Genomic DNA, 288358 nt, shown 5'->3' with positions numbered 1-288358 from the left:
GTCCGGCAGAGAGGTCGTCCCATCTGGGGTGCCAGATTGATTCAAAGATCGAAGCCGAAATTCCTTTAAGTGGTATATTCTTTATTGCAGCGCTGGATGCACGGGGGATCTCTCCACCTATCGTGCATACCTAAAGCGGAAAGCAGTCTTGAATTTATACAATCAATCTATCAATATTCTACAAGCACCTATACATATGCATTACCTATCCCCGCCTTCCCTCGCTTCTCATGCTAATTAGCCTTTTGGCACCTTGCGCCTGCGTAGAGCCTCCCAAGAATTGTGGGCAGGGGTCTTTGGGACGTGGGCAGGGGTCTTTGGGAGGAAGACCCCGAGTCTTCCTCACAGTGTACTTTTCACCTTTGGTCAGGAATCTGCTGAATTGGCATGTTTCTTAATTGCGAGAGCTGGTTGTTGCCAATTCTTCCGTTTGTTGTATCTTTATAATGAATTCCAATGTCCAGTTTTGAGATTTATAGTCCTTACGTTTGTTTCTCTGTCCGTCTGCCGCTTCCTTATCATGAGTTCCAGTGTCTTGTTTCGAGATATACAGTCCATGTCTGGGGATTGTCCTTGCCTCCCCAATGCCTCCCCAATACCTCCTTAATCACCCTGAGGCAGATTTTTCCATCTACCCTCTTCAAACAGCTACACCACCTCTAAAAGACTAAGAGGGGATGCTTAGAGTAACAGTGAGACCTGTGTGAGAAACACTCTGTAGCCAATAACTTAGGCTCAGGCAAGGATCTCAGTGAAGTAGTAATTTATTCGCGATTGCAATGGCGGGCGCCCCACAAGCAGGAGAGAGCGCATCTACTAGTTCCAAAACACAGTTTATATACCTTTTGATGGCAGGACCCTCCCCTGTTTCCCCACTGAGTGGGTAATCCAGATTCACAATCTATCTGATGCTTCACAAACAATGCATGGCCTTCAGTCGCCGGCCTGTTAAATTTCAAATTTCTTTTGACATTTTTACTGTTTGAAGTGGTAATGTTTCTTCACTTATCTGACTTGACACCGTGATTTTCACCTAATTGTCCTAAGGAGTCTGATTGTCTGCATTTTACAAGGTCGCCTGCTAAACTTTCTTATCACTGTAAGCATATCTCAGTACCACATTCCCTCCTTCTAAACAATGTAACTCTGCAAAAACAACATTTCTATTCCCACAATTCCCCCCCTTTTTTTTTTTTAATAAACTGTTGATTTTTGCAAAAACTCTTTTTGTTTTTATTTATTTATTTTAAGTGTAATTTGGTAAATATCTTCCGTTTCTTCACTTTCTTTGCTCTCCATTTCCTCTAATATAATCATTTTATCTGAGTAGGGTGGTGGATCTATGGTCATTTGTTTCAATAATGCGGTTTCAATTAACCGCTGGACAAGTCCCCTTACACAGGGGATAATGCAACAGCCAATAGCCGTCAAAACTCCTGCTACTACAATCAAGGATGTAAATATGGACATTACCATCCCTTTCCATTTACCAAACCAAGATTTCAACCATCCTGTGATGGAAGTATCTGCTCCCGAATTTTCTGCCAATTCATTGGCAAGGGTGGTAAACCCTTGCAATGCTCTAGTTACTGTGCCATACGGGGCAGTATTGTTAGGGATAAAAGTACAACAATGGTTGCCCAGCATCACGCATACACCACCCTTCTCCATGAACATCATATCTAATGCTATCCTGTTTTCCCAAGCCATTTTGCTGATGGCATCTAGTTGTTCAGCGATTCCTCTCATCGCATCCTTGGTATAATTGATGGATCTCTGCTGATTATAATAGAAATAATTAATCCAATCCACATTTTTATTGATTGTTACCCACCAGAACAGTAACTCAAACCCTGCAGCAATTTAATTTCTGGCTTTATGTTCATCCAGAACTCCTCTAGGTACCCCAATAGAATCTATGTATACTCTATCATCAAATGATATTCCTAAGCCTCTTTTACTTCTTCTGGGTATTTGTGATGTTTCTCTTTCAAATGCCAGGGTGAAGGGTATAGCTAATTGAACAGGTGCACAAGTGCCTCCCCAATTAGATGGTAGGGTGGACCGTAAGATCTTCCCTCCACCGTACCACCAGAGATCTGCCCTGGGGATCTCTAGTCTTGAGCAGTTTCCCATCAAGTCCTTGGTAGCACAAGGCAAATTCTCCCAGATGCCAGGTAGCAGTCACACCCTGCCATGAGAGGCAAGCTGTGTGGTTACCTATAGCTGTAGAGAATGCAGGGGGAACAGTGATATTGCTATCACGCAAGGAACAGCAAAGAGAGACTTACAGGCCTCATTTCCCCAGGCAGTCTTTTCTTGGTACAATGCAATCATACATCGCATCCCTTGGGAGTCTTCGGTTCACCCCCATGGGAAGGGCCCTATCTGGGCAATCGGTCATCCCGAGGCACAAGCATAGCAGTTGCTACGGTTGAGACTCTGGACAGTATATTTGACCCATTCTATCCAGGCATTCACATCCCCATACCCTGTTTGAATCTCAAATGTTTGAACTGCCACATTTCAGAGGGCCTCCTGTTTTCTCCTTGAGTTTCTCCCTTTCTCTGATGGCAATAGAGGATCGTTTCCATACAGCTATTCTCAATCTGGCTGTTGGGTCTCTCCCAGTTATTTGTTCTCTCTGCTCAGTTGTCATTGGGCATTTAAATCTCCACAAGCTAACACCTCACAAGCATCAAACGTGACGGCCTGTGGTACATAACCCTCTGTCACAGTCACCCATATTTTGATGGGGTATCCTGTTTTTGCTATTATCTGGTCATGCCTTTTCCAAGTTACCAATTGACCGAGGCCTTCTCTGAGGCCTAGAATCACTAAAAACAAAATTAGTAATCGATTTTTCCCTGTCATTATTTTTAAACCTTAGGTTTCCAAATAATTATCGATACAAAAAAATGAGATGTACACTACTACTATAACAACCCCCCCTTGGGAGCACTGCAATTCGCTATAGGTCTGTCCTTTCTCTCAATCACAAGTCACACTCGTTAGTTACCTGTGAAAATAAAAGGTTAGTTTACAATTGTAAGCTCTTATCCTGCTCAGAGTCCACTATGAGATTTCTCTCTTCAATTTCAACTTCCAACAAGTCTTTTGTAGGAACAGCTTCCCAGATACTAGGGTCGACAGATGCCTTCACTCGAGTATAGTGAGTCCAACCTTTTTCCACAGTTCTTACGGCTGTTTCAGTGGTCAGTAATTGTCCTTCCCATTCAGGCCGGAGTTGACTCTTTCCAGTCCGAATCAGGACCCGGTTTCCTGGGTGGTGGTGGTGACATGGGGAATTCCAAAGGTGGGGTTTGAGCCAACAACCCACAGGTCCTGAGAGATGACAAAGAAGAGGACAACCCCAGAACACAGTTCTTAAGAAAACTCTTATTTTGAATTGTGGTATCTCATCCCTTCTGCCCAGATAGGGCAATCTGAACAGCATCTCATATGGTGAAATTCCTATATCCTTTCTTGGTGCTGTTTAAACCTGTAGGAGTACGCATTTTACCCAAGGAAGTTGGGTTTCTAACACTAGTTTAGTTAATTGCTTCTTTAATGTCTGATTCATTCGCTCTACCTTCCCAGAAGAGGAAGGGTGCCAGGGGCTGTGAAAATCCCACTCAATCTCTAAGGCCTGCTTTAACCCTTGCAGTAAAGCTTACACCCATCTAGTCACGTGGTCAATTAGGACAAACAAGTAACTCAGTAAAGTTTACCTGTATACTTTGGAAAGGTCAAACCCCTGGCTCCTGTCCCCCTCTAGGTGGGTTACAGAACACCTTTTTATTTACCTTTTGACATACAGTACATCCTATACATATGTGCTTCCCTAAAGTCTATATTCCTACACAGACATACTTTCTTAGCACAACATCACACATTGCTTGCACCTCCCAATGACTCTTTTGATGTAAACCAGTTAATATTTGCCTCATTATCACTTTATTCAGCATTTCTCTCCCATCCGTTTTCCTTCAGACTTCATGGCTCCTGATTCCTTAAAAAAATCATTCTTTTAAAACTTTTTAGTTCTTTCTTAATTTTCAATAATTCCCTGAACTCTCTCTGGATTTATTCTTCATTTTCCCTCAGACATTAGATGCCTTAAATACCTGACTTCTCTTTCTCTATATTGTAATTTATTATTTATTTGTTTTCAATACTCCCAAGCCCTGCTTTCCCAGAAAGTTGAATAGCTTGTTAGTAGCTTTCTTCACAACTCTTTTCTCCTGTCCTGACAATAGAAAATGATCCACATATTTGTTAACATTAATACCTTCTTGGGAGGTTGGAATTGCTCCAAAATCTTTTTCTTTTAGAACTTACCCAAATAGATAGGTGTCCCTGTAAACCCCTGAGGTAAAATTGTCCACCTATATTGTTGCTTCCGCCCCCATTTCAGGGTCTTTCCAGTCAGAGGTGAATATACATGTATGTTTGCTCTCAGGGCCAGAGAGCACTCCATTAATAACACTGTTATTCCAGTCTAACAATTTACTAGTTGAATGCCCAATTTCATCATCAAATCCCTTCCCAACAAATTAGTCCTCGCCTTGGGTACATACAATAATTACCCAGTGATCATTTTATCCCGTAGTCTCAGCTTGGTATCCCCCCCAAAGTGGCACTGTTATCCCAGCCCCTTCTACCCCCATCACTTTTTAGGGTTTCATTAGTTAATTTAATCCCTGATACTTTACAGGTTAGTAATGACCTAGCTGTTCCCCAGTGTATTGGGTTTGATGGCAAGGTTCGGGGGCTGTGAGTAGGGGGGTGAGAAACTGCAGTGGCAGCCCCCGTGAGAAAAACCCAGAAGCCTCCCCGTGGCAGATAAGGGACAATTTCATCTGGCCCAAAGGGGCTCACTGCTGCCCAGAGCCAAGCCATGAGCAACACAGTCCGTGCGTGCCTCTGTGAGAGCACATCCACGAAAACAAACAAACAAAGAAACAAACAAAAACCTGCTGCTCAACAGCAGTTGGGAGAGCAAGAAACCCCCCCGCAGACACCAAAGTCAGTGCAGAAGGAGGGGGAGGAGGCGCTCCAGGCACTGGAGCCGAAGCCCCCCTGCGGCCGCTGGAGAGGCCGCTGGTGGAGCAGGCTGTTCCCCCCTCCCCGATGCTTGGGAAACTGACCAAACACCACAGCAAATATGCAAATATACCAAAACTTCTAGACTGTTACTTAGATAATGCCTACATCTCCTTTCCCTGCTCATTCAACTTCAAACAGCTCTGTTAAATATTACATGCCACACCTTTAACACCTTCAGCAACCCTTTTAACACTTCCTTTATCTTTTTCCAGCCTGTACTTTTCTAATACCAGCACCAAAGGCTCAGGGTCCAACTTAATTCCATACCTTTTCCCTCCAAGATACTGAAACAACATATCAATATAGCATATTTCATCCCATTTTCCTTCTTTCCTCCTTCTTCCACTCCAGATATTCCTATTCGAAGTGGCCAGCCTGGCCACACTTAAAACATCTTATGAAAGCCTGTCCCTGCCAGGATTCGGGTCACAACACAGGCAGCCTTCTTTGCCTGCCATTCCTTCATCTCTCTTCCTCTCCTTTCCATCCTGGCCCTGACTCCCCCTGAAGATTTTCTTCATCTTTCTCCAACCCTCTGCCTCACTACCCGCTGCACTGTCAATACCATTAGTTTCGCTCTCTGCTTTTCTTTCTCATCTCCCCTCCGGACACACACCTCCAGGGTCTCCCGCAGGAGGGTCCCCCAGTGACTGTTCACTACATCCCCCCACCTTCTGAAGCATTTTCTGCGTATTTTGCCAGGCTTTAATCACACAATGAACTTTCAAGAGCCCTTGGGATACTGGGTCCTCAGGTCTCATCCCCAAGTACTTTCTCATTCTGACCCCAAGTCTCTCATATGATTTCTGTGTTGCACACTATTATTATTCCAGCCAGGATTGGCAAGTGGGTATTTCTGCCCTGCTGGTATTACCCCTGGTCCTGGAGGATGAGCTCTTTCCTATTCTTGTATAGCAGCTCTCCTCCTGATCATTCCCATTTCTTTCCCTGTAAACAACATACTTATAGACATAATTCCCTCCCCCAAGAGTATAAATCAGGTCGTAGGAACTGGTCTAATTGTTCAACTAGGCTGTTGGGGTCCTCGAATAAAGACTTCCTCTTCTTCTTAAAAGTCCTAACCTCTCTGCTGGTAAGGAAGAGGGGGTAGTTCACCTAAGAGGATACACAGTTAGTGTTAGTACTGTTAGTATCAGGGAAGGCAAAATTCTCAACATATCTTCTACCTTGTTCTAATTCTTGCCAGAGCCTAGAGTACGATCCTTCTTTAGGGACAGTGTTAATACAGTGTTAATTCCAGTCCCTGTCTCCCTTCCTGGAGTGACTGCTGCTGCCACTAGTTCAATATTAAGATTATAGGGAGCATAACTTGGCTCCTTCTCTGAAAAAAGAATCTTATTGTTTACACATAAATTTAAAGCCTGAATTTTCATCAGACCTGTATTTTGGCCAAAATACTGCTGTTTCCTTAATTAGTTCTTTTGTCCAGACTGATACACAATATTTAACCCTTTTTTTTTAATTATTTTTCTTTTACAATCCCTCTAATTTTGGGATTATGTTTCCAATTTCTTATCATTCTTCAGGAAGAACTATTAGTAGGCACTCCCCCAGGGATATCCCTGTCCCCTGGAACTCATATTTTCCCATTTTTCCTAACCCTCGCCAGTATGTGCTACAGAATTTTCCCTTCTGCAGTGTACCACACACCAACGTACTGAAAGATGGGGGTGTACCACCAAGCACTTCCCCGTGCCAGCGTTACCGCACAACTGAGTTTCCCAGATTCCCTGGTGTACTTCCAAGCACTTCCCCGTGCAAAGATTATCGTACACCAGATTCCCCTGGTGTAGTGCCAGCACTTCCCCATGCAAGGGCTTACCATACACCAGATCACCCGACCCCCAAGGCAATACTTAATATTTCTTACCTTGGTCTGTGCACAGAGTTACCGGATCGATTCTTAAAAAAAAGCCAGAGTGCCTACCTTCTTCCTTTCCCCACTACTTCACGGATCCTGCCTCTTTAACCAGTCTCGGGCCCTCTGTCAGCTTTCCGCAGAACCGCCACCGTCGATGCACAGGACCGCTGAAATCAGCGGGGCATGCCTTCCTGCTGCTGTGGCGGTGGGGCTCCCCAGTAGGTGACTGGATCCCGGACGAGCCCCCAAACTGTGAGAAACACTCCGTAACCAATAACTTAGGCTCAGGCGAGGATCTCAGTGAAGTAGTAATTTATTCGCGATTGCAATGGCGGGCGCCCCACAAGCAGGAGAGAGCGCATCTACTAGTTCCAAAACACAGTTTATATACCTTTTGATGGCAGGACCCTCCCCTGTTTCCCCACTGAGTGGGCAATCCAGATTCACAATCTATCTGATGCTTCACAAACAATGCATGGCCTTCAGTCGCCGGCCTGTTAAATTTCAAATTTCTTTTGACATTTTTACTGTTTGAAGTGGTAATGTTTCTTCACTTATCTGACTTGACACCGTGATTTTCACCTAATTGTCCTAAGGAGTCTGATTGTCTGCATTTTACAAGGTCGCCTGCTAAACTTTCTTATCACTGTAAGCATATCTCAGTACCACATTCCCTCCTTCTAAACAATGTAACTCTGCAAAAACAACATTTCTATTCCCACACCTGCAACTCAACAACTCCTACATCTGTTCCTCACTCACCTTGCCAGAGGCAGCTCTGGGTGTGATGTCCCAGGTTGTACACTGTGTTTCAGCTTTATCAAATGAAAACAGTCACAGGATAGTCATTCAGCTGCCAGTATTAGTACCCATCCCTCAACAACACAAGGGACCCTGTTTACAACATTATCATTTCAAAACAGTGGACAACTTGCCTCAGCACCTTAGAAATAGACCAAACCAGTCACTGAGCTGCCAAATGAGAGCTTGACAATTCCGGAAGGTGTTCTTTCCTTTGGCTGACTCCTCCTGAGGTTTATCTAAGGCTTGCCAAAAAAAAATAAATAAAGAAAGAAAAAAACAGTCCACATCTGAAAGCTTTGACGATTCAACAACAAACCTCTCCTCCAGCACTATTCAAGCACTATGCGAGCAGCTGCTCGCAAGCAGCTCAACTCTCCCCCATCCACATCTGCCAAACACCACAGAGATGACTGTGCCAGCTGCCCTTCAGTACGTGCCCAGAGGCAGACCGGATATCTTTGCCAAAACAGTCCGGACAATGTATTAGTACACCCATGGCCTACCACATCAGCTGTCATCACATCTTAGTTAATTGCCAGGGTCATCATCAGCTGCAAAAACAGAGTACCAGCATTCACTAGGACACCAGCCCCAGTGCCCACCTGCTCCACAATGCTGACTAGTACTGATGCAACATACCATTGTGCTCACCTGTTCCTCTCCAAATCCAAGCTCCAACAGTGCAGCCAGTATCATCCACATCACCTGGGAAAACAAAGGGATTAAATGATCATTGCATTCACAACAAATCACCCAATGGTGGTTTTTCGTTGTTGTTGTTTGTGTGTGTGTTTCTTGGTTGTTTTTTTTTTTTTTTTTGAAATCTGTTTTAGCATGCAGACAAGAGAACTGGGGTGTTTCTAGAAGCAACAATCCCCATGCTATTGCTGCAGCTTTGAATATTGAAAGGACAATACGACCCAGCAAGTAACTGGAACTTTCTTAACTGGAAATAGCTCAAACATTTTTTTATGTAGAAAGAAAAATCTAGGAGCAGAACAGGTTATATGCCAAAACAATCAAACACCAAACAATCTTCCCTTCGCTTCAGATAAGGGATGACCAGGCTGACAACACTAACCTTCCTGCAAGTGCTTTGTGACATGAGGATTTCCCTTCCCTCTCCACTACTGCACTAAGCACTTGCAAAGAAAAGAGAAAAGCACACTCTGAGGCACCTCATAGCCACAGCGTACCTGCTGCAATACCTCTTTCTTCCCAGCTCTGGTACTTCAGCTGCTCACCAGTTCTAACTGAGATTCCTCGTTCACAGCGCCACAGCAAACTCTGCCCGGGCCACACAACACACACTACACGAGCTCAATTGCTTAAGACACACAAGCTGGAATGTTCCCGCCCAACAATCAGTTGCATCGCGCAAGAAGGATGCTGCATATTCCTAGAAACCAAACCTACCAGTCCTGAGCAGCTCCCCACCTCCTCCTGCCAACCACACTCAGCACACACACTATTTGCCCCTCAAAAAAAAACAAAAACTTAGAACATACACACAAAAAAAAACAACTGAGCTCCACAAATGCCAAAAAGACATGCACACACAGCAGCCCCGCAGGGGTAATCACAGACTTACCCTTTGCAGATGAAAAAGGTGACTCTGATACAACACTGCTCAGTTTCTTGGTAATGCTGCATCTACGCTATCAAGCCATGTGTACCATGCAATCAAGCTGGTTTTAGTCCTCTGGAGAGTTACACCAGTGGTTTTACACATTTAGAGATTAAAATATAGCTCAAAAACAGAAGAGTATCCCACCATCACAAAAAACAGTGAGCCAGCAACCTCTACTAAATATCCCTCTATTAAGTGAATTCCAAGCACTTAGAAATCCAGAAATCCATCGACTCCAGCCTGTCTAGAGAACCCTGCAACTGATTGAAGGAAACACAAAGCACTTACCCCGAAGATCAGCCCAGGCAGAAGGAGCTCTCTGATGGCATGCCTGCGGCTCATATACCATTTGGCCCCACCCAGCACCCAAACCAAATCACGTGGTAAAGGGGAGGGGCAAATCAAAAGAAAGTAGGAAGAAAGCAGGCACAACAGCAGCTGTGATGTTTTATTTGATTTTCTTTTTTTGTTTGTTTCTTTTTTAAAATCTGCTTTATCTCAAAAGCATGCAGAGAGCAGACAAGAGACCTGGGGTGTTTCTAGAAGCAAAAATCCCCTTTTGCTGCAGCTTTTAATGTTGAACTGACAATATTACCAAGCAAGTAACTGAAACTTCTTCAACTGGAGTTAGTTTAAACGGGCTCACCATCATCTGCAAACACAGAGAACCAGCATTCACTAGGCCTAACCCTAGCCCCAGCCCCAGCCCCTCGTTCCTGAGAACTACATTTCCCAGTATGCTCTGGGCACCAAACATGGCCTCCCGGAAGTCCTGAACCCGAGAACTTCATTTCCCGGTATGCTCTGGGCACTCAACATGGCCTCCCGGAAGTCCGGAGTCCCAGAACTACATCTCCCGGCATGCTCTGGGCACTCAACATGGCCTCCCGGAAGTCCGGAGTCCCAGAACTACATCTCCCGGCGTGCTCTGGGCACCCAACATGGCCTCCCGGAAGTCCGGAGTCCCAGAACTTTATTTCCCGGTATGCTCTGGGCACCCAGCATGACCTCCTGGAAGCCTGGTGCCGGAAAACTACACCTACTAGCATTCCCTGGAGAGCTGGCATGGCCAATCAGAGAACCCTAGCCGTTACCGCCCTTACACAAAAAAGCTTCAAGCCCTAACCCTAAAAATCATCGAAACCCCTACAGACCTAACCCAAACTATTTACCACACTAAACCCCTGAAGACCTATGCCTAAAACCCCTAAACCAATAAATTAAGACGCTCAAATCCCAAATCCAAAAAAAAAATAGGACGCTCAAAACCCAAACCCAAAAAATAAGGACGCTCCAAACCCTAACCCAAAACATTAGGACACTCAAAACCCAAACCCAACCCAAAACATTAAGACACTCAAAACCCTAACCAAAAAAAAATTAGGACACTCAAAAACCTAATCCTGGAGAACCTACCCTGAAAAAAAAAAAATAAAAAAAAATTAAGATCTTAAAACCCTAACCCTAAGTAACTGACCAAAAATAAAACCCTAAGACCCTAACCCTAAAAAACATATCAACACTACAACACGAAAAACTCTAAAACCCTAACACGCTAACCCTGAAACCCTTAAAGCCCTAACCCCCAAATTCCTAAAATTCTAACTGTTAAAACTCCAACCCTAAAAACCTTAAAATCCTAAACATAAACCCTGAGAACGCTTACCCTGAAACCCAACCCTAGTGCCCTATCCCCTAAACCTTAAAACTGTGAATCAATCTTTGGAAAATAATATAGGCTCAGGAGAGGATCTCAGTACAGTAGCATTTTCATTTGAGATTACAATGGTGGGGGTCCCGCAAGCAGGAGGGTGCCTACTAATTCCATACAGTTTATATACTTTTTTTTTCCTCCCAAGGGCCAGGACCCTCCTGTTTCCCACTGTGCAATCCAGGTTCATGCTCTATCTGGTGCTTCACAGAAAATCTGGTGCTTCACAGCTGCTGGCCTGTTACAAGTCACATTTCTTTTGAGGCTTTTATTCTTTGAGGTGGTAATATTTCTTACACTGTGATTTCCACCTAATGGCGGTAAGGATTCTGGTTGTCTGCATTTTACAAGGTTGTCTGTTGTAATAAATGACTAAGTCCCAAATAGGATTACAATCAAAGTTTACAATTTATTAAATGAATAGAGGTAAGCAAACAGCACTGGGTGCGCTGGGAGTCTCTGCTCCACCAAGACGCACACAAGTTACATCAGGCGGCTGGTTTTTATGCTCCTAGGCTAATACATATTCGTTACTACTTCTAGAAAAGGCAGGGTTATTATAATTAATTCCTGGAATCCGAACCCGCCCACTGATGCATGCTTTATCAGTCTCTGGTGGTCCCTCTGGGGGTCTCTCGTACTGAAGGCTCATAGTCTTCCTCCCAGGCTTTTCCCTTGTCCTTCTCCTTTTTCCATCTTGGCTGGATGTCAGAGACTTGCATAGTGCCCCATGCAATAGTCATAACAGTTAGCAGTTATTCTGAAACCCCTTTGTTCTCTTATCCCCTGTTGACCCGAATTGCTGGACCATTCCTTTGCAAGATGAGAAGAGGTAAAGAGAGCAGGAGGAACAGCACCCCTGTTTTTGGTCTGGCTTAGTTCAACAGGGTGCAGCACAAGCAACCAGGCTGTTTCTCTTCAAAGACTTGCCTTAGCATTGGTGAAGGAAACTGACCGGGCTGACAACCCTCTCACCTATTTGCACCACTCTACAACATGGGGACTTCACCTCTCCAAGGCTGCACGAGGGAAGGGTGGAAACAAGAAAAAAAGCACATCCTGAGGCACCTCATAACCACAGCCTACCTACTGCAATACTTATATCTCTCTTCCCAGCTGCTTTACCTCTGCCGCTCTCCATCTCCAAACCACATTCTTTTTAACTGCCATGCAGAGTGGCAGTCCTCCAGGCACCATAGAGCAGCACCATATTTTTATTTTTTTTATTAGTATTTTTTAATTTCAAAACAGCATTCCACTTCCCTCTGAAGATGGGCAGTAGGTCCAGCCAGTCACTGAGTTGCCAACACAGAGCTTCACAGTTCCAGAAGGCGCTCTTTCCTTTGACCAATTCCTTATAAATGTTATCTACCACTGGCAAAAGCAATAAACAGACTGCAAACATGCACTGCCATGTTTGACAAACTTTATGTTTTTAATTTTATTGTTTCAAAAGAGCAGTCCACTTGCCTCTACATCTGTGAAGTAGATCAAACCAGTCACTAAGTTGCCGAACAAGAACTTGAAGGTTCCAGAAAGCACTGTTTCCTTTGACCGGTTCTTCCTAATGTTTACCTACTGCTGGAAAAAAGCAAAAAGACTCTGTGCCAGCTGCCCTTGAGCACTCGCCCAGAGCTTGAGTATTCGCCCACAGACAGACCAGATGTCTTTTCCAAAACAGTCAGCACAATGTATTATTGCACTGATGGAACACCACTTTAGCTACCATCACTAATTACCAGGTAGGACAGCTCCAGGCCAAACACACACATAAAGAAGCACGCTACAAACATCATGAATGAAACACGGGAAAAGAATTACTTATGCTATAAGAATTACTCACCTGAAGAAGAGCTGCATGCAATAAAGGCACCTACTACTACATAGATTAATTTACTTTAATGATCCTACTAAATGTCACCTTAAATAGATGTACTTATCTCTTTCAACTTGGAAACACACCAACCCGTAGACTTTGACCCACCACCAGGCAGGGACTAGGAATACTAAGTAGAGGAGAAAACGAGTGTTGTGAGCCTGAAGTGTGTACAACCATAGTAAAGACGGCTCCTGAGAGGATGGGGAAACAAAGGGAAAGCTGCTTACCTCTAAGAAGTTGTCCTTGATCTTTGTGCCACGGACATTTGTCTTGAATGCTCGGCGCACGAGTTTAGGGGTCCCCATCCGTGGAAGGTTTACCTTGGGGAAGTCCTGCATGGTTCCACCCGCATTACTTATTTTTTCTGCCAGCAGGCAGTGGCAGAAAATCCTGAGAAACGGCAGACACATCAAACCATTTTCTCAATAACGGAAGCAGTGCGAACCGCACTGAAAACTGCAAGTGAAAACAGCAGAAATACACACCCCACGCTGTCTCAGGTAGGAAATAACTGCCCTGAGCAACATGCCCTTCCCAGGGTGAACCCAATCTACCCAAGGCCTTAGGGGGAAGGCAGAAAAGGAACCCAAGACTCTTAGTATGTCTCCTGAGAATCGCAATTTCCATTTACTCCATGTCTTCTGGTCTCACAGGATGAGGCAGAGGTATAATTAATTCCTTCTCCATCTCTCTGCAAAGAGCTTTTCTCATATCTGTGACAAAGAAGAAAAATGTTCTGATCATGGGAGTCATTCCACAAAGCCACACATGGTGAATTCACTATTACAGATAAGATCATTTTTAATCAAAAACACCTCGGCCACAACGTTACCACTGCAAACATAGCACTGCACAAAAGTTCAACTCAGGATATAGGAAAAGGTGATCTAAGAAGACGAATGAAGGTGACCAAAAGCATCTGCAACAACCATCTGGTAGATGGTTGTCCACAGCCACCAGATTTCATGGTCGTCTTTCCTGACAAATGAATCCTGGAACAACAGAAAAGATACACAACATGTCCACAACAACTTCTGAGGAGACTATTGAACAGAAAAAAAAAAATAAAAAAATAGAAACAGCAAGCGGCTAGTACGTCAGTTTTGTTAACAGAGTAACATTAACATACTAGAAATTTCCACGTTCTATGTAGCCCCAAGGCGGTGCTGGGTACATCCACTGATATTATTGAGGTGGCACAATGTCAGAGATAGCTAACAGACAAGGTACACCCAAGGTGCAACCAGTTTGGATCAGCTTGCATATGAGTCTGCTGATACATCAGTGCTGTTCTTCCAGAAGAAGACAGTTATTCATTCCTCAGTGGAGCTGAGGCTCTGTAAGGCTTTGCTTTTTTTCCTTCCCTCACTCCCCCTCTATTTCCAAGCTTAAACTTACACCCAGCAGCAACCTGCACCTCCCGGCGCGCGCAGCCCAGCCCCAGCCTGGGGAAGGACCAGCCACGCAGCGCGGAGCCCGCGTGGCTGCCTGGTACCGCAGAACTACAGCTCCCAGCATGCCTCGGGGCAGAGCAGTCCACCCAACCCAAAGGGGTGTTGGCCAAGCGCACACAACCGCACCTCCTCCTGCTGCCCTCTCTGCCCCCCACACCCCCCGCCGCCACCGCCTCCCTCTCCCCCAGCTCCCCGAAGCCCCGCGCAGTGCAGTCCCCGCTGCACGCCCAGTCCGATCCAACACCACCCCAACCGAGCACAAGGGCCATTTCAGCAGAAGCCGCTGACCGCGTGGCGCCCTGGCGCCCACCACCTCATCTCCTCCCAGCCTGCTCCACTTGGGGACAGCACCAACCACCAACTCTGTTGTGGCACAGCAAATCAGTGGTGCGGGCTGGGCCGAGCCGAACCCAGCAGCTTCCACCCATAGTGCCGGCAAGCCCTGCATGCCAGTTCAGCCCTGGGCTCCTCTGAGCCAATCACAGCGCAGCTTCCCACTGGGAAGGCCTGAGGACCACAACTCCCAGCATGCTGCGGGGCAAGACACTCCCAGCCACCTGCCACTGTGGACACCCCGGAGCCAGCCCGGCAGCACCATCGCGCGGTCCCCGCCACCCCCGCCTGGGCTTGCCTTGCCCCGGCCTCCCCAACGCCCTCCCCTGCCCTGGGGGTCCAGCCGGTAACCCCCAGTCCCCCCACACACTTGCGCCAACACAAGCAGCCCCGGCCACACTCGCCCACTGCTGCGCTCCGCCTGCACAGAGGAGCACCCCCCCCGGGCCCGGGGAGCGAAGACAGCACAGGGCTGCCCCCCTGGTCCTACAATAGGCAGCCCCCCACCCCACCCGGCAGGGCTGCCCCCGCACTCTGAGGGGCCAGCAGCCGACAGACATGGGGACTATAATACACAATAAATGTTTGTTCATTGTCTTTTGTATTATAAAACAAGGAGTTCCGTTTGAGGAGCAGGAGTTGCAAAAGCTCCCTGCTGAAGTAAGATGTATAATACTTGGCTAGACACTATGAAAATTCTTTTGCTTAATGTAACAAAAAAGAGAACCCCCTCCCCTTCTCTCCTTCTGCATCTCAGTTGCCTCTTTTGTTCAAAGACACTGCTGCAAAGTTCATGTAACCATCTCCTGATAAGTTGCTAAACTAGTGTATCAACATCCTGCATTCCTGTCTCACGCTGGGCCAACATGACCAAATAAAAAAAAAGAAGTTGAACCACAACGCAGAGGAAGACTACGGCCTTCATCTTCACGACCACCAGAGGGACAGAGACGACCCCCTAGCAACAGTGCGTGCCGTCGCAGAATATACCAGGATGTGCTGCGTAATCCCAGAATTACCAAGATATAAAAAGGGACCCTGGCGGGGGTGAGGTGCGCGCCGTTGGTGGAGCCGAGACTCCCCGGCCGCCCAGCGCTGTTTTGCTTGCTGTTGCTTACTCAATAAATTCCTTTCTATTATTAATGCAATGCTCTCTGAAAATTAATTAAGGGGGCAACTTATAACAGGGACGACCCTCCCCCCAGCCCCTACCCCTCTGCACCCACCCAGCTGCGGAACCTAGACCCATGGACACACAGCAACTCCCCTTCCCCTGGCAGGCAATGCATCAAGTGGCGTCCTTCTGTCCGTCCATCAGTCCCTGCTTGGGAAATGGATGACAGAAGTGGGCTTCTTACTATTGCTGCTGCTTTGGGTAATCGTGCAGTAATTGCCTTAACCGTTTCCTCATTAATGGAAATGATTAACCCAACCAAAGTTAGAACAAACGATGGGGACTCTCCCCTCTGAAGACAGGCCAAGAGAGCTGGACTTGTTCACCATGGAGAAGAAAAAGCTCCAGGGAGAGCCGATTGCTGCCTTTCAGTGCCTAAAGGCAGGTTATAAAAAAAGTTGGAGAGCAACTTTTTGCTCAGACAGATAATGACAGGGCAAGGGAGTTTTTAAACTAAAAGAGGGGAGTTAGATTAGATGTCACGAGAACAGGGGAAAGGATAGAGGAAGACAGACACAGAGAAGGGCAGAGGAATCAAAAAAGATCGAGACGAGTGGGACAGAGGAAGGAATAACAGCGGTAGCTGGACAGAAGAATCGCAGGGAATGCTAGTGCAGGCGTACAAACCTGGGTGCAGTGCTTTTGTCATTGATGGGCAGTACCAGTTGTGGTTGCACTGCTGTGCAGGTTCAGCGCAAGCAGTTGTCACAAAGTCTCAGGAGAGCATCGAAGCACAAGAGGAGTGTGGGGCACAATGGGTTTCTCAGGGTTCCAGAGTAGAGTACAATGGTCCGAAATGGGTGAGTGGGGGTTACATGGCTATCCAGCAGACAACCAGATGCCCAGACAAGCCCTGCGTGCCACTATGTCAGTTCCTGAGGACCACACACATGCCAGCAGTCAACAAAGCGTGCAGAGTCAAGTTAGCAGCAAGAAACGGATGCACAGGAGAGGATGTCCCTGTGCAGCCTGCACCCATCCCTCTCCCTGCTCTGCCAGCATTTGCAGCGTGGCATCATTCCACTCCCTCCCCATCCACCTTGACACTCCAACCACCTTAACCTATGGAGGGCTGCACTGAGCCCCCGGCTGCAGCATGCACATGTGAGTTCATTTCTTCCAGTACGCAAAAGGAAGCATTTATTCAGGGCTTATTTTAAACTTCAAAGTAGAGGGATTACATTTCATATAAAACCCACGAGAAATAAATGTCTGGTAGACATAGGTAACAAACTTCACACTGTACGCAGTTGCGCTACTTATCTACAGTTGTCAAAAATACAGAGAATTTAGATAAAAAGGTTGCTTGGTCAAAACATTAATGAAATACGCGTTCCAAATGCATAGGAATCGCAGAGTGATCAAACAAAGACAGTAAGTGTCTTAAAGCTTTAGAGCTTTCAAGAGCTGCCATGATCACATGACCAAAGAAAAGCTACCAAGTTTGTTCACCAAGACAGATGTTCAAAGACAGGGAAAAAAACTTACACTCTACCACCAGGCATCTTTGCTGGCGGGGAGCAAGGGGAGGAAAAGAATGCAGCAGATGTTTAAATTTCTCCTTATGGTATCTGTACGTTTTGAAGAAACCCCTCTGGCAAAAGCAAGGTCAGTTCGCAGATACTATCTAAGGAAACAGCAACAGACAGCAGCAAATAATGTGTGTCACGGATAGGATCACTTCATATTCATTGTACTGCACAGTGACCAAGAACAATGCTCCTGGAGATGAAAACCAAATCTCTCCCTGCAGGAAGCACCCTGAAGCCTGAACGTCTTCAATAAATATTTTACCCCTGCATTTTCTCAAAAAGTACTCAGTTGGTGTTTCCCTGAGGGAGAGGTAGGCTCTCATGAGGACACTTCATGCTCCCATGCTCTGAGAAGTCAGAAACAACATGATTGTCCCCTCTCACTAACCATTTTGTACTGAAGAGTCCTTCAATTTCCACTGGTCCTCGTGCATGGATACGAGAAGTACTAATACCAACTTCAGCACTGTAGAAAACACACAAGGTAAAGGTAGTTGATCCTCGGAAGATATTCAACTTTGTACTATATAGCTCTACATCTTTATGCAGAAGCAGCCATTCAGCGTGACCTCCCTTCCTTCGCTCCTCCCCAAGTGTCAGAAGTGATTTTTATCTGTTCTGATTAGAGGAAATTAACTATTATAAATTGCAGTGTTTATACTTCTGTCTGTTACAGCTCCACTTTTAGAGAGAAAAGTGAGCCAGAAAGGTACACGTCTTACATATATCATGCATTCGTTTGAGAGTTTACCCTTTGAACTGTAAGAATTAAATTAGTCAAGATCGCAATCTTACGTCCTTTTTTCCCCCCTCTTCTTAAAGAGACCTCTGCATGATCTTATAAAACCCTAATTACAATTTTTTAGCACACAGAGCACTGTGTGTTTGAGCCTGCTACAGAGATTTCTAGTAGTTTCTCCCTCAGGAATTAATGTTTCCCTTGTCTTCTGCAATTCCTAGTATGTGCACCTGTTTACTTACGTAACTGATACTCAGTTTTGTTCCAGTCTTTCCTTCCTCCCACACTGCCGAGTGAGCAAATGGCTTTGTGGTGCTTAGCTGCCTGCACACCACAGGCACTTATTGAGTCCAAATCTATATCCATCAGAGAATCGGGTACTGGCATTCCAGAAAACACAAGCACTGTCCACGTGCTGGAGGAAGAACTCCGCTGTTTTCTCTGAAAAAGAGGCAGAGCAGAAAATAGGATACAGTACATACAGCATGATCATGCAGGCCAATAGGCACAGCCTCATACCCTGAACAGATACAATAGCAGAACTTTCACCTGCAACATTATCAGACAGCATTTAACAGCCTGGATTAAAACATGTTCACGCACACCTTCTTCAGAGTACATTTAGCACATAGACACAGCTGTAAATATTACAAGGAGCTTGCAAAGACAAGAAGAAAGTGAAAAGATGTCTAATTCTTACTACAGTCTAGACCTCGCAAACAGGGATAGTCATATGACTGGGGAGAAGTGACAGCAGCCCCAAGCTACAGAAGCTCACAGCACCAAAGGAGCAAGAAACTGGGAACTGAGATACACGCAGCTTTTATGCTACAGATGTGGAACTGGGAAATAAAGGACTGGGAGAGATGGGGAAATACTATTGTGGTCCTTGTTTGCAGGACTTAAAAGTGACATGGGATGACAAAGCGTATATAGTCTGATCTTTCCCACAACCCATATTCCCTCTATAGAAGCTCACCTCTTCCTCCTTCAGAAGCCTAAAGACATCTCCAGGACTCAGGAGACGTCTCTGCAAAACTGTCTGATGTGGTAAATCTGCACAACACAAGAACACAAAGCAGTCTGCCTGACAAGCGCATGTGTTGACTTGCCGTTGGCCAGTTGCTCAAACACAGGCTTTCACCTCCTGGAATAAGGGCACACAACATGTTTTCCTTCAATTAAACACAACTATAGATAGATGTATCTCCTAGGGTTCCAGTTGATTATGCTTACTATGGAACCAAGATAAGAGAAACTACTGCAATGCAAGTCATTATGCTAATAACAAGATCCCACAGTGAAACCAAAGCAGAAGCTTAAGGGAACAGATTGGTCACAAACCATTCTCTGTGACGGTAACGTCCATGTGAGAACTTCCGTACTTGTGGATATGTTCAACAGCCTCTTGTACACTGTCCGCAACCTCAATGCAGCACTCCAGATCCCCATATTCAGCGCGGAGAGATTTCACTTCTGAGGGGCTGAACGTCGAATAAGCAGCAAACTTTGGGCCAGCATGAATCTTCACCTGCAATACCAAAAGTATTTTGTGCTGTAGATTTTACCGATGCTTAACTAACAGGTGAAAAGTGCAGCTTGTTGTTCTGGGTATAGCTAGGACGGAGTTTCTTTCTTTCATAGCAGTCCCTATACTGCCACCCTTTGGATTTGTGCCTTTAACAAACCACTGCTTTGGCCGTTGCTAAACAGTTTTCACACAGTTTCTAGGCTTTCTCTTTTTTTTTTTCTTTTCCCACAGTGAGAAGGCCGAGGGTCTGCTAAAAGTTAGGAGAGGACATAATCACAACTGATTCAAACTTAACCAAAGGGATAGTCTATGCCATAAAAACATATAGCCTCAGTTTTCAGAGACAGCAGATCGGTAAACTAGCAATAAGGCACAATAGCTGAAATACTACGTTGGCTATCTATCATGACATGCTCCTAGTTCAGGGTTCATTTTAAATTATTTAAAGCAATTATGTCATTTCAAGAAAGACATCTGGTTAGGAAACAGTACAATACTAGTAGCGGGAAAACAGCTACGCACTGCACCTAGCCCTCATACCTATGTTTTTAGAAAGTATGTGGTCTGTAAACAGTTGTAGCAAGCAACTTATTTCCGGGTTTGCACGTCTCCCCTGCAGAAGACTTTACCTGTTTTTACCCTTTTGTTTTGTAACCTGACACCAGCCCTCTCCAAAGCGTACATGTATGTTTCAGACACAAAAGAGTTACTGGGCCCAAAGCAAGGCAAGGACTCACAGTTATTCTACAATCCTGATAAAGAAGATCTAAGGCACCATCAATCTCTGAGTTTGATTGTAGCAGCTAAAACACCTAAACAATGAGAGGGAGGAGTGGAGGGGCAGGTGCAGATCTCTTCTCTCAGGTGACAGCAACAGGACCTGAGGGAATGGCATAGAGCTGTGACAGGGGAGGGTCAGGCTGGATATTAGCGAAAGGTACTGCACCAAGAGGTGGCTGGGCACTGGAACAGGCTCCCGGGACAGCGGTCACAGCTCTGAGCCTGCTGGAGTTCAAGGAGTGTTTGGGCAACGTTCCAAGATGTACGGTCTGATTTCTGGGTGGTCCTGTGTGGAGCAAGGGGTTGAATTTAGTAATCCTCGTGGGTCCCTTGCAACTCAGGGTAATCTATGGTACTTCAGACTTGCTGATTAGAATCCCTACCTTTGAAGGCTTTCAGGAAAGGTGCCTGTAAGATGGCATTTTCTTCTGCAACTATACATTTTGTTGATAATGAAACCCTGACCAGTATTTGCGTATTTCCTGTTCTCAAGTCAGATTAGACAGCAGTAACATCAAGTCCTCCCCACTGTATTAAGAGGCGGGAGCTGGTGGGTGTTTGTCAAGTCCAGCAGTTCTCACACAAAATCCATAAATTTACCCTCCTCTCCCCCCCCCCCCCCAAAAAAAAAAAAAAAAAAGAAAACACAAACAAGTGAGGACTTGCTCCTGATTAGCTATCTGGGCCAGCTTCTCTTAATAGGACTTCTTTAACGTCATCAAAACATGACGTGTCTATTTCACCATGTCTTCCTACTCAACTCTTTCTAACTCAAGGATGTTTACCCAACACCCCCTCCTGCTATCTGCTTGCTAAATCCTCCCCCTTATCACAGAATCACAGAATCACAGAATTTCTAGGTTGGAAGAGACCTCAAGATCATCGAGTCCAACCTCTGACCTAACACTAGCAGTCCCCACTAAACCATATCCCTAAGCTCTACATCTAAACGTCTTTTGAAGACTTCCAGGGATGGTGACTCCACCAGTTCCCTGGGCAGCCTGTTCCAATGCCTCACAACCCTTTCAGTAAAGAAGTTCTTCCTAACATCTAACCTAAAACTCCCCTGGCTCAACTTAAGCCCATTCCCCCTCGTCCTGTCACCAGGCACGTGGGAGAACAGACCAACCCCCACCTCGCTACAGCCTCCCTTGAGGTACCTATAGAGAGCGATAAGGTCGCCCCTGAGCCTCCTCTTCTCCAGGCTGAACAAGCCCAGCTCCCTCAGCCGCTCCTCATAGGACTTGTTCTCCAGGCCCCTCACCAGCTTCGTCGCCCTTCTCTGCACCCGCTCAAGGCCATTAAATTTTACAACTTTTTCTCCCCAGCAGATTCTCCAAATTCCTCAAAGACAATGAACAAACCCCCACTAATTTATCACAATCCCCCCTTTTTCTTTTTCTAACATATTTTGTTCATTGAATTTTTGCAATATTTGCTTGCTGAGCATCAAAGTTTCTGCGTCATCCTTCTCCTGCTCAAGAGATTCATACTTAGCACGCACAAGCATAAGATGAGCTGCCTCTAATCGGCTTTTCACAATTGTGATTACTCGATTGAATATACATGGTCCAAAAGTCAGTGCTAATGTAAGTAACAACAAGAGCCCCGCTATGGTTGATAGCAGGGTAATAAGCCAAGGTGAGTAATTAAACCAAGATTCATACCAATTCTGACGAGCCTCATTTTCCCTTTTGCGTTTTTCTAATCCTTCCCGCAATTTAGTCATTGTATCTCTTACCACCCCAGTGTGATCTGCATATACGCAACATTCTTCACGTAGGGCTGCACACAGTCCTCCTTGTTGTAAGAAAATCAAATCCAACCCTCTACGGTTTTGGAGTACCACTTCGGATAATGACCTAACCGATTTTTCCAGAGCTGTTATTGATTGCTCTATAGGAGCCAGATCCTCATTTACGGCGATGCGTAGAGAAGTAAATTCCTGGCTTTGTTTTATCAGGGAAGCAATTCCAGTTCCTGCACCTGCAGCCCTTAGAGCCATTAGTGTAGCTAAGGTGACAGCCGTAATAGGTTCCCTTCTTTGTAAATGATATTCTGCTATAGTATGTTGGGTGTACATATACTTTTCAGTGTGGTATAGAATCCTTGGTATAATGACCACCTGTACACAAAAATCATGAGAAGTGCTAAACAATTTTAAAGATAGGCAAGGAGTGACTCCCAACGATGAACACACCCACCTACTGTTATTTGCAGGAATTAACCATTTGTGTGTTTGGTCCATTTTTTTCAGTGGCATGGCACAGATCATTTTTATCTCTTGGAACTGTGCCGATACATCTACCTTTTCCCGTAACTTGAGACAAAGTTATCCCAATTTCCTGACCCCAACTGCACTTGGAAGGATTTGACCCATTTGAATATTCAGACCTCCCCATATCTCCTATAGCTTCATAATATGGGGGCTTAACACTTACACATAGCCAGCACCCTTCAGTTATCTCAGGATTAGTTTGATTTAGTACCTGGGAACTAGCATTTATAACTTTCCACATACTACTCTCAGGTACAACCCCTTTCTTTTCTCACAATGCTTGGAAGCAGTGTGGGAAAGGATAACTGTCGACTTATTAGAAAACACTGTAGTAGGTTGGGCAGTCCCAGGTATCTTTACAGTCTGGACAACCAAACCTTCCCCTGGTAACTCTTTATTGGGCCCGACTAGCTTGGAAGTCTCGGGTTTTTCCTTCTTTATTAGTATGAGTCCTCCCCTATCTGTTCCGTGTTCGTAAAATCTGACGTTTTTCCTAGTACCCAGCTAGTATCGTCCGAGTTTGTTATATTTATATATAGAACCTTGCAAATTTCTTTATTTCCGTGGAAGGTTCCTGTATACCCTATACCATGCCCTCGCCACCTGTAACGGGGATCCAATTGTTGGTTACAACCTTGCAGCCCATATGCGTCTTGTAAGAATTTATCCCGACCAGCCCCGAGTGTCCAGTCTGTAGCAATGGTGTAACACCCCCAGTATGCACAATAATACACGTTCAGGCATTTACAGTACCCCCTTTCCAGGTTAGAACTTGGGCAGAAATAAAATCCCATATATTCCCAGCATCGGGGCCTCAAGATCAGCTGACATAGTGTAGAAGTAAAGCTTGCCCCCCCCTGATGTTATCTGGGTTGCAATAACCTGTTGATCTTCGAATCGACTTAAAGTCCATTTAAAAGGTTGGTGGGGGTGGTGTTGAGTCGCTATGCAGGATGAAATTACTGCAAGAACCCCGAAATACCGATAGGAATGGCTGAGGCCCATTTCTTTCCCCACTTATTCACTCCTCTGCCTCACTTGTCAGTTGGGTTGCAGCCAAATACGAGGTTTTAGTTCTTCTCGGCAGCAGTAGTGTTCTTCAGTGGAGAGCCTCTACCTTAACCCACGGTACCTATCGAGTTCATCACAATGTGAGCTTCAGGTCTTTGTTTCCTGGAACGATCTCCCACTTCTTGTCACAGATGGGTCCTTTAACACGGCTGGCATGTGTCCATCCTTTCTCCGCAGTCCGGACGGCTGTTTCTGTAGTAAGCAAAACAACATAGGGGCCTTCCCCATAGTGGTGTTAAAAAAGTCTCTTTCCAAGTCTTAATTAGAATTGAGGGTGATCAAGTGGCAATTCCAAGTCATAGGGCATACCATATAGCATTTCAAAAGGAGAAATTCCTACATCAGTTCTGGGCTGTGTCCATATGTTTAACAGTGCAAGGGGTAAGCATTTTACCCAAAAAGCCTTAATTTCCAGCATAAGTTTTGTTAGTTGTTTCTAAATTTCACCATTCATTCGCTCTACCTTTCCAGAAGAGGAGGGGTGCCAGGGGCTGTGAAAATCCCACTCAGTCTCTAAGGTGATATAGTATAAACTCACTTTAGGATAGAATAAAGCTTGTGGTTTGATATTGTATAAACTTACTTTAGGATAGAATAAAACTTGTGGAATGATATTGTATAAACTTACTTTAGGATAGAATAGAACTTGTGATTAAAAGTTAGCAAGGACAAAGTAAACAACATCTTGTTATCTGTAGACCTTCTGTTACATTTAAGCATTTTGTTATTTGAAAACACCCCATTATCCGTTAACACTCAGTCAGGCTGAGACTTGAGATAACTTGAGTCAACTGTCCGTTATGTCTTGTTAACTGAGACATCCTGTTATCTGCCGACCCTCAGTTAAACCGAAACACAACTCAGCATTTTTACAGCCTGGAAAACAACTGATTAAGAAAGTGCATTACGAGGAAGACCTACGACCTTCCTCCCAAAGACCACTGCCCACATCCTGGAGACCCTGGCCCACAATTCTTGGAAGGCTTTGCGCAAGCGCAAGGACTGATAAGCTAATTAGCATACGAAGCGAGGGTAAGCGGGGTTAGGTAATGAATATGTATAGGTGCTAATTGAATATTCATTGTTTCACTGTATAAATACGAGATAGTTTGTCACTTCGAACATGCACGATAGGCGGAAGGATCCCCTGTGCATCCAGCGCTGCAATAAAGAATATACCACTTAATGAAATTTGGCTTTGATCTTTAAATCAAAGGCCTGCTTTAATCCTTGCAGTAAAGCTTTACACCCATTCAGTCACGTGGTCAATTAGGACAAACAAGTAACTCAGTAAAGTCTACCTGTATACTTTGGAAAAGTCAAAGCTCTGGCTCCCGTCCCCCTCTAGATAGGTTACAGAAGACCTTTTTATTTACCTTTTGACATATAGTACATCCTCTGCATCTGTGCTTCCCTAAAGTATATATTCCTACACAGACATGCTTTCTTAGAACAACATCACACATTGCTTGCACCTCCCAATGATTCTTCTGATGTAAAACAGTTAATATTTGCCTCATTATCACTTTATTCAGCATTTCTCCCCCATCAGGGAGTATCGATTTTCCTGAAAATGATCCACATATTTGTAACATTAATACCTCCTTGGGAGGTTGTAATTGCCCCAAAATCTTTTTTAGAATTTACCCAAATAGATAGGTGGCCCTGTAAACCCCTGAGGTAAAATTGTCCACCTATATTGTTGCTTCCGCCCCCTTTTCAGGGTCTTTCCAGTCAGAGATGAATATACGTTTGCTCTCAGGGCCTGAAAGCACTCCATTAATAACACTGTTATTCCAGTCTAACAATTTACTAGTTGAATGCCCAATTTAATCATCAAATCCCTTCCCAACAAGTTATTTTCCGCCTTGGATACATACAATAATTGCCCAGTGATCATTTTATCTCCTGGTCTCAGCTTGGTATCCCCCAAAAGTGGCACTGTTATCCCAGTCCCTTCTACCCCCATCACATTTAGGGTTTCATTAGTTAATTTAATCCCTGAAGCTTTACAAGTCAGTAATGACTTAGCTGCTCCAGTGTATTGGGTTTGATGGCAAGGTTCAGGGGGTGTGAGGGGTGTGGGAGTGGGAAACTGCAGTGGCAGCCCCCGTGAAAAAACAAAACAAAACAAAACAAAAACAAAAACAAAAACAGAAACCTCCCCGTGGTAGATAAGGGACAATTTCATCTGGCCCTAAAGGCGCCCACTGCTGCCCAGAGCCAAGCCATAGCAACACAGTCCGTGCCTCTGTGAGAGCACATCCACAAAAACAAACAAACAAAGAAACAAACAAAAACCTGCTGCTCAACAGCAGTTGGGAGAGCGAGAACCCCCCCCCCCGCAGACACCAAAGTCAGTGCAGAAGGAGGGGGAGGAGGCGCTCCAGGCACTGGAGCCGAAGCCCCCCTGCGGCCGCTGGAGAGGCCCCTGGTGGAGCAGGCTGTTCCCCCCCCTCCCCGATGCTTGGGAAACTGAACAAACACCACAGCAAATATGCAAATATACCAAAACTTCTAGACTGTTACTTAGATAATGCCTACATCACCTTTCCCTGCTCATTCAACTTCGAATACCTTTAACACTTTCAACAAACCTTTTAACACTTCCTTTATCTTTCTCTAGCCTTTACTTTTCTAATGCCGACATCAAAGGCTCAGTCAGGGGCCAACTTAATTCTGTACCTTTTCCCTCCAAGATGCTGAAACAACATCAATATACAACGTTTCATCCTGTTTTCCTTCCTTCCACAAAAACAACATTGACTGTAATATGGTGTTATAATTAGTAGTTCCATTTAGGGGCCACTCCGCTCCATCCTCTAGTTTATAAAGTGGCCACCACTGATTACAATATTTGATAAGAGTTCTTTTACTCTCTATACCCTCTCACCCCACTATATCCCTCCAATGTGTTAGTATACATCCTAGGGTGCTTTTCCTCGGGATTTCTTTGCTTTGAACTTTTCCTATTGTAATCTACAGTGGTTAATATTCCACCGTTTTCCTAGAAGCTCTTTACTAGTCAATCCCAATCCCTCCAAAATCCACAATATACAGATACACAAGTAAAATCAAACCACTGTAAATTAACTGCCTGTTGACAATTACACTGAGGACATTTAAACCTTATGCACCGATAATATGCCTGGGCAAATTTTGTTCCCTTAGACATACACCTCAATGGCAGTTCTTAAATTTACCTATTTACATATTAACATATGTATAAAAGAACACTTTAACAAAAATGCCTGGGCTTTTATATATACAATATACAATGTACAGTTATTATTCCAGTTAGAATTATTCCTCAGCAGCTGCAAACATTATGCCAGTTGCCATTAAAGCTCGCTTGCCCTCCTCCTGTCTTTCTTAAAATCTCAGACGTCCCCGGAGTTAATGGGGACTGCCACATATTCCTAGTCACTGGTCCCTGAGTGCTAGAATAAGAGTTGTTATTGGCATCCCCCTGGGGTTGCAGATTAAGAAGCCCGGGAGTCGGAGGGGCTGCAGGTGGGGGTGGTGGAATATAGGGAGGCAGTGGGGCTGGGATCTCTAATTCTCGGTTTTTCTTGTGCCTCCCATCCCCTCCTTTTTCTTTTAGAGGATATAAATTGGCTCGAGTTTCCGAGCTGATCCACAAATGTGCATATTCACTTTCTTCCAAACTAAAACGTTCTTTTGAGTTTACATAAATATTTAGGGCCTGGCAAACCCAATCTTCAAAGGACCCAAATACGGGCCAGTAAAGGTGGTCTCCTCGAATCTGTTTACCACCCCAAACTTCAACACAATAATGTATCATTTTTACTTTATTCCTTCCCCGCCTAAAAGGGGAATCCTCCCAATTTATAATCATTAATCCTGGGGTAACCTAACATCAGACGTTACCCCGCCCATGGGACCAGAAGGCTTACTCTTCTTCTGTCCCATCTTCTGGAGCGCCTTCACACACACACACACACAAATCGCTTCCCCCTTTTCGTGGCCCAGTCCCTCGCGGGATGTGGGAACCGCACTACCGAGGGGTCCGCACTCGCTTCGTCTGCAATTGGACGTCTCACAGCGACACGCTCCAGGATACCCAACCCCAACCGAACGGATCACCGGCCTATACTTACTCACTCCTGAGTCTTCGTTCGGTCTTCGTGCACAAAGATTACTAGGGGTTGCCGGCTTTATTTGCTTGCTGCCGAATTTAGGGTTCGTCGGTGAAGGATTTGAATGAAAGCAGTCCTAGCGAAGGCCGCTGAAATCAGCGGGGCGCCCCCTCCGAAGGTCTTTCAATCAGATTGCCTTCATCCGAGTCACGGCACCAAATTTGTTATAAGTTGCCCCCTTAATTAATTTTCATAGAACATTGCATTAATAATAGAAAGGAATTTATTGAGTAAGCAACAGCAAGCAAAACAGCGCTGGGCAGCCGGGGAGTCTCGGCTCCGCCAATGGCGCGCACCTCACCCCCGCCAGGGTCCCTTTTTATATCTTGGTAATTCTGGGATTACGCAGCACATCCTGGTATATTCTGCGACGGCACGCACTGGTGCTAAGGGGTCGTCTCTGTCCCTCTGGTGGTCGTGAAGATGAAGGCCGTAGTCTTCCTCCGCGTTGTGGTTCAACTTCTTTTTTTTTATTTGGTCATGTTGGCCCAGCGTGAGACAGGAAGGCAGGATGTTGATACACTAGGTTAGCAACTTATCAGGAGATGGTTACATGAACTTTGCAGCAGGGTCTTTGAACAAAAGAGGCAACTGAGATGCAGAAGGAGAGAAGGGGAGGGGGTTCTCTTTTTTGTTACATTAAGCAAAAGAATTTTCATAGTGTCTAGCCAAGCATTATACAGCTCCTTACTTCAGCAGGAAGCTTTTGCAACTCCCGTTCCTCAAACGGAACTCCTTGTTTTATAATACAAAAGGCAATGAACAAACATTTATTGTGTATTACAGTGGGGGTGAGGTGCGCGCCATTGGCGGAGCCGAGACTCCCCGGCCGCCCAGCGCTGTTTTGCTTGCTGTTGCTTACTCAATAAATTCCTTTCTATTATTAATGCAATGCTCTCTGAAAATTAATTAAGGGGCAACTTATAACAAAAGGAAATGCATTTTTTTTTTTTTTACAAGCTCTTATGCTCCAAAGTTTGGGACCATGGAGTCTGTGATATGGGGTGTTATCTTTTCATTTTACTAAAGAAACTGAAAATGGCTATCAGTAAGAAAAAAGATAAAAAATGGATGCTGACAGTATAGTTTCGCTAAGGAGATAATGTGACATTGAGAAAGCATGTTTACTGCACAATATTTGTTGGCATGAGAGTCATCAAAGATAACAAGACATTCAAAAGCAGCTCTAATTGAAAATAGTGGCATGGTGTTAGCACAATGAAATGGACCACAGAAGCCTTATGACAGAAACACAAGGGTATTCTGGCTCCAAAGTAGGGCAGTGCTGATGCGGTGGACACTACTGTGTAATTGTGTGCTACAATAGCAAAACAGAAACTTTGTGATGGAGAGAGGTTGGTTGGTTGTTTTTTGAATCTTTGCACTGCTTAAAAGCTTGGCAACAGTTAGGTTTAGGGTTAGAGGTTTCTGTTAATAGGGGTTAGGGTTAGGCCTAATATTAGGGGGGGAAGGACAAACCTTGATATTAAGGGGAAAGGCAAGAAAAGGATGGTGGGGGACCCAAAAATTGGGGGGGGGGAACCCGTGAAATTGGGGGAGAATCCCCAAAATTGGAGGGAAACCCCAAAACTGGGGGTGTGAAGCCCCAAATTAGGGGAAGGAACCCCCAAATTGTGGGGAAGAACCCTGAAATGTAGAGGTGATACACCAAAATTGAGGGGAAACCCCCAGAACTGGATGGGAACCCCCTCCTCCCCCCAACCCCCCCCAAAAAAGGGAGGGCATAGGAGGGCAAAAAATGGCGTCCTACAGCAAGCTGCGAGGTTCAATTTTCCAGGGAACGCTGGGAAATGTAGTTTTTTGGCACCGGGTTTCTAGGAAGCCATGTTGGCTTCCCAGAGCATTGAGGGAGGTGTAGTTCTCGAGAAGCCGCTTACTGGGCGGCCATGTTGAGAATACAGGGTTGTTGAGAATACAGTACAACCCTAACGGCTGCATATAGCAATCAAATCCTTCATCGTTGTGATAAATTAGTGGGGGTTTGTTCATTGTCTTTGAGGAATTTGGAGAATCTGCTGGGGAGAAAAGGTTGTAAAAATTAATGGCCTTGATAAGGGGGAGGATTTAGCAAGCAGATAGCAGGAGGGGATGTTGGGTAAACATCCTTGAGTTAAACCAGACTCTGTGAAATTCCTTACCACAAGACATCCTTTTTGCCACTTCACTTCCCCCACCTGAACACGAAGCAGAGGAATAACGACCCCCCTCTCAACAATAGAATGCGCAGCCTCAGCCAGTTCAACAAATCCTGATAAGCCGGAATTCAACTGCTATAAAACAGCAACACTGGAAAGGGAAGTTGCGTGCTGTTGCGGAGCAGAGACTCCCCAGCCGCCCAGCGCTGTTTTGTTTGTGTCTGCTTACTTGATTAATAAAATAATTTCAATAGACCAGTAAATTGTGTGGTCTAATTTATAACAATTTTGTGCCGTGACTCGGATGAAGGCAATCTGATTGAAAGACCTTCAGAGGGGGCGCCCCGCTGATTTTAGCGGCCTTCGCTAGGACTACTTTCATTCAAATCCTTCACCGACGAACCCAAAATTAGACACAAGCAAATAAAACCGGTAAACCCCAGGCAACCTTTGTGCACGAAGACCAAAAGAAGACCCACGGGGTGGGTAAGTATAGGCTGGTGATCCGTTCGGTTGGGGTTGGGTATCCCGGAACACAACAAACGAGACGTCCAATTGCGGACGAATTGAGTGTGGACCCCTCGGTAGTGCGGTTCCCACATCCCGCGAGGGACTGGGCCACGAAAAGGGGGAAGCGATTCGTGCGTGTGTGTGTGAAGGTGTTCCGGAAGGTGGGACAGAAGAAGAGTAAGTCTTCTGGTCCCATGGGTGGGGTAACGTCTGATGTTAGGTTACCCCAGGATTAATGATTAAAAATTGGGAGGATTCCCCTTTTAGGCGGGGAAGGAATAAAGTAAAAATGATACATTATTGTGTTGAAGTTTGGGGTGGTAAACAGATTTGAGGAGACCACCTTTACTGGCCCGTATTTGGGTCTTTTGAAGCTTGGGTTTGTCAGGCCTAAATATTTATGTAAACTCAAAGGAACCCTTTAGTCTGGAAGAAAGTGAGTATGCGCACCTCTGGATAAATTCAGATACAAGGACGCATCTATATCCTCTAAAAGAAAAAGGAGGGCGGGATAAAAAGAGAAAGGATTTAGAAGTCCCGACACCGCCCCTGCCCTATATTCCACCGCCTGCACCAAAGGCTCCCGTCCTTAATGGACTCCCCGAATTAGCTAATCCAGGAGAATCGGAATCGGATCATGAAACACAGGGGCCGGTAACCAGAAGCAGGGCAAGAAATCAGAAAATCTTCTTTAAAGGAGGGATTATATCCCCCACGAGAAATAGTGATGGGGGGACCCCAGCCAGGAATGTAATATATGTGGCCATCCCCATTAACTCTGGGGATGTCCGAGATTTTAAGAAAAGGACAGGAGGAGGGCAAGCGAGCTTTAATGGCAACTGGCATAGTGTTTGCAGCTGCTGAGGAATAATTCTAACTGGAATAATAACTGCATACCTTGTAGTTCGCTGCAACCGAACTGACAAGCGAGGCAGAGAAGTGAAAACGGTGGGGGACTGAGGGGCCGACAATTTAGATGGGCTCCGACCACCTCCTACGATACATGGGAGTCAGTATCATCGTTTTGGTCAGCTATGGGTCTGCGCATCCCCACCAGCCTTTTAAATGGAGCTTGATCAGATGGAAGGATCAATTCATCATCCAGCAAACAACGACAGCGGGTGCTCCCAGTTTCCGCATCACATTATGTGACCTGGTGTCAGTGCAGCCATGCTTTAACCAATCAGGATTTCATTTCTGCCCAAGTTCTAACCCAGGAAAGGGGTACTGTAATTACCCGAACGTGTATTATTGTGCATACTGGGGGGTCTGAAACCATTGCTACGGACTGGACACTCGGGGCTGGTCGGAATAAATTCTTACAAGACGCATATGGGCCGCAAGATTGTAATTGACAAGTGGATCCCCGTTACAGGTGGCAAGGGCATGGTATAGGGTATACAGGAACCTTCCACAGAAATAAAGAAATTTGCAAGGTTCTATATATAAATATAACAAACTTGGACGATACTAGCTGGGTACTAGGAAAAATGTCAGATTTTACGAACACGGAACAGATAGGGGAGGACTCATACTAATAAAAAGGAGGATGCTGATAGGCTCAGGCAGTAGGACCAAATGAGGTATTGTCAGAAAGTGTCCAGGGAATCCAGCCTGTGGAAAATACTACAGTGCCTACCCTCGGCAGCCCTATGAGCTCAGGTAAAGCAGAGAATGATAACATAGCTGAGAATAACATATGGGGGGGTCATGAATGCTAGCTACCAATTATTAAACAAAACAAACCCAAATGTAACAAAACACTGTTGATTATGCTTTAGTATAAGGCCTTCATATTATGATGCTATCAGGGATCCTGGGGAGCCCACCCGCGCAAACGAGAACAGCCCTCTACATTGCAGTTGGGGAAAAGACATAAGGGTAACACTAACACAAGTCACTGGAGGTGGTAGGTGTGTGGGCACGGTTCCTAGTGGGAAGTGTCACCTATGTAATACCATGGAGAATGGAAAACAATCAACCAAGTGGCTAATCCCAGCCAACAACGCTAGGTGGGTTTGTTCGTGAGTGGGCGTAACTCCTTGGCTATCACTAAAACTCTTTAATGCGTCTCGTGATTTTTGTATACAGGTGATAATTATACCAAGGATTCTATACCACCCTGAGGATTGTATGTATACCCAGCACACAGTGGCAAGTTAACATCTGGAAAGACGGGAACCATTTATGGCTCTAACTTCGGCCACCCTAATAATCTTGGGAGGAGCTGGAGTGGGGACCAGGGTAGCCTCATTGGTTAAACAAAATCAAGAATTTACTTCCTTACGCATTGCTGTGGACGAGGACCTGACACAAATTGAACAATCCATCTCAGTCCTGGAAAATCTATCAGGTCACTTTCAGAGGTAGTGTTACAAAATCGTAGGGGATTAGATTTGGTATTTTTTTTTACAACAGGACGGGCTGTTTGCAGCCCTGAAAGAGGAATGCTGTGTATGCTGATCACACTGGAGTGGTAAGAGATACAATGGCAAGACCCAGGGAAGGGTTGGAAAAAAGGAAACGGGAGAATGAAGCCTGACAGAGCTGGTACGAATCTTGGTTTAATTATTCACCTTGGCTTACTACTTTATTATCAACAATAACAGGACCTTTCTTGTTATTAATAATAGCACTAACTTTTGGACCATGTATTTTTAATAAATTGATTGCGATTGTAAAGGGACATTTAGAAGCGGCACATCTAATACTCATACGTGCCAGATACGAGCCAATAAGTACCAACAAAGGAATCGAGGAAACATTAGTTCTTAATAGCCAGGCATTGCAGAGCTTCAATGAACAAAATGAGTAACTAAAAGAAAAAGGAGGGATTGTAATACACAATAAATGTTTGTTCATTGTCTTTTGTATTATAAAAACAAGGAGTTCTGTTTGAGGAAAGGGAGTTGTGAAAACTCCCTGCTGAAGTAAGGAGCTGTATAATGCTTGGTTAGACACTATGAAAATTCTTTTGCTTAATGTAACAAAAAAGAGAACCCCCTCCCCTTCTCTCCTTCTGCATCTCAGTTGCCTCTTTTGTTCAAAGACCCTGCTGCAAAGCTCATGTAACCATCTCCTGATAAGTTGCTAAACTAGTGTATCAACATCCTGCATTCCTGTCTCACGCTGGGCCAACATGACCAAATAAAAAAAAAGAAGTTGAACCACAACGCGGAGGAAGACTACGGCCTTCATCTTCACGACCACCAGCGGGACAGAGACGACCCCCTAGCAACAGTGCGCACAGTTGCAGAACATACCAGGATGGGCTGAATAATCCCGGAATTACCAAGATATAAAAAGGGACCCTGGCGGGGGTGAGGTGCGCGCCATTGGCGGAGCCGAGACTCCCCGGCCGCCCAGCGCTGTTTTGCTTGCTGTTGCATACTCAATAAATTCCTTTCTATTATTAATGCAATGTTCTATGAAAATTAATTAAGGGGGCAACTTATAACACCAGCCCCCTAGACACAGGCCCTGACCCCCCACAGATGCAGGCCCCAAAGGTGTACAAGCAGCTCCCACCCCTCCCCCAGACGCAGGCCCCAAGCCCCCCCCCCCAAACACAGGCCCCTACAACCAGCACCCAACCCCCTACCCCCGATGCCAGGCCCCAAAGGTGTAGAAGCAGCTCCAAACCTCCTCCCTCAACCCAGGCTCCAACAGTGTACAAGCAGCTCCCAACCAACCCTACCCTTCCCCCTCCCCCCCCCTCCCCCCCCCTCAACACAGACTCCAAAGGAATACAAAGAGCTCCCACCCCTCCCCCAGATGCTGGTCTCAACCCCCCCCCGCCCCCAGAAGCAGGCCCCAAAGGTGTAGAGTCAGCTCCCAACCCCCTCAATGCTGGCCCCAAGGGTCTACAAGCAGCTCCCCCCTTGCCCCCAGATACCGGCCCCCAGACACAGACCCCAAAAGCCTAATCACAGGCCCTGAACTCTAGAGGCAGGCTCCAAAACCCAGGACAAAGCCCCAGTGGTTCGAGACAGGGCCCAAATCCCAGACACAGGCCCCAAACGCTAAACATATGCCAAAAAAAGTATTAGTGCTGGTGCCAAATGTTACAGACAGGCCCAAAAGCCCGAGATGCTCAAGGCTGAGATGTAACTTGGCTTTCTGAATTACTGGAAAGCAGCTTTCATTCTCAGATAATTGTGTGCAGGCTAGATAGGATGGGGCTTCAGGCACCTCTTCACCTGAGGAAACACACTGCCATCAGGCACCGCTGTGCCAGACAAGCTTGTTCTGCTAGAACACCCTACTCAGATGCACTGTGGCATTCAAGTGAACTGCTTTCATGCAAATATAACGACTGATGTTACAACCCACCTTGCCTGTGGCACCTGATGAACAGAAGAGTAAGCCACCGCAGCGCTTCAAAACCATCCCTGCACGTGCCGCTCCTTGTCGCTCTCTGGCCTTATCTCATATCCTTATCCACTTCTGTGGAGAGCCTGCCACGGCACCTGCAAAGCAAGACGGACACCTTTCATAGTCACCTTGTGCTACTTGGTCGTTCTGCTCCAACCCAGCTCATGACCAGCCCCTCTTCTTACACAGCTCTTCAGAGTGCAGTTTGCTCCTTTGAGCCTGTGCGAGACACCTGTGAAAGAAAAAGAAACGCATAGGCCGATGCAGCATCCAAAGACACAGCACAACTAGGTAAGTTACTCTCATCTGCTCCCTTACCTCTGCCGCTTACCAGCCCCCGAGGCAGATGCTTCAATCTACCCTCTTCAAACAGCTACAACACCTCTAAAAGACAAAGAGGGGATGCTTAGAGGAACAGTGAGACCTACAACACAACAACTGCTACATCTGTTCCTCACTCACCTTGCCAGAGGCAGCTCTGCGTGTGACGTCCCAGGTTGTACACTGCGTTACCTAACCCTTACCGTAACCCTTACCCTAACCCTTCTCACCCTTACCATTACCCAAATCCTTACCTTTACTTTTTCCTTACCCTTACTCTTTCCTTTAACCATAACCTTACCCTTACCCTATACCTTACTCCAACCCTTCCCCTTACCTTCCCCTTCCCCTTACACTTAACCTAACCCTTACCCTTCTGCTTCCCCTAAAACATATCCTAACACTTTCCCTTACCCTTAAACTTACCCTAACCCTTTCTATTACCCTTACACTTACTCTTGCCCTAATCCTTGCTTGCACCCTTACACTTATCCTAACCCTTACCCTTACCCTTACTCAAACCCTTACTCTAACCCTTACCCTGACCCTGTACCATTTCCCTATCCCTTACCCTTATTCATACCATTACCCTTACCCTTAACCTTACCCTTACCCTAACACTTACCCTAACCCTTAACCTATCTGCTACACTTACCCTTTTCCTAAACCTAAACCTTACCCTTACCCTTACCCTTAACCTAAGCCTAAACCTCAAACCTTACCGTAAAGCTTACCCTTTCTGCTACACTTACCCTTAGCCTAAATCTAAACCTTACGTTTACCCTTAGCCTAACCCTCACCCTTACCATTACCCATACCCTTATCCTTACCCTAACCCTTACCTTTACACTGACGGTTACCATTAACCTTACACTTACCCTAACACTTATCCTGAACCTAACCCTTACCCTAAACCTTACACTTACCATAACCCATACCCTAATATATAGTTGTACCCTTAACCTTACCATTACCCTTACCCTTACCCTTACCCTTACTCTATCCGTTACCCTTACTCTTACCCTTAACATAAACCTTACCCTTGACCTTACCCTTACCATAAGCCATACAAGAATACTTACATGTTCACTTACGCTTACACTTACCCTAGCAATTTCTCGTTCAATTACTCCTACCCTTACCCTTACCCTTACCCTTACCCTTACCCTTACCCTTACCCTTACCCTTACCCTTACCCTTACCCTTATCCATACCATTACCCTTACCCTAAACCTTACACTTACCCTTACCCTTACCCTAACCCTCACCCTTACCATTACCCATACCCTTACTCTTATCCTTACCCTAAACCTTACCCCAACCCTTACCCTGAACCTTACATTAACCCTAACCCTTAACCTAAACCTTACACTTACTCTTAACCTTAACCTTACCCTTAAACTAATACATACCCTTACGTTTCCCTCATCATAACCCTAAAATTAACCGTAACCATTACCCTAACACTTATCCTTACCTAACCCTAACCCTTACTCTAACTTTTACCCTGAGCCAGAACCTTAGACTTCCCCTACCCCTTCCCCTTACTAATACCGTTACCCTAACCCTTACCCTTACACTTACGGTTACCATTAACCTTACCCTTACCCTAACACTTACCCTTACCCTATCCCTTACACTTATCCTTATCCATACAACTTACGCTTACCCTAACACTTAACCTTAACCTAACCCTAACCCTAAACCTTACCTGAACCCTTACCCTGACCCTTACATTAACCCTTACCCTAAAACTTACACTTAACCTTAACCTTACCCTTAACCTTAACCTAATACTTACCCTTACTTTTCCCTCACCCTAACCCTAAAATTAACCCTAACCATTACCCCAACACTTACCCTTACCCTAACCCTTACCCTTACCATAACCCATACTCTAACACATACTTCTACCCGTACCCGTACCCTTACCGTAACCCTTACCCTTACACTTAATCGTACCCTAACCCTTACCCTTACCATAAACCATACTCTAACACATACTTCTACCCATACCCTTACCCTTACTGTAACCCTTACCCTTACCCTTACCCTTAACCTATACCTCAACCTTACCCTTATCCTAACACTTACCCTTACCGTAACCCTTACCCTTTCTGCTACACTTACCCTTAGCCTAAATCTAAACCTTACACGTACCCTTACGGTAACCCTCACCCTTACCATTACCAATACCCTTACTCTTACACTTACCCGTAACCCTTATCCTTACACTTACCGTTACCATTAACCTTACCCTTACCCTAACCCTTACTTTTACCCTATTCCTTACACTTATCCTTATCCATACTACTTACCCTTACCCTAACCCTAATCCTAAACCTTACCCCAGCCCTTACCCTGACCCTTACATGAACCCTAACCCTTACCCTAAACCTTACACTTACTCTTAACCTTAACCTTACTCTTAACCATAACCGAATACTTACCCTTTCTTATCCATCACCCTAACCCTAAAATTAACCCTAACCATTACCCTAACACCCTTGCCCTAACCCTAACCCTAATCCTAACTCTAAACCTTACCCTGACTTGTACACTTACCCTTATCCTTACACTTACCCTAACACATAGCCTTACCATAACCTATACCCTACAACATACTTCTACCCTTAACCTTACCGTTACCCTTACCCGTACTCTATCCGTAACCCTTACGCTTACCCTTAACATAAACCTTACCCTTAACCTTACCCTTACCATAAGCCATACTACAACACTTACATGTACACTTACGCTTACACTTACCTTAGCAATTACTCGTACAATTGCCCTTACCCTTACCCTTAACGTAACCCTAACCTTACCGTTATCCTTACACTTACCCTTATCCTAAACCTTACCCTTTCTGCTACACTTACCCTTTACCTAATTCTAAACCTTACCCTAACCCTCACCCTTACCCTTACCATTATGCTTACTTTTACCCTTAACCTAAACCTTCCCTAACCCTTAACCTAAACCTTACACTTACTATTAACCTTAACCTTAGCTGTAACCTAATACTTACCCTTACGTTTCCCTCACCCTAACCCTAAAATTAACCCTAGCCATTACCCCAACACTTACCCTTACCATAACCCTTACTCTAACCCTTACAATGACCCGTACCCTTACACATACCCTTACCCTTACTCTTACCCTAACCCTTACCACAACCCATACTCTAACACATACTTCTACCCGTACCCTTACCCTTACCGTAACCCTTACACTTACCGTTACCCTTACCCTTACCCTTACCAGTAACCTAATCCTAAACCTTACCCTTATCCTAACACTTACCCTTACCCTAAACTTTAACATTTCTGCTACACTTAGATTAAATCTAAATGTTACATTTACCCTTACCCTAACCCTCAACTTTACCATTACCCATACCCTTATTCTTACCCTTACCCTAACACTTACCCTTACTCTTACACTTACACTTATCCTTACACTTACACTTACTCTTATCTCTTACACTTATCCTTATCCATACTCTTACCCTTCCCCTGACCCTTACCCTGACCCTTACATTATCCCTAACCCTTACCCTAAACCTTACACTTAACCTTAACCTTACCTTTAACCTTAACCTAATACTTACCCTTACGTTTCCCTCACCCTAACCCTAAAATTAACTCTAACCATTACCTAACACTTACCCTTACCATAACCCTAACACTTACTCTAACCCTTACCCTGACCCGTACCCTTACACTTACCCTTACATTACCCTAACTCTTACCCTTACCATAACCCATACCCTAACACATACTTGTACCCTTAACCTTACCGTTACCCTTACCCTTACTCTATCCGTTACCCTTACTCTTACCCTTAGCATAAACTTTACCCTTAACCTTACCCTAACCATAAGCCATATAACAACACTTACATGTACACTTACGCTTACACTTACCCTAGCAATTACTCGTACAATTACCCTTATCCTTACCCTTACCCTTATCCATACCATTACCCTTACCCTTAACCTAACCGTAAACTTTAAGGATAAGCTTAAGGGTCACCCTTAATGGTAACCTTATTCTAACCCTTACCCTTAAGTGGGTAAGTGGAAGTGTAAGGGTACGGTTCAGGGTAAGGCTTAGAGTAAGGGTAAGTGTTAGGGTAATGGTTAGGGTTAATTTTAGGGTTAGGGTGAGGGAAACGTAAGGGTAAGTATTAGGTTAAGGTTAAGGATAAGGTTAAGAGTAAGTGTAAGGTTTAGGGTAAGGGTTAGGTTTAATGTAAGGGTAATGGTTTGGGAAACGTTTAGGATAAGGGTAAGAGTAAGAGTAGGGATAATGGTAAGGGTAAGGATGATGTTTAGTGTAATGGTTACATTTAGTTAAGGGTAAGGGTTAGTGTAAGTCTAAGAGTAAGGGTAAGTGTAAGGGTAATGGTAAGGGTACGGGTCAGGGTAAGGGTTAGAGTAAGAATTAGGGTAAGGGTAATTGTTAGGGTAATGGTTAGGGTTAATTTTAGGGTTAGGGTGAGGGAAAGGTAAGGGTAAGTAGTAGGTTAAGGTTAAGGGTAAGGTTAAGGTTAAGAGTAAGTGTAAGTTTAGGGTAAGGGTTACAGTTAATGCAACGGTCAGGGCAAGGGTTGGGGTAAGGTTTAGGGTAAGTATAGGAGTAAGGTTATGGGTAAGGGTAAGGGTGAGGGTTAGGGTAAGTGTTCGTTTTAGGTAAGGGTGAGGGTTAGTGTAAGGTTGAGATTTAGGCTAAGGGTAAGTGTAGGAGAAAGGGTAAAGGTTACGGTAAGTGTAAGTGTTAGGATAAGGGTAAGGTTAAGGTTTAGGCTTAGGTTACGGGTAAGGGTAAGGGTAAGGGTTACGGTAAGGGTAAGGGTACGGGTAGAAGTATGTGTTAGAGTATGGGTTATGTTAAGGGTAAGGGTTAGGGTAAGAGTAAGGGTAAGGGTATGTGTAAGGGTACGGGTCATTGTAAGTGTTAGAGTAAGGGTTAGGGTAAGGGTAAGTGTAAGGTTTAGATTTAGGCTAAGGGTAAGTGTAGCAGAAAGGGTAATGGTTACGGTAAGGGTAATTGTTAGGATAAGGGTAAGGTTGAGGGTTAGGTTAAGGGTAAGGGTAATGGTTTGGTAAGGGTAAGGGTAATTGTATGAGTAATTGCTAGGGTAAGTGTAAGCGTAAATGTACATGTAAGTGTTGTATGGCTTATGGTAAGGGTAAGGTTAAGGGTAAGGTTTATGTTAAGGGTAAGCGTAAGTGTAACGCATAGAGTAAGGGTAAGTGTAAGGGTACAGGTCACGGTAAGGGTTAGAGTCAGGATTAGGGTAAGGGTAAGGTTAATGGTAACAGTAAGTGTAAGGGTAAGGGTTAAGGTAAGAGTAAGAGTAAGGATATGGGTAATGGTAAGGGTGAGGGTAAGGGTAAGGTTTAGTGTAAGGTTTAGATTTAGGATAAGGGTAAGTGTAGCTGAAAGGTTAAGGGTTAGGGTAAGGGTAAGTGTTAGGATAAGGGTAAGGGTAAGGTTAAGGGTAAGGGTAATGGTATGGATAAGGGTAAGGGTAACTCTAAGGGAACAGATCAGGGTAAGTGTTAGAGTAAGGGTTAGGGTTAGGTTTAGGTTAGGATAAATGTTAGGGTAATGGTTACGGTTAATTTTAGGGTTATGGTGAGGGAAACGTACAGGTATGTATTAGTTTAAGGGTAAGGTTAAGGTTAAGAGTAAGTGTAAGGTTTAGGGTAAGGGTTAGGGTTAATGTAAGGTTCAGGGTAAGGGTTGGGGTAAGGTTTAGGGTTAGGGTTAGGGTTAGGTTAAGGGTAAGATTTGGGGTAAGGGTAAGGGTATGGATAAGGATAAATGTAAGGGATAGGTTAAGGGTAAGTGTTAGCATAAGGGTAAGGTTAATGGTAAGGTTTATGTTAAAGGTAAGCTTAAGCGTAATGGAGGGTAAGGGTAAAAGTAACGGTAAGGTTAAAGGTACAAATATGTGTTAGGGTATGGGTTATCGTATGGGTTAGATTTAGGGTAAGTATAAGGGTAAGGGTAAGTGTAAGGGTACGGGTCAGGATAAGGGTTAGAGTAAGAATTAGGGTCAGGGTTAGGGTTAGGGTTAGGGTTAGGGTTAGGGTTAGGGTAAGGGTAAGTGTTAGGGTAATGGTTAGGGTTAATTTTAGGGTTAGGGTGAGGGAAACGTAAGCGTAAGTATTAGGTTAAGGTTAAGGGTAAGGTTAAGGTTAAGAGTAAGTGTAAGTTTTAGGGTAAGGGTTAGGGTTAATGTAAGGGTCAGGGTAAGGGTTGGGGTAAGGTTTAGGGTAAGGGTTAGTTTAAGGATAAGTTTTAGGGTAAGGGTTAGGGTTAATGTAAGGGCTGGGATAAGGTTTAGAGTTAGGGTTAGGTTAAGGGTAAGGATTAGGGTAAGGGTAAGGGTATGGATAAGGGTAAGTGTAAGTGTTAGGGTAAGGGTAATGTTAAAGGTAACGGTAAGTGTAAGGATAAGGGTTACGGGTAAGTGTAAGAGTAAGGGTATTGGTAATGGTAAGGGTGAGGGTTACAGTAAGGGTAAGTGTAAGGTTTAGATTTAGGCTAAGGGTAAGTGTAGCAGAAAGGGTAAGGTTTACGGTAAGGTTTAAGGTTTAGGGTTAGGTTAAGGGTAAGGGATAGGGTAAGGGTAAGGGTAAGGGTACGAGTAATCGCTATGGTAAGTGTAAGCGTAAGTGTACATGTAAGTGTTGTTGTATGGGTTATGGTATGGGTAAGAATTAGGGTAAGTATAAGGGTAAGAGTAAGTGTAAGGGTACGGGTCTGGGTAAGGGTTACAGTAAGGGTTAGGGTTAGGGTAAGGGTACAAATATGTGTTAGGGTATGGGTTATGGTATGGGTAAGAATTAGGGTAAGTATAAGGGTAAGAGTAAGTGTAAGGGTACGGGTCAGGGTAAGGGTTAGAGTAAGGGTTAGGGTTAGGGTTAGGGTAAGGTTAAGTGTTAGGGTAATGGTTAGGGTTAGTTTTAGGGTTAAAGTCAGGAAAACGTATGCGTAAGTATTAGGTTAATGTTAAGGGTAAGGTTAAGGTTAAGAGTAAGTGTAAGGTTTAGGGTAAGGGTTAGGGTTAATGTAAGGGTCAGGGTAAGGGTTGGGGTAAGGTTTAGGGTAAGGGTTAGGTTAAGGATAAGTGTTAGGGTAAGGGTAAGGTTAATGGTAACCGTAAGTGTAAAGGTAAGGGTTATGGTAAGGGTTATGGTAAGGGTAAGAATAAGGGTATGGGTAATGGTAAGGGTGAGGGTTAGGCTAAGGGTAAGTGTAAGGTTTAGATTTAGGCTAAGGGTAAGTGTAGCAGAAAGGGTAAGGTTTACGGTAAGGGTAAGTGTTAGGATAAGGGTAAGGTTTAGGTTAGGTTAAGGGTAAGGGTAAGGGTAAGGGTAAGGGTAAGGGTAAGGGTAAGGGTAAGGGTAAGGGTAAGGGTAAGGGTTATGGTAAGTGTAAGGGTAAGGGTATGGTTAGAAGTATGTGTTAGAGTACGGGTTATGGTAAGGGTAAGGGTTAGGGTAAGAGTAAGTGTAAGGGTATGGGTCATTGTAAGTGTTAGAGTAAGGGTTAGGATAGGGGTATGTGTTAGGGTAATGGTTAGGGTTAATTTTAGGGTTAGGGTGAGGGAAAAGTAAGGGTAAGTATTAGGTTAAGGTTAAGAGCAAGTGTAAGGTTTAGGATAAGGGTAAGGGTTAATGTAAGGGTCAGGGTAAGGGTTCAGGTAAGGTTTAGGGTTAGTGTTAGGTTAAGGTTAAGTGTTAGGGAAAGGGTAAGTTGTATGTATAAGGATAAGTGTAAGAGTAAGGGTATTGGTAATGGTCAGGGTGAGGGTTAAGGATAAGGTTATAAGGATAAGGGTATTTTAACTTTTTAATTTAATTAATTTTAAATTAAAATTTTTTAATTTAATTAATTAATATTTTCATTGTACAAGTAATTGCTAGGATAAGTGTAAGCGTAAGTGTTGTTGTATGGGTTATGGTAAGGGTAAAGTTAAGGGTAAGGTTTATATTAAGGGTAAGCATAATGGTAACGGATAGAGTAAGGGTAAGGTTAAGGGTACAACTATATGTTAGGGTATGGGTTATGGTAAGGGTAAGGGTTAGAGTTAGGGTTAGGCTAAGGGTAAGGTTAATGGTAACGGTAAGTGTAAGGGCAAGTGTAAGGGAGCAGATGAGAGTAACTTACCTAGTTGTGCTGTGTCTTTGGATGCTGCATCGGCCTATGCGTTTCTTTTTCTTTCACAGGTGTCTCGCACAGGCTCAAAGGAGCAAACTGCACTCTGAAGAGCTGTGTAAGAAGAGGGGCTGGTCATGAGCTGGGTTGGAGCAGAAAGACCAAGTAGCACAAGGTGACTATGAAAGGTGTCCGTCTTGCTTTGCAGGTGCCGTGGCAGGCTCTCCACAGAAGTGGATAAGGATATGAGATAAGGCCAGAGAGCGACAAGGAGCGGCACGTGCAGGGATGGTTTTGAAGCGCTGCGGTGGCTTACTCTTCTGTTCATCAGGTGCCACAGGCAAGGTGGGTTGTAACATCAGTCGTTATATTTGCATGAAAGCAGTTCACTTGAATGCCACAGTGCATCTGAGTAGGGTGTTCTAGCAGAAAAAGCTTGTCTGGCACAGCGGTGCCTGATGGCAGTGTGTTTCCTCAGGTGAAGAGGTGCCTGAAGCCCCATCCTATCTAGCCTGCACACAATTATCTGAGAATGAAAGCTGCTTTCCAGTAATTCAGAAAGCCAAGTTACGTCTCAGCCTTGAGCATCTCGGGCTTTTGGGCCTGTCTGTAACATTTGGCACCAGCACTAATACTTTTTTTGGCATATGTTTAGCGTTTGGGGCCTGTGTCTGGGATTTGGGCCCTGTCTCGAACCACTGGGGCTTTGTCCTGGGTTTTGGAGCCTGCCTCTAGAGTTCAGGGCCTGTGATTAGGCTTTTGGGGTCTGTGTCTGGGGGCCGGTATCTGGGGGCAAGGGGGGAGCTGCTTGTAGACCCTTGGGGCCAGCATTGAGGGGGTTGGGAGCTGACTCTACACCTTTGGGGCCTGCTTCTGGGGGGCGGGTGGGGGGTTGAGACCAGCATCTGGGGGAGGGGTGGGAGCTCTTTGTATTCCTTTGGAGCCTGTGTCAGGGGGCGGGGGGGGGGGGGGGGGAAGGGGAGGGTTGGTTGGGAGGTGCTTGTACACTGTTGGAGCCTGGGTTGAGGGAGGAGGTTTGGAGCTGCTTCTACACCTTTGGGCCTGGCATCGGGGGTAGGGGGTTGGGTGCTGGTTGTAGGGGCCTTTGTTTGGGGGGGGGGCTTGGGACCTGCGTCTGGGGGAGGGGTGGGAGCTGATTAAGGAGGTATTTGGGAGGCATTGGGGAGGCAAGGACAATCCCCAGACATGGACTGTATATCTCGAAACAAGACACTGAAACTCATGATAAGGAAGCGGCAGACGGACAGAGAAACAAACGTAAGGACTATAAATCTCGAAACTGGACATTGGAATTCATTATAAAGATACAACAAACGGAAGAATTGGCAACAACCAGCTCTCGCAATTAAGAAACATGCCAATTCAGCAGATTCTTGACCAAAGGTGAAAAGTACACTGTGAGGAAGACTCGGGGTCTTCCTCCCAGAGACCCCTGCCCACGTCCCAAAGACCCCTGCCCACAATTCTTGGGAGGCTCTACGCAGGCGCAAGGTGCCGAAAGGCTAATTAGCATGAGAAGCGAGGGAAGGTGGTGATAGGTAATGAATATGTATAGGCACTTGTAGAATATTGATAGATTGATTGTATAAATTCAAGACTGCTTTCTGCTTTGGGTATGCACGATAGGTGGAGAGATCCCCCGTGCATCCAGCGCTGCAATAAAGAATATACCACTTAAAGGAATTTCGGCTTCGATCTTTGAATCAATTTGGCGACCCAGACGAGACAACCTCTCTGCCGGACCGCAGGACCCGCTGGGAACAGGACTCCCTAGGGTACCCCCGGGATTTCCCGGAGGGACTCCTCGACTCACCGGATCACTGCGGAGGCAGACAAGGACCCCATCATTGTAAGTGAGTATATTCTTTATTCTGGTTTGGTTTTCTGGTAGACCGGTCATCTGGGACTGTCCAGTAAGTCAGAAGGTGACTTCTGCAGGACAGTATTTGGTATATACTTTGTGGTTAGTACCACAAGTATATCTGGGGACCTTGGGGTCCATCTGTATCTGGAACTGTCTGTAAGTCAGAAGGTGATCTTCTGCGAGGCAGTGTTTGGTATATACTTTGTGGTAAGCACCATAAATATATTTGGGGACCTTAAGGAAAGAGCTCGCTTTAAGGTCCATCTGGAATTGTGTTGTCTATTTCGGTTTTCTGACTCATGGAGTATGGTATTTAACTTTGGTTATTGTTACTGTGATTTTGGCTATTTTCCTGGTGGTAATAGTAGGTTCGTGGCATTGTTATAAGAGAGATATCGTTACGGTGTTACACAGTTCGGTTTTCTGACTTATCGCATGTGGAATTTGACTCTGACTATTGTTATTGTGATTTTAGCAATATTGCTGGTAATAGTAGCTTTGTGACATCGCTACTGAAAGATATTGCGTGCCTGTAATTTTGTGAGTGATACATTTTTGTGATACACTTTTGTAAGTAACACATGTATTCTGAAAGTGTAAACTGGAAAATGGGGGGGCGAGTAAGCAGTGAAATTCCTAAGAAAAGTGTGCTGGGTTGTATTTTAAGTCACTGGAAGGATATTGGAGGATCTGCTGGTGGAAGTGTGAACAGGAAAACATGGATAAAATATCGTAATCAGTGGTGGCCACTTTATAAGCTGGAATGTGGAGAAAAGTGGCCCCTAAATGGAACTTTAAACTATAATATTTTGCTACAGTTAGTGTTGTTTTTTGAGAAGCAGAACAGGATGAAATGTTGTATACTGATGTTTCAGCATCTTGGTGGGAAAAGGTACGGAATTAAGTTGGCCCCTGACTGAGCCTTTGATGATGGCATTCGAGAAGTACAGGCGAGAGAGTTGTCACAGAAACAGAAAAGCAGTTAACTCTTAAAACAACCTGAGTTCATGTGCGAGCTCAGATTGCCGATGGGACCGCTCAGGGAACTGTGGACAATTGCATGCCCCTGACCGACCCCCACTAAGACCCAAATCATCCTGAAAATTATGAACGGTTAAATAAATACTAAAACCTGGATGAATTGGGAATTGAGAATATGCTTCCAACAAGGTCTAAAAGAAACCCCTATGGAATTTTTGGACCAACTCTGAGATGTAATGAAAATAAATAAATAAATAAATAAATAAACCAAAACGGTTTGGACCTGGCTTCGGAGGACAAATTGACTAGCCTTTTCCTAGGGTAATCAACCCCTGATTTCAACAGGAATAACGGGGACCTGGGGAATCTACCCTAGCGGATCCTCCACTGGTTATAATGAAGCTAGGGGAGGAATGGAAGTGAAATTTCTTATTGCTATGGGGCAACGTATTCAATTCTAAATCAAGCATTAATGCCTTCACAGAATTATTATGTTAGGGTAAAAGGTGTGTTGTGGTTTAACCCGGCCGGCAGCTAAACACCACGCAGCTGTTCGCTCACCCTCCCCCTCCCTCTCTGGGACGGGGGAGAGAAATGGAAAGTGAAGCCTGTGAATTGAGATAAAGACAGTTTAATAAGACAAAATAATAATAATAATAATAATAATAATAGTAATAGTAATAGTAATAATAATAATAATAATAATAATAATAATAATAATAATAATATGTACAAACAAGTGATGCACAATGCAATTGCTCACCACCCGCTGACCGATGCCCAGCCTAACCCCGAGCAGTCCGGCCCCCTCCCCCGGCTAGCCACCCCTATATATTGTTTAGCATGATGTCAGATGCTATGGAATACCCCTTTGGCTAGTTTGGGTCACCTGTCCTGGGTCTGTCCCCTCCCAGCTCTTACTGCACCCCCAGCCTGCCTGTTGGCAGGACAGAGCAAGAAGCTGAGATGTCCTTGGCTTGGTATAAGCACTGCTCTTTAACAATTAAAACATCGGGGTGTTATCAGCACTCTTCTCATCCTAAGCCAAAACATAGCATTCTACCAGCTACTAGGAAGAAAATTAACTCTGTTCTAACTGAAACCAGGACAAGGTGTAACCGAAAAGGCTTATTTTTGTGAACCTTTGAAGTACAAGTTACGGAAAAAATGGGGCATACACAGATTTTTATCTATGCCTAGCTCCTCATGGGCACTCTTAGGTAGAGATTTATTAGAGCAAGTAGGAGCAGAAATTGTTTTTGAAAAAGGGAAAATGGAATTAAGTATAGGAGAAGAACAACTAACAAATGTGTTAAGTTTGGCACTAATACAAACTGACCCTAAAAGTGAAATACCTTTAGAGATCACAGATCAAGTATGTCCAGGAGTTTGGGCTACCGAATTCCCTGGAAGAGCTAAAAATGTGACCTTAATAATTATTAAATTAAAGCCAGGAGAGAAACCCGTTAAGGTTAAGTAATATCCTTTGAGGATAGAAGATAGGAAAGGAATTAAAGAGATAATTAATAAATTTTTACAGTATAGATTATTGATTGAATGCGAATCAGAATACAATGCACCCATATTGCCAATTAAAAAGGCAGATGAAAAAGCTATAGGCTAGTTCAGGATTTGAGGGCCATAAATAAAATCACTGAGGAAATACATCCAGTAGTGGCAAACCCTTATACTTTGCTGACTAAATTAAAGAATAGTCAAGTCTGGTTTACCGTACTGGATTTAAAAGATGCCTTCTTCTGCCTAGGCTTAGCCACAGAAAGCCAAAACCTATTCGCCTTTGAATAGGAAAATCCCGATTCAGGCAGAAAGACGCAGCTTACGTGGACATTACTACCTCAAGGATTCAAGAATAGCCCCACTATTTTTGGAAACCAATTAGCAAGGGAACTTGAAACATGGATGCCTCCGGACACTGAAGGTGCTTTGTTACAATATGTAGATGATCTCTTAATAGCTACCGAGACTAAAGGGAGTTGTATTCAATGGACTATAAGTCGTCTTAATTTTCTGGGTTTAAATGGATATCAAGTCTCTTGACAGAAAGTCCAGCTGGCTCAACAAAGTGTGACCTATCTGGGATTTGAAATTTCGGAAGGACAACGAGAACTAGGAACTGAACATAAGGAAGTCATTTGCCAGACTCCAGAACCTCAAATGGTAAAGGAGCTACAAACCTTTTTAAGAATGACAGGTTGGTGTCGCCTTTGGATTTATAATTATGGACTATTGGTAAAGCCTCTATGTGAATTGATAAAGATTCACCAGTCAAAGTTAGTCTGGACTGGAGAAGCACAAAAAGTCTTTAAACAACTTAAACAAGAATTGATGATTTTGAAATATCAAGCAATATTGGTAGAACAGGACAACGTGGAAATTGTGATAACTAATATTGTGAATCTAGCCTCTTTTCTTAGTGATGCTCCGGCACAACCTGTGATTCACGATTGTTTAGAAACTATAGAGACTGTGTATTCCAGCCGACCAGACCTTAAGGAGGAGCCCATGGAAGATGCGGAAGAAACTTGGTTCACGGATGGGAGCAGTTTTGTTATGCAAAGACAACGTAAAGCTGGATATGCTATAACAACTACTCAGCAGGTAATCGAGTCTAAGCCTTTACCCCCTGGAACATCAGCTCAAAAGGCGGAGATAGTTGCTCTCACGAGAGCATTGGAACTGGCAGCGGGAAAAAGGGTAAATATTTGGACAGATTCTAAATATACATTCGGCGTGGTACATGCTCATGGAGCAATTTGGAAAGAACATGGGTTGCTGACTGCTCAGTGAAAACACAAAGTATGCTGAAGAAATTTTAAAATTGTTAGAGGCTGTAAAACAACCAGAAAAGGTAGCTATCATGCATTGTCAGGGACACCAAAAGGGGAACACCGATTTTGAAATTGGAAATCGATTGGCAGAGGCTAAGCAGGCAGCTGAAATAACTGAGGTGAAGGCATTGTCTTTGATACCAGACGGTAAAATCCAAACTATATCCAAATTATACAAAAGAAGACTTAAAATTAATTGAAGATTTGAAAGGTAAAATGAAGCCAGATGGATGAGTATATTTAAAAGATAACCACATAGTAATACCCTCTAGTTTGACATGGCCCATAGTTCTTACAGAACACAATAAAACGCATTGAGGAGCTGGCACACTGCATAAGAGCCTGAGTCAGACATTAGTGGGACGATATGATAAAACAAGTAACTCAACAATGTAGCATTTGCTTACACAATAACCCCAATACCAAGAATAGAATAAAAGTTGGAATAATCGGTAAAGGAAATTATTCGGGGCAACAGTGGCAAATTGATTTTTCAGATCTCCCTAGAAAAGGGGGGTATCATTATTTACTGGTTCTGACTGACACGTTTTCAGGAAGGCCTGAAGCCTTTCCCTGTTGAACAAACAAAGCAAGAGAAGTGGTTAAAGTCTTGTTAAATGAAATAATACCATGCTTTGGGATTCTAGTAGCAATGTCTTCTGATAGAGTTTCACATTTTTGTGCACAAGTGGTAGAACAGATAAGTAAGATTCTAAAGATAGATTGGCAACTGCATACTCCTTATAGACCACAGGCAAGTGGACAGGTAGAAAAAATGAACCATTTAATTAAACAATAAATAGCTAAAATTGGATAAGAAGCTAATTTGTCATGGCCTCAATCCCTCCCTTTAGCATTACTTGGAATTAGAGTTAAACCTAGAATAAAAGGGAATTTGAGTCCCTTCAAAATCTTATATGCAAGGCCATAGCAATTTCTATTTAGTGGAGAGGACCTAACGCAGTTAGGATCAGAATATTTATATGCTTATACAACTGAACTTCAGAAACAATTAAATAAAGTACATAAATTTGTTTTAGGGACCAGGGCTAGAGGGTTGGATCAACCAATCCACCCCTTTAAGCTCGGGGATTATATATATATAAAGACTTTGTCAGGACAACCCCTACAGGAAAAATGGAAGGAAAGTGGATGGGACCATACCAAGTATTACTGACAACACACACCGCCATTAAGATTAAGAAGCAAGCAGCTTGGATCCACAATTCAAGGGTGAAGAAGGTCCCGGCGAGGATATAGACCACCACTCCAATTGGACCAACAAAATTACGGTTTTCCAGATCCTAATGATTGCAGGGGTGCGGTTCTCGGATTCGGGGTGGGCAACTTGGGATGAGAATTTACACCTGACCTTAATACAAACAATTTCTCAAGTAACTAATAAGACGAACTGTTGGGTATGCACCCATCTGCCACAGCATGGGAATAAGGGTGTATCGTTAATCGGGATTCCCTTGCCTGCAAATTTATCTTGGACTAATTTGTGGGAAAACACATCTTGGGGTCGAAAATATTAAGAAGTTTTGGAACTAGAAGTGAGTAGCTTCATGCCGTTAGAATCCTATTATGTATGTGTACAAAGGTGTAACCCGCCTAAGGGTATAGGAAAACAGCATTGTATAAATACGGATACCACTTATGTGGGAAATCAGACATCTTGTAATTGAACAATTGATATTAGTACAACTAGCAGTTGGGCAAATTCAACCAGCTGGCCAGTACCAGAAGGAAAAGGGTGGTATTGGCTATGCAATGATACAGCCTGTAAGGTCTTGCCCGAGAATTGAAAGGGAACTTGCACTCTTGGAGCGGTAGTCCCCAATATGACAGTACACGATGTAGTGCCTCGAGCCTACTTGAGAAATCATATCCAGAGAATCAGACGAAAAATTAACAATCCATTGATAGAGAGACACACCGCTTTTCATAGTTTTGTTCGATGGTTTATCCCATGGTTAGGAGTGAGTGAATTGGAAAAAGCGATAGTTAATATTTCTGCAATTACAGAGAAGTTAGAAAACAAGACTCTGGATGCTGTAAAGGCTCAACAAGAAGAGATATCTAGTTTATCACAGGTAGTATTGCAAAATTGGATGGCCCTAGACTTGTTACTGGCCGCTCAAGGGGGAGTCTGTACAGTAATAAGCACAAGTTGTTGTATGTATATAGATCAGAGTGGAAGGATCTCTACCGTCCTGGAAGAAATATGGAAGCAGACAAGGGTCCTACATGAGATCAGTAAAGATGATCTTTCATGGAGTTTTAGTGAACTATGGAATAAGTTAACCTCCTGGTTGCCCAATTTTCAATGGTTGAAACAAGTGTTCATTGCTCTAATCGCATTAGTAGTGTTAGGAATATTTGTGTGCATGTTGTTTAGATGCCTGCTTTGTTGTGTTACTGTAAATAATGAAAGTATCTGATGCAAAAGAATTTGCATGGGAAAAGAAAAGGGGGGATTGATTAAGGAGGTATTGGGGAGGCATTGGGGAGGCAAGGACAATCCCCAGACATGGACTGTATATCTCGAAACAAGACACTGAAACTCATGATAAGGAAGCGGCAGACGGACAGAGAAACAAACGTAAGGACTATAAATCTCGAAACTGGACATTGGAATTCATTATAAAGATACAACAAACGGAAGAATTGGCAACAACCAGCTCTCGCAATTAAGAAACATGCCAATTCAGCAGATTCTTGACCAAAGGTGAAAAGTACACTGTGAGGAAGACTCGGGGTCTTCCTCCCAGAGACCCCTGCCCACGTCCCAAAGACCCCTGCCCACAATTCTTGGGAGGCTCTACGCAGGCGCAAGGTGCCGAAAGGCTAATTAGCATGAGAAGCGAGGGAAGGCGGGGATAGGTAATGAATATGTATAGGCACTTGTAGAATATTGATAGATTGATTGTATAAATTCAAGACTGCTTTCTGCTTTGGGTATGCACGATAGGTGGAGAGATCCCCCGTGCATCCAGCGCTGCAATAAAGAATATACCACTTAAAGGAATTTCGGCTTCGATCTTTGAATCAGAGCTGCTTGTACACCTTTGGGGCCTGCATCTGTGGGGGGTCAGGGCCTGTGTCTAGCGGGCTGGGAACTGCTTGTACAATGTAGGAATCTGTTTCTGCAGGGTGACTGGGAGCTGTTTGTACAACTTTGGGGCCAGCATCTGGGGGTGGCTGGGAGCTGCCTGTACACTGTAGGGGCCTGTGTTTGTGGGGGGCTTAGGGGCCTCCCTCGGGGGGGGGGGAGGGTTGGGAGCTGCTTGTATAGCGTAGGGGGCCTGCCTTGCAGGGGTTGGGAGCTGCTTGTAGAATTTGGGTCCCTGTGTCTCGGGGGGGGGTTGGGGCCTGTGTCTCAGGGGTGTTGGGAACTGGTTGTACACCTTTGGGTCCTGTCTCTGGGGGGGAGCTACTTGTACACTTTTGGGGTCTGTATTTGATGGGGGTTGGGAGCTGCTTGTGCACTTTTGGAGCTATGTTTAGGGGGGTTGGGAGCTGCTCATGCATTCTAGGTGCCTCCCTTTTGAGAAGGGTTGGGGCCTGCATCTGTGGGTGGTTGGGAGCTGCTTGTACACTATAGGGGCCTGGGTCTTGGAGAGGGGTCTGGGCTGTTTATACACCTTTGTGGCCTGTGTTTGGGGGGAGGGGGTGGGCCTGTGCCTGGGGGAGTTGGGAGGTGCTTGTTCCCTCTAGGAGCCTCCATTTGGGGGTCTTTGGGGCCTCCCTTTGAGGGGGAGGGAGTTGGGAGTTGGTTGTACACCTCCGCATCCCATGTCTTGAGGGGGGTGGGGGGAGTGGGACTGGTCTCTGAAGGGGCGGGTTGTGAGCTGCTTGTACACCTGTGTCAGGGGGGAGGGTAGGGGGGGTGGCGGGGGGCGGGCCCAGGTCTTGGGCCAGTGTCTGGGTGGAGTCCAGTTCTTGGGAGGGGGTGGTGGGGTAGGAGCTGCTTGTGGGCAGTTGGGGTCTGCATCTGGGTGTGGTTGGTGCCTGCTTCTGTTGGCAGTTTGTGGCCTGCTTGTAGACTTGTGCAGCCTGGGTTTGGGGGCTTTTCTGTAACGTTTGGGGCCTGCATTTTTGCTTTGGGATGCATCTTGAGCTTTTGAGGCCTAGCAGTAGCATTTGGGGCCTGCATCTGGGGCTTTTCTGTAGCGTTTTGGTTGCGTATTTGTGATTTGGGGCCTGTATCCAGGGTTTTGCCTTTTTTGTAGTTTCCATCTTTGTGTGTGTGTGTTTCGTTGTTGGTTGTCTGGGGTTAGGGGCAGTTTGGGGTTTGGATTAAGGTCAGTGTCATTAGCGTTAGGGGGTTAGGGTTGTGGTTAGAGTTGTTAGGTTTAAGGGGAATAAGGATTTCAGGGTAAGGGGATCAAGGTTGTGGGAATAAAAATGTTGTTTTTGCGCAGTTACATCCTGTAGAGGGAAGGAAGGTGGTATTGAGATATGCTTGCAGTGATAAGACAGCTTAACAGTGTGAAATGAGTTCATCTGATTCGTGTCAATATGGAACAATGCTAGGGCCGCATGACATGAGGAAATGTGACCTTCTGTCTTACATACCCTTGTATAACTACAAGTCTGAGAAAACCAGAGTGGTTAATGTATATAGTTCTTGTATCTTGCAAAGGAATGGTCCAGCAATTCGGGTCAATAGGGGATAAGAGAATAAAGGGGTTTCAGAATAACTGCTAACTATTACAACTGTTGCATGGGACACTATGCAAGTGTCTGCCATCCAGCCAAGATGGACAAAGGAGAAGGACAAGAGAAAAGCCTGGGAGGAAGACTACGAGCTTTCAGCATGAGAGACCCCCAGAGGGACCACCAGAGACTGATAACGCCTGCACCAGTGGGAGGGTTTGGATTCTGGGAACTAATTAGAATAACCCTGCCTTTTGTAGAAGTAGTAATGAATATGTATTAGCCTAGCAGCATAAAAACCAGCCGCCTGATGTAACTTGTGTGCGTCTTGGTGGAGCAGAGACTCCTGGCGCACCCAGCGCTGCTTGCTTACCTCTATTAATTTAATAAATTGTAAATTTCAATTGCAATCCTATTTGGGACCAGTCATTTATTACAAGTGGGGGCTCGTCCGGGAGGGCTTTGGTTCCTGATTTCTGGTTTGATCTAGGAGAGGCACCCCCACTATTTGGTGGCTGCTGTTTGAGTCAACTAATTTGAGTCAAATTATTCAACTTCCCTGACATATCCTGGAAGCACAACACAGCCCAGAGAAAGCAGTCTAGGAGGTTTCTGGAGAGTGTGGAAGATAGCTTCCTGATGCAGCTGGTTAGTGAACTGACCAGGGGTGGTGCCCCGCTAGACCTTCTCTTCACAAACAGAGAAGGACTGGTGGAGGATGTGATTGTCGGGAGCTGTCTTGGGCAGAGTGACCATGAAATGGTGGAGTTCTCTATTCTTGGCGAGGCCAGGAAGGGGACCAGTAAAACAGCTGTATTGGACTTCCGGAGGGCTGACTTTGTGCTGCTGAGGACACTGGTTGGTAGAGTCCCCTGCAAGGCGGTTCTGAAGGGCAGAGGAGTCCAGGAAGTCTGGGCGCTCTTCAAGAGGGAAATCTTAATGGTGCAGGAACGGTCTGTCCCCACGTGCCCAAAGACGAGCTGGCAGGGAAGAAGACCAGCCTGGCTAAACAGAGAATTGTGGCTTGATCTTAGGAGAAAAAAGAGGGTTTATAATCTTTGGAAAAGAGGGCACTAGGGAGGACTATAAGGATGTTGCGAGGCTGTGCAGGGACAAAATTAGAAAGGCCAAAGCTCATCTGGAGCTCAATCTGGCTACTGCTGTTAAAGATAACAAAAAACGTTTCTATAAATACATCAACACAAAAAGGAGGACTAAGGAGAATCTCCATCCTTTACTGGATGCGGGGGGAAACTTAGTTACAAGAGATGAGGAAAAGGCGGAGGTGCTTAATGCCTTCTTTGCCTCAGTCTTTAGCAGCAATACCGGTTGTTCTCTGGATACCCAGTACCCTGAGCTGGTGGAAGGGGATGGGGAGCAGGATGTGGCCCTCACTATCCACAAAGAACTGGTTGGTGACCTGCTATGGCACTTGGATGTGCACAAGTCGATGGGGCCGGATGGGATCCACCCAAGGGTACTGAGAGAACTGGCAGAGGAGCTGGCCAAGCCACTGTCCATCATTTATCAGCAGTCCTGGCGATCGGGGGAGGTCCCAGTTGACTGGCAGCTAGCAAACGTGACGCCCATCTACAAGAAGGGCCGGAGGGCAGACGCGGGAAACTACAGGCCTATCAGTTTGACCTCAGTGCCAGGGAAGCTCATGGAGCAGATCCTCTTGAGAGTCATCATGCGACACTTGCAGGGCAAGCAGGTGATCAGACCCAGTCAGCATGGGTTTATGAAAGGCAGATCCTGCTTGACAAACCTGATCTCCTTCTATGACAAAGTGACGCACTGGGTGGACGAGGGAAAGGCTGTGGATGTGGTCTACCTTGACTTCAGCAAGGCTTTTGACACTATCTCCCACAGCATTCTCCTCAAGAAACTGGCTGCTCTTGGCTTGGACTGGCGCACACTTCGTTGGGTTAGAAACTGGCTGGATAGCCGGGCCCAAAGAGTCGTGGTGAATGGAGTCAAGTCCAGTTGGAGGCCAGTCACTAGTGGCATTCCCCAGGGCTCGGTGCTGGGGCCAGTCCTCTTTAATATCTTCATCAGTGATCTGGATGAGGGCATTGAGTGCACCCTCAGTGAGTTTGCAGATGACACCAAGCTATGTGCGTGTGTCAAGCTGCTTGAGGGTAGGAAGGCTCTGCAGGAGGATCTGGGTAGGCTGCACCGATGGGCTGAGGTCAAATGCATGAAGTTTAACAAGGCCAAGTGCCGGGTCTTCCAGCTGGGATGCAATAACCCCAAGCAGAGCTACTGGCTGGGAGAGGAATGGTTGGAGAGCTGCCAGGCAGAGAAGGACCTGGGAGTGATGGTGGATAGTCGGCTGAATATGAGCCAGAGCTTCTTCTTCTTCTTCTTCTTCTTCTTCTTCTTCTTCTTCTTCTTCTTCTTCTTCTTCTTCTTCTTCTTCTTCTTCTTCTTCTTCTTCTTCTTCTTCTTCTTCTTCTTCTTCTTCTTCTATTTATTTATTTTCATTTAGTGCTAATGCAATTACATTACATCAAGGTAAAAGTGGAGGCTCAGCCAGGTGACTCCTAACCTGTTAGTCTCCTACATCAGCCCCGCAGGAGGCTGATGCACCTCCCACCAGCTTCAAACTGTGCTGGGGTCCTCCTTGCTGCCTACAAGACTGCATCATTTATGAGTCTGGATTAGCCAGAGGGTAAGTCTTCTGAGGCAGTGTTAGTGACCGAAGCAACACTGTTACTGGTTGTCAAAATCGATTCACTCTGTCAACAGGTACCACTTCCCTTAAGAAGAGACTGGTTGGTGGAATTGAGAGAACCCCAAACATTAAGTGAATTCTTCACAGTGCAGATTAATCACTGCTCACAGATAGGTTTGGTGGCAGTACAGCTTAGTGCAATCTTAGGGATTGATTCTTGCATAGAGTCTAATATGAATGGTGGCCTAAACCAAGCCTACAAAGAACAATTGAAAGATATTTCTAACGTGTGTACCATAGTCTTCTGATTAAGATCTCTACAGTAATCATTTCCTGTGCCACCAAATTTTCAGCTCTGTGTTGTGATCTGAGATCTTTTTTTAATACTGTGTTGGTATGACAATCAGACGTCTGAAGTCTGACAGGCAGACAAGCTGACAGCTATGCAAGTTCCTACCTGGGCTCTAGTCTAGCAGTAGAGCAGAAGCATAGACAGGTGAGATCATAGTTTTTTCACTTCAAATAACATAATTGAGTGCTTTCCTGTGGAAAAAAAAAAAAAAAAAGATAAATAAATAATAAGAAAAAAAAGCCGGTGGGGAGGCAGCTGACAGTTACTGTCAGTGATTTACCACATCAAGATCAGCAGCCAATCTTTCCTCAGACTGATGAACTCTGCTCTACTAAGGACTCTTAGTAGAGTATCTAAGAGTATCTAAGAATACCACAGGGTCAGGGGAAGGGACTGGCATTGAGCCCCACGGCAGGGTCACTCCCACGTATTGTTTATGTGCATTCATTAAACAATTGCTTTATTCTTCTAACTCGTAGCCATGGTTCGCACAGTCCCTTTGCACCTTATTCAAAAGTGTGCTCCTAGCTATGTGGGTTGCTTCTGGGATGGGGTGAGGTGGATTCCAAGCTTACAAACACATAGGCAAAGATGCATGCAGGGACATGTTGTGTTCTGCTACTGGGCTTTTGAGTGGATATGTTGCCCCACTCACCCATTCAGGACCATTACAGTTTTCTCTTGACTCCTGCAAAACCCTTTATTGTGTCCCTCAGTACTCCCCTGGTTCTATAGCATCTTTTCACCGCTGTATCCTGAGGACCTCTCCTGGAATTTTATTATAACAGGATTGCTCCACACCTAACTCAAGTGCTGCCATGATCGCTACTGCCTCCCTGTTGTCGACGGGAGGAAGACACAGACGCTCAATATGAGTGAACAGTGAACTTCAACTTTAATGGATAGCTCAGTCGCCTTTTATCTACTCCGAAACTCGTAAACATTCTTAAACTAAACTTAGGATTGGCTAACACTTTCCCGCGCTATGCAGTTGCTACCGTCCTGCCCCAGGGGGTCTATCCAATCGCCTAAGGGCATCGTGTTCTTGATCCTGATTGGCTCTCAGCCACCTGCGTACGTGCCCAGATCCATGTAAGCTAAGTACGGTACTTTATTAGCTTATTGCCTGCCAATTGCCCCACATTCACATGTCCCACCTCACTTAACCATTCCTCAACAATTCCCCCGTTTTTATTTTGCTCAACAAATGCCTTCTGTGTGAGTTGCTCTAGTTTTTTCGTTAGGCAGTTAAAGATTACATATGCAGCAATTATAATCAATATAACTATAAGTAGAAACCGAAGTCCCTCTTTAACTAACTGAACAGAATGAGCTCTGTCCAGACTGATTAGCCCAGGTGACCCATATATTCTGCTGAGGGTCAATTTTCCCTAAGATGGCATTACCATGTCCAGCCATTATTATAACTGATAACATGACCAAAGTCCCTTGCTTCGTTAATTCAGCCATGGTCGCTGTTATCCTTTCTTGGTGACTTTTCTTCAAGGGCTGGTTTTACATCAGATGTCAAATACATAACACAACTATACAACTTAACCCTAATAACACTACAATTACTGTAAGCACTCAATGGCAACACAATTAATAGTAAGCAACAACTCAATAGCAACACATCCAAACCCAATCACTTGATGGTGATTAAAGGCTGCTCTTGATAGTCGTCGAGGTGCCACAGCCCACGTCACCGTCAGAATAACTATCAGGAACCTCTTCCTGGTTGTCCTCGGCGCGTGCAGACTCCAAAGCTGCTTCAGTCCGCTTTGCAGTGATCCACCGGGCACCCACTTCCGGCACCACTTCAAAATCTCTATAACATTTTATAACATTTTTGCAAGTAACCCTACAACCACATTTATCACAATACTACATGCAATGATGATTGACACCACAGCGAACAAAATCCTCAATCCCTCCTTGATCAATCCCAGTAAGCATCTATGCACTGTTTCAAACAAACCAGTGAACCATTGATGGAAAGGATTGATACCATATTGACTCTTTCTCATGTGCTCTTTCAAGAAAGTAATAGATTTGTGCATTGACTCAGTACGATCAAAAAGTTTTAAACAGTACGTTCCCTTAAGTTTCTCCAAGTGGCTACTTCACACAATGACTAATTTCCTATGATTTCAGCCTGTACTATGGCAATAAATGCGCTCTCACTAACACAGTACACAGCACACTTGCACACCCAGAGCACACTTGCACACCCAGAGCACACTTGCACACCCAGAGCACACTTGCACATCTCACTCTCAATCATACCACAACCTCAATCATACCACAAGAATATAATTTAGAATGATAAGCAAACAAACAAGTATTGCCTCTCATTGTGTTCCTTGTGAAGTGACTTGCAACACTTTGTTTTAAAACCTTACCCTTACATAAATACTTTCAACACAAAACACCTGGACATTTAAGAATAACACATCTTGAATTGTTCTTCGGGGTTGCAATGGGGGAGCTATCCATTCCAATACCACAGTTTCCACTCCCGTCTCCCCCGTTTTTATTTTTTGCTGTGTGATAGCACCCATCAAGTATTGCGGACCACACAGAATAGTAAGATCGAGTGGCCTGTCGGGTATGCGTCGATGTGTGACACGCGTTGTAATCAATGATGCAATTTGTTGTAATATTTCTGACTGTTTTTCTGATAATGTTACCTTTGTGGCAGGGTCGGTTCCTTTTAATAATGGCCGAAGGGAATTCAACAGTTCATTTGGAATTCCGACCACTGGCCTAATCCATTGTAAATCTCCTAGCAGTTTTTGAGCATCATTGAGGGTTTTGATGTTCGATTGGATGGTAAGTTTCTGAGGCTGAATAGTGGAATCTGTAATTTTCCACCCCAAGTACTTCCAGGGGCTTGCCTCCTGAATTTTTTCTGGTGCAATTACCAGTCCCATTTGTTTAAGAGCAGCTGCCAGAGCATTTTTCTGTTGCAGGGAAAATATCTCCTTTTGGGCTAACAAAATATCGTCCATGTAATGGTAAATTATCGTTTTGGGCCATGCGCGGCGAATTGGTTGAAGTGCCGCATCGACATAGAGCTGACATAAAGCAGGTGAATTATGCATGCCCTGAGGTAATACAGTCCACTCAAATCTCTGACATGGCCCTTCACAGTTTATGGCAGGGAGTGTAAAAGCAAACCTCTGTTTATCATTTTCATGTAATGCAATTGTAAAAAAGCAGTCTTTAAGATCTACAATTAACAATTTCCACCCTTCTGGTATCATAGCAGGATTAGGTAACCCAGGTTGCAGTGCTCCCATAGCACACATTTGACTATTAACTGCTCGTAAGTCGTGTAGCAAACGGTATTTCCCTGATTTTTTGGGAATCACAAAAACCGGAGTATTCCAAGGGCTTGTTGACAGTCTCAAATGCCCTTGTTGATACTGTTCCTGTACTAATTTATGAGCATGTAAAAGACTTTCCCGTTTTAGTGGCCACTGTTCAACCCACACAGGTTCATCAGTTTTCCATTTAAGTGGGATTGGGAAAGTCCGAGCAATGGCCACACCTAAAAATTTTGATGATTTGTTGTGAGAACCGCTCCCATTTGGGCAAGGATATCTCGCCCTATTAACGCTTGTACTCCCTCAGGCAGTGATAAGATGGATACACTGCAATTTACCACCTTATCACCTATTGTCCATTGCAGCACTGGTGATCGACGAGCAAGAATCATACCTCCTACTCCTGAAACCGTGGCATTAGACTCAAATGTAGGCCAATGTGACGGCCAATCTTTTGTGCTAATTATCGATACATCAACACCAGTATCCAACAATGCCTCAATTTGTATTTTTTCATCCTTTAAGCACACAGTGACCTTTTGTCGTGGTCTTTGACGCATACCAAGTGTCAATAGCACCACTTTTCCCATGGAGCCAAATGCTCCCTGTCCTCGATACTTTCCAGATTCTGGTGCTAACGATTCAGCAAGATGAGGCAATGGGATTAATTGTGCTATTTTTGTGCCCTGCGGCACATGAATTGGAGGGAACATTGCAGAAACCATAACTTGTATTTCCCCAAGATAGTCCTTATCAATAAGTCCAATTAATATTTGTAATCCACTCATAGTGGCAGACGATCTCCCTATTAATAGAGCTCCCACGGGTTCACCATTAATAATAATTGGTCCAAAAACTCCTGTCCTTACCCTGGTGGGTCTCGAATCCAATAAAGTCACATCGACTACTGTTGCCCAATCCAGGCCGAGGCTCCCTCTGGTGGCTGGTCGGAGAAAAGGGGAGTCGCTGCAGATGGTGCCGGTGCTGTTGCTGCCGTTGTCGCAAAAGCCGCTTTTTGTGTCGTCGCGGGGCGGCTCTTCCCGCTGCTCCGGCCGTTTCCCGACGCACCTCGTCGGCATGCCGAAGTGCTATGAGTATTTAATTGACAGTTTTGGCACCACACTGATTCTGTTTTACACTCCCGTCTGATGTGTCCCGCAATACCACACCGAAAACAACGGCGCGGCAGCGCCGATCCTCAGCCATTAGAACGTCCTCCGGGGGTTTGCAAAGGTGCAAGGGCGGCAAGCACTTTAGACTGCTCCTTCATGTTGTCACCTAATTGTTTTACTGCTTTTACTAACATAGCCTGTGGACCTACAGGTACCTGAGACATTCTTTCCAATCCTTCCTCTATTGTCCAAGTACTCGGCAATGTAGCTAATATACTTCGAGTTGAAGGGTTACAATTTTGGAGTGCACATTGCTTTAATATAGTGCCTTTAAGATAATCGGGAACTCCCGCGGCTTGTATTGCATTTGCTACTCGATCGATAAACAACCCGAATGGTTCCTCCCTACCCTGTTTAATTCCCATGTAGGACGGTATTCCCCCTGGTTCTCTAATTTGTTCTAATGCCCTTCTGGCTAGATTCATGGATACCTTAGCTTTGTCCGGTCCCAAAAGTGCCTGCGCCTCTATTCTAAAATATGGTCCCATACCCATTAATTCGTCCAATGTAACACCATACAGGGGATCTCCAGGCGCTCGTATCATCGCTACTGCCTCTTGGCAGACACTGTGCCAATGTGCATTAAACAAAAGTTGTTGATGCTGTGTTAAGATTAATTTCATTATGCTGCGAATATCTCCTGGGAGTAAAATATTTGTTCCCCAAATATAGTCTAACATTTGACGAGTAGGTTCTCCTTTTAGTCCAGACTCATTGACTGTAGATCGTAATTATGTTAATAACTTCCAATCCAAATTAGTCAACTGAGCCTGTACATTTCCCTGTGCATCTGGAGGTGAGTACACCACCGGGAAGGCTGTTGTTATCTGTGCTGCTATCTCGATATTCCCATCCTTCATTGCCTCATGAGCTATTCTTTTCCATGCCTCCTCCCTATCCTGTAAATTGGATTTAAATGGATTTGTCGAAAATGAACTTGTTCCCGATTCCCCACCCACCCTTTCTCCTTTCTCTAATTGTGCGGGTGGGGCTGTCGGTGGCTGTGAAGATTCTTCTTCCCCTGATACGGGTACAGACGTTTCCCAGCCACCCGAGGTCCCCTGTGGAATTATAACTGTTCTATATGATGGTGGAGAGGGATAAGACTGTTCCTCAGCTCTTTGTTGAGTAGAGGAAGCAGCAGAGGTCCCCCCATTCTGACTGGATGATCCTAATCGCTCGGTTGCGGCAGCAGCTATTTTTTGTTCAGCTTGATGTGTTGCTAACGCATTAATTACCGCCCTCCATGGCTTCATTAATTTTCTCGCCACCTTGTTATCACTAATCACCTCATCAAACAGTTTGTCCCCGAACTTTTTCCACTCTGTTTGTTCAAACACCATATCAGGATTTAAAAAACAACCCTTAGCTACCCCATAAGCTAATAACTCTGGCAATTCCTTTTTACAATGTATACCCTGTGTGCTCCGCTTTTCTAAGAAGCATTTGAGCAAATCATACGCCGCTTGCCTCTCCATACCTTTATATGCGTCGGTACCGTTGCAGCCTTTGCAAGACCTCGGCGGCGCGTTCCGGTGGGACCCTCTATGGGCTCGTCCCGGGTGCGAGGACTCCCTTTCCGAGCTGCGGGTGCGGGGATTCGAAGTTTTCGTCCCTTTCGCCTTTCAGGCCTCGGGTGCGGGGATTCGACAATTTTTTAATCCTTTTCACCTCCTGAGCTGCGTTGCAGGACCGGTCCCCGTATCCCGTCCAACCGTGGCTCGCAGGTTCGACTCCAGCCGAGTCCCTGTTCCCGTTCAGATCGGTCCCTGTTCGGGCGCCATTTGTTGTCGACGGGAGGAAGACACAGACACTCAATATGAGTGAACAGTGAACTTCAACTTTAATGGATAGCTCAGTCGCCTTTTATCTACTCCGAAACTCGTAAACATTCTTAAACTAAACTTAGGATTGGCTAACACTTTCCCGCGCTATGCAGTTGCTACCGTCCTGCCCCAGGGGGTCTATCCAATCGCCTAAGGGCATCGTGTTCTTGATCCTGATTGGCTCTCAGCCACCTGCGTACGTGCCCAGATCCATGTAAGCTAAGTACGGTACTTTATTAGCTTATTGCCTGCCAATTGCCCCACATTCACATGTCCCACCTCACTTAACCATTCCTCAACACCTCCCCATGCCCAAAATGCAGAACTGCAGCACCCAGCTCTGCTCATGCACAGTAGCAGTGCTGTACTCTCTGCAGCATGGCAGCAGTAAGAAAGCATTTCATTTCAGCATAAATGTTAGTGGCACCAGGTAAGTGTTGGGACCACCAGTGCAGCTAGTGAGACCTTTTGGCGGTGGTGGGCTCAGGGGTGTCTCCTGACTGCCCCAGGATGATGTGATGGAGAGGCTTGGTGCCGGGGGACTGTGGGGCACAGCCTGCTGGGTGTGGGCAGGGGTTGTGGGGCAGGGGCAGCCACTGCTGTGGTCTTTCAATGGCCTTGTGCAGCCCTGGGTGGCCATGCACACAGAGAGCCAGGAGCCCCAGAGCAGGGTGGGTGTACAGTGGCTTGTGGGCTGGGTCTGCCAGGCACACTTGCCTGGGAGAACTATGAAAGGGTCCCTGTCAGTTGAAGTCGGGGCAGCCCCAGGGAATGAGTGGAGAACTGGCAGAGGGGAGGACGGTAAAAAGATATTAGTCTCGTCCCCCCCCTCCCCCCCAATTACAGATGCTGGATGCCTCCCCACCTCCTCAGAGCTTCCATGGAGACTCCCCCAACACTGGTTGCCCTGCATGGCTGCCTCTAGCTCCAGGACCAACCCTGAAGCAGGTTTGAGTCAATTTGGGAAAGAGCGGTACAGAAATTCATACAGAAGGAAGGGTGCTAGCCTAAAATAGATTTGGATAATACCCATTGATAACAGTTGTGTGTTCTCTTCCTCTTTCAGGGCTAGCAGTGAGGGCTAAGTTATACTCTCTTCTGCTGTGGATGTCACTGACTCCATCTGGCTTAGATTTGCAGCATTTGGCCTCACTGTTGTAGTGGCATGGGTGAAATGAGGAAGGTGGACTCATCGCTCACTTTTGACAGGAACTGCTGTGGCTGAAGACAAGACCAGCAACAAATAAGACAGATGAAGACTGAAATGAAGTGGGTGTGGCTGGAAGCTGCCTCTACCTGCAGACAAGAAAGCTGTTGTCTGTGGGGGAAGAAGGATCCCTCTTAACTGTCCTTAGCAGACTGGGTCACCAGCATCCATGGCATGATCTGTGTATGTCATTAAAAGTGCTGTATGGTTACATACCGGGTATGTGCGAGACACTAGTTACTTATGAATTCTAATGTTACCAGAGTTATAAGATGCCAGTGCATTCTCTTAGGTGGATGACAGAGAAGCAATGGGATCTGCAAAGGCGGAAGCTGGCAGAGAGACCAAGCAAGAAGCTTCTTCAACGTCCACCATCTCCCACTGTACGTATCCATCCATGCCTCTGGCTCCCTGCTCCCCTCTCTTTCCCTTTTTCTTCCTCTGTCACTGCTATCTGCATCTGTCTCATCTTCCCCTGCAAATCTCTGTCCTGCTGCCTGCCCCATTGTTCCTTACTATACCCACCTCTCTAGATGGTGCTTCTGTTTTTCGCTCTTTACGCCTCTGTCCTGCTCCCTGGCCTTATTTTTCCTTCCTCCGGCCCTGCTCCATGGTAACAGAAAGCAACACATCAGCATGGGACAGATGAGTGCTGATCCAGTGCTGATTTCTGAGGTTAAATGGGGGAAAATGGGTGCATAGGGACCATCAGCCATGCAGCAGCCTCCCTCCAGGCACTGATGTGCATGAATAAACAGCTGCTTTGTTTATTGCATTCCTGTGTTTGCAGTCCCTTTGCACAGAGGAAGTGGCTGTCACTATGTTCAAGGAAGCAGGTTAAATAGTGCATGTGTGTGGGGGGGAATGTATTAGGTGGTGACCCAGCATTCCTGAAGGGTGGCAGCTGCTGGATGGGTCTGGAAGAGCCCTGTTAGAGGCATAAGGCGATGGCCCCGCTGTGTAAAGGGGCTTTGGAGCTGTTCTCTGACAAAGGAGTAGTTGCCAGCTCTTGTGGACAGAGTCAGGGTGAGTGTGGTTGGGCTTTCATGAGACTATTGGGGGCTGTGGAGATGGCACAGGAGGTGCTGGGTCCACCTGGGGGACAGCTGTGGGACTGGCTGTCCTGAGGGAAGGCTGGGATAGGGGTCAAGAAGCTACAGGGAGGGTTGTGCCAAGATGGACACAGAAGTAAGAGGTGTCACACCAGGTTCTGCATGGCTTCCACATTTGGTAGCGGAGTGCGTGGGTGTGGGAGGGTGTGTGCTGCTGTAGGGTCAGAAAGTATTGAGTCCTGCAGCATGCTGGGAGTTGTAGTCTTTGGGCTTCCAGCCAGCCTCTGTAGTTTCCAGTGCATGCCATGAGTAGTTGTCGTTTGCTTTACTGCCAGTAAGTAGCCGACCCTGACCCCGGTGCCACTGGCACACACGTCGCCCACGACTGTAGCCTAGGTGTTCGGAACGGATGTCTGCGGCTCCGGACAGGACAGAACTCTCAGTCTCTGGGACGGCCAGCCCCCGAGCTGGCGGACGATATCCTCCAGCTTAACAACATGGCTGGCACCCATGCCGCTCGTGGCCGGACAGCCGTGTTGTGTAATCGCTGTCCCCGATCCGCCAGAGACGGGACAATGAAAACGGTGCGGCGAGCACACACATCACCCAGGACCAGAACCAAGGGGCTCCGTACGGCCGGACTCACGCTGCCCTTGAAAGGACAAATGGGTCCTACGATCGCCATACCAGAGCCACCCGAGGTCCGACCCTGATCCTGGTGCGACTAGCAAGCACGTCGCTCACGACTGTAGCCTAGGTGTTCGGGAAGGACGGCTGCAGATCCGGACAGGACAGAATCCTCTGTAGGATAACCCGACCGAAAGCCCCGGGACAAATGGACACAACGACCAGCGTTCTGTGCCGTAAGCCAATTTATTACTGCATGACATTATGTTATATAGTGTCAAAGCGTCCCACCCAGGAACCCAGGACCCCTCCCACTGTGCTCACAGGCACCCCAGACCCCTCCTTTCGTGCACGCAGGCACAGCCCAGAATAATCCCACACCTCCCCCCTCTTTATGCAGTAATGTACCCCCTTTAACCCGTTACGCTAAGCGTGATTTAATCATAATTACTTAAGGACGACTATCCGTCCCAGGAGCAAGCGGTGGCAATGGGAACCCTTCATGATTTTTGGTGAGAATGGTCAGCATGCTGCGATTCATTATCCTGCTTCTATCTATTTTTGCTTTAATACATGCATATACTAGCCCTATCATAATGAATACCATTAGCAGTAGCAATATTGTTTGTAAGAGCGATTTAAGCCATCCTTCTAGCTGAAAGCCTAACTCCTCGAGAGTTGCCCCCAGCCAATTCTGTTCTGCGTCACGCTGCCCTTCTTTTATTTTGTCTTTTACCTGGGCTATTTGGGATATGTCACGTTCTACATCGGCAGTTACATTCGGAATGTGTATACAACAATGGTCAACCTTATCTTTAAGGTACCCACAGACGCCATGTTCCTTTAACAGAAGCATATCCAGGGCCAATCTATTCTGCAGGGTCATTCTTGTTGCGGCTTGTAACTGTATATTTAATTCCTTAAACCCCCTTTTGGTTATGTTGGCCAGTCTATGTACTTGCCCTATCAAATTGTATATCAGCTCCCTGTTGTGGTAGGAGGCTATCGGGGCAAACAATGATTCTACCACCCATCCTATCTTTATCCCAGTGGACGGTTCCTGCCACTCATCGTCTTCTTCACTTACTTCTCTCTTTGTCTTTCTCTCTATGAGAGGAGATTTTTTCCAAAGCGGGCAAAGGGTGGGCAATCCTAAAGTAATTTCTTTTACTGGGCCATCCAAACTTAAATGAGTCGTCCAAGTTCCATCACTGGCGGCCCACACAAAATGTCCCATGCTTCGTATAGTCGAAGATTTACAATTCACTAAGGTCTTTTCCCTACCAGTCTGGCTGGCTCTATTCCGATTGGTTAGACTCATGTTAACTTGTAGACCTCTGCATGCACATCCGGTGGCTAAGGCTATCTTTACCGGGAGCAGAGATATTGTTTCTAAAGCAGTGTCACAATTGAATATTAGTGTACAATTCCACCACGGGACTGCTTTTACCCTCTTCCGACTACTAGTTTTCCTCTGAGCCGTCTCATATAGTAAACTCTGGTCATTATTCGTCCTTCCTACCCACTGCAAACACCAAGGAGTATTCCCCCCATATTGGTATTTCTGCAGTATATGCCCATGCTGACTCCCAACCCTCTAATCCTCCTATCTCATTACCTTCTTTACACTTCCATATAACCTTTTCCTTTTGTTGTATGCGTGGTGCATCATACTCACACATCCCTAGTCGTCCATCCTCGTTGTCTAGGTCCGTAAATATGTAATTTCTTTCCTTTTGACACCCAGAATAAAGGCGAATCTGACACTCTCTATAAAACCCTTCCAGCCTGTCTGTCTCTATGACTGTTTCCGATTCACATTGGATTGTTTTGTTTTTCTCAATCTGGGGTATCGGTGATGTGATTATACCCCAGGGTATAGGATCACCTGCAGATTTAGGTATAGGTAAACAAGCAGTCACTTGACTCACATTCTGCATTTTTGCGAAATCTCTGATTAACCCTATCATTAAATTTTCCTCTTGATTGCTCCTTGCTTGCTGTGTGTACTGAACTGACCTTTTATCTCTCATTTTTAACAACACCGGAATGTTACAGACTCCTCGGGTTGCTCGAGGGCTGCGAGCAGTGCGATGCGGCCACAATAGCAGACCCATAGAGCACAAACCAAGTGTCTTGTTAGCTGGAATCACCTTCCAAGCACTTTCCTGAGAACAGAGCAACCAAAAGGGGTTAGGTAAACGCCAATGAACAGAGTTCGAAACATGCGCGACGCGGACCGATTGATAAAGGGCTGTCACATGGCTATTTACAGTCCAAGCATCCCCAGGGAAAAAGTCCACCGGTGCAGGAGCTTGGCCCGGTGGTCCCACCCACAACCACGCCACCGACTGATTGCGCACCATGGTCTTAACTGTCCACGGCGGAACCGTCACATCTGCTATTGTCCCATTGTCCCAAACGTCAATGGAGCCGCACAAATGCGCCACCGGCAGAACGGTTTCTTTTCCGTCCTCCGTCGCATGCGTGGTGCTGTCTGATGACAAGTGTATTTCATGTGTCAGATTGATACCTGCCTGCACGGTGGCATTGATACGGATGGTAGTCAGCTTCCTTCCCCCGCAAGTAACAGGCGGGAACAACCCACGAAGTGTCCCCTTGAGTACTGGCTCAGCAGACCGTAGGTTGTAAGCGTATGGCGTTGGAAACAGCGGAGCGGTCCGGTAGCCCACAGCATACTCCTGCCAGTAGCCCCCGTACACTGCAGGGCGCAAGGTGAGGACAAGCAGGAGTCGCTGTAAAGGGGAGAAAGTTACTTACTCATTTCCTGTTCCTTTGAGTCCACCTGCTCAGGGAACAGACGTACCCATCGGGCTGGAGCCTATCGAACCCCCGTTGGTAGTTGTACACAGGCGTAACCCCGACCCATAACTAACAGGGGTACTGGATCCCGATTCCACGGCCCACCGTCCAGGCGTACCTGAATGACCCCTAAAGGTACGCGTTCAGTCATAGCATGGTCTGCAGATCGACCTTCCAAATGATTTAAACTAAAAAGGGCCTTTAATAACAAAGCGTGCGGACAGGAATCTCCATAGCCAGTCGCCTCCATTCCCCCCTCTTTAAGGGCATCGAGGCGAGCTTTCAAAGTCAGATGAGTACGCTCAATAATGGCTTGCCCAGTAGAATTATGTGGAATACCCAAGATATGAGCGATGCCCCAGGTACAACACCATTGGCCAAAGAGCTGACTAGTGTAGCCTGGACCATTATCTGTTTTTAGAGTGTGCGGGATGCCCATGACCGCAACTGCAATGTGCACGGCACGAATGCACTCTCGAGCTTTCTGTGCTGTGAGAGCAGTAGCCCACATCATAACACTACAGGTATCCACTGCGACGTGGAGAAACCAGAAATGTCCGAAAGGCACATATTCTGTAACTTCCATCTGCCACAGCTCATTGGGGCGCAGTCCTCTCGGATTTACCCCAGATTGCAGAGGAGCAGGGTGACTACAGGCTGGACATGCAGCAATTATAGACCGTGCGTCAGCTAACGGAATTTTAAATAAACAATGCAACGACAAAGCCGATTGGTGAAATTGGCGTTGTGACTGGGCAGCAGCTACGCGGGTATTGACAAGAGCGGGATAGCATGCCAAGTCTGCTGCCACGTTACCCGCTGTAATGAAACCAGGTAACTGGGTATGGCTGTTGACATGCATTACAAAAACAGGCTGGCTGCGCTGAGAAAGAGCATTATACAGGAGGACTGCGGTTTCAGTCCGTGGTGCAATGCAGGAACGGCAGAGGGTGGCAGAGGGAAAACAGTATTGGCTATCTGTTACAATATTCAAAGGCTTTGTGGGAAAAAGAGAGCGAGACAAATAGCAAGCATTTCTAGATGCTGTAAAGAAACAGAAGTGTTGCAGCACACTTGGCCTTCCCATTCCGAGCCAGTCCACCACACCACAGCAAACTTGTGAGTGGAGCCAGCTGCATCAGTGAAAACAGTTCGAGCCTGCAATGGCTCTGGAGAGATCGGCAAAGCAGGAATTACATCAAGTACGGAAAATAGATTTGCATAAGGCGACTTTTGATATGCCTGCAAAGCATAAGGGTAAGCTGCTAGGGCAGTCTGCAACTGCATAGATTGTTGTAAAAGAGACGCCAAGGCATTCGGCCGTAGTTCCACCGACAACAGGCGCGATTCACTGCCATCTATTGCACGTACCTTCATTCGAGCCCACTCTATAGCGAGGGCAAGGAGTTCATCCCATTGTGGAAATGCAACGCGGTCACAAACACATAGCCAAAAAGCAGTGGGCGCTGCAGCTGGCCCTGATGTAGAATAATAATAGCTCCCTGTACCTGCAGAAGGATGTGTGCAAGTAAGGGCCGCGCGGCATCGCAACGCCATAAGCCTTGCTTTTGGAGGTGTTGCATAAAGCGCTCTAATACGTGCTGATGTTGGGAAGACAGTTGGCGGGGCTGTCAGGTCAGTGTCGCCCTGTAACTGATTAGTAAATAATTGCATCTCGTCAGGGGGCAGCGGAACAAATTGACGGAGCCACTGCAGGGCGCCAACCAACACTTGTAACTGATGCAAGTTAGTAACTGAATTCTCTGTGACTAACAATTTTTGAGGCCGCACAAGGCATTCTGTAAGCTGAGTCCTCAGATATTTGTATGGAGCCACTAGCTGAGTTTTATCTTTCCCGATGGTCAGACCAAATCCCAATAGAGCGGCCTCTATTTGATCATACAGACCCGAAGGCAGTACGGGGGCAGCAAGCAGCAGGTCATCCATATAATGGACTACCAAAATAGTGGGGTGCTGCTGACGAACGGCCTCGAGGGCTTTGGCCACATACATCTGACAAATTGTAGGGGAATTCTTCATACCTTGAGGGAGGACTACCCATTCATACCGGGCTGCTGGCTGCATATTGTTCAACGATGGAATGGTTAGAGCAAAACGGTTGGTGTCATCGGGATGCAAAGGTATGCTGAAAAAAACAATCCTTTAAATCTATAATCATACATTTCCAATCTCTGGGGATCATAGTAGGTAATGGCAACCCGGGCTGTAAGGGCCCCATGTCCTCCATCGAGGCGTTAACCGCACGTAAATCATGTAAAAAGCGCCATTTCCCAGATTTTTTCTTAATTACAAATACAGGGGAATTCCAAGGGCTAGTTGACGGAACGAGATGTCCTTGTTGCACTTCTTGTTTGACGAGTTCATGCAGAGCAATAAGCTTCTCTTTTTTGATGGGCCACTGGGCAACCCATATGGGGTCATCCGACCTCCATGTTAAACGCCAACAGGGGCACGGCTCCCCAGTGGTCCCTTGTATAAAACCTGCTGTGAAGGTTCAATATGCAAGCGACCTCCTGCTAACACTAAGGCATCACGACCTAACAGAGATATAGGAATGGCTAGAACGTAGGGTCTGAGAGGCCCCACCTCCCGCCGGACACCAGCGTCATCCCAGCGAATCAATACTGGATGACGGCTGCAATGACCTTCCACCAAACCACCCTCCCCACTGACTGCTCGGGGCAGCGGATCTAGTGGCCACTTTTGAGGCCAGTGTGTGGCGGAAATGGAAGTGACATCTGCACCGGAGTCCACTAAAAAGGTTATAGTGGCTACTGGTGGAAATGGATCCTTCACACCTTGAATAGCTACTCGGGCAGGCAAAGTTGGCCGAGAACCCATGTCAAAGCTAACTTGTGTTGGGGGATAATTCACGCTAGAGAGTCCATCATCACTTTCGGTTACCAGAGGGAACACAGTGGGCTCAGCTGTGGCAGTCCGCAGCTGCACAGGAATCTCCACTCCTTCCTCCACTGCCCGTGCACCTGCAAGCCAAGCTTCTGTATTTACCAATCGTTTTCCGGCCCGAGACTGGACGGCGGACTTGTCCACCCCTGCTCGATGGGGGTTGGGACCCATGCTTGCGGCTGAGACGATGGGTCCCTTTTCGTCACGGCGCTGGCGTTTCCCGACAGCCCCCCCGCCTTTTCCTCTTTTCACAGAATCACAGAATCACAGAATCACAGAATTTCTAGGTTGGAAGAGACCTCAAGATCATCGAGTCCAACCTCTGACCTAACACTAGCAGTCCCCACTAAACCATATCCCTAAGCTCTACATCTAAACGTCTTTTGAAGACTTCCAGGGATGGTGACTCCACCAGTTCCCTGGGCAGCCTGTTCCAATGCCTCACAACCCTTTCAGTAAAGAAGTTCTTCCTAACATCTAACCTAAAACTCCCCTGGCTCAGCTTAAGCCCATTCCCCCTCGTCCTGTCACCAGGCACGTGGGAGAACAGACCAACCCCCACCTCGCTACAGCCTCCCTTGAGGTACCTATAGAGAGCGATAAGGTCGCCCCTGAGCCTCCTCTTCTCCAGGCTGAACAAGCCCAGCTCCCTCAGCCGCTCCTCATAGGACTTGTTCTCCAGGCCCCTCACCAGCTTCGTCGCCCTTCTCTGCACCCGCTCAATCACCTCCATGTCCTTCTTGTAGCGAGGGGCCCAAAACTGAACACAGTACTCGAGGTGCGGCCTCACCAGAGCCGAGTACAGGGGCATGATCACCTCCCTAGCCCTGCTGCTCACACTGTTCCTGATACAAGCCAGGATGACGTTGGCCTTCTTGGCCACCTGAGCACACTGCTGGCTCATATTCAGCCGACTATCCACCATCACTCCCAGGTCCTTCTCTGCCTGGCAGCTCTCCAACCATTCCTCTCCCAGCCTGTAGCTCTGCTTGGGGTTATTGTGCCCCAGGTGCAGGACCCGGCACTTGGCCTTGTTGAACTTCATGCATTTGACCTCAGCCCATCGGTGCAGCCAATCCAGATCCTCCGGCAGAGCTTTCCTACCCTCAAGCAGATCGACACACACACCTAACTTGGTGTCATCTGCCAACTTACTGAAAGTGCACTCGATGCCCTCATCCAGATCATCGATGAAGATATTAAAGAGGACTGGCCCCAGCACCGAGCCCTGGGGGCTCCACTAGTGACTGGCCTCCAACTGGACTTGACTCCATTTACCACGACTCTTTGAGCCCAGCTATCCAGCCAGTTTCTAACCCAACGAAGTGTGCGCCAGTCCAAGCCAAGAGCAGCCAGTTTCTTGAGGAGAATGCTGTGGGAGATAGTGTCAAAAGCCTTGCTGAAGTCAAGGTAGACCACATCCACAGCCTTTCCCTCGTCCACCCAGTGCGTCACTTTGTCATAGAAGGAGATCAGGTTTGTCAAGCAGGATCTGCCTTTCATAAACCCATGCTGACTGGGTCTGATCACCTGCTTGCCCTGCAAGTGTCGCATGATGACTCTCAAGAGGATCTGCTCCATGAGCTTCCCTGGCACTGAGGTCAAACTGATAGGCCTGTAGTTTCCCGCGTCTGCCCTCCGGCCCTTCTTGTAGATGGGCGTCACGTTTGCTAGCTGCCAGTCAACTGGGACCTCCCCCGATCGCCAGGACTGCTGATAAATGATGGACAGTGGCTTGGCCAGCTCCTCTGCCAGTTCTCTCAGTACCCTTGGGTGGATCCCATCCGGCCCCATCGACTTGTGCACATCCAAGTGCCATAGCAGGTCACCAACCAGTTCTTTGTGGATAGTGAGGGCCACATCCTGCTCCCCATCCCCTTCCACCAGCTCAGGGTACTGGGTATCCAGAGAACAACCGGTATTGCTGCTAAAGACTGAGGCAAAGAAGGCATTAAGCACCTCCGCCTTTTCCTCATCTCTTGTAACTAAGTTTCCCCCCGCATCCAGTAAAGGATGGAGATTCTCCTTAGTCCTCCTTTTTGTGTTGATGTATTTATAGAAACGTTTTTTGTTATCTTTAACAGCAGTAGCCAGATTGAGCTCCAGATGAGCTTTGGCCTTTCTAATTTTGTCCCTGCACAGCCTCGCAACATCCTTATAGTCCTCCCTAGTGCCCTGCCCACTTTTCCAAAGATTATAAACCCTCTTTTTTCTCCTAAGATCAAGCCACAATTCTCTGTTGAGCCAGGCTGGTCTTCTTCCCCGCCAGCTCGTCTTTGGGCACGTGGGGACAGACCGTTCCTGCACCATTAAGATTTCCCTCTTGAAGAGCGCCCAGTCTTCCTGGACCCCTCTGCCCTTCAGAACCGCCTCCCAAGGGACTCCACCAACCAGTGTCCTGAGCAGCTCAGAAGTCAGCCCTCCAAAAGTCCAATACAGCAGTTTTACTGGTCCCCTTCCTGGCCTCGCCAAGAATAGTGAACTCCACCATTTCGTGGTCACTCTGCCCAAGACAGCTCCCGACAATCACATCCTCCACCAGTCCTTCTCTGTTTGTGAAGAGAAGGTCTAGCGGGGCACCACCCCTGGTCAGTTCACTAACCAGCTGCGTCAGGAAGCTATTTTCCACGCTCTCCAGAAACCTCCTAGACTACTTTCTCAGGGCTGTGTTGTACTTCCAGGATATGTCAGGGAAGTTGAAGTCCCCCACGAGTACAAGAGCTGACGATTTCGCAACTTCTGTCAGCTGCCTGTAGAATTCCTCATCCGTCTCCTCATCCTGGTTCGGCGGTCTATAGCAGACCCCGACCAGGACACTAGCCTTTTACCTCCCCTTTTCGTTGTGAACACTCGCGAGCATGGTGGCCAGATTGCCCACACACCCAACCGGCTGTTTTCGATCACAGGTTCCCTTTTCTTGGAACAATCACGAGCTACGTGACCACGCTGTCCGCAACGAAAAAAACCTCCAGGATGAATCTGGAGAGCAAACGCCTGAAGGGCAGATGTGACCCCAACCATCTGCTCACTGAGAGCAGCAGCAAGAGGTTGCATCTCCTGAGCCTTGCCAAACGCACATCCGCGAGCAATCAGCTCGCCCGCACTTGCAGAAGCTGGAAGCGCTGCAAGAGCGGCCTTGAACTCAGGCAGAGCTCCCGTTCTTAAACATTCCCTCAAAACAACATCTTGCGCTTCCAGTGGTAAATTACTTCTTGCCACAGCTGTCTGCACTCTATCTGCAAAGCGCCCAAAGTGTTCCACAGGTTTTTGCTGAATATGGAGATAACTGGGAGTCGGGCTGACTACAGCATTAATCCGCTCTAATGCTCTACGGCCCAAATCAGCAGTGGCAATCAGCACGGGCTGTGGCAGCAACAGCTGTTCCTGCGGAGTATTCCACCTCCCCTGTCCCAACAACACTTCCCCAGGCATACCATGTAAAGGATCCTGGGGATTCGCCCATGCACGCGCCATTAACACTTCACCTTCCTCTTCTAGCAAAGACTCAAACATGGGTACCTGTGCTGCCGTCAGGCAGGCTCGGGCAACCTGCCGCCAATCAAACATCAGTGGCCCTTGCAAGGCCACCGCATCCAACAAAACCTGTGTTTGTGGGCTAGAGAATCCCCCCTCCTGTACAGCCTTTTTTAGCAGCATCTTATAATCTACCGGCTGCCACTGATGTCCATGAGACCCCGCGAAAACAGGATAGCACCCTATCCGCACAGGACTTGGCGTTATTTCACAACCTGAGAGGACATTCTCTCGCACTAATAGTCCATTTTTCTCTTGCCTTTTGCACCTCTTCGCGGATGTGCATCGGCTGTAGCAGGGTAGCCTGTCTAGGATCCCAAGACTCCTCATCTGTTGAACTCTCACTATCCACTCGTTCTCTCTCTCGGGACGCAGCACCCGACGGAACAGGAACGCAACGCACAGACGATGGTAGGGGCTTCTCCAAAAAAAGCTCCACCCGCGCTTCCCCCTACTCCCGCTCTCCAGGGTCAAACACCGGAGGGCCATACAGCGGCGGCTGGAGGGAGCCCGAAAACGCCGGCGCCTGCCCGGATGCCACCCCTGCCCCTTCAGGACCCCCGGCAGGGAACAGAATAAGGGAGCCCTTCTTATTTACCCCCCAAAAGGACCCGTCCGATGAAGTATGTACTGTGCTCCCTTCCACCGGAGCTGCACTAGATGTTGCTATTCTTTCACGATCCAACCGAAATCGCAGGGGGGCCACAAAAGGTTTCCCACCCTCTTCTTTCTCCTGCTCCACATTATTTTCATCCCCCGATCGAGCCTCCTCCTTCACCTGCCCTGACCCCTCCTTTAGATTGTTTTTTATCGGCAGCTCCATAGGAGTCTGCTTATTCTCACTGTCCCCATCGGACAAAACCATGCGGTGCACAGTAGCCCAAAGGCATGCCTCATTGGCTACCTTTTCCAAAACCGCTCGCACCGACCGCAGGACAGAACCCGATGTCCTTGGTACGGCCAGCCCACGAGCCGTTGGACGACAGCCTCCAGCGTCACAACACGGCTGCTCGTGCCTGGACAACCATGTCGTGGGATTGCCTTCCCCGAGCCGCCCGGGACCGGACCCCGAACACGGTGCGGCAAGCACACACGTCACCCTGGACCGGAGCCAAGGGGCTCGGAACAGCCTGAACCACACTGCCCTTGGAGGCACACACGGGTCCTGCGGTTACCGTACAAGAGCCGCTCGAGGTCCGACCCTGACCGCAGCGCGGCTGGCAGACAAGTCGCCCAAGACCGGAGCCTAGGTGTTCGGGACGGATGGCCGCCACTCCGGACAGGACAGAACTCTCGGTCTCTGGGACGGCCAGCCCCCGAGCTGGCGGACGATATCCTCCAGTTTAACGACACGGCTGGCACCCATACCACTTGTGGCTGGACAACCGTGTTGTGTAATCACTGTCCCCAATCCGCCAGAGACGGGACAATGAAAACGGTGCTGCTAGCACACACATCGCCCACTACCGTAGCCTAGGTTTTCTTGACGGATGGCCACCACTCCGGACAGGACAGAATCCCCGGTCCCCGGAACGGCCAGCCTCTGAGCTGGTGGACGACAGCCTCCAGCTTCACGACACTACTGGCACCCATGCCGCTCGTGGCTGGACAACCGTGTCGTGGGATTGCCTTCCCTGATCCTTCCGAGACGGGACTCGGACGCCGGTGCGGCTAGCACACACGCCACCCAGGACCAGAGCCAAGGGGCTCGGGACAGCCGAACCCACGCTGCCCGTGGACGGACACATGGGTCCTGTGATCGTCATACCAGAGCCACCCGAGGTCCGACCCTGATCCCAGTGTGGCTAGCAAACACTTTGGCTGGGACCATAGCCCACGGGCTTTGTATGGCCGGCCTCCGCCCTGCACGGGAACGAACCTCCGTTCTCTGTGACGGCCAGTTGTCGAGCAGGCGGACGATAGTGTCCCACTTCACGGCAAGGCCGGCAGCTACGCCGCTGGTGGCCGGACTCCCAGGATACGGGGTAGCATGTCTCCGTGACGCCCAAGGCAAGCCCTCATATTGGTTGACCGCTGTTTCCTGAGCCGCCCGACAGAAGCATCCCGGTTCAAGGCATGGGCAGCCCACGCACATCCCAAGGCTGGACACCCGGTCCCCGGAACCGCCGTCCACGAGCCGCCCGAGGTCGGCCCCGAACGCAGGTGCAGATAACACCTGTGGCGCCCAAACCGGAGGCCAGGGGCTCGGGACGGTCGGCTTCCGCGCCGATCGAGACAGCATGCCCCCGTGCCGCCCGAGACCAGACCACAGATTGCGGGACCGCCGGTCCCCAAACCGCCTGACAGCAGCACCGTGGTTCAAGGCACAGATTTCCGCACATTATGTGGCTCAATCCCGTGCTGTTCCATCACCGTACACGAGCCGACCGAGGTCGACAACGGACCCGAGGGCGGATAGCATTTGCTTTGCCCAAAACTGGAGCCCAGGGGCTGGGGACTGTCGGCTCCCGTGACTCCGGATGGAGGCACACGGTGTTCGGGACAGCCGGCTGCCACTCCTCACAGGAACAAACCCTGGTCTCCGGGACGGACGGTCCCCGAGCCGGCGGACGCCAGCCTCCCTCTTCACGGCACGGCCGGCCCCCATGCCGATCGAGGCTGGACCCCCGGGATACGGGGTAGCGTGTCCCCGTGACGCCCGAGGCAAGCCCGCATATTGCTGGACCGCCGGTTCCCGAACCGTCCCGACAGCACCATCCCACTTCAGGGCACGGCAAGCCCCGCGCCTTATGTGGCAGAATCCAACTGCTTCTATCACATCAGGGACACAGACATTGGACCTGACAGCACTTACAGTCCAGATTCTTTGCGCCAGTGCAACAGTGTAAAAGAGTGGCAAGTGAACTAGCAAACTGTTGTTTTTTTCCTCACCCATTTTTTTAAAGCATTGACTAACAAAACCTTTCAAACAAACCTCCTCGGGTGTGTCTCCACATACTTTTTATTATAGTCTCCTTTATCTTTTAAAGAACACAGCTCAAACTGGAAGAAAATATTAATTCAGACTCTTAATGCTCTGAGTGAAGTTAACGCCTAGACATAATGTTATTTTTTATCTCCATCTGCATGACTTTGGAAGTGATTGATAATTTTCATGCTGCTCCATTGTACAGAGGACATGTAGCCCTTTGGGCAGAGGAAGCAGAAACACTTCAGAGACCATGACTTTTCCCTATGCAGTCAAATGCCCAATAAACACATTTTAGCTGAGAAAAATGATAAGCAACTTCAAAGAGGTGCATATGGAATTTCAGACGCTTTCAACTAGTTAAATTTCCACTTAAAAACAAAAATACCAGGCTAACTGGCTAGCTGGATAAAAGGACCATCCTTAAAGGTAATATACAAATAAGTAATACTAAATAAGTAAATAAATACATACATCATCCAGGTAGAAGACAAAGTGGAAGAGAAACAATTGTTTACAATAATCTCAATGTGGTTTTGGCAATTACCAATCGGTACCATCTACTTAAAGGCACTGTGAAAAGCTATAATACTTTGACAGGAATAATGGGATAATACTAGTACTGTATCTTGAAAAAGATAAATGAAATGTTGTTATGAGACAGAAGAATTGTCACAAGTGAGAGAGAAATTACTGTGGAGACTTAATACCAGCACTCATATTTTCTTGAATCCAGGAAAGCACCACACTGAGGTCTGTGAATATTCCTGGTGATCCTCTTTCATAATATTTCTTCTTCTCATTACCTATCCAGCCACGGGCACACCCCATCCTTCAGAAGATCATACCAGCGAGAATCCAGGCACCATGCTTACATTAGCACAAAAGAGGGCCCCCTGAGTCTCCCCCTGTAAGAACCCCCAAAACCCACAGCTTACAGAAGTGCACGCATACCAACCACTGAGCAAGCCTTTAAGAGTTTTTTGAGTTGCCTTTTTTTTTTTAATCATACTAATAAACCTGCCACAAAACAAAATAGTCATTTAAAAAAAAAAAAAAAAAGGCAAAAAAAGAAAAAAAGACATAGTAGTCAGGATTAAGAAGAGAGGGAGAGATTAATTCACTGTGAAGCACATAACTGCTGTGTTTCAGCATGAAAAAGGGAGTGAAGAGCTTTTTTTTTTTTTTTTTTTTTTTTTTTAAAAATTTACACAACAAGCAACAATCAATTTTATCTCACTTCCTTCCAAGGCAAAATTTTCTAACTTCCTCCATACTATGTTAGCAGCATTCACTAATCAATGCTTATCCAGTTTACTAAAGTTAGAAAGCTCTATGCATTACTGCACTGGGGTACACTGTGAAATTGCTGTCAGACACTTATCATGCAATTCACACAATAATTAAAATAGAATAATGTAATTAATTGCATTCCTCCATACAGAACTTTTCCAAGAATTCACACATCAAAAGAAATACACTCCAAATATCACATTGAGCAGTGTATTTATTCACTTAGGTGCACAGAGCCTTGAGCTTCAGAGAAGTACTTGTAAGTAGACAAGGCCCTCTGTTCAGCTGACCTGACAGGCATCTTTTCCTCCATCTGGTGTGCCTCAATCAGCACACGTTACAGTGTCACCTTGGATGGGCTTCTTTAAAGATGACAAAGCTCTTGAACATTCCTTTGTATTCAGAATTGACAGATCGACTTTATGTAAAACTTGAGGGAGTACTCCATCTGAAACACAAAAAAATGTTCATAAGAAATGCTGAGAGATGAACTTAATGTCACTGCTAATACACTAACAAAAACACATTGGCAGCTTGCTCTGGGCCATTTTATGTTTACAAGCATGTTTTGATAAACATCCAGTTTTGAATACATAAGCAATTTTATTTGAATAAACTTCGAAGTGTCTCCAACATGAAATACGGGTCCATGTACTCTAGTGATCCATTGAGGTAATTCACAGGTAGACATAAAAGCTAGCAAAGATCCCATTTTGAGATTACAGTCCTTATGACCAGTTTATCATTTCTTCTGGGCTGTCTATAGCCTATGCAAAGAAGCTCTTAGCTTCATAAATAAGCTAATGCTGCATGTTGGGACAGACATAATTTTCAAGTAAATATCTAAAAACAAACAGTATGGTAAGAGAATGTTTGCTCATCTGAAAATAACTACCTGCTACACAGATACAAACTTGCTATACAAGTCCTTGCCCATTGGCAAGAGAAGGATGAACAAAGGATGCAAAGACTGGCACAGCCAGAGTCAATTAAACTAGAATGTCTAAGAACAATTCCAGTGACTTTCATTTAAACGTCCCCAGCCACAAGTAGTACAGATATATCCTGCTTCAAACTTCTCACCTGGATGAGGAAGACATGCTAGCAAAACTGATGAACCTGCCACACATGGACATGAAGTTTATTGATAAATATTTGAAAAAGCATTAACAAAAATGTACTTTATCTTTTTTTGTCTATTTCTTTCATTATTTTTGTGGCGTCTAAAATATTTATCAGGCATTTGACAATTTAACCGTGCTTTTTCTTCTTCACATTTCCCATATTTAACTGTGGTCTTAATGAAGTTGAAGGCTCCATCTAGCCTCAGAAGGGCAACGTCATAGTTCATCAGCCTTCTGGGGTCAAAGTTTGGATGCTTAATGACATACTTAACAAGGAGTGTCTGCTCTCCAGTCTCCCTGATCCTCAAATCATGCTCTCCTGCAGTGACATTCAAATACTCGAGTATGTTCCTGCAGAAGAGCGAAATAAAAATTCAACTATAGAATCTTCAAAACGAAAGTAAAAATGTAGTTGTTTTAAAACAGAGAAGTTATTACTACTGATACTTAATATCTTTCATCTTCAGATTTTAAAGCATTTAAGATCTACAGTCAATACGCATGCCCTACAGTAGAAATTGAGAGATAAAAGGACCAAGAGAAATACATTTTGCTACACTCCTGACTGTGTTCACTAAAGAACCAGCTCCTATTCTTGTGTTTAAAAACATTTGATCACACTGAATTTTCAGAGGATGGAAAATTTGAGAATAGGGAAGTACAAAAAAAAAATACCACTTCTTTAGCATTCCCTGTTTATGTCTTAAAACGTAGTGAATCCTGCTTTGGGGTTCCTAGTACCAAATCAAAATATACAGCAAGGAAACAAAAACAAAAAGAACAGTCATGATGAGCTTGCTGTTCTGCTTCAGATTTATTCACCAACTTGATGTATTACTTTTTGTCAGGAGGCTTAATGCTTATTCAGGTGCTGCCAGTCCTTCTGTAGTTAATAAAAACTCTCTAGTTTTTATTGGCTAATTTAACCATGATGTCACAGAATCACAGAATCACAGAATTTCTAGGTTGGAAGAGACCTCAAGATCATCGAGTCCAACCTCTGACCTAATGCTAGCAGTCCCCACTAAACCATATCGCTAAGCTAAACCATATCCCTAAGCTACGTCATCACATACTATTTCTGATACAGATCAAATGTAAAATTTTAAATGATCCATTAGTACAAAGATTCAGTATTAACTGCCAGGGAATCAGAATGTAGAATCTCAGAATCTCTGTGAAGCCACAACAGAATCAGGACTGAAACCTTGTGTTTTGCTTTTGTTTTTTCAGCTAAGGCTGAATGTCATTAATGTCATCAGCATGCAAGAAATCAGTACTGTGTCCATTCACCATTTAATTGCACCTATGGTGCTAGACGCTACCTCTGAAAAAAAAAAATAATATTGCAATCACCTGATAATTATAATTAGGTTATATCTATATTAGATTTTCACCTACTCTTCCAAAATCAGTCTTCATCTCACTTTGTATGGCTATTTTATTCTTAGTTTTGAAACTTTCAAAGGTTTTGTGTGTGTGTTTTTTTTTTTTTCTCCCTTCTTGTTAAAACATGGAAAATATTGGTTACACATGAAAGAGCAGTACCTGGAAGTAATCTTCCAGAATCTTTCCAAATGCTACAGCACACACATCAATGTTTTTCTGCACCTGCAACCTGCTCCTGAAATATCACATCCATACCTTTCTCAGATAAAGTGAGCTGCTGTGACCACCCACTGAGCAGAAACAATGGTGCTTCCACAGAAATGCTTCTGCCTTCATTTCAAGGAAACCTGTGTCACATAAAGCAGACTTTGCAGATTCATATAGCTAAGGTACATGCTGCACTTCAAGCAAAGATGCTTTCACAGTATTCCTACTTTCCTTGAGACTGAGATGCTAAACCTTGCTGTTTTCGTTGTCCATGACTTGGTACCTAGATAAAAGGATCATACATATACAAAATGCCAATTCACTGACTTATTCAGCATGCTGTAAAGGCTACTGGCTAGTCACTGGGAGCACCGCAGAGCCCTTGACATCTATTCCATAACCTTTATTCAATTTGTAAGCTTAAATCACCAAGCACCATGAGGTACCCTATCTTCCAAAGTGCAAATCCATGATGCCTGACAATGTTTATGGGTGTAGGGGTATCCTATTTCTAAGCAGTTTCGCCCATGCATCTTTACATAGACTAATCTAAAGATGCTGTTTCAGAATTAATGATAAACAATATGCAAAGGTTTCTTAGAGAGCAGACAAATTCATGTCCTCTCAGCCTGCTTCACTGCTTTTCATAAATGCAAGGTGGAGCTCAGCAATATGTCATATGTCAGTAAGCACAAAGTATGCCAGTTTTCTTTTGTCATTTCTATGTATATGAGGAAAGAAAGGACTTTGTTCTGAAGATAAATCCACATATGCTCATGCAAACCTGCCATGGATGTGAGCCTTGTTTCACCTGTCACCCAACAATCTGAGTGAAAAGGTTAAGATAACTCCATGGATTTGTCTCATGAACTTTCTGCCCACACTTAGGATCTGAGGGATAGAATGGGAAAAAGAAGGAATGATTTATTTTGGGTTAATGCTTTTCTACTTTTTAGCAGCATAAAATTGGAAGGCATGGCCTGGCACAGAGGCATTAGTGTACAATGTGTACATTTTGTACACAAATGTACAATTGTGCACTAAATGGACATTTGTGTACAATTACACGAATTAGTAAATCTTAATGAAGGAAATAGAACAATTGCAATCATTAATTGTGCCAAAAAGAAGCATGCTCTGGATTGTAAGATATAAGACAATGTAAGAGAAGACTCACTGTATTTTGTCTGCAGCCCATGGGTAACATGCTAAACCAGGACTTTTGTTAACTTGCTGCTAATTTGAGCGTATTTAGTTTTACTTACTTGGTTATAAATCACATTTACTTAATTTCATTCATTCTGAATCTTCAAGGAATCTGACAAAAGCTGCATAAGAATTACTTTTTAAAAGTCAGCTTTCAGTTACAGACTTGGATCTGGACAAAAACTAACAATAAAAACTAGACAAGTTATTCTAATGCTACCTTGTGCCTAAAACCCCACTGGGTGAAACTAACACAGCTTCTTTATTTCAGCATTAACTTCTTTGCTTTTCACTGGGTATGAACAAAAGCTCTAGTGCTTAGAAAACTCTTTAAGTTAGATGTGAAGTTTTGATCCTACCTTTCTGAAGAACAAATGGTACAGCATGAAACTCTGTAATATGAACTATCCCCATCAGGAGTAATGGCAGCTTACCAGGGGCAATGTTTGTCTTGGGGTGCTAAACGAAGGAGTGAAAACAAGGAGAGTTTTTATAGCGAAAAAGAAGCCCCACTATTACACCGCTGGATAACAACAACTAATTGAAGTAGAAGTTACTCATTAATCCAGACATAGAGCACTTAACTGGACAAATAAGTTTTCCAAATTTACCAGAGCATGATTCTTTTATAATTCAATACTTTACTTCAATACTTCAATGTTTGCTGTAAAATAGTAGCTGAAATCCCCCCAGAACTTGTTTTTTTTCAAGCAAAATGACAGAACCAGAAGCTACTGTTGCACACTCTTCTATCAACACTTACCCAGGCTAATTTGTTACACAGAGAACACACCTGAATAAAATATCATTTGCTATTTGTGCTGATAATTTCTACAGCTCTTGAACAGGCAATACTTCATATTTCCTGTATATTTTATATTTAGCCAGTTTTAAAGACCTCAGAAACATACCAGGAGATTATCACTTTGTTGACAGTATGTTGTGTTGTATGAGACAAAGATAGCTCCCTGTGTCAAAGCATCATTTTTCCAATGGACTGGTGTTTACATCCCATTTTTAAAAGCAATTAAGGAGGACAGGGCTCAGCTTTTTAAAAATATTTCAGCTTTACTGCAGTCAGCAGCACCAGTCACTTTGATGGCTAAGCTCCATTTTTAAAAGCAAATTAAGCATGAGTCTCTTAGAAGGATATTTGAATCCTAAGTAAAGAACACTTTAGCTGCTAAATTAAGAGATTTCACAAAACAGAAACCATAAGTTAAATTACCCTGTGAATACACCACTTAAAACTTTTGTTTCATCAGTTTTAGCAGGTACTGCCTTAGAAATGACTGAATGAAGTGGTAATTACAATCAAAATATTATCCAAACAATCTTAAATCCATATGAAATAAATAAGCATCAAGAAAGACATTAAAGACATCGAGAGAATCAGCAGAACTAACTCTAGATGACAGAAGCAATAAGTTTCATTTGTACGGGAAAGGGAAAATGATATTTATACCTGGGAACAAATAAATATTTATACAAGACAGGGAAAATGATAGTTTTTTTTTTGTTTTGTTTTGTTTTGTTTTTTTCTTCCCCCCTTGGTTTAACTGGTTGAGATCCTCAGCTTTCCTTAGCTTTGTAAAAAAAAATAATTCAATATTTCCACCTAAACTATCCCACAAGATACATAACTTTTACATGGGAGATGCATTAAACTTCGAAGAGAGAGATATGAGGTGAACAATACATGCATGGTAATATGAGTTTCAATTTTGAACAGTTTCATAGACATAACTTATTAAAATAACTATTTTTTCAAGATGCCAACAGGAAAAAGCAAAACATATCTGCTTTTAAAATAATTCACAACAATAATGAAACAGCTTCTCTTTTTGTGGTTATCATCTGAATGGAGAAGACTTATATTTTTTGACTCTGCTCTGTTTTCTTTGGGAGACTATCTTATACCCAACCCTTCAGCCCCAGTCTACTGAATGTGTTCTATTACTTGATGTGGTGTAATTGCCTGAAGTAACTAGGAAAATAAAACTAACATTCACATTTTTAAGGAAAAGGTACAGCATTGAAGAGGCTTTCAGGGTAGGGCATAACTGCATTACCTGAGCGTTTCCTAGGCTCCCAACCTTAGATGCTATCGTGCTGGGGAAACTTGGTGTGCTAGCTCTAAGGAACAGCACAGAGCGTAGAGTGGAGTGGAGACACCACGGCTAGGCTCTGTAATCAGGTGGGACCTCGATTGTTCTTGTGCACAAAGCTGCACTTTTTGCCACCCTAAGCCAAAGAGCTGTCATGATTTGACAAATGCTGTACCCTAGTGTACTTTTTGCTCATTATAATATCATTATAATACCAAAACACACCTCCATCCCAAAAGCTACCCGCCTCCAAGGTGCGACCACCCCTCACTGAGCATGAGCCCTGAATTTCTCGCAGCCTATTACTTTAAACGGAGATGGGAAAACTTTACACCAATCATAACTAAGATATGCTTGACTAGAGCCACTCAAGCTCCACCTAAAAGATAGAAAATAATATAAATTGGCCCGAGAGAGGGGATGTTAGGGAAGATACCACCGTCAGGGGAGATACCATCCTGAGGAAATACAACATCCTTAGGACCTCCTGACTCCTGGGATCAGTCGACGGGCTGAGCCTCTCTTCCCCCCTCCCATTGGGACGCCTTTGGGTGAGATCTGAATACTTGCTTATAAATCTCTATAGAGTCCTTGATCCTTTTAACACGTTTATTTCTAGGCTGCGCACCTGTGACACCTGTAACACCTGTAACACCTATAACACCTGTGTATTTTATGCATACTAGCTTGCTTTTGCAGACAGTCCCTATCACCGGCAATCCAAAAGAACCTGATTATCTGTTGCTGTAATAAACCATACATTATTGCATTGTGATAGCTCTCATTAAGTGCAACTAGGGTGAGGGTGGTTATCCGTGATAGTTCAGCGTTCTGAATCCAACCAGACCCCCAGACGGTTAATGCGTTTTTGGTGAATATCTGAACGGACTGCCAGACGGTTAATGTGTTTTTGGTGAATGTCTGAATGGACCCTCAGACCGTTAATGTGTTTTTGGTGAATGTCTGACTGGTTCAGTACCCTGAGTCCGACCGGGCCCATAATGGTTAATCAGCTACACCCCTTAACGCGACACTTGACCAAGGATTTCACAATGCCTCCTACCCCCAAACCCTGCACCAATAAACATCCCAACAATCATTTATTTTTTTATTCAGTTCTAGGGTTGCGTTGTTCTTCTCCTCTGCCAGTCAGAGGAAATAGAAACTATCATGGAAGCTGTTGTTTCTTCTGTTATCAATATACAGAACTCCTTAAGATTGCATTTTTTCTACTGGTTACACAGCGATCTCTGATTCTGCAACTTCTGAAACCTGCATCACCGACATCATTCCAAACAGACAGGATGAGCTGTAATCAAAAACTTTGGAGGCTGCTTTCTATCATTAATTCCTTTGTGACAAAACAGAAGTCCCAATCCCCAAAATCAGTTCTGTGTACTGTTGAGCTCTCTGGTTATCCACCACAATGACATCTCTTGGAATGATGCCATCCAACAGATTGATATAAAAAAAAAGAAACAATCTCAGCATTTTTAAGTGACACTGTGCAAACATTACTTATCACATTACCGATGAGAAATAGAAACATCCAGCCCACTGGCAAACAGAGAAACAATCAGCTCATTTCAAATTTATGACAGCAAGGCAACACTTACTGAGCAGCAGTCAAAAAGGTCAGAAAGAGAAAGCACAGAATGGCATGTTCTGTACAACCTGCCCTTCATCTGGGATGACAAAACAGGAGTGCAGCCTTTCTCATCTATTTTTTGTTTTCCTCTTTCACTACTGATTTATCTTTCTCCTTCTGAAGCCATTATCTTTATACTGTGTGCACAGACAGAGGCACCAAGGACTTTATCTACTTTTCTCACTGGCTAGCTGCTGATGCTCCTAAAACTTGAGGCTTTGGCATGCAGCACTGCCAGCATCATTCTTGAAAGAAAGGCAAAAGGTCCGATCTCAGACTTCATCTCCTTCCATGCATGTGCTCCGAATCCCAGTGCAGAGCTAGCTACATATCGCATTAACATCCTGTATCTTCATAGTAAGACCAGTCAAAGCCACTAAATCACCTGTTTTCCAAAATTACTGTGTGCTTAAAATCTATATTTGATCCCCATTTTAGCAGGTAGATCCAGTCCCTAGCCACAGAATAACAGCACGAATCAATAACATTCTGCCAGTCCTGTCTCTTCTTTTGCTGTGCATTTGATTTACAAACATTTAATTCTCCATAGGATGCTTAATGCTGTAGAAATGTATATAGCTACTTCTTCCTATCAGGTTATTAAACAACAACAACAAAAAAGTACAAATAAGTTTAAGACTGGAAGAAGGCAAAGAATATAGATAATGTTCATCATCGGAACCTTCCAGAATGGTTGCTCAGTTCTTCTGGTCTAGGGGGTGGTTGGGGCTGGTAGGAGGGAATGCAGTCTGCTGTTCAGTTAAGGTCAGTGGACCACTGACACAACCAGACTGAAAAATGTAAATGCATAAATAAATTTCAGACATTATTCTATTCTGGCTAGAAAAGTTGTTTCATGTTGTGCCATCCATCCAAGAAGAAAGGTGGAAAATAACAGTAACGTGAAGTTTAAGAGAAGAAGAGATAAGGAGTGAAGGATGTAGGATGAAGATCGTAACATAAGCAGCAAATGCTGGTTAGTAATTAACATCTTAGAAGGTCACTAGAAAAGAGATATTTAAATAGGAAATTTGTTTTGTTTTGTTTTGAAAACACTGGCTTGTGCTTTTAAGGGTCACCAATTATCTGAACTCTTTGCAAGGTCACTGCTTGAAAACTGGAAAACTTGTTCGATAAAATTAACAATTCTGTATTTTGAAAATATGGTTTAAATATAAAACTTCATAAATGTTATCATTCATGTATTACATTTATGAATCCAGTAGTTCTTAACTGAAAAGAGAACCAGTTGTTTTAATGAAGATTTAATAGGAAATAAATGTATTTCAACTTTCCAAACTCATTTTTTCAGCAATTTTAGCCTACTGTAATTCCAATTGATTCAAATCATGCTTCAGTCTGATGTAACAAAAAAATCAAGTTTAACTTTCATTATTCCATTATTGCCTAACATTTTCCCAAAGTAATTCAGATACATATAAAAGACACCACATATAACCAGCACAAAAACAGTCACTTCATTTTTAATGAGCATAAAAACAAACCACGCACAAACCTGCACACGTGAATGATTAACTTTTTGTTCACTATTTTTTCAGACAAAACCTTCATCTTACTTCAGAGAGCAATGTATTGAAAAGCTGAAGGAGTTCCCTCCTTGAAATCATCCATTCCTAGATTCAAAATGTTTAATAATTCATCTACTCACAAACATTTTCTCCTCTGCCTCCACAAATTATGTCTCATGTCAGAGCAGAACTATATGTATGCTACTCTGCCTTACTATTATACCTTCAGCTGGGATTTACATAGCTGGGATTCGTGTACTTTTAGACCAGCAGAGATAATTCAATAAATTTGTTTGACCTCCTGCATACTACAAACCACATAGTTTCACCTCAATATTCCCACATCAATCCTGCAGCTCCTAGTTCAGCTATTTTATGGTTTATGATTATAGTTATGCTTGGCAAACATTGCTGAAAAGAACTACATACTAAAATTTTGCTAAATAATGCTCTTAATGCTATCAACTCATTTTCCAGAAAGATTCATATCCATGTTTTTTCAGTTAGAACATTTTTAGGAAGCTAGATTTTTACTGAAAATTAAGCAAATAAATATTTATAAAAAATGGCCAGAGATAAGTGTTCAGCAAGGACCATCCTGACCATTCTGAATCTATTAACAAAAACAGTGCTGATGATGGATTGCTACTCTACAAAGGACAAACTGTTAAAAACACACAATGCAAATTCTTCACAAGTGATAAGTATGTTCCCATTGTGCTTGTAGGTTCACAGTTGCTTTAAACCAATCCAAGTTCAGGCTGCTACCAAAAAGACAGCTGTGCCAATCTCCAAAAAAAAAAAAAGCCCCTGTTGCTACTATTCCCCTTGCGCTAGCCCCAGTTCAGGTCAGGCTGTGAGGAGAGCTGAATATTCTTCTTTTTTTTTTTTTTTTTTTTTTTTTAAATGTAGCTGGATTTGATTTCATAGCTGAATTAGCTTCTTGATTAAAGCTGTTACTCAAAAATTGAATGCTTGTGCCAACACAAAGGAGGAGGAATGAATGCATACATTAAACAGATCAGTTCATTCTTTTTGATTGCAACCTCCATAATTAAGAATACCTAAACCAACCATGAAACTGAAGCCAGACTGGACTTTAGACATGATATTGTCCTAAAACCAGACTTAGTGTTTTCAGTTCTATTCTAAGCTTTGCCACAACCTCCTATCTGGTTCTGGTTAGCAAATACATCTGAGTTGAACATTTTGCGATATTTAACTCTCAACTCCCACACTCTGGGAACTAGAAAGTTCTTTTTCTTAGAGCATGAAGATCCCTGAAAGGACAAAGCATCCTAATACATTTTTAGCAGCATAACAAAAGTTAAAGGGCACGGTCACCCTATATCTCCATAGCTTCAACAGGATAGTTGCTACCACCCCTGCACAGCTTACACCCACTCCTCATCCTCCCAAATATTAGTCAGCCCAATATAACAAATTCCCTTAGATACAGATTACTTTCTAAGACTTTGTGTTCATCATTTCCTCCTCCGTTACCACTGTGCTCCCAATACAGCTTTAGGCACAACTGAAAGGGCCAGTGTTCTTCCCTCACAGAGAGACATTTAGTTATTGTTTCTAATTAACTAAGGCAAGGACTCAGAGGGAGCAGTAAAACAAGAAAGGTTGGCTTTTGACAGTGTTTTTACTTTATCTTGCTGTACATTTCTAAATTCTTAAGTTGACCCGTCAAGGCACAAATCAAAGCTCACAATAGCAAGAATGTTCAGAAGAGTACTTGGTAGAATAAAAACCCACAGAAGAGACCCACAACTTTATTTCCCCAGAACATTTAGTCTGTATTTCAAACTTCTGGATATGCATCAAAATCTATTTGAGTTTCCTGTGCAAAGAAAAAGTGCAACTTCAAAAGAAAATGCATTAAGGTCTTTTTCATTATGCAAAGCAAAGTGGAATAATTGCTATACTAGCCGAAAGTGACTGAAAGCCAAAAGAAACAACACCTGCTAGCATTTTCCCACTTTTTGCAGTAGCTCTGTTATTCCTGCTCTCAGAACTCAGCAGTATATGAGTATCATAGATGTACATGTATGCTCAGTTACTTGTATCTGTAATGGATAATGCCGTGAAATACTTTTTCCCTCTGTAACTAAGCCTTCTAACTGATGATGATTTTATCCTTCAAAGTAAACAAGATCAAAACCAATCAAGATGAATGATGTCAACAGATGCAAAAACACTGCAGACTATAAAAAGCATGACATGTTAAGAAAAAGGCCAAATCTTTCCTTGGATAAAGTCCAGCCTTCGACCTAGAGCATAACTGATTAATTGGTAAAGGACAAATGAAGAAAGAGAAAGGGAGCAAAATTTGGCTTAGCTTAAGTATTTGGTCAGAGTATCTCAAAATGCTTCGTAAGAAAAGATCAATACTACCCTTTTTTAGCTAAGGACAGACTGCCGTATGTGCTAAGGAAATCAGTGCTGGTCAAACGTACCCTAGTTGCTTAGCTCACAGACGTATAGCATCCCCTCAGGAACGTATTTCATTAGTGACAATACATAGTCCAAGAACAGTGGGCCTCAGTAAACATAAAACAAATGTAGGAACGCTAAAGCATTAGTTTCACACAACTGTACTACCATATGCTGAGCTAACATGCTAGCTTTTACTGTTTTTTGTTTTCCTCCTCTGCAGGCATCTAGAACTTATACTTGGCACCCTCTCACATCCAGAAGAGCAAAGCCTGAAATGCAATGAACCCGAGCTCACAAGGCCTTGTACCACAGTTATTACGAGCACAAAGGGTACAGGGCATCTCCCCCCTCAGCAGGTATCTCAACTACAAGAGATAAATGATTGACACTGAAGAAACAGGCCTTCCACTCCCACCAGCTGTCTCAGTCTGCAGTTTTGCACACATAAAACAGAGGGAGTCCTAGAAGGAGAACATCTCTCATTAAATTGCACATCTCTTATTAAATGACATGACACATCATCCAAAATAAAGCCAACAAATAACTTGATTTTCAGAGAACATAGTGAACACACATTCTAATGTCTGATTTTAACAATTGGGAAAAAGAGTTACAGCATTACAGTGCTAAGAAATATGCTCAAAATACATGACTGTCCCATCTCAGTCAAACAGCAATTAGATAAATTCATATAATAATAAATATAAAATGCATATTTTATGCATATAATATAAAATGCATATTTTTTTCAGAAACATACTAAAGATAAATGTGTAGCACATTGGAGTGGATATCCTGCCAGTGTGATGTCTGTACTTCACATCACATCAACATGAGGACATGAAAGGACCACACTCCGTGATCCCATTAAGTCTAACGTACTAAGTCTAAAACTCAGTATCATTGTGCAGCTGATTTCAGTGAGGGTATCACTGCTTTACCAGTGCAGAGGTGAAACCAAGTCCAAATGATAGGGTATTAGAGATGAAAGATTTGTCAAAGTAGCTTAAAATTCCAAGAGCAAGACATCCTAAAGTAATCCATGTTGTTGCTCCTGAGCAGCTGATGAGACAGCTTCCACTATTGCATAAAAGTAGCACATAACCACAGTTTACGTGCTCTTGACCATGCTTGCTCTCTATGGCTTAATAGCTTATTTTTAGGACCCAGTATGCAATGCAGTCAGCATAGGAAGAAGCAGAAAGCAGGGTAACAGCCTGCAGGTACTGGTTTAGACCAAGAGGTCCATCAAGAAAAGAACGGCAAAAGAAGCATGCCTAGAAAATTTTGTGCCAGAACTGCAGAAAGGCAGATTTTAAAATTTTAGGGGTAGTTTTCAGACTGAAATCAGAGCAGGATGGTGGTTTTGTTTGCGGGAGATTGTTTGGGGGAGAGCACAGTAGTTTTTGTTTTGTTTTGTTTTGTGTTTGTTTGTTTGTTTGTTTGTTTGTTTTTGTTGTTTTTTTTTTGTTTGGTTTGGTGAAAGATGGCAGACATTATGGTCCCTACATTTAAATAGGGAAATAGAGACAGAAAAGCCAGAGAAGAAATCTTTAACAGAGTCAGTAGACAGTTCTGTTTTTATCTCACACTATCATAGTAACACAGGAATACAGGAAGTACAAGGAAGGTCAGCCCAAGCCCACAGAGCAGGCAATTTAGTACAGAAGTGAAAAGTTAATAAGAACAATGAGAAGACAATATAAAATTGTTTATTGATAATTAAAACACAGCCCCTTTCAGAAGCGTCTGCACTCACGTTTATTGCTCTAGCTTCCACACATTAATACAAACACAGTAATCTCCATTGAAACTAAAAGTAGGAAGTGGTGTGTCTGGCTTCAGCTCTGCCATAAGGTGGCAGAGCAACACCATTTGTCACAGGTGTCGTTGAGCTACATCTGACAGTGTGATAGTTGCTACAAACACACAGCTATGAAAGTATCTGTAGAAAAATTTTCCCTCCTGTACTGCTATGGGTTGTGCAAGACAAACCTCATTTAAATCCAGTGAAATATCTAAAATCACATCAGACTGATCAAAAGTCTTGTTCATAATCCTCTTAACAGACTTTCAAAGAGTCAGTTCTAAACTGTTTCCATGACAGCAGAGAGAACTTGAAGAAAACCAAGAAACCTGAAATGCTATCTAATCAAAAGAAAAATTACTACAAACAACAGTGACACAATCAACGCAGCTCTTCCTACATGATTTTTGTATGGCTTTGCCAGTTTTGTATCTTACCCATACTGACTGCAAGTGACAGTCATTTCTGAATTTTCTCCCTTTGACAAATCTAAGCAGGATTCATCCTAGCATGTGGATATGCAGTGATACAGCATTGTCCAAGTTTTCTGGAATTGTTTAAATTTCAGCTAGCTTAAGATTTCCTAACTGGATTAACATGCTTACTTTCCCACTTCCACAACTAGCCCTCTGCCAAGAAGCAAAGAAGGGGCAAGCTGCTTCTACCACTACAACCACCTGCAGTATTTTCTACCACAGGACACTCACTGCTTAGGTATTATCAACCAGCAATGGAACTACTTGTTCTCCCTTTTAGTGAAACATGCTCTGTGTACAGAGCTGTGGTATATACCACACAGAAGGATTAAAGAGGGGAAGTACAAAACCCTTCTAATGAAGCCAAGGAGACAGATTCCCCATCTCTGCAGTAGCAGAGTTAGCTATGAGTACAAAAAAAAAAAAATTAGAAGTCCGTCTCACAAGATATTAAGCATTTTCAGAGTTTTGAATATGTCAACACAACTGAGGTCTTTGCAAAAAGAATTGTGGAGAGATGAGGCAAGAAGAACCAGCAGCAAGAACTGGTATCTGGGATGAAGTTCAGGTCCCTGCTTTTAAAACAGGCAGGGCTGAGACTTCAGGTCTGTAACACACTGGGCAAATGTTTTAATGAATGTCTTAATGAATTCAAGACAAATGGTCTTTCTTTGGAAAGAGGAGCTTAGGGAACACTAGAAAAGAACTTGAGTACGCCAAGGCCACTGAACAGCCAGTAAATACAGAGAGCTTCCATCAAATACTCTGGGTACAATATGAAAGAGCTAAATAACGCAGCTACTAAAATGTTTTGTACACCAGGAATGTGATCATGCATGCTATGAAGAGATGACATGGATGTACAGCCATTCCATCTCAACCCCACTTTGGAGGGGGTGAATTTCAGCTGTCTCAGCAAGATTGGGTAGATGCCAGAGTTTGAGGGTTTAAGTTACTGCCATCATATCTGCAATGACAGGCCAGAACAAGCTCCAAGCAAAATATGGCAAAAAATGATTATAGGAGATTCTTCATAGCTTAAGAAAATTAACTTTAAAGGAGTTCCAGTGCTGATATGAGACCTTAGCATGATAAAAATTAAACCACATCAGTTTTTGACTGTAGTGCTTTAACAGAATTGACCAGTGAAGGCCTTTAATGAACATCATAACACCACAAAAAACATATGTTCAAAGTAGCATTTATGTTATAAACGGCTCAGGATTCAAATTAGGATTAAATAAAAAAATAGGATTTATTAAAAGAATATAAAAGAATAGAGGTAAGCAAACAGCGCTGGGTGCACCAGGAGTCTCCGCTCCACCAGGACGCACACCAGTTACATCAAGTAGCTGATTTTTATGCTCCTAGACTAATACATATTCATTACTACTTCTAAAAAAAATAGATTATAATAATTAGCTTCCGGGGTCCAGTCCCTCCTACTGGAGAATGCGCATCAGTCTCCTCTGGGGGTCTCTAGGGGTCTTTCATGCTGAGGGCTCATAGTCTTCCTCTCCAAGTCCTTCCCCTTTGTACTCCTTTGGCACCGTACCAAGTTTATAGAACATTTTCTGCAGGTCTTGTCTCCCAGCCGTCCTTCAGCTTCTTTTTTCTTCTTCTTAATCTCTTGGCCACCTGGCCAGATACCAGAGGTTTGGATAGTATCCCATAACAGTCACTAGTTGTTATCAGTTGTTCTGAAACCCCAAGACTTCAAAGACTTCATACAAACACAAATAGCTTTCTTATTGACACTTCACGAGTAATTAAAACATTCTTCACCAGCCATTCACAGGGACAGTCACACCTATAGCAGTGTTAAGTTAATCTCAAAGAAGACTGAAAAAAGGCTGTAACTGTTAGAAATAGAAGTCCAGAATAACAAAAGCAAACAGGTTCATAAATTTGAGGAGTATTTTCTGAAGACTTCATAAATTGACTAGAATGAAGGGAAGACTGGGACACACTGCATCTGTGGTTCAAGAATTAAATTGCCAGTGCAGGGCCCAGAGGCAGACAGGATTGTTCTTTATGGACACGAATTGTTAAAACATTCCTAACAATGAACATCATAACACCACAAAAAACACATTATGTTCAAAGTGGCATTTGCCTTTAATCAGCACATGTGTGATATTCCACACAATTAGCAATAGTTCAAGCAGCAAAATTCTTTCTACACAGAACAACTGAAATATAGGCCACCTAAGGTTTAATGTCAACTCTGTCTTCAACTTACAATGTTTCTGGAATAATGCTATGTATGCTATGTGGCAGTAGAAGACCGGTTCATACATTTATTACAAGCTCAAAACAATGTGAATTCAACCAATACAGAAGCAGTTTTCAATTAGAATAAGCAACTTAAGAATAAAAGTTGATCTTAAGGAAGGAGAGGAGATAGAACAAAAACATCCACGAATTCTGTACATGCTCGACTTACACTTCATTGCCATAGGGGTCTGCCACACATTTGTGAGCAGCACCATGCTGATCATGAAAGAGCTCTGGACAATTCTACAAAAAAAAAAAAAAAAAAAAAAAAATTGACAGCAAATACTACCTCCCTACAGATAAACAGCTGAAAAACACTGAGTGGCAGTGTTTCTTTTACAACTTTGTACACAATGCAACCCTTTTCACGTAGGAAAGTGCCATGTCAAGTCCCTAGAACACTGCAGCTCACAAATACTGCAGAATACTGTAGTTTTGTGCCACTATGTGCTAGGTTACATTGAATTACTATGTGCTAGGTTACATTGAATTAGAGTACATCACTTGCTGCACTATTCCTTGCCCTAATGCAATATGCATAGGATTAGATCACTAATTCATGATTCATGAACTTTCTGCCTTCTTCAGAACAGAGGTCAGAGTTAAGCTGTAGCTTTTGTTATTTTCTCATTCAACAAAGAATGTATATATATATCACTCCAACTGTGTGTACATGTGGGAATGGATGGATGAATGGAAATGGGATAGGCTAGGTAAACCTGCAATCTAAGTATAGCAAATTTCAGTGACGCACATCTTAAGCTCCAGAGTAAGCAAAAACAAAAAAGTTTGACACTGATGTCATATGGAGTTGAAAACAGGAGAAGTACCAGGGCTGTGGGCTAAACATCAGAAGACAGCCAATGGAGGCACTGCCATTGGCATTCAAGTAGTTATTCCAAATAAGCTACCCCATCAGGTTAGCAGATTTTGCATGCTTTTCTCCACCAAAACAGAGAGCCGTTTTCTTCCCACGCTGTTTCAACTATTTTAGAGTTCTTCCATGCACCTAATGTGTTCTTTGGAGTCCCAAACTGTTGCCATGTGCAAGAAAGCAAACCAAAAATGTTTCTGTAGTTTCAGCCCCTCATCTCACGTTGCCAGGATTCCAGATTTAAGACCATGAAGAGTTAATAATTCAACTAGTGTCCAGCATTTTCATTATTACAGACAGTAAAGAATCATGCAAGAAACTACTGGTTGCTTAACAGGTGTGTTCACTGTGAGTCATTTCTAAACCCAAGATAAATCAGTGTGTTTGACACTGCTGTGCCACAAAGCCCATCCTTTGGACTGGATTTAACACTGAGAACAAGGAACTTCCAGTTACATTCCAGTTTTCTATCCTTTCACAGACCTTCACTTGTGAGCTGTGTTTAGCCTAGATTCTTCTGCTTCCTAGAAAAAAAAAAATAAGCTTGAAATATACAAAGCAACTGTTTAAACTCCACAACTGTGGAAAAACATTGAGAACAGACCTAGAAACACTTCAGCTTAAAGACTTCTTAAAAATTTAGATTTTTTTTTTAGTTACCCTCATTCATTTCTCATATATTCATGTTGAAATATCCAGTTTCCCATATAAAACCCTATTATTAAAGGATACATTTAAATACAGCCAGAATTTCATCTCTCAAAATTAACTTTGTATGAGTGGCCACTGCAAAGGTTAGAATAGCACAATGGCTAAATTAACTTAGAATCAGAGAGAAGAAAAAAACACCAATTCAGAAACACTGTAACATCACTCTTATGTTGCATGTCATTTTACACACATTGACCATTTGATCACCCAGAAGTGTCAATATCCTGAACTCTCCAAGCTCAGAGGCTAACCATCTTGACTTCTTATCAGAACAATCAAGCCCACGGAAAGCTCTGTTTTGTCACAGCTGGAATACTTTGTGTACACAAACTCCCAGCAAGCACTGCAGTCTTCACTAACATGAAGTTCTCTCTAGTAGCTTATGATTCCTTGAGTCACAGAAGATACTTGTAGACTCACTGTTTGCTAGGCAAAGTCATCTGCTGTGTTGTGGCTTTAATCAGCCATCAGCCTCAAACAGCACTTGAGCTGCATTGTTTGCCTGCTTGGTCATTTTTCCTCCCCTCTCTATTGGGAAAATTACCTTTAATCAGAACAATCCTCTTCCCCAAAAAGATGTTTAGTGCGCACATGTGCACAAAACCTTGGAAAGAGTTGGCTTTGCCATGTAAGGTATCCGTGATCCAGAATCTGTTTTAAACTTCTCAGAAGACCCTACTCTCTCTTTTTATTCATGATCCTGCAGTTGAGATCAGCGGCAGCAAAATCAAGCCTGGCCAAGTTCCACCCTGAAGGCAGGCAGCAGACCTGGAGTTTACTACAGAAACAGTTTTGTAACAACAGGGGCTTGGAGTGACCTCACAAAAACATAAATAACTTGGAGCCAGACATCTGAATTTCTCATCTCTGCAGAGCAGGACATTCACAGTGATGCCACCTGTTAAGAGTGTAATCATTACCATGTAACAAGAGATGAACAGGTATACGAAACAAAAAATTAAATGCCTGTCTCAAGGTATCCAACACCAAGGAATTCTGTTACACTAAGGAAGTCAGACAATAGTCTTAATACAGCATTACTACTGCTGTGGCTTGTCAGAAAACACATTTTCAAAACACAGCACACAGTAATTGCCATTGACATGCATTCAGTCTGTTTATCACTGCTTACCTGACAGTTTGCAGTGCAACAGTCCATTGTATGATCCCTGTTTTAAAACTTCCTCCTTTGGCATGCTGTCTCAATTCAAATGAATTGCCAGTCCATAAACTCACTGAAGCAACAGCATCTGCAATATCATTACTGGTGTATCAGCACTTTCACTCAGCTTCTGCTTGGATGCATATTTAAATTGCTCTAGAAATTAATCCTAGAATACAGCTTCTACAGAGCTGCAGGAAAAAATAAAACTAAAACGACAGACACACACAAAGCATGCATGTGCAGTTACAAGCTCCCAGGTTATTTTCATTAACTAGCAGCAGAAAAGTGCCTTTCATGGACTGCAGCTGAACTTGCTACTCTTCTCTCACCTTTCCATTTATTGCTACCTGCTTAAGCATGTAGTAGGTGTGTTTAAAATTCTGATAGCCTCCATGCAGGTTTACTTACTAGTGATCAAACATTCAAACCCAACGGTAAATAAATTAGAACCTACATATCTTGATGCAGTGAAAAAAAGTTATTACTTGCAGCCTTTAGTATTTCCAGACTCTTAATACTTTTATTCAAAATTAAATTGTTTTGGAGCAGAACTTAACATTACATGCATCACTGTCTCTATATGCAGTAGCTAATAATATATCAAAAATACAATGATATGGGTCTAAACTGCATACTACATTTAATATACATATAGTGATAAACCTTTTAGTTCTGTAAAGCAGTGAAAATCCTCTCATACACTTTGAACTGCAAATGTTTGCTATGTTTGTAGAGAATGTTGCTAGAGATAAACACTGAAAAGCCATTCATACATGTATATGCATACACATGCTTAGAGTTTAGACAAAAATAAGGAAGTCATGTATTCTAGAGGATTATTTTTATTTGGAAAGACTTAAGTTTGGGCTAGTATTTTAGTAACTAATGACATGGAAGTCATTTAATTTAATTAAAGTTAGAGCTTTCTGGCAAAATCACAATACGGCAGGTATTATCCATAGTGCTAAACTTCAATTTATTTGAAAAAAATACTGACTGTATTAATGACTCATTGCAGTACTTTTAAAAACCCTATAAGGGCAGACATGCATCACTTAGTCTTCTGAAGCAAGACTCTTTCCTAAAGAAATTAACTGCCAGGTAAGAGAGATCTGGGATCTGTTTCTTAAAGTTTCCAACAATTAATCTTCATAGTCATTCTTTTATTCTAAAGGAAAAAAAGGTGACAGAATAGGGATGTCAGAAAATCTACTGTGATAATATTACAGTCTGAGTTTATAAAGACAATTATTATGTTGCTGAACACTGAATATTCAGAACACTGAATATTGCTCTTCTGGTATGCTTATTAATGCATGCAGTCCAAACTGATTCAGCAGTTAAATTTAAGCAGAGTATACCAATTAACACCACATGTATTCAAGTTACTTTAGCTCCAAGCAATCCCAGACAGTGCCCAGAAGTCTGTTGATCAAAACCTACCGTACAAACTAAATTTCAATTACAGTCTTTTAAAGTTTTATCTTCCAACAAATATTTTGGCAGAACAGAATTTAAAAGCCCAAGAAAAATCATCCAACAGCAATTTTATTAATGAACTATGATCAGTTCCTGCATGAGTAAAATCAGTCTTCGAAATAACTTAGTAAGAATATTTACTTTCAAAACAAATCTCATATTTTCCACCCTAAAAGAACAACAGTTGAAATATTTTAAGAGCTGATTCATCATCCAGCTTCCATTTTAACTTGCATTTTCCACTTCTCCTTTGGAGAAGTGAAGATATTACCACATGCTATACAAGTTGTATTAAACCAGTTGTATAAAATAATACTTTCTAACCACTTCCCATTTTTTTCTTTTAAGCTCCCGTGCTTCTTACTTTCAAGAAGTGGCAAGGCAGAAGGCTTTATAGGAGTCTTGGGAAGTAATTCCTGCAATAAGAGTAAAAGGCTTCTTTCCCCTCCCTCGCTTTACATCAACACACTAGAGATACCAGGTAACAATCTGTGCTTCCATCACTTCAGTTCTGATGCCTGCAGTAAAAGTTAAGTTAAATCTATTAACATTTTAACATCTATTAATTGTGTATGCTTCAGAGGCCTTCTTTAGAAGATTACTGGCAGACACATGCTTAAGAATATTTAATTCTACATCACAGCATCAAGTCAGTAGCCCAGAAGTTTCAAGTAATACTATGCCAAGGTCAACTTCATGTTTTCTTCTCAGACCAGAGATTGCTCCTTCATACAACACAGAGAAAGGACACCAGACTAGTGCAGCTTTGATACAAGCCAGGTATCCAATAGTTCACACAAGTTACCATAGGCATTGTATAATTAGCCTTCTAATAAAGCAGCTAGACTTTGAAAACAATGTTTCCACCCTTATTTCCAAAAATAGTCCCTGATAGAACAGCAAAACAGAAACCCTGAATAAAAACAGAGCAGAGAAAGACGGGCCATATACATGTTGTTCTTTATATGCATGTGCATGAATATTGAGATGAGACATGCATGCATTTCAGAAGTTTCTTAAGTTACTATACTACACGTGCAAATTAGTATTAATTTTTGCATTGTAATTAACACAACTGAGTAATACTTCAAAGAAACAAGACAACTCAACTTCTAAATCAAATTCTGCCAAAGACTATTTCCAAGGAGTGTAAATAGAAGAGCAATAATCCAGAAGGCTGGACAACAGAAACTATATGTACTGCATGTAAAGTTAGTCACATAAAACTTAACAATTAAAAAAATAGGACATTACACATCTGGAAAAGTCAAAAAGTAATTTTTCAGTATACAATATTTCACATTAAAAAAAATCTGTTTTACCTTACAGAAGGCTGACTGTGCACAAGAAATCACAACAGTATTTTTCTGGTGAACTGCATCTCCACAGCCAAACTAAAGGACACTGAAGCACTGTGTAGGGTAGTGAAGCACTACCCTACATAAGGGAAGTCATTTGCAGTCTATTTATTAGGACAGTTGAGAAGCTCTACAAAACCCAAAATACATTAAACAAATTTGAATGCCAGCTAAAACAATATAAACTCCAACAGAAAAAAAAATTGCTGTCATATCAAAAGAGCTACGCTTGCCAAAAGGCCTGCATTTGAGGACAAATGCTTTAATTAAACGCAGTGAAGTAAAGGAAGCAAACGGTCATTTTGGAAGCAACTGTTTACAAGCCAGCATGGAGGGGCATGTCCATTACATGGAATAGATGAAGAGGCAGATCAGCAAGGAGTTCAATCAGCAAGGAGTTCACCATGGGTCAGTTCAACCAAGCTGCTATTCAGAAAAACATCTCAGCCTTTTTCTGTTCTCTCCTTGTAGAGAAACAACACTCATTTGTGCTTTTGCCTTACCTGAAAGCCTATGTCCATCTCCAGACCTACTTCCTATGGAACCTTATGAAATAGCTGATGAAAACAGTAAGCAAAAGCATCTAAAAGTGATTGAGAAGATGCAGCAGCAAACAACCTTGGAGATCAAGGAATGAAAGGAATGGGAAGCAAACCGTGTAGAAAGACCAGCAACAGATACTTTCAGTTGAAAGCAGTGGCAGCCCATTCTTTTCACCAGGACTGGGGGCCCAGGTGGGCTTCTCATTCCATATCAGAGCCCCAGGCAGTTAATTATGTGCAATGCCTGTGTCTTCTTACAAAAAGAAATGTTAAGTACCTGTTCTAAACTCTCCCACCTGGGTTTCTAACACAATCTGTCATAACATAGGAGCCATCCAATACTTTCATTGGTGGGAAGCAGAAATAGGAGATAGATGTCCTGAAAGAGATGTCATGCTTTAAATATCAAGATACAAGTCGTCATCCTCACTTAGGTTTTAACAGGTCTTGGAGCAAAACATTCAAATGCAAAAACATTCATGAGTGGTAACACCACCTCAGGAGTTAGAAAGGGTATTACTTTAAATATACAGTGACACTGCATTGACACTGACTTCCCACTTTGCATGGCTATTCTGGGTAATTTATTTTTCTCTGCTCTCCCCATCACAAGTGACTGAAAGAGATGGCTTTTTCAGGCAAGCTATCTTACCATTACATTGCATATCCAGCTTCATATCCATTTTAATCTAAGAGATGTAAGACAAAAAGGTTAATTACTAAATCTGGATGCCAAGTACCTGTGAAGCTACCATGAGTGAAGGGAGCATCTGTTTCAGATTCCCCATTCAGCTTAATATGCCAGCTAAAGCGACCACTGCTGGCACACAGGGTAATAACTCCTGACATTTCCACAAAAGACAAACAAGAAGCACAAAATCTGAGTCTACAACAGAATGATTAAAATGACGAGATTACACTTAATTCTAGAAGAACAAAAAGTGTCAAGGACTGATTTCCACACCACCACCCCCAATACTTCCTTTCTGGTGTTGGGTTTGTACAGAAAAGAACTAACAAAGTAGCAGTCAAGTTCTGGTTGAAGTTATTTGATAGGTATTGGCACCACGTTTAAAGAGAAAAGCACCAACTGCTTCTATGTTTCACAGCTCTGAATTCTTCCAGTATCTCTCTTCTATGAAGTTGGGTTAATGAGCTAAAAATAGTTTAATTTAGACATAGCTAGTTAGTATTTCCTACTAGTGGTTTAACTCTCTCTCCATTCTAATAGTGGAGACAGATCTAAAAGCGGTATCACTTAGCATTTGTAAAAGTCAAGTGTTCTTCACCTCTCTCTAACTAAAGGTTTTTATGAAGAAAGCCTTCACAGAATACTGTTGGAAAGACTATAAAATATTTTCAGCAGCTTACTATTCTAATTTTAAGTAATTTCATACTTTTTGAATACGTATATATAGATGCTAAGCACCTATTGGTTCTGAAACATAGAAACTAGATGGCACACAAAACAGCACTGAAGTAACTAATTCATCCAGAAACTGGCTTACTAGCCTAAGAGCAGCACATTCCTATTAAAAATGAATAGGCTTGGTTTTAAATTGAAGTCAAAGAGTGGAAGTTACATTGCATGTTTTTCTTCCAAAATCAAATATTTAACAGGAAAAACACAGGTATGACTGATAAGGAAAGATTAGTTGCAGCTTAAAACCACACACAGATTGAAAAGTAGAGGCATCTGTTCTGCTAAGTGACCATACAAGTGTATAATTTAGACTGATATTTGTTATCACAGAGGAACTAGAAGTCTTTCATTTGTTTCCAAGAGTCAGATTTTAATATTCTTTCTTAAAAAACCTAACTGGCCAATTTCCTGATGTGTTCAGTGCCTGCAGTTAATGCAGCATTTACCATCAAAAGCATACAATTTTTTAATCTCAATAGGCCTAGCACCATGGCTAGGGTCAGTCAACTGAGTGGGTGGCAAGACCATAGGAAACAATGGTAGAAGTTGAGTGGGGGAAGAAACCCAAGAAGCCAAAAAAGCACCCCCTCAGAAATGGGAGAGTAAAAATCCAAACACAGAAGCAACCTACGGGATTATCATTCATAAAATATGATATAGAAACAAGCGATGATTGTGAATCCTAAGCTACCTAACTATTGTTAAATAGTTGATTACAGACAAGTGCGCTGACAACAAACAATGTAGTGGAAAATGATTTTATGAGTCCTCCAACACAGCATTATAAAAGAGGTCTTTCACTTGCAGTTTTGGAAAACATCACATGAACAGTCAGAATAGCATATGTTGTTGATTCACAGTTTACTCTGTGAAGGCTCATCAGATTGAGGAGGATTGCACTGTTCTGGCTTGAATCCTTTTCCTAGTTCCTATGCACAAAACTCTGAAAGTATTCGCTGTGTGCTTTATGCAACAAAAAGCATCTCTGATGAAAATTGGGAGGGCCTGTGTGAAATTGAAAAGGTAGATGGATTTGAAAGATACAGGCAAAGAAAAAGCTAGACTAACAACTAAATAATTATACTTACTAATTTACAATTTAAAAATTAAGTGTGTTGAACAAGACGTCCTTGAAAGAACATGAAGCAAGGAAGTCTACAATACAGCAAACTGATCTGGAAGTATCCATTCTTCCTGCTAAGGACTTGCAGGAGATACCAAGATGTCTTGTTCTAGCCTCCACAATTTGTTCAAGATTAGTTAGCTCCTTGACGTACATGACATTTTTTAAAGCCCATTTGAAATGATATTGCATAGGAGTTGTTAATGTGTGTTTGAGGAACATACTGCTGCCTTTTATGTCATGTAAACAAACTTGCAAAAAAGTTTCTATGCCATAAATTGCAAAGATCTCAGCTTCCACAGACTCTGCAGACTTCTATGCCCTGTAAGCAATATTGTAAACAGGCATCTCCTTAGCTGCTGTCCCTTATCCTGGAATGACTACTGTCCAAGGAGAGTATACATTTATTAAGTGAGAACACACCTGATGACAGACTTACTCAGAGTTAGCTTCTGCTCTCTGATTGATTTTCTTGGACAAAAAGCTTTATATACAATGCAAATTACGATCCATGTAACAGCAGTGTCAGTAACAGCTACAACACCACATACCTATTAAAATGAGAACAAATACTGACAGTTGAATGATGGGAACAGTCTTAATACTATTTCCTTCCACTTCCAAAGGAAGTAATTCTCTCCACCTTGCAGTATGACTGCTTTTGAGAAGACCCTGTTTAAACATTTGCCTTATGATTCTGAACCTTAGTAAGAAAATACCTATAATAGAGGAAATCATGCCTCCTAACTTCCGATTCTTGAATTCTGCCTTAGTTACGTTTCTAAAACCATAAGTATTTGTGTCTCTAGACATCCAGTTGTGATATAATTTCATCAGAAATGAAGGAACAGATAACATATGGAACTTCCTAAGGATAAAAATTTTCAGGTACATGACATTGTCTTGAATCTGGATTAAGGCTAACATGCTACTTAAAGTTAATAGTGGCTAAGCATTAAATAATTTGCACTGAAGTGCAACTAGTAAATCAGACTTCTGTCAACAAAAAACAAGAGTACAACTACTTTCTGACCCTTCTTGTAGGAGGCTGAACTGCTGTTTTTACAGATAGAACTGTCCCATATGTCCTTTGTATGCCATACCTTACGAGCCAAGAGCAATTGAAGATTTAATCCTTTTCCTATATCCAGAAAAGGTTAATCAAGCAGTGTTTTTTTTTAAAAAAAACTTTTCACTTCCTCAAAGAACCTTATGGAAATTCGATAACGATTCAGGATAAAAGTTCATGCTTTAATCTTCCTTGTGTCCATAAAAAAAAGCAATCAATAGGTCCTGCTTCTACACCAGGATATTATTTTTTTTGGAAGTGATTGTAACAACAGAATTACCATCCTGAAAAAAATAAAAATCAATTATAATGAAATTAAAGGCTACTGGTAATGAATCGCTACAGTTGCGGTTAGTGAATATAGCTGAATTAAGATCATACACATACAGAATAAAAGCCATTCAAAGCTGTCATTGTTCAATATTCTAGAAAAGCCAGTTGTATAATTACTATCACCAATTGTATAATTACTACTAGTGAGTCATAGTGGTTGCAAAGCAAAGAAAGCCAAAATATGCATCAACTATGCACTGAAGCTCCAGGATAGCATAAGGGAACACAACAAATATCTAAAAAGCAGCACAGGGTTAAGTTTAGTTCAAGATCACAGAAGTAGCTCAGTTTAAGTCAGTTTGGTTAAGCAGCCTTTAACTTGCAGTCATCTCCAGACAGAAAGGAAGACAAAGGTGTCTGAGGAAGCTCTGAAGAATGCTCTAGAAAAAGAAAGCAAGAAAACCTAGAGTTTAAAGTAAAGAGTGACACCTGCCAACTTTAGTGTTTAAGTTTAGTTACAGTATATATTAAAAATTGGGGTAGACAATAGTAGCTCCTGCGGAGCTGTTTTAAAATTTCTATGGATTTATTCATACATATTCATAAATACACAATGAAAGACTCCAAACAAGTCTCACATATGAGTCTCACGCACAGAGATGGACAAACAGCAAAACACATTTTAATGCAACCCACATTTTTCCTGAGTAGCCCTTCTCCAGTCACTGTTTCACTTCTCTTTTAGTCTGCTCAGCAGATTGTTGAAATATGAAAAAATGGTAATATGAAGAGTTATGCTTCCCAACACTGTACAGAATACTTCTCAGATTCAAGTTACCACTGTCAGCCTGTACATAATTTTTGAAAATACACTATGTAATACTATACTACACAGAAAGGGCAAAATGTTTAAGAGCACAAAACATGAGGGATATCACTATAAGGTTGTTATCCCGTAAGCTTGAGGATTCTGAGAAATTAACATTTTAAACAGAAGCCAAATAGTGTATTACCTAAATGCTGTGGCTTAGTCTAACAATGGTACTTTCCTCTGCCTCACCACAAAATGTAGATGCTACAACAGCTGTGGTTGCTTGCAGTTGTTGAAATGGTAATCCACAAGCTACTGAGTAAAAAAAAAGTGCTCATTTAACTTATGTGAAAAAGCACCTACCTATTTAAACAAAACTGAAATTGATATTACAAGTGAGATGACAGTAACAGTAAGAAGAAAACTACCTGAAGTTCAAGAAGTTTCCATGACCACGCACCACATGTTTCATTATCACCTCATGAAGATTTAATTTTTTTACCTTTTGATTATTTTTGGGTTGATCTGGGAGGATGCTGGGGGAGAAAGGAGGTGTTGCTTTTTTTTTTTTTTTTTTTTCAATTTTTAAATGCAATTTTAGCCATTAACTTGATTTTCCAAGTCTCTCATAAGGGAAAGAACATGTTCATATATATGTATATTAAGACAGAATTTATACATTAGTTTTCCACTAAAACCAGCAAAAATACAATAAACACTAACAACACTTTTAAGGGATTTGTTTATTTTTGGTTTACAAACAAAAGGCACCCAATATTTCTGTTTGTCTTATAAAAGCTCACAGATTTAGCATTTGTTTCCAAACATGTGTTCCTATAGCAGAAAAACATTACAGGAAAAAGCAGTTTTTCCCTGGTCCCAAATTTAAATACCAGTAACTGTTAAGTGACCATGTTGTTTCTTGTTTCAACTGCTTCTCCTATTTAACCAATTAAAATACTTTCTCTAACTTGCTAGTCAGTACAGAGAATCAAACTTCCTCTATCAAAAATAAAGTTCAAGTCTGTTTCTGACCAACATCCATTACATGCAAACACTTATGAAGAAATGCAATAAAACAGTTCTGATATGGAAATAAAATATTATCTTCAGATAGAAATTTCACAGACTGACCACAAAAAACAGATGTAATAAGTGTGACACTGAATCTGCTGTCAATTAAATAGAATGACTGACGGGTTTAAGATACCAACAGTCAACAGATAACCACAGCCCCCAAAGATAAAGGTGGTTTTCTAAACTGCCAAGTGTTTAAAGAGGAGAGGTTAAGTGTCCTTACATTTGAAGCAATCCTTTTCTTCAGTTATGTATTCAACAGAATAGATTCCTAAGTAGCTTGGATCAGAAGTAATCAATTAATTGGCTTCATAGTTCCCAGTATAAACAAATCAACAATAAAAGTATTATGTGTAATGGTGATAAAGAACAAAAAGTCTAAAGTCAACTGCTTCACAGAAATAATTTTCAGAATATGATGTATGTGTCTTTTTGCAAACTTCAGTCACATGCCAACACGGGAAGAGGGACATCACTGGATTGTAGGCACCTCTGAAAAAAAAGTCTGCAGTGCAGGAATGCTTAAGCATACTTTCAGATCTAGTAAGATGCTTCTGGAGGTAACTAAAAAATGTAACATACCTAATGTATCTGTTAAAGTATAACATCTTCAGTCACAGAAGCCATAATTTATTTTCAGCCACAGTAAGGTCTCTCACAGAAGGTGTGGTCCTAGACCTTTTAGGCTTTCCATCGCTAGCTTTATATATATATATATATACACACACACACACAGGTCATTTTAAAAAGGAATTACAGCTTAACTACTACTTACTACAGAATACTTAGCTTCAACAAGGAAGCCATTATCTTTTCAAAATGGCATACACCTGCATGAAAGGTGTTCTCTTTAAAGTAAGTTTCCACAAGAATAGCAAAATAAGTTCTTTACATACTTAATTCAAATAGGACAAAAAACTACCAAGGGCAAGTATAATGTAGCTCTTGTGTAATTAAGTCATTATTTGCCTTTCCAAGCAGATTCAAGAACATTCACATACAGTATAAATTGATTTTAATGAACAAACACTGGGCAAGGGTGCTGGTCAGTGCATCAGTAAGAGGAACAGTGTTCTCAAATAGAATTCTGTGCAACCAGAGTTTCAAGGAATCTTTTTGTATTGCCTTAAAAAGGGACTCAGGCTTTTCTTACAACTTGTTATTTGTCTGAGTTTTACCTACCAAAACAAATTACACAGAAAAAGTTTAAATTGTTAGGTTTAAATCTGAAGAAATCCAAGAAATAGATTAAAATCTGTTAATATATTTCAAATTTTGAAGCAAGATGCCCCTTGCTCTGCTTGCCCAGTGAAACAAAAGGGTTTTATTGGGACAGAGGTGAGTGTGCTTATGCATTGGTCTATCCATGCATCAAATTTCATAGCTCAGAGTTTTTGAAAAGCGTTAAGTTCATGAAGTATTTGCTAACATTACTTAGAATTTAAGAACAGGTATCTCTCAATGAAAGCCTACAGTTTGTCCAACTACAGTTACCAATAATGTAAGTATCAACTAGGCATAATAAATTCTTCTTAAATACATTTACTTTTTGAAGTCAGAAATGTAACAATCAAGTGCTGGCTCTGTATTCCCAACAAAAACCATAAAAAAAAAAAAAAAAAGAGGATGGTCAACAAATATTTCCCCCCCCCATGGTAATGTTCTGTTTCATCTTTTTCAGATAGGATCACTTCTGCTTTTGGAAAAGCAAATTGCTCATGCTGATAAACACAAATAGAATGGGGCTGATTTTGAGCACAGAACTGAATTACTGAGTGCATTCTGAAAACCAGATAGGACAAAAGGCTTTTCCATAATGAAGGGAGATTTATTTTCCTTTTAAAAGCAAAGTAGTCACCATTATGACCATACTTTGAGAAGGGAAGAAGCGGCAGAAGTAAAGAAATTATAGAAGTACTCCACTAGTTTTTCTAGGAGATCCACCAACATTTATACACTTCTGAAACTCAAAATCCTTTGCAGTTTTAGGATTTCAAAAAGAATAGTTAATAAACTAGCAATTACTATGACAATTTACCTTCCTTAACGTGGTGTAAAAATTAACAGAATAGAATAAGTATGTTAAGGCAGATTTCAATTAAAATGTTCCAAATTGCACAGTTATGTTGGTCAGTGGTCTAAAACATTCTCTCCCTAGGTCAATGATTTAAAGTTATTTAAATGCTTGTCTAACGCCAATTCAGACCGGCACTTGACCATTTTATTTTCTATGTCTTCTGGAATATATACAATTAACAGTACATATACCATACCATATTTTGCACTCCAATTTAAGATGAAATAATGCTTCTACAAGATGTGAGATGACTACGTTACAGGCTTTGTGTAGTTAGACCACCATATGCATAGATGCCCTAATGCTCAGTTCTCTTCTTCAGTATCTCATAGTACTGGAGGCTCTGAAGTATGAGAGGAACTTGTAACACAGACTAACCACAAAGTACCAGATATTTCTTGCCATTTGTGATCTTGCAATAAAGATACGCCAGATCAGGATCACAAGAATTGTATTGAATCCATAGCGTATATTCCTTAACCTAAGGGGGAAGAAAAAAAAAAAACATGTAAAAGCCAAGGTACCAAGAACTACAGGGAAAAGAACATTAAAATAACTTATAATGTAGAATTTAACTTGTTCATCTATTCATCTCAACACCACTTTAATAAAGTATCTTAAGTTAGCGTATTAAGCAAGCTAGTAAGTTGAAGAACAAGCAGAGAAGGCCTTTCTGATTGTTCACTGCTCAAAGAGAAATGTGAAAATTCAGGAATAGAACCAGCCTTGTAGCTAACTACATGTATTACTGCTTCAGAGTTGCTTGGTAAAACCTTTGAATGCCAAGGTCACACACATTGACTCACCTCAAGACAGCCACTCACCCAAAACCAGGCTAATTTCACCCTAGCTCCCTTCCAAGCATTTAAAATAATGTATTTAAAATAATGTATTTGTAGAAACACCTATTACTGCTGACAAAAAAGTTCAAGATTTTTCCAGCTACAAAGTTCATAGTCTCCATGGCAATTTTAAACTTGTTCCTTCTCAGAGAACTTCCTCTTTAATCCTTTAAGGATTAGGAAAAAAGGAAGTACTATTTTAGGGTATCTGTGATTTTTAGCAAATTTCTCACAACAAGAAGCTCCAAGATGACTTGAAACCAGAATTTGCTCAGATTTCTTAAAAAGAACGTGACATCTTTGGTTCAGTAGACCATAAAAATTTGTATTTGAAAGGCAGCTCTTTTTAAGAAAATACTCACTGGTCTTATGTTGCTGCATAGGTATACTGGGTGTTATTACCACCAGGCCTTCTTTTACATAGGATGACCAGATGCCATTCCAATATAGGACTATTTCTCACATTATTTTGGCATGATCCTTTGTACAAAGAATGTCACTTGTGTTCAGTGCATTTCTGAACTGCATCCAAATCCAAAACTAGAAGGGGACATCTCTTCAGCTATGCCCACCATTATCAAAGATGAAATTTAAAATCTCAAATATACTTTTAAGAGATATTAATCATCTATTTTTCTTCTTTGAAAAGAGCCTCATCATAAGAGGATTCAGGAAAAATGTAGTCAAACTAAACATACAAGGATATTTACTTGGTCCTCTAGATCCCTCACTTTTCAGTCTTTTTCTATCAGCGTTAATTCTGTCAGTCAAGTCCTAGTCAAGATTCAGAATTAATCTCTGGAAATCCAGAAAACCTTCATTCCCATTAAAAACTGCCTGCAAATGTAATTCAGGCTTACAACACATCTAGCTGAAACCCAGAATTTCTCACAAATTCAGATTACTTTGTTGCTATACCATGTGTATATTACAAGCATGTATTACCGCTGTGTCTCTGAATATGCTATTGTAAGGTTAACACTGGCAAGTTTAGCCAAGATTCTCACTGAGATTGTGCCATGCCAATCTCTTTTGAAGATGACCTAAACCACTTTCCCTCAGGTTGTCAGCATAACAGATAAGCAATATTGCAGAACAAGATAAATTGAAAAAAGAACAATCTTTGATTTTTCTCTTTAAAGAATATCAACTGTCTTTATGAATCACCCAAAAATAAAACAAGTGACACTATACCAGTAACATTCTGAATAATTACAATGCATTTAAATTGGAGGAGTTAAGCCACAGATAAGAGGCTAAGAGACTTCATCTTACAGCATCAACAAAGTTTCCTGCACTGCAGTGGAATGTTCATGCCTGTTTACTTGCCTGCTTCCAGCAGTCATGTTCCCAAAAGAAACAATTATTGTTGTATTAAACCACCATAGTTGAACAAACCATTCTGACCCTGTACTACTGTGTACCTTTTTGATGTTCCAGAAAGGATACACAAGTAACATCAGAAACCTGGATTCCAGTATACACTAGCAATCAGAGCTATGGCCATAAACCAAGACATACTAGGATTACTAATATAGAGAACAAAGCAAGATCTACAAATGAAGAAAGAAAGATGGCATCTGACTAAAGCATTAGAAAATGCTTTAGACAACATGCCTGGAATAGAAGAACTCTGGTGGAACTAAACAAATGCTATAAAGAACAGTAAATTATAAAATGGGAAAGTGAAATTTGACAAGGACAGAGAAACAAAAATAAGATGTACACTTACTTATTCAAGTGTTTCCGAGCTGCAGGGAGGCCAGACATTTCTTCATTCAACACATATTTCTTTGTTCCCATGCAGTAATTTTCCATGTATTCTGCCCAATGTAGTTGTCGAACATCAAAATTAAAAGTCTGCATAAAAATAAAAGCTTTCACTATTAACTGCCATAATGTCAATCATTTCTGATAAAGATAGAAAGGTAGTTATTTTATTTACATCAGATTGATTTCTTTGCAATGACAAATATTTTGTCTTTAATCATAAGAATAATTCACGTTAAGATCTGTGACCCAACCACCAGCTTCTCATACAATCTATCTCCTGCAAATTTAAACTATTCCATGCCTTGTTTTTCCCTCTTCAGTAACATTCTTCTCTCAGCTTCCAAGCGCACTAGTTTCACATTTAATCTGTCCATAAAGAACTCTATTTGTTTCCTTTCCAGACAGGAAATAATTCTCACATACTATAGAATAAGCACACTGCTCTGTACTAAGTTCACTGATAGAGATGCAGTTCTTTTAACTGTACTTGTAGTTGTACCACTATGTTTTAAAGAGTCATAAGAATATCTGCTGCAGAAGTTACTACGGTAACTTCACAACTTCAGTTTCTCACTGATGTCCAGTACCTCCATCTCAAACAATACTACAGTACAGCAGCCAGTTAAGTCCCAATAAAGACAATAAAACCTCTAGCTCAGTTTCTGAACAAAATACTTAAATGTTGCTCTGTAAGAACTTGCCTAATAGGACTGTTCTATGAAACCGCAAGCTAATACAACAGCTTGTTTACTGTTTCTGCAAGTTTCACTCCTCTGTTGTTCACAATTCCTCCTTGGTTACATGATCACACTAAAAGTCTTGCAGTGCTCAGTGATCAGCTTTGACACGTTAAAAGAGCAGAAAAAATAATCTGCTGAGCAGAGATGGGAAATCTGATGCTTAACTACTAAAAATACTGTATTTAATGACATTTGAACAAGCTGATAGTGAAATGTCACCAAACAGGGCAAGTCTGAAATTGACTACAGCTTATGCTATAAAATGTAGTTAGCAACAATAAATATACAATTCCACTGTGTTTCAGAAAATAACATACCTAATCCTAGAAAAGCTATCAAAATCTGGAAGGGGAAGGGATGGAACAACAGGAAGAATAAGGTATTTCTTATGAGAATTCTTATGAGAAGTTTCATTCACTCAACTCAGGTCCTCTGTTCAACAACAGTTTTTGTTCCTCCTCAACCACCTTCAGGACTTTTGTCATCCTGCTTCTAGGTACACTTCCCCATTGCACAGGGCAGTTTTAGTTCACAATGAGTGAGAGAATTTGAGGACATGTAGCTGTATTGCCAAAGCACAAGAAGTGTACCCAGAGGCTGTCACTAGTTTGAAACACAAAAGGAAACAAAAAAAAAACTCAAAAACTACCTCTTGTTCCTCAGAAAAATGAGATAGTGGTCAAGAATTGTTTTACTCACGATGCAAGTTAAACCAGTAACACAGCTTGGCTACTTGACTGACATATAGGGCAACACCTGATCATGTATGATCAAGCCACCCTAACAACTGCCTTTTGTACACAGCTTCCTTCAAGGAGTCCTGTCCTTATCTCTGATCAGACCACTGATCCGGCTTACAACGCAGCCCTGTACAAACACCTTGGTACATTCAAATGGCTGTGGCAGGACTATCCAGAACTGAGTTCCTACCACGCTTCGTTCCACATTGCAGTAAGCAGCATTACTGATTCATGTCATATTAGAACAATAAGTTTGTACTTCACTTTCAGTCTCCATATCATGTAGCTACTTACCTTTTTGTCTTCAGGGGTTAGCTGATTCATTAGCATAGTCATGTTTTCAGTATTCCAGATCCAAGAATTGCTCGTAAAATATTCTAGTAACATCATTGCCTTATGAAGACGTGATATTGTTTTCATCATCCTACAGTCCAAGGAACAGTGGTCAATAAAAAAAAGTTTTATAACCCCGCACCTCTCTTTCAACATAACCCATCCTACTCTGTATCCAAATCATGAAAAAAGTTAATACACAGAAGTATCCTATCAGTCTAAAGCAAGATGTTACTGGAGTTTAGCTGTCCAACCTTGATATGAAAGCAGAACTTGCTGGACAGCTTTTTTTTTTTTTTTTTTTAATTCTACTTCCCCATGGAACAGTAAGTTTCCTCTCTAAAACGAATGGCCAACAGAAGACAGAATTTTACCATCCTTTCTTTGTAATTTAGGACAGTGATACTTAACACTTCTCATTTCAGCATAACAAAAATCTAGCTGTACTGAACAATTTAACTTGATGAACATGTTTAAAATAGTTACACAGTGCAGAACACAGCAAGGGAGTAAATTTCCCTAACCTTCTGGCACACTGTGCAATGCCACATCTCTAAGAAGAAACTCATTTATTATGGTCAGTAAGAGACCAAGGCTTAGAACCACCAGAAATAGAGCTTTGCCCCCTACTGTTACTGCAGCAAAGAGCAGGATCTATTCAATGGGCAGATAAACCATAGCAGATCCCGCTAATTGGGTGATCAGTTCCAGGCTACTTCAAAATATGCAGAAATACCTTCCATTATCCTTTATTACACATGGGTGACAACTCTATAAAAATATCACTTGGAATGCAGAGAAATTATGTTATAAGGATCAATTTGGGCAAATTTCCCTTTGATCAGAATACCTGAAGTAGACCCAAAAAACATGAGTTATCCACTCTTAGAGAGAGTTTTCTTGTTGTAAAGGTAGGAACTTTGCAAGTGTTACAGAGCTACAGATGATCACTTAGCTTTAGTAAGTACTAGGTTGTATTTACATGAAATGCTATTACATTTCTGCTTATGGAGCTTGAGCTATTTCCATCTCAAAGAATTGCTTCCAATTTGATCCTTACAGGAGGGCACAATGGTCATTTTAAGCAGAGCAGAGGGGCACATAGGAAAAGCAAAGAAAGCAGAACAACCCAGCAGTAATAGGAAATGGCTTTCTGAAGCTAAGTTTTGTTCAATAAAATACATAGCAGCAATATAATTCCCTGATTTTTCTCAGAAAGTTGCCTTGGTACATTCATACTTGTAGAGGAGACAGCACAGTCCCAGAAACTCTTCCAAACATTTACATTGACTAACATTAATGACTGGTATCTCACTATGTAAAGGAATAGTGAAATTGCCTCTAAGTCTCATGAAACAGAGTATTATGAATGGCTGAGACCACTGAAAAAGCAAAATGTATTTGAAGTACAAAAGTATTAACACTTTCTTAAAACCTTCCACAGGAGCATATTAAAAGTCTAAAACTGGAATACAGTTCTAACAGTTAATTTCATTTGAAAGCATCTAGGAATGTCTACTAACACCCATTTATAGTTTCCCCAGCTGGGCAAGTTGGCTGTATGGGAGCTGAGTTGGAGTTCCTCTGATTCAAAAAATAATTAATAATATAGACCGTGTCCAATATATATCCTGTGCTAACAAGTTTGAACTAAACACCCCCCCCCAAAAAAAAGGAATGATCCTCCAGCAGCTGTCTTAACAGATAAGTCTGAAAAAGTCAGAAAAATATAGACTCAGAAAGCAAAGAGCTCACTGGTCAGAATAGCCAGAAAGAGCACTTTGCAAAATGCCCTGGATAACAATAATGCAAAAACAGGACAAGGCAGCTACATGTGGCAGACTCTTTTGTGGATGCCTGCCCACTGACAGTCTTAAGTTTATTTAATGTTGTTGAACTTATTGTGCCTCTCCAGTTTGTTATGTTAAACCGGAAGAATAGCTGGATTCTACTCAGAGTGCCTAGACTGCTTTAGTACAAGAAAACTTGGGTCCCTGCAAAAAACTAAATGGTATAAATGAAAATCTGAGTAAGTGTAAATTTGGAGCTTGCTACCAGCCCCTGACATTATTTTTAGCTCTTTTTCTAAGAAGAGTCTCTAACCTTCACAGGGAATCCTGCTGACTCTACTTATGGATACGGTTTTAGAACACAGATAAGCTAATTTAAAAAAAAAAAAAAAAAAAAAAACACAACCCAAGCGGCTAAAGACAATTCTTTTACCTCAGCTACAGATTCTGTCTCACATTGGATTTAGTGACTGGCAACAGAACCAGCTAATTAAGTTCGTCATCAGAAAATGGTATGTTTTTTTTTTTGTTTGTTTGGTTTTTTTTGGTTTTTTGATTTTTGTTTTTTTGTTTTTTTTTTTAGGATTAGCTTCTCATTATATCAGCCAAAATAATCAAATGTCTCCACATACTCTTAACTGCTAGATCTGACACGAAAGAAGTGACAGAAACATGTGGCTAAGGGAGGGCAGCTTCCTCAGTGACAAGTTGGTAGCCTGCAATAAATCAGCATGAAACTGTTCCCCTCTCTCACCCACTTTGCAAAAGAAAAGGAATTATAGTGACAACCTCTTATATTCAGAGATATCAGCAATAAGTGTCATTTACTGTACACTTATTCTGGCAGACTAAGTTTTGTTAGAGAGATTTTCAAACTTCAATAGCACCACATTCCTCCTGCAAATAGCAATACAGGTGACAAAGAAGAATGTGAGAAGTATGTAATGAGCCTTTCTCTCTCAGCCTGAAATTGATACATACACTTGATAACAGTTAGCTACAATTCTTCAATATCAAAACTATATATAAAAAGTCAGTGTAATATCAAATACTGTATTACACCTTCATAAGCTTAGGACAGAAAAATCAGACCTGCTGATCATAAGGAGCTAAACACTTGCTGCAGTCAGCCAGTGTGACAATATGCAAGGCTTTCACCTACGCTAGGTATAATTTTGCCTCTACTAGCTAGCCCTTATTGCCATTAGCACAAAATACAATCAAAACACAACCAATCAAGAAGCACATCACAGAAATTGAGTTTTAAGCAACAGTTATACAAATCAAGTATCCATAAATTAGGTAGGCATGTTTCTGTAGCAGACAAAAAGTAACTTGGCTTAAGGTTATCACCACATTTTCAAGTCTTACACCATCTATTTTCTCTAGGCTAAAAGGTTCTTGAAGCCAATACAAGATATCCTTCAGAAGATCTGCATTGTTAATACGCAAGTCTCTGCATAAGCATTAGAGACAGTTGGAAAAAAAATTTAAAGATTCCTCCTAAGGTATATGATACAAGTATTCATATTTGTAAAATGGTAAGTTTTTATTTAGCTGTAAGTTTTGAAGTATAAGAGAAAGAGGAATTCTTTGTTTCTAGCAGTTCTGTTGTTCTTGTAAGTGCAGAACTTTTTTTCAAAGTATTTGCAAGGGGAAAAAACAGTCATCTATTCAATGAAAGTATACTGTTCACTCATTTCTGGTTTGTAAGACAGAGACTATGTCAAAGGTGCTTCATGTTAAGTTTTAAGAAGCTTTAACTGAAGTGATCTCTTTAAACCTCTCTGCACCCACCAGCTCTACCTCCTCTGTAGCTTTCTAAGAAGCAGTAGCAGAAAATGAATTGCTGGAGAAACACATAAATTACAGCTTCAATGTTTCGTGCTACTTTCTGCTACAGAATCACAGAATGGTTGAGGTTGGAAGGGACTTCCGAAGATCATCTAGTCCAACCCCCCTGCCAAGCAGGATCACCTAAAGCACACTGTGCCGGATGGCATCCAGGTGGGTTTGAGTATCTCCAGAGAAGGAGACTCTACATCATCTCTGGGCAACCTGCTCCAGTGCTGTCACCCTCACAGTAAAAAAGCGCCCTGTCATATTCAGGTATATTCCCTGTGCTTGTTCTTCCAGAGTAATTGGAAAGACCTGCTGGGTGCATATTTTCAAATGGCTTTAAGATATCAAATATACTGAGCTGCTTTTGAGAAGAGATGGTTCTGCTGTGGTAAGTCCTGTGCAAAGTTACAGGCAAGAACTATGCCTTATATTAGGCAATTAATAAGTTTTGCTATGCAAGTACATATAGCAAGCTACTGACAACACTGCCAAACTTGTACAGTGAGAATTATTACCACTATTTTTATAAAAGCACAATACTACAGAAGTCTACTTAAGTAGTTTGAAATATTAAATCCTCATTATGTCATTTGATCCTTATTGTACTTATTCCATCTACAAAGTTCAGAAGAATTACATGCATTATTTCCTCCTTCATTTTCCTTAACTCTTACTCAGAGAATTGTTAATTTCAATAATGTTTCACTAGATGCAAAAGCAATGAAAAATAAGTTTTGTCTCACTAAAAGCTTTATCTACTTCCACAAGTACAGTGTACCAGAACAATTTCATATTGCATAAAGATTTCATAGGTTACATTTCCAAAAAAATCCAAACCCTTCAATAGAAAGGACTTAGTTTTTGTGGGTGATTTTTTTATATAGTTATGAACATATTCCTTTAATTCTAAAGGGCTATAAAACCCAATTAGTTCTATTTGCTAAGAATTTCTCATATGGTGATGGTATATATCCTGACAGTATGACAATAGTGCAGTTCAACCTATGCAGCAATTTCACTGATTAGTTTTTCCTATATTATATGCAATAAAGAGCCTAGAAATATATTCATATTCAACACAAAGGGCAGATCGTAGACCATGTGAAGTCAAGTTAACACAACATTCGCATTTGCTTGTGCTGATTTCATTATTTATTTATTTTTACTACACCAGTCAAGTTGTTCTTGCTAAGTTGTGGTGCAGAGAGGTCACATTTTAGATTAAGCTAGCCCTTCACTCAGAAAAGCATTGTAACAAGCTTTAAAATCTGTAATTATGCTTCCAAGGTTTTAGAAGTTTCCTAGTGCATGCTACTTGGTAATTAAAACCAGAGGTCAACCAGACAGAATGATAACAGCAACAGTAGTACACCCCTATACTAGTACCATCTCCAGCCTGTCAGTTAAAGTAGGTTTCAAAGTACTTTGAACCGGACAATTAGAAAAAAAAAAAAAAGCAGAAGAATAAAGATCTGGCTCAATTTTCTGCTATTATTAAATAATGCATGAAACTCATTAGGATTTAAAATTGCACCTCTATCAGAGTTCCCCTCTATTACTCTTAAAAAAAAAAAAAAGCTTTTTAAAAAGGCTTAAAATTAAAGAAAAGAATCCCTATATAATGAAAGCTATATAGCATGCTTACATGCTGGGCATCAAACTTCAAGTTTCAATTCCAAGCAACTGAATAAAGTGTGCTACAGTTTGCTACCTTAGCAACTGAATAATCAGTTTTTGATTTAGTTGAACCTCCCATCTTTCCTCCAAACTTGAAATTTTCTGCATGATAGGAAACCTATCCAGCCACTACTACATAAAACTAAAATTAGGAATACTCATATAATTTATACTTCACAGGCCAGAAGATACATCTTTAATGTCACCTCTTGTACTAGTACTGATTAATATTTAAATTCTGTGTTTGAACACTAAATAGGAACTCCAGAAAAAGCCAAAAACAAGATTCAATGTTTCATGCCTGTTGAGTGTTCTAAACAATGTGTTTATTTATAGCCTTGTTTTACTCCCATTAGGTTAAATACTTAAAAGACTGGACTTCCAAAGACTGACGTGACTCTGGCAGCATTATTTCCCATTTGAAAGACAGCAGGTTGATATCTGTAGTATAATTATTTTTTAGTAAGTGATGGAATCTTGACATGTATCAGGGAATTTCTATCAGTTTTTATGAAGAACATTTTATATTGCAAAAGAACCTAAAAAGCTAGGAATTCATGCTTAATACCTTCCTTTGATACATAGAGCTTAAAATCTTTTCAATGCAGAGATAACTGCACAGGCACAGCTGCCTGTCCCTACTGTTGCTGTGAGTGCTATGCTATTTATTAGGCTTGGAACAATGGAACCCAAGGCAGTTTACAAGTGTTTGCCTACAAATGAAATACAAGGAGGGGAAAATTTATTTAATACTTAGCACTGGATCAATAAAAGGTAGCAATGTAAGATAGACCTAGACTACAGGACAATGAATGAATACTCACTTGTATTAATACACTGTCACCAAAGTGAAGATTTTAGAGTCTGACGACAAATACTTTTGAAAACATAATATATGCAATGAGTTAAGATCATATGGCTTGGCAAATCTGAAACGAATTGCTGTGACATTTTATATTTTTTTCTATGTAATCTTGTTTGGCCTATTTAGGCAGAATTATGCAATTTTTACCACTTCAGAAGTTAGCCAGCTAGTAGTGTAATTATTATAAACTGAATGGAATGTTGAGATGATACAAAGTATGCCAGATCAAGCTGTATCATCTACAGGAATAACCCACAGTTATTTACTCTTCCTCCCTTCCATTTTCAGTTTATAATAGCAACAACAATCTTAATGCCAACCACTTCCCTGAGTTTAATGACTGACTGGGATTCTGACCTGAGATACATCTTGGACAACATTGGTGAGTCAGACATTAATCTCTTAGAAATGCAGTCAATGGATTGTTATTGCTTATAGTTAGTAAGTCTAGGTAGTACCCATGCTGTGTCGTCTTCATCTCCACCACCTTATCAAAATATTTTTAGCCCTGTCCTTCTTACCATGGCTTATGACCTGTCAATCTGAGCAAAACATCGTGAAAAAATGCAGGCAATGTATGGGAGACTGTGGTCCGACAGAGATGCAAAAGGGAGTTTGAACAAAGACTCATGCTAGGGTGCCTTACTGCACCGCTTAACGGATTTGTCGTGTAATTCAAATATAGGTGCTTTACTGTAGGAAAAAATAAGGATCAACATTTTAATTATTTATCATTCAAGAATGAACATAGTTTTTCTAGATCTTATATTCTGTTTACCTCGAATACTCAACCCCACCAAACAAAATATCCAACAAAAAACATCCTCATTTTTGCTAGAAAGTTTAAATTCACTTTTAATTCAATGACCTATTCTCAAAGAGAAAAAAAAAGAAATAGAAAAGGTGAGTTTTAGTCACACAACATTCAGGGAAAGAAGAAATCAATATATACCATAGTGTAAGCATAGCTTTGTTTAAGTAAGAGTAACAGAAGAGACAGAGCTAGTCACCATTACCTTGGGCTTCTTCCAGTAATCCTGAGGTAGATATCATACAGGAATGCTGGGGCCTTATGGCTTACAGCAATCCAGTAGTGATATAAAAGGTGATTGGAAGTTAGATTAACATTGGGCCGTCTGAAGGCCTGTTCGAGAGGATTCCTCTTGAAAGTAGAAATTACATGGTATTCTGAGAAAGAAAAGTTGCGTAACAGCTTTGATGGTAACCATGTAAAGTTCAATGGTTTTTAAAGTACATTACAGCGTACAATATTTACTTTAGTATGCTATTTAAGTAACCATCCTAACTCTAATAACCACAAAAACTAAAACAGCTATAAGCCTTAAACCTAAGATACTGTTAAACTGGTTCTTATTATATCAAAATTTTTTATACCTTTATCTTCAGAATATTTTACTGCAGCTTTACCGTAGCTTCTCTTTCTGGTCCTCTTCCCTACCTTCAGTTGATTTTGAAAGTTCACAGCAATTTCGGTTTATATAGCATGTAAAGCTATTCAAATATCCATCTGTATTTCATAAAGAAGGCTATTCTAACCTTTTAAATGAAGAACTCTTTAAAGAAGTAGGCTGAGGACTTCGCAAGCATCTGAAGTGCATTTCAAATTACATTTAACAAGTTATCCATATTTAAGCTTGTCTAAAATCATTGTTAGGATTGGACTCCATGTCAAACTCTCATTGACAACTGAAAATTCTGTACATGGCAGACATGTACATCTTAAAGTATATCAAAATTCACTTTATCTTCGTAGTCATCTCTTGTAATTTCATTCCATTGCTTACAGGAAGTCTTTAAATACCCCAATTAGAATTGCAATATAAATGAAGCCAGCAACTTTCCAACTTCAGCTGAAGCGATAAGGCTTATAAATATAGATACATAAATCAGCAAAAGCAAAAAAGGGTGAAGAAAGTTGTCAAGAGAAATAACATGGATTTAAGTATTTAAGATAGAGGAAAAATGATGATCTTAACTGAGAAATTATTTCTTTTAAAAAAAAAAAAGAGCTAATTAAAAGCTTTACCATACCAGCCAGCTTGCATTGCTATTTATTATAGAAGTCTATTACAGAGCTCTTAAAATGTGGGTTACATTTTAGTCAGGATATCTAAGATGAAAATAGGTGGCCCTACTTTCTTAGAGATTACTTTTCCCTCTGCATGTATAGAGGAAGTCTCATATAACCATCTAAAGATTAAGAGCCACCTCAACCAACAATTAAATGAAGTTAGACATAACAAAAAAGCTTCAAGTGCAAAACTTATCATACACCCTCAATTATGCATCTGTATAAAGTAATCCCAATTTTGAGCTGTTTACCCATATATTTACAGGAAGGTTGGCATTAAACCCAACATTAGCACTACTCCTCTTGGCAATGCTTTTCTTTGCACACTACCCGCACTCTACAGATTAAGTCATTGAAGCATCAAGCAGAAAAATCAGTTCTGACATATTTTAAAGAAATTGAATTTAAAAAAAAAAAAGAACAAAATGGAAGTGATAACTCTACAAGGAGAAAAAATTAACAGAAGAGAATGAAAAAGCACGATGCACTGCAAAACTGAGTTATGGCTGTTATACTAATTTCAACTATAGCCTGTGCTTTTATTACTGATCTTATTTTTCTATTAAAGCTCATAAAAAAAGAAATATGGCATACCAACTTCACTCCAGTGGAAAGGGTTGGTACCACCTGTAGTACAGTTATATACCATGATATTTCTTGGTCTGGAGGGGAAAGAGGCCAAAGAGCACATCAGAAGACCAAAAAACACACAAAACACATCAAAAGCCATATCTAAAGTTACCTTTGCCCTCACCATTATTTATATAAAGCAAAAGTTGTCAGCCTCACATTAGGTTTTTCGCTTCCTGAATCCTTCCAGTATTTTAAGCCATCTTTAACTACTGTATATACGATAGCTTATAACTATGTATGTGTATATACACACAGTTTATATATATATGAATGACAAATGTATATTTTTTCCCTAGAGAAGGCTTTGTCTACAGTGTTGTAAGTCATACTGATTGCACTGAAGCCCAGGAAAAAAGAAATCAGGTATAGCTTATACAATAGTATCATAGGTGATGTCTTCCTCTTCATCATTAAATGTTGGCCATTATCCTAAGTTACACTCTGGTGGACTAATGCTGTTAAAACCTTAGAACCCCTTTGTCCTAGACGAAAGCAAGACACTGATTAGAAGTTCAATAGAAGACTGATTTACCAAAATGCACAGTACCATCACTTCAAAGTATTCAGTACTTTCTATCGTCACCTGCTGTACCTATTAACTCCAGAATACCAGGCTGCAGCCAGTGTCATATTGACAACAACATCTACTGGAACAAGATCTGCTACCGCACCATTGGTAGCTCTCATTGTTCGAAGAATTCCTTTTCCTGCCTTAAAAGAGAAAAAAGACAAGACCCACCAGTAAATCACATGAAATTTTGCTGCTTCTAAAAGGAAGAAAGATTTTTTTCCCATTACTTACAGCAATGAAGAGGCCACTAGGTCCATTGAAGTTATCAATCCATCCCTATCACAGGTAGGAAGGAAAGGTTTTAGTTACTGTAGTGAAGTCAACAGTTTAAAGTGAAAACTTGACAACACAGGAGAGCAATACCAATTTCCATGTCTCTAAATGAAGTTCTTCCATAGTAACTTGTTATATCATCAGATTTTGCTACAACTCAGACATGAGATCCATCTGTAGTTTCATTGGCTCCTCCAAATGACCAGCTTGCTTGCTTATTTTTTAGTTAATAAACTGCAAAGTATTTCCTACATAATAAATAGTGTTGAAAATATTTCACTAGCTTATATCAACTCAGTTTAACAGTCCATAGCAAAACTGCTTGTTTGTTCTGTTTTTGTTTGTTTGTTTTTAAGTTTCACAGACATTTTCACTCAACTTCAATGCTAACGTTTAAACATTATATGTTTAATTAAAATTCATATACTTACTGTCTGACATATACATACATTGTACCTACTCAAAAAGGCATGTGATGTTGATGTGTTTTTAAGTGCTTAAGAAATATTCAGCGTTGAACTGGAAAAGCTGTTCCAGCACTACCTCCCATACCAGAAGAAGCATATAGCATATATACTATACATCAATATAACAGAGTACATAAAGCTTCTACTATCTCCTGTCTTGGCTAAAAGTGGAGTCCAAACATTTTTACATCCTGCAGACCCCAGATTCCTTAATGATACTATTCAGCTATTGACACACCAAAGCACCTTGAAGAGGGAAAATAGATGAAATAACCTTACTTCAAGATTCTGTATAACTATATTGTGTGCAAAATAGTATCTCCCATTGTAACAGGAATGTATTGTTCTATGCATAGAAGTAATTTATCCACCTAAGCTTCCCATATACAAATGTGGTATTTGGTATCTTCTGCATGAGAGTTGTTATCTAGAAACAGACAAGCCACAGCTTTAAGCTTAAAAGATTTTCCTCTACGAAGGTCACTACATACACAAGCTGTCAGCATGTGCTACAGTTTACAGGTATGAGTCATGTTAAAACTCAACTTACAGGAAAAGGCTCCTTCCAGCTAGCACCAACAATAGATGGCCTTATAATGGCTGTGTTTAATTTTGCACCTTCTTGCTGTACTACATATTCAGCTAAGGCTTTTGTATAAGTATATGTGTTAGGCCTATCGCCGATCAGTTTAGGTGTAATATCATTCACTAGGCCATCATCCATCCACCTACAAAAACAAAATAAGAGGCAAGTGTAAGTTACTGCATACTATTTTACTGGGGAAGTGAAGGAAAAATGATAACCAGATCAATCAAAAATAATTCTGCAATTAAAATACAATCTTTTCTTCAAAAGAACATACAGGAAAACATAGAAGTATTATCATTACCTCAGTTCATTTTTAATGCTAGTGCTATTACATCTATAGTAAGTAGTAAGATTTCTTCCTTACCTTGATAATTATGAAACTAAAAGTGATTAACTTACAAGAAGGTAAGATTTTGTATGACATGGAGGAAGGGATAGACTGATTTATAGATAAGATTATTATTAATTACATTACATGTGACTTGTCCATTTCACTCAGGGCTTGACAGCTACTAAATAAGACTACTAGGTAAGATCTCAGGACAGCAAATGTACACAGTCAATACAGAACAAATAACTTTACCCTAATAATATCCAATATAAAGTCTATAGAACATGGGTATTCAGAAAGCACCAACATTAAAGACCTAACAGAACTGCTTGTACATTTGTTTCTGAGCAGTTAAATAATAGTATTTCAGTATATCAGACCGATCTTGCAATGGCCTTAGGTGGAGGTAGTGAAGGTTGCTGCTAAAGGTGAGCTGCTAACTTAGCTCTCTGTCCTTCACAGTACCAGCACCAGTACATTTGGAACAGTGCAGCTTTCTTCTGTTTGTTTTTAATAGCTCCTGATCTAGCTCCTCATACAGAAGGCTTCAGGAATAGCCTGGAGCATCTCCCTCTTTCAGCACCGTTCTACACCTAGCTCAGCTTAAAAAGAAACCATGAAACCTTAACCTATTGCCCTTACAGGAAAGGGTAGCATCAGCCTTACGTTAGACTAACAGAACATCATATGCCAGTTTCTTCATCTGTTTCTTAATCATTGTTTGGTATTTCATTACTAGGAAGCAAGTGATTACAGATTACTGAAGTAACTTGGTAAAGCAACACATACTCAAGAGAATCCATCAGTTTCTTGGGATCAACAGGAGGTGGATAAACAATTTCTTCAATGTGTTTTCGATTGCAATATGCATATGCAGTCGAAACATGTATAAATACTTCTAGATTCGTCATTTGGTGTGCCAATGAGAGGAGCTGTTTTGTGGAAAGCACATTTAACTGAACAGCATCTCTGTTGATTAAACAGAAACTTGATTAGTAGAAAGCAAAACAAAAACAGCAAGCAAAAAGGAATAACTTGTCAACCCCCTAATTCTTTCCTAAATGCTTTGGTGGTGGATGTATATACAGTAATTCTAATTTCTGGACCCCTTCCTCCACCCCCTCCCCTCCCCACCAAAATCACTATGGATAGTAGTATCCTAGCTTTCTACTCAAAACAATATGACACATTCCACCTAGAAATTTCTGTGTTCAGGATAACTTTCCTAAGTTTTACCTTGTTCTTATTGGCATCCTCATGCTCTGTTACTAAACAGGCAATGTCAGAATATTGATCTGCTCAAGCTAAATTCTAATCCAGTGTTTCCTAAAATGTGATGGTACAACTGCAACAGGACACCTAGCTGCCAAAGGATATAGATGCCAGTCAATTTTAACAGCAGCCTTGAGCTTCCTAGGTCAAGGCCTCAGAATGAAGGTTTAAGGGGCTAGTAAGCTGATCTTCATGTAGGATAGCACAAGACTCAATAGTACAACAGGATTACAGGAAGGAAAAAAAGTGAAAGGAGAAGAAAAAAAAAAAAAAAAAAACAAGATCCACACTTGCATCCCTCCAACCTTCACAATGCTTCTCATTAAAACAGAGTCCTTAAGTACACTGTAGGAGACAAGGTGTATCTCTACATTTTGCACTGTATCAGAATACAGCTTATGGACCAACTGCTGAGATGATTATTATGTATTTCAGACCTTTTCTCCAGCCTCTAGAAACTGTAAACAAGGCTAGTGCTTGTATAAACATACAAATCAACTAAGTTTTAAGAATACTGCTAAATAAAACCTCATAAAAATCTTTGCATTGGTGTTACAGTTTAAGGCTTCTTTATCACATATTATTACTAAAACATCAGGTGTGCAATGGACAAGGAACCCTCATCCCAAAGCAATTAAGTCTAGAAAGTGTTACTTCTGAAAAAGTTACTTTATCTAAAATAAGGTTTTGTTTTGTTTTTTAAGTCTTCAGTGCTTCTTTCAAAGAGGTCAAAGTTCATAATCATAGCTGCAAGCATCGTTTTAAGATATAGAAATACAGAGCCAATACAAATCAGGAAGGGTTCCAAAATAAGCTGGAGTATTCGCTTTCTTGGCTTTATTCCTATCACTGACCCTGAGCTAAATACTTTGAACTTCACATCAATTAATCCTATTAATAAATATAGGAAGGCTGCTGTAAGTGATATTCAGATTTGTAAGGTTCCTCAAAAAAAAAAAAAAAAAAAAAGCCATTCTAGCACATCTGCTACATGTTCCAGCCTAAAATCCTTCCTAAGAAACTAATTAACTAATTTTCTGTTTTGCTAAACAGTGTACTAGGCCCTCCAGGAAAGTGTAAAACTGCCAGCTTTCTGAATCAAGACCTTTCCACCAGTTTTTCAAATCACATTAAAGTCCTAGACTTTTGACAGGTTGGCAGTTCCCTAACATTGAAGGTCCATGAAATAGCAATAAATATGGGCTACCTTATGTCATTTCAGTATACAGTACAGCACTCTCAGAGGTAATGCCAACATTTAAAAAAATCAAAATATTTCTCAACTCAGATTTTCTTTACCTAAGAGTTGCTTTACATTCATAAAAATTGGAGTTATTTTTCCAAAGTCATTTCTCCAAATTGTTTATTTATTCTAGTGTTTCAGCACTAAATCAGGTCGTTTTTTCTAAAAAGCAGATATCTTTTCTTGCTTTTGAGAATCCTTTTTTTTTCCTGTTGTTTATTTCTTTAATAAACTTTGTACAAGATAGAAGTTACTCAATTTTTAGTCTTAAGCATTCTCCTTCTGCACCTAATTCTCCCTACACCCTCCAATGCAAACTTGCATTCTTCTTACTGGAGGACTTTCTGAAGGCTGAGCAACATTTAATTCACTGTTTGTTCATCAAGTAAAGAAAGCAAGTACTAGAGTTTCCACCCCCATCCCAGTTTTGGGAAAGTCATCCTCTAAACACATACACTTGCTAACAAGGGGAGCTAAAGGAATAGTTTGTGTTCTCTTACACAAAAAAGCTCTGATATCAGTAGTGAGCACAGTACATACAGCTACAGATTATTTATAGCTTCTTCAGCCATCCCAGAAATCAGAGCAACACATGAGGTTAGGAAGACTTGGAAAAACAACATATTCAAATCTCTCTCAACAGCTTCCCTTCAAAAAGGGCTTTAAAATTCAGGTACAGGAATTTAGTAAAAAACACTAAGGGGACTATAACAGTACAGAAATCATTTATTTTGCTTCTAAGCACCAAGAAGAGATGTCTTTTTGCCTAAAGCTTTTTAAAGATGTGATTTTTTTTTTTTTCCATGTCAAATAGCGTAGTATTCTAACTGCTGGCAAAGCAGGTTTAAATAATGTCTTCTGTGTTTCTATGAAAAGCAAATGAACACCCAATAGCAAGTTTTAGGTAGGGAGAAAAGGTTAATACCTGACGGGGAATCATTGAATTGACCAGACACACAAGAACAAAATGAGATTAGTATGAGATTAGACAGCCTGAATATCTGCAAGATTTTGCAGACACCTGAATTACTCCTTCCCTCTGAGTACCATCAGCTTACTGAACTAGAAAGTACAGTATTTTAAACTCACCTTAGTGTTTCATTGAATCTGACTGTAGCAGCACAGTGAAATATAATATTAATGCAGTCTATAAGTTTTTGTTTGATTGGGATACTTAGGTCCAGTTCAGGCTGTGTAAGTTCACTTGTAATTACTATTATTTTTTCTTTGAAGTCAGGCTGCTCCTCTCTCAACCTGTCAAAGAGCTGTCAAAAAAAAAACAGGATTAAGAATTCAAACTAATACCCAGTGAAGATAAAAGGCATGTTTTATAATTGGAGATAAAAGACATTTTCTGGCCATATATAACTATATTGCCTTATTTCTCAAGATCAGTAGTGGTAAGATAGTGTTTTAGGTGTCCTACAATACGTTACTGACTTACCGTGAACATACTCAGTGATGTCGTTCGTATACATTTTATCCCAAGTGGTGAAAACAGAAGTATTGCATGCGTTGCACAGAAAAGCAGTGAGATTTCGATGTATACTTTTAAAAATTTTTTCTAATGCTCTTGCCTATCCTTAAGATAGGATCTCTCAATGTCAGAAGAAACAATTAGACACACAAAATTAAAGCAATTTTCAGTAGCAGTCTAAATACCGTTATCTTTTCTTTCAACAGGGGAAAGACGACAGCTTAGCCAGTTTCCAAGGTAGATAGTGTCTATTCAGATTCTTGCAAACCTGCACAAGTCATTCTGTTTCTCAGATTTAGAAAGCTTTCATCAAACTTGAAAAAAAAAAAAAAAAAAAACACACAACCATTTAAGAAAATCATTGACTTGTGCCAGTTCTGGGGAACTTCCAGATTAAAAATCACAACAAAACATCTGTTTCCCTGGCCAGTTAAGAAAGAAAAAGCCAGGGTTAAAGGCTGCTTGCTGCATTAGAACATCTAAGCAAATCCTACCCATTTAAGGGTAAGATTTCTTCACCCACAACTGTGTTAACTACATTCATCATACACCCTCTTAATTAAGTGGATTCTAATCATGCAGCCTAACACACTGGTAATCAACATGCAAGTTTTCCTGAGCAAAATACTATGGGACTGAAATAAAACACCTTTTTTTTTCCCCTTTTTAAACCAGAGCAAACCCTTCTTAATTGCACACGTGCCAATATTTTACAGTGGTAATACTACAGTGAGAATATGGATCGTATCCAGTGCTACAAGTCTTGGACTGATCTCCCAAGTATGAAATTTCACCTTAAAGCACAAAGTTGCCAAGGCAGCATTTAAAGCCTGTGATTCTTAGTGCTTACTTAAGTGTTGGAAGCCTTTTGTCATTTTTAAATAAATTTGTTATATTTTTACTTGGAACAATGTTGCCTGACTCTAGCATACCGAAACCACTGCCCTTTAACCATACTAAGATGTGTGACATGAATTATAATAGAAAGCAGTCTCACTGATAAACATTTAAAACACACAGAACCAGTATGGCTTTTTTAATCTGTATGTTCTGCTCCTTTTCACATCCATAGCCATACATCCTTATCACATTACTCATACTAGCACTAATACCAGTACAAAAGGGAAGTAAGAACAAACAGCTAGAGTACATGCAACACATGACAAGTTGTTGTGTTTACATAGGAATTAGATATTTGAAGTCCAATGGAAACAGAAACCTCAATTTTTTGGCCTATTTGCAGATCAGTTCATCTTCACTATTGCATTCACTCATTTAGACTAGACTCTTCAAGAAAGAATGCCCAAGCATCTGTAGAACCAATTAATGGACCCATCTAAATCGAAAAAAAAATTAACAGCAGGGCCCTTGCAAAAGACAAATCAAGACAACAGGTCCCATTAAAAATGTTCAGTGTCCTTTGGAGGCATCCCAGTTAACCTATACACTTTCAAACCTATTTTGCCTAACCATGAGATAATGGCAGAACAAACATCTGGTTTTAGCTATCCCTGTAGATAGTTGGGGAACAGCATCCACTTACACTCTTCTCTAGGGACTAAAATATAGGACTACCTCAAGCACTTTTTTTTTTTTTTAAATCAGGACATCAGATCTGAACTTGTTCCAGCAATAAATGCTCACCCAGCTTAAAAAAACACAGATTGTTCTAACTGAGCACAAGTCACTATAGGCTATAAGCAGAAGATTTGGACTGAAATGTAAAAGCCTCTTACAAGACATGAGCTTCCCAAAACCTACATACAGGGGCTTAAACTTCAGCGAAGCTTAAGTCAGCCCAGACCAACACTACTCTCCCTCCCCTCTGCCTGAATACTATCCAGTTTTTACTTGGCTAATAGTGTATACAAAGGATGGACTGAGAAGCTTTCTCCTTTTGGAGTTCAGTTTGAAACTTTGTTTTGGAGAATAAAAAGTGATGACTTCATGTACAGAATTTGAAACTGGATTTTAAGACAGAACCCCTCTGTAGCTCATTCTGCTGCATTTTATAACATGGTACTGAACTGCAAGCAGATGCTTTTGGGTAACGAGCTAGAGTTTTGACAAGGTTATTGAGAAGAGTTTATGACAAAGCTATCTTCTCATCCGCTATAATCTTAACCAGTCAGAGATGTAAGGAAATTCAGAGTCCTGCTTTAAATAACTTACCTTCTCATGCCCTAAGTGCAGTCATACTCTTACCAAGACCCTTTAAGCACCCTCTAAGCACACACTTTGAACAAACCATACTGCATCTGAAATATTAAACTGCCAACCCTGCCATCCCATAAGAGAGGAAAGCACAATAATAAACAAACCCTGTTTTACCAAAGTTTATGCTAGAGATCACTCCATTATAAATGGGATACACCATATTGGAGAGGGGCAATACAGATGCAGTTTAAGCTATTTAAACACCCTGTTGAAAACATATCTCCTTGCATACCAGTAGATCCAACAACACGTTCAAGAGAAGCGAAGCAGAAAAGAAAATAAGGCACATGGAGAAAAAGCGACCTGAAACCCTCCAAAGAAGGGTCTTAATCTAGTCTTAGAAGTCCCAGTCCACAATACCTTTTGCACTTGATTACACGTTCTCTTAACAAGTTTTAACTCAGGTATTTGACTTCTCAATCCTACATCACAGCTGAACACCCTCCTTCTAAATTAAATACAGAATAATTTTCCTTAATGGCACTTGTTCTAGAATAACAGTTTGAAAAACTGTCACAAACACTGTAAGAACCTAGGTTTAGGATTTCTGCTAGAACAAAAAAAGTAACTATTTTGCTTTAGGTAAACCAAAGTTGCTTCCATTTCATTATGAACAAGATACAAAATGACAAAAATGCACTTTGTGAGTACATGATACATACCTTACAGCTGGTTATTTCCTGTATTCGTGCTTCAGGTGTCTGCCCCGATTTGTGTCTTACCAATACATACACTGCTTGTACTTTAGGACAAGATCTGAGCAGCTTTTCCAAAAGCACTTTTCCCATGAAACCTGTAGCTCCTGTCAGGAGGACATTCTTTCCTTCATAGTATTCAGGTATGGAAACCATTATGACCTTAAGAGAAGTTAAAAAAGCAAAAATATATTAATAAACCTCTAGGAGCCCAGATTTGCCAAAGATACATAAACTGCACAGACGCAAACACTGAACTTCATACCTGAAAGAAACTTTTACCTGACTTTTTTTTTTTTTTTAAAACCTATAACCAGTGCCTAATGTCTTTTATTTCCCCATGACAGGCTGAAGAGTCCTACAGGGTCAGCACAGTCATTCCAGATCTTATTGTAAACTGTCTCAATTAATAGTTTCTTTAAGGAATTGGACATCCACCTCATTTAAGTAGCTCAATTTTTAGTCTATTTTTTATCTGTGCGCATGGCCCTTTAAGACTAAGTGGCCATTCCATGTAAACAAAAGGTCATATCATTGAAATATAATCACAAGTAGATACTTCAAATATGTTGACACTGGCCCTGGCATTTTTGCCTGAGTGAGCCAAGTCCCCTGTCAGTATTAGGCTGAACCTTTCTACAAAGGATGCTATGTCACAGAGAAGGTAGCTGATTGTTAGTTGCTTGGCATGAGATCTGTTGTTTTTCCGACTGATTACAAAAAACACATTTCCACAGATGATACAAGGTTCTAATCTTTTCATCAATTGAAAACTTATCCGAAAAAAAGTGTTAGAATTCTTACACAGAATGAAGATTTAAATATGCCTTCTAATGAGCAAAGAAAAAGGAATTGACCTCTGTGCTAAATTTGAGTAACAAGTGTTGTAGGCTTTTCTTTTGCTTCAGTTACTATAAAATTCTTATTTCTCCCCCAGCAACTGCTTGGGGACCATATCTAATTCTAGATACTAGAAACTGGAACAACTCCTAAGGATAAATATAATGCTCTCTCTCACATGACCTTAATGACCTTTAGAATTCAAACTGTGCCTCAGGCCAACTTCAGTCCATTCTGTGCAGTCCAATACACTAATGTCTTCACCAGAACCTTAAAAACAACTTACTGTTACTGTACAAGACCATGTACAAGACATGGCTATAGTTCCATGATGATATATTAACCTTTCTAATTAGACTGTCATAAAAAATAACAAGCTGATATAGTAGAATTACTATAGTAATAGTAATTATAGTGGTGAGGCACTGGAACAGGCTGCCCAGAGAAGTGTTCAAGACCGGGTTGGATGAGGCCCTGGGCAACCTGATCTAGTGGGTGGCAGCCTTGCCCATGGCAGGAGGGTTGAAAGTAGATGCCCTTTTAGGTCCTTTCCAAGCAATTCTACAATTCTGTAAAGAATATCTGTGGTCCCCCATAGCAGATCTATGGAACACTACCAAAATAGACAGACTGCATAAAAAACATGGTTTAAGAACAATGTCCCCCTAAACAAAGTGGGAGACTGCTTCTTAAGCAAAGAAGAATTTCAGTTCTGAATACCTGAAGAGGATGATAGCCTTTTTTCACCTAACACTCAAGAATACAGGAATGCAACTGCTAAAGTGTTTTTTTGTTGTTGCTTTTTTTTTTTTTTGCAGGGTATTGCAAGCAGGAACTTATTATGGAATATACATGAGGTGCTGTATGTTCGGAGTAAAGAACTGCAGGCTTAATTTGCATTTCTGCCCAGAAAAAAAGTATACATATAGTTTTGGAATATTTTCTACATGTCAGGTACCTTTTATATTAGAGCCCTTGTGTTGTGCTTTTCATGTGCTCATACCATTACAACACTTCTGGATGTGCTCTAAGTGGTTACTTGCCAGAAATGAGTTATCACCTGAAAGAGCTTCAGTATCAGGAATTTGGATACAAAGTCTTGTGCTTTGTTGTCCCATGTGCCAACACTCTGTTCAACTTCCTTTGTTAACAAGAACAGCTCCTGCAATTATTGCTGAATTGCAATAACGTAATAGTGAGATACAGTAGTAGGTTCAGAACTGAACAAGTACTGCTATTTTCTACTGGCCACAGCATATTGCACCATTATTTCACCTGCCCTTCCTTTAAGAGAAGTTTAGTATTACTTTGGAAACAATGCCATATCCCCAGTTTGCTAACCTGTTTGCATGGCCAGAGACAATCTTTAAGTAAGTGCAGGAACCTCACTTCAAGCCCCAGCACACAGGCTACAGTTCAATGTCTGTTTTGTAAAAGAACTGAAAAAAGTAATACTGCTGGTATTGAAATAAGTGCATTGCTATGGTCCAACTTTCAGCTAGCTAGCTGAAAAATCTGACAAAATTTAGGGTAATGTGGCATAAAGAAAACTAAAAGCCAGAATAATCATAAAATTTCCTGCTTCGGTTATTTCTATGTTCCTATGAGCATGGGGCTGGTATCAGATCCAAAATATCAGTACTATTCTCCTCAAACTTTTACAGAGCACCAAACCTATACATTATCCAGCTATGATTACATATGAAGAAATTTATTCACTAGGAAAAAAAACACAAATGTGCATAAATATTCATATACCCACTCTTAAGAGACAGGAACACCTATATTTGCTGTTTTGTTTGTTTGTTTTTAAGTATTCTTAACTGCACTATTTCCTTTGAAGAAGTCTCAATACCATCTCCCTTTATCCTGTTCTCCAATGATTACAGTCTTTGGTAGTCTTTATTAACAGCAATTTTCCACACTGTCTTCTCCTGCTTTATTCCTCCGGAAGTTTCCGACTACAAAAGATATTTACCTTTTCATAAGCATACATTGCTGTCAAAGTTACAGCAATAAGTACTGGGATTCTGAATTAATTGCCTGGAAGCACTACAGTTGAATTAAGGATAAAAGAGCACCCACAGAATCTGGAGGTGAATGAAGAAAAACTAATAAAGCAGCAGCCTATGCTAAGCCCTATCAAAAAGAAAAGGGAGTCATCTCAACTGCAAGAAAGGGAAAGAACAGTCCCATTCTCCACCCACCCTTCCCTGCCTTCTCTGAGAAATCAAAACATGCCAGTTAGCACAGTATTGCTGGCAACTCCTAACTTCAAATTCAGAAGAGGCTTTTCCTTACAGGTATGATGCATTAGTTGTGTTACCTTTTAACACTCTTTTTGCTTAAGCTGTTTAAAGGTGTTGGGAAACACCTGTGAATCATAACATAAGAATTAGGAAGGACTCCTCTAAAAAGGTGATGTGGCCCATAGCCCAGCTGACATGCCTCTACACCAACACATCCAACTCCTCTTGCTTGTTTCCCATGCTGGAAGCCATGGTGCAATTACGAAACTAGGATTTAATTGCTATCACAGAAATGTAGTGGGACAAATCACACAACTAGAACATTGGAACAGAGGGCTACAAGCTTTACAGGAGAGACAGGCAGGGAAGGAAGGGTGGGGGTGTTGCCCTCTATGTTAAGAAATGGATAGGGTGACGAAGATGGTGAAGGGCCTAGAGGGGAAGACATATGAGGAGCGGCTGAAGGCACTGGGCTTGTTCAGCCTGGAGAAGAGGAGGCTGAGGGGGGACCTCATCACGGTCCAAAATTTCCTCACAAGGGTGAGCGGGGAAGCAGGTGACCTATTCTCTGTAATCACCAGTGATAGGACCCGTGGGAATTGTGTTAAGCTGAGGCAGGGGAGATTTAGACTGGACATCAGGAAGAGGTTCTTCACCGAGAGGGTGGTTACACACTGGAACAGGCTCCCCAACAAATTAGTCACTGCACCAAGCCTGTCTGAATTTAAGCAGCGTTTGAACTGTGCCCTTAGTCCCATGGTCTAAACTTTTGGGCAGACATGTGTGGTGTCATGAGTTGGACTTGATGATCCTTATGGGTCCCTTCCAACTCGGGATATTCTAAGATAGATTGTGAAGAGTTCCCTGTAATGAACAGCCAAGAGCAGGTTAAGAGCCTGTGGGTAAAAATTAAGGACCAGACCAAAAAAGGACCTCTTGTGGTTGGGCTCTACTTACAGGCTGCCTGATCAAGAGGAGCCTGTTGATGAGACTTCTTGCTCCAGCTACAGGAAGGATCACACTCAGGCTCTCATACTCCTGGGGGATTGCAACTATCTGGATGTTTGCTGGAAAAGCCACGTGGCAGGAAGCAAGCCATCTGGGAGACTCCTCAAGTTCACTGAGGACAACTTCCTCACCCAGGTATTAGACAAACCAACCAGAGGAGAAGCATTACTGGACCTGGTGCTCACCAGTGCAGAAGAGCTCAATAAGAGGTTAAGATTGGAAGAAGCCTAAGTTGCAGTGACCACACTCTGGCTGAGTTCGTGATCTTGAGGGATACGGGCATGGCTAAGAGCAAAATCTGGACCATGACCTTCAGAACAACCACCTTGCAGCTGCTCAAAGAATTAGTGGATGAGATCCCATGGGACATGGTCATTGGGAACAGAGGATCTGATTGCAGCTGGCAACTCTTTAAGGATATTTTCCCTGGAGTGCAAGAGCTCTCTATTTCCATATGTAATAAGTCAAGCAGGGAAGGTAGGAAACCAGCATGGTTGAATAAGGATCTGCTGGTCAAAATTCAGCAAAAGAAGGAAATGCACAGATAGTGGGAACATGGCCACACGCCCTGGAATGAGTGCAGAAATGATGTCCAGATTTGCAGGGATGGGATCAGGAAAGTGCCAAGGCACTGACAGAACTAAACTTGGCAAGGGATACAAAGAGTAACAAAAAGCCATTCTATGATTCTATGAAAGCAGATAACTGAAGAACTACATGATACCTATGCTTTAAAAAAAAAAAAATATATAGTTAAGAAATTGGTATTTCCCAGAGTAAATATAGTTTGACTTTTAATACAGAACAGGCTGAAGTAGGTCCAGAAAGGATACATACCTTGCAAGACAATAAAGCAGAATCAAATTTAGCATTTAAGTTTCAAGTGTCTGCAATCTTTTAATCTAGTTTTAGAGTACAATTTGTTGCATGCTTGCAACAGCTCAATTGCATCTATTAACCAGCAATACATATTTTCACCAGTTATCCAATGACTTATTAATAGCTCCTTCACATGGCGACAGGTAGTTCTACTAAATACAACACCGTCTAATGCACACTTTGGAAAGCTTGAATTCCTATTATGTGGCTACTTTTTGAGCAAATAACAGTTAGGGGGGAAACAATCTAAAAGATGCAAGGATTAGTAAGACTACTCTTAAGAGCTCTTGGTATAGAACATGGATGATCAATGTTACCAGATGATTTATGGGGATAAACTGCCTTTGGAAGAGGAAGCTTCTGTTAAACTGCTACAGAGAAACTGATACTAGCGTACTTCCAAATCCACAGGCTGAGGGCTAATCCAATGGTGACACTTGGAAGATACCGTTCATTGGATGGGTGCTGTACTTTAAGACATCAAGGGCTTCTAAGCACTTCAGAAAAACAAGCATACAAGCCACCTCCCAGATCCTAGCCATCTTGTAAAAAAAAAAAAAAAATATATATATATATATATATTCTCCTGTCTGAGGCTAGGCAAGAGCTATTATGGAGCAAACAATGGCAGCTCTGTTTGCCTTCAGAGCTACTGCTGCAATATTTAACTTGTTGCTTCAAACAGAGGTCTCTATGGCTCTCAAAACAAGGACAAGTCTGTCTTTAGACGAGAAAGAACAATTCTCAGATTTTCCAAACACAAATTAAGATGCTTAAAAATTTGTCTTTTAATTGCCAAGAAAGCCTGTTGCAGTTCCAGCAAATGTTTAAATGCTAAACTCAACAACTAGGAGTATGCACCAATGTCCTTGAGAATAAATGGCCTGTTTTCTAAATTATCACTGACGAGCATTAGGTCAGCAACATGCTCCTTCCCAATTCAATCATACTGAGATTATCCAGTCACAGGAAATAGAAAGTGTCCATATCCCAACGTCTCACAGATTAGCAACAAACCAAAGTTCTACAAAACAGAGCCTGATGAACTCACTTCCCCCTTTCCCTAACAGCTTGAACCTAGTCCTAGCAGCAGTGCAACAGAAAAAGGTCTAAAGATAAAAGTTTCTTCCACCTTATCTGTAGACCTTATCTGTATTCAGGGGATGTAGTCCACCTAGAGGTCAAATCTGAATGCAACAAGTACTTTCAAGAATTGTACACACATGCATCCACATCACAGATAAATCATTACAGAAGGTAAAGCCTTCCAATATGACAGTTGAAGCCCTACATGACAGAACACTAGTGCAATCCAGAATAAAATCTAGGATAGATTTTGGATAGATTCAGGCAGCAAAGGAAGTAATATTTCACTCATCTAAACAAAGTTACTGCCAGAAAGACAAGCTTGGGTCATATCATGTCTCATTTCATCTGGTGCCCTGTTTCCACAAACATAGATCAATGAATGCTATCAGCAAAATGTCCACATTTTCAACAACCACAGGGGTCAGTGATCTGCCCTATTTGGGCAATACCTACTCAGAATATCACCAAAGAAGGACAGTTTGTTTGCCTTCAAGGTCCAAGGTTATAGCCATTGAGAAACTTTATCTGTGAAAGATATGTTTTGGAAGACGAGTAGAGACTGAAATGGTGGAACAGTATTTTCTATTGTAAACTGATTTTGGTGTAAGTTAACCTCAAAACCTATCTATTCCAAACTTGACAGTCATGTGGAAGATTTGGGATTCTTCCCACAACTAGATAAAGACATTTATCCATTTTTTAGACTATTATTAACATTCTTATCTCCTCTCTGCAAGGAGATTTTCTTTACTAGCTGTAAGCCACAGTCCACTGCAGAATAAACCTGCCAAGAAAATTTATGTTTCCAGGAGCTGGAAAACATTGCCAGGTCTAGAAGCTAATTAGAACTACATTTTGAAGAGCTATCAAAACAGGTTTGCTAATTTAATACTAACTAGCTGGTCTTTCGTTTAAGCTGGGCATTATGCTAGACAGTAAGGGTCTCATGCTTCCCCGAAGCTATACACAGCAAACATGTGGCTGACACTCACTGGTTATATTAGAGATTTTGTGAATAAAAAATACTTCAAACTAGCTATATTCTTCAATCTTGAATTTGTTCGCAGACCAGCCTGCTACCAATGAAGATATTTGTCTATTTTACATGATTTAAGTATTGAAACAAGACGCCAGTTAGAGCAATTAATATAGTGAGGCCAAAGTTTACATGACTAAGCGTATAGATGTATGTCCACAAATCAAGTGGGCTTGATTTTTAAAAAAAATCCTCTTGCCCATAGGAATACATTGGATACTAGAAGTTCTTCCTGGACTACACACTCCACAAGTTATTCTCCTCATGGGTAAAATACTATCCTTTTCAGTGCATACATTCAAGTTAAAAGCATTATTAAAAAGCATTATTAAACCGCTTTAGTTTAGGCTTAAGTAGTGCTGCATATGAACTACTTAACTACACCACTGCATTCTGATACAGAAATCTGAATTTAATATCAGAAGCAGAAGTAGTTCTGTGAACTCCTTTAAGACCCTGACAAAAAAAAAACTCAACTACTTTTGTAAGACAGTGAACTCGAACCAACTAACCCTACAATTTATTAGCAGAATTTGAAGTAATCAGTTTCCCTTTCAACCCAACCCACAAATTATTTGATTTGCAGTACAAAAACACTCTTGTGAAAACAAGACTCTTGAAAACCAGAGCTGTGCCTTAAGTCATGGGGTCTTTACCTTCCCTGCAGTAATACAGAAAGATTAGAGGAAGTTAGTCTCAGTGCAGGCCACTTGAGTTATCTCAGCAAAACTTCATCATTACACAAATTTGATGCATGTAGTTATACAACTAATTCCTATGTGCATGTTTGCACACCTTTCACCCATAATTCTGATCTTACTACAAGTTTGCATTCACTTATGCCTCTATCCAGGGATTCCATACCAGTTAACCCGGAAATTACTCTTGTCATCTAGTAAGCATCATGTTTCAAAGAGTACTGGAGAGACCCATGCTCTGCTGTAATTACACTTCCTTTGCAGTAAGGGCACTGAAAAGGAATTAAAATAAAAGTCCTTTTAAGAGCTAGTTTAATTCAATTAAGTAAAAGGCTTTTACTACTCCTTTATAGGAAGTCACATTTGTAACCTGATGTTTTTTTCTAAACTCTTTACTGTTTGAACTTGGTCTTCAAGCACATGTTGAAAGAAAATATCTTTTGACACAATTAACCTATTTCTCCAAGTTGCACAGAACGCAAAGGCATAAATCAGCCCAGAAAAAAAAAAAAAAACACTATTACAATAAAGCACATACCTCATAAGAGAAAAAACATTTCTTGTATTTCATCTCCAGTTCACATGCAACTGTGCTTAAGACTTATACCACAAGAACTTTCAAACCTGTTTTAGGAAGCAAGAGCCAGGCTTCAATCAAGATTCACCGAACAGGACCATAGGCCCAGATTGTTTTATTTAAGTTAATTAGAAATCAACATTAGATGTCTTGGTTGCACTTTTGGTTATGAAAGCATTATAAGAAAGTCTTACTGTGTATCAAGACAGTTGCATAAATCACAGCTCTACTGCTAACCCTAGAAGATTAAAACCTGCCTGAGGAATTGTCTGCAACATTGATGGACAAAGTAACACTGTCTCACAGTTGCCTACCACTGAAAATGCTGAAGCTGCAAGATGGCTCAATGTTTATTCATTGCATCAAGAAAACACGCTGAAGGCATCAATTAAAACTTCATACAAGAGTATTCTGAGAACTGGTCCATGTATCCACTAGGAAAAGCCTGAATGGCAGCAGGATTATTGTTCCAGTTGTTATTGTGATACTGTCATTTTGCAGTGGCATGGAAGATTCTTTGAAATAGTTTAGAAAAGAAAAAGTGAGAAGAGAGAAGGAAGAAACAAAACCAAAGCAACAACAACAGAAACGGGTTCACTGGTACATCTAGTTTCATAGCTAAGAGACAAAGACAAAAGTTTTAATTAAAACCCAGATTCACGTTCCTCACGCTGATCAGCCAGGACAGAGACAACAGCTCAAACTGCATCCTCTGTGACATGCCGTTCAAAATATCAGAAGGCAAAAATAAGCCATTGGAGCTACTCTTTTAGCAGTATTTCCTTGAACTGTGTGATTAATTTTATTAAAACATTCTGACTGCAAATTCTGTGTTATCTAAAAAAGCCTTCTTATCCTTCGTTTAAAGTTACACATTTATCATGGAATGCAAAGGTGTGAGTCACATTTTACCAGACATTATACAATGAATCTGAAGTCCTAGGAATCACCACTTCCAGGCTCCTTCCATTATTCCTACAATTTAAAAGGAAATCCTTACCAATTAGTCTTTGTGATCCTCTGAGTTCTCCCAACTGAAATAGTTTCAGGTATTTTAAGAGAGATTTAAAGGTACAAAAATACCGTAATTCCTCATTTTACAGGTACATCTGGATGTTTAGTACTAATTCCCTACATTTCCACAAGAAAATCCTCAAATGCCCTTGATGTTTCACCAAACCCTGGCTTCTAATGCCTTTGTAGTAAAGGACACACCTAATAAACACACTCATTGCTGATGAGCAAGTTGTAGAACAGCTGTAAAAAAAAAAAAAAGGCAAGTTAAGACTTCCAGAAATTACAGCCATTAAACTTAGAGCAAAGTCCTCCGTAACCATGAATTTAATTCTTTAACATTAAACAAGCCATTTTCAAAGTTTTTCATAGAAGTATATTGCCATCAAGCAATGTAACATTTCAACATGAAGTAATTCAATAGCTTTCCAGTGCAAAGCAATGAAGATTGCTTCTTTTCCCAACACTTTCCTGCAGATGTGCCTAAGAATACTTCTAGAACCTAAAAACCCATTCATTGACAACCATTCTGGTAGGTTGTATCTGAAGCCTAATCATATATTTATTAAAAAAATAGTTTACTTTGCCTTTTCTCAAAACTTGTAGAATAAAACCCTATCAGAAAATTAAAAGACCTTTTTCCGCAGTTTGTGTGTCTTGAAAAAATAGCTCACACACATACATAGTTAAAGCAAATGCTACTGACATACTGCCTACCTGTCCTGTTCATAAGACAAACACAAGTGAACACCAATTAAATGGCATACAGAGCCCCTATTCATGTTCTCAAAAGAATTGAGATTTTATTCCAATTCTGCAGCTGTTATTGACCATGTAGATGATACGGGCTCCATACATTACTTAGATCTATCCATTACACCCATTTTGCACAGGAATTCCTACAAATTTACAAACATCAAGCTAAGTAAAGACACAGAAAGGTTGGCATGATGTAGTTTGTGTATAGGTAACACCAAAGCCTGCTTACCAAGACCTAGTAGACACAGTCTTTCTAACCACACCCTAAGGAAAAACACAATAGGGCACTCAAATAGAGTCACATTCTTTGTAAGGATTTCGGAAAAGCTCAAAGGCGAGGAGGAAGTTTTATAAAAGAAAGCCTCACAAGAAACCCCATGTTGGACCTACTCAGAAAGATAAGAAGGAAAAAAAGAGTATCGATTTGATTCAGGAAGACAGTGCTTGCTAGGACTGCTTGCAACTTCTACACTTTTGAAGTGTTGAGGCTAAATAAAACCTAGCTGGAGGACTACATTACAGCCAGATTGCTGCAAGGCTCAAAATTAGCAACTGGGAGAAACAGTATGGATGTACATGATAGCACTAACCATACTCAGCCATTAAAGTACTACATGAGATAAACCATCCATCCATCCACAGAGTACCAAAGTAGCAAAGTTCAAGTTTTGATGCTACTAGTTGCTTTTCAAAAGGTTTGTTTGCATTTTAAAGTTCCAAAGCTGCTCTGCTTCCTACAGACAAGAGGCATGCTTTACCAAACACAAACCTTCCTCAGACACCGAATATTTTGGGACACACACACAAAAAAACCTAACACATTCTTTCAGGTGAGAAGCTAGCCAAACCTGAGCTCCCTGCAATGATACAGCTGTGCCTTTGACTACATCTAGTGTGTTCTCTAGCACTCGGTAGCTTCAGAGGAAGCATTAGTTCAGCCTGTCAGGAGCCAAGAGGTTCTATGGATAGACACTTCCATCTCCTCCATTTCCAGGAGATATGTTAGTAAACGTATTTCAAGATATGTGTTACTCCAACTTTTAAAAGTATTGTCAGGAAACACACTAGAGAACTGACACTTAATGATGCTCTCTACTCACACCTAGCCAGCAGACATCCTGTAAACTTGCAAGAAAAAAAAAAAAAAATCTGAGGAACACCAAGTACTGGATGAAGAAAAAAGATTTACTGTTACCAGTCACAGTTATGCCTCATTCCTAACTTAGTTTTCAAGTACCAGCTCCTAGGGAGAATTAAGATAGTTTGTACCATTGCAATTATTGGAAGGAAAGGAGTATTTAGCAAATATACACCTCTAAATTAATCAGTCACACAAAATGGAAAACAACTGAACATGGTGCATTTACTGTTGAAACTATTGTCTCTAGTAAAGCTTCATTAGACCTGCAGTCCTGCATAAGGTAACTAAACCCAGTACCCGCAGTAGAAAGTTACAGACCTGCATTTGCATATTGCTTTTACAGTTTGTTCTAGCTGTTGCAGGACTATACAGCCTATCTTTCATATCCAGAGTTTTTGGGCTGGGAAAGCGCATTTTTTAAGTGATTTATATTTGGGTAGATAGTACAAGAACAGAGCAGAAAAAAAATAAGATATGAAATCTTAGAAATATACTCCTAATACATAACCTGCAAGTTGTTAAAGTATTGGTACCTCAGTTATGAGGTGTAGACAAGATATCAAAAATTGGAGGAGACGAGGGCAGAGGCATTTAGAGCTTGCTTGTACAGAGATAACCCTAGCCAGTAAAACTCCTACGTGCTCCAATTCTGCTTTAATTACTATTAAAACGGTTATTAAAATATTAAAAGCTTCCAGTTGCTAGAGCTGTGAAATAGGTTAAGTGAAATTAAAGGTTTCTACCTCCCTGGGACTCAGGCTGGCTTCAATTCCAAGCCTGCTACCAGTCAGCGTGCCGCTGCAGCTGGCCACCCAGCAGCCCCACTTCCCGGCCCCACGCGGGCCCCGAGGCCCTCCCAGGCTCCCCCACCGGTCAGGGGCGGCCGCGACTTCTGATCTCCTCCTCAGAAGCGGCACTGCCGTTCGCGGAACGAGGCCGTTTCCCTTCCCCCGCACGGCCACCCCCGGCGACGTTACCGAGAAGGGGGAACCGCCGAGCCGCGATGCCAGGGCCGGGCCCGCCTGCAGGTGGAGCGGCGGCCGCAGGCCTCGCCCACGCAAGAGCGCGGCGGCAGCAGGCCGGGATCTCGCCCCTTGCACACGCACCGAGCCGAGCTCCCCGGCCCGCAGCGCAGCCCCGCGCTGTCCTTCAGGACCCCCCCCCGCCGCCGCCGCCAGCCCCCGGAAGCGCACGACGGCAGCGGCCGACTCCCCCCCACTGCCTCGCCTCGCAGGAGCGGCCCCGGCCGGGGGGGGGGCGGCGCGGCGCGGCGCGGCGCGGCCCCCGCCCCTCCGCAACGGCCGCTACCTGCTGCGGGAGGCGCCCCCCGCCGAGCCCCCTGCGCTGCTCCCCGGACGCGTGCCCCCGCGCCGGCCACCACTCCCTGGCGCTCTGAGCGGCCCCACGCAGCGGTCCTAAAAGAGCCGCTCCCGTTGGCCGTTGCGCGCGCGGCTCGCGCCCGCCCATTGGCTCCCGGCCCCGCCGCTCCGAGGGACGAGGACGCCGGGGGTTGGCGGCCGGGCGGGAGCCACACCCAGCGCCCCCGGGCGGCCCCCGCCACGCCGGCTCCGTGAGGCGGGCCCGAGGCCTGCGCCGCTCGCCCCGCGCCCCTCCGCAACGCGCGCGGCTGTGCGTAATGGCTGCGGGCTGGAGCTGGAAGGCGCCAGGCCGGCTTCGGCCGTCACTGGCTGAACTGACGCTTGAGAAACCAGCCAGCCAGACGCCCCTGGACCCTGTGCCCGGCTCTGATTACCGGCCTATTGCCCATACACATCGCGCCTCCGTTACAAAAGCTATTGTGCTACATTGCCCCACGGTTGTTACCAAATATCGCCGGGCCGTACGGGGCAACGTGCCGTTGTGCCATCCACTGCCACTGTACGCCATTCATTTCACAACTACGCATTGCACAGGTGGACATGCATCAGATTAAAAAAAAAAATACATCAAGTGTTCAAAAGTTAGGAAATAACCAATATGAGCTTGCCCAACTGGTATGAGCTCACATTACAGTCCATATAAATTATTACATGAGAGCTGCCGTAAACATTGACTTTGCTTGTGCAACTGCATATTACTTTTTCGGAACAGTTTCTGCCTGATCCAGGCCATGAGAATGGGAGGTTTGCTCGTGTAATTACCAGCTATTCAGTTTATGTTTTCCTCGTTAGATGAGTCTCTCGTGATTTATTTATTACATAGCAGTTAAACCATGCTCTGGATATGAAAACCTTAATCTCTTAACAGACTGCTTAGAATCATAGAACGCTGGATATCAGAACATCTAGTGGGCAGTTTTTCAAAGACGTTATTCCTCAGGTAATACCTGCTTATTGAAGCTGAAGCATTATCCGATCATCTGCTACACAGGAGAACCAGGGAACTCAGGCAGTGCAAAGATCTGAGTTCAAATCTCTCATGATCCTGCTAAAAGATTTTACTGCTTCACTATAGTAATTTTTAGCTATTATGGCACGGATGTTTCACCTTCTTGTTTTGGTGAAATCTTGACATATTGTAGCCTTTCTGACTATAGGAATGAATGCCTGTGTGAAATAGGCATTTCAGATTCCCCTGTATGGTGGAGCAGCTCAGAGATACAGTTGCAGAGTTACTTCCAGTGCATACGTACTCTTCAGAAAGATTATTAAAAAAAAAAAAAAAAAAAAAAGTCCACATCCTATTGGGCACAAATAAATTATTACAGTGGTTCAATTCGGGTGCATTTTTTCAGAAGTCACTTTTTAAAATGTGTGTATGACAGGAGTTGGAAGTAAATGGGCAGATATTAGTGGTATTCCAACAAGGGAAAAGCAGTATATTTTGTCCAGTCTCATTTTCTCATTTGATAACAGCTAGAAAATGGTGGGGTTTTAAACTTTCTATATAATAAATGCCGTATAATCTAATGATTGTCATAGCTCATTAATGATATGATGTAATGCAATGACAATACCTTAGCTGATGCACTCGATATGAATTGTAGTCTATAATAATAATAATAAAGCAATTTTGGCATCAGAACTTTAAATCAAATTTCTTGGCAGAATAGGGGAAAACCAGAAAAATACATGTAGAAGTTATCAAACATGTAATCGATAGGCTGAAAGTCACAGTTTTTCTTCACATTCATGGGTTCTGTGGGCTCCATACCTCTGACAAGATCACCACATCATCAGCACACATCAGGTGCATGCAGCACCACGAGGTGACTTAGCGGCAACACAGCAGAGCACAACATCACAAAGCTACCTTCAATGCCATCAGATCATTACAAGTATAAGAGCAGCCATAGCACAGCCTTATCCATTCACACTGATAATTGGTGAATTCTGTTCAGTGTACTCCAAATATCAACATGTTTCAATGTAGTAACATTTGTCTGACTCAGCCTCTTGCTGCACTATGACAAAATGTCTCAACAAAGCAAAGCATTCCAGTGATATGGAATGAGTTCACAATGCTGTAAAACTTTTTCATCTTCTCAAGAGCCTTAGAAATTTTAGAAATACTGTGAGATCCAATGATCTGATTATTTTTTTTCCCAGAAAATCCTGTCAAAGTCACAATTAATTTATCCTTCCTGAATTATTTATGAGCAGGAAAACATCACAGTGACATGGTAGCACAATACATTTGCACTTTAGTGCAGTAACATACAGCTTCTCAAAGAACCTACCCAACTGGTTATACTAGGTAGCAATGTGAAATCTTCATCAGAGGAAAAAAAAGAGAAGGCGCATAAACATGCTCTAGTTTGGGAATGCTCAATAAATTACTAAAAAAAAAAAAAAAAAAAAAAAGGACAAACAAACAAAAACTAACACATAGGTTTGCATCAGTTTAAACAAAAGGTGTTTGAAAGCCTGTTACCCAGCACAAAAATGTAGTGTGACACAGGGTTATATAAATCTCCAGGTGAACAAACAAGAGAGCCTCCAAAGGCAAACCTTGGTTTGTTCTCTGTGAGAGTATGAAACAAATGCCCCCATATTCACAGTCAGGGGGAAGAGAAAGAGAGACTGAGACCCAGTTCATGTCTTTATATCCATTCAGGTTTCTGACACCTACCTACAAGTTATTTCATTCACAGGAATGTTCAAAGGACTAACTTAGTTGCATCTCTCCAATTTTAAGTGAGCCCAAGAGTTGTAAAAATGTTGTGCATTTTATTGACCTTTAAGTCTTTACTTTTACACCCTGCTTCCCAGACTAGGTGCCCCAGTCTCTCTGCTTTGGAAACTGAGAAAAGTGCCACCAGCAGAAGTGAGAAAGGACAAGTACCAAAATCATGAAGTATCACTAGAAATGACAGCCATGCCATAGGAACAAGCTGTTCATATAAAAACTTTGTTTCTCTGTGCATAACTTCATCACTATATACCTCAGAAACAGCTGTTTTTAGGCAAACAACCATCTTTTTTTTTTTTTCTTTTTTTCAATAGGCTGTGGACATACTATAAAGGGTGCTTTTTTCTGCATAAACTAAGGCATGTATTTACCACAAGTTAGCTACTTGTGAGAGCCAAATGGATGCTCACTTCTGTTTGGTGAGCTTCTATATGGTAAATGCAACCATTTAGCTCAAGTATTAGTCATCATCGAATTTTACTTTCCATGCTGCCAGAAGTATGGACACAGACAGTTTCTGTTCAGCAAACTTACATTGTAGTAGCACTTTTGTGCTTGTGCTGATACTACACTTGAATTGGGTTAACAGCTGTATGTATAGGTGTTTATAAAGAGTGTATTTATGATGTTATGAGCATTAACAGATCTTACCCTTAAGCTGCAGTGCATTCCAGGACTGGGATTTATGCTAGAATTTATACTAGAATTTACAAACTTGCTTCTGCGGTTCATTGTGATATGGGAGATGCGATTTTGCAAAAGCACAAATCCAGGGCTTTGTATGAGGTACAGGATACTGTAATTAATACACGTAAAACTATTTGTTTTCTAATTTGAGATACTATGGTTGAAAGCAAAGGGCCTGACCAAAAGTAGTTAAACCAGTTTAGGAAAAGTCCAGGAAATTATTTTCATCTGTGTATTGAAACTAGTTACAGTACTAAAAGCTTTCTTTGGCTTCAAAACAGAGCAAAGCTCTCATGAGAAGAAACTGTTACAATTTCACTCTCCCACGATGTAATGCTGGTTTTCGTCAAGCGCTGCTTTTGTCTTTTACAAATGAATTAACTGATTGAGTATACTTACTTAGCATTATGGATGTTTTTAAAATTTAATCTTTGCTGTGGGGGCACGTTGCTGGCTCACGGTCAACTTGCTGTCCACCAGGATCCCCAGGGCCTTTTCTGCAAAGCTGCTTTCCACCCAGTTGGTGCTATCTATATGGGTGCATGGGGTTCTTTCCCAGGGGCAGGACTTTGCATTTCCATTTGTTAATTAATGCTAATTAATATTCAGTCTCTATTGAATTTATAAAGAATAATGATATTCTACAGCAGTCTCTTTTCCTAAGCTAAGTAAGTTATTTTAGTCTTTTCTCATGAAAGATCTCTACATCCCTAGTCATTCTTGTAGTGCTTCTCTGCACTCTTCCTGATTTCATCTTTCTTTAGCGTGAGCCTAGTAACTATGATAATGTACAGCAATTAAAGCAATATTTAACTCACCCCTACTGGAAACTCTTTTCTTAGGTTTTATTTGTCTTTCTCATAGTTGCAAGAAATTACATATGTGTACATATGTACTTCTCCTTCTGTGCCATTCTCCAGTGAACAAGTCTCTAGCATGTAGCATTTTCATAATAGTTTCGGTCCAATGCCTAACACCCAGTACTATAAAATTTCATTCAACTTTCTCTTGCTTCAGTCTTCAGGACTACCTGGATATTCTCAAAATGTACTCTGATACTGTGCCTTTCGGCTCTTTCAGCTTTCTGATTACATAGATATTATTAACTGTATCTTCCCTTTTTGTACTGAAGCCATTAATAACGACATTATATATTGTATTGCCAAAACAGACTTTAAAGGAATTCAACAAGTAACTTCTACTTCCACTTGTGTATTTAGCACTGGTGATTATTTTCTATTGGATTTGTCATCATTAGATGTGATTTCTTCACTGAAAATCAGTCTGCAATGGTGCGTGTCCTTTGCATTAAGCTTGTTCAAAAAGACTAGATTCACTACAAAAATTTTCACAGAAAAATACTGGCCTCTCACAATTTGTCTTTCATTGGGCAATACTCTGCCTTTTAGGCCTTAAGCTGCTCAGCTATCAGCTATGGCTGATTCTTATCTTTTCCTGCATGACTACACACAAATGTCACTTCTCTTTTTGCATTCTTGGTGCTTCACTTAAAAGCAGCAAAAGTACCTGTCCTGAGACAGGTATGATCAAAAGTATGAAACTTAATTTCCAAAGAAATTTATTTTTTTCATTGGAAATTAAGTTTCAGAAAATTGGAAATTAAATCTCAGAAAATCGCCTTATTTTGAAAAAAAAAAATGACTAAAACACTTTTTACCTTTACTGGTACCATGCTATGTTCTGTCGGCTCAATATTAGTTATATTTGTGTTTGATATTTTCTCTCTTACTTTCTATTGAAATTTTCTGATGTAATTGCATTTTGGAATGGCTGATATCTACAAGAAGTGCTGTAGGGTGAACCTTTAAGAGGAAGGGTGATCCTTTAAGAGGAAGGACAGAGGCTTAGTTATGGCCATGTGAGGCTTAGGTCATCACACCATTTAAGAATGTGGCTATACAGATCATAGGACTAAAATATAACAGTCCAGTAAATAACAAGTTGTTGAAAGGTACCAGATATTACAGATGTGAAAGTTACTGCTCAGTTAGGAACAGCAGACTGGCTGAAAAAAGCTGTAAGACAGAAAGTGTAGTTATACGACCAAAGAAGCCTAATGGACTCTAGTGCCCAGCTATCGGAGGCACTGAGTCAGAAGTGTCCCTTTGTAAAATAATTGTATTCCATTTTTAACACAGTTTTAGTTTGTTTCTTTTATTTATTTATTTATTTGTTTGTTTGTTTGTCCTTTAATTTCCATGCTAAATGTATTTATCAATGTACACCTTTCTTTCTCTGCCAGCACTTGCCTTTTGATTCAATGATTCCATGCGTAGAGAACAATTATTTCCCATTTCAGCTTTCATCTTATTGGGCTAGAATAGCCACATTCTGTAAACTTTCTTTTGTATAGAGAATCTCCTTCTTAATCATTCTGGGAGCCCTTCTTCACTTATTTTCTAGATTCAATTCATAATTGTATACGGTATTCCAGAAAAAGTTTCACTGAGAGCTTACAAAACAAAAATACATTCATGCCTCTGCAGAAAACAGATCTCTTGATGAAAGCTTAGCCTTATATTTGTTTTTCTATTAACTACCTCATGTCAGCAGTTCATAAAAAATGTGACTTTAAGTATGTTCTCATTTCCTCTTCTGTTATTTAAAACTGTTGAGGCTTTAGCACATAGCATTGTTTTTTGTTCTCAAGCACATTTCTATAAGCATTTCTATATAAATGAAACTTATTCCCCTACATATTTCTCTAGGCTATAGGCTCTTTTAATGTCAATTCAAACTGGTAATCATTAATTATTTGCGTTGATGATGTTTTTTTCATTTTATCACTGAATTACACTAGTGTGTGTCCACACATCAACATTGCCTGCTGCCATTTCCTTTTGTCAGCTTATTTCATGCTTCACTTTCACTCATTTTAGCTATTAATTTTCCATATATGATTGCTGAAATATGCTTATTTCTTTTGCTTAATAATTTCATAACATATTCTTAGATTTGCTACCTTTGAGTTCATGTTCTGTTCCCCCTTCTATTTATATTTCTGCTGTATTTTTCTTGCATAAGCTTCCGATTTGTTCTCAAGGACTGACTACACATACCAACATCTAATTCACATAAAAGAGGACAATCTCAGTCTTTGTTATTACAATGTCAAGAACAATCTTCTCAATCTTTGTAGTTACATAAAATTACACAAGCTTTTGTCTTATGATTACTTCATATTTTTTGTTGTTCTAGTATGCGGTTAATAATATCCTTTGTTATAAGCAGCACATCTTCTCTCAACGGTGTTAAAACCACAGCTATTTCTTTTTAGCTTAGTGACTGTTTCTGATTTTGTAACATCGAAATAATTCATATATTTCCCTGTCTACTCTGGTAAAAGTAAGACATTTCATGCTTTCAGCCATGACGTAAGGTGCTATGTCTTCATCAGTAATATAATCACTGCTTCAGAAGCTTGCAGTTTGTTGGTGTTTATTGGATCCTTTATCCTTTGTTTGATAATGTTGTACTATATTCATTGCCACTTGACATGACAGGCAGATCAGAAGACTGAAGCAAGCTGTGATAAAGCCCCTCTTCATCAAAGGAATATGCAGAGGTGAGAAAACCTAGCCTGTCAAATACAGGGCACTTTTCTGTTGCCTTTCGTTTCTGTCCTCACAGTGCCCAGGTTCTCAAGAACAGATTTCAGTAGGGTAGTGGAAGAACTGGGACAGAACTGTTTCTGCCTTGACTATCCACTGAGAGGGATGGATGAAGTGAACACCTAATAGTTGTAAGTTACATCAATGTCATGGCTGGCACAGTTACCTAAGTATCTCCTGTGAAGTTGCCTGTGGATCCCTGTAGCAGGTGTGGGAATAGAAATGTTGTTTTTGCAGAGTTACATTGTTTAGAAGGAGGGAATGTGGTACTGAGATATGCTTACAGTGATAAGAAAGTTTAGCAGGCGACCTTGTAAAATGCAGACAATCAGACTCCTTAGGACAATTAGGTGAAAATCATGGTGTCAAGTCAAGTCAGATAAGTGAAGAAACATTACCACTTCAAGCAGTAAAAATGTCAAAAGAAATTTGAAATTTAACAGGCTGGCGACTGAAGGCCATGCATTGTTTGTGAAGCATCAGATAGATTGTGAATCTGGATTACCCACTCAGTGGGGAAACAGGGGAGGGTCCTGCCATCAAAAGGTATATAAACTGTGTTTTGGAACTAGTAGATGCGCTCTCTCCTGCTTGTGGGGCGCCCGCCATTGCAATCGCGAATAAATTACTACTTCACTGAGATCCTCGCCTGAGCCTAAGTTATTGGCTACGGAGTGTTTCTCACACAGGAAAATACTGAATAGAAAGAGGCATCTGCAGCAGAGGAGGAAGAGAACAGAGGGTTGGGTAAGCCAGAGAGAACAGAAAAGTTCCCTAAAGAAAGGTGGATCTGTTATTTTTTGTAGCCTGCAATGAATGAAAAGTGAGTCAAAAAACTCCTGCTTGGTCCTGTGACTCCAAGGGATAGTTAGTGGGTAAGGCCTATATATTCAGAAAAGATATATACCAGATTGCTGGGCATCAATTTACTTATACCATGTGACTGCCTATCCAAATTGAGCTGCAGGGATAGCACAGAGAACTATGGTCTTGTCATCAGGTCAGCAATGTATATCAGTTCTCTACAGCTCAGAGCTATTTGCTGTTAGTCCACCAGAAGCCCATACTTTCTGCCCTAAAGTCACGTTATCTAAAAAGCTCTACAGTTATCTTAGTTGCAGTCAGGTGCACTGGCACAGGGTGTCGCTGTTGCTGATTGGGTAGGGGAGATAGTTAAAGACAAAGCCCTCACAGAGTTTGTCTGTGGGATTTGGAATTGGATCCCCAGAGCAATGCTGGAAGGCACATTTTCCTGTGTAGTGACCATAATACTGTTATATATGGAGTGGTAATTTGTGTTGAGAATATGTTTGATATTAATAAAGAAGGGGATATGTGGGAGTGTGGCAATGGGGGTTGGCAAGCCCCTTGGTTGATGGTAACATCAGACTCTGAACGATGAGACCATCAGGAATGTAAAAGAGTTTAGAGGGAACAAAGAAGTGTGATTCAGGAGACTCCATGCAGTCTCAGGTTGCTTGTTCTCCAGCCATTAAGGCGTGGAAGTTTCTGGGTGTTTGCTGTTGCTGTTATATGCAAAGTTGTTTGACCAATGAAAAGCTGTTTTTGAAAAGGACTGCTGTGGGGAGAAGGGTGTAAGAGGGGAGCCTGTCCTCAAGAAAGAAAGAAAAAAAAAAGGCAACACGATGAAGTTATGTCATCAATAAAGAAACATGAAGAAGGAATGAAAAGGAACAGGCTAGCAGAACAGAGACCAGGACGGGAACAGGGACATTGATTGCCTCATGAAGATAGGTTCGGACAAACTCAGCAAACCGAGAAGTACGAGAAGCTCTTACTGAAAGTCAATGGAAATGGGCGCACTGGAGCTGCAAAGAAGCTCGAGCTGAGAGAAGTGGAGCCGCGCACACAACTGCCCCTCGCTGGTCAGCAGCTGCACATTATGGGGAATCATACGTCCTTAGAAACAAAGACTGTCCTGGTAACCTTGCAGCTTATTCTCCTTATTAACAATCGGACAGTTTATAATCCTGAAATATGGGACCAAATTGAGGTCAAGGTTACGGTGGGGTTGCTCGGCACCTGGCGAGCAGTCTCTGAGGCCTTTAAGAGCCATGTGGGGCCGCAATCAGAAACGTGTGGCTTGCCAGATAGTGAGGGAGCTGCGGGCTCCTTTCTGATCCCGACTGCTATGCCATCAGCCCCCCCCTACCGCTACTGCCATCGCAGGCCTTTGCTGTTACGCCCCCTGGTGACCTGGACATATGATTGTCACATATGATTAACCTACTATAAATTACTGACTGGACAAATACGGGCCCTCTTGACTATAGAACTGGAAAAGATGTATGCAATTATACTATTTACAAAGTTAAAAATGAACATGATATAAAGAAAATCCATGCAGGAAGATTTTATCACATTGCGTTCCCAGGACAAAATTTATTTTGACTTACACTGCTTCCGGCAGGTAAATTTTTTTTTTTTTCCTGCTGTTGAGACTACAGGGTTACACCTTCTCTGTAGATCTTTGCCAGAACATAGCTGTACTCCTCTGATCAAAACACATCTTTGACTTAACAGAAACAAATAAGTGCACGGTCTGAGACAGCAAGATTTATTTATGCTAGAAGTTCATTTTGGAAAATGAGTGGCTGAACATTAGTGATGTGAAGTGCCATTGACTTTCTTTCCTGTAATGTAGTCATGCCCCCTAGCAAAGATTTGTCATTCTTCATCAAGGCTTTCAGGCTGGCAAAACACGTAGAGCCCTGGATAAATCACAAGAACAGCTACAGACTCAAGACAAAACAAAACTTCAATGCGTAAATGAGAGCAATATTCTTGCTGGAGATTCCATTCACAGATATTAAAGTATGGACAAATGCAAATCATACTTTAAGAAACCATATCATGATGAAACACATGTCATGTTGAAAAGCAATTCTTGTTGCTACTGTGAACTAGTTGCTCTGCCAACATCCCTGGCCCGAGTCTGGAAACTATCTCTAAATGATATAGCATGCAGCAGATATAGCAGTACAAAGACAAAAGGACTTTGTCTGGGTTACATTTATCTTCTGGCTCTTAGCCATGGTCCTGGTACCCATTCTGAGGTTTTTGACTTCTTCCCACCTGCTTGAGACATATTCTAGAATCCTATGTGGGACTGTTGTGGTTCCGCTTGAGTGAGCAGCCGAGCTCCACCATAGCCACTCTCTCACTCCCCCTCCTCAAAGAGGAATGGGGAGAAAATATGTGAAAAGGGCTCCAAGGTTGAGATAAGGACAAGAAGATCATGCAGTAATTAGTGTAATGGGCAAAACAGACTCGGCATAGGGAGATAGTAAGATTTATTGCCTATTACTAACAAGCGAGAGAAGTGAGAAACAAAGGAAAGTAACCAAAAAGCACCTTCCCCCCCATCCACCCTCTTCCACCTCCTCCCCCCGAGCAGCACAGGGGAACGGGGGAATGGGGGTTATGGTCAGTCTACAGCACTTCTTCTCTGCCGCTCCTTCTCGGTCACTCTCGTCCCCTGTGCTGTGGGATCCCACCCACGGGATGCAGTCCTTGATGAACTGATCCAGCGTGGGCTTCCCACAGGCAGCAGCTCTTCCAGAACTGCTCCAGATATGGGTCCATACCACGGGATCCATCCCTCAGGAGAAAACTGCTCCAACCTGGCTCCCCTACGGGCAGCAGCTCCTGCCAGGTCACCTGCTCCTGCGTGGGCTCCTCTCCACAAGCTACAGGTCTGGCCTGAAATCTGCTCCGGCAGGGGTCTTCCACAGGCGGCAGCCTCCGTCGGTGCAGGGCCACCTGCTCCACCGTGGTCTCCTCCACGGGCTGCAGCGTGGAACCCTGCTCCACCGTGGTACTCCATGGACTGCAGGGGGACATCCTGCTTCACCATGGTCCTCACCACGGGCCACAGGGGACTTCTGCTCCGGCACCTGGAGCACCTCTCCCCCTCCTTCTTCACTGACCTTGGTGCCTGCAAGGCTGTTTCTCACTCCTCTCACTCTCCCAGCTGCTGTGTGGCGCAGCGTTTTTTTCCCTGTCTTAAATATGCTCTCGCAGAGGCGCAAAACAAAATCGCTTATTGGCTCGGCTCTGGTCAGCAGTGGGGCCCTTACCAAACATGGGGCAGCTTCTAGATCCTTCTCAGAGAAAAACACCCTGCTACCAAAACCTTGCCACGTTGAGTGGTATGACCTGGAATGTAATTAGAAATTAAAATTTAGAAAAATAGCAGTAGTGGTAGGAGATCACATTCACAGAAACTGTGGAACTTCCTGCAATTAACTAATTTAATCACACACAGCCACAAATCAGTAACAGAAAAAAAAAAAAGAAAAAATAAAAAGTAGAAAAGACAGAGAGATCCCACAAGCACTGGGATCTCACATATAAGAATAGCATATTACACTGATTTGTAGCCATTGCCACAATGCCATATACAGTGTCCAGCTTATTTATGGCATGTAAACACCAATGAAAGGGAGATGTTGAATATCAAGGAGACCACCATCCTGCCTTTTGTTTTTTTTTTAATTCCATTTCCTTAAGTGTCTGCTACTGGTCTTACTTTGGATAACATTGAGAAAAGTATTGGCTCAGTTTGGCAGTTATTATCTTTGTTAATGTCCACAGAGCACATTTACAGCTATTGAGCAATGTAATCTAAGTTTATGGTGCACAGCTGTGAAATGCTACCGATGCTGAGGCAGCTCTGTTAAGATAATTTCTCATCAAGTAATGAACTATATGAATTCTAATCCAGAAAGCGCTTTGCTCAGAAAAATTACAGTGAGTTGAGCATAGTAGAGAGCCTCATGTTAACATTTGCCATATTAGATTGCACTTTTATATTCTTGGCAACACAGTAAACTTAAACTTTCCCAAGGCAATGTTGTAACACTTGCTGCCATGAAATCATTTCTATTTAAGACACTAGAATTTATATTCTATGCTTTAATTTTTGATTGCAGCTGTAATATTGCTATAACATCTCTGCAATCTGAAACAGGACCTAACTCTTAAAGCAGGATTATCAGGTCTTCAGGTTCCCAAGGACCCAGCTTTTTTTTGCTGAAGACTATGTAGAAATCTTTGCTAATGAGAAATGAAGAATATTGGCTATTTGTCAAAGGTTTCTAGTTATACATGTACTATCATTCAGTCTTCAGCACAGAGCAGGATGTTCAGAAATCCCAAACAGTCTAACAAACACACATTAGTCATGGCATTGCCCTGCAAATTTGGATCTAATTTGCATATACTGTAATGATGGTTTGCAAATGCACAGCAAATCCAGCAACTCAGGGTGTGTTGGAATTACAGCAAATGCCTTGTTTGCCCATGAAGCGTATGGTCTTTGATGGTCTACAGCTGCCTGAATGTGTCAGACTCACTGTTTAAGTGCTAAACCTATGCACATATACTTCTGTCCAGGCAGAGACACAGAATCCCCACCCTAAGAATATCAGTCTAAATGCAATCAATGTTCATAAACTCTGCAGGACAGAGAAATAATTCTGAGCTGGGACCTCCTCTTGGAGATATCTAAGGGTCCAGTAATCTGGTTATTAAGGCACCTCCATTCAGGTGTTGGCAGACATGACTTCAGTCCCCACTTCCCAGTTAGTATCTTTAGTGTTAATTTTCTCCCAAGGTCCATGAGGAAGACCTTGGCAGCAGGCTATAATATAGCTTGTGTGTGAATCTTCTCTTGCTCACTGTTCCACTTCATATAATAAATTCTTCAGAACAGAGATGTGCATAAGAAGCAGTATGTGGGTTAGAAAATGGATCCCTCCTCCTAGTCAGGATCCTCTTAAGAGGGAAAACAGATCCCACTCTCCTCAGGAGAGAAACAACTATCTCTTGAGTTGTAAATTACACCTATCCCTGTTCTTGGCCAGACTGATTAGCAGGATTAGACTTGAGTGCATTGCTTAGATAACCTAGGTTTCCAATCGGGATCTGAAGCAATCAGATGCCTAAAAATCAAACACCTTTGCAAACTTTATTCAAACTAATTTGGTGAACTTTGAGGCTCAAATGTAGAAGAAATCAGACTGAGCATTTTTCTTCTGTGAGACATTTTAATAGCTCTTCTTACTTCATGATGGTCTAGGATGTCCAGTCTTTGGCCATAGGCTGGGTGTGACTTTCAGGGTATAGTTGGAGTTTAAATCTTACTTTTTTCTTCTGCTTAATGCAGGACAGGATTTTGCCAAAATTACTATTGCATAAAATACTGTTTTGTACTGTGAGTTTATTCTATCCAACCTTGTTTTCTCTAAAATCATATCAATTACATTTAGCTTATCTGTTTCCACTAGCTAAACATTCTTTGGTATTTCACAGGAATGAAAATTGTTCCAAAGTTCCATGAACTTTCCCTAAACTACAGTAATCTATTTGGTAGAAAGAACTGAAGATAAATCAAGCCTCCATATTGTTTTACAGAGGGTAACTTTTTCTTTCATTTCCTTCAATATTCCCATTCTAGTCCTCACTGTCCTGTATCTTCTTCTTCTGTTATTAGACAGGATGCTACAATCTCTTAGAATCTCTTCAAATCATAAAATCATGGGAAAAAAAATTGGCTGGAAGGGGCTTCATCTGGTCTAACCCCTGACTCAAAGCAGAGCCAACTCTTGACCAACTTCAAAATGAAATCTGACTGCTCTTGCTGCAACCCCCAATCTTTCCATTATTCTGATATATAGTGATTTCAACTCTATTGCTTCTATAAATGCCTATGCATGAGAAGGAGACGTAATTGTTTTGGAATTAACCTAGATACAGTATAAGCACAGAGCTTGGGTGTTTCATTTTGTTCTTTGCATTAGTGTGTAGGTGGTAAGTTCTGCTGTGCACCTATGAACAAAGAATCATGTACAACCACAGCACTGCAGGGCTCTGTAATTTCCAAACCCTAAATTACAATGTAGGTAAGTGCATCCAGCAGTAATGTAGGACAAAATACACTACAGAGATCTTGAAATTAATCCCCAATTCAAATATTACAAAACAAGAAAGTTCACAAAAAAGGTTACATTGAAAGGAAAATCAAACTATATCAAGATAGAGCAATGGAGCTCTGGCACTCGCTGGTGACACCAGGCAGAAATCAAGGGAGTGGCAGATAAAGTCATTTTAGGGCTTGTGATCTCAGATTAAATTTCATGTAATAGCATGAAATGCCTCTGCTTGTCTGTTACATCACTCAAAGGAGAAGATAAAGAATGCAGACAGTTCTCAAAGAATAGCAGCAGAGCTGACCCATTGTGTTTTTTACTGGGATCAGATGCTTGTAAGTGAATTAGACTAGTAGCTAGATCAGTATCTACTTTTTCCCCTTAGAAATGTCATTAAATGGAGCTGTGCATCCAGCTGAAGGTGCAGTGATGTGCTCCTCTTGTATTCCTCTTGCACGCAGAGGCCTTTTTCCATCCTGAGGCCCAATGCAGTCAGATAGGGTTGTCTGATCAAGGACTGACAGCACCCCACAGGAGGCGGAACACAAAGAACCTTAAGCAAATTCCCAGCAGACTAAAATGCCCCAGAAGGAAGCAGATATTAGCCCAGGCTATGGTATATTATACACCACAGGATAAACTGGAAAAGCCCTGTCTCTGATCGGCCAGCTAATTAATTTGAGTGCAGTGCCATGAGGATGCAATGATACTGCTTCCATTTCTGAGGTTAGTGCAGCCAGATGGGTTATGTGATATCTCAACAGTCTGGAATAGACACACATATAGTCAGTGTATAAGGGACATTAGCCTGATTATCTCCCTCAATAATTTTTTGATTGCAGCAGTATTAAGTAATTAGGAGTTGTGCTCTGGACAATGTTGCATATTCTCTTAAAGGTGACTTAATCTAGAAAAATTCAGATGACAGAGTTAGTTGCTTAGTCATAATGGAACTAAGAAACAGTGCTAGGCTTTCCTTGCTGATCAAACATGCTGCCTTCTGGACACACACATTTGTCTGATTAACAGTCTTTCTCTGTCTAGACTGATGGGAATACCTTTGCATGCACAAACATGTAAGCTCTAGCTCTATCCTGATTCCACATCAAGGTGTGACTTGACTGTACATCACCCCTTCTTTTTTCTTCTCTCATGCCTGGGTTTGCAGGAGAATAAGATTTGGGGTTGTGCATTAGCAAGACTCTGCAGCATTCTAAAGAAGGTTCGCTATCTATGTGGTCAGGGGACAAGGACTCTAAGGTCCACTGCAATGTGGACCTTAGACTTCAATAGAATCACAGAATCATAGAACCACTGCACCAAGCCTGTCTGAATTTAAGAAGCGTTTGGACTGTGCTCTTAGTCACATGGTCTAAAATTTTGGGTAAACCTGTGCGGTGTCAGGAGTTGGACTAGATGATCCTTATGGGTCCCTTCCAACTCTGGATATTCTATGATTCTATAAGCTAAAAACATGCTTTTATTCTTTCCTTGCCTGTACCTATGGAATCATTCTCTCAGTGGTGTAATGTAACACAAAGGACTTTGAATTTCTGTTAAAAGGCTTCAGCTGTTTAAGGTTGAGAAAAAGTTGGATTTTAGTTTTAGTTTGGCTTTCACATGTCATATGCAACACACAGTTTCACCCATCATCTCTTTCTTCTACCTCTTTAATCTTCTTTTGGGGCAGCTCAGAGTTATTCTTTGCCCCAGCTATCGTGGTATTTCTTCATGAGCGTTCTTTGTTTCCCTCCAGTCAACAATGCAATGGCTGTTTTATTTTAATCTTACTTTCAGACAAGTCAATCCTGCTTATAATTTATGCCTGGGACCATGTTCTAATTCTTCAACAAATGTATTTTGTTTGGGGGTTCTGCAAGGACTTATCCTATATCAGGACATATATTTCACATGGACTGCTATGCTTGTTCTAGCTGCAATAACCCTTTTTGTTAGTGCACTGGTGCACTAGTGGCTAGCTTTGTATCCTGCAATTCTCAGTGTAGTTAAGGCTAACATACTTCATTTGTTCAGCCCTATCCTTTAGTAGAGGGTCAGCCTCACTTTGAAAAATTTATGAGATTACCCAAATTACCAACCCACACACCTTCAATTACTGCACTTTTTGGAGGAATCTTGCCATGCTCATTAGTATCCTCTGTTGTTTCCTGAGCTGCTATCTTCAGTTTCTCCAGGATGTTACATTATTAAAGATTTGTGTCTTTCTGTTTGAAATTCAGAGTTTCTCACATACATTCGTTTAATATGTGCCACAAACTGATTATAGCAAACATGCTCCTCTAGTTCTTCAGACACGTTTACCATACCCTGGAGCACTGTCCAGAATACTGTTTATAGATCCACTTCATTTGCAGCTCCTGAACCATTTTTGCTGGTAGTTTCCTTGTGACAGGCAATATAGTGCTGCTGGGATTCAGGGTCTGTCTTTCTTTTCCCCAGTTAGGATATTTCTACTGCCTAGACAGTGGTGGAACACTTGTTCACAGTTACAATTGAAAGTTATCAAATCCCAGCTGAATTCTGAGGAGTTCATCTTTCAAGCCATAAAATATTCATGTGTTTCCATTGACATTTTAAAACATATTAAAGAAGCATTTATACTGATCTTCCCATTAGTTAAAGCTTATGTTTACAAAACTCACATTTGGATCATATTTAATCTGATAGCTTCTTTTAATACCTTCAAAATGATGGCTTACTTGCATGAAATGAGTATGACAACAGAAAATACCGTGTTTTGAAAATGATTATGATAATAATAATTTGATTTGAAAATACTTGAGTGTACGCTTCAGATGGCTGCTCATGTTAAATAAAGCACTTCTCCCTTGAAATAGAGGATACTATTAGAGCGCCACACTCCAAGTAAATATTATATTATTGGGTAGAACTAGTAGATTTTTGTAGAAATTTCTCATAAAACACAAAAAAGGTTCATCATTGCTGAGCAGAGTTCTTTAGAAGTAATATTTTTTTATAGCAATTCTTCCAAAAATGGCTCAAAACCACATTTGATCTAATTTTATTGTAAAATCCATGATGCTTTTCATTAGCAAAAGTTAGAAAAATGTTATGGGTCAATATATATTTTCTTGCTCATGGCTATCTGCTGAAATTGTCATAGCCCATGCTTGAGAGAAGTTAAAGCCAATGCTAGGTGAAAGGAAGAAAGTTTCTCCTTCACAGAGAAATTCCTTGTGTTGCCATGTACAACGGGACAAGACACACGTGCAACTTTGCGACGGAGTATCTTGAGGAGGACAATTGATAAAGGAAGCTCTGAACAATAAAGGAGCTTAGAAAGTTGTTGGAACTCATCATTTTCTTAGATATTCAAGTTGTTGCATGAAAAAGAGGTAGGTTTTTGGTTCAAAGAATATTTTCTCTTTCCTAAAGTTGTTTGAATCCTCCTGTGATGGAAGAAATGACACAGTTAGGGAGGACTCACTTTTTTTTTTTTTTTTTTTTTTTTTTCTGGCATATTTAAAATGTGAGAAAATAAGAGCACATTGACTAATTCTGCCAGGAGGAAAAAATTATCAAAACTGGTTCAGAAAGGATACTACATGCCATACCCAAAACCACGTTCCAGAGTCCAAACGGAAGAGAACAGAGAAAGCCAACTGAAAAATTGGAACTCCACTGAGTAAGATTTGCTTACTGCATGCCAGAACTTAGCACCGACCTGTCTAATACCTGGAAACCTATTTTCTTCTTAAGATCTAAGGGCATACTTTCATAACTCAAATGATGATTGCATGTCACATTTCGGTTCCCGCTGGAGACTGTCGAACAAAACAATTCTTGTTCACCTTAGCATTCAGGTTTTCTTTCAGAAGCAGTGCAAGTTTGATGATTTAGGGTGCAGCTAAATCAGCACTTTAACTCAAATCAGGCATGCACTTACAAAGCAAATCTCCTGATCCTATCCCATTACCATGCCTTTGTTCATACAGTGGAGCAACCTGAAACTAGAAATTTACTCTGGGAGACCTCCTAATGTGCCCCAACAACTAACTGGGTATTCAGTCCACAGCACTACAGTAAATCTGGAGTAGCCCCCTACCAAGACATGTGTGTTGGTTTGAATATATTGCAAACATGGGTTTCATTGTGGGTAAGATCAATTTCCTTGTGGGCATCTATACAAAAAGGATGAAATATTTCTCCTAGGCATTAAGAAAAAAGAACTTAGGGAAACTCTTGTTACAAAAACAATGGCACATAAACAGGACTGTAAATTGTATTCTATTAACTCATCCATTCTGCATAGAAGTGGATAGTATGGACTGAGTGTAGCTCCAGTGAGACTCCAAATTCTAGATATGGGATGATTATGTAGGAGTTTTAAAATATCAGGTTGCTGTAATGTTTTAATGGATCTCTTTCCAATGATTTTGTACCACAGAAAAGCAGAACTGATCCAGTTGCTGTGCAGATGGGCTGCACTTCACAAGTTTGAGACAAGACTGCTCGTTAAGAAGAGTGCATTTCATTCCAGAGGCCAGGACATACAAGTTTGTAAATGTTTATCCTTGGTATAGTATGATTGTTTCCTTGGCTCAATAAAATTCATAAGGAAATTAGGTTACTACTTCGGTTTTACTGATAGTGAAATTAAGGCACAGCGAAGTGAATTGGCTTGCTAAAGGCTAAACAGCCTGCCAAGGTTAAGAATAAAATTTGGCTTCCTAAGTCCACAGTTGCTGTTCTTTCTAAGCCAAACTGCCTTCAACTCATCCCAACATACAGACAAAAAATATTACAGCATTAGGTTTATTCAATAGCGTCAGCAAATATAGCCATGACTACTGAAAAGCTGAATACATAGAAAAGCTGGTGCTGAAAGTCCTACAACCTCGGAGAGAAGATGCATGTAGAAAAAAAGAGCTATGCATTGCATACCTATGAATCTTTCAAGACACAGTGGGTGCTGTGCATTGTCTTGTGCCACATAGTTCCCTGCAGGTGTCAGAATGCACCTGCTATTGAAATATGGTCTATATTTTCAGTCATATTTCTTCTGATGCAAAACCAGGATCATGAGGACATAGCTTGCTTTATAAAGTTTCTCTAACTTCTCCTGTATTTGGGGTTAGCACAGGGCCAGCATTAGCCCAGATTATATTGCAGGAGCTTTGTGAGCAAAATGGATGTATCTACAGTGATAGCTATAAACTTTATTTTTTTTAATTATACCTGCCCCTAAAATCATATAAGGCTAAGATTAATGTGAAACATAGTCATTTAACTGAATATTTTTGTCACAGTGAATTTATGTGTGCTGAGTGCACATCCAAGCATTCTAATACTATGACTTTAAATCAAAGGACTCTTCTGTGGACATGCTGCAGCATCTGAGTTAGTTCTGCTCTGTGTGTCCAAAACGCACTGCATGTCCTCTTGCACAGGACATGTATTCTTCTTTTGTTGGTTTTAGTCTGAAAGGTGATTCTTCCTGAAAGCATTTGCTTTCCTTCAGAAAATGGTAAGAGTGCTGTGCATTTTTTCGTCCAGAGAGGAAAGAAGTAGCTGGAATGTCAGTTTTCTTTAATTCATTTAGCTCTATCCAATGTATTATGGATAAGAAATCATATACAGCTACCTACATAAAGGTCTATATCAAGTCACATCCATGAATGTGCCAGTCACAAGCGTACAAGGTGGATTGTTATTAATGACAAAACACAATACTAATAGCAATGAATGATTCCCTTTACTATGTACAGACAAATAGAAAATTGAATCCAATGAAATGGCCGCCTGAATATCTGTCTGAGTCATGCTAAATACTGAGCACTAACGTTATCTTTCTCCAGGAAATTATTAACCACTTTCTTAGTAGGGAGAAAAGAAATGCCTTCCCATTCACAAAGATGATTCAGAAAATGTCTCTGCATGTCATAACACATGTTCATACAACTCCTAACAGGGTTTATAGGTTTCAGCTCGTTCTTTCTCACTGTCTAAATCAACTCATTAGCCTAACAGCAGTTAACTATAAGAAAATTTCCACTGTTATCATGAACCACACCGCCTTTACCTAGACAAATGTATGTATTTTGTACAATTTGATTTTGCACAACTAAGACAAGAAGAAGCACGTGAACAACTCTATCATGAAATTTACACATTAATGCATTATGCCCTTAGATGGGCAGCCAAAGAGATGCAAAGAGTCTCTTTTTACTGTAATTTAAACATTTAAGTCATTAATTCACCTTTGTTCATCTGGTTTATAAGCTTTATACTTGCCTCAAACCTATTCTGTCTTTCCCATTTAGGGAAGTGGATTAGAGCTCTTCTGCTTTAAGATACGTTCTGACATACCAATTTTGATGCTGGGTGCAGATGCAGCTGTACACTATCTCTTAGTGTTGTTTCACTATCACCTCTACTATGTCTCTTTCTACTTGTTCCCTCTGCACACATTCTACGTGCTAGGTTAGAATTATGGGACTGACAGTTAACACTTTCATGTCATGAAGTCTGTGTGATTGTCTACTGTAGCTAAAAGGACAGAGAGGACAGAAGGCATGAGGAGAAAGAAAACCACGGGGTAAAACAGAAACCAACATTAGAGAAGCCATAAGCAAGTTCCAGCCTGGGACACAAGTACAGCTAGGCCACTAGATACCATGGGATAATATTCTGAGGAATGTTTTAGAAACAAATCTGGGAAGCATCATGGTGAGAAAGCGGCATCAGCCAGCTTTCAGTCATACAAGTGTTTTTTGCCATCATAGCCATTCATGCACAGAAAACAATGGAAAGCATTTCTGAAAGAATGAAATTATTATCATGGAGGATACAGCAACAGACTGATGTAATGCTAAAGACATTACTGGTAAAAATAGTCCAGTGTGTACCCTGCCCCACCTGTAGTTTAACCCGTCAGGCAGCTAAGCACCACACAGCCATTTGCTTACTCCCTGCCCCCCTACCCCAACCCCTCCCAGGTGGGAAGGGGGTGAGAATCAGGAAAAAAAGGTAAAACTCATGGATTGAGATAAAGATGATGTAGTAGGACAGAAAAGGAATGGAAAAAATATAATTATGATAAAAAAAAAAAAAAAAAAAAAAAAACACTTACAAAACAAATGATGGACAATGAAATTTTCACCACCTGCTGACCAATGCGCAGCCAGCCCCTGAGCAGCAGCACCCCCCTGGCCAATTCCCCCAGTTTTATTGCTCAGCATGGTGCCATATGGTTTGGGACATCCCTCTGAACAGCTGGGGTCAACTGTCCTGGCTCTGTCCCCTCCTGGCTCCCTGTGCAGCCTCCTCATGGGCAGAAGCTGAAACGGCCTTGGCTCTGTGAGAGCTCTGCTCTGCAGCAGCTGAAACATCAGTGCATTATCAGCGTTATTCTCATCCTGAATCCAAAACACAGCACCATACCAGCTACTAGGAAGAAAATTAACTCTATCCCAGCTGTAACCAGGATACTCATTCTTGACGAAGTTTTCAAAAAAGTGATTCTTGGTTAATTAAACATGTAATCCTGCAAATAAAACTATGAAAGGTGGAAATACTCTAATAGATGTGTACCTTCCATTTGCACTTTCTTTTTGAACAAGACATTCAGTATAACAACTGCTCTTACATCAATTCACTACTGGAGCAAATATTAATATTCAAGCATGGACTATGAAATTCTATGTGCACCAATTTTCTGATGTGTTTGAATCCTGAAGGGTGAAAAAGAATTGTATATGTTGAGCTAAGGAGATGTCTGTCATGTTCATAAGAAGCATACACTTTTTAATGTACCACTAACTTAGTTTGGGACTTCTCTGGAAATGCTTTTGCCATGTTGGTATATTTAAATGATTTAGTATTTTAAATTATTGAAGGCAGAAAAACATAGAGCAAGGCATTCTGTTTTAAAAGTGGCTAGTGGAGCAGATCCTAGAGAAATAAAATGAAGTTACTCCTTATAAAAGATTTTACATGGAAAAAAACAAAACAAAACAATACTGGAACCACAGCGAGAACATACATGTATTATTGAATAATCTCTCCGTATGGCTTTAATCACTAGCTGTGTCACACTAAAGCTAGAAAAGCGGTTGTTGAAGTCATCCCTGTCATGAAACAATACTTCATATGGAATTTTCTATAATCTCTCATGTTGCAGTCTCCAAGATTCAGTTTTCTTTTCTTTTCTAACTGGGATTAGCATGAACTAGAGTCTCAGTTGCTCTTTTTCAGTGTATTCAGATGTTAAAGGTAAAAGTCACAGCAAATGCCAGTTTCAGACAGTTCAGAGCTCTGATCTTAGAGCTATCTGTTAATGAATATAAAACTTGTTTTCTTGTACTGATTATGTTATTATGTTATTAACTGTGAAAGTACGCATATTGTTTGTACTACACCTGCAACTTTTTGTATTCAGGTTGTGTGCAGAATCTTTTCAGCCATTATTCTCTCAGAGTAGCTGTAATTTATTGCTAACAACATGATCTCTCATAAAAATTGTTTTGTTTCTAATACTTTTTACTTATTTTAAAATGAATCACGCTAGTCCCAGAATTCTCTGAATTCCTAATATTCAGGATTGTCTCTTTACATGTGGGAACACTGACTGTCAAAAAAAGGAGTTGGCATCCTGAACTTCATTTTGAACAACTGGGTAATCTACCTTGAACTGGAATAGTTTGTATGAGAAGAGACTTCATCTCAAGTAAAGGAAGGGAAGGGATAAAGAATGGTACGTTGTAATAGATGTTATGCTAATGTGAGCCAATAAAGAAAGGGACTAGAGCAACCGTACATAGCTGTCATTACATGGGAGAAAGGTCATAAAAAAAAAAAGGTATTTAGGATGAATGTTAAGTTACTACAAAAATTAGACAATGCTACTCACTTCCTAAGAGCAAACCTGAACTTCAGACTTGTCAGAAAGAGAGTGTTGGCCTCCTGAAACTTCCTTTGCATTCTTTTTGACCAAAATGTTCCTGTGTGCCATAGCTGCATGTGGCAGAACAATCAGGAAGCAAATGGTGGAATCAAGGAAGCTTCTTCTTGATGTACTATGCCTCAGTTAGAGATATCTGGGAAGGACCATGCAAGAGTAAGATGAGAGGCTTGGTGAAAATAAAAAAGAGCCCCCAAAAAGAATGTACATAATTTACAAATGATGTAAAAGACTTCCTTCCTGATCAAAGACAACATTCATTGTCAGAATTTACTGAGACATATGAATTATCTCTATCTGCTACCATAATATTTGCACCAGTGTGAAAGAGAACGCTGAGCAGAAATATGCTGGTACAGACCCACACAAACCACGCAGTCAACAGTGGAGTGCATTCTTGGAAGAAAGAATTGGCTTCACTCTAAAATGCCAAAGTGTGATCCCTGGGTCCTTGACTAGTTTGCAACTCTCAAAGATCACACTTGTACAGACAGGAGTGGTGGTAATTGTGAAGGTGCAATTCCAGCACAAAAGCACAGCTGCAGACGTAAGAGTGGCATGTGGATGTGCTACACAGCTGTACAAGAACAGGTTGCCTGGAACTGCTGAGAGGATACATAGTTCTCCTACTTCCTCCTGAAAAATAGGGCTTCTCAACTGGAAGGCACTTGCTGTGCTCTTACACTATGTTTACTCTCCGCTACGAAGCAGGTTCTAGTCATAATTCCGCCATAGAAAAGCTTCTAGGAAGCACACTTATGCAAAGTGGAAAACAACAGCTGTGTTTTCTATTTAAAAGACTAAGTGTAAATCACCTCACGCAAACTTGCAGAACAATTTTCAAGGATTTGAGGGAAAACAAATAGTCCTTTTGACTTGTTTTCCAGTTTGTAATGCTGAAATATTACCTGTCTGGAGCTGGTATTATTTAACCACAAATGTATTTTATTATTTTAATAATGTTCTTTACATGGTTTAAAGGTTTATAGAATTTGCACCTTTATATTGGAGAAGAGTATTACATGGTTTCAATGCTGATCTTCTTAGAATTAAAATTAGTTTACTCATGACAATCTGGGTTATCAGTATCAATCAGTTGTCTAAAAAATATACATTTCAGTTATGATTTGTTCAGAATTGAACATATGGTACAGTGTATACATTCTAGCAAGTTATTTTTCTTGCTTGTTTGAGAGGGTTTATGCTGATTTTGAGAGAAATTATGGAAAATTGTACCTAATAATGCGAATGAAACTCTTTAATCTCCATGTCAGAGCACATCTAGAGGCCAAATAACACTCTGTATCATTGCACTCAAGATTCAATAAACGGACAATTGTTTTTGAATTTAATTCAAGAATGTTAAAAAAAAAAACAAACTTCTGTGGATTAGGGATTATTTTTCTTCTACAGTATTATTGTTGTGATACGGAACAAACTGGTGTGAAATCTCCAGCAACTTTTGTCAGAGAGTAGAATGGAGAGAAATCAATGATCAAAAATGTATAATAATTTCATGACACCCAGGGCTGAGAATGATGCAGTCTTTCTGCTAGTCCTTTGGAAGTATGGATACCATAGCTCTGTATGCTGAAAACATATGATATTTGCATGCCATGGGTCTGAGACATCTATTAAGATTTCTTCAAGCAACATCCCATATTGGAGTACACCAGCATTAGCATCCACTTGAGTGCATTTAAATACCATTTCACATGCAGTAAAAGCCATATGCTTCCAGTATGATCGTTTGTGAGGCTATACTTTATGTTGTTTAATATCTGATAGGGAATTATGGAGTTGCTAGGTATTACATGTATTGACAGCTGTCTTGCATAGGCAAAGCAGTTGTAACACCACTGAAATTGTAGATTGCTTTCGGTTTAAACTGAAATGAATTAGAAATAGTGCAAGTAACCTGTGTCCAGAAATTAGTATTTTGGAAGACTATGGATATGTTTATTGTTATAAGTTGCCCCCTTAATTAATTTTCAGAGAGCATTGGCATTAATAATAGAAAGGGAATTTATTGAGTAAGCAACAGCAAACAAAACAGCGCTGGGCGGCCGGGGAGTCTCGGCTCCACCAATGGCGCGCACCTCACCCCGCCAGGGTCCCCTTTTTTATATCTTGGTAATTCCGGGATTACGCAGCACATCTGGTATATTCTGCGACTGCGCGCACTGTTGCTAGGGGGGTCGTCTCTGTCCCTCTGGTGGTCGTGAAGATGAGCCGTAGTCTTCCTCCGCGTTGTGGTTCAACTTCTTTTTTTTATTTGGTCATGTTGGCCCAGCGTGAGACAGGAATGCAGGATGTTGATACACTAGTTTAGCACTTATCAGGAGATGGTACATGAACTTTGCAGCAGTGTCTTTGAACAAAAGAGGCAACTGAGATGCAGAAGGAGAGAAGGGGAGGGGTTTCTCTTTTTTGTTACATTAAGCAAAAGAATTTTCATAGGTCTAGCCAAGTATTATACATCTTAACTTCAGCAGGGAGCTTTTGCAACTCCTGCTCCTCAACGGAACTCCTTGTTTTATAATACAAAGACAATGAACAAACATTTATTGTGTATTACATTTATGACTCCATAGACGATTTTGATTTTCACTGTAAGGACATTTGATTCTCACTGTGTGGCATTTTAGCTAATCTGCATTTTGTGAAAAGAAACACAAGATGCTACAATACATATAAGAGTGTGGAAAAATATGTCGAATATACTTCTGTTTTATGTGAATAGACAATGAGCCTCCTTTCTTCACAATACACAGATGCATCCAGAGGTTTCTGAAATAATTCCAAAGTATGTTACTGTTGTCATGGATTTACTATGGGCTTTAAAATATTGTAAAGTATAACTATATCTCTGTCAATGAACAAAAAATCACATTTGAATTCAGTTTTGCATCCTAGACCTACTAGGGCTCTGTTTTCACATAAGGTATTCTAGCCTTGGTGGAAATGCATAAAGCTTCAAGTATTAAAACACTTGAAAAAATCCTCATAATAATCCTGATAATCCTCAAAATAGCTGTGTTAGTTAATAATATATATATTAAGTATAAATATTATACCAGTTCCTGGGGTAATTTTTTTTTTCTTCAGAATCCTATCTAGGTGCTTTCAGAGTTATGTTCAATACTTTTAAGAAACACTCCAAATTAAAACACTTAAAAAAATCACATGTTGTATGAGCATTTGCAATTAACCAATTAGTCTACGCCTATCCAGACCATTTAATCTGACAGGTTTATCCATACCCACTATATTATAAATAGCTCAAGCCTCACTACTATCAGCAAAAACATCTTCAGAGAGGTTGGTTGTTTTGGGGCTTTGTTCACCCAGCCTTCATTATGGTTGCTATATTAAGTAGCTAGATTATAAGTAGCCTGAATGTGCCGATCCACACGCATTTGCATCTTCACCTAGCTGAGCAGACATATCCTAGATAAAGATTTTACAGCATTTCAGTCTGCTTCATTAAATCTGCATAGTCCCATTGACATCTCAGTAATATATTGGTGGCTATGAGGGTTGCTCTGTGCTAGGGGTGCTACAGTCCCCCTGGCTCTGTAGCCCTTTCACTTCTTGCTCTTCCTGCAGCTCCATTCCCTTCCAGTTTTCTCCATGCTTTTTTTTTTTTTTTTTTAACTTTTCCTAATTGGCTTAGGGGTAAATTACTGCTTAAGACACATAGACAAATTTAAAAGGGACCAGGAAAGGACTTTCTAAAAACTGCAATCATGCTTTTTTGTTCCTCACATCAGCCTAAACGAAAAAGGCCCTTTTTTCTCCAAGTGAATTTGTTCTTTTCTCCTCCTCCTCTGTCTCTCCCTCTCCTTGCTAATTTTACCACCTGGTCAGTTCTGCTCAACCTCCTCCTGGAGAAAGGTGTGTCCTCCTTCTTGATCATGCATTGTACACAGGGCCCAGAGATGACAAACCTCAAACAGCTACTATTTCAGCTGGTTCACTAGTGCAGAGGTGAACAGGAGATGAAAAAACATTTTAATAAAACATTCCGTGAAAAAAAAAAATCATTCAGACTCTACTGTCTTCTCTGGGATGTCACTATCTCCTTTCTGTCATCTGTCATCAAGTTTCCCAGAATAGATATAGTCTTAATTTTATTATTAATATACTTTTTACACATTGCACTTTCAGTGCTTCCTTAGTGTTTGCTAACAGGGAACAAAATTTGAATGGTCACGGATTACTTTTTGTTTTATGTTTATGTCTAGAAAACATGTGACCTGCACATAGCACCTGCAATGGGTCAAATACATAGCTTATGTTCTGTGCAGCTTGACTGGATTTAGCTTCTTGTTAAACTACACGAGCCCTCTAAAAATGGAAAACACTTATCTGAACATCTTTTCCACAGAGATGTGACTTGTTTGCAATTTCACCTTCAAAGATGAGGCACTAGGAGTCAGCTTTTAAAGTATTGGCTTGCAATAGTCTTCCCTTCTTTGTCAGAGTGAGCACTTGAACTGTCACTGTCAGAGGTACAGAGCTAGGAACAAATGTCATTTGACAAAATGTCACAAAATGAACTGTGGCCAGCCAACAAGTCTAACATTCCTTCCAAGTCTAACACAAGACAAAGCTTTGAAAGTTGAAGGAGAGAGAAAAATTTTCTGGGATTGGAGTTAAAGCGTACTTGAAGGATAATTACACTTCTAATGATAAGACAACTGAAACCACAAATTTCCTAAGGACCAAATGATATACTTGAAGATATATGTAAATCTCCCTGGAGAAATCAACATAAAGGATATACAAGTGAACTTTTATTCTTGTTAAAAATTAGAAACTCTCAAGGAATTTTGTTTCTGTGTTTTTTGTTGTTGTTTTGTTTATTTGTTTTTTGCACTGGAGGAACTAAGTAGTGAAATTATATTAACATAGGTCAATAGTTCTCAGTTCTTATATGTTGGATCCCCTGATATAGCCAAAGTCCTAAAAAAGTGAAAGGAAAGATATTTTCAAAAGATTCTTAATTACTTGTTTGAAAATATTTAAAGTTCCATTTCCATGAAAACCATCTCACAGCTAAGAATAAGAAACAGCTTAATACATACAGCTTTACAGACACAGTTTATTTTCATAAGAGGCAGATTAGGGTTAGGGTTAGGGTTAGAGATCTTTTGGAGATGTACAGTTTTGGAGGTTAAGATTGTTTTACTGCATTGGAATAGTGATATAAGTGCCATTGTGTGAATAAAATACTATGGGAATAACTATTACTACATCTATATGTTACCTATAGCTTCTTTATCTCAAATATCTACAATTTTTGTGCATATAGGCCTGGCTTCTGTTGGTTTATTCTGGCTAGAAATCTGTCACTCTTTGCTCTGCAGCTGATTAGAAATCTCATACGCCAAATTCATGAAGCTCAGTATTTGTAAAGGTGACATCTAGCTAAGAGAAAGAGTGAACAGACAAGCTGGTAACATCCTAAAGCATCCTTTCTAAATCTGTCAACATTCATCTCTCAACTCTTATATCGCCAGAAATCAGCTACACTGCAGTCCAGATTCCATCTTTGTACAACCACAATTACATTAACTTCATCAGAACTACCCCAGGGTTAACTTGGCCCCTTTTCTCTTCGTTAATACAGAAGTGGCCATGGAAGGGTTCAGTCACACTCTGTATTATCTGCTTAGTAAAATTGTTCAGATATTTTTCTTAGGAGGAGACCTTTTGGCTATCTCTTCTTCTCATACACTGAAACACTTGGTTCTCAATATGAAAAAAAGCATCCCAATTTTTTTGTTTCAGTAGCAAGAGCAAACTCATTCCTTCACTGTGCTCTTGCTGATAATTGGAAGGCCATACTGTTTCTCTAAAGAAAACTTCCTCTTTTTCTCCACGTGAGAGCAGTGTTGCTAATAGCATACATCATGCACTGTGGCTGCATTCAAATGCCTCAATAGATGTTGCTCCATGCAAAAATGATATGTGGTCTTTCCCCTTAGGCTTACCAATTTTTAATTCCCCAGCAAGTAAACCCCTATACTTGCTCATAGCACATGGGACACTTGAATCTTTTATTGTGGATGTCATGAAAGCAAACAGTTGTAGAAGAGATGATCCCAAAGCCAAACAACAATTAAAACCTAAGATCCTGAACTTATCCCTATGGTAGGAGCTGGAGGGAGCCTCTTACAAGCCAATGTCCTCCCTAAAACATCACCAGCTCTTCAGGTGCACAATTTACCAATCTTTTTTAAAAATTACATGGGTTTTAGTAAAACCTTACGTACTTTCACTATATAAATAAATTGTCATTAGATATCGGTATTTAATACAAAATTAATTTTGCTATGACAAGGACTTCATGTTGTGCATCCCTACCATTATAATGGTAAAAGAGCCACCTTTGTTAATGAATGCATGTTGCCTCTCAGAATGGAAATCTGGGAGCTAGGGAATTTCATCTGTAAGGCAAATTCTCCTTTTTAAGAACACAGACCGAAGTCTAGGGAGTTTAGAAGTTTCCCCAGTGAGAGCATTAGGCCTGTGAGAGCAGTGCTCTCTGAGGAAACTCACATAATAGTGCTTGTGAAATTGTACAAATAAAAAAAGGGAAAGGAAAGAAGGAAAGGAGGGAAGGAAGGAAGGAAGCAAAGGGAAGGGAAGGGAAGGGAAGGGAAGGGAAGGGAAGGGAAGGGAAGGGAAGGGAAGGGAAGGGAAGGGAAGGGAAGGGAAGGGAAGGGAAGGGAAGGGAAGGGAAGGGAAGGGAAGGGAAGGGAAGGGAAGGGAAGGGAAGGGAAAGGAAGATCCTTACAGTTCGGGTGCAAGAGCCACTTAAGAAAATTTGTTCTATTTAATCTACATTGAAGGAAGCCGCTGTCACGAAACTCTTGAAAATGTTGTCAGAGCTCTTTTGAGTCAGAAAACATGGATATAATCTATGTGCACATACTGAGTAAACAGAAAAGGAATTACAAAGTACGTCTTCTACTTGTATATGTGATTTAGACAGTACGGTAAGTTCAAACACTTCCTCCCTAGTAATATTTTGTACCTTTGGTTTGTTTTTTTCTGGTTCTAAGAAAGATATCCCAAGAAATCAACTAGCTGCAGAGATGTAATGATAACATGAAACAAAGAAAATGCATGCTAGGCAAAGAATGAGCTTTGTGATACATCCATCTCAGCAGATCTGCCCTTGATTACAGATATTCATGACTAATGGCATAGTTTTAATTATACTGGAGTACTTATTGTTGAGATGCAGCAAGTAGATCAGATTTTCAAAAGCTTTTGTATTTGAATGTTTTGCCAGTGCTTGTTGAAACCCCCTAAGAGGTAATAATTTCCTATGAAACTTGCCAAAGCGAACTTCTAGGCAAAGTATTGCATGATAAAGATCCCAAATGAAGTAAAAACACATGGATTAAAAATAATAATAATTAAATGTACAAGTATTATTTCCTTTCACATAAATATTTTTATAGCATCTGGATATTTTTTTTCATGAGGGGACAAAAATTCATGCTCAAGTGGATGACAGCTCTTGACATGCAGTATTCTTAGGAAGACAGGAATTACTGAATCAAGTCATACTCAAGGTCTACATGCATTTTGACTTCTTTATTACTTTATTAACATATTTAAAGAATTCTGAGAAAAATAAGGCAAGACCTGTCAAAATGTGCCTTTATACTGCAAATGCCAGTGACACCAACTTGGGGAGTACAGTCAAAAGCTCAAGGCAGGCTTGCCATTCAGAAGGACCTAACATTCAGTTAGAAGAATGGGTTTACAGGAACCTCATGAAATTCAGCAAGGACAAATGCAAAGTCCTGCACCTGGGATGGACCAATTCCTTGCAATAGTAAAGGCTAAGGACTGACTGGCTAGAGAGCAACACTGCTGAAAAAAGCTCAGGGCTTGGGTGAACAGTGAGCTTAATGAATCAGCAGTAAGTAGGCTGTGGGAGCAACGAAGGCTAACTGCATACTGGGACATATCAACAGCACCTTAGGCAGCAGACTGGGAGAAGTGATTATACCTTATTACTCAGCACACACTGGACTGCATCTGGAATCCTGTGTCCACTTTGTGGGCTTATTGTACAAGAAAGATGACCAAGTTGAGCAAATCCAAAATCCAGTGGAGGACCACCATGATGTTCAGGGGCTTGGAATAGTTACTCTGTAAGGAGAAGTTGAGGGAACTGGGCTTGTTCAACCTGGAAAGGCTTATGAGGGCCTAATAACAGCCTTTTCATACCTAAGAGGGGTGCCCAAGATAAGAAAAACAGGCTGCATTGTGAGAGAATGAGACAAAATGGCCACAAAATGAAAAAGGTCAGATTCTGACTGGGTATAAGGTAAATAAGTTTTCCCTTAAGGGTAATTAAACACTGAAGCAGGCTGCCTAGAGAGCTTCTGGGATCTTTGCTTCTGCAGATTTTCAAGAACCAACTGGATAAACCCTGAGCAACCTGGCCTGAATTCACTGTTGAACCTGCTTTGAGCAGGTGGTTAGACTACAAGGCTCCTAGGAATCAGAATGATTCTGTGAAACAGTAGATAGTCAAAAGCTTCCTTTAAAATTGTTACATTGACAATAGTCTCTTCAGAACATTGGGAAATTTGAAAAGCCCTTTGTATTCGTTTGTAATCTGTACTCAAAAAAATAGAAATGCAACTTATTTCCTATGCAATCCAAACTATTGATGTGATACCATCACCTGGTTAGTCTAATGTTATTTACACTGCTGCCATGAAAGCTGAATGACACGTGTTTCACTGTCACAGCACCAGGGTGTAAGTAAATGCCTGTAACAAAGTACTTAGGATACTTGCGCAGTGAGATAATACAGAGGAGTGTTTTATTGCATAGAGGTGGGATTGACACTAGCAATAACAGCTGTCAGTCTGAGTCTTCCCAAAAATTCAAAAAATGACAATCATTCCATTCAATATTCATATTTTTCCAAAAAAGCTTTTACTTCATGCTTCAGAGAACAGAGCTATAAATTAAGAAGAGAAATATGCATTCATATTTCTTCATAAACATGGCAGGCAGTGTGCCATATGACTGATCATAAGTTAGGAACAAAAGCCCGGGAGAGAAACATAACACAAATGGATAAAACAGTGATGGTTGATGGAAATAAAATAAGGATGTGTAGGTAGTACATACCTAGAATGAAAATCTAATAACACCCAAGAAACTTTAAAAAAAACATCTGCAGATTTTGTGTAATACCTCTGTGAAGACGAATACAGGGAAGATGAGACTGCAGCTCCACTGAAGCAGGAAATATGTGCCTCTTGCAGGAGGTAGATCATTTGTGGCAGGGAGCTCGTAAACATTGCATAACAGTGCAGTAATAGACTCACAGCCCTGTAGTCTGCATTGCCGTCTGGAATGCAGGACTCCACATACCAAATGAGCTCAGCTTTTGGTCTCTGCAACCATAAATGTTATACAGTGTGGAACACTCTTAACAGAAAGTATCTCCACTTACATACAGTGATGCAGGGGCCTTTCACTGATATTTTCTATCATTCTAGGTAGATTTCAGCTTGGAGTTTTATAGACTTTTTCTTATTTCTTTTAGCTCCTCTGTAAAATAGATGTACATGTAGTTAACTCTTCCCTCAAAGATAGTATGAGGATTACAATAAGCAAGAGCACTGTTCCGGCATTAGTGATAAAATAACCATAGAACACTCTCTGCTGGAAGGATACTGTTCCTCTAGGTATATTCTTAATGTGATGAGGTCATATTTGAGCATCTGTGTCTTCAGATCTGCCCATTTCAACCCAATGTTCTTTTAAATTATTAGGCTGTTAGGCCACTGTAGCAATGAGCTCAGCTTGAGAAACTGCTCAGCTTGAGAAACCAGCAACTGGGCACAAAATTGCATGTATTGAGGTATGTGTAGTATTCAGTTTGCAAATCCTTTCAGGACACAAATGAATTGTAAAAGGCCCTTAGAATTGTAGATAGTCAGTATTTGGTCCAAGAGTGACACTTCCACTTAAAATACACTAGGTCTCCAGATTTGTACACAATTCCTCCTTTAAATATAGATTTTGGAACTCCAGAATAAGATCTATTTAGTGTAAGGTGCTTCTTAAATACTATTGTTTTCCAGAGGAAGAAACATTTCTCTAGCTTCTATTGTAATCTTAAGTCCAAGGACAATCTTGCAAGTGTGCATGATTCAGACTGAGTATTTCCCTTCCTCATATAACTCAGCCATGTGCATCCAGTCTGATGTGTACAGAAGTAGGCCTTTTTAGCCCTTGCTGATTTAACTTCAAAATTTGCATTACTGTCTGACATTTCAGATCTGCTCTTCTTTTTAAATGCACTTTAACAAACCTCTGCAGCCAAAGTCCAAACTGTCCGATGCTGAAGATTAGCACTGCTCCTTTGAGTTAGTGTAACTGTGTCAACTGAATAACTGCTCCAGTGAGTATTAAATGTAAGCTAGAGGGATGCACTAATTTTACAGCAGTGCACAAAGAGCCCAGTTTGCAGAGTGAATGAGTATGTTTAGAGAACTGACTTATGTAATTCATCTATTTTGGGCACTAGCTATCCCTGAAGTTCTGAAAAAGGTAACTGGGTTGGGCTATTTATAAAGTCCGTTCCTATAGTTACAGCACAGATGCTAGCATGCAACAAAAACAGTTAGCTCAAGCCATCTCTTCTGTGCACCTTAGTAAATTTATATTCTCACAAATGTTTATGGATCTCCCAGATACAAACAGATTTTTGGGTCCAGAATACTACTACTACCTTTGCACATTAGTTTGTCCTATTTCCTTTCAGCTTCTGACTGTGCCTTTGTACTGTTTTTCAGGTCATTTGTATTAGAGATACCCAGAGACTCCTTTAAAAGGAGTTTCCCAGCGTATGCAAGGGGAGACAGGGCATTAATCTTGAGAAAACTAATGAGTCATTGCTTAAATTCTTCTTCTGTCTTAAATATCACAAGGCTGCTAGGGATTATGGTTTAGGATGTGCATAAAAATTCATGTGAAAATGAAGCCCATAACCAACAAGTTCAGTCTTGAGATCATACAGAATTAGAAAAATTACTTTTTATAAGGAATTGAAGTAATGGTTTGCACTAGTATCGTGTATGTTTGGGCTGCTTCTTACGGATTCTGCTTTTTTAATATATATTTTGCTATATATATTCATTGCTGTCTTTTATTAAGCACTGAAATACAGTCAAGAGAGAATTTTGCAGTGCATAGTAAGAAGGGGGAAAAGAGTCAAAGGGAAGAAAGTTAACTGGCTAATGGAAGAAAGCCTGTTCCTAACATATGGGTTACCACTGAAAAAATCACATTAGGGACAGGACTGTATAGGGATGGCCATTTTAATATGGACTCTGAAGCATGGAAAAATGAAGTGACTTGCTCAGGCAGGTGATGAAGAGCCACAGATAGAAGTGGTTAATTTTCACCTTCACTTTACTATGCTAAGAAATAGGAAGATTACAATATAAAACAAAAGGTAGTAGAAAACGAGAGCAGAAATATAGGACTGGGTCCTTCACTACTCAGCCTTCTATATTGTCACTTATGCATAATGCGAGCTAAGCAAATTTTGATTTCTTAGTATCCTAGTTCAAAATGCATAATTAAAATGACAATATGTTGTGCAACAAAGTGTGGATCTGTGCCTTTTACTAAAAGCCTAGAAAACTAGGATAAGGAATGTAAATTTCAGATGGAGGGAGAAAAGCAGCCTAGGAATATGTTTCAGCAGAGGCTAAGCAGAGAACTAAATGTTTTATCAGGAAAATCAAGATAAACTGTGTAGTTTGGTGATAGAGAAGAAATATATATGCCAGCAAGCAAGATCCAAGAGACATACTGACTAGTATCATCTAATTCATTGAAATTACCACTACATTAGAGTAATAACATTCTTCTCTACTGAACATCATAATAGAAAAAGCCAGGTTGATGATTTTTAGATTCAAAACCATTTTCTTCTTTTTTATCTCACCAGCTGAACATAGAGACTGAAACATAGAGAAACAAAGAAACAAAATCAAATAACTGCTAAGCACTGAGACTCACGAATTTTACCATAAAGTGCATTTTACCATAGACAACATTGTCAAATCCAACCACAGAAAAGAATGAAGTAAAAAGGAGAAAAAGAAGTGACTGGTGGTCAAAATACATAAGGGGCTGGACTTCCTGACTAATTATATTATGATAGTTACTGTAAGAATTTCATGTTAGTACTGACATTTCGGGAAATTTTAAGAAGAAAAATGAGTTTTCAGAAAATTACTGATCAATATGGAAGGATTTAAAATATACATAAAATGCAAATAAACAGTATTTAAAATGTCTTTTGAGTTTTGTAAAAGAAAATGATTAATTCAAGAATTTGATATTGACAATTATTAATATCAAGTTAATAATTTAGTGAAAAATAATGACTAAATAAAGGAGGGAAAATAAAGAAAATATATTATTACTTCAGAGCATAGTATATATACAGACTAAATATACAAATAAGTTAAAAGAGTACTTGAAGATACTTCAGGTAAAAATATTTGACAACAAATTGAGTTAATCTTCAATAAAGTTTGCTATCTATAAGTTTTAATTTAAAGTATTTGATTATCTGGGACAAGTTCTTTAACATACAACTTAAAACATTTTATTTGCCATAATTAGCATCTCAAATACTGAAACACTTTGTATACAATACAACACATTTTTGTCCTTAGTAACAGTTATTAGAAGGTCTCCATCTTCCTGCATGTTTGCATAGCACCTAACACAGTATTTTCTTTCATAATCCAAACAAAACAATGTTTTTTTGCCAGTTCTCTATTCTCCACGTTTTTAAGCTGTTTATGAAGGATTTTTTTTCAGAACATTCACTGGACTGAAGAAGTCTGAAATGTTATTTTTCATTTGTAAATTGAATACATCATTCCCATGAGATTTCATCACGCTCCAGATCGCTTGCTTGGATACTATCTGCTCATCTGCAGTGACTGCAAAAAATATGGGAATATGAACTTGAAATGCCTTTTCAGTAGAAAGAATAGGAAAATATGTGGCTACCTGCATAAAAAATGCAGACCTTCATTGCTCCATCCTGGGTCATCCTGAGTTGTCAATGCTGTTTTATGCAGAACTAGCATATTCAGTTACAACAGTCTTTTTAGGTCAAATCTCTTACTTGTAGGTATCTGCTGTTCCCTAGCTCCCACCTCTAGATTCCAGTGGATACTAATATGTAATTACTCAGAACTGTTTTAGTAGATGTCTTAATGGATTTGAAAATGTTTTAGAATGTGTGTGTGTGTCATACATGTTCAAGAGAGGGTTCCTAAATCTTTAAGCCTTGAGTGAGGTTCTTAAGCCTGGAAAGGGAGGGGGGGGGATTTTAGATTCATCCCTGTCATCAATGCTAGATGCATTTTCTGCGCATTTTCAGGGATTACTTATACTCTCAAAACTGGTCGCCTTGTGTCGCTTGTCAGGAATGCCATGTCAATTTCAAGGATAACAAAAAAGAACACAAGGCCCCATTAGAGCAATACTACATTTCATGTCATTAAATGGGAACTCAAGCCTGAATCAAGTACTTACAGCTAGTAATAGGCCAATAAACACCGTGGCCTATATAGGACTGTGTGTCTGCATATGCATAAACATATACCATTCCATTTGGTATTGACCCCAGAAATCTGATGATCCAACAACACTTTTGAATTCTGTACCAGCTTCTTATCTACTGAAAAAGGTCATGAAGTACACTATGCTTCATTATAGCAATGTATTCAGCAAGACATTGACAACATGCTTCATTGTGATCAGGGCTAATATTCCACTAAGTAATTACTGACTATAAAATAATTTATCAGAACTTTAATATGTGAAGTAATATCTATAGTTTCATATACAGTTCTATAAACATTTATACCTTTAGTCTACAATTCCCTAAAAGTTATTTAGCAATGTGTCAGTACCTATGAGTTGAAATTTAAATAAAGCTTCCTTAACATTCAAGTTATACAACTGTATTTTCGTTACTGACCATTGAAATGTCTCTGTAGGAAATAAGATGTACCTCATCGTCATGACTTTGCTTAACAGCCATTTTAGCATTCCTCCTGGATGTTCTGGGCTGTTTCTCCAAGTTTCAGATTCTTCTCATGAGAAAGAGATGAGGTAAGCACAGCTCTCCATTTAGGCTTCAAAACAGCCATGTAATGCTATATGAAATTCTATGCAGCCATGACATAGGGTGGCATGCAAAGAGCAAACACTCATACATTCATGATTATGTCATCAAAGCCTGACATGTCCATGATAGGTCAATAGTAATTCGTAATAAACTGGGTATCTCCATTACGTAACTTGGATAAGTTACACTGACAGCACAAATGGGTGTCCATTTAGACATTGCATGTTTCACTTAATCAGTGAAAATTCTAAAAATAATCTGGATCAAAATTACCATTACAGTGTCTAGATTAAGTCCCTAGGCAACCATGTGTAGTTGAAGTCAGGTGAATGGGACTAGACTCTACCAGCTTCTGTTTTCTTCCTAATCTTTTTCTCAGTGATCTTTGCATTTAATCTGTATTTGTTTCCATAAAACAGAAACAAAGAGCATCAATTTTTTACTTTCCTTACAAAGAAATCAGGGAGATTTGTTAACATTCTGATTCTCAGATAAAAAATGCTATGTAACTGGATAAAGATTATTTCCAAATTTCAGTAGCTGCAAAAAACACATTTTATGAACATGGTAGACCACCTTTTGATTTTCACTTGTCTGCAGGTTTTTTCATCTAATTGGAAATTGGCATGTGGTAGAAGCTTCATCTAGCTGCAAGAACTCAAAAGGCACCTGAAGATACCCAGCATTGCTTAAATAAATTACCAAACATGCTGCTGTGGTATTTGAAAAGCCACAAATCTTGTCAATCAAATGAAGTTCTAAAGAGTTTACTGACTGTCACTTTGGATCTTCATTGTGTCAAGGCAGAACATTCCTTGGACACATTTAGAAAGGTTGTCTCACCAGTTATCCAGTGGGCCACCAATGATCTGTTCCCTTGCTCAATGATCTACTAATATTCTCTTAGTCATAGTTGCAGTTAGAATACATTTTATCTGGAACTGTCTACCGGAACAACCACAGTGGCAAAAAAATGATTTTGTAAATAACATGGAAAAAAAATAACTTTAACAGTTAAATCTTAAATCTAGGGGATTAGAATCCAGAATTCTTAAGGAATATTAATACACCAGATTATATAATTGATTTGTGAAAATATTTCTTGGTCACTTAGTATATAATCCTAGAAAGTATTATATTCCACTAATGTACCTCAGGATGTGTTTAGTTTCAAGGTACAATATAATACTTCTTCCTAACAAAAATGAATAGACTTTACAAAGTAGATTATTCAGTATTCAGTATTTTTGGAATACAGCCATTGTTTACCTAGCTGGCTGTAAAATCCGTCTAATTGCTTTCCACTTGTCTTCAACCTGAGTGTCTGATTACATGCAATGGTACCAATTCAAAGTAAGGTGTCACGCCTCCTGCAAACAAAGAAACACGGTGGTTTTTTTCATGTGCAGTTGATTAAAGTATCTGTACAATCTATAAGGGAAGGTTAAGGAAGGGTAGTTCTTTGATCAAGATACAGACTTGTCAGAGGAATAGGCTGTGGTCATCTTTTCCCTCCCACCCTGTCATTTCAGCATCTTCAGGTTTTCATCTCTCTCTCTGATAATGCAACAACATACAATTCCTTGCAACCAATTGACAAATTGGTTGCCTTTCTCTGGTAGATACCCGAGATATCTAACAGTTCATAGTTTCTGGACTGCTCTATTCAGTTCTACCCGGTTTTATACATTGGCTCATTCATAGCCTGATAGCCTGCCATTTTCAGAACATGGAAACTCAGAATCCATTGTGGGTTTTCTCGTCATGTTCCAAGAGAAGCAAAAATTGTCTCTTGTCTCATTTGTGTGCTGTAGAAATGTATTCTCACTAACATAAGGTAATTTCCTAAAAAAATTGTGATTTTTTTTTTCCACCCATTATCTATATGCACACTTATAAATTCAAAGGATGATGAAATGCTTTTTCACAGAAGAGATTTTATTTTTGCATTTGTTCCTTAAGAGTTTATATACCTCTTTATACCACACTGACTACAAATTCTGGTTTTAAGCCTCCCATGGAACAGCATTTCAGCAGGTGTTAGCCCCGATTTCTCCTCTTCCATTAAGTAGTGCCCAAAAGAGACCTGTTGTTTTTTTATTGTTTTTTGTTTGTTTGTTTGTTTTACAGGGATGATTAAGAAAGAGAAAAAAAAATCAGAACATGAATCTTCATCTTTCTGAAACATTAAAAGAGCTCAACATCATTTTCAGCTGAGAGTTACTCAGTGAATACACTGTGTTCAAAGGAAAATGTTCACAATTACAGTATTTTGTAAAAGAATTACATTCATTTGGTCCACTAACTGTCATTCACACATTTGATATGCCATGTTTAGTGAACACAGATGACATGAGATAAGTATTTTCAAATAACCTGATTTCTCGGTATCAGGGATAGTCCAAAACATATTTTTTTTCAGTATATACAGATTAAGCAATATTTAACTGTAATTAAAAATTTATATAGTAACTATCACAGGCTCTATTAGTTAACAAATGTATATCTATATTTCAATTTTTAATTCTTTTTATTATTATTTTTGTATCTTCTCTCATTCAGGGAAAATGTTGCAGTTCTAATTTGTCTTCTATATTTTTTTCACATGCAACTTCCTTTCAAATGATCAAGTTTAGCAATCTTTGCTTGAGATTTTGGGTACAACAAATTTAGTACCTTTGAATAAAAATGACATTGAATAAGCAATCCTTTTTCAGAGTTGCTATAAAGACTACGTATGCTTCAAATCAGCCAGCTAAAATCACGTCTTAAGGGCATATGCACTAACAGACTCTAAGCTGTCTGAAGTCAATGAAGTATTTTCAACTGCAATATACTCTGGTGCTTTCTCTGTCTCATTTTTTTCAAGGCTCCAGCCTGGGGTCTCTTCCAGATTTACATGTGCATTGTAAAGTATGCAACTTCAATAGAAAGAGTAACATCTGCAGCTCAGGTTTGTTAATACTCATTTTGCAATTGTTCTTAATGGCTCATTGCCCATTTTCACTATCTGTTGCTACCAGTTTATACGAAAGCATGGTTTTTTTTAATGCCATGCCCTTGCTATATGTTGAGTTGCTAAAGCCTTCAGGTTAGCATTGTTAGTTGCTGAAGTGGATATAAATCTCCTAAGAAAATATATCATCCCCATAAACCTCTATATGCTTTCTTATTTGTGTAGGTAGAAGGATATTGACAACCGATTAATACTGGAAGCCAGCTCTATCCTGATCTCTTGAACATGTTTAAGTGGATTATTTCTTTACTTCTCAGATTACTATTTACTGAGGGAACCATGAACACTTTTTGGATTTTTTTTGGAGCTTCTGTGTTTCCTTCCTTTCCCCATGACAATACCATCTTCACAATTCAATAGTATAAAATATCTGTTCTGCCTTTTTGTGAAATACTACAGGTATATAGATAGCATAATCTAAATAGTATTCACTGTAAAAGCAATGATAGCTTCCGAATGGTGTGTTAAAGTGTGCAGATGTAAACATATATTTTTTTCCTGATTAAATGGGCTAGAAATCAGAAGAAGCATCTACTGCACGAAAACTATCATGCAGCCAAAAATAGTTTTTATTCATACATATGGGATAGTATTATTTACACATTTTACTTCTTAGAATGTAGGCAGAGTTCTTTATTTCTTTGCCAAATTTTTTAAAGTACTAATTTATATCACAGCCTCTTCAAATGCCTCCACTTTATCTAACACATTTGAGCGATTCAGGTATATCCGTAAGTGTAGGTGCAATGGGGTTCTAACACTATATTTTAATGACTTTTCAGTACCATCAGTTTCTCATTAAAAACATGACCTTCTATCATCTCAGGGCTTCTGCTCCTCTTCGGTATATTCTTTTACAAAGAAACCTGGAATCTGACCTAAAGTGTCAGTTACCTATTCTTATAGGTATAAGTATTCTTATTTCTCACAACTATTACACTTATTAGCTTTGCAGTATTTTTTATCTTGCATTTGTAGATCACTAACCCACTGCCTGCATTTAACATCACAAAGCTTTCTCTGCAAATCCTTCCAACCAGCTTCGGAGATCACACTGTCTTGGGCATAGATCTATGAGTAAAAGGGGACTTGAATTTAAAAGTCAAACTTCTTCACAGCTACCAAGGATACTTTTTCGCTGAGACCTTTCTTTTCCCTGTAAATGCCAAATTAACAAAAGCATCTGAGGGTGGGTACAAGAGAGTCAGGAGGGTGTGTGTTGAGAGTGACATCAACTGAGACAATAAAAGGGCTTCTAAGTTACTTAGAAGCTCTATTTTAGAGTTACATTTAAGGGCCCACTAACCAATTCAGTAGTCTTTAAATACACTTGACATCAAGAGACAGTCATCTGCTGACATACCCAAACGAGAAATCTGTTTAAGATAGTATCTGGTAAGTATATATTTTATTTCCAAGTTCTCTAGAAGGCTTATCTATAAGATTTTATCATTGATTCTTTATTCAGCTTTTACTTCGGCTTCTTTTCAAACTTAAAAATAGTATCTTACGGATAAAGTGAATGTATGTAAGATCGAGCTGTTTTGTTATCTGAACCGTATGTTTGAAATGCAGAAGTCCGACACAGTAAACTAGAAATTTTTAATATTGACTTAGATGAACTGCTAGGACCACATTCATTCTATCAAGGAAGATGCCATGTAGTAAATGCTTTTCTGACCTAGTGTGAAACTGCAGAAAATATTGCAAGAATGGCATTCTGGAGTTTTATATTTTTAATATTTATGTTACCGTCTATCAAATTTCTTAAGCTCTAGAAAAAAAAGAAGGAAAAAAAAAAAAAAAAGGCTTTTCTGGCTGTCAATACTGAAAATCCAAACTGGAAACTGAAATTTTGTCTGTGTCATACCTGCTTGCTGTAGCATCATCAATAACAAATATTCTTCAAGTACAAACCAAGTGGAAATACTGATGATGATATACAAAGCAGAGTGGAAATCATACTGGCAAGGCAGGATTTATAATGAAAAAATGTAGGGCTTAATTCTCATTTCTCTATTGTGAGATTATTGTGAGATTCTCTACTAAATGGAGAATGAAATAACTCAGTAGAGATATGACACTATGCAAAATTGTCAAGAAGAGCGTCAGCTTCTTCATTCTAAAGATAATGCAACTAGATGACACAAAAGAAATAGCTAAAAGAACAAAACTTTTTCACTGGCATAGCTATATATAAGTATTTCAATAGACTTGGAGCATATCAAGTATAAATGATAAATAACGGTACTAAAAGGACACAATGCTTTTCAGCCAGTTATTGAAAACATGGGTACCTAGATGAGGATGATGCAGAGCAGCTAAGGCTCACAGAATTTTTTAGACTTGCCTACAAAGTAAGTTGCTCACAAAACTTAGTATAGAACTAAATTCTTCTGTTGCATTCCTTACTCTAACCCATTTCATGAGAAGAATGCTTTTAAAGTCACTTCTCTGATGTCTTTCTTCAACCTTTCTTTTTTAGAACAGTAATTACCTGAAATACAGATTTATACATGTATTAATTACTATCTTTGCAGACAAAATGACTTCTATAATAAGACTGGCCAAGACTGCAATGATTTTATCTGCCATATGCTTTTTTACAAACTCTGATGGAAGACCAATGATGTAAGTACATTATTACACACTTTGAAATTTTGCAGGATAATGTTAGCTGTTCTTGAGAAGATGGTTTGTCTGTATATAAGTTTATGTGTATGTCAGGCTTTCTATCCCTGTTTTTGAACCACTTGGCCCAGCCAGCCACACTGTCTTCTAGATACATCTTTAGAGATCTCATACACAGAGTTCTTAAACATTTTTTGAAAATAGTGGAGGAAGAAAAGTCATGTAAGTGTTCTCTTAGGAAGATCACTGGGGACGGTTGGACCAGATGACCTTGGAGGTCTTGCCCAACCTTAATGATTCTGTGATTCTGATTACATGTTTGGAGGATCCTAAATAGAAAAACATCTTTCTTATTGTGCAAGAGTCTAGCTGGACCTCACCTGTGGGCACTAACATCAATCAGCATTGAGATACAAATCCACAGGAAACCATGCTTCCTTAACTCTAGTGTTCATAGAAGAGTACTCTGAACAAATACCATAATTTTATTAATCAGTTAACTCTTGCCATGTTAAGCCCTAAGCTCAACTACAACAGATAAAATAAATGGTAAATATACAAACACTATTATCATGGAACCGGACTACTTCCCATTTTTGATGCCTTCTGACTAATATACCTATTGTCATTAACAAATTACCATCCACCTTCCTCCTCTTCTCCAGATGTTATTCTATCTCTGACAAATTAGAAAGGAAGGTTGTACAGCTCTGTATTGCTGAACATTACAAAAGTTTCCAAGCCTGGGTTTTGAGAGAAAATCACGAATTCAGAAAGACTCTGCATCTGTTCCTTTGCTTTCCTTTCTTTCAGGAAAAGATCAGTGAGTGAGATGCAATTAATGCATAACCTTGGAGAGCATCGACACACTGTGGAAAGACAGGACTGGCTTCAGATGAAACTGCAGGATGTGCACAGTGCCCTTGAGGATGCTAGGACCCAGGGGCCTCGAAACAAGGATGATATCATCCTGGGGGAGATAAGAAGTCGGAGGCTGCTCCCTGAGAATTTGCGGGCACCAGGGCAGAAAAAAAAACATTGATCTGGACAAAGCTTATATGGATGTACTCTTTAAAAGAAAGCCATAATGAAAAGACCAAGAGCATTATATCTGTCCAAGTAAGCATGTGTCTGTAGATCACTGATCAAGTAGGGCATTTTATTATTATTTATTCAAACTACAATAACGATTAAAGGCTCCTTTCAAGACTGTAGCCCCACTGAGTTAGGCATTTCACAGCCAAATAAAAAAAATGTATTTACAGGCCATCCATGACCATTGCTGCTAATTTCTGGGTATCTTTTAAATAGCTAATATACCTTACAAATTTCCAGGGAAATTAAAAACAAACAAACAACACCATAAGAAAGCTAAAAATCATTTAAGACCAGTTCTACCACTCTTATACAGAGAGCATTTGTCTGTAATCATTAGGTCTACTTGCCCTGTTAATCAACAGTGCATAAATGCATCTGGCCAAGGGTTAAACTTTAACTTTGTACTAATGAAAATATGTAAACTTAAATCCACATTTATTTTCAGAAGAAGGCCTAAAACCAGATGAAACTGAATTGCATAGCAAAAGCTGCATGATAATAATTTCAGATTAAAGACTGCAAATATGAAAAATAGAAGCAGGAAAGTAAAGCTTAAGTTTAAAGTAGAATGAAATAAAATTAAAACAAGTTCTATATGAAATAGAAGAATGGAATTTTGCAAAACACAGAAACAAAGGGAAGGTTTGATTAACTTCCCCTTTTTCAAAGGATGACAATCCATAATTAATTGCAGAAACCGTGGGAGCAGAGATGGTAGCACATATTTATTCATGTCCCTAACTATATAACTGGGAAGGATTCTACACCAGACAATCACAATTGAAACAAAGATGTTGTAATACTTACATTTGTCCATCCTTCAGTCTATAAACTATCTATCTACGAATTTCTGCATATTGTGTTTAGGCCTCATGGGTAAATAATGTTTGTTTGTGAGACTACTGGCTCTCATAAGTTAAATTACTTATTTCACATGTACACTTTTATAAAATTGGGATCGCAGTTTGTTGAATCCCTGAAATGAAAATTAGCATGTAGAAATCAACATCTGGTACAAGAACCATTAGATATAATACATGAAAACTCTGAGCAGGATTCAAAAATAATTGGACATAAATACAGATGGGGAAAAAATAAATATTTTTTAAAAAGGCAGCAAATACAAAATTATTTTGAATGGTATATACAAATATGTGCTTAGGAGCTCAACCACTTCTGACTAACAAGACTGTTTTCTCGGCAGGAGTAATGGCAGTTTCCTCCAAACTTGCCATTGCCAGAATTCAAACCTAGATGAATTGCTGCTCTAAACTGCTGCCAAAACATCTGTGTATTCCCATATCACTTCTTGTTTGTTTGATGCCTAGCACACCTTGGGGAGCCTAGTGAAAAACTCACAAATAATTACAAATATAAATGCAATCTGCTGGAGGCTAGAAAGGCACTCATAACTAGTGAACTGTAGTTCATAATCTAGGCTGTATCTTTACTAATCTAAAGGCCCTGGTGCTGCAAGCAAGCAAGCAGATGACATAGCAGTGCACATCAGTGTGCCCAACACGCAGGGAATGACTCCATACCACTTGTCTCTTTGTAGAATTGCCTTAAAATGCACTTTCTATTTATTCTTTTATCTGACATCTGTGCTAATTTAAATAAAATTGCATTTTTGTACCTATGTCGCACATATGTATTACAAAATAAAGTGGACCAAAAGCTCTTGGACATTACTTGAAAGCATAACTGACTGAGCTGTCACTATTTAGCATTTTGGGCATGATTATCAAACCATTTTATTTTATCACAGCAATATAAATGCAAAAAAAAAAAAAAAAAAAATCTTTCCTTTAATCTTTCCTGCATACAAAATCATCCTGATGGTTAAAAATAAAGGTGTTTACCTACAATGCACAAGTTCATCTTCACCTGGCCTAATGTGTGCAACTTTGGTTATCTGTTTCACAGATTAAGGGGACTAGGAAGAAATAGGACCACTAAAGCAGCTACATATGATTATAAATAGTAACAACAGCAGCCAGAATAGAAATAAAAAGAGGCATGATAAAGATCTATGGAAGAATTAACAGTACAGAGAAACAAATGGTATTGACCTCCTATCTTCCTACAGGAACAGTAAACCAGAGGCAAAGGATTGAGCTTGCACATGGCCAAATACTAGCTGTTAGCTAGTATGAACCAAAATCAAATCTCCAGACAACATTGCTGGAGGAGACACTTCAGTCATGATTCTCCAGTGTATGCAAGCTCTTTTCCCTGCCTTAGATTTACACCAGCGTTTCTATTTGCATCTAAGCACTGAAGTTTGCTCGCATTTCACAACAGAATTGACATGCATGTGACCACCAATGGAGACTTCCTGTGTCTCCTGTTACAGTGAGGTAAGGTTAGAAAAGTAGTAAGTCCACATCCTTTCTCATCCATAGGATCAGCCTCCCAAAGATGGGGTCCTACAGCGTCTCTATAAGGCCTCATCCCTTCCTTGAAGAATGCAGTTTCTATGCATCCAAGGCAGAAAACCTTGTTTTCTGGTTTGACAAAGGCCTTTTGCTAAGACCTGTGCCCTCAAACACCTCAAACATCTGTGCAGATGGACATCTACTGTACACACCTCTTTTAGATAAAATTATCAGTAAAAAGAAATATAATTGTGATTCATCATGATTCATCACTGAAACATCAAGCATTAACATCAATATCCATTCTCAGGGGAAATAAAAACAGTGGCACATAAAAAAAAAAAAGGCATGAAATATTAACAAAGCTAAAATCATGAGAACTCCAATTAAAATCTAGACAAATGGTTAAGATCTGTAGGCAAACCCTGCTGCTGGTGATTTGTTTTTCTTAGCTTCTTCTAACTAACGCTGCTGAAAATATTGCTGTTTTGTATTGCTCAGCTTACTGTTAAATAGTGTGTAACATCTGACTCCTCATCTAGCTAGCACATTCAAATGCTTTTGTGCAGCCTGCATTGGCTGTCATTGTTTTTACCCATGGATTTCTAGAACTGCATGGTTTGCCTCTGTGTGGCTACTGTAAAGAATGGAAAACAGAATTCATTTAACGGATTCACATCTGCAGCAAAGCTTCTGTCTTTTATGGGGCATTTTGGTATAGTAATGACAGAAATCCTGGGTCAAAGGGCATTGGCTATCAAGTTCCAGTCTTTGGAATTTGATAGCCAATTTGTCAACTTCTTTCACTGGCTTGGTAATGTTGAAAAATAAACAACAGCAATACATCTTTAAGTCTGACAATACCCAAACTCAGATTATCAGGCACATTTCTGCAACACTCCCACCTGAATCACAAATATTACTTTGGCTGGTGTCACTCTGGTAATGACTCACTGCACAATAGCTAAGATGTACATAACTGAGTCCAAAGGAATTTTTGTCACATGTATTTCTTCACATTCAGACATCTCTCGTCCTCTTTTACCTTCCCTCTTAAGCTCTTATCTTCTTCTCTCCATTTTCATAACAATCAGCTAAAAATGGCTTAAGCTTTCAATACCACTGCCCAAAAGCCAGCTAGTGCAATTTAAGCACTTAAATAGATGTGCAATCCATAATATTACTGTTTCCAGCATTTCTTGCATTGATTTCTTAACTAAGAACCCTGCTCAAGGTGAATAGACAGGATATAGATTGAAATTCCCTCTTACCTGCATGATTTCCCTGGGAGGTCTGGCCCAACAGAGGCTTAGAACAGCATTTTATGAGGCTCTGAGATGCCCCCATGCACAATGGGGCTGCCCCAAAATAACCACTGTGCAACCAAACTGGCTTCCCACCATGCTCAAAGGGGAACAGACAGACATTCAAAACTTGCAGCATGGCTTTGCTCTTCCTCCTTCCAGACCCTCCACTAGTTCTCATTTGCTTGAGCACTCTTATTACCTTAAGTTCTTCAGCTCTTCACCTGATAGTAAAGATGTGTGTGCTTAACAGTGGTGATAATAAAGGATATCCTAGAAAACAGACGGCTGTTGCTTTCAGACATGGGCACGGCTGGAGCGTGGTACCTGATTTTCTCCCTGCGTGGGGAGCGCTCAGGGCTCAGTGTCACCCCAGCAGCTGGGGCACCTGCGCACACTGAAGATGCCGTAACACGGAACATGGCAGCCCCGCAGGGGAATCACGGAATGAGACACATTCACCGAGTATATTCCTAACAGGACTGCAGATGGCGCAGCCCGAGGAACCCAGAGGACCGCACTAAGCCGAAACGCGTCTCTCGGGTTTACCCGGCAGCGGCTCACCACAAGCAACGGGCGGCGCTCGCTCCCCAACGCCGCCTCTGAGGAAGGCCCTCCCGTAGCAACTGCGTCGCCGCGCGCCCTCAAAGTCTCGCGAGATCTCAGCGCCACCGTCTCCTCCCCTTGCGCGACGATGCGGCTCTCGCGAGAGGTGGTGGTCGCCGGGCCTGGGCGCAGCGGTGGGGGCTCGGCCGCGGCGCCGTGTGGGTGAGTGGCGGCGGGCGGGGGGGCCGGGGCCGGGGCCGGGCGTGTTTGCGGCCCTGCTCCCGGGGAACTGCACGGCGCCTTCAGAGGGGCGTCGCGGTAGCGCCGGGTGGGTCTCGGCACGGGCGGCGCGAGGGCGGCACGGAGGCAGAGCCGCCCCGCACGCTGCCCTGCCCTGCTCCCCGAGCAGAGCTGTGCCTGCCCCAGGATTGCCAGAACTAATTATCTTCTATATATATATATATTTTTTTCCCCCACATAACCACATCTTATTTGCAGAAAAATATTTAATCCCTCCGTGGTGAAGCTGTCACAGTGTAACTATGTGCTAGCTGCCCAGCGTTACGTCTTTTTTTCTGCTTCTGCATCCTGTCCTTTGTATCCCCCATCTCACCCCGCCTGTCGCTCCAGAACTCTTTCTGTTCAGAACTGGGGCCCAGCTCCGTCTCAGATCTTCCCCAGGTTTGTTCCTGTCAGTTGCCTGGCTCCTCTGCCCGAAGTAGAGGATGTCTGTTGTATCTTTCTGTCCCTCGCTGTTGGCTGGCTTCTAAAAGTTCAACTACCTGCTCAAAACCTGGCTTTTCCAAAGTAGCCTTTGGACTGTTTGTTTTGTTTGACTTATTTTTTGTCTGCTTCTGTCTTCGTGAATCATTTTTGGTAACTTATTTAAGGAGTGCTTAAGTGCTGCTTCACCTTCAATAATTCTTTTTCTGGAAGACCCTCTTTTTCTCTTTTCTATTTGCTATTAAACTAGATGGTCCAGAAATGCAGCTCAAATTATCAGCTTCACGCAGTTGACAGTTCTTGACCGAACACTTTGCACTTGTTTTGTTTTATCTGATTTAAAAATATCCCTCTGCATCATCTTGCAGGGGTTAATTTGAACTCATATACCTTGAACACAGTCAAAAGGAACTAGCTGATTTTTGACCATTTCTCTGTAGTTAAGGAATGCTCTTCCACTGCATTAGTTTTGTCAATCTGTTATCGTCTCTGACTAGGTCTCTTTCATGCAAAACATCACAGATATTTTTTTTTCCTCTGTTAAGGTAGACAACTTCTCTTCCCAGGGACTTTAAATATTACATCTATGTTTGTCCCATTTCTGTCTCCAAAAATTCATTAGAGTGAATGGTGTCCTGTCTGTGGTCATCATTGAAATCTACTCATGATGCTGTTTCACACAGTTCTTCAGACAAATTTTTCAGCACATTTATCCAGTTTTATCCAGTTACATTTATCTCATGTAACTCACTGTATTCATTCTTGGAGCCCAGTTTTCCTTTTTTATTCACAGTGGCACTTGAAAATGGTAAAATGGTTGATGTGTGGCTGATTTATTAATCACAAATGTCATCACTGTTGTTTTTTCCTGTCTCTTTGTTCCAATTTGTATTCTTTCTTAAATTATATGCTTGAGACTGGGGTTATCTCCTCCTCTATGTATACAGAAGAATTAAAATCTCATAATGAGCTAATATTTTTCAGCACTGCTTTCCTCAACAGTGTTGCTTAAATATGGGCATGGTACTGTTCCTTATCAATGCATGTAGCTTTTAAGAATACATATACAACCAAGTGCTAGTTTAGAATTCATGCAAACTGTGGAAAAATATTTGGGATTTCTTTACTGCTGAGATTTATTTGTTACTGCTGGTGTGATCAGTGCTGTAGACCTTGCTTGTTACTTTGTAGACAAAGAAATCTACCTGATCCCCTGTTTTATGGTATTCATCTCCTTGTTGGTGAGGCGTGCTACAAAGTCCTATGTCTTTTCTTTGTTTTATGTTGCTGAGCCATGTGTGATGGCAGTGATAGAACCCAACTTTGTGCTGCTACTGCAGTGAGGATTCTGATTTTGTCTAGAAGTTGCTCAATCCATTGACTGTTTTTAAATTATTATTTATTTATTTTAGAGGTAAACCTAGTCTGATTTTACTCATTGGACCCTAATATAGAAGGGGGAAAAAATCACCTGCCTTCTGCTTTTTAGGTTTTCAATGTCAGATAACTTTATAATATGACCATAAAACAGCTAAAGCCTGCAATATAGTCACTGTGTATCTGTTACTCATGGTGCTATAAAAATGGGGGAATATCAGCTTCATGTGACTGTTTCTATTTTTTTTTTTTCTTACTCATTAAAAGAAGCTTCAATCTTGACCTACTAGCTTCAGTGTTAGTACTGCATTGCAAAGGATGTTTCTTAGCTATGCTTTTATCATTGTAAGTTTGATAACATTTCAATGGTGAGGACTCATAAAGCTGCTGTGTGTGGCTAAGTTGTGGCTGCTGTCTGTGCTAGCTTGCAAGAAACTCACTTGGCAGGTATGGGTTTCCATGATACGTGGTGTTTGCATTATTATCATGTGTACTTTGAACTGTATTCCTTAATTAGGATGTAATATCATGCTGTTCTTGCATTCCTAGTAAATCTTATTTGTAAGTTTTTTGTTGTTTATGCTTTCGTGCTTTGCCTAGAGGCAGTGAGCAGTAAACAGTCTGTACAGTCTAAGTAACTGGGAGTTTTAAGATTGCCTGTCACAAATAATGCCAGGTTTTGTCCAAGCTGGTGACCCCTCTGATTAACCTGGTTCAGCTTTACAGGGCATTTCACTGATGAAGCTGGTTAGAGCAGATGAGCTGCTGAAACCTGCCCTACTTTAGGAAGCCTTTCTGACCAATGCTTAAATCTGAGTAGCCGTAAGACTGCTGAGTAGTAGTATTCTTTCTTCATGTTGTATTCTGTACTGACAGCTGGAGCAATCAGTTCCTTGTTCCACCTGATTCTGGAATGACTTCCTGGGCTTCTGCCTCAAAAGTTGGGCTATTTTAATCTTAGTTAGCCAGGCTTCAGAGCTTTGCAGCCTTACGTTTATGCCCAATAAATATGTGTCTGGCTAGAAATGTATAGAAAGTTGTTTGAGGTTAACTTTACTCCTTTCCTGAAGGATTACTCAAGATTTTTTTTCCACCTGCGGTACCTTGAAGAATGCAAGCCCTGCATCTCACAAAAATATATGTTCTTCTGTCCACCATTGGATGTTTCCTAAATGTTGCTCAAACTGCTGTGTGCTCTTGTGTATTACCTTTTGTCATAGCACAGAAATGAATATGCTTGAAATATTATTGAACACAATCTGTTCTACTGCTATCACAAGTTAGTATATGATACGTTCTTTTATGAGCTCCTGAAGTAGTGGTGTAAACATGTTAATTACTGTTTTTTGGAGTGCATCTATTGGCTCTACTATGTACATTGCTAGTTTCCTGAACCTGTTGCGTGTCTGTCTGCAATTTTACTGTGTCTCTATAGCCTAAAAAAAGCAAATTAGTAACAATTTCAGTTTCAAGTTGATGTTAGCAAATCTATAGTGCTCTAGCTATGTTGAAAGGTTTGAAAATCTGTCTGCTTCCTGATTTGTAGCAGTACTGTTCTACAGAGTTTCTCCTTGTGCTAATTTTCAGTACATTAGCTGTTTGCAGAGGGGTCAGAAATCCCTATTTGCACCTAGAAAATTGCTTATTAGCTAATTAAATAGCAATCAGGTTAGCCAATATGCCAGTATTGTGTATTTTACACAAGATCTTCAGATCCGATTTTTTTCTTTAATGTGTTTCTAGTACCTTTACCAACATTTTTCAGGTATTTTTTTTGATTTCATGGGAGGCACTGGGTGGTGTTTGGGACCACGTCCTCCTGCACTTATATTTTGTTTTACACCCAATGCCAGAGTGTTCTGCAAGGAGATTTGCTTTTGTGTAAATTACCTGTATTGCCCACAATGTCCATCTATGCCAAACAAACAAAAAAATCCCCCAAAAAACTGTCATCATTTTAACCATGGTTGAAGCATTTATTTCTTTTGCAGAAAAAAGTGGATTTGTAAAAGTGTTTAAAATTAATCAGCTGGACTAGTTAGACACTACACAATGCAGCATTTGCTAATTGAAAAAGTAACTATCTTCAATAAGAATAATCTTATGATGTGTTTCTGTTACTTACGGTTCTAGGGGTTTGTTAAAACTTGGAATAAAACTAAAAAATACATTTGTTTATAATCAGCTTGAAAGCACTCAACAACATTCGAGAAGAATTGGCTTTGCTATAACAAGTTGTTTCTTAGAGGAGTGTTGTTTGTTAAGGTCCCCTTGAGTGGAGAATGCAGGGGAGACGTCGTTTGTAAGTCCTTAGCATGGTATGCTTGGGAATTTATATTAGAAGTTTCACAAGATGTGACTTCGGACGCTTCAGGTTGTTGATCTTGGTCTCAGAATTGTGCTCCAAGTGTCAGCTGCATGTGGGTCTGGTACTCCTGCAGTCTGCATTGCTGAAACTCTCCTGTGGCTTTTCACATGCTTTGAGCTGGGAAAAGGGAATAGGGGGCAGTCCTGTTTACTCCTTTCTGACCTTTTGTCACGTATTGTTTGTAATAGCTTAAACCTGGCACGGCACAGCAAAGCAGATTGAGGAAGTGATCCTACTTAAAAGTTTTGAGTGCATGTGGAACTATACCCTCATGTCAAGCCTGTCACTTTAATTAAATGAACAAGGTGAAGAAGGCAGAAAGCTTGACGAAACTTAGTGACCTTAAAGCACCTTTTCAGCTGCAATTTTTGTAATAACCGCTGTTTTTCCATGTCTGATGTCCTTATTTTAATGAAATAAGTAAGACCTAGCTGCTAGCTGACAAACTGGGCCTGATCAGGCAGTGGTTTGGGTCCATGTGAGAGAATGAGGTATTTATAAGGCTCCAGATGGGAAGAGGGAATTTGTGGAAACAAACAGAAGCTTGGAAAGTGAGGTTGTGTGTATGGTGCTGCACAAGCCTATCACTGCCATGCTTCAGCAAGAAGGGAGTCTCCCCAGGTACCTGCCTTAGTCAACAGCTGGGAGATGGTGACCTGCCAGGTGGGAGTAATTGCCAAGGAGTAATTGTGTCGTCCCAGGTGGAGAGTGCTCTGTGCTTCTCCATCTAAACTGCTGTTGCCACGAGTAGTAAAACTTGCTGTGTATCTTGCTTGAGTGACTTGGTCTAATGAATGCAATTTGTTTTGATCCAGGATAAAAGTTGTCCTTATTTTTGTATTGCTTGCGCATTAAAATAGTGTGTCGTACAGTGCCTGTGTCTTGAATGACAGCTGCTGAAGGAACTCGGTTCTGCATTTGTAAACCAGGCTTCCTTTCACTTGTCTCCTTAACAAGACTTTTTCCATTCTGAACTAGGTTTTAGGGTTTTTTTTTTTTTGTTTGTTTGTTTTTTGTTTTTTTGTTTTAAGTATCTAAACACACTTGATATAAGAGCGTAGATCCTATAACCTTCTGAGTATGTACTATCATCATGCAGTGACTGTGCTCTGGTAACCTGAATTTCCAGGTATAATACACACTGAAATGCTCGTTGGGACTTTTTGCATGAGGAAGTTGAGCATTTGCTATAATTTTTGATGCATTAAACCTTTAATAAAATGTTTTTTTTTCTTTCTACGACTTTGTATTTGACCTTATTAGTCTTCTAACTGAATAGTATGGAATTATAGAAACTATAGCAGGAAAAAAAACAACCATTTGGTGGAGATTATAAAAGGCTGCAGCTTTAACAATGTGACTAAGCAGCTGCTCAGCAGTTCACATGTGAATGGTGCTGAAGATAAAAGGTTAAGCAAATATCTATATTTTGGTTATACAGGAACATAAGGGATTTGCAGGACAGACTGTAAATAATCTGTTTACTCATTTTAGCTGCAAAAAATATTTAATTCTGGGAAATAGATTTCATACTATTTTCTTTGTTAAAATGGAACGTGAAAGAAAAACTGGTATGCAACTAACATTTCTAAGGAGCTAGTTCTCTGCTATTCCCCTGTAATAAAAATTTCAGGTCTAAATATAGCTGGGAGCTTTTCTCTTTTCCATGACAACAAGGTCTTTATTTGAGAAGCTACAGTGTTTTAAAGGAGAAGTCTCAGTTCCTTTGGGACTTGCTTCCAAAAAGGATAAGTTGCATAGAATGTAATGGAAATATACTAATTATGGGGGTGTGAGAATGTGATGTTTCTAAAATATTTAGCCTAAGATTTAAGAGAAATGTGGTAGGCTTGTCTATCTGTTACTGTTTTTTTCCAGATCATACAGTCATGTATGTTGGAAAAGACCTCAAAGGTCATTGAGTCACAACCACTGTAGGTGCTATAGAACCATCAGCTGGTCACTTGTGGCTGCTTCATTGCTTTTGTAACCAGGTCATTTTGATCTATAAAACTGTCTTGACAAAAGGGTTGTTTCTAGGCTTGACTTTAACACTAGTTGTTTTGGATTATTTTGAATTACAGTCACAAAGTTATTTTACCTGGGAGTGAGTTTTTAGTGGGTGTTCAACATAATATTGTACCTCAGTCAAACCAAGGGTAGGGTTATGATGATTTGTATTTTTCTATGAAATTTTGGTCTCTACTGCAAAATTCAGTCTACTGATTGGATTGAGTGTTTCTAAGTAGTGTTGTTTGTTCCATTTTGGAGTAAGGACTCAGATAAAAATGTTAATCTTAATTCTGTTTACGTTTTGGACAGCCACTCAAATTGTAAAACTAATCTTTTTACATTGGCATGTTTCTTTGAATTATGTTCATACGTTTGAAAGAAAGTGATGTTTGCCTTGTGTTTTATAACCAGTGACTTTTCTATTTGGACACAGTGCAATTAATTGTGGCAAAAGCTAAAGTTATCTGCCAACACTTATAGAACTGGTACTTATAACAAAATCTTTTTAGTGCAGGTATTAACCAAATGTGTAAAAGATTATGGTTGTATGATATAGAAGTCGTGCTTCAGAATACCCTATGTTCTGTAATTTTTAATTTAAACAATGAAAACTAACAACACTAAACTATGCATCTGTCTTTTTTCCTGTATGGCATTATTTAAAGGTAAACACTGCTCTCTTAATGTAGGTTGTGAGTGCTGCATGTGTGCTTTTGAGAGCAGTAGTGTGAGGAAGCTTACAGTGGAATGGCAGGACGGCCTCATCCTTATGACAGTAACTCCAGTGATCCAGAGAATTGGGATCGGAAATTGCATAATAGACCTCGTAAACTTTGTAAACATTCAAGGTAGGTGCTATGTACAATCTATTGCATCTCAGAACTACAATAAAAAAACATTCTAAAGGCTACTGTATCTGGTTGTGGCAAGTCCTGTCATAAATTTCATAGTTCTTTTGAAAAGAAATGCTACTTAATTCTTTTAAAACATATTACCTAACTGATTTGTTAGTTTCCCTAATTTATCTGTGCTTACGTTTGCTTTATGGTGAGTGAGATCTTTGTCTCTTTTTTTTTTTTTTCCTAAATATCTTTTGTGTATATCAAGACACATCTAAATATCTGGGGCGCTTAATATGAATGAATTGCTTCCTGTTCATTGTTTTTTAGCCATTTGGTATTCCCTGTTAAGTAGCACATTTAAAATACTTGCAACTTGGTCATGATGATACCTAATGGTTGCTTACATGCAAGTATCATGCTTTATAGCACTTTCTTTGTAAAGCTGTGTGTCTGACCTTGCTTCCACCACCATGAGGATGTTTTCTAAGTGCTTCTAGAAGATATTTTGAAATTAACTAGTGTTTTTCCAGCATATTGTGTTTAAAAAAATATTACTTAAGCCAATTAGTTACCTAGCAAATGTATGTGAAAGAACATGTTGCTGGAAATACATCCAATATAAGCATCCAAAAAAACGTGCATCTTTTGAGTTCATTGGCCTTTTAGAAACACTGAATATAACATCTGTTAGCTAGCTTAAATTGTTAGTGATGTAAGCTTTCCTACGTTTAAGATGATAGGAATAGAGTGAAGGAGCATGTTCAGTAACAGCAAGTTAATTCACATTTTTATTGTATAGATCCAGGTAAACTGGACTGCAGCATTGCCCAAAGCAGTTTGCAAGCAATTAATGTTGTTGGTTATTTTCCTGTCATTAAATCTTGGATAATTGAGAAATGTCCAAAAGGGTAGGGAAAAAAAAAAAGAATGCACTGGTAATTAAAAGGCTTACAGGGAGACACAGGTAATTATAGGCCTGTTTGTGACCTTACTTCTACAGCGAATAAAGGAATGGTTGCCGCAGAACTGAAGAGGGAGGATCCTGCTGCTGGTCACTATGGGTTTATGGAATATAGCTTTGTACAGCTGATCTTTTTGTTAAGATTAGTGTCTGGTAAGCAGTTGATCTGCCCTCCTTATTTAGGGTCAAGATGGGGCCCAGTATCACCAGATGAACAACATAGGGCATATGAGTGGAGGACTGTTCACTGTCAGGTGCCAGGCTGTAATAGCAAATGAATAATTTGTTGCTGAGTCTAGATCCCATGCTACCTCCTGACTGGTGATCTGGAATAAAACCTAGAGCAGATACTAATGCAGATGATGAATGATGGAGGAAGTATTAAATAATGAAAAGGACTCATTAACAGTGTGCAATCTGACTGGTTTGATAAAATGGAAGCAAATGAACCATGCGTTTCTGATATTGCTAAATGCCAAATTAAACACTTAGGATCAAAGAATGTTGGTCAGTTTTGTGGATTGAATAAACTCTGTCATTGGCAGTTCAGACATTGAGAAGCACTGTCTCAGTGGGTAGTTACTTGAACAGAAGCCTCTAGTAACATCATACGATCAAAAGGGCTAATGCACCTCTTGGACACATGGTGAAGTTATTGGGAGCCAGGTATCAGCAGTTCAGGGAAGCTTTTGATTAAAGTGGATTCTGAAGACAGAAGATCTAAGTATCTTGTGAGACAGGGAACAGTCAAAGGTTAAGTGATGGCAACTTGAGCAGTCTGCAGAGATCCTTGCAGAAACAGTAATACAATGGTGAGTCTTAGGAAGCAAATTCATAATAAAATGTAGCAGCTGGAAGCTGAAGCTAGGTAAATCCAGAACACAGAAACAATATGCATCTTTCCATCTGTGGCCTGATGTGGATTATCTATATTTTGGGGACATGTTTAAATAAAAAAGCCGTGCAGCTTTCTGAAGAGATTATTTGATGCAGACAGGAGTGAATTAGAGGAAAGCTGTGACTTATGCGTTTCAGAAAAGCTGCTGTTGATCACTTCATAAAATCTGAACTCAGGGCGTACCCATCAGAAATAACTGCAGTTAAGTTGAACACACTTCTGGCAAAACATAGTCCATCTTTCCAGTAAAATGTTGAGCAGCCAACGTATTATGGAAGTTCTAGTATGGATGGTAGGGATAGAGTGTTTAAAGTAACACTTCTGTTACAAATAACGCAGAATCGTTTTGGAAAGCTTTGTGAATGAAAATCCAGCTTATAGTTTGAGGTTGTTACGGAGTAAGGAATACATTAAGGAGAAATATTCTGTTACCTTTTTCATTTGAGCTACTTGATTTCTTCAGCAAATCAAGTTATTGGAAAATAGTGTACTTTATTCAAAAGCCTAAACCAAATGATTTGATTTGAAGTGGCTGAATATTGACATATTATCATAATTTCTGACTTAATGGATGCTTTTTCTTAAGAGAAGTCCATGCAGAATGCAGCATAAGGGAAAAATGCTTTTGAAAACAAAGGTAGAACTCGAACAGAGCTGCTTCATTAAAAGGTTTGAGTACTGCAGTCTTATTTGTCTTGCATTTTCAAAACAATTCTTATTATATTAAGGAAAAAATACTTCAGGTTTTAAAAATGAAAATGTGAAGTAAGAACTTTGTAAGAAATCTCAACAAGGGAGTAATACTTCAGATGCTTAGCTTGTCACTTCTTGAAGCTTTGGAGTGTTCAATCCACCAGCCGTAATGTTCTTAAAATAGCTTAAATAATTGTCTGGACTCACAGAAACCATCCAGGACTGTGAGCCATCCTTCTCCATGTGGGGCTTATGCAGCGGCAAGGAGAGCTGTTGACCCCTGCTCCCTTCACAGTGCCATCTGCTTAAGGCAAAGGGCTTGTGGCAAAGCTGTCAGGGGGATGCCCATATTAAACAGGTTAACGTGTCTATTTTATTTTAGTTTATCAGCCCCAACTTTTGAAACCTCTGTCAAGCTGTAGCATTGTTTTCTCTCCTCCTTTTTCTTTCTTGTTCTGAGATGGGTGGTGAAGCAGAAGACAAGGACCAAAAATATAATGATGCAAGCGATCCCTGGAATAAATTGAAGGATCCCGACAGGGTGGAATTATATGGTGTTAAAACTGTCTGTAACTAGTAACAATACAGTCTTGTTTGTCCAAGCTATTATGGAAACCTTGGAGATAATTTTTATTCAAGTACCTGAATAAGATGGAAGAAAACTTTTGGGAATCAAATATTGACAGAACAGTGGCTAAGATTCAAGTAAATAGTCATTCATGTTTTCATTGATAAGTATTGCTGCTCTGTGTTTAGTATTAATTGTGCATTGGTTGCTAGCTTGCCACATTGCTTATTAGCTTCTGCAGTGCTTTAGTTGTTGGAAGATTTTAATTTTAATTCTGTCACACTAAGTGCTTTGTCTAGAGTTGGGCTGGAAAATCTGTCTGAAACTTGCTTCTTTCTTAATATTTGTTCTGGATTTCTCTCTGCTGCTCTTTTAGACTCATTTGACAGTCCCACATTTGTTTGCTCTGTTTAGATAGTATTAGATTTGAAGTCCTCTCTGGCCTACTACATTAATGAACAAAATGTGGCTGTACCATGATTCTGTTTTCATGACTCCTGAATCTTTAAAAATCATGAGGTTTGAAAAATTTTCCATAGATGACAAATTATTGTGCAGATGCTGAATGCTGAGAATTTTTTCAGCTAATATTTTTGCATGCTGGGGAGGATGTACTCATGGGTTCTGAATGAAAATGCCACTTGCCTCAGCATTTTGTAAGTACATGAAGCATTCCAAAAGGCTCCTTTTATCATTCTTGGAATTATATCAGAATGTATAATCTGTTTTCTGCTGCAGGACGAGTTTCTATCCTTGTAAATAGGGTTTCTGCCATTGAGCAATTTATAGGATGGGGCAGGCCTACACAATGCATGCCACTAAGACAATTGAGCCTGTGAATGAATCAGGCCTAAGTCATAGCCTATGAAAAAGTTACCCTGTGTCATCTACTTTGTTACCTGCAGGCATGCCTGCTTTTAATTGCAGCCTGACATTGACAGATCAAGACCTTAATCTGGCATCTTGGTGGATATAAAGGCCTCAGAAGAACTGGGATAAACTGGGAAGAGATGCTCTTGAAATCTAGAAAAATGAATGGCACTTGATTGTTTTCAAAAACCTATCAGATTAATAATGTTTTGTAAGGCCCCTAAGACAGTGGTCTTAAACAGCTTTTTTTTCCTTCCCTTTTGAATTTCTTCATTTCTGAAAAGGCAGCTTGTAAACATTTTTGGAAAATCGACAACAACAAAAAGTGACAACCTTAGTGTCTTCTTTGCAAGACAGACCTTTCAGATTCCTTTTGAATCTCTCCAGCATACAAATGGCCACCAAATATCATCTGATATTTTTTTGTAGAGGACTTTAGAATCATGCAAATCTCCTCAGACTTGTTATTAAGATACAAAATAGTGTAGAGGTTAAACTGTTATGTTCATGTACATTCCCAGAATTTTTAGGGGAATTTTCTTCTACATTGCTCCTTCTTCTGCTCATTTCTGCTCTGAGAGTAGAAACTGTAATGGCTCTGTACGTGTTCAGTAGGTGGTTGGACCCAATTCTTTTTGAATATAAACTTCTGAAGCTAATTTTTAATAGATGGGTATGCATCCTAGCCCCAAGGAAAAATATTATGCTTCTGATATTCTTAAAGATAAGAAAATTTAAAACTATGAAAAAATTCCTATATAAAATATTATATGTTCCTTTTTGAATATGGAGGAGGCATTGCTGTATAAATAGAAGCAACAAGTACTGTTGTATAGAGGTCATGTGTTGGGGTAGTTTGACAGAAGACATGAGGTATGGTTGTACATCTATCTAAAGGTTAATTCCTTGCTGTTGAAAAATCCCTTTGGCAACTGAACACACATGAAGCTGTCTGTTTCCTTCCTGAAAAGGAACTGAATTACTAAGAAATATATTGCTCATGGTTGAGAGAGCCTGCTGAAAAGCATCTAAGAATTTTTGAGTAGGAAATGTGTTTGCAGAGCTGCTGTGTTGTGCTGAGGGAAGATCCTGGAGCACTCCCCTGTAGAAGCGGAGAGTTCTTTCCGTGGGCTGGCTGGTCAGAGACTGAGCCCTGGGTTAAGCACGGCTGCTGCTCCCTGCTTCTGTGTGTCTAAAAGGGTGGGAAATGTCTGTGAGAGGACTTTCGTAGCATGCTTTCTGGATGGCTGCTTGTAGCCACGTCTTTTGTGAATTATTTTGAAAGACATTACTTATACGACTGGCCATTCTGTCTCTGGAGGGTGGTTGTGTAAACCCTCAGGAAATCCTAAAAGCAGGAGGAAATTCACTGGCTCAGATAATTGAAATTGCACTAGCAGAAATTTTGCCTGCTAGATCTAAAGAACTGACTCTTCAGGTGGGAGTGCCGATGCTGTCTTGCCCTTCTAGTCACAAGTCTCATTTTTCTTACTGACTTCCTCTTTCCAACATCAGTCTTATGCTGAAATCCCCCTTGTGCCTTCAACTTTCATATTTTTGTTTCCCTGCTACTGCAAATCCCATCTGGATTTTTTTTTTATTAGGAGACTTGCTTTTAAGCTATTCTGCCAGTGCATGGTGAGTCCTTAAATCAGCCTACAGCCATTTAACAAGACTCATTCTAAAATGCTGTAGCATAATGTTTACTTATCCCTCCCCAAAGAAAAAACCTCTAATATACATGTCAGGATAAAATTTTCTCATGTGCTTTGCTTCCTTCTGCATTCAGTGGTCTCATTCTGTTGCCAGGCATTGGATGATCTATTGATGCAAAGATGTGCTGTATCAGGAGTTGATGCGCTGGTTTCAGATCAGCAAACACACTGATTGCTATAATTGTGTGCTAATATTTAGGTTGTCAAAAAGCACAGTCGTTTTTCTTACCATAAACTTGCTGTGAAAGACGTTTACAGTTTAAAAAAAAAAAAAAATTGAGAAGAAGAAAATGCAGCCTCCAGAAGCTATTGCTTTATCTGCTGATGAGCTCAGTGAAAGGTGAATTAATTTTAAGTGTTAACCCAGACAGACTTTACAGAAACAAATTCAATGTCTCTGAAACTCACACGAATTTGTGTATTTTGAATGATCATGACCACAAATGGGATGTGTACCAAGAGAAAGTTAGCAGTAACCTTTTCAGATGTGGTGTTTGTGTGCTGAAGCCCGACAAGCTGGCAGGACTAGAAATAGCTTCGCAGATGGTACTTGGCGTGGCACCGAGCAGCTCTCCTCTCGTGCGCTCCTCGCCCTGCCTGTCAGTCGCGTCACCCAATGGCTGCTTGGAGCAGGGGAATGGCAAGGCTGAATTCAGCTCACAGGAGGCTGCGAGGTCAGACGTCAGGACTGCACTACGCATGGCTGAGTCAGTGACTGGGAGGAATTGAAGTGGATTAATACCTAGAGGGGCTCACGTCTTTCAATGCCTAATGGACTGCCTAGCTGCAACCTCTTGTCCTTGAGGGGAAGATGATGGAGGAAAAGTAAGGCTTGCTGGTGGTGTGATCAGCTGCTGAAGAGACGATGGCAATATCAAATATGCTGAACTTAACAAGTAATGCCAAAGGATGCTGATCTGGCTTTCAAAGCTGCTTTCTTGGAAGGAACACAATTCCTTTGTGCTCTGATTTCAAGATTATTTCCATGCTTTTGTGTTTCCTCCCTGATAGATACCAGAGGAAGGTGCGTATCTGTTAACAGGCATAATTTGTGGGTAATATTCAGGACCAGAACGAGTAACAAGGAAAGCACTGTCCTTTGTGTGTACTGGTCAATTTACATATCTGCTGACAAAGAACAGACTTCAGGGGGGAGGAAGAGGGGCATAAGCATCGTTGTTGTGTAAGTCATAGTCATAGGAGCAGAACAGATTTTTTTTTTTTCTCTAAAACCTAATAGAAATATTGCTGGAAGTTGGTCTATATAAAGCTCTATATCCACGTTCTGCAAATGTTGATTATGTGAATCATCCTAGGAAAAGTTCCTAAGTTTATATGTGAAGAGTTAGTTAATATAAGTTCTAGAAGATAAAGGGAGGGAACAAAAGGCTGAAAATCTTAGTTAATATTCAATTGCTGCATCCTTTATGCTTATATACGGTTTTATGCTATTTTTTATGGTTGCTTTTTTATGGCTTTTATATCAGTTTGCCACCATAATTCTGTGGACAAGGTGTGTTTATTGGCAGTGTTCAGTGGGATGCACACAAACTTTTTGTATTGGAATAAATGCTAATTGTTTTGGCAGTAGAATTAATCCAGTTTAATCACTTCTTTTAATCATTAGTAATATATTCAGAGCAATATGTTATGTATAAAGACAAACTGAAGCTCTCTGTCCACAGATAACTCCAAAGCATCATTAAATCATAAATTGAAGAGCTTTCACATTTTTTTAGAAAAAGCTCTTCTGTTGCTGCACGAATAGAAAGCATACTAGTATGACAAATGTACCATTTTGATGGTACTCTCCTCCTTCATATTAAATAGGTTTCTTTAAATAAACCCTTTTGCTTATTTGGTTTTCTTTGTGAGATAGCTGCTTTTAAATAAAATGGCCCTTTCTTTTTACAAAGGCAGAGCTTCCTTTATCAGTGACTGAGGAGGGAAATAAATTCACTTACTGACCTAAGGTTCTTGAATAGTTGTAATGCTACTCTCCCAGGTTTCCTTTGGAGCCAGGAAAAGTAATATGTTGAATTTGTGAAAGTTGTCTAAATGCATAGATATTCATATGGCTGGTTTCTTTCCAGTCAGAAGGCAATTGACAAAGGAAGATAGTCTTAACCTTTCCTTTATAAACTTCAGTGGACTAGGTAGTTTGCGTAATGATTTTTTTTTCCAGCTTAGTGAATGAGGAAATGAGGCTGTTGATTTACTTTTTTCTTACTGTTTTAAATGAAATGCAATGTTGTTAAGCACCCAGGAGAAAATTTTCGTACCTCCATCCCTGCCTGCAGCTTCCCCGGTGCAGTGCACAGCTGTTAGTCATGAGCTGGGAAATTAATTGAAAGATCCAAATTGCCAGTATTTATTTTTAGAGAGAAAGAGAGATCTGAGACTATAATGACTTTCTCAGAGGCTTGAAGTAATGTGCTGTGCCCTTGACTGTTGTAGGCTGAAATTACAGATTAATAGTGTGACAGCCAGGTGCTGCATAAGACCAGGGGCTTCCTGGCACTTCTATTGGTGGTTCACTGGTGTTGTATCTAGTCTGTGTAGTGCATTAATGAACCACGGTATTTAACTAACCATTTGCCTGGTCTTGTGAGTAGAGCTGCTCTGCTTTTGTTGGTGGCTCTCATCACCAAGGGGAGCTGTGCTGACACAATGCAGCTCCCTTGTGAACACCCCTTTGGCTTGCCTGTAGGCAACAGGTTTGTAGTGAAAGCCTGATTTTCAATGAAGGTTTGGACTTCTAGAAAATGCACAGGCAAGTCTTGGTTAGCAGCTTCAGAAATCCATGTTTTAAAACTATGGAGAGACAGCAAATTCTTTGGTCTAACTTAACGAATGAAATAACTCAGAACAAGTTTTGCATCGCTGGAGTGAAGCAAAGAGTTTGCGTTTCACTGTGGAAACAGCCTCCTGTTCCCAGTGGCTTTGCTCGGAAGATGGGGGGAGACGATATTGCTAAAATGCCCTTCTATTGGGGGGGAAAAAAAATCGGTAGCTTTGATGTCTTTTTTCTTTTTTCTTTTTTTTTTTTTAAATGCTTGCAACTTCTAAAGCCTCTTCATAGTAAAATATAAGTCACAGGTTGTCCTTCCTATGTATTGGGCAAAGACGTAGCTCCTTTTTCAGCCTGATACAATTGCTCAGTGACAGGGTTCTCCAAGTCCAAATATCATAGATTAAAGCCAGTAAGTGTCTCTTCTGCTATGCTAGGTCCCACACCTTCCTTTATATTCTCCTTGCTCAGATTTAAACTCAGTTTAGTTGCCTCATTTACTGTAGAGCAAAGTTGTACTTCAGTGATAGTATTTATCTGCCTGCAAGTAGAACTTCAAATTTTTGTCACATGTGTCTCCAGTGGATCAAAGAAATGCGTTTAATTCTTCCTGTGTACTGTGATTCAACAGTGATAAGATTTAAGACTGACATTGAAAATGGCTGTTATTAAGATGAGTGGAGGGAGATTCATGGTTCAGTGCTGTCTCAAGCCAGACTGCTTGAATCTCAAAAGCCTTGCATTCTGCATGGCGTTCTCCTGGCTAGCAGGTGATGTGCTAGCTCACAGTCAGCACTAACCTGTACGTTAAAGGGAGACACGGGCAGCATAGAAGGCGTGTCCAGCTGCATCTCAAAAACTCTTCTTCAACACTCTTTGCTACTCTGCCAGGCTCAGAAATGACTGGGTAGGTGAGAGGGTCCTGCCCTCCTGGCTCACAGCCTCTGCCGTGGAGCTGGGGGCAGCAGCAGGTGCTGTGTCCAGGCTTGTGCCAGGCTTAGCACGGGGCTGTGGCTGACAGTGGCCACCAGCTTAGTCCCTCGCACAACCATGGATGAGGAAGAAGCGTGAGGCCGACTGAGTCAGTGCCACTTCCTGCAGCACCTGTTTTTCGTAGCTCCTGCCAAGAGATTATTAACCTGGGCTTATCCCACTGCAACGTGCACTCTGAATCACCAATTTGAGGGGAATGTGTCTTCACATATTTTTCTGGATTAAGAAACACATTCCAATTGTCATCTCTGTTAAAGGGTGGTTCGTGTCAGCTCTGCCAAAATGCATGATAGGTTTACCTGTCCTTACAGCGGTTTGGTTTCGTTTTCTAGCATATGTCCCTTAAAGAAACTAGAACTCTTCAGCTGCAGAGAAACAGAGGCATGCACTTAGATGCTATAAAATCTGGCACCTGCAAAACTCAGGTTCCTCACAGCATGGTTAAAAAATACTGGGACTAGGATCAAAATGCACTGTTACAAAAGGCTCTGTCAGGGTTTGCTGAGATATTCTCCACAGTACTGCTGGGTGCAAGTGTGGTAGCTGGTTTGTATCTGCACAACGTGCTCTGACCCCATAGGTGTAGGTGAGATGGAATTTTCCTAAGTGCGTGACTATTTCTTTTGAAGTTTAGCTGTAGTGTAATTATTAATTAATCATATATAAACAGCATTCAGACTTCGGGTTCATGTTACGTTTTAATTATAAGCTACAGTCCTCCATTTCTGATGCTTTGGAGTCGTATTTCATACCTATTTAAATGGTTAGCTTCTGTATGCTTTAGTAAATATGAAAGAAAGGTGCGAAGATTTTCCTGAATTGTTGATGGTCCTTGAAAGGGAGGTTGGCAGATCTTACCCTTGCAAACTTCTGTACATTTTGTTTTCATAATACAGAATTTAAAGGAACAAAACAAGTAAGGAAATGGATTAGCTGTGCTGAAATACATCTTCATATACTCAAAATAGTGTTGGAAGTCCTGTGAAAAATACTATTTTAATTTAATGAAAATGTTTGGATTTTAATCCTTAGACTGTAAAATCTGAACACTTCCAGCCATGAGCAAGTCTTGCAGTTGTTTTGCCTTATTCAATAGACCTTTGGCTGACTTCTCATCTTAAAGATGCATGTCTTAGTGCAGCATATTTTAAGCTTGGCAGGAAACAGTATTGCAGTACATTCTGTCTGCACCAAACTTGCTTTATCAAGCTCTTTCCCTCAATTGGTGTGGGGGGAAACTTGTGTTCCTTAGCTGAGAGGTATATTTCTTATTCATTGCATTGTGTTAATACTCATTTTGGGCCATTTTTAGCACCAGTGTAAAATGAAGATCTGTTACAGGTTTTTTGTTCTCATTTATGTTCTTCCTCTTATCAGTCACTGAAACACAAAGCTGAAATATGTTGAGTTAGATGCTTACTTTTTGGACTAGTCCTGTGTGGTGATTTTTTTGTTGTTGTTTTTTGTTTTTTTTTTTTTGTTTTTTGTTTTTTTTGGTCACTACTTCAAAGCAACTTTAGAAATAAAATTATTCTATTAAAAGTAGAATATTCTGCTCAGCTTGCTTGTTCATACTTGTAAAAATTTCTTCTTAGCTAGGGCCTTATTCTTACCTCTTCATGTTCTTGAATGCTACAGCATTCCTAGCAATCATGTTTAAGGTCTTTTGGTAAATGGTGTGATTCACAGGTTGCAGGCAAGTGGAACATTGAGGATCCTGTGGGAAATGATGCCTGTCTTTGCCTGTCAGATCTTGTAGCTGCCTGCATTTCTGTCTCAGTTGCCCAGTACTGGAGGTTTTGGGAAGGTTTCTCTCAGTTAAGCATATGCCCCATAAATGAGGAACATTGTCACGTCTGTGCTTGAAAGGCAGATAGCGAAGGAAGTGATTTAGGAATTCTGGTGGGGTACAAAGACACAGATGTGTCTGTGCTCTGCTGATAGGAAATCATATTTAAGAGTACAAACGAAAGGCATATGTAAAATTCAGCAATAGCTTTTGCAAAATGCTATTAAATTTTTAGGTAGTTTCTGAGAGTAGTGAACCTTGAAACTGAGAGGTTTTATTGATAGGTTTAATTAATTACAAAATAGAATCAGTATCTTAATATAGGGAATGTAACATAACTTTTTCACAGTCTCAAAACAAACAAAAACATCTTAAACCATTAAATTAAAATCTGCTAGTTTAAAAAAAATGTCCTGCTTGTTACTGACAGTGCTGTAGGTCTTAGCTTTAACAATGTAATTTGTATGTTTGTTGTATTAGTTGTGATCACTTGTTACTGCTCCTTCAAAGAGTAACTGAAAATTCAAAAAAAGAATGCACAGAAACTCCTGGCTGGTAAACTTCTGGCTGGTGTGTCTTGACGTATTAACTAGTTAAAGGCTGATCTACTTTAAAAAGGGCAAGTTGCAATGGGAGGAAAAAAGCTAACTCAATACTAAGAGCCTGTGCTCTGAGAAATGTTTTCCAAACCAGGTTTTATTGAAAAAAATGACCCCTAACTTTTGATTTCATTGTTTGATTAGAGCACTTAATTTTGGCTCTTATTTTTAAATAAAATAATTCAGTTGTATTTGAGTAACCTGTTCTGGAAGGGATTTTTGTGATTGCAGGTTTGCAGGTAGTCTCATCTGATCAAGCAGCATCTCTTCGTAGGTCATGGAGCAATAACCAGCTAATTCTTGTTGTTGTCGTGATGTTCCAGACCATTGTTTACATTTGCAAATGTAAACAATATGAGTACAGCAAAGAAAGAAAATGGATGTGAATAATATTAATCTTCACAATTTACACTCTATGTACATGTTCTGGATGCCTTTAAAATTTAAATGTAAAATGTTTCTGAAACTTTGAAATGCTGAACATTTTTCTTCTGTTTTCAGCACCTCATCTCGTGTTGCTAAAGGAATAGACTGTACAAAAATGAGCCTCCATGGGGCAAGTGGTGGACATGAGAGATCAAGGGACAGACGCAGATCAAGTGACAGATCGCGTGACTCATCCCATGAAAGGACAGAATCTCAGCTCACTCCATGCATCAGGAATGTTACTTCACCAACAAGACAGTACCATTCTGGTGTGTTCAGATCTATAATGTTTCGGGATTATTTTTTTTTTAAGCTTAATTACTATTTTGTTAAAGAAATACAATAAAAAGCATTATTTTTGTTGATGCCACAACATTCAGATTTCTTAGATGTACCGTGGGCTGGCAGTACCATTTTTTGCTAGAACATCATGTAGGAATACATAAAAGTTATGACTGTATTTAATTTGAATCACAAGAATGATATGATCTAGTTTTCCTAAGAAGAGAATAGACTAAATTTCTGGTTTATTTGGTAGGGCTTGACTACATAGAAGTAAAGAGTTTTTTTTTAATTAAGTGACAAAACCTGATTTGTTTCTTTAACCTATAGCACTAAACAAAAACTGCAATGCATAGCTCCAATACTATGTTGATTTGCTTTTTCAATACTAGAATGCAAAAATTTTCTTGTCAAGAGTTTGGGGAGACAAGGTGGTTTGATGTGATCTTTGTGAGGTTCAGCAATGTCAACTGCAAGATCCTACCAGCTGGGTTGGGGCAATCCCTGATATCAGTACAGTATGGGTAATGCATTGGTTGAGAGCAGCCCTCCGGAGAAGTTCTTGGGAATACAGGTGGTAAAAAATTGGATGTGAGCTGGCAGTGTGTGCTTGCAGCTCAGAAAACTGATTGTATCCTGGGCTGCCTTAAGATAAGCATGGCTAGCAGGTCGAGGGGTTTCTCCCCTACTACTCCGCCCTTGTGAAGCCCCACCTGGAGTCCTGCATTCAGCTATGGGGCTGCAAGCACAAGAAACATGTGGAGCTGTTAGAGTGGGTCCAGCTGAGAGAGCTGGAATTGTCTAGCCTGGAGAAGAGAAGGTTCCAGGGAGACCTTATTTGCAGTATTTTAATACATAAAGGAAATTTAAAAGAAATACGTGGGGAGACGTTTTACCAAGGCCCATGGTGACAGGACAAGATGGTAATGACTCGAAGTTGGAAGATTTAGATTGAATATAAGGAAGAATACACACACACACACGAAAATACACTGAGGATGGTGAAGCAGTAAAATAAATTGCCCAGAGAAGTTTCAGATAGCTCATTGTTGGAAGAGTTTGTGGTCAGGTTCAATGGGGCTTTGGGCAACCTGATCAAGTGAAAGATGTCCCTGGCTGTGGCAGGAGGGCTGGACTTTAAATGATCTTCAAAGATCCCTTCCAACCCAAACCATTCTGTCATCACCAAGTAGTAGAAACTTTGTGTTCTCATATCTAGACAGTAGCAATTTTTGATGTCTTCTTTAACTAGAATAGCTTTAACTAAGTTTTTATCAGTTTGGCATGTTATGTCCCTGGAAAGATATAAACTGCATAGTGCTTATGTGAAGTTATAATTCTTGGTTTTTGTTTTTCTCCCACCTTTTCCCCTCTTAAGATCGAGAAAAGGATCACAGTTCATCTCGACCAAGCAGCCCTCGTCCTCAAAAGACTTCACCTAATGGTTCCACTGTTAGCATGGTGAACAGCAGCAGAAACAGTAGCCAGTCAAGTTCAGATGGGAGCTGCAAGGCTGGTGGAGAAATGGTGTTTGTATATGAAAATGGAAAAGAAGGAGCTCGGAATGTAAGAACTTCTGAACGGGTAACACTCATAGTGGACAACACCAGATTTGTTGTGGATCCTTCTATTTTCACTGCACAGCCTAATACAATGTTGGGCAGGTTTGTATCTTTTTTTCCTCTCCTTAATCTCTAACTATAGGTGAGAGTCATTTTGTAGGTGTGTTTTTTAAAGGTACTAAAACTATTTAAATGGCAGTTGAACTCATTGCTTCAGCTGATCTTCTAACACTTGATACTAGAAATTTGTAAAGGTCTTTAAGTGAAAAAAGAGATGAAAGGTCTCTGCTTGGCGGGGATGTCAGTGGATGTATATTGCCTAGAGACATCATAAGTAAATTAACATTTCATATGAGAATGATATTCATTTCCTTCTGTCTTTCCGGGTATCACTTCTGTATTGAGTCTGCCTCATGCTATCTGTTTTTAAACCTAGTTGTTTCATAAAACAAAGTCATGAACATATAACTTTTTTCAAAAGCAGCAAGGAGGAAAACTTGAAGGTGTTTTTTTTTTTTTTTAATGGGCTTATCTGCACAGTATTCAAGCTCAACAGATTTATCTTCTGAAATGCTTTTAAGAAAGGGGAATATCAAATGAGTATTCTCGGTATAACACGTCAGAGTCTCTCAGCAAAGAGAACTAATGTTTAAAATGATCAGTAGTTGAATGAAAGTCCACTTATTTGTGTCCAATACTTCCTATAGAATCTATGATGAGCTACTTATTAACATGTTTACGTGGGAGAAGATTCTATACTTTATTTGCTTGGATACTGACTGTTTTCACATTATCCAGATGTAGAGAGCAATGCTTACAAACTTGCAGCAAGAAAGACTTGTTTTGCCTGTGTTGCTTTAGATTTGGCTTTTTTATTTAAAAAATAAAAAATAAAAGCAAGCATTTTGGATGTTTCTCAGTCCAAAAGGATATAATCATATTATAATTATGTATATATGAAGCTACTTGTCAAGGCACAGGTAGTATATACAATGAACTAACTTCATGCTTTGTTTAAAACCCCTATGTGGGATAAATGGTACCTTGTTCCCTGTTTTGTGGAAAGTTGAGGGAAGAGTTACAGAGAGACAAAAAAGCTGTTCTGTATAAAAAAAATAAAGGGAAATAAGTTGAAGCAATCATTAATTTATGGAAGGCTTTTGCATACTTGCAATGTGCGTGTGTGTATATACACACACACAAAAACTATACAGACTAACAAACTGGTGGTGTATCAGCATGTGTTGAAACAGTATCTCTTTTCATGTGCAGCCAAAGCTCTGCGTGTGTGTGTGAGGAAGTGGTGCTGGCTAATATAGTAGATTTTTTTTGTGCGTGTATTGCTGTTATTCTCCCCTGGGGACTGGTTCAAGGAACAAGCTTATTTTATCTTCTGCTAATTCACAAGTAGGTTAATAAAAATGTGGAAATAGTGTTCTAAAATGCAAGTTATTTATAAACCCACTCTTCCCCAGTGTCAGTTCACAGGACACTGAGCAGGAACTGCTTAACTAAAGTGCACTAGGAGGTAAAAGTAACTAAAATAGGAACATATTCTTTGCCTCAAGCCTGTATCCTGTTAGACTGCTGTTTTCCAAAATGTTTCTTGGCTTGAAAAGTGGTCAGAAAATGCATGTCAAATCATTAAGTGAAAAAAGTGAATTTGTTTTATCTATTTGTTCATCTTCTATCAGAATGTTATTTTTAAGTTTGGAATTAACTAAATACCTTAATTTAAACTGTAGTGAGTTGCATGTGCTTGAACACTTGGTTCTATTTCTTAAACTACTTCAGGTGTTTTTAAATAGAATTCCACAGCAGAGTCTGGTCTACTGCAACACCTACCACAAATGGACGAAGGCTTTTTTGGGGTTTCTCCCACAGCCTCTGGAACTGTCAGGAAGTGGCTTGGTCTGACTACTCTTATGATCAAATGATATTGGCAAGTTAATGCTGAAGAAAGCTAGTCCTTCCAGAATTCCACTGAGCTTTCTATTTTCTAGTAGTCTTGCTAATTACAAGCCAAACTGTATGTACATAAATAGGCTGGTTTTATTCCTTGCTTTTTGAGTGCAGTTTCTGATGTATAGCTTCACAGATTCACAAAAAAAAAAAAAAAGCATAGCAAAGACAAGACATAGTAACATAACTGACTACTTATTTTTGATCAGGATGTTTGGATCAGGCAGAGAACATAATTTCACACGTCCTAATGAAAAAGGAGAGTATGAAGTTGCTGAAGGAATTGGGTCTACCGTGTTTCGTGCTATTCTGGTGAGTTTTTATGGAGTGAAAAAAGGCAGGTACTAAAAGTATTGTTAGCACAAGCACTGTAAGTATTAAGAAATGTAAGTTCTTGATTTAGTCTTACTTACGTATCTGGACTTATTGGATGGAACAAACACTTTATGTATTGTTCTCAAGAGGGGGAAGTTGTTTGACATGAAAACACTCTTAGGTTTTTTAGTTACATGCATGTGACAGCCAGGGTGAATACATAAAAACGATTTAAAAAAATACAGACTGTCAGAAATCTATTTACCTTCTATGCATCTAGTTCACCTAGTTCAGATGTATTCTATTCATTCCTTCTTGTGATAAAATTAGCTAAAATACAATACCGAAAGTTAACTTACTGCAGGCCACAGGAGAAAAGCAAACTTCAGTCTCAGAAGAAAATGTGCCCTTACATATTACATGTCTACGTAAAGAAATAGAGATGCTATACTGCTTCGTCAGTGGAAGTAGAATAGCAACAGCTGAGTGAAGTATATATATATAAAAATCATCATACGTGCACCAAAATGATTTCTATTAATAGTTTTTGCTTAAACAATTGCTTTAACCACAGCTTACTGCTCTGAAAGCAACTATCTGAGTAACTTGATGAATTTGAGGACAATAATATTCATTAAGTTGTATGTTTCTTTTCACGGGGCTTTATTGTGGAGAAATAATTTGGTTTTTGAGGCTGAAATGTATTTGTCAGTAGATGTTTAAGTGATTTGTGCTTGCTTGTTTGCTGCATGACTTCAGGATTACTACAAGACTGGAGTGATACGCTGTCCTGATGGGATATCAATTCCTGAATTGAGAGAAGCATGTGACTATCTCTGTATCTCTTTTGAGTATAGTACCATTAAATGCAGAGATCTCAGTAAGTATGGAACTTTAAAAAAAAAAAAGACTTACATGTTTAGACTTAAGACTAAACATGGATTAATTCTGAATTGTATCCTTTAGTAAAGTAAGGAACATGTCTGATACTACATGAGCAAGATACATCCTATTATCTCTCTTACATAATAGGGCTCTAAAGGTGATGAATGTGCAGCTAGCTTGTGAAGAATAATGGTTTAGATATTTGGATATCAGATATTGAAATATTTTTCTGTTATGGTGGGTGGTATGGAAGGTTAACAAGTTTAAACTTCTTTGATTAATTTGCAGTACAAATACAGTAATGTTAAGTAGTATCTTTTTGCAGAAGAGAGGGTAAGTTACTTACCTCCTTGCTTATGAGAATTAAGCTGCGTTGCTAGCTTAACTACAGCTTTGCTGATGATGTAAGGCTCATCTGAGCACGTAGCAACTGTCCAGCTTGTTTCTTCCTGAACACAGGCAAAGCTTTGGCCAATGTTTAAAATGAACTGGTGTGTCTTTGGTTCCTGGGATCTTGTGTTATTTGTGTAGTGCCCAGTGATAACATGCAACCTCACGTTGTGTTGGCTGCTGAGTCACATTCAGTGCACCTTGCCCTTAGAAGGATTTCACAGGCGATACTAGGAGGATTTTGAGAGGCTTTAGTTTTAAGCTAATTCTTACAAAAAGTGGGTTGCATGTGCTCCTCCTTAACAACTGGCTGAAATAGTGTTTCCTTTTACGAAGCCCAAGAGTCTTGCATACAATTATCAAATGTTTAGTGGTAGTGAAAACATTAAGGAGGTCTATGTGAAGTCATGCCAGTGTTTACCCAACAGAATGTTACTATCTGCAGGATAATCCTATCAGTTTGAACTTCTGGTAAAAATTTCAAAAAGTTCTGATCTTACACAAACTAATAAACTAACAGTGTCTTTACAGATGTCTGCAGTCCATAATACACAGTAAACAGAACTGCTGTGTTCCTTGCTCCTGCCTTCATTTCTTTACCGATCTTTAAAACGTCTGCTATTTAAAATTTTGTTCCAGGTGCTCTCATGCATGAATTGTCAAATGATGGTGCTCGCAAACAATTTGAGTTTTACCTAGAGGAAATGATTCTCCCATTAATGGTAGCCAGTGCCCAAAGTGGTGAGAGGGAGTGCCACATTGTTGTGCTGACAGATGATGATGTTGTTGACTGGGATGAAGAGTATCCTCCACAAATGGGAGAGGAGTATTCACAAAGTAAGCTTATTTTCACTGTTTCCACCAAGCCACCTCTATGGTAGTAGTAGTCAACGTGCTCATTCAACTTATTTACACATAAGCACTGTTAGCAAAGTCTTTACAAAATCCTTAATGCTTCACAAAAGCTTTCTTACTTTTTTCCTTTGTTCAAGCATATGTTGCATGCTATGTTCAAGTCTAATTAAAAAGTGGAGATAACTTTTAATACCAGTCAATGAGGGGAGAAAGAAATACTTTTTCAGAAAGTTCTCAGAAAGATGGGTAGGAGTCATTGTGTGAGAGCAACTGGGGGGGTGGGGGAGGGGTGTCAATATTTTGAAGTGTAAGAATTACATCTATAGATCAGTTAAAGCACTGTGAACTGTGTTTTCTTCCCTGGATGTATGGTGTCCTTGCTGCTAGAAATCTCTTCAATGTGAAAACTCAAAATTCAGTTTTGAGGGGAATGTAGGAGCTTGAAGTACCCTTAGTACTCGGATAGCTTAAGATCTTTCTAGAAGTCTCTTTTAAGCTGTATGGAGGATGCTAACCTATAGCCCCACCTAAAATGTGCAGCCCAACTAAAATGTCTGCAGGAATTCCATCTTGGGGGAGTTGGGGGAGAAGTCCTTTTCTGTGGAGGGGCCTGAGAGTATAGAGTACACAATGTGGTTGGTGAATTGTCTTATTATATTCCTAAATCCAGCAAAAAAAAAGTGTATGAAACAGGATAAATTAATAGGGGGAAAAAACATAAAACACAAAACCAACAAGTTTCACAGTGCCTTTGGCTACTTTTCTCTGATTTCTGTTTTGGATATTTTAAGGAGTTTTTAAGTCTCTCCCCTTCATTCTGAAATAGAATTACATGAGTAGAGCAGGACAATGAGATCTTGTTGTTTGTAGGATTAGAAATATAATCTTTTAATACAATTATTCCTAATTAAAATATATTTTTAGTTATTTACAGCACGAAGTTGTATCGATTCTTCAAATACATTGAAAATAGAGATGTGGCCAAATCTGTTTTGAAAGAAAGAGGACTCAAGAAGATCCGACTGGGCATTGAAGGTAAGAAAAGTATTGCGTACAAACTAACTCTTTGGGAAGCAGGTTTGTTGTATTTACCTGATGATCATCAGGTAGTTAAAGAAACAGTGATTCATCTTTCATATTGAAGTTAGATGATATATTGGCTGGGGGAGTGGTACCTAATAAACAACTGGTCCAGCTGGAAAACCTGATTGCAGATCAGTCATGAGCCTGAAATATTTATTTATCTGCTAGACTGCTTACAGAGTAACTTAGGTGGTTTCTCCTGTCTTACAGCTGCATTTAATGTCTTTTTCCCTTTATTTTTCATGCAGAATGTTCTCTGTTCTTACTGTACTTTGAGTCACGGTGCATTTTTACAGCTTTGTTCTGTTCTTGGCCTGGTGCTTTTTTCAGGGCTTGAAATGAAAAAAATTAAGTTGTAGGTAGATGTTTTCAGGAAATACAAACCTATCAAACAGATCACTAAGGTGCAAAGAAATACTAATCTGAAATAAAAGTCCTGTAAATTCAGGATGCTGATCTGTAAAGTTTCAGCTTTGGCCTTGCAAAAAACAACTACAGTTAGTTGTCTTAGATTTTTATTGTGAATATAACAACTGGGTTGCTCTGTATTTCATTTTCTTCCTGATTGTTGGCCCAAATATTTAAAAATCCAGTGTTTTGTAATTTGAAGGATTTTTTGCATTCACTTACCAAGTTGTCATGGTTACATTTGTAACTTGCCAACCAAAAGCAAATGCTTTAACAGCTTGCAATCCTTAAAAATAAGTTCAGCTGAACAGAGTGCAAGCCTTCAGACTGACATGCCATTAAACTAAACAAGATCTGTTTTTGTCTGTAACACTGGCTAACACCAGCTTATTTCTGCTGGCTTTTTTTTTTTTTATTTTAGATGAAGAGCAACTATTTAACTAAATTGTAATGCTAGTACCCCACAGTAATACGCAACTTCCTAGTAATGAAAATTACTTAGGGCAGGGAGGGAGAGATGACATGAATGAACATAGCATAACCAGAATTGTTAATTGGTTTAAAACTCTGTATTTTCTGAACTGCGGGAACTGGGCTGAATGTGAGATGAAAGTGCTAAGATTCTGCTTGCAAATTTAAACCACTGATCAGAGCAACACTGCTCTCTACCTTTGAGGTCTTGTTTCTTGCTTTCCAGATTAGTATATTAAAAACAGATTGACACTTCTGGTCCAAGGAAAAATCAACTGGCATTGCGTGTAAAATTTGGAGAGTTGTCTTATGACAACATCGACATTATCAATAGCATTAATCTCTTTCGTTACAGTTTCTGTGGTATTTTAGCCTCTGTCTCTATGTTGTCCCTGCTTAGATAACATTAAGAACAACACAATTGAATGTTTCCATGCAGGATGCTGATAGTAACAACTGCTAACTTTCATTGTTTCCACATACTGCTTTTTGTGAGTGTGAAAGAAAACCCTGAACTAGACAGTACAGGAAACGTTAACTTATGCTGTACTCTGTATTGTAGGTTACCCTACATACAAAGAGAAAGTGAAAAAGCGACCAGGTGGAAGGCCAGAGGTGATTTACAACTACGTCCAAAGGCCATTTATACGGATGTCATGGGAGAAGGAGGAAGGAAAGAGTCGGCATGTTGACTTTCAGTGTGTGAAAAGCAAATCTATCACAAATTTAGCAGCAGCGGCAGCAGATATACCCCAGGACCAGCTTGTGGTAATGCATCCTACCCCCCAAGTAGATGAGTTGGATATTCTGCCTATTCATCCTCCACCTAATAACAGTGAGATGGATACTGAAGGACAAAACCCCCTCCTCTGATCTAGACTGTTATGAAAACAAAAGCATGCTACTTTAAAGTGACTCTGTACTCAATTCATATTACACTGCAATTCCAGTTTTCTCCATTGTGTAACAGTGTTTAGGATATTGCAGTATGGACCTTTTAGAAGTCCAGGTGGAGTATCTGATTGTTTTTGAGAGAGTACAGATTAAAACATCCAGGAGTTACAGTTACATGTATTTGTTTACCAGTAGATTTGTGACATTGGTTATTTGTACACTGGACTGTCCTCACTCTTAAGCCCATTGAAAACAATGGGATACTGGTGGCTAGTGTACTTCAGTATTGTTACACTGGGGTTAGCATGCAGAATTGGAATTGATAGTAGCACTTTACAAATGGTTGATAAATGGAATTTCAAGCCATTTTTATAAAAAGTATTGCACAATACTAACAAAGTGCTTCTATCAAAAGTATTAATTGTAAATAGTTTTGCTCTGAATAGATTGACCCTTTTAAAGTTATTGTATATGGCTGAGCACAAAACTACCATTGGGTTTTTGGATTGAGGACATGATTCAATTACCCATGTAACATCTTGTTCTTCAGTGAATTTTTTTCACTTGTTTGCAGTGTGAGCCATGGTCAAAAGCTGTGAACGAGGGATAGGGGCTTTATCTTAAATTTTGCCTTACCTTAATATGTTCACAAATATTTATTTACTAAATTTTTCGTAAGTGTCATGAAATAGGAAAATGCAAATGGTTCATTCTTCATTTATTGATGATTGTAAACAAGTTTTTCATGCAAATAAAATTTCCATTATTTTAATGGGTTTGAATTATCTGTGAATGAGATTATGTATACAGAGGAGTTTTGAAAGTGCTTTTTTTCCCTCAGGGTGGTTGGAGATCACTTAATATTAACCACCTTAGTGAAAAACAGGTATTACCTAAAATTAAAAAGAAATCTGTTGCACTATCAGACTGTCTTAATTCACCTTATTCTTAAGTTTTTCTCTTAGTTGAAATAGTAATTGACAAGTAATAGCTTCTCTGTAAAATTTATCATAGTGATAAAAATGCTGTAAGTGTATGTAAGGCATTGTTTTTCTTACCTTTTTCCTCCAAAGCTAAAGAATTGATAAATAGGCAACTGCTGCTAGCATGCTTCTTCAGCAGGGTTCTATCAAATTTATTTATCAAAGTAAATGCTCCATCTTAGAACAAGGGAAACATTTATTTTAAAAATATTGAACTGTCTAGTACATTACACTTCAACAATATTTATAGTAAAGGATTCTTACAAGAAAGAATAAACAGCTTTATGGTACAATTAGTATAAGAAATATCCACATGGGGACTGTTTTGCAGTGTAAAAACACACCATACATCTGAAATGGTCATTTGCATATAAAAGCTACCACTCATCCCAGTGAGTTGCACAGTGATTTAAAAAAAAAATCAACAAAATCCAAAATATACAGGTATTGCAAGCTATACACAGCTAACCAAATCAACACAACACTGTAGCGGGTTATTCCACTTTGTCTGAAGTTACATGTGGTAGAATGAATTGCATTCTGATATGGCTTTTATGAAATTCATACATAAAAGCTTCTCAATCCAACAAGCTTCACAGACTGTAGAACTCCACCAATAAATGCACTTTGATATTTGGATGTTGAAGCAAGGTGCACCACTTACAAGGGCCATGGCAAATCACTAAAATCCACAGGGCCACCAAGACCTGCATCTGCTTCAAGAAGGCTCATGATTACTGCCATTGCTGCTTCATCATTGCTAGGGCTGCTTGATCCTTGATCGTTGTCAATCATGTCAATGCCTATATGCGAGTTCTCCCCTGTAAATATAAAGGCAGTAAGTTGTCAAAAGTTGTTTTGTGTGCACCTGCTACAGTCACTTGCCATATGACTTGAAGTACAATACCTGACCAGACTCAACTATGTGGGGAGTATTAACATGTTTGATAAGCAGAGTTTCAGGGATACAACTGACACCCGCACATCAGAGCACAAAGGTTAGGTCACTTCTCAGGTATGATCAGACCAGGCCCGTGAGCCTTCCTTCTCATCTCTAGTTATGTAAAAGTACTCACAAAAAGCAGGTCAGGCATTCAGCTAATTCATACCAGGTCAGCAAGAAAAGAAAGGTATCCAACTGCCGCTTCAAAAATGATAATACAAAGTAAGCTAGCAAAGCACAGTGCCAGGATACTCCTTGTAGCTACCCCCTTAAGGTGAACAAAGTGGTAGGGTATGTACTGCAGCTGGTAAAAAAACAGGCCATCTCTAACAGCCATCATGTTGTTACAGTTGTCTGTGTAGTTAGCTGATACTTGGGTGCATTTGTGTATGACTTCACTTACCAAGAATAGAGGAGTTGTCAGAATATGGGTAACCAGAGCTGTCTTGGATTTGCCCAGATAGTAACCCGGCTGAAGAAATGTCTGGAGTGCCACCATTCAGGATCTGAGAAAACGGAAACCATAAAACAGCATGAAATGTTGCATTAAGTCTCAACTGTTTTAGATTAGGATTTTTAATATAGGAAGGATGGATTTCCTGAAAGAAAAAAGAAAACAACTCGCACCTAAAGGCTAATCAGACTAATTGTAAACTAGGAACTACCTTCCTCTGTATTGTCTACAAACTTATCAGACAGTAGATCTGTTCCTTTCTGGTGGGGGGACGTCAGCACTACATGCTAAACTTCTGAAAAACTGCCAGAAAAAGTCCTGAAAGGATTTCTGGGCATTATCATTGTAAATATTCCATCTACAAGTAAGAGTAATCACAGCTAACTACAGAATGTTTTTGAATTTACAAATACAGTGCATATTGCCAATTAAGATTCTCAGTTTTAAGAGTACAATCCTCCTAGGTAGAGGGAGACCGCATGAGCTGAATATTGCTCCTGGATTTTAAAGTCTTAATTTTTTTGGTGCAGAGCAGCACAGCACTACCATGTACACCAGAGCTCACACCAGGCAAAAGTGCCTTCCCTGGCCTTTTTAAACAAATAGTAAAGGAATACCTGAACTGTAGTTTTGAACAGCTTGGATAGGCATACACTAGAAAGGGTGTAGTTTTGAGCTTCCTTCTGAGGGCAGCATCATCTGGAATGTGTGTTCTTTATAGAAAACTAAGTATTCTAAGGCAAAATATTGAGGGAGCATACTATAAGAAATACCATATATCTACGTGTATTTTCCATTATTCCATTATGTTGCAGTAGCCTGCTATATGTGATGGTGACATTCTTGGGCAGAAGGAGCATGAATGATTGTTCCTAGAACCACAACTCAGTTTGTTCCAACTTCAAGTTTTATTTTCAAGTACAAGGCCAGAAATGGAAATATTTAGTGTCAATTATATGCTCCAGTCAAGCAATTCTTATGTATAGTCATCACAATTTCTGGGAAAAAAAAAAAAAAAGTTAAATCTGAAGCAGTGTGTGAATGCACAGAATAAGGCTTTGGATAAGTGCTCTTCCAGCTTTGAATATGGCATCTGTAAGTAGCAATTTACTAGATGACTTAACCTCCAAAGCACTTGTACTGGCTGCATTTAAGTGTTAGCAATGGTATTTGAACGCTACTTAAGCGATCTTAGAAGGCGGCACGATACATAGAATTGATTTAAAAATAAAATGTCAGTACACAGTGAAGTATCTAAGTGTCATATTTTGTGCTACAGCAGTACAGTATAACTTGAAATTCATTTGAGCATCATCAGTGCTCAAATGATAGCAATTCCATTGTTCACCAGTATGTGGTGTGAAAGAGTGGAGGATCAAGAGACATGAAGAGAGCTGTTTCCCTACTTCTGTGTTGTTTTTTTTTTTTTTCTGTTTGTTTGTTTTTTGTTTGTTTTTTAAAAAGTAAAGAGCATGTGGATTTCCAAAGCTGTCAGTGCTTAAGAACTGTTGGTCTCTGCACTTCACAGACTACTGTAACAGGATTTTCCTCCCACCCTCTCCAAGAATACTTTGACCTGCTGTCAAACTTTTTCAGCCAAGCAGTTAAAAGTTCAACACCATAATTCTATAACACGATTTGTGTGTCACTACTGCTACAAGACTGTACAGATTGTTCTTACCTTCTTGTTTCCTGGGGAGGATGTATCAGGTGGTGGTGTGCTGGTAATGTTCAGTGGACTTGAACCACAGCTGGACGGTGATGATCCTCTTATCCTATTGTATGGGTAACACGGAATGAATCTACCAGGGGCTTTGAGACTTAGGTTCCAGAGACTCAGAGTTTCAAACGCCAATCTTAATATCAGGCATACAGTGTTTAAAAGCATGCACTTCATTTTTAGTTTCTTCAATTTTCAACATTATTCAAATCAGCAGCAGTAAATTTTTATTTGCAGCTAGACAAAGTCTGTGGATAAGTGGCCCAGCTTGCTCAGTCTACAAACTTAAGCTGTTTCTCATGCTACCCTCCTTCTCCCTTACTTGTTCCTGTACAGCCTTCACAGAGATGGAACACGGGAAAAGTGTTGGATACTGAGGAAAACCTAATTTTTGTGTGTTACACTTCAGTTTCTATCAGTGATAGAAACTAATGTGAGCTCAGTTCCACTCCCCTAGACTCATTAAATGGGCTACTGCTACAGAAGTATGCTGGACATGTGAAATAGTTAATATATGTATATATATTTTTATTAATAAATAATGTATTCATTATAAAACTGACAAATTCCCAGACTAAATGAAGGTGGGATAATTACAAAGAAAAGCAATTAGACTTGGGAATTTCATCCTTGGCAGAGTTCCCCTGGGAAAGCTGAACAGAATGCAGCTTTGAAAATAGTTAACAGCTGCCAAAGGACTAGAAATAACCAGGTGTCTTGTAATAAAATGAAAACAGCCTCAGATATCCTGTATAGGTAGCTGTAGATGTCTACTTATACAATGCAATTGTATCAGTATGTATTTAGTTTGAAGAAAAACCTCCTTACTTCCTTTTAAAGAACAATGCTGATTTTCTTATTTCTTCATACCATTTTCTCTCACCTGTGAATCTCCATGATCTCTTCAGCAATCATCCTCCCTATTTTTCCTGCCCCAGCTCTTGTTCCACCTGGAATGCCAGGGACAGTAGGATGGGTCCTTTTTGGGCCACCTGAAACAAGTAGGTTTCTGAAGTGAGATAAAAGTTTGCACCTGTATTCCAAATAGCATTGGTATTTAGGCATGCAAAGCTCCCACAGCTTGTCAGAACTACCTAAGCTTTATTTACTTTCAATTCCAATAACTGTTGAGTATCCTTAAATATATGGAAAGCTCTGACTTTGACTGAGCTATGCTGTCTATCTTAGACATCTAGGTACACCTATTCTGGTACACCTATACAAATCTGGTTGTTTCAAGCACCTGGTAGTACCTCTAGTCCAGACATAGTAAAGAATAGCTCATCACAGCTGCTTTATTCTGTAGCTGAATAGGCTCATCTCCAGCCATGTTTATTTTTTGCTTTGTGTTAAGAACTTGCCACCACAGACAATACAGAATAGATCTGAGTCACCTGATGAACATAAATTAAGCCTCTGCAGGTAACTGCAAGTATCTAAGAAGGGGGGAAAAAGTGAGGTCTGAACAGTTAGAAGTTCATTGTTTCTTTATGCTTGCACAATACTTAAGAGGTAGATAGGAAGGAGCCTGATCTATTCCAAGGCATAGTAAAGAAAAGATGCCATTCTGAAAGGGGAAGAAAGCCACAAAGTATTGTTTATGCATAACAGATAATTGTCATCTTTTAGAAATTTATACTTAACAACAGCAACCTTCAGTATCTTTTTAAAGCTCTGACCCATCAGGAGGCAAGAAGGTTCACTTAAAAGCTCATCAAATCCTTAGCAGAAGCAGAACCACTTGAAATTAAGCTTTACTCAATCAACTTTATTTTTCTGGGGACAAGAACTGTCAGTATAACAATACTCTATGTCTGGTTTCATCTCAAAGTTAGTATTGTGGCAAGAATTAAGTTTAGAATGGTTTGTTTTATATTTTTTCCATTCTCGAAAGGCCTGTACACTGTACTACTGCCATAATTCCAAATTTGATTACTAGCCCTCATACCAACATAGCAGCCTCTCTTCCTACCACACTGCTAACTGCTCCATGCTTTGCTACCATTCCTCCTCCATAGTTCACTTACTGAACCTCATTTTTCAGAAGAGAGATAACTAAAAAAAACAAGTCTGCTGAAGTTTTGCACTGTTTTGCTAAGCATTTGTATACAATTTAAGAAGTAATTCCAGACAAGCACAATATCCTTGTTCTATGGCTGTAAGTGCATAGCTGATAAAAGTAGTATCTAGTAAGCAAAGTCTCTAAAAGCAATGGTTCCCAGTTCTGGAAAGTATAAGTACTATCATCATCTTTCCTCCCCAGTCCTTCATTCATGGGCTATAATTGCATCCTCCTACTCTTCCTCAATTCAATCCTGATCCAGTAACACTTGGTTATTAAATCAAGCTCCGTTCCACATTATGTCGCACACCACCTGTTATAAAAGATATTTTAGTCATCTTCAGCAATGGTAGCAATCCCATGACAATTACTAGATGTCAGTCTTCATGTCCTGACAAAAAGTCAAACAAAGGTAACAGAGGTTATAAGCTGAACAGCTAACCTATGTTTATGATCCAGCCACACTGAGTGGTCATAGGCACTGACCACAGAACTGGAAGGCAAACATTTTTCCTTTAAATCGCCCATTCAACCCTAGACTTATTTCTTTTATCCGGCTCTTCCACCTCTCTTTGATCAGCTATAGACAAAGTTGGTATTTAAGTTCAACAGGACAAGAACTGCATTAGCACTTCTTTTCCCTAAGCCATATTATTCTTTAAGATGTTAGCAAAATTCTAAGTGTAAGACTTCAACAAATCTGTGCTGCTAACTATGCATGACTACTGGACTGCAAGGAAATGATTGGCAATTACCTTCTCCAGCCTGAAGCATGCCGTCCATGCTATGTGGAGAAGCTGCAAGCTGTGGAAAGGCCGCATCTCCACTATCAAGAATGCTGGTGCTGTGGATTTCAAGAATTAGAAGAATCAGTGCTAAAAACGCCTGTGGAACAGTCATTCTGCCAGTGTGTCACAATGGAATGCTTCAGGGTTTAAGTAGCTCGTGAGTCACTATCACCTCTGTGAAAGAAGCACTATGACTGACACCAAGGCTAGATAAACAACAGAAATAAAACACTATGTTACAACTCAGAAGTATGCAATGCAGAACCCAAACAGCATCTTTAAGACAATTTTCTCTGCAAGTTAATTCCACTGTGAAGGCACAGCAGCTGTACAAAATCGTCAAACGGGGAAAAAAAAGTGGAGGGGAATTCCTTCCAAAGCAAAGAAATGCATCTCCCTTAAGTCCCTACAAAGATGAACACCCCTGGTTTTCCCAGTGAAAGAAAATACTTTTATTTTTTCCAGCTTTAATAAACACTATTTAGCCCATCTTGCAATTATTAAACTAATTTCCCTCCCCTCACATATGCAGCTCTTCTTTTTTTCTCCAGGGTGTTACTTGGAGAAGACACCTATTGCCACACAGAACACGTGCATGTATACATGTGAAATATCACCTGAAAACAGTGCAAAACAATCAGTATTTACATAAATCTACTTAGTGAGAAATACTTACGAAACAACTGTATTTGTTGAGACGATGTATTCTACTTCTTTGGTCCAAGGGTTCATGAAACTGAACCAGCGACTCCTCAATGTAATAAAAGACCCATCTTTTATTTTAAACTTATAGCAATTAGTTGTAATTTTTTCTCTTGTCTGCAAAACTAAAACCAGACAGAAAGTAACTTTGTGTGGAAGAGGCAGCATGACTATATGAGCAATATCACAGAAAACTCAATTCAGTTAATTCCTCCCTCTCATCCCTGGAGAAAAATGTTATTTCTGTAGTCAACCCCCTTACCCAATGTGAGCCTTAAATATTCACAAATAAATCCATGGAAGTCTAAGACATTTGGCACATACAGAACAATGATCTCAACTAAAGCATTTACAAAGATACCCAAATCTTTTACAGTTTGCATAGTTCTCTTAAATCAAAACTATTCACATTATTTATACAAAATTTCTTTACTGAATTATTCATAATTGTACCTTGTCTATGACATTCTGCAAGATGTCCTATATCATCTTGATGAAAATATTCATAACATGAAGTACCTAGAAGTTCCTGGGGTAAGTAAGCCAGGATGGCTGTTGCCCTTGGGAACGACAAGGGAAAGGAGGTAGGGGAGGGAAGGAAGGTAAAGAAAGAAAAAAAAAAAAGGAAAAAAAAATATATGTATATATTTTCAAGTTGAAGTATTAATGATAGCTTACTGAAACACATTCTGAAGATGGGAAAAGTACAAGTTATGCTGAAAGTTATTATTTTAGTGTAACAAGTGTTTCAGAAGCATTTTCTCCCCTAGTTACAACCCTTAAGAGTTGGACAAAAAACAAACAAAAAAGCAAACAACAAACCATCAACCAGGCCCATATGAAAAGGTTAACAAATAGAATTTTCCTAAAGAAGCATTAAGAAACCTACTATGCATCTGGTTTAAATCAAACAGAAGCATAAAGCAAATACAACTATTTTTTTCTTTCATCAAAAGCAGACACAAAGCCAATTTATTTTCTTCCTCATCAGAAAATTGTACAACTAAACACACCTGCAGTACAGGAAAGTCAGGGACTCTTGATCAGACTCTCTGGTAGCATTCCAGGAGCTGCTGGCATGGATGGAGAACAAGAAACTACTGAGCCCTAGTAATTTCAGAACCTGACTTCAAGAAAGATGCAGTTGAATCAGGCACTCCAGAGGCCAGCAACAAGAACATCCAGAAACTACCACCTGAGGAAAGATTGAACTTAACTCCCTTCCTACCCTCACAAGAAAGACATTTCATTACACTTGTGACTCCCATCTCAAAGGAACATTAGAACAGCAAAAAAAAGAACAGATAAAATCTGTTCACCTAGTTATAATGGACTTAAAGTGCAACAAAAAGGATTCAGATTTAGCATTCAGATGGAAAACAAACAAGAGTATACACGTTTGAATCCAAGTCGTCAACGTTTTCTGAATCATTATTTTGGAAATACTTCAATATCTATCAGGATAATAGGTTTGATCTTTCAAAAACAGAGTTCATAAACTACCATACCTTGGCATGACAGCTTGGCACACTTTCTGAACAACAGAAAGGCTATGAGTATTTTCAAAGCTCCCACAGTGACCACCAGTTTTAAGTACTGCTGCAGAAGAGCTGGTATTTCAAAAAGCTTGCTACCAAATTAAAAACAAAAGAGAAAAAAAAAAAAAAACCACCCCAACCAGACAGACACCATTAACAAAGGTTCTGCTTACTGTAATTTTTCCTCAAGACAATCAGCTCTACTTCCTCTCAAAGTCCACTAAAAATCAGCAGACAGCAGATACACCCCAGAAACAAATTCCAGCAGGCAGATTCTGGCAGAGTTTGGAGCCTGGTCTTTTTTTTTTTTTTTTTTTTTTTTTTTTTTTTTACATTTTAAGTAGTTGGGCCTAAGCCACAGACTCAGTGAAACAGTCTCCGCTGGGCAGTCTCAACCCATCTTGGCAAGGAAGTGAAACAAAAACACTCCCCCCAAACAACCCGTCCCCTCCCCAGTACCATCCTTCAACCACCCCTTTTCCCTTGGGAATGCCAGTTATTTTGAAGGAAGGTTCAGGTCATGTCTCTTTACTAAGTAAGAAAATTCAAGCAATTTCTTTTTTAAAGATAAAAATTAGCCTTAATAAATAAATAGATAATAAAACTGATGTTTGAAAGAAGATACCACATCGGTCTGAGTTCTCAAATCTTTTCCAAAAGTAAAGCTTATGGAAAGCTTTCTTTCTTAAAAATACATAAGATCATATACAGAAGTATTAATTCAGCAGAGTATGTCCAAGTAGATAAATGTATATACTACCAAAGCTTAATGCAGCCTGTGCGATAACTTACCCACGTAGCATTTGCAAAAGATTGCAAACAACAAAATGTTGTAATTACAAAGTCCAGTTAAAAAACAGGATAGCATATTCTTCTGAAGATTACATATATACACATATTCCTAATGAACAGGCAGAAATGATACTTGGATTATTCTGTCTAGTAAAAAATAGTTTTGGAGCTTTTGTTATTTAATCAGTAAAACCTAATAAATACATAGTGGTAGCTTTGAGCTGGATCTCAAAAGCCAAAATAATTTGCAGTTGGGATTTAGGAAAAAGCTGAAAAGAACTTTTTTTCCAATAGTAGTTACACTTCTCTAAATACCACACTATCATCAAATCAGTATTAGAATGATGTATTGTGGAAATTACAAGTATTCTTACCTCTGATCTACAAAAACAAACTTTCCATCTATCGCATGTCGAGAAACATATTCTGTAGGTTTCACCCTGATCTCACCGTTGACCGGCTGCGGTACTACATGAGGATGCAGCCGTCCAATTGCAACAAGACAGCTTAAATTACAACCCTCATTATCTGGTTCATTATCTTCATCTAGTCCCACTTTTGTTGGTGGCCAGCTTTTTAAATAACCTGTACTATGGATAGTGCAAAAGCTTTTGCGGTCCACTGTAAAAAGAAAAAAAACAACAAAACAGTTAGGCCATAGATACTACTTTTGGAGAACTCATCTCTCAGTTCTGCTAAAATACATGTACAGTTCCTCTCTCACCCAGGATATTTGTGACACTGCTCACTAAGGGCTTTTTCAGCACTCCTGTTTCAATGCAGCTCATTTGAGATACATCCATGTAAAAGTTCTCTCTACAAAGTCATTGTTTATACTGAAACATCCCATCGTTCAGACTAACTTCTGATCATCTTTAAGTAGAAATTGCATCACATCTTATTTCAGCAAAGGATGCTAATGTAATGTTAATAAAAGGTTGTTTGAAAATACATTATGTTAATAAAGGATTGTTTGAAGAAATTGATATATTAATAAATAAGACACCTTGGTCAACTTAACATGAATCTCCTACCAAAAAAAAAATGGCTGGCAGAAAATGCACTGTTTGGGTGTACAGAGGATAAGTTGCACATGGAGGAGAAGACTAAGATTCACAATGACAAATAATACAGCCCATATCTGAAAGAACTGATACTCCTCAGCACTGAGCAGGCCTTATAACTGCAAGAAAGGAGACTTTCACAGAAGAAATCCTTGTGCCTAACTGCATAAAGTGATTTACTCAGGGATGAGCACTGAAGTATGATACAAATTTAACTAATAAAAAATGCATTCTCTGAAGTACTCAAAAGAAGAAACTTTCAAACGTGGTCAAAATATATACTCCAATATATCTGGAAGAATACACTGCAGAGGAAAAAATATCCAAACCTTAGATAACATTATGACCGAATACTTCTGGTGTAGAAATACTGTTTCCGCTACTCAGAATGTACTAAACCCAGAAATGAACTCATAATAAATTCATTTTATAAGTTGGATATCCATCCAGATATTACTTGTCAAATATGGAGCAGAAGAACAGCAAGGGTAACAGCTTCTCTTTACTGGAGACATGGGCTAGAACATTAAGCATGAATGTAATGTTTGGCTTCTGAAGATGCATTAACCACACCAGAACCATCAGCACAAACTGCCAGCAACAATTTCAAGAGAGCAGAGGGGAGAATTTGGCTCTATATGCTAATCCAATATGTTAAACAGGAAAAAATGGAACAGTATCAAGAGAGAAAAGTAATAGACCAATACGTAGTTCACATAACATCTTATGAAGAAACATTGATGCTGCTCAATAAATATAAAAACCTTAACCACCGCAAGTGAACAGTTATATACAAAAAAGCCTGACTGCCACTATACTTGATAATAAAATTCATAATTGTTACCTTTCTTCTTTGAACAGGTTGAAGGAAAATCCTTGTCTTCTACTTTCACTGAAGGTCTATTGCACTTCATCCTACAAAAGAAGGACCGTCTTGCTCCAGAACATAGTCTTGATGGCCCAGGCGTTATATCAGTTTTAACTGGGAGTCCAGCTGTAGCAAACAGAGGAAGTGAGGAAGCCTTCTTTGGAGGGTAAAAAGTTAACTGAACAAATAATTACATCATACTATTAAACTGCATGATGTTTTAACTTTCTGAGGACTTGCACAAGGTCCCAGTCATTATATCTTCATTCAGAAGCTGAAGTGCAATTTTGGAGATTTTCATTTACATGAACATGCACAGGATAGCTCAACCAACCACACAGAATTTCTGATTACATTTTCTACCATGAAAGCATTGACACAAGCTTGAGAACAGAGGCTTCTAAATGTGAAGATTAGAAATAGATGGTAAAAGTCCATACAAGTTTTGCGATAAACATGATTTCTTCAAACATTAATAAACAGATTAAAATTAGGGAAAGATTATTTACCCATAACTAGAGCAGTACTTCATACATATAGTTACTAGATAAGCCTGTGACCCTTCAGACTGGAAGACTTATTTTTAATCACAAAACACACCCAAAGAGCCTATATGCATGTACAAAGCAGAACAGACCAAGTGACATTCCAGGACCCTCTCAACTGCAGTGTCTCAAGACATATTTTTACATTGTTCTGACAATGAAGCATAGCCAGCAGGTCTATGGAGGTGATTCTCCCCCTCTGCTCTGCTCTTAGGAGACCCCATTTGGAGTGCTGTTTCAGCTCAGGAGGCCCCAACACAAGGACATGGAGCTGTTGGAGTGGGTCCAGAGGAGGGCCACAAGGATGAACAGAGGGCTGGAGCACCTCCCCTACGAAAACAGTCCGAGAGACATGGAATTGTTTAGCCTGAAGAAGAAAAGACTCCAGGGATGCTTTATAGAGGCCTATCAGTACTTAAAGAGGGCCTACAAGAAAGCTGGAGAGAGACTTTTTACAAAGTCACATAGTGATAGGACGAGCAGGAATGGTTTTAAGCTAAAAGAAGGGAGATTTAGATGAGATGTTAAGAAGAAATTCTTCACTCAGAGGGCTGTGAGGCACTGGAACACGCTGCCCAAAGGAGCTGTAGATGTCCCATCCCTGGAAGCGTTCAAGGCCAGGTTGGATGGGGCTTTGAATAACAAGGTCTGGTGGGAGGTGTCCCTGCCCATGGCAGGGGATTGGAACTGGATGGCTTTTAAGGTTCCTTCTGACCCAAACCCTTCTATGATTCTATGATGGAAGGGGGAAAAGGTAGCAGCGACATACACAGGGACTGCAAATCCCCAAGACCTCTGATTATGTATAAGAAATTTTTCTGTCCTCAAAGAAAGTTCATATGAATATGCCCTAACAATAAGCCTTGACCTTTATCATATACTTGCAGGAGATTCTCACATTCTTTTCTATGGAAAAGAACCGTAGAAACATGGTACAAAAAATGCATGTCAAATCTGGAAGCCATCAACAGAGTGCTGGTACAACCAGAGCGGTAGGAAGATGCTTGGCATGCATCAGAAGCATGGGATATCAACAAGGCCACTGATGCAGCTAGAGCTCCAGGGGAGAGTTCTCTGGGATATGGTGGAGGATTTAAATCACATAGCAACTTTTTTCACAGCTTGCTAACTACTTCAACTACTTCTGCATAGGGATGTATATAAATGAGCAGCTACAAATGTACAAAACCTTCTAGGACCCTGTAGACTTTTAACATAAGGAGGAAAACGGTGATGCCAATGTTTTAATTAAAATTAGAATTGCAGGAGGTCACCTCAAGGAGGTGCTGCAGACTGACTTTCACCATATACACTCTAAACTGCCATTCAGTGGACGAAGTACAAGTTGTGCCCAAGTCACTTATGCCAACTTAAAAAATAAAAAAATACTAGTACTCTTAAGAATATTTGTTCTTGAAAACTTATCAGTTGGTCTATCACAGCAGATGAGAACACTAATTTGTCGTATTTATTTTTGCCCTAACTTTTTCAGAGGCATGCAAAAAAGGGGATAGAACTGGATGAGCATGTTTCATGACCAGACAAAACCACGAGCTAGAAAAACTTCAGCTGATCCAGATGCCTCTAGGCTCACTGCCCTGGAATGACCTTTCTTGGCTCCACTTTCTGAAGTTGTTCTGGTGGCTTCTTTGCAACAGAGTCCTACCAACTTCTGACTTGACAAGCATAAGACTTAAAAACCTGGAAATCTGTAGTTGTAAGATACCACTTTCTACTTAAGCAACAGACTCCTGTTATGAATGTAGATTAAACTCACACTCATCTCAAAACAGCACAGATACAGAACTACTTCAAAACACCATAATGGTCTAGAACTAAGGTGTACAGTAGGAAATGATTCTAATGACTGGATTAAAAACTTTGTAAAAAAAAAAAAAAAAAAAAAGTTAAATCATTGCTGGAAGTGGCAAAACAAAAGAAAACAAGAAGTCCTGTCATGACTGACAGTTATGGATAGCCAAAATAATACTGTGTATATCCTGACCACTGACTGAAGGATTAGAACAAATACTTCATGTGTCAGTGGGAAAAATTAAACCTTTGATGCCTGGAAATGAAATAATACCTCATGTGAAGCCAGTTAATGCATCTATACTGTAGGGCATGCAAAAACTACAAGCTTCTACATTCAAGTATCTGTTTCATACTTTGTCTTCTGTCTCTTCCTTGGCATCCCCAAAACACTTTGCATGTTAGTGAAATATTCAGAAGTATTTTTCAAAAAGAATACTCACTTTTTGCATCTATAAGCCTTTCTCGTGGTGCAGTGTCAGAAGAGGAGAGCTGCTCCTTCACTTTGGCAATGTCTTTAGGATGAAGGTAATCAAATAAACTTTGACCAATCAAATCATTCTGTAGGGATTGAACATTTGATCAAAAATTTAAATAAATGTACAGTGTATATTCACAATTTTAGTACCAATTACAAAGAATCCTTCTACATGTAAGTCTAACCAATGAACATCAAAAATCTCAGATCCAAGATTAATTGGAAGATATCAGGATGTTTTGAAGTTACAGAATTTTCAGTAAGAGGTTTACAGAATTAGTATGCTCAATCAACCAACAGGTATTGTTGTTTCTCTTCAGTTTCATTTTGTATGCTACACGTTTTAAGTAAAAATCATAGTTGCAAATGTTCTTTTTCAATATTTACTTGATTGGTAGGTATTTGGTACATATCTAGCTAAAGGCTGGGTGATGAAAGGTTTTGAAGCTAATACAATGTTTAAAGTTGGAAAAGAGGGCAGATGTATAAATAACGATCTTCATTATTTCTGTCAATATACATTGCAAGTTCCATTTCATTTTAAGACTATATTTAAAAACCTGGCTTTGGTATTATTGATTCCCAGTTTCCTTAAGTAATTATGCTAGCAGAAATAGAAAGATAACTCAGTTGAAAAAATCATGTAAAGCTATTGGAGAAACCTCAAACTGATTTTTCTATAGTTATTTACAAGTCAAATTAGTTAACACTTCGCGAGTCCGATGTTAAAACCTAACCTGAATGTGTCACAAACAGTGAAATAAAGTTGGTACCTTTTTACCTCCTTCCTTTGAATGGGAGCCAGCAGCAGTCTTCTTCAGCAGCATGACAGAGAAAAACTTTCTTTGCAACAAATCGCAGCTTTCAAGGCAGACTATTCACACAAATACCCCTCCCATATCAACGTATAATAATAAAATAACTTTCAAATCTTGTAAGGCCTAACATTACTTAAAATGGAAAAGAATACCTGACTGTAGTTGAGGATCTTGAAGACAGATTCTGAAACAAACAGTATCTTCCCTCTGTCACAGCCCACAACAAAAAGAAATCCATCTGCTGCCTAATTATGAAATGAAAAAAAGTAAATTTCTAAGTTATAGATCTTCATTGCACCATCATAACCTTTAAAAACACTTTGTAGACAGCAGGATTTCTACACTAGGAGAACTCTTTTAACATTTAGAGATAACTTAGTCAACAGACACTATGTGAAATTACAATGAAGTTTTTTTTGCATCTGCAAACATTTCTGGCATCATTCTGGGCAGAATTTACAATCACTTATGTAGGAAGAAAGAATATTTTGTCCAGTAATATTACAATGATGTTTAATAATGCCTGTTTTAAAATTATTATTTCAACTGCACTTATTCCATAGTTCATATTTCAGAAACTAAATGTAACCTGTGTATTTATCTATCTGTCTGTAGGCAAGTTTTGAAAGTACTATTTTTTGACCACATAAAAGCATGCAGGATTAGCCCCTAGCTTTATAGCTCAAGGTCACAATGCTGCAGAAATTCAGTTCTGAATATGCTGCAATTGGCCACTGCAGTTCTTCACAAATTACACAAGCTACTAAAAGTGCTTAATTATTGGCACAAGCCATATATACTCCCCACGCTATAAGTATACACAGGAAGCAGCCAAACACACTGTCACATTACATCAGTGACCTCTAAACAAGGTGCTTGTTATATCATTGGATGGTAATAATCATGTTAAGGTAATCCATTGCAGAAAGTCTGTAAGAAAATTGTTTTTGTTCATTTCATGAAGTAACTGAAGATTCAGATGGTTACCATTAAAACAGCAGTTTCCTCAGATCTCCCCTTAAAATCATACCACTTAATTTTAGAGATGTTAGTTATCTTTAAAACCCAGATACTTTATGCAATAGTCTTACAGATTGATACATTAATTTCTATAATCAAAACATCCTTAAGTTGTGAAGCAACTTACAAGGCAGAAAAATACTGGAGTTTCACTTTGGGAGAATTATTAGACATTAATATACACAGACATTAATATAATTAAAAGCTGAAACATACCCTGAGAATAAGATGTTTTAATTCATCATCTGATAGAAAAGCAGGCTTATAGTTGGCTTCTGTATATGGGTTTGTAGCACCTAAAGAAAACAATCCCCATATCACAAACTTAATTTGTGACACAAAGAAAAAAATATACACTTAAATAATTTTTATTTGGCTCTTTTTTAGACTGTTATTCATTTCACCTGTTCTTTAAAATGAAAGGCGCTTTTTGGTTTCATTTTACTATCATGACAAATTCTGTTGGTACTAACTCAGAAAAGAATGAAGCTTTTTAGCTAAAAACACAATATTGCATGATGTAGCAACACAAATGCCTTCTGAGATGGAAGTTTTTTTGGACTTTTTTTTTTTTTTTTTTTTTTAAACTCAAATGCTGTGCTTGATTCATGGTCTATACTCAGAATCAGAAACTAAAAGTAAGAGATAAAATAAAAATCTTCAAACTGTTTCTTCTCCCTAGATCCTAGTAAAACATGACAAGGTGATGTAAACAGATTGTCAGGTAGGATCTTGCAAATCAGTACTCTCATGCCATGCCATGCCAAAGACAAAACATTCCACTGACTTTACCTAACAATGCAAAAAAAGCCAAAAATGAGCAACCAACGAGGCATCATCTTATTAAAGAGTGATTCTTTTTATCTTATTCTCTTCATAAAAACAAGAGAGTCAAATTAGTAACCACTGAACTGCTATAAAGTATCAACATGACAGTGGCAGAAAAAGCTGCACCTTACAAAACTGCTAGGTTAAGTATGACTGGAAGATGTCTTGTGTCCTAAAAACTAGAATAGTGACCATTTCTGTAAATTACCAGCATCACTATTCTTTCTCAAAGGTGGGTTGCCAACCACTAGAGCAGGCTGCTCAGAGCTGCATCCAGCCTGGCCTTGAATGCCTCCAGGGATGGGGCATCCACAGCCTCCCTGGGCAACCTGTTCCAGTGCCTCACCACCCTCTGAGTAAAAAACTTTCTCCTAATTTCTAACCTAAATTTCCCATCTTAGTTTAAAACCATCCTACCTTGTCCTATCACTACCAACCCATGTAAACAGACATTCCCCCCTCCTGTTTAGATGCTCCCTTCAAGTACTAGAAGGCCACAATGAGGTCTCCCCGGAGCCTTCTCTTCTCCAAGCTAAACAAGCCCAGTTCCCTCAACCTTTCTTCATAATAATTCATGGGGTTAGCTAATGGAAAATTATTATTTTCTCACCTACAAATTTCCCTGCTGGATCAGGGTATCAGACCATGAACCAAGCCATCCTGTGGTTGCTCAGTTGCAAGGAAGAGGGGAAAGGGAGGCCATATCCCTTACATGGTATCTTGATGTTAAAACAAATCAGCCACAGCTCCAGATAGAAAGTACAATTGGCAGCATTTGCTTTCTCATGACTTCCTTCTCAAACTCTGGTAGCCCCCACAAACTCCTTTATTTGTTCTAGGATGTGATGTTTTTGTATTCTTACAGCTTCCATAGGAAAAGAAAGTACTAAAGATGACAACTGTAAAGTCAAAGGAGTTTCTAAGGAAGGGGAAACTGAACGTAAAAATGAAATGTATCCTTATTATATTTTCCTTTTGTAAACAGCTCTTCAAAAATAGGTAAGAGAGAAGGCAAAAATGTTCATGGCTGCATCTGATGAAGGGCCTGCAGCACTACCAAATGAGAGTGTTAGGTGAAGAGTTCTGAAGAGAATTTCATCTCAAACCAGCACAGCACAGAACCAACAAAGCTCAGGGCTCCAGCAGAATACATAGCTCCAGGGAAAGAATAGCATTCTTACATCAGTTTCATTCACACAGGAAAAAAGCTAACAACAGCTACAGCAGAAGATCTTTCAAATGTCTTTTTTGTTTGTTTGTTTGTTTAAATAAAGCTCCAGAATTTAAACTCCACTTTGCTAAAAGACTACACATTGTTCTCTTCATACTTGAGAGCATGGCAGTTTTTAAAGTAGCTCTGGTGAATTTGACAGGCACTAGTCCTTTCAGTTCCCCAAATATAACTACACCTGACAAGACTAGTGCTTTAAACTGCTTTGGTGCTCATAGCTCATGAAAAAAAAAATGCAACCTATGGACCTACAGGAGATTACAGTAAGCTATAAATGAATGTGCAACATCACACGCTAAGTAAAGGGGAGAAGTCCTCCCAAGAGGTGTTAACTTACTTCTCTTTGACAAAGGGGCAAGAAAAGGGTAGTAAAAGCATGACTTTGAAGAAACGCCATTGTGTTCTCCTCCAGTCCTGCTCACCCCTCACACACACACATTGCCCTCAATCAACTTACCACGTAATGTTTTCATATGCTGGACAGCCATTCTCAATACAGTGAGCTTATCCAGTTTTCGAGACATCGCGTTGCACGTTGGTACCAAAGATGCCAGTTCATCTATAAAGCTGTTCATTTTATCTCTACGTCTTTTTTCAATTTGACTATGAGCCTCCCTAAACAAGTGAGGTGGTGGGGAAAACAGAAAAAACATTAAACCATATTAAAGAAATAGTAATCCCCAAATCCTGTATAACAACAACACAAAATAATCTCCCCTTGATAATTTAATCACCCTAAAAAAGTACATACAGACTTTTTCAGACATTATATGATCATTACTTGGAACAGTAACATTTACAAGCAATAGGCAAGGTTGCAGCACTTGGCTCTAGTTTACCAACTATAGATATTGTTGGTCATATAGTACATTGAATCCTCAGTTCTGAGCAATCCATGAAACAGCAAAAAATTGTCTGGAGATTTCTCCTGCTGAACAACACCTTTGTCGTTGTTGTTCCTAGCACTGAAACATATCAGGAAATCATAGAGGTTACAGATAAAGAAATATATAAATTGTATATACCAATGGATAAAGCATTCAGTTGTGTACGTGTAATCAGCATACTGTATGAATGGACTAGTATTTAACACTACCTTTTGCTGTGGCAATATAAAGTTTCTAATCATCCTATAGTTTTCCATTTCCAAGTATTTGAGATACCTCTGAACTAAACTCTTCCTACCCAGGAAAACTGATGATAAACACTAAATGATTTTTGTTTTTGTATTTTCACATATTACAGTCACTATTAACACTTCTACAACCCACTATTGAGTTTGAAAGAAATGAGATTAGGAATATAAGATAAGAAACATGTGCAGGCTTCAATTTCCATGTTAACACTAACAAGAAGTGACTAAAACAAAAGTTACCTACTGAATCAGCATTTTCACAAAACTATAACATGCAGTTTATACATGAAAAAAATGATAATGTAAAGATAAAGAGAAACGAGAAAAGGTCAAAGTTAGAAAAAACAACTTTCAAGGTAAAGCACGGCCACATATTTCATATATGGCAAAAGGCAAGATATCCGTTCTTTTCAGCATACTTGTTTAGAGTACTACCTTGCATTTTTTATTCTGCCTTGTTGGTCTGTATACTCCAATCTGTTAAGAAATGATATCACAAAATTACAGTACTGAAAACAATTTTTAATGAATCATATATCTACTGATATTAATTAAAATAATTTTTAAAATAGAAACTGTTTGAGACATTTGACCAAACTGACACTGAAAGAGATCATACGTCAGTACTGTGGAACTAACGTTTTAGCGACTGTATCTAATAGTACCTGCCATGTTGGTCATCTTTGTCTGTATCCATACCTTCCCTGCAGAAAGAGAATATAGCAATATATCACAAATTAAGCAATATATCACAAATTAAGCAATACCATAAAATCAGAACAAAGTATTCCTGTCACCTTTAAATCTTGAAAACAAAAAGAAGAGTTTAAAAGTAAGAAACTGGAAGAACTAAAGAAGTTCCTCATTTTCCATGATATTAAAACATTTTCTTAAAATCAGTTGCATTTCCTTTGAAGCAAACAAAACGGCATGGTTTGATATGTTTGACAGTAAAACATGCTGCAGTTCAAGTCATCATCTGCTACAAAAATATTTTTCAGTTAACTAGAGAGGAAAAAAACACCAAAGGAAATATCAAAGCAGATATTTTTCATGCCTTCATCAAAAGTATGGCTACTAACTTGCATTTAGAACAGTTAAAAAGTTCAAACATTGGCAGTTATCAAAGCACCTACCATAGAATTCACAAATTGCCCTGAATTAATTTGTGACTGTACATTCTACACCTCAGTGTGCCTTACAGTAGTTGATTTTGAGATAGGATATGGTAATAATCTGGACAACATAATGCAGTAGAACATTGGAAATGGACAAATGCACAGAGTGGATGGGAGACTGTATAAAACTAAGCAGACGTACTTTAAATGAGTACAACTTGCAGTGTATGTGACTGAATTTGTCTCAACATCAGAAAAAAAAAATCTAAGGAAAAGAAAAAGGATCCTCCTTGTTACATTTTAATATTGTTAACACAATACGGAAATAAGTAGGAGAGGAAAGTGTAAGTCTTCACAGCAGTATCTGGAAATAAAATGGAGAATGCCTAAGTCTACAGGACTGTTAGACAAAAGAATTAGGAAAATAATGTTTTGATACAGATAAATCTGTACAACTGTGCTTTAAGCTTGTGCTCTTAAGCCTGCCTTAGTCTGGTTTAATTTTTACCTGAAAATCTTAGGTAAAGTGGAGGGAAGGCAAGGAGAAGCATCAAGCATCTTTTTCAAGTGAAACCAATTACTGAAATATTTATACTTACTCAAAAGGAAAGCCATCAAGTCTGAAAAGAAAGAGAAATTAAATACACCATATATAGGAAATAATAATGTCTTTCATTTTCTACTGAAATGCTCAAGCTAACTTATATTCTATTTGAAATGAAAAAGCACGATGAAAACAAAGACAGTAGTAGTGACTGTAGTAGTGACTGTATTTTAAGGAGACAAGTTTGTTCAAATTAATCTGTTTTCTCAGAGAATAATTCTGCTTCTTAAGAAAAGCTAACGTAGTCCATTGTGCTTAATGTGAAAAATTAGTAAAGCAACTAACTTAAATTATGTCTATTATGCAAATCATTGAGATACTGTTTCATAACCAAAACCAAAAGATATGTGCTTTATGCACGATGTCCTTGCAGTTAGATAAATGGAGTTTCGGAGGACTCCAAGGTTGGGAATAAAAATACCGATATGTATCCCAAGTTTCTCAGATTTTAATTCTGCCCAACAAAACAGATGAACATTTTGTTTTGGTCAGTACCAAAGTCCTAATTCTGAACTTTACACAAACTTTATTGTATGAAAAATAAAACGAATTTCTACATGCAAGTTAACTGCTGGCATCACTTCAAGACTGCAGAGTCTTCTGAAATCCACTGAGCTTTAACATGAGAGGCTACATTCTATAAAAGCCTTATGAAAAATCTTCTCATACTAGCCATTGATATAGCACTTACTCCCATTCAATACTGGACATTGGTATTCTTTAAAATAAACATGTTATTTTTTCATGTATTATTCACTGAACTTCTTAATTAGTCATCTTTGTGATTAGTTTTTAAAGAAGTTTGAATAATGCTTAAGGTTTTATTCATCTCTCAACATTTGAGTTACTGATTTTGTCAATGGCTCTGAGCACTTCTGATGCTCACAAAGAAATAGCATGTGGGTCTAGAATAGGACTTAGAAACAAGGCATCAGTTATCCACTCATGATGCCACTTTTAGCTACAGGATGCAAAATCCTTTTTAGTCTTGTAGAAACACAGAAAATAAAACATAAAAGAGGTATTTCCACCAGGTAGAGGGTAATTTACAGAAGTGTCAGGATAATTTAATTTCTTATAAAATATTATTTCAATGTTTAACACTACTGCCAAGAAAAGAAACTGTTTATAGACCTGTGCATGAAGTCTTGGATTCCAGCAAGTGACTAGAACACTCTGTAGTGGAAAACAGCTAACCTTTGCTGAAGTGACAGCAATAGGTTGGGCAGGAATTTCCCTAGAGGAATAGCAGCAGAAAGAACTGAAAAGAAGTTGCTAGAAAGCTGAAAGAACAGCTGACCAACAAGCTTTTTTGTACTTGAGAGGTGGATGAAGAACCACACTAAGACAGTCAGGTTCTTCCTTACGCCCATCATTCTCTGGCAAGTGAAGCATAAAACTGGACACACACCATTTATAAATCATTAACAGGCAGCAAAAGCTGAACAGTGATTTCTGAACAATACACATAGAAAGGGAATTCTACCTTACGTTCTACTTAAAAATAGGAATATTTACTACCACTTCCTTTGCAACACGACATGAACTGCAGTACGATGACAGCTGTTGTAAACTGATTTTACTTAGGACTCGAGGAAACGGTATTTCATGTATTTAATAAAAGGCACACACAACCTAAAGGGCAGAATTATAACTTACAAGAGCAAGCTGTCTTTTGGAAAAGAAGACTTGAGCAATGCTTCCTACCCAGAAGAATAAAGATGGAGAAATTCTTTCTAGAGAAGAGGAAGTTGGTATGATTGAGGTTGTTCACTGAATTTTGTAGTAGTCAATTCAACTAAAGGGAATCACGTACTCTTCAGGAAGGTTAAATGCATATTACAGAAGAGATGTATGCAGTATGTTTGTGGTCTCTAAACAGTAATTAAAGTTTTGCACATAAATTCTCCTAAAAGGAACTCTATGCACAGAGCATCTAATTCTTAATTGTCTTCCACAGCATGGATCAAAAATTCTACCCCTCCCTGTAGAAGGAATTGCCAAGTATCAGAAGGCCCACAATGAAAAATGTGTGTCAAGAAAAAAAAAAAAAAAAAAAAGTCCTCCATAGAAGGACTCCCTAAGTGTGTTAATAATGGATATAACCCATTCACAAGTTACACTGCAGCTAGAATCTGTAACGTTACAATACATACGAAAGTTGCACAGTGACTTGGAGTAAGGATGTTGGTCTTGGTGTACCTACCATGGAAGACATTACACAGTTGGAAATTTGGCAGACATCACTACAACCTTCACTATTCTAAAGCACAAGTGGTATGATTTCTTTGTGTTTCAAATACCTGCCCTAAGACAGAAGGTATTGCTTGGATGATGCGTCTAAACAAGAATAAGAGAAGCAGCTTTCTTGAAACGAAACCATATTCTACCACTGATTCAGGAGAAAACATTTTTTTATTTTTCCAGGAATAACAGTTTGCAATCAGAGACCAACATAAGATTAAATCAGTTGATTAAGGAAAAGGCTGATCTACTGCATCAAACCAGAGACTACCCAGATTCATATTCAACTGGGAAACCAAAATAGCTTCATCAAGCAAAGACTGGCAGCACACTGATAGGAAGCAACAAACAGGCAAAAAATAGGTGAAGAGAAGGAACTATTCCTAGTTTTGCTTCTGCTTCTTAATTATTAGCATCCTTCCTGTTAGTGAGACTTTCTATTTGCTACATGAATGATCTACATCATCAACCTTCATGTTGTCCACTTCGTCAGTATTAATTTTTTTCCCCTCATTTAAGCCAAGGTTTCTTTCTTCAGCCATACCTCATTTGATAGCCCTCAATTTTAGCTGCACTAATGTGAAGGCATTATTTTTATTACTAAGTAATGAACATTCCTCTTAGCCCATAATAGCTTTTTTCTTCTTTACAGCCTTTACAACAGGTTGTCAGGAAAAGGTTATTAAAAAAAAAAGTCATAAATATCTCTATTGTCACCCCCCCACTGTATTGTTCTGTTGCAACCTCTTTTCAGAAGGGTTAAATCAAGAGAAATCCAACTTACTGATAATCAGTAGAGCTTCCCTTCCTTTTCCTATTACAATCCACTCCTGAAGTGCTAAGGGAACTGGAGATCAAGTCAGCAGGGTCCGGTGACATAAAATCACTAATGGTAGAAGAAATGTCCATCCTTTGGTCTGCCATTGGATTGTCTAATGTTATCAAAAAGATAAATGCTGCCACATAATAGAACCAGAAACATATGTATTTTTAATACACAGAACAAATCTCAAGTTTAGTATAAGCTTAAAAATTAGCTTAGAATAGCAAAAATTACAATCCCATTATTTGCTTTTGTCATAAAACAGACATAGGCTATTTCTGTTTTTTAATCTACTTGTATATTACATACAAGCCATGACCATTCTCAAAACACATTATTTTACAGAATTGTCAAAATGACTTAACTAAACCAGGCTTACTCATATCTTAACTGGAGGCCAACTGCTGCTACCTAACATAAGCAAAGTCTAAGTTCTGTCTGTCTTTTGCTTAGTGGGAACACTGATTTTACCATGTCTCTCTTTCATTTGAAGATGGTATTCTCAAAGTTCATAAGGTTTGACAGTTCTACCTCCCTTGGATTTTATGGAACAGAATTCAAAAGATTTCCATAGAAAATAAACAAATTAAATGAATAACTCCATCAAAGCAGAATCCATAAATGAAAAAAACTAATAATCCAGTGATGGTCTAAGATGACTAGTTAAAGGTACAAAAGAATTCAATTAGCTTTTTTCCTCTAAGAGATACACATTTTAATCCTCTAGACTGCAAATCTAATACTGTTGGAAGAAACACTGTAAAGCTTATCCATTACTAAATGCCATCAATTGTAAAACAATAGAGATTTTACCTGAAAGCTTGTCTTGGAAGCCTAGATCCACCTGAGGGAAGAAGATGATGCTCAGCCTGAAGCAGTTGACCACCTCAAAATATTTTCATGCCTCATAGTCTGTTTAGTCAAGTACTTTCAAAAACCTGAATGGGAAGAAAAGCAGCAAGCATTGTTTTAGACACTGTTGACAACAGCAAATGTTTTAAATGAGAAAAAAAAAATCTTAGCAACACAACGGTTGAACTTTAATTTCCTTATAATATATAGAAGCTCCATCTATCATCAAAAGGGTTAAATGTTGGGATGTGCAGACCAAGTACTGCAAGAGAAGGAACCTCCTCAGCATCACTTGCCTTTGGGCTCTCTTTATCACTCTTTGGTTCCTGCAGCTAACCACATAAAACCCCTCCATTCACAATGAGCAGATTTGAACATATTTGATGTCACATGCTGGCAGAACGAGGCAAACTGTTGTTGCAGTACACAGAAAAACCTCCTGGTTGCCTTACTTTTAAGGTGGCCATAGCAATAAGATTGGGCTGGGCTTTCTATTTTATTTTTCCTTACAACAGCACTTGCCATTTTCAAAGAAAAGAATGGTTAAACTTATTGTTATATTCTGCATGTTTCAAGTTTTATTTAAAATTCACACCCCATACTGGAAACTCAAGTCATAACTGTGTCTCCTAACTACACTGTATACCTAGTGGATGGCATGCAGATTAATGTTCTTCCTTCCATAGAAACTTATTTTTCAGCAAAACTTCTATGTGAGACTTGAAAACCATCTCAGGACTGCCTCTTGCAAGATCTTTAAAAGTCTTCTGGATATGCTCTTTTCTGGTTAACGTATCTGTGATCATTGTGTCTGCCTTTCCAAGCTGTGATGCCAGCAGAACTTCCCAAGCACACAGATCAGCAAGCTCCCACGACACTTTCAGAAGTTCTCAAGTCTAAAATGCTAGTATTCTGTCCACGTGGCCATATTATAACCAAATCTACTGAATCCCACATACAGATATGCTAAGAGTTAGAAGATAAAGAAACCCCGCAAAATCCAAAGTCAATAGTATAATTTTCTTCAGCTCTGCCAGAATAGCAAATTCAGAACTTATTTCAGTAAGTTTAACATATTGGACTCACTGGTCCTATTACAGTAATGACAGTCAGGATCAAGGTGCTTAAATCCAAGGTCAGGCGAGTCATCGCCTTAATACCACCAATGTGTGAACACAGAATCATTGCTGCTCTACAAGCAGACCTTCCAAACTGCTTTTGAGGGCTCACCATGCACCTCACCAGACAGCTTCTCTGTGGTCCTTTCTCAAAAATGAAAAAGAGTCAGGTGTTTATGAGTATGTGGACATCCTGGTCCTGGCAAGTTGGGAGCATCGGAAAGCCATGGACAAAAGCTAAAGCAACACAAATGTTAATCAAATTGTGTGTTGCCATCGACTCCATAGCCACAATTGACTTTACAAGAAAGCCTTTTTTGCACACTAATACAGCTACTTGTAGACCAGGCCTTACTTTCACCTATCTGTCCTTTCCTAGTTGTCTACTTTATCTCTGCTACTCAAGCAGCCCAACAAAGTACAAACTTGATTATGTTACTGTGGTTTATGAGATTACTGCAGATTAATTTACAACCCTCCAGTTAAGCCACAGTCACTGCCCATTTCTCTGCTCTTGATTCAGATGCAAAAACATTATCTTTGACCTCAGCTGATGTGCAGAAGTTAGTTACAGCTATACTTCATATAGCCTGTGGCTAAGGGGAACAAATAAAGTGATAAAAGTACTATGACACCAAACTACCTCTTATGCTGTCCAATTACTGTACATCCATGATTCAGTCTCGGAACCTAATCTAAAACCCTGAGCACTGTGTAATGCACCTACTAGAAACTTCTGACCACCTTCATATGCAAGCATACTTGTTGAACTCACATTTTACCGCATAATGTAATTTCATTGATCACTTAGGAAGACCTCAGACCTCAGGGTGGGATGTGCTGGAATTAAGAATAGTGGAAAAATAGATTTAACACAGTCCTTTCCTTATACAAAATGCCTGTGACACCCAGAGTTTCAGATTCAAAATGAGAACACTGCACAAGTCGTTGGTGTGCTGTAATGCAAACAAACTTTGCTTTGTTCTTCACCTCAAAACATAAATTTCAAAGCAGTTTTAAAAAAAAAAAAAAAAAAAAAAGAAGTATCCATTCAACTCTGCTGCTCTTTTAAATCGTCTAAACAATTGCCTATATTTGACAGTTTCAAAGCAGCTACTTAAAGTGTCTTGACCATTTAAGCAGTGCAAAACTACATGAAAAGAAATTGAGAATTCTGCTTTTTAAAGTCAGCCCTTTTCCTGCCATTTCCCAAATGCTCATCCCCGTTCTAACAACCACAGTCCTACATTTCAGCAATATGGGAATTAAGAATCATGCATGTCTCCTGAAATGAGGTTTAAAGTTAAAAAGTGTCAACGCAATGATCAGAGCAAAAATTGGTATGCCCTGCTGTAATAAACAGTGAACAGTTCAGATAAATATGCTATTGCAAGGGTTTCTTAACATTCTCAAAAAGGGAATATTTTAGTAGCTTTTCAGTCTCAAGCTGCTAGTTGTTCAATGGCTCAAAAAATCCCCTATGAAAAGCAACACAGTAATTACCCATACATACAAACAAAGCCCAAATCTTCCATTTACAAACCTTACCCTCTTGCCAAAGTACTCCAAGGACCTACTTGAAAATATGCCATGTAGGCCACTTCCTGATTAAATTCCCCCAAAGATGAGAATCAAATGATATTTTGTCATTGAATTGCATGACAACGTCTCTTTGCAGCCTATTTTGGACTGCTTCCTTCAGGGTTCCCTTCCCTTGCATCCAATCTCATTCTCTAAACCCCTATAACAAGGCTGATGAGTCAATAGAAACAAATCTTCCTCTTCATCCCTTTAAAAAGAAAAAAAAAGTTAGCTGTCACATGACTAGCTTAATGATGCAGGAAAGCTGATCACGAGTACATAAACACCTCTGAGCAAATCCAGGTCAGAACTGAAGTAGGTCAACCAAGTCTGCCAAGCATCCACTCAGGAGTCAAGACCTCTTTATGCAAGCACCACCAGTTTCAATTACTCCCAGGGAAGAGTCAGCTATTTCCAGCATAAAATACAGACTTATTTTAAAAGAAATATAATTCATAACTTTATGAATCAGAAGTGTGTCATTTCTTAAAGCATTTTTTTTTCAATGATTGAGGAAAACTGTGGTGTGGTTTCCTTAGGAAATAATTAAAAATACGCTCATCATCCCTGTGCATAATGACTCGAACCAAAAACAAATAGCTACAGAAAGGATTTTTTTTTCTTCCCTTCACTGCAAACTCCACCTCAGAAGTAACTGTCACAGCATGAACGAGTAAGAAATAGAACAGGATCATTTACCTCCGCTATCTGTATTTCTCCAAGACGTGCTGTGGGTGTACGTGTACTCCACATGTGCACACACTGACTAACCATGGAAGATTTCTGCTCAGCAGCACAAGGACTGCAAGTGCCCCGTGATGCAAGATGCATACAGGCACACAGGGGCATGGCTACTGCAAGTGACAAGCAGTTCCTACATCTAACAATCTTTATTAGGAAATGGTGTGAATCAAAAGAAGGTCTTTGAACTAAACCAGTGGTATTTTCCTTTTCCTTCAGTAGCTAAGGAGCAGCAGCAAGAATACCTCATATTTGTCCAACATAGTGATGCTGTTTTGTTTTAGTGACACGTTTGTGTTCCTTGAACTCCCTAATGTTATTTGCAGGAACATTCTGTACTCCCAGATGATAAAATGCCCCATGGCATTATCTTGTGTGCAGATATAGCTCGCAGCACTCTCTGGAGCAAAGAAGTGATTTTACTGTTTTGCTTGTTGAGGTCATCTTTTTTCCACTCACTCACTCAACACCATGTTTACCAACCTCTGGCAGCACACAAGCCACATCTGAATTTTGGTGCTCTTCCTTACCCAAGCTCTTTGCAAAGACCAGAAGCTCATGTTTCCACCCCATCCATAACCATGCTCGCAAAGCAGCAGTGATCAAGCAGCCTCCAGCACCTCTCACATTAGCAGCTGCCACTACCCAGCCCTGCACAAGATGGGCTGCTCATGCAGCCTTCAGCTGCTCAAGTGACTTACTGTTCAAACAGATGCTCCCTGTCTTCTCCAAGGAAAAAGCAGCAGGCTGGAGGGAGGCATCCCATGAAATTAAACCAGCTACAAAATGAATCATTCTGACCTAAGGAAAGAAGTCTGCACAGAAGAAAAAGTCTACAGGCAGAAACACCATCTTTCAGCTTTAGGAGGTGAATTGAAAGGCAGTTTAAACAGATCTCAATAGATCAATACAGTGTCCACATGCACTCCCAACCAAATCCAGGTTTGTTCATCGCTAGTATCTATGAGAAAAGACAGTCACACCATCGCATCACCGCAGGAGTTTTCTAGACTGACATAGTGGTAACAGAGCCATAGGACAATATTCTGAATTTATCTTTATAGAAGCACGTGGACTTTCAGCTCAAGAGAGGCCTCAGATCCCTATCTCTCCTTGTTTAAAAGGGGAAGAACTTAAAGCTTTTACTTCCAGCTATTTTGTCAAAAGACTTCTCTGTTGTTCCAAAACCTAGAAGTTGTAACTAAAATAATTTTCTCTTATGCTGGAAGTTTAGAACTGGACCCAGGGCCACAGCTGCGTCTCACCAGTACTGAGTAAGGTGGAAGGATCACTACCCTCAGCCTGCTGCTAACAGAGCCCAGGAGGGCTGTCTTTCTAACAGAGCCCAGGAGTCTAGTAGCCTTTTTCATAACTTTCCATGACTGCTGGCTTAACTGGGTGTCCCCCAGCACCTCCAAGATCTTTTCTGGCAAGCTGTGTTCTAGCCGACCAGCCCTTAGTCTGCACCAATGCACGGGGTTTTTCCTCTCCAGGTACAGGACTTGGCATCTCCCTTTGCTGAACTTCATGAAGTTCACGTCAACCCGTTTCTCCAGCCTGCCAAGTTCCCTGTGATTGGCAGCACTCCCATGGGGCTTATCAGTCACTCCTTCCTTTTTTGTACTGTCTGCACCTGTAGGTATGAAGCTTCAGAGAGCATGGGAAAAAAAGGAAAACAAAACGGTTCACCAAAGAGAACCAAATATATATATTAAAAAAAAAAAATAAATCTAGTTCTTGTTCTTCTCTAAGTGAAACAGACAAGTGCCTGCTTTTAGGCTGATGAAGTCCCAGTGGAAAGCCTTTCTGTTGGAAATCACGGAATCACAGAATTGAAGGGGTTGGAAGGGACCTTGAGAGATCATCGGGTCCAAACCCCCGGCAAAGCAGGTTCCATAGAGCAGGCTGCTCAGGGAGACATCCAGACAGGCCTTGAATATCTCCAGAGAAGGAGACTCCACAACCTCCCTGGGCAGCCTGTCCCAGTTATCACCAAAAGTTTCATCTAGTGTAAGCCTTCAGATGCCTTGTTACAACAGGTCCTGCTCACCAAAACATCCAGTGTGACTTCACTGGACACGGGCACAGCTACAAAAAGCAGTTATTCGGAGAACAGCTGCTTGCAGGAAAATGGCTGAGCTTGATATCAAGCATTTTGATTTTTTTTTTTAAAGCAACAACAAAAAAAAAATTACTTTAAGACAATACCATAGACATTTTGTTCAGCACAGCACCCCAAAATTCCTGTAGTGTAAGTTACAGAATAAAATAGCTATATTTTATCTTTAAAAACAGGGCCTACCAGTGTTAAATGCTGATAAAATAAACTCACAAAAATCTGTATTAAGATGTAGTATTTAATCTTAATTTATTCCAGTCCTTCAGAAGACTTCGTGCCTGTGTGAGAAGCAACACAGTATTGTATTTTCAACATTACAGGGGGGGAAAATGAAAAAAAAATACTAAAATGAATAGACAACAGAAGCTTTAAGTCCTCTGGGCTAGATATCTATTTATTTAACGTCCAAATTTATTACTCTGCTAGTAGTGATACACCCATACACAGTTAAAATATAAAAATATAAAAATCGATCCCCTCAATTACCCAAATATAAACTTTGCTGAATTGTCAGTGTTACCATGCTAGATACTCACTCCAGTGAATGTAATCCTCATTTTTAACAACCCTAAGCCACCCAAGGGATTTTGAGTGGCTGAAAGACAGCCAGAAATCCATCCTACCCAGTAGGTTAATCAATTATCCAGAATAAACATGGTTTAAGTAACAACCTCATCAAAGCTGTTGGTGACCTCTGTAGTAGTTAATGTACTTCCAGTGTGTTTTGATTGGAATCCTTGGGGGGGGGGGGGGGGGAGGGGAACTAAACGCACCAAACAATCTCAGCTGAGGAGGCAGTGGCTCTGTGAAGTCTACCAAATTGTACACATTGCTTCTGAACTGTCAACAAAATGTCTTATCTTGTGCTGCAGTGTGCAGTCAACTTCAAAGAAGAAATTAAAAAAATATCTTCCTTAGGAGGACTGCACACAACCAGGACTGACATTTCCAGAGCAGGAGAAGCATATAAGAAAAGTAGGTAAGCTACTTAACTCACTCCTTATGTTCCCACAACTTAAAAATCAGCGCATTGTTAATGCACAACTGCCAATGCCTACTTTGCACTTGCACTCCATAAGATGCAGCCTTCTGTTTCCAGATTTCACCTTACTCCTACAGATGAGAACCGGCCTATTGCAGAGATGCTTCAGGTGCAAGTTTTAAGGATATCTGCACCCTCCAGTTATCCAAACTGAATAAGCTAAGTTTCACATAGTTAAATACAAGTCTAATTTAGAGTTTAATAATGTCACAAAGCCTGATTGCTCATTTTAACTATTTTGATGACCATGATATGCTCTGGGTGAGCTCAAGATTTCCTTGCTGTGGCTCAGTGAAGCTCCTGTATCCTCACATTTTGGCAAGTATTCTGCCTGCAGTTCATCATCATCAAAGTTGTCTTTGAATGGCAATAAAACAAAAGCCTCACACAAAGTTCTATGAAATGTGTTTTCTAAAGTGTCTCCATATGAAGCATCAGTATTCTAAAAACACTTTCTCATTTACTTAAAGGGCAGAAACTGTATGTATATCAAACACCTAATACTGACACCCAGTCTGATCTGTGGTACAGCACACCACAAAACCCATTCTAGGATTTCTTCCTCAAGCTTTGGTGTGTGCTTTAATATACCTTGCAATAGGATGCCTTGATTTAAAGACTCAAGTGAGAACAAACTTCTGCTCAATCCACTACTCTTTTTTTCCACTGGCAAAGCACTATTTTAGTACTGTTAGCTACCCCAGCTTGCAATCTCAGAATCTGTCTGTGTGCTTTCATCAGGTTTTTATTTTCTTGTCCCCTCCTCATAGTGAAGAACTGTAGGCAAAAAAACTTGACAATACATTCAAGCTCTGTTGCGTCTAATACTACCTATGTAATATCTCCTCACCTGACTCTACGTTTTTGCATTCAGGGATGTTAGCTATTTGTCAGTTTAACAGGCTGAGCTTCACACTGCTTCTAGTCCCTCAGGTACGTTAAGTAAGGTGACAAACCTAGTTTCCTGGATCTTCCTTTTTTTCAGATTACCTGTTCCAAACACCGTCAGACATACTGCATACAGTTGATTCTGTTTTCCAGTCACATTATTACTACAACAAACCCAAACACATTTGGCATGCATGAGACCTTTCATTCAGAGACCTATTGCCAAGCAAATCGTAACTAATAGAAAACAGGTCGAAAACAGAGTTTGTATCTTCAGAGAACAGAGTACAGAAACAAAAGGGCAAAAATATCACTAAAAGGAGTGTAGGCATGGGTTATATTTATACCTTACACTTTCATTTCCAGGTTTTCACAGTCCCTCTGGTCCTGTTAAATTCCATCTCTGGCTGGAAGAAGCAGTCCCTGCTATCAGCACTCTGCCAGCCTGACAAAGAAAAGTTGACAGGCTGTCAGTTTACCTTTGCTCCCAAAGAATGCCTTGGGAAAAGCAAAATATTTTCTGCCTGCCTGGAACCAAGCTAAGGGTATTCCCCACCCAACTGTTTCCTCCAGCATGCGTATCTCTGTGAGGTTTATTTTTCCCCCACTGGTTTATCAAAAGTTCTTTTTAACTTAACTTTAGGCAAAATGAGCCGTCAAACACATATGCACCAGACCCATATGAATACCAGTAGTTCTTCCTTCTGACTACTTCAGTACTATATTAAAGGCTCAGCTTCATTTTTATTCTCCCACTATTTTTTGGGCAGAAAGACATCACAGCTTTTTTTGTTAAGTATATGAGTAGGTAGTCTCCAAAGGAAAAAAAAAAAAAAATCTGCAGGAGAACATACAAGACAGCTTACCAAGCATTAAGTTAACAAGGTTTGTGTGTGGAAATAGAGAAATTTACAACTTATAATTATTTACAAACTCCAAGTTTTAAGAAAACAACCCTCCCCATGCACACACACACTCATGCAAGTAGCCCCAGCTACTTGCTACTTGTCCATGTATCTTGATTCCCTTTATGTGGAGCTTATCATTTATATTAGTGTTTAACAATTTTATTTCCTGTACTCATGCAATTTACCACTAAAATCCATACCCAGATAGTAAAAACTGAGACACTGCAACAATTCAGCACCTGAATGTAACACACAAGCATCAAGAAAAGATACACAGACCATTTTCAGACTTATTCAATGTTTCAAAAACAGCCTCTCCCATTTAAGAAATGGGATTTTCGGAATGAGTGATCTGTCTCTAACGCTTAGAAAGGCAGCACTTCAAAGTTATGACAGCTCATACTGAGGCATTATCTGATATTCTGCTCTTCAGAGAGATTCACAAAAAGTAGTGGCAAAGTGCAACACCAGTGAACACTGAGAAGTGGGGCAAGTTCCCAGCACTTCCCTAGGGTCTGCACTGATACTGATGCAGAGCATTACAAGGAGAATTGCTGTGCCTGAAGACAAGCCAACCAGTTGCCCAGCCAACAGTAGTACTGCCACAGGATAGTGCAAGCACAACTTCAGGACTCCTCCTTTAGGCCCTATACTTCCACAGGATTCAACTGACTATGAAACCAAAATGACTATTAAGAGAAGTCCTTTAACAGGACATAAAAAATAAAGTTAGATGTGTCATCATGTCAAATACTGAATGCAATAGGTGATACACTCTTGGCTTCTTCTACCTCTCTACACCAGCTTTTTACATTCCCTTCTCTCTTACTGGGATAAACTGGAACTTCTGTGCAATGGGACGCATCTCCATAGTGAGCCCCAGGTACCCCACAATGCGCATTTCACTAAAGCCAACACCCAGAAAAGTCTGGCTTCTCAGGCTTCATAAATCACAGTATTCAATGAAAGACTCAGAGGAGCAAAACAAGTGATGATTTAGGGAAAAACCAAGCAGAATATTTCTTGTCTTACACAATGATGTCCAGAATGGTACGTACCTCATCCAAACCTGCATGGCTTTGGAAAGTTGTATTTGTTTAGCTCAGGATAAGCATCACATACCAAAAACTTCACAGCAGCTTTACAGAATAGTTGCTGTAACATCTTACTGCCACAGGAGTGGCTTTGCTCCCTTTTTGTTCTCTTTCCTGTCTCCCTTCCCCCAGATTTCCCTCCAGTGCTCTAGCACAGACTGCACAGTCCCCAGAGCCTGTCTGCATAATGTGTCCAATCAATCTGCTCATCTGGCTGAGTAACAACTTGACAGAAAGCAGTCTTCTGTGAGGTTAGCAAGCTGGACCATCCTACGGAAAGGTCAGATGATACCCAGAAGTACCACAAAGAAGGGGGTGAGGCATGCCAGGAGACAGGAAGGAGCAGAACAGTCCCTTTCAACAGCAGTGAATTAAAATATCCCTGTTACATCCTTCAACTGCTCTTGCAGCTTACTCACAGCAGGATTTGTTTTCACATGCAAATCCCCACATGGTTTAAGTAAGGCAAGGTGTGCTGATCTCTTCTACTAATCCACACCTGCACTGTAACATTTTCTCTACTTCAGGAGCTTGTTCTATTGTGAATGACAACTTATGAATATATAGGCTTGCTAGAGGAGGCTTCCTATCCACTCCGTTCACTGCTTCAGTGTGAGCATGAATTTTATTTTTCTGTGAAAGGCATAAAGCAATAGGAAAGCCCTTGACAGAAAATGCTGATGAACCACGTTCCTTTTTTTGTGTCTATACATTAATGCTGATGTTGAGAAGAAGCAAGTTTCCAAAGCAGTGACATTCACTTGCCAGAGATACATCTAAGACTTGAAATTTTCCAGGCAGGATTGTAAGACTATAGTTTCTATTTGAAATAAATAGTCAAGTTTGAATGTGTCCTTTTATATTACATGCAGAACTGAAAAAGCATGTTAAAATTGCTGTTATATTTAGAACAAAGTCTCTCACCACCAAACCAAGACAGCCCTAAATAAAGACAGAGTAACAATCAGAACACCAGGAAATCAGAATTCACTTAATAGGGCCCTTAAACTATACAGACATCTTGACTGTTTAAAAAAAAAAAAAATAAAAATAAGGCAAGTGGGGAAGAACAGTATGTCATGCACATTAAAAAAAATAAAATCAAAAAAATCAAAAATCCTGCCAACAACAAGCATGGGTAGAAGAGAAAGAAAACTCATTCAGAAAACAAAACAAAATACAAAAGCACTCTTAGTAAAAACTGAAGATTGTTGGTTTGTTTGCTTGTGTTTTGCTTGCTGTTGCTTGGGTCAAACACCTATCCATCCAATGCAGGGAGCAGCAGCTCCTTCCTCCCAGATGAAGAGGAGATACAAGACAGAGAAAGCAGACATCCAACTGACAGTTGCAAGCAGAAGCTTTTCCAGTCCATTGTTGTATTCCAGAATAACACTCCACAGCCCAATCCCACAGGACCTTGAAAGGATCACCAGACAGTTCACATTCCTCCACAGAAAGTTTAAGTTGGGTTAGATGATCCTATTCCACAAGCAGATCTGTACCAAATATTAATAATGGTACAGATTGGTTACCACTTACAAATGCTCATAATTATTTACAATTCCTAAACAGTACAGAGGACAACTTGGATACCATCCAACAAATCCAATTTATTAGAAAATGGAAAACTTTCCAGCTTCACTCAGTAGAACAAGATAGGCAATGATTTCTATATAAGGAACAATCAATCAATTAAGCTAGTACTCTTCAGCTTAGAAAATAGGCAAGACCAACGTCTACAAAATGATCAAGTCAGAGGGACAAACACAGCTTGGTTGAAAGGTTAAAAACAACACAGCCCTTCACACATGAGGTGGAAGACTATGGAAACTCCCAGGCAAATAACCTGAAGGCTAAATGTTCACCTGGCTGCCAAAGAGAGGTGAGACCAGCTCACAGACAGGCACAGTGCTGAGGGATCCCAAGCCTGGCTCAGGAAGTCTGAAGGTAACTGGGGGCCTACACTTGTCCTAATCCTCCTCTTTGCTGGGCCACTCGCAGGCACTGCTTGAGGTAGGACTTTACAGTAATCAAGTCTGGGTTACAGCATGCAACTCTTACCTTCTTCTCGTTACTAGTGAAGATATATTATTACTGTTATCTCAAATTTCTAAGTATTCAAGGAAAACTTCTACTTTCAAGGATGACGTAACATGCTTTCATAAATATCCACAGCGAAAATGTAAATTATTCTCACAACATTCCCCAAAAACTGTTTGAGGTAATCTCAGGTTTACATCAGCTAACCTGCAGTCAGCAGCAGAACATCACTTAACGCCAGGTGGAAGATTTAAATTCAGCACTTGGTAAACAGAATTTAGCAAGGCAAAGGTAAAAGCTTACTTTATCAGAAATAATACTCTAATATAGGAAACAAGATTTATACGTTGGGTGTTTGCTTTCATAAGTGGAATTTAAAACCCAGTTCAGACAACTAAATTTGGATACAGTGCCTAAAAGGAATAGTATGTAAAATACCACATAAAAGGCATTAGGCACAAACTACCCAAACCAAACATGCAGGACAGCTGTCCCATTCTTCACCAGCCTAAGCACTTGAGTTACTACACAGCTCTCCACTCTATGGAAGTCTAGCCTACAGTATTAAATGAAATTTAAAATCATTGACTACAGCTCACAATTCTCTTTTAAAGAGGCCAAAGGAGCCAGCAAGATAGGGAAACTGTTACTGATAACACAAGGGGTGGGGAGGGAGGGGGGAGACAAAAAGGCTTAGAATAGAAAAGAATCCCATCTTTCAGGGGATCATATATTAATCACTATAAACAAGTATTTCTTTTTTCAGGGTCCTATTTTCCTGCAATGTTCATTTCAGCACTTGATCTAGAGTTTTGTGCATTAGCTTGCCTACACTTACTAGAGAAATACATACTTTTTTGCACGTATTTTTCCTCAGTAGCTAATCTGGTGCTCCACTGAAGTGTTTTTAAGGATATCTGCTAAAGCCCATTCAGGTATCTTCAAAGGGTTCTGTCAAAGAAAGGTTTGCCTTGTTTTCTAGTACTGCTGAACAAAAACCTCTAAGATGCTCCACTTTACCCATGCTTTTCCGAATACCAGTATGAATATCCCAGTAATATTTTTAGCCTTCTAACTTTTAAGTTGTTTTGTAGAACGGTTACAAGAGTCGTTGCAGATGTTCCCCTTCTCTGCTGCAAGTCTTCCTAGCCCTCCCTTCATTCACAGTCTGGTTAAAGCTGTGTCCCCCTCAGCTTCCTTCTGCTCAAGAACAAAGCAACTCAGAGAAAAGCATAAAATTTTTATCCTAATACTGATACAAGATTTGGTTAGGTTTATTCCCCTTTATGATCATGTATTCTGATCTCCCCTGCTATAGGCAGCAAACAACCTCATTTGCTGCTTTATACAACAAACTGATAAGCTGTAATTCAGGCCAAAGTTTATTTTAGAAAGATATTGCAGATCAACTGATAGGTTGCAAGAATCTATTACCCTCCTCCCATCTTTTCTGTTTCAAAGCTTAGTTCCTCTTGTTCAAAACTGTCAGCCTTTCTAGTCTGTATTTGAGTAGGTTAGCCATCAGCTACTGAGCCTCATTTCACTTTCTGCTGCCCGGTACCTCTGTCACGTCATCAGCTAAAGGATGAATTCAATTAATTGCTTTTTCTTCCCATAACTAAACTGTCATGTTTCTTTGATCTCCCACTGTAAGGTTGTATTTGCAAAACACAGTTTCTCTCTTGAATCCTTTTCAGTTTTCTATAAACTTTCTGAAGTACAGGAAAGTTTTAAAGTTAGGACAAATTTAATATCAGGATTAATTAATAAAGAGATTAAGCTACCTTAGTCCAGCTTGATATCCTTCTTTACTAACTCAAAAATGTATTTGTCCAGCTCTCTGTAACATGGCACTGGGAACAGCCAGTCAATAGAATCCTCCCAGTCACTTCAAACAAAATAAGCTTTCCGAGACTGTTGTCATCTCTTTAGTTTAATATATAGACACATGACCGTTTGACAACTAGTTAGAAATGGCACACGTATTTCTTAAGTAAGATCTTATCAAGCAACACAGGCTATTGGAGTGATAATTAAACAGACCAACCTGCTCCACTCGGCTCTCCCAAAAGTACCTTCCACCATTATGTGATTAATAAGGATCCTGAATAGAGTAACATCAAGGACAAACACAGGTGGAAATTGCCAGAAACCACACTACTGACTAATCCCTGCTTAGATCAGAGAGTAATCACATGAATCAGTTAACTAGTTTATTTAATACATGGACTTTTAACAGTACAAACCTCTCTTTGTGGGATTCATGTGACAACTTGCATATTTTTTATTAGATGAGAAGTTGCAAATCTAAATGTTTACACCTCTGTTATTGACAGTGTGATTGCAAGAGGTGTTAATCCCCTTCATCTTTCAGCTGTGTTCTCCCATGTAGCACTGTCACTTACCCAACCTCACACTGAACTCTTCAGAGATGCAAAATAGAGTCAAACTATCCCTGCCAACAACAGCAAAATCTAGAACTTTGCATACATCACAGCGTGGAGATTCGGGGAATCAAACCAGCATTCTACAAAGGAGAGAGAGAGACAATGAGCTCAGCAGTACAGGGCTATGTAACTTACTATGGTAAACCAACAAGAGAACACATGGGTTAATTTCTATAGGGACATTCAAACAAGAATAAGCCCAGAAGGCCTCCAATATAATAGAAGTATTAAAGAGTCTGAAAAGTGGTATTCGTTTTGTTTGTGAACTGCTGCTTTGCGTAAGTTTACTCTTTTTATAGAAGACTTTTTTTTTTTTTAAATCAACACTTGTGTTAAAGCAAATCAGTCTCTATTACATCGTAGCACAGTCATGAATGAGCTCGTATAAACGCTATTTAATATTGAGGTACATTTGGTTTAAATATTGTTCTGCATTAGAATGACACATAAAAACATCAAAATAATCCTACTGAGATAGCTGATGTTTATAAACTAAAAAGCAGGAATGTGGAAACTATAAAGATAAACTGAAATGAAGCAGAAAACACAGGAAGCCAGCAGAAATTGACCACACCTTTTAAGGGTGGAAGACAATGATTAGATCAGATGTGGAAATTATTCCGATGAGTACATTATTGGAAAGACGTGTGGAAAATACGGAATGATTTAATAGAAACTTTCATGTTATTGCCAAAGAAAAAAAAGACTCATCCAAATTACATCACTGGGAGGAGTTAAAGAAGATATGCTCTGTTGTATTTGAAGGTGGAAAACTATGGTACTTTGCTACAATAACCAATTGAAATGAAAACCAAAGTTAAAGAAGAAACATTAGGGATAAATGCAGTTAAGTAGAAACCTCTTAGTCCATCAAGGTTCTTTCAGGTGTTGAAGGACCAGGAAAGCTCCCTCTTCTGCTTCCTGCACTTCTCCAAAACCCATTTGCCAGCAGCTCCTACAGACACCCATGAGAACTTGCACCAGTGTTATTTTCTGCCAACACATCATTATTACAAAACGTCACCACAAAACATACATTAAAAAAAGCAAACAAAGCACTTCAGCATTTACAGAGCTGAGAGAAAAGAGCAAGAAGAAACCATACACAGGCACCTTCCATATATACGCGTATGTTTAAATAAAAATCAGAGACCAGTTAAGAGACCAGTTACCAGGCTTTCGGAAGATACCAAAGAAAAGTCACCAGAAAAATGGTTTACACTCACAAATAACAGAAAATGAGACACCAATGGGCACTTTTCCCTTGCTTTCTTATTGAACAGAGGATTGTTTTGGTCCTGCTTCTTTCTGGTATAGTCAACTATTTGGTCCTTACTGGTGTTCATATATACTGCAAAAATAAATAGTCATTAATTAATTTTAAGTAGCAGGTACAGATTCTCCCACAGCCTACTGACTTAAAGTTTTTCTTATTTTCCATTAAGTACAAAAAAATAGCTTTTTTTTTTTTTTTTTTTAAAAAAAAAAAAGCATACATCAGAACCCTACAGAAAACAGATTTTCATGTCATTGAACAAAATGACAGTTCTCCTAAAGGGCTATTTCATAATTACATCATGGACAATCTCTCTCTAAATGGAAGCCCGGGTAGGTTTTAGAGAGCGTTGCTTTCAGGAAACAGAGCATGCACACAAACTTACAGCACAATGAGATCTTTGCCAAGACAGAGAATCATTCCTAAACAGCAACCCAATGTTTTTTTTGTAAATGCAGACAGCTCCCCATCCCCAAAAGGAGCAGAGATGTATGCAATTAGCTTACTGAAGTCCAAACCACCTATCATACTGGTGGAAAAGAAGATCATCTTCTTTTTAGTCTTCTTCCTATATTTCATTTCCTCCAGGTTTCCTGGCAAGCCTAACTGGAGACATGGCTGGGTCTCTGCCATTTTTAAATAAATTATCAGTTTGACAACATATGAGTACTCAGCACTGTTACAGTCAAGCAATCATAGTAAATGAGCTCCTGGGAGATATGCGTATCTGAAACACTTCTGTATTTGCATCTAGAAACCCTGAAGCACAAGAACCAGTAAGGGGAAAGCGAAGACAGTCAGAGGTCTAGCTGAGTTATTATTTTTCACTACAAAAATAATTTAAAAAAATGGCTGAATAAATAGTGGAAAGCTCCACTGTCTAGCTCCAGAGATAAAAGTACGAAGTTGTTTATTTTTTACTGGCTCCTAGCTATCAGTATCAGAACCAGATTTTATTTTTTTTAATGTATTCCACTTCATGGAATAAATTAACCAACAGAGCTTAATGCAATAATATTCTGCTGGAGATCCCCTTCTTCCACAACCACATCGCACTGTAACATACTTAAAACAGCACTCTGCACACTCGCTGCCTCGACCACATCTCCTCCAGGTCTACTTATTTTGTGAGCTGTGCTGTTTCTTGACCTACAAAACCACAAATGTTTCTGAAGTCACTAGGTGTATGGTATCAGTGAACTGAGTAAACTCCTCACCCCAAGACTGATTTGAGATATCTTTGAGCCAAATCACATTCCCCCACTCAGTATGCTTGCTGGGCACCTAAAGCAGAGATGTTTCTGGCTATGGGTTTTCACTTTTTGTCCCATCCTAGTACTTGAGCACAGCCCTAGTGATACCGCCCTGAATAGCGACAATTCCCACACTGGTCCTTCAAAGATTCCCAGAAGTCCTTTGGTAGACTTGAATTCCGGGGGGGAACATATATATATAAGGGACGCAGATGGAAAGCTTGCATTCTGGCTACAGCCACATACAGCTGCTAAATTCTGCTCTGAGCTGGTAAGGTGATAACCTCTACCAGGAACAGGAATGCTGAACATCAGTTCCTACTTCATTCATCATTTGGAATCTCTTACATGCCCCAGATTGCTTTTGATGGATTTTATGTCCAGAAATAACTTCCTAAAAGATTCTAACTTGCAGTACAATTAATCAGAAGAAGCTGATGAAGCTGTTTTACATGTTGAGCATGTCAACTAAATCAAGACTTCCGCCTGAGCAACGTGACTTTACCCATGTAAATCAGAGCAGGCCAAGCGCTGGTAGATTGCAACAGCCAACTATTGTAAAGGTCTCCTCTACTTTTTTCTCACCTTGTGATGCTGGATGAAGTCAAAAGTGTTAGAGCAAAATAAATAAAGAGCTACTTCAAGTAGGGAAGTAAAGCAGGCATTTGCCATAGAAGCGTCTCGGAGTAAAGTCAGATAAATTAGGATGGGAATTAATTTGGCATTATTTATTGAATGAAGTAAGTAATTAAGAACCCTTTATTAATAGTGAGGATATCTATATCAGACTGAAGTAGATTTTTAGATGTTGTAATAGTGAAATACTCATCTTTCTTCAGACTGTTCGATGGCCAGACAAGCTGACCAAGCTGCACATCCCAGATGGGAAAAATAAATAAATAAATGTACACAAGCCCCAGGATTTCCACTCCAGATGAAATTGAAATTTCCAGCATAAACTCAGACCAGCCTGAATTCATCTCTCCTACTTCTCTCCTCCTGTTACAAACAGGAATATTCTGTTGCTGGCCTTATATTTCTAATATACAATAACTTTCAGAATTTGCACCCAAACTACCAGGCAAGCATTATACAACAGTGCCTTCTGAACAGATTATTCTTTAAATGGCTATTAGAAGAGCAGTTCCAGCACGTCAAATGGTTTTATGGGAGAAGTACCTCTAGAAAATCACTGAACTCACTTGACAAGTTTCTATAAACAAACTGCAATATTCAGTGGCTAGTTTGGTCATTGCTTCAAAATAATGTTTTCAAGTAATAGAAACAGAAGAAATTTTAAAATTAGGAGAAACAACACTATTTGTAATAAAAGTCTTCCAATCTAATGTGCTACTCCTACACACACACACGTCTCCTCATATGTGATTTTTCACTAAAAATGGTACTGTGAGAATGAAGTGTTGTAATACAACTCATTTAAAATTTCCTAATTTTGCGTATCACTAGAAATTACATACTGTTCAAAAACTATTAATTGAAATAAGAGTTCTGCAATTGCAAATTTTTGACAGCATCTAACATCACAGAACTTAGTTTTTAAAATTTAAGGTGATGGAGACTGTTCAAAACTTACAAAGTCATAAGAACCTGGGTGTAGATTAAAACTACAGTATAACATACATTACTCTAGGTCAGCAGGTTCCCTACTGCTCCAAGGCTTTAAAAGAGTATTAAGGAAAAAAAAAATACTGTAGATAGCAGAGCCTTCTAAGGTCAAACTTAAGTAATTTTCTTAACTGAAGAACTATAAGTACAACTCAAAGATGTTCTTAAATATGTTGAGAGTACAGTGTTGATATTGACTTTAAAACAAAACAAAACTCACTGAATTCATTTCATCTATAACAAGCGAATTCATAAACCCAAATGCAAGGACTACATGAAATGGCTTGGCAACAAGACACATTAGGAAAGGCAACAGAAGAATAGAAAGGCTTCCTGTTTCTCAGTCGACGATTCTAAAACAGCAATGTGAAAAAAACAACAATGGCAAGTCAAGATCAGAAAACATTCTAACATAAACCTCAAAGACTAGCATCTGTTGGCTTTTTATTTTTTGCAATATACTTTGGACCCCCTGATTTTACTCCTGGAAGACAGTTAAACCATTCAAGCCTATGAGCAAGCTTAATAGGACTTTAAAAGGTTATACGAAAACTAATATATACCAATAGCCAAACTGCAACATAAAGCCTAGATCTCAGGAGGATTTAAAACAGTTCTCAGAGGTGCTTGAATAAAGGACAAAAATAAACGTAGAACTTGAGCCAAAGCCATTCTGCTTCACTCTCAAGACAACCACATTGCACAGATGCAACCTGAAGAATAAACATTTTTAATACATATTTTAATACTTTTTAATACATATTTTTTGCTTCAGATTGGAAGAGAAGTCCTGAATTTCCTAAGGCTCCATCAGAAGACTATATATAAGAAAAATCCATTCATAGCAATCCAAGAACAAACTAGTTCAAGGAAACAACAAAATAATCAGTTCTGAAGACAGAAAAAAAAAATCTTCAAAAGTCATTAAAATCAAAGTATGTTATGTTTATTTTCTCCCTTTTCTTTTCCTATGATGTAACTTTTCCTCTTCACTTCATCTTTTAATGTTCTGCAGTACAGCATTATTTAGCAATTTCTACCAAATTCCCTCTGATCTTGTTAGACAAACTTGATCTTAAGTTAGACAAACTTGAAAAGGCAAAGCCACCTAGATGGAAGTTTCTAAGCCAAAGAATGCTTTAGATCAAGAATAATACTTATTTCCGAGTTCTCTGATAGCTTTATTTCATTCTCCCCCAAAACCTATGTCAACCCTAAATGGGTAAAATTATCTGCAGAGTTTTCTGGGTACTCTTGAACTGGGACCACATGCAGTCTTAAAAATACATGGATTCCATGAACATATTTTCAGCTGGCACAAAAATTAGGCCAAACAGCTGCAACTGCATAAGCATATATGACTTACTATAAAATGCCTTCCTATTAAAGTGATTTGAGAGACATGATGGCAATACACACAGCTAAGGAACCACCAAGCATATCCTCCCTAATGTTACAGCAACTGCTCACTGGGAGATATATTTCCATCAGACACCCCAAGTCAGGACCGTTAAGAATTTAGCAATACGTTTGTTCATTCCTTTATACAAGGTGCCACTAAATCGCCTTGGATCTGTGGAAAATAACAGCCTACTAACATTTGTAACAAAATACTGTCAAAACAAACATGAAAACTACAGTCGTCTTCCTTGACTGCTTCCATTTATATGAATGGGCTGCTTTTTCAGTTCGTACAGAATATCGGCATCTCGCACCACATGAAATGTGGCATGTTATTTCACCACTCCAAATCCTGCCAGTGATATTTCTTGCTCTGTAAGTAGCCCACTGGCACCATTCCTGCAGAAGACCAACCTACAAAACCACAGCATGGCTTCAGCTCAGGGTCACAAGTTGTTCTGACACCAGCAGCCGGCCGAGAAGTGTGTCTGACATCAGAGGCATTGAATAACTGCTTCTCAAATGGCAGGAGGCTGAAAAGGTTACAAATTCTGCACGCCTTGGCTAAGAAATATCTTTTTGCAGCTGCAAGGGAGAAAAGATAATCTGAACATAAAGAAGAAATGTGAATCCTTGCAGGCACAGAACGGGTAGGGAATATGGACTGCGCACACATAGACAATATTATCAGCCAGTTCTTGAATTAAATTACACAAACATTACAGGAATTATAGTAACAACTAAAGTAAGTTAGAAACAATACTGAATGCAACAGAAACCATTGATCTTCTTTGGGACAAAGACCAAGATGTCAGACTATTTTTTTAGTTAATAAATATTCCAGACTATCAAAGCAAGAAAATGCTGTTTTGATCTGCATTCTTCTGCAGTACAGATTAGAAAAGAAATTACATTTCTCAACATCTGGTGAAAGATCAGGTTTCCAAGGAGATGAAGTCTGGGCCTTGGATAAGTAGCCTTACTGCAGTTTTCCAATGAATTGAGGTAAAAAACCAGGGCAACCGTGCACTCATGCTAGCGAGCTATCTTGCCTTGACATCCACCTCATTCAATATGAAATTTACTTAAACATACACCACAGGTAACGTACACCTCTTTTGAAAGAGCCACGAAATACCTTCTTTACTTCTTCAAGCACCTCTAGAACACAGACCCTAACATCTACAGTATGATCAGAGTTTTCAATAACTAACTGAAAAAGTCACTGCTGAGTTCACTCATCGTCATCTCACTTATTACATTTATCTAAACCAATTATTTTGGTCCCAAGCTTTCTAAGTATGACAACAGTCAAAGTGAGTTTCAAACCACATTTGAGATATTAAAAAGAGAACTCTTGAGTATTCTTTGCATTCTATAGACTTACTGAGAACAAGGAAGCTACGCAAGCTTAAAAATATGTATTTATTTTGGGCCTCTCTTTGCAATCATTTACATATGCTTTTACACATTTTCTGTTGAAGAAAATTAACTTTTCAGAGAACTTTAAACTTTCTAATACTTGGAGATATAGCTAGCTGCTTTTTACTGCATTTTCTGTCCTCTTTCCGAATAGTTTGTTGAAGTGCAAACATCAGTTTTGTCTATGGGCAAACTGATGATAAAAGTGAAAAGTGTACACTTTACAGAATCTAGGAGAAAAAAAAGGCACTATGGGATCCATCAAATTAAATTCACCTTGCTTGACCTAACAACTACGTAACCTTTCAGGTTTTCCTGTACCTCCTGTCAAAGCATTAGTGCACAGACAGTGCACTAAATTAGTGCTCTGTGTTGAAAACAAAAGATTGAAGTTGAGCATTAATACAATGCTTTTGCGTTCATCAGTACATAGAAAACCTACATGTTTCTATGTATTTCCAGTGTGGCTTGATAGCAATTTGCTTTTTAAAAACGTTCTTATTCATCTGCAGCACACAGGTGGCAGCTATCACACTAGGTCCCAGCTTTGTCATCATAGTCTTGGTTAGTGTTAAGGAACTGTGTGTAACTAAGCGCTGCCAACGAAATCCGATGAATGTTCATTTGTTCCTATTGCCGGTTTCCCCAAAGAATCTTTGAGAGCAGGTATTTGGAAGAAAAAATAACATCTCCAGTAAGGGCCCCCTATGAACACCACCTTCCTGATACATATACCCTTAGCAATGGCCCCCAAGCACAGCAGGTTTCCTGGAAGTTGATGGTGGCAGTGACTTGGCAGAGGGACTATTTTCATCTCTGGCTTTGCAGAATCTCAGCTACAGCTAAGGTAGTTTACAGACACTCCTGCGCCATCCTGAGGGGCCTTGTAGGGAAGCTCAAACCAAAGCAGTTATCCCCAGTTTCCAATGGTACTTCTGTCTCACCTAGGCAGTCTTCAGATGGAAATGGCAATGGAAATACACAGCATAAGAAGAGAACACGGGATGAAACAGTGTGTTAATCTCTAACCACAGTATTTTGTTGCTATTTTACAGTCTGTTTTCACACGTAGATATAAAATCATGAATGGTCATGAGAAGTACAAACCCACAAAGCCTAGAAGTAGTAAAGGTTTTCCCCTCAATACGTAAATACGGTTTAAAATATTTGGACGGAGGCCTACAGTTGCTAACGGCTCCAATAACTGTTTACATCTGATTATTCCTAGAGCACACGAAATGTGCATTCTTTTGGGGGCAGAGTTTAACTTGATCCTTCTGTCAGACCACGTACTGAGACATTCAGTTAGTACTAACAGTTACACAAACAAACAGCCTTCCTTTTCCCCCTACAAACCTGGCCACAGCCTGTGTGTTATCAGTTGCTCCCACATCAGAAGCCCTTTGGATGAAAGGGGACCGGACAGTCCAGGGCAGGTCCTTTATCTAACCCACTGAAAAGAAATTAAAATGACATTTCATTCTGAACGTTCAAAGGCCAAGGTTTTGGAAAAATTTCTACTTAGACTCAAGTTTATAAAGAGATTAAAAATAATTTTAAAAGATGATGGTTATCTGCAGCTGACCCCTTCTACCTCCAACACCATGCAAACACTTAAAAATCACTGCGAGCCTATTTGCTTCAGAAGGAAGTACACACACCCACTTGTTTCCTCGCTGTTATTTTTGAGAACTAAACCTTTCCAGAGCTGTCACAACCGAGGCACTGGAGTAACAGAAACTTCGGCCATTAAGAAGACAAATGTATTCTCCGGGAAATTAAACAAAGAAACAAACCAGATCAAAAAAAAAAAAAAAAAGGCACGCAAAATCCTGATCCTGGGAAGCCACCGTCGCGTTCCTCCCGCCCACCGGGGATGCCCCCGGGGCCGGGAACCGCCAGCGGCCGCGCCTCGCTCCCCCCCCGCCACCTCCGGCTCCGGCTCTGGCCCCGGCCCCCCGGCCGCAGCCCCCGCGCCCAGCCGACCCCGCTGGCCAGGGGGCGGGGCGGGGCGGGGGCAGCGGGCGGCTGCCCGGACGGCCTCCGCTCGCCCTCCGGGGGGCGCCGTCTCCTGGGCCGGGGGACCTCCCGCCGCCGCCGCCGCCGCCCGCCCGCACGCCCGCCCGCACGCCCGCCCGCACGCCCGCCGGGCTCACCGCCGGCCCCGCGCCCCGCCTGGGCCGGGGGTGCCGCCGTCGGTCGGCGAGGCGAGGCGAGGCGCTCGGCGCAGCGGCCCCGTCCGTGACCTACTTTCCGCCTGGCTCGCCACCCAGCGGCGCACCACTAACCTACTTTCCAGCCAATGGCACCCTCCGCCGGCCCCGCACCGGACGCGCCCGTCCGCCAACGGGCGAGCGGCTCCCCGGCGGTCCCGTCCAATCGGCTAACTGCCGGGCCCTCCCGGAGCGCCAGCCAATCGGCGAGGCGCCTGTGCGCGCTGGTTCCGCCCCTCCCGGGGCGGAGGTGCGAGGGCCCGGATGAGGCGGCGTGGCCGGTGGTGCCGTTGGCCGCGGGGACCCGGAGGGGCGGCGGGAGTGGCTCGCGCTCGTCCCCGGCGCCGCCATTTTCTCCCCTCCTCTCCCCTGCTTTGCCGTCCTGCGCTGTGCGCGGCAGGCGGACAAGGTCGGCGAAATACCGAGCGCCTCCGGGCAGCCTGAATTCAGAGAGTCTGTGAAGCAGGGCCGGCACGCGCAGGGGCGTGCTGCAGGAACATGACCACAGCGTGGCTGGTTTCAAGCGCCAGCACGGTCCCGGTGAGGTTGTACCATCGCTACAGCTCGTTACCGGTGCCACACTGTGACTGAGGCTTCCTGTCCTGTGCTGCCGCGTTACAGGTGTAAACATGTCAAGAAAAGGTGTGTAGACACGTAAAAAAAAAATGCGTACGGCTGTACGCATGTAAAGAAAACATCGCTGGAGAAGCTCGGCCTGCACTACTACCACATCGCAGTGCAGAAAGGGTTGTGCCACCCCACTGTCACGGAATGTGCGCGCCCCCCGTGACAGGATTAAGGTTTGGTTTCTACTTAATTGGGACTAAACACAGGCACGCAGGAGCCCCATGCTGAACGCGTACCTCCTGCCCCCGTCAGGATAGCCCTGCTTGGTGAACCGCCCTCCAGCAGGACAGTGTAAACGAAATATATTAGCCAGATGAAAATGTTTACCATGAAAGCAAAAGAAGAAAACGCATGTTGTTTCAGCAACCATTTTTCTGCTTTGATTTGCTTTAGCGCACAGAAGTTAGGGAGGTGGAGAAATCTCCTTGACTACTTCTTTTTCACAAGTCTTTGTATTTCCATTGTTGTTTCTACTCACCTGCAGAAATAATCTTCCTTATTCATTCAGCCACATATGGACTGCTTTAATGAGCCCAGTCACTGTTGTAGGGAAGGATGCCAAAAGTAATGATCTTTAGTTATTTCTGTAGGAAAGCAACGTGGCAGGCCATATGTCATATTTCCCAGTAAATGATTGTTTTGAATTGTTTTTATACTGTAGTTTCTATTCGTGAGATATTGAAGGAAATAAGAGCATCTGGTTAATCAGATTCTGGTTTTCAGCATATGATGATTTATACCAATAGTGCAGGGAATTTATAAGTCAATAAGGCATTTTATAGAGAGCTGTTACACCTTTAACATTTTAAGGGTGCAGAGTATATCACTGAAGAGCTAAGAAATCACAATTTGAAGCTTAATGAGATCTAAGTTCCACTACTATCACCAGGAAAGAGTTTGCATCACCCTTATACCACATGTTTATAAACACAAAAAGCAGATAGAAGGGGTCAAAACTTGAGCACAGGTAGGGTATTTTTTACTTAAAGGGTAATTCTTGAAGAGGCACTTCAAAATGAGATGATACTGCAAATTGTGGAACCTGCTAGGAAGACCAGCTCTGTCGTGTGCACAGATGCTTCTATTTCAATAGCAGAAGCATTTCCTCATCCAGTCAATCCTGACCTAATCTTCAGAATTTGTTCTGGTTTTAGAGAAGGTAGTAAATTACTCTTTAATCAGAAATGTAGCTGCCTCCTTAGCTATGTAAGCGTGAATGGCTACACCATACTTACACATCAAGAATTTGGACTCATATCTGGCTTCATTTTATGATGTAGAAACAGGAGAAACATCTGTTATGTGGTGGTTTTACTGAAAATTGTGATTATCAATAGGAACAACTAGCCTGTGTTCCAACCTATTGCTTTTCTGTACTCCATTCATGGTTAAATAGTACAGTAGCCACTTTCTTACACTTAGATTTATGACTTTGTATCAAGATTAGGGGGTATGTTCTTCATTAAATACAGCCTACCTAAGGTATAATAAGGTGTATCAGGTGGTTCACTTTAGAATCTGCAATTTTTCATTAATTTTGTTCTAGATATCCACTTACATGCTCAGAAAGGAGTCTGCTTTGCTTTGGTAGTAACCAGCCAAATTATTTCTTTGATGTTTTAGTTGTCTTTTCTCTGAAGCATGGTTTGTGGCCCCAGTTAGAGATACAGGGAGACACATCTCTGAGTCTTTGGAGCATGGGTGTTTTTAATATAGTTTGTTGATATTATTTTACATGTTTATTTTTTAATGTCTTCCAAAATATGTCCAAGATAAGCTGTGTGTGTTAGCAACAAACTGTGGATCCAGCTGCTGTACTTTTTAAACACCTGCTTTTTGCTTATAGATTTTCTGATATGCAATATTAACTTCCCTGTATTACCCTTCTGTCAAATCTCTTCCTCAATATGAATCTTGGAAATTTACTGTGACATACAAGTTATAATCTTACCTGCAGTAGGAGTATCTATAGCTCATAGAAAGTTTACAAGACTAGAATATCTGAACTTCTTGTTCTGTCTCTATGTTACAAAACCCAGGAAGACTCATATTTGTCACCGTGTTGCACAAAAGCTCATGACATGCTTCAACCCACTTATAAGCTTGGTGCTGTTTGCATACTGATGCAAAAAAAAAAACAAAAAAGTCGCAGTGATGTTCTATTTATTATAGTCTGTCACAGTTCATGTGTGGTTGGCTCAAACATACGTAAAACAAAAGTTTTGTCTCAGTGTGCTATTGTTTATTCATTCATTTCATGGTTCTTCAAATTCTTGAGAAATTACAACACACGAGCCAGGCAAATATTATTTTTTTCTGCTTTTGTTTGTGGAAACACTTAACAATTTGAAGAGTGTATACTTTCTCCTACCACAATATATCCACACTTGAGCATTAAAAATCATAAAACTAAATATAATGCAATAAATGTTGATGTTTCCATGTGTCTGCTTCCTTTTGTACTTTTAAAAACCATTCTTCATCCTTACAATCATTTCAGAAGGTAGAAACTTATTTTAGGGGAAAAAAAAAAAGTTCTGATAAAATCCATAGATTTCAGCCCCAGGGTTTCTAAGAACACCAATTAATATTCTGAGACTCAATAGGAACTCACAAGAGTTGGCAATTCAATATCTGGCAGCATAACAGGAACAGGAAGAAGGATTTAATGAGGAAAATTAGGTTAAGGCCAGAGTGTTAAGAAATTCTGAATACTTCTCTGCAATACTTGTTCAGTCTTTATGGATGGCTCAGGAAGAATAATTTGTGTCTTTGTCTGGATCCAAACTTAATGGAGATCAAAACACTTTCAGAGCTATTACTTCATTAAAAATATACAGAATTTAATTAGTATTTCAGAGGATGGAAATATGTCAGAAGTGAAAGAGAGAGAGCAAATTTTAAATATTTTTAAAACATTTTAGTGAATTAAATATTCTAAATTAAAGATCTTAAAGGCTATAGAAATACAGCCTTTTCAAATAACATTTTTTTTTCTTTTCCATCAAGAACTTTTCTTCCTAGTTTTTCTTTCCTTTTTTTTTTTTGTTATTTAAATATTTACTAAAGTTTTATTTACCGTTTTTGTTGATAAATAAAATAATCATTCTTGTAGTAATTTTAATTCAATACCATATTCCTTTCTCTCTTTTACAAATTGTGCAAAAATCTGGAGGTAGCTTGTGTAAGATTCTTACAAAATAAAAAATAAATAAATAAATCTAGCAGCAGCTATTTTGTTGATAGAGAATTAAACCAAAGACGCTCTTGAAATTTCTGGCAGCATTTCATCATGCATTGAATACATTAAGACCCAGGATGGCATTTTACTTTCTTTTCATGGGAGAGGATGTTACAGTTGTTTTATGGTCCCTTGGCAGCTGCATCTTTGAATAAAACTAATCTGTTTCTTCCATACTCCTAAGGAAAGCTATAACTTTTATGGCTTTTTTTTTTTTTCTTCATACTTCTTGCATCCTTACAAGAGTGGTGTCAGCTTTGCTTGAACAGTGGTATGAGAAACATAATCTTTCTCTTGGAATACTGGAAAAAATGTTAGGCATTAGTTGCTGCATTTCAGACAGTAGCAGCACTCCACTGTGGTAGAGTAAACCTTCATTTGTACTTGGAATAAAGTTTTGTTCAAGAATAGCAGATTCGTCAAATCTGTAAGCTAAATCTCACAGAGTAGAGACAGCAAGGCAGTACATACACAGCTTTGACTTGAAATGAGGATAAGAATCAATGAGAAAAAAAGCAACAAGAAATCTTCCTGATGATCATAGGAAACTTAAATGAACCTTGACTTGATGGTTTTAAAGGATAAATAAGCAAAACCAGTTGAAGAGAATGGGATAGCTGGAATTGTAAATGTCATTAAAATATTTGAAGTCTTCCTTTTTTTTCTTTTTTTTCTTTTTTTAACTAATTAATAGTCACAGACTGTATTAGTTAAGTGTATATAATAACCCCCCTTTTACAGATTGGGTAAACAGACCTAGGCATTAAATGAGTCGGCCAGGGTTACACCCACACACTAAGTCAGATGCAAAGCCACAATTATAAGTGGAGTGCCTCATTGACAGCCTTCTAAAGAGTTTGGTAATCCACTCAGCAACTCTGCTTATTTTCTCATATCACTTACACAAAAGGTTTTAGCTATTTTCCAGATTCAAGGAAAACTTGTAACACCTATTCTAAAAAGAAGCAGTGAAATACTTAAAGGCTAGGGGCTTGGTTCCATTTTCACTTAGTGCTTAGAAAGCCAATAAAAGCAGAGCACTTAACAATCCATGGTTTTATTAGAAGATGGTGGAATTTGACTCCATTCCTTTAGGATTTCCATATTGACAGGTTGTAATGTGACAATGAGAGAGTGATTATTCTTAGCCTTTGATCTTGTACACGTACTGGACTTTATTCTGACAGTCTTAATTCTTAAGTCAGAACTCACCGTTGATTTCACAGATTCCATTAGGCACTTGGAGAAAGGCCTCTGAGGTTAAGCATGTCACAGGTTGTTACTTCCCCTCAGCATTACAAGTGTTTGTATTCCTGACAGTGTTTTAATGTAATGTGCTTTCAGAGAGAGTAGTGATTAGTTGTAGCCTAGGAACTGTCTTTTAAAGCAAAAAACAATGCAGCTTTTACGTTCACTGTGATCTTTGATTCCTCCATTATCTACAGATTATGTTAATTAAGTAGTCTATTAATATTACATTGCTACATAATAATGTTAGAGAAACAACTTTTTTGTTGCCACAGAAGATATATGCTATTTTAAAACCAGAACAAAACACTTTCTGAGTCTTACTGGTATTTCAGCCGTAGGTGTGCCTGGTGTGCTGTAAATTGGAAAGCTGGGAGGACTCCATCTTGTTATTAGTTTATGTAGAAAGACAGGAAGTACTTTGGGAAGGTTTCTCTCTTGTTCTGATTTCCAGGAGTTACTAAGCCAAACACATGAATCACAAAGCAGACTAGGAGGGAGTTTCTGAGTGTGGCATGAAAACAACAACTGCATTTTAAAGACTGAAAAGTCAAACAATTTGTTACCTCTGTTCTGCTTCAGATTTTTCATGGAGAATAGAAACCCTGGTAATACATGACAACGCAAAGTCTTAGTGCATGAAATGTGAAGTTTATATAAGAGATACTACCTTACTCATCAGCTGCTCTATTTTAAGCCTTGCTCGACATAGGGACTTTCGTTTTGTGATCTATTTGGACAGCAGCTGGCACATTAGAATTGCACAGTAGCTGGCATCTTTATAGTCTAAAGGATACTCAACATAATCCTGTAACATCTATTCTCACAGTTGTGTTCAGTCACTCATATTCCATCTTGGTGTGTTGTCTTTTCTCACATATATTTTCTCTCCATTTGATGTTAAAATAAAGGTCAGCGTATCATCAACATTAACATTAGTCCTTAGTAATATTTTGCTATGATGTGATCTATATATCTATATACACAACATATGCCATAAAATTGATGTGACATTTCAGTGCCTGAAAAAGGCAACAAAAATGAATGCATAGTAACATATGTTGGGGATAAATTCCAGTGACTAGCACAAATAACAGAGAACACTGTATATGTTAATTCTATACAAAAACAATTTACATAGATCATTTTGATCTACTTAGAAATATTTACATTGCATAAATACGAAATGGATGCCAGACTGTAACCTAATTCCAGAATCTAGCAATTGCAGAAGTAGCTTGCAAATTTCCATAAAATTCTAGAACTTCATCTATCCATTCATATAGATGGAAGTAAGTCTTTCTGTATGTTAAATTCCAATCATCTCTAAAAAAATGGCAAGCAGTGATGACAGAGGCTAAAGATACCTGTTCCCAAAGATGCTTCAGAAAAAGATTGATGAGAAGAATAAAATACGGGTACTGCCTGGGTATGGCACGCTTTGGACCCTTGTACAAAATTTGAAACTAATGAAATTTGGGGTACTCTGCATATTCATTTATGACTTTTATTACTTCCATTTCTTTGCTTCACTGTGTGGGAAGATGTCTATATGTATTTTATAGGTTTGCATCATCTTCAGGTATCCTACAGACTGGTGCTTGGACCAGAGATTAAGAAGCAACACATGAGATTACAGGGGACTCTAACAACTTAATGACAGGCCAACTTGCAACACCCAACAAAATAAAATCCTATATGGAGATTTCTTCACATGCATGTACTCCTACTGCAGGTCATCTGGGTCAGAGAGCTGAACCAAGATGAGCCTGCCTCTTTGTCAAAGTTGGTAAGGTACATAGAATTCTTCCTCTTACGAAGAGAAATTCTGTCCTAAAAGTATTCTCTGACTTTTCTTTTTGGAGAATAATAATTATTTTAGGTATCTGCTTTTGTACTGTTATTTTCAACTTGATCTTTTAATTAATTGAAACTTCAAGTTGCAAGTCGCAGATTAGGGAAGCCAATTATTTTGAATTTCCTTGGGTTTGCTCCCATAATACTTATGTTGTGTCACAATTATGTTGATGGTATAAAGTAGCATACAGTTTTTCCTACATAACTCTTTTAATTTTGTCTTGGAAAATGCTACGCCTGTCATAAATACGACCTACAACATCCATAGTATAATTTTATTTAAATACAGTATAACTGCTCTAAGTAAAGTTTCAGCAGGCTCTTTTTACTTCAGTTTTAGTGACTATTCCCTAAAATATTGTTTATGCTTTAATATCAGCAGTTGGTTACATAACTTCAGAATCTTTCTGAAAAAAATAACGGAGTGTATACTGCATGTATAAATGCCAAGCATGAAATGATTAGTAAGGGTGGATAAATATACTCATGACAGCATACACTTTGCCAAAATCATGAATTGAATGTCTGCTTTTTACAGATCTGATCTACATTTCATTAAGTCATTTGATAGACTCTCTTAAGTGATCTTTGGATCAGGTATTTGAATGAAAAAAGAAAACGTTCTTCTGTGTTTGTTTTTATTTTCCAGGTTTATATGTGTTGTGTTGTGAACTGGATGCAAAGCTATTTTTCACAGTATCTGTAAGTACACAGATCAAGTTATTAGTGAATAATGAAATGCAGTCCACAAAAGGGCTTAAATATTGCCAGTGTTCTTAGCTTGTCAATGCACTCCTTTTATGATTTAGTAGTACATTCCTATTTACTGAGAAAATATTCATTAACCATGCTAAAAGTTACAGAACAATCTCACAGAAGGAGAGTATAAGAGATCTACCACAGACTCATGAAGTTACTTCAGACTAAATCCTTATTTTTTTTAAAGGGAATTATTTACTTAAACATTTCTAGATCTGGGTCTTTGACCTTTTGTTTATTTTTAATTAAATGTGGATAATATTATTTTACTTTGGGTATTGATTCAAAGCATTTTTAAAATATTTTTAGTCTCTTTAGGTTCTCCACTAAAATACAGGATAAAAATACAAATCATTGTCATGCCTTTTTTTTTTTTTTTTTTTTGCCATGGTTCTTTTGTGGTACACCTAATTCTTTTTTCATGCTATTGTTTTTTCCTTGTGGTATTCGATGTCAGCTTGAAGTTCAGAGGATAAAAGGCTAAAGTGCCACAAATAAGCATTTAAGATAATCAGAAATTATATCAATTAGCTGATGTAAAATTTCTGCCACTAATGAAAAAAACGGACTTCTATATTTTAACGTCTCTGCAAACATTTCTGCATATTGCACTTGGTATTTCTCATGAATATTGAATTAGTGAGCTCCCAAATACTACTCAAAATACCTTACATCACACACAAAATGGAAATATGAACTGCAGCCAATATTCACTTGGAATACTAGAAATGCATTCTGCTATAAATTATGTCTTATGAAACCCTGTGGAGTCCATTTGGATTTTGTAATAAACCATATTTTTGTGTAATATTTCTGAGATATTACTAGTATTACAGTAATTAGTATAGTGCAGTAGTAGCTCTCATTAGGAGTGGGTTCTAGTACGCCAGACACCAGCAAAATAGACAGAGTCAGTATTTTTGAAAATGTTTAAACAGCATAGAAACCTTTCCAATTTCAAAAATAATTTAGGCACTTAGAAAACACTATTTTATTGAAAGCCTATAGTGCATAGGATTTTATTTGTAGAACTCATTTGAAGAATGTAACAATGGGATTTCTTCAGATTTTATCCTGGTTCCTCATTAAAATGTAACAGTTTATGTATAGACTTTGGAGATTTCAATGGACATAATAATGAAATTCAGAATAGTTAATGTAGTTTAAATGTACCCTTAACTAAACGTTTGCTCCAAAACTGAAGATTTAAGCAAGATGAACAAGAAGTTGCTAGAAAGCATTGTCTAAGCAGTATCTTCATTTTCATTCCTAAATTTAAAATGATGGTAAATGGGGAAAACAGATGGTTGTATGGTGAAGCAGCAGGTCATTCCCTGTTTCTCAGGAAAAGTGTATTTCATTAATTCAGGTAACACCATCCATCTCTTTGGTTTTGGCACACAGTTGGTCCCAATCATAACATGTTTTGTCTGGGACTCCCAGCCTCTTGTCTAAAGCACTTTTTTTTTTTTTTTTTTTTTTTTCCAAGTATAACTACCAGTAGAATTGTATTGAAATGATATTTCAACTATTTACAGCCCTGGTCATTATAGTCATGCCAACAGAAATCTGCAATATATTCATTGACCTAAAGGTCTATGTGTTTATTCTGTAGAAAACAGAAAGGCAAATGGACAAAGAAGACATGAAAATAATGTTTATCATAAAAGCCTGCAAAATCAGTCAATCATTCTTTTCTTGTCCCTGAGAAAGTAAAGATGACATATCTTACATCTTATAATGAATCCTAAGGACCTAAAGAAAATTAAGGGCAAAAAAGGTTTTCCTTAAGGCTGTTAAGCCTTGTGGATCCACATACCTCCACTGCATGATTTTAAAGTCTATATACAAGTCTCTGCTGAGCCCACATTAAGAAATGTGGTATTGCCATTTGGATCATCTAGGCATGAAATTTACTGTGCTTCAGGAGAAATATTTCTGCTTTGGAAGTGATTTTGGCCTTCGTGAAGTCAGGAGGAGAACTGAAAGAGAGTTCTAATAGTTAAAAGTGAAGAAGAAAAGCAAGGAAGGAGGGGTTTGGATCAGTTTGTCTAATGGTGTTAAGGTTTTGAGAGTGAGAGAGTATCTGTTTGGTCACTTTGGGTAAGGTTAGCACTGATCATGCAGACACATTTTGTCTTTTTTGAACCACAGCATTTAACCAGACGTATTACTGGGAAAAATAAAAAATAAAAAAAAATTCTACTGCTGTTGGGCATAGTTTTCTTATTACGGCAAAGAAGATATATTTTCCTTTTTTTCCAAGGTGTCTCTTTTAAAGGATGTCTATGTTTAAGGACTGTAATTGTGGCTGCATAAACAATGTTTTGTGGGTTTGGCTGTTGGCCTGTCACTGAGAAAGCAGTTAAATACACGCATGCCTTATCATTACAAGGCAAATAGTTTGGCCAATAAATAATCATTGATTGTCTTAAATATTTCTGTGTCTATTTAAGCTGGGGGGTTTCTCCTGATGACAAGAAAACATTCTCGATGATGCTAATCCAAGATAACTCAGATGTCACATCAGTTGCATAATCTCCATAACTATAATCATATTCTAAGTCTAATTTTCTGTCTTTCAACACCTCTGTTAGTTTGATGTTGGTCTCTAACTAGCTCTATATTTCCATGGTTACTAGTAGTCAGTCACAATGGTTCTGTTAACCCCCAAAGGCAGAGCGATTATATCTTTTTTGCTGTAAGAAGCACAGAATTAACAAATTGAACTATATATAAATTAAACTATTGTTTTTAACACTACAATATAGACTTCAAAAGTTAATTTTCAGTAACTCAGAAAGCACTTAAGTCTTTTGCAACCATTACAACTATGTCATATTTTTTGTAATGATGAGTTTCTGTTCAAGAACCCGGAGGGTCTTTTTTCTTTCCTTTTTAATATTGATTTAAATTTGCAATAGATTTGGAAGGCAGTGTATTTAAACCAAACAATTCAGGTTTAGACCTATCCTGTAATCAAGTAGTCACAAGCAAGCATTACTTATTAGTATGTATACTATTGTTCATTTATAAAGATATGAAAAATGGAAATAAGTAGCATGCCTACTTGCCAGAGAATACCTATGTAGACACATCAAAATCAGACTAGAAATTTCAGATCTCAAAATGCTGTATGTCTTTCTTACAAAAGACTGACTGGAAGTCCTTTTCTGACTTTCACATCTCATCTCTGGTCAAAACCTGGATTCTTCCCAATAAATTAAGTGCAGAGAATTGCATCTTCTGTGAGTGAATCAGAGGTGTTATATACCCTTAATAGGAGAGCACAGCTGGAAGGAGCAGTGTTTTTCTGGGAAGTTTTCTTCAGGTAAGACTAAAACAGTTGTGTTTTGTTTTGTTTTGCTTTGTGTGTGTGTGTGTGTATGTGTTTTTTTTTTAAATTAAAAATAAAATAAAATACTTGTGTAGCCATCAATTATATTATCTAGTGGTGAAGAACTCTGTATCAAGGAGAGGTTTCTGGATCTTCTCTGGACAGAGCAGTTAGTGAGTAGCTGAGGGCAGAGAAGCAAGATGAAATGACAAAAGAAAACCAGATAAATGTTTAGTAGGAAGAAAACATCTTGTGTGCTAAAAAGGTTTTGTACAGTGTATGGTGGGTCTGTGAGCTGGAGTCACCTTTTCCCTGCAGCAGCCCACACAGTGCTGTGCTCTGCACTCGTAACTGGAACAGCACTGATATCACGCAAGTGTTGTGTCTATTGCTGCATAGTGCTGGCACAGCATCAGGACTCTTTCCAAGCCCCCAAGAGCCAGCAGGCTGAGGGTGGGCAAGTGATGGGGAGGGGACATTGCCAGGACAGCTGACCTAAACCAACCAAAGGGATATTCCATAACACCTGATGTCACACTCAGCAATAAAAAGGGGGCTCTTGTGGGCTAGGGGGCTGTTCCTCCTGAACAACCACTACGCGTTTTGAGGCCCTGCTTCCCAGGACGTGGCCACACATTGCTCGTTGATGGGAAGTAGAGAATCATTTTTTTTTCCCTCACTCTGTGCTTCCATGCGGACTTATTGTTTCTTTTGTTTCTTTTTCTCCCCATTCCCTTTCCCTTTAATTAAAGCTTTCTCATCTCAAACCTTGAGTTCTCTGTGTTGTATTTTCTCCTCCTTCCTCTTTGAGGGGAGTGAGAGAGCAGTTGTGGTGGAGTTCAGCTGCCCACCTGAGTAAAATCACCACACAGTGAAGCACTGACTGGAATTGCAGAAGTTGACCCTGTTAAGTAGTGGAGCAAACCTCTGTTAGGGAAAAAGAGTGACACTTTATTGTCAAATATACAGAGTTATTTCAACAAAACATGCAGCAAAGGCAGTAGAATCATCCTAACTGAGGAGGGGAAGACTTCCCCTTTCCTTTCTTTTGGGAGCTTTTGTTTTAGTTGCAGATATTAAAATTGCTGAATCACCAAATCAATAGAGGCACAAGCTGCTTCTGTGGTCATCATATCAAAGCATGAAACAATTAGTTGTTTCAATAGGAAAGCTGTAGGAGAAGGGAATATATTGATGGGTGAAATGGACCAAAAAGGAAGTATCATATGGTAATCTATCCATTTAAAAGTTAGGCAATGACACAACAATGACACAACATTCTTTACTTCAAAGTATATTTGAATGTCAATGGAGTTCAGTGTTCATAGTATCACAGTGGGATGTGTGGGGACACTAGTTAGATTCAAATATGGTGTATGAAAAGTGACATTTGTATAGTTATATAACGTATCTAAACAATTCTGAGCAGAAACATTGTCCAAGTACACATATGAAGAATTACTAAAAAATGGAATAACAAAACTCATCATAACAGATTAAATTAAACTTCAAATTTTTAACCTACCTAAGTAGCAGATATCTGAACATGTAGTTGTCTCCCAAAACTGTTTCTCATGACCTAAGAATTTATAGAAGTTACACAGAGATCTGAATAGATCTTAGATATGAATAAGCGATAAAAGTATATATTTAGGAAATATAAAATAAAGCATTAATGCTTATCTTTCTGCAAATAAAGTAATAGCAAAAATAGAATTGCAGCTTACTTTTGTTGCACAATGATATGATTGTTTCTCTTGTGTTTAGAAAGATCCTTTTCTATCCATAAATACTTGATGAGTGACAGGTCAGAATCCAGAGAAGTTATTGCAGGACAGTTCAGTGTCCTGCAACATCCATCGAACCGGTCTATGCTGAATCTGGCTATTTTGTTGTTGCTGTGCTGAGATACTCTGTAATCTCATGCATATGCTGAATCGAACAGGAGGGGGCAGAACTGCATCAGTGTAGTCACTTGCATGTAACTTACAGGCATCTATATTGTGTGGTTAATGAAAATAAGTGTAAAACTGATGTCTGCAAAAGATTTGGTGATAATAATAGTTTAACGTTCACCTAAAATCAATTACTCAAATATTCAGAAACTACTGGGCCTGTTCAGCCTGGAAAAGAGGAGGCTGAGGGGGGACCTCATTGTGGTCTACAACTTCCTCGCAAGGCTGCATGGAGAGGCAGGTGACCTATTCTCTGTAAACATCAGTGATAGGACCCACGGGAATGGTGTCAAGCTGAGGCAGGGGAAATTTAGGCTGAACATCAGGAAGAAGTTCTTCACCGAAGGGGTGGTCACACACTGGAACAGGCTCCCCAGGGACGTAGTCACTGCACCAAGCCTGTCTGGATTTAAAAAGTGATTGGACTGTGCCCTTAGTCACATGGTCTAAACTTTTGGGCAGACCTGTGTGGTGACAGGAGGTGGACTTGATGATCCTTATGGGTCCCTTCCAACTCAGTATATTCTATGATTCTATGATTCTGTGATTCTACTCATGTATTTTCTGCATGGATCTTGCATTGCTGCTATGCAATTAATGAACACTTTGGAAGGAAATGCTTTCTGAGTTTTAATAACACAGGTAGAGGAACTCAAGCATTTAACTAGATTATTCAGTGTATGCTTGAAACACAGTTGTCATTTTCACTGCTGAAGTTAACTTTGTGTCTAGTTTATTTATTTATTAATTACTTCTAAAGGTGGCCTGCTTCTCTTCAGTTTCTAAGGCATTTAGTTTAGTGGTTGTTTTTTGGTTTGGTTTGGTTTTGCCTTCTCAGGTTTAAAATAAAATGTTTTAAACTGAAGCACATATTTTTATCAATTTAGTAAAATATTAGCTCTGTTAGCTATAAAACAAATTAAAATCACTATTTGTCTTGACAACTTTATTGGAATGGAATGCCACAGTTTTTATTTCCTGCATGGATTCTGATTTAAAGGCCATTCATTGAGAGTGATTTCATTCAGTCATTGTATTTTGGGTAAACTGGGCTGTTGTGGTGAGGTTTTTTTCAGAGCAAAAGCTGAGCTTCTTCCCAAAGAGTTTGCAGCTGGAGTAAAGAGAAGGACCAACAATCACAGAGCAGGCCTGGGGGGTAGGGGAATGTGTGGGTGAAGGACAAACAGAGGAGACTGAGATTCACTGTTTGCTTTGATACTTTATTATTGTTTCTTTCTTTATTATTGTAGGCTCTTCTTAGCAATGGGGTCTAATGTTTTCATTGATATTGTTGATATTTGATTTTTTTTCCCAGTAATTTAATTGAAACATATAATCAAAGAATATTTATGCTCCAGTAAAAAATATTCATGTTAACGGTAAGTAGCTTCTGACGTAATAAACCTTATTTTATAAAAAATCTGCAACTATTGTTTTTAAGTCTTTTGGAAACTTTAAAAAAATGGTAGGAGTGTGGTTAGGTAAGATCTTGAGGTCTGCAGAGTAACATAGTTGGCTTAATTTATCATCAAACTGAAATAACTGAAACTGTCATCTTATTCAGTCTGGAGGTGGGGTAGGCAGAAGGATTCTAGAGATATTTAAACAACTAACATTAAAAGCAAAATGACCTTTTGGAGACTAATAATATTCTGCTGTGTTGCAGAAGTGATATTTTAGGCAATATATGTAGTCAATACTGACCTCTGTCTACACTAAGAGAATTATTTATTTTTTGTTTGAAATTGTATGTCAGGAATGCGATCTTTGATGTGGAACTTGCTTTGCAGGTCATATAAGGTCTGTCTGAACCTAACAGCTGCCTCTTCAACAAGTTGGAAGAAAGTTTGTTTAATCAGAATTTCTGTTCTAAAAACCTTGTCGGTGCAGATCCTTGTGTCTCACATTTTTGAACCAGTTTATGTCAAATATATGGGCAATATTGACTGCTTTGCTGTTTTACTAGACAAAATTTACTAAGTTAGAATGATATGACTGCCATAATTCCTTCCAGTTATTATGTTTTTCAATAGAAATAAAAATATTGCTAACATTGTGACTTATATCCTTCTAATAGCAAATTACTTTTTAGGGACTCTGTGTTAATCTCTGCTCTTGAGATTCATACAATAAGGATGGCTGACAAAGTCCAAGAACTAAGGGTATTTTTTTCTGAAATTAAAAAAATAATAATGGATGAATTGGTTAAATGCAAGCCTAGATTACAAAGAATGAAAGAAAAGAACCTTCACAAATTGTGGCACAGAATTCAAAACTGATTCAGTTATACAGTGTTTTGATATGAGTCCCATTACAATACATATGAATCTGTGAGATGCGAACCCAGCCCCTATATGATGTGAAACAAATAAGATCCTTAATATACTGCAGGCACAGAACCAAATTTTCCTGTAGAACTGTGTAACAGGATCCAGCTGATCACTTCAACAGTGTTATTATGTGGGAAGACAAATCTTGAAAACTGTGTAAACTGATGGAATTTGTTTTCCTGCAAGTGCAAGCCAAACATTTTGAAAGGGCATATTCTTTTGGTCCGCAAGATATGTCATTTGTGACTCAAACCTGAGAATTCTTATGCAAACGTTGATTTTTACTTCACATCACATTAGCAAAAGCATCCAGCTAAAGTTTAAAAACACTTCTAATATCAACTCTGTTCTTTGGCAAATTGACCTGTCAAAACTTCCAGCTTCCTGTTTTACAATGGGGAGTTGCATTCTGAAGGCCAAAATAGCACTGTACTAAAACCTGTATGCATGGATCCAAATAAATATAGCATCTTGAGCTAATTTATAGTTTTAAATGCTAATAAACACAAGGTTTATTCATCAGTGTAAACTTGCTGCATAATTCAGATGAACAGATAAAGCTGTGGCTGTAATTCTCTGAAAACAATTTTGAGAATTGAATCTGATACATTTTCAAAATCCTTTTCTTGTACAGACTTAATACAGTAATTGTTTATTTGTTGTGTATTCACTGCAAAGGTCTTCAAAGGTTTAGATACAAAGTGTACTATTAAAGCTTTTGGAGTAAAAAAACTTGCTAATACTAATGCTAACAAAAGCCAAAAGCTTATGCATATGGTTTAGTCACATTCATTCAATGGTCTTTATACCAGTATAATATTGGTTCCTTTTTCAGTAATGTGTGGTTGCATGGAAGAAAGTAAAACATACCATAACTGGCAATTATGAAGGTTTGCATTTTCCCCTTCAATTAAAATAGTTTATTTTGCAAGTCATTTATATAGTGAAAGAGTACATACTTAGATTTACAAAAATGGTGGTTTCCTATCAGGAATTCTGTATTGAATAATTACAGAATAACGATTTCTGCTCAGTTTTCTCTGCTTCCAGAATCTTAGTCTGCTTACTTATTAGATGCCAGAAGTTTCTTAAGTGACTATACAGTTATTACTCAATATTTTCTTATGATAGATGTGATTGATATTATCAGAATGATAGTAAGAAGGTGAGTTGAGCAAATCTTTAACAAGCTGGAGGAATTGGATGGCTCCTTAAGAACTGGGGATTTTTTTAGAGGAATAAGATCATTCGTGCCCTCACTGGACTTCATGTAGCCTCAGAATGATGAAAGTACCTTTTCCATTACTAGCTTTCTTACCTATCTTCTTAATCTTAGAAATTCTGTGACAGTAAAAAGTACTCATTATCTCAGACAAGATGGTCATTATTCCTACCCTGTTTCAGCAAAAGCAGATTTTCTTTCTTCAGAGAAAATTACAAGTCATGCTCTTTACTGTTTAGCTTTCCTCCTCCAGCCTGACTGTAATGTTAGTTGCATAGTAAATAAAGATATCCCTATGTATTTTTTTTTCTTTTTGGTTTCTGACTTATAGTTCAAAATGTTTTAATATAAACTGTAAATGAATGAATAATGTTTGAAGCCATGAATAATTATGGTTGATTTATTCAACTTACTTTTGCCTCTAATCTGGCATACTTTTATTACCTGTATGGAATTTCAAACCATATGAATTGCCTCGAGCATTTCCTCTCATGTTCTCTTTCTCTGTCAGATAGATTGCCATATAACCTAATGAACTTTATGGCAATTAGCTTGCTGAGACCCTGTTTCTTTTACAATTCCCAAGATTTGTACTACAATGACTTCTATAATTCATTGGTCTCTCCACCAGAGCAAAAACTTCATTACTAGCAACAATTGATGGCCCAGCCAATTTTCAGTAACTTCTTCAAATTAACTTATCCTGGAAATGCTTCTTAAATAAATTGAAATTGCAGGGTTTATTCGTGAATACAGCAATTTCACTTTGTACTGCATTAAACCAAATACAAGCTATACTAACAGTGGATTTTTCTTGAATTTATATCACCGATTTCTCAAGTGTTGATTTAAAGACATGATAGAATATGGGTTAGTCCTTAGTCATAGGAAAATGTCAATTATTCTTGTGAAAGTTGCAAATATTTCTATAATAGGACTCTCTGTACATGCATGTTGAAAACTAGTAATGTCCCTGCTAATAAAATTGCATCTCACTGTTCCAGAGCTTCTTGCATTTTCAAGAAAGATCAGTAATTTGTCTACATATTTCTGCTATTTCTATAAGCAATAATTTGTTCCCTTGAGGGTATAAAACATATTAGTTTTATTCTGTATCTAGACAAAGAATATAAATCTACTATACCTAAAGAAGTTTTATCTAAGTGCTTTTTTTCTGGCTGGCAAGCTGGCTTTTACTTGAGTTAAACATTTGAAGCTGTGCAATCCATGTAATTT

At 40.1% G+C, this 288358-nt stretch overlaps 4 protein-coding genes and 2 long non-coding RNA genes across 14 annotated transcripts; 3 read left to right on the top strand and 3 right to left on the bottom strand.

Moving 5' to 3' along the window:
• Nucleotides 1–34845: 34845 nt before the first annotated feature.
• On the bottom strand, nucleotides 34846–35723 carry LOC116490026. The gene is made up of 5 exons (XR_004253332.1): nucleotides 35570–35723; nucleotides 35426–35491; nucleotides 35293–35339; nucleotides 35066–35202; nucleotides 34846–34932 (listed from the first exon to the last, which is right to left on the bottom strand). It is a non-coding gene; the product is annotated as an uncharacterized LOC116490026 (long non-coding RNA).
• Nucleotides 35724–43608: 7885 nt separating this feature from the next.
• Nucleotides 43609–44380, top strand: LOC116490393. Its single transcript, XR_004253363.1, has 3 exons — nucleotides 43609–43723; nucleotides 43814–43950; nucleotides 44084–44380. It is a non-coding gene; the product is annotated as an uncharacterized LOC116490393 (long non-coding RNA).
• A 65132-nt stretch (nucleotides 44381–109512) lies between these two features.
• Nucleotides 109513–193291, bottom strand: FAR1 (fatty acyl-CoA reductase 1). 2 transcript variants are annotated; one of them, XM_032187856.1, is made up of 12 exons: nucleotides 193241–193291; nucleotides 132359–132553; nucleotides 129092–129267; nucleotides 126277–126456; nucleotides 125118–125295; nucleotides 124059–124103; nucleotides 123849–123967; nucleotides 123218–123285; nucleotides 121548–121719; nucleotides 114319–114448; nucleotides 112504–112631; nucleotides 109513–110410 (listed from the first exon to the last, which is right to left on the bottom strand). In XM_032187856.1, the coding sequence occupies exons 2-12, from the start codon at nucleotides 132545–132547 to the stop codon at nucleotides 110248–110250; spliced, it is 1548 nt and encodes a 515-aa protein (XP_032043747.1). In that variant the 5' UTR covers nucleotides 132548–132553; nucleotides 193241–193291; the 3' UTR covers nucleotides 109513–110247. The 2 variants fall into 2 exon arrangements, with proteins under 2 accessions (XP_032043747.1, XP_032043746.1); XM_032187855.1 differs by lacking the exon at nucleotides 193241–193291 and adding an exon at nucleotides 144990–145073.
• Nucleotides 187811–188938, top strand: PTH (parathyroid hormone). The gene is made up of 2 exons (XM_032187857.1): nucleotides 187811–187896; nucleotides 188710–188938. Exons 1-2 carry the CDS (start codon nucleotides 187811–187813, stop codon nucleotides 188936–188938), a joined length of 315 nt encoding a protein of 104 aa, XP_032043748.1.
• Nucleotides 193292–193378: 87 nt separating the features above from the next.
• On the top strand, nucleotides 193379–222875 carry BTBD10 (BTB domain containing 10). Of its 3 annotated transcripts, XM_032187685.1 has the most exons (9): nucleotides 193379–193444; nucleotides 200393–200551; nucleotides 212924–213117; nucleotides 214509–214794; nucleotides 216864–216966; nucleotides 217729–217849; nucleotides 218884–219081; nucleotides 220024–220134; nucleotides 221624–222875. In XM_032187685.1, the coding sequence occupies exons 2-9, from the start codon at nucleotides 200451–200453 to the stop codon at nucleotides 221932–221934; spliced, it is 1425 nt and encodes a 474-aa protein (XP_032043576.1). In that variant the 5' UTR covers nucleotides 193379–193444; nucleotides 200393–200450; the 3' UTR covers nucleotides 221935–222875. The 3 variants fall into 3 exon arrangements, with proteins under 3 accessions (XP_032043576.1, XP_032043577.1, XP_032043575.1); XM_032187686.1 differs by lacking the exon at nucleotides 200393–200551; XM_032187684.1 differs by lacking the exons at nucleotides 193379–193444; nucleotides 200393–200551 and adding an exon at nucleotides 206898–207274.
• A 241-nt stretch (nucleotides 222876–223116) lies between these two features.
• ARNTL (aryl hydrocarbon receptor nuclear translocator like) lies at nucleotides 223117–270592 on the bottom strand. 6 transcript variants are annotated; one of them, XM_032187677.1, is made up of 21 exons: nucleotides 270490–270592; nucleotides 269690–269786; nucleotides 255214–255311; nucleotides 247339–247463; nucleotides 246487–246658; nucleotides 243454–243474; nucleotides 242402–242440; nucleotides 242172–242213; nucleotides 241059–241216; nucleotides 238759–238838; nucleotides 237675–237767; nucleotides 236670–236787; nucleotides 233846–233995; nucleotides 232312–232558; nucleotides 230061–230167; nucleotides 229582–229732; nucleotides 228873–228961; nucleotides 226939–227047; nucleotides 226017–226110; nucleotides 224285–224387; nucleotides 223117–223759 (listed from the first exon to the last, which is right to left on the bottom strand). In XM_032187677.1, exons 5-21 carry the CDS (start codon nucleotides 246624–246626, stop codon nucleotides 223599–223601), a joined length of 1902 nt encoding a protein of 633 aa, XP_032043568.1. In that variant the 5' UTR covers nucleotides 246627–246658; nucleotides 247339–247463; nucleotides 255214–255311; nucleotides 269690–269786; nucleotides 270490–270592; the 3' UTR covers nucleotides 223117–223598. The 6 variants fall into 6 exon arrangements, with proteins under 6 accessions (XP_032043568.1, XP_032043570.1, XP_032043571.1 ...); XM_032187679.1 differs by having other exon boundaries at nucleotides 246487–246634; XM_032187680.1 differs by having other exon boundaries at nucleotides 255219–255311.
• Nucleotides 270593–288358: the final 17766 nt, after the last annotated feature.

This window comes from Aythya fuligula, chromosome 5 (genome assembly GCF_009819795.1).
Source record: "Aythya fuligula isolate bAytFul2 chromosome 5, bAytFul2.pri, whole genome shotgun sequence".
In the NCBI taxonomy this organism is placed as follows: domain Eukaryota; kingdom Metazoa; phylum Chordata; class Aves; order Anseriformes; family Anatidae; genus Aythya; species Aythya fuligula.
Note: the sequence above shows the minus strand (reverse complement) of the source record. Positions and strands in the feature narration are given on the sequence as shown.

Coding starts and splice junctions, on each gene's coding strand:
- FAR1 (XM_032187856.1), bottom strand. CDS start 132,547: ATGGTTTCCATACCTGAATACTATGAAGGAAAGAATGTCCTCCTGACA. Junction 123,968..124,058: donor CTAGTGGCCTCTTCATTGCT/GTAAGTAATGGG, acceptor TTCTCTTTTAAG/GCAGGAAAAGGAATTCTTCG. Junction 121,720..123,217: donor TTTCCACTGGAGTGAAGTTG/GTATGCCATATT, acceptor TTTCTTTCTCAG/AATACCATGTAATTTCTACT.
- PTH (XM_032187857.1), top strand. CDS start 187,811: ATGACTTCTATAATAAGACTGGCCAAGACTGCAATGATTTTATCTGCC. Junction 187,897..188,709: donor TCTGATGGAAGACCAATGAT/GTAAGTACATTA, acceptor CCTTTCTTTCAG/GAAAAGATCAGTGAGTGAGA.
- BTBD10 (XM_032187684.1), top strand. CDS start 207,150: ATGCCAAAGGATGCTGATCTGGCTTTCAAAGCTGCTTTCTTGGAAGGA. Junction 213,118..214,508: donor AACAAGACAGTACCATTCTG/GTGTGTTCAGAT, acceptor TCCCCTCTTAAG/ATCGAGAAAAGGATCACAGT. Junction 216,967..217,728: donor CCGTGTTTCGTGCTATTCTG/GTGAGTTTTTAT, acceptor GCATGACTTCAG/GATTACTACAAGACTGGAGT.
- ARNTL (XM_032187677.1), bottom strand. CDS start 246,626: ATGGCAGACCAAAGGATGGACATTTCTTCTACCATTAGTGATTTTATG. Junction 236,788..237,674: donor AGATCCTCAACTACAGTCAG/GTATTCTTTTCC, acceptor CAATCCCTACAG/AATGATTTGATTGGTCAAAG. Junction 228,962..229,581: donor TCAACAAATACAGTTGTTTC/GTAAGTATTTCT, acceptor TGAAATCCACAG/CACCAGCATTCTTGATAGTG.